The sequence below is a fragment of the Excalfactoria chinensis genome, chromosome 4 (genome assembly GCF_039878825.1).
Source record: "Excalfactoria chinensis isolate bCotChi1 chromosome 4, bCotChi1.hap2, whole genome shotgun sequence".
In the NCBI taxonomy this organism is placed as follows: Eukaryota; Metazoa; Chordata; class Aves; order Galliformes; family Phasianidae; genus Excalfactoria; species Excalfactoria chinensis.
Genome location: NC_092828.1, coordinates 14,166,999 through 14,455,356, shown reverse-complemented (window position 1 = coordinate 14,455,356; position 288,358 = coordinate 14,166,999). Strand labels below are relative to the sequence as shown.

Here is a 288,358-nt window from a genome sequence, read left to right as displayed (position 1 = left end):
CGTCAAACTAGCCCGATTTCTTTGAGTAATAGGTTAAGCAACATTGTAAATGTGGAGGAGGTAATGTTGCATATCCATGCTGTGATCAAGTTTTTGTCACTGTCTTGTGGCACAGAGTAATGGAAAGCTCTGAAAACAGAACCAGTACAGCATGCCTGGTGGTTCTGCTTAGCCAGGAGCAGACCTTGAGCTGGGCTCTGCAAGAGGCTCTTCTGTTTGTGGCAGGGCTGCAGATTCTCAGGACTGAAGGACTTGCCAAATTACAGAGCCTGGCTGAGAGGAAAACCTAAGATTCTCTTCTAGACAGTAGGTACAATTCAAACTGATCTTGAGAAATAACCTGAAAAAAAGAAAGGATGCAATTCAAGAAGAACTACAGGGTTAGGGACGAAGAGCTGCACAAAGGTTGATGAAGAAGTGGCTGAGATGCAGTCCTGTAGCTCTCAGAGATCTGCAGCATCTTGTAAGCTGTGCTTTTACATGGACATAGCAATAGCATCCTAGGGAAAGGTGTTTTACTGGGATGGGAAGAGTGAGAGTTGTTGGCCGTAATCAGCACAGTGCTGCCTCAGCTGGAGACCTGTGCCCATTTATAAGTCTTTGGGAAAGCTATAGATCAGCTGGGGGAAATTTTGAGGGCTGAGGAGGTGAATATCCTGAGCAAAAGGACTGGTAGATATAGAGTTGTTTGTGGAGAGACAGATTTGGGTTAGATAATAGGGATTATTTTCTCTCTATAAGAATAATTTAGTTGGTGAAGAAAGTGCCTAATGGTATTGTGGGAATGATTTTCACTGGGTGATTTTAAGAGCAGATTGGGCAAACATCTGTCAGGAACGTGGTAGTTATATTTGATCCTCTGCTGAAACAGGGAATATACTAGATGACTTCTCACTTCTCCCACCCGGTCTTTTGATGATTTGTTGAAATGATGTCAAACTACTAGCTTTGAATAAATGACCAACTGTTCTTACAGTTAAGTCCTTTTCTATTGACAGAGAAATGTCCTTTTCTCTTGATTTCACTGGGTTTGGATTGAAAATAGGGTGATGAGAAGGCATTTAAATGTCAGTTGCTGTAGGAAAGGTCTGATCCTACTAGCTAAATTTGGAAGAGATTTTTGATCACTTTCAATTGAGGTTTAGGTGAATTCTGAATGTATGTATAAAAACATGTAATATTAATACAATTCAGTCTAAAAACGTTATCACTGATAACCTGCTGTTGTGCTGGTAATGTATGCATTAGTAGCAAAAGATGGAATGGTTCATGGGTAATATGAAGGGGCATGTGGTGTCAGTAGTTTTCTTTTGGTAAAATAAAAACTTGTGTTAGGTCTTAAACAACAGTGGTGCACAATATACACTGTGGGAAAAAACAAAACTTTATCAACGCTGTAAGTGTATTTTCAGAGTTTAGCAATAGAAATTCCAGAGAAAGTTTTCCCCAGAGATGCATGTTCCAAGAAATTCTTATAGACTGGCTGGTAGCACCTGGGCAGATGAGGTAATGAAGGATTTGAAGTGTTTGGTTGCAATGAGTGGACAAGATGCTAGGAAAAAAAGGATACATGGGTTCCATTCATGGTATCCTCTCAGTGTTTTTCATTTTATGGTCTTACACTGTATTCTGGGAGTGATAAAAAAGGGTTTGAGTGATCGTCTTTTCTCAGAGTGGAAAAAAAGCAGCAGGAGAAAAAAAAAATCAAAATGTGCAAACAGGCTCATTTAGCTTCTCTTGGACCTAGCCAGAGATGGCAGCATAGTAAGGAAATCCCATTCTGGATTACTCCATTGTTAAGCTAGTAACTTGTCCCTGTATTTTACACTAAGCAAAACCCTTCCTTTATATTGCTTGGAGTTTTTGCTTGTCCTCTTAGTTTGCAACGTTTACATGAGCCCAGCCTTATGAGTTTCACAGCTTCCAGAACCAGCGGGGTGTGGGCAGGTTTAAATAAACATCTAGGCTAGCCATTTACCACCAAGAATTATAAAGTTTGTCAGCCCTGTGGAATGCATGCTGTAAGAATCAGCTGATAAACTGATATTTTTGTTGAGATTTCAATCGGAAATGAGCAGAGAAACACAGAAAACAGCTGTGTGCTCTATGGCACAGAGGCAGTAATGTATAATGCTACTCAAGACAAGCAAATCCTACTGTATAGGTAGCAATCATTTACCTTGGCACACATGGTCAATAATTAATATTCCAGTTCCTGGGAGAAGCTGTGTGGCTTAGTGGGTGAAACAACAGCTCAGGACCTTCCATTGCATTACTCCGTTGGTCTGAAGAACTTCTCTGACTTTGGGGAGTTGCATCATTTCACCTCTCTACCCCTTTTTGCTCTCAGAAAAGAGGATGAACATTAGATTGAGGTTCATTTGGCTACATAGATACAAATAGTGTTTGAAAGAACTGCTGTTGTATAGCTGTGGTTAACTACAAATGAACCATAAGTGCCTTCAGTTTCTTTTTATCTGTCCTTTACTGAGATTGTCAGATTGTGGGATAACATTTGGTTCCTACCCTGAGTCCCTGAGAACGGCCAACTTTTTCTGAGATAGAGTGATATTAAAAATGAGATATCAGACCACAGAATAGCATTTTAGTTAGGAGAGTGGGATTTCTTTTTTAGTATGGAGAATATTGGTTTATATCAGATCTTAAAAAGCCTTTGCTTGAGGTTATCCAAAAAAGGAGTGATTCGCAAAAGGTTTGTGCTCATAACAGTGCTTCCAGATTTTAGTGTTTGTCAGGTAATGTGGCTTTTTGTACCAGAAGGCTTTTGTGAAGAGTCAGTAAGGTATCTGAAGGCCTCCCTGGTAACTGTGGTCTGCATGGAGGTGGTTTCTGCCTCCTCTGTAACATTCCTCTGAGTGATGGAGGGGGTTTTTGGTGCTGTTGTGTGCACTACAGAACAATGCCACTCAGTAGACTCATCATGAAATGCCTTGGAGGAATTCAGGCAGCGATGTGTGCAGGATGCATTCTGGTTCGCTGTCATCTGAACAGAGCAGAGGAAAGAGAGAGCGAGGTTTCAGGAGCAAGAGGAGAGAAACGTGTAAAGGTTAAGCTCAGTGCTAAAATCACTGACATTTGTACAACAGAGATGGAAAGGCAAAGTGAAAGCATCAGATACTAACTAGGGTTATTGTACTGGAAACAGTAGTGTTTCCAGTAATGTAATGTTTGTAAGGGGAAGAAGCACTTCTTCTCTACCCACCCAGAGAAATGACCAGGAATGCTGTGGATCAACATAAGTCTTTCTTTTTTTTTTCTTCTTTGAAATGCTATAAATTGAAAAACGTGCCTTTCTGTAGATATGATCAATATGAAATCATACGTGTCATATATGCCTGAACTTGTTCTTTGTAATTAGAACCAGAACTAATTTAGAATTTATTGCCATAAAGCCATAAACAGTGTAGATTAGAATCTTAAATGTGGTGAAGTGACACACCAGAAAATAACAATAGTGTTATTTGGTATGTTTAACTGCACTTAAATATCATAGGTAGATTAATTGATTGCTAAATTACTGCTCACTTTATGTACAGGAGTGAACATTTCTTGTTTTCTTTCTGATTGAGAGGAAGTCCATTTTTTAGTTTTATTTTTAATGAGCATGTGGAAGATACTTGCTAAGCATGTGATCAGGATTTTTATGGTTTTTTTAATGTAACATTTGAATGTGTTTAGAAATAGACTGGAATTCTGGAAAAGCAGGTGAGGCTGTAGTGCAGTACGAGCTCTAACTGATGTATTCTCACATTTTCTAACAAATGTTTGAATTCTTGTACTTTAAAAACATGTCTACAATCAGCAAGAATAACTTCTTAGCACTGGCGAAAGTACATAAACTCACACAACACATTCCTAACTGCAAAAAAATGTCAAATGCCATTATTTCAGGGAAGGACTCATGAGATTTATGTGGATGCTTCTGCTGTTTGTTTGCCTGGTTCCTGATTAAGAAAGAGCAGGCATAGACATATATTAAGTTCCTTTCATTTCTTCTCAACCACCAATAAATATGTTGAAGATAATAGAAATAGTTGTTCCTAGCTAGCCTGCCCTTGCCAGTGGCACTATTAGCTCTTGGGATACTGGCTAATGACACAGATTCAAATCTCTCCTGAAATCTAACTGCTTTTGAAAGACCCAAAGCAATAAACATCAATAAAAAGCCATCACCGTGCTTCTTACAAGCATATGTGCATATGCTCACAAATCTGGATCCTTTTTTTTCTCTCTTTTTTTATTTTTTTCCAGGGGCATGAACAAGCATGTGCTTTCTGGATGCCGTTTCTTTGAGACCTTATTAACTGCAGTCTATTTGCATTTTCTACTTAGCTGACCACATTGTCAGTGCTTCCCAAATAATAAATCTTAATTATACTAAAATCAAGTTTGGAGCACACAGCTGCAAGTCCTCCAAATCTGCCTTTCATTCCATCTCTGAAAACTTCCCCACTGGGGCTGCTGCCTTTCAAGCAGCAGTATTTTTGGCCCACAGACGGACTGATATTTGTAATGAATCAGCAGTACAGTAACTTCAGTTTCAAAAAAAACAAACAAACAAACAAACAAATGGACCTTCATATTTAAAGCTTGGCCAGGAACTGTAAGTCGCATGCACTCTGCACTTCTCCACCCAGATGGTGGCCAAGGGTAACTGCCTCAGAGTTAGGAAGTGACTGTTGCTGTGGGAAGGAGTGCAGTCAGTCTGTGATGAGGCATCTCAAGGAAAAACGCAGAGGCTGATGCTGGAGGGTGTAGTCTGTAATTAATCATACTGTAATGCTACAGTTTGGGAGCAAAGCCTCCTGGTTGTGGTTGCAGTTGGGTGAGCTCCTTGCATCTTTGCAGAATCCCTAAAAGTGGTCCTGGGGGGAGAGTGAAGAGATGACAGCAGAAGGTGCTGCGAGATATGGTAGCAAATTATAAACAGAGACAACAGTGCTGCTCAGGAGAGCCTGGAACAGTATTCAAAACCATGGCTTGAGATTCTCTTACACACAATATAGCCGCTTACTTTTTATTTGTCTGGAAACGTACTGCCATTGTTTAGCAAGTTGGATTTCTCTGCCATTTCTATCAGAGCCCAGCCTTGCTATGCTGAAACCGTGCAGTTGCATTTTGTGTTCCCTTAGCAACTGACTAACTGACACGTGAGGAAGAGGCAAGAAAAAAATGTGGCTTAATTCTTTTGCAGTTTGATAGAACTAGAGAGATGCATGATCTTCCTGAGGAAAGAGAAAGTAAATTGCCTTTGGTTACAATAGCTGGACTGATCTGCATATACTTTGTGTTTACTGATCAAAACAGCAACACCTCTTCAGAGCTAATCTGCTTCCATATATTTGTTTCATAGGGAGTCCTATCTATAAGTTGTTTGCAATAGAGGATTACATACTTAGTGCACTAGGGCAAGAGACAAGGGAAAACAGACTAAGAATAAATGCAGAGCCACACCTTAGTCCCTTCCTAGAACGTTTGCTTTCAGATGCAGTTCTGCTTATACAATTCAGTCAATTTTAACTTTCATTTCACCCAGACCTGAAAGATTCTTTAATGAGAATATTCAAGAAGGCCGAAAAATTAATTGGTGATTTCAATTTTGGGGAAAGTAGTGGGAAAGTTTTGGAGGGTCCACAAGGTATCAAGATAAAACTGACGTGTCTGTACTCCTTTTGGGAACTGGTCTGCCTTTAGATAAGACACATAAATACAGATAGACTGGTAGAGAAAATGGTTTCTGTGTGTGTGTCGTGCTTTTTTTTAACAAACAAGGGAATACTTTCTTCTGTTAAATGAAATTTGAATTATTATTATTATTATTTTGTTAAAGAGACTTTTATCTCAGGTGGTCCCAAAACAGGAGATGGAATAGGGAGAACCAGCCAGCAAATGTAGTCGCAGCTCTTACTACAGGCTGGGGCTTTTTTGGGAGGAGAAAATGTATTTGAAGCTTCTCCAAAAAAGGCAGATGGATAAGGCCTAAGATAACACTCATCAGAAAAGCATAGAAAGGTGCAATATCCCTAACCATGAAACATGCTGTAAGAAAAATTCTCTCAATTTCTTCTTTATTGTTCACTTTTTTTCTTCCATCTTTTTTTTTTTCTCATCTTTCCTCCTTTTCTACCGACTCTCTTCTTTTCCTCTCCTCTGATTTCTCTTCTGATTTTTATCTGCATTTTCTGTCTCACATTTTACCTTCCTCCTTCCACTGCCCCAACCATCCATTTTAATCAGCTCCTCTTTCATAACCTGTAGCTTCAGTATTCTGCATGTTTCTGCATGTGAAAATTGTTCTCCTGAGCATTGCTCCACCCACACCGTGATGGATTACTGTTTATGTATTACTGCTCTCTCTCAGCAGTGCTGAATGCACACAAGCACAATGCAGACACTTCCACTCTTTGGTGCAAACACTTTTGTGAACATAGATCTTTCTTGACTTACAGGGATGGTTGTGCATAGCTATGGTTGTGCTTGAATATTTTTTGGTATGAAAACAGTGGCTGGGGATATGCACCATCCTCAAGTCCAGTCTGACTCTCAATACTTTGTTTCCCTTGGAACTGCATATCTGCAATCATCCAGAAAAGTATGTCTTCCTCTACTAATGATACTTGCCTAAGGCCCATGCCTGTCAAAGTAGACAGGTACTCTCACTGCCCTATTAAATTAGGTAAGATGACTAAAATAACTGTAAGCATATTCCAGATTTTGGCTGCTTTTAATTTGCAAGGCATTCTGATAGATGGCAAGGTCCCTTCAATGGGCATGGCAGCAAGTGCTCACGTCAAGCCATTGAGACCTCCTGGCTCCCACCAGGAGCTTTACCATTAGGATCCCTTCCCATTGCTGGTCACTTGGTGCTGTTGTAATGCTAATTCTTCTGACTAACACTGCTCATCCATCTCCAAACTCATACAGTGATAAAGAATTTCCACCTGAACATCTGTGACATTTGGGTTCTGAAACAGTCTCAAATACCACACTGTTCATTAGTGGGGATTCAATTTCCTGTACCTCTCTGCTTCAGTTTTGCTTCAATGGATAGAGTGTGCATATTCATTAAAAACAACAATAATAAAGTTTTGCTGGAGAAGAAGGATGTGTAAATAAAAGATGCCTGGGGCAAAGCTGTGTCTTGTGTTCTGGACATTTATATAGCTATTTACAGTGCTCTTCAGTTAAATAATAATAATAAAAAATAATAATAAAAAAAAAATCACAAGAGAATTACCATAGCAACTGAAGCAAGTATGTGTTACATTTTTAATCTCTGAGATACACAAACCCTTACTAAGAAAACACACAGAGAAAAAATGTGATCTTGTGTGCCTTCCCCATGTTCGAAGGGAATATTTTGTTTCTTATTTCCTTGCCAGTATTTAATGCTGCCTTTGTTCGAGGAGTATCTTTGTTCTCCTTGCATTGTTCCGCTCGCATCTCAGGCAGAAGATGAGTGCAGGAGACAGCTGGAATATGTTCTGAGACATTTTGGAAACTGCCAGGAGTGTGCAGCAAATGGTGGCTATGAGGCTACTGTGATATTTTTTTCTGGTACCCAGGAGTGAACTCCACAGATAGAAGATATGAGGACAACTACGGGTAGAATAAACTTGTATTTCACATCTGCATAAAGCTATGTATTGTACATCTGATTCAGAAAAGCACAGAGAAGTATTCACTCAAGTATTCTCCCCTTCCCTCCCTACTTCAGTTTCCTGATTTTACTCAGTTTCTTCTGTTCCATTTTTGAATTAGACTATACAACATTTCTGCTACATAAAAGATACATTAACAATTCTTTTTAAAGAACATATAAGTGCACATTACTGTGTGTTTTGTCTAAGAAGAGTGGGGGGAAAGAGGCATCACTTAATCCATCAGAAGTCTCTCCATTACTTTTTCCTATAGCGGTAAATTGGGATTTATTTCTCTTGTTCATGGTAACCATTTTTTCTCAATTCTCTCAGCCTCTATTATTGGCAGAGTAATTACAACTTGTCTTATCAAGACAATCAGGAGAATAAACTAGCTGTTTTCCCCATTACTTTTACTGCAGTACTTTGTTTTGGATCTCTTGCAAAGAATGGGGCTTTTGCAGTAACATGCCTGGACGCTTTGCTGTTTCCAAGACAAACAGCTCTTGAGCCAAGATCGATTTAGACCATATGCAATAGCTTGCATCTTTTTTTTCAGGAGATTCAAAGTCCTTTAGACAAGCTAAATGAGCTTTGCAGCAGTACTAGAAGGAATGGCTGTGGGTAGCTCAAGGAACAGAAACCTCATGCTTGCCTAGAGTCACATAATGGGTTGAATGAGCAGCATAGAAGATCGCTGTTCTCTAAACTAGTAAAAAATCTTCAAGTCTTATGCTGATGGAGCAGACCCCTGGCACACATTTTTACCAAAAATGTTCTTATGTCCCTCAGGGAAAATCTGCCCTTCTCACTTCCTTGTCAAATATCAGTAACTTAATGTATTGCAAAATCAAGTTATAGTACAGATTTTGGAGCAAGTCCTTAACGTGCTGGTATCACTTGCTTTTCACAGCCTTTACAGATGTAAAATTTTAGGTAGAACCTCATTGTGTTTTGTCAGCATGACTGTCTGGCATTCTTTAATGTTTAGTCAGAATGAAACTTTGTATGGGAAATCATACTTCTGATGACTTTCCATATTAAATGTTTTCAATAGATTCTTCGCAGAATGAGTGTAACTTCTTGTACTGGAACGCTTTAATTTGCTTTAATGCTATGCATTGTGCGCCAGTCAGACTGAATGAAATATATGGAGCTTGTTGGTCAAGAAGATGCAGTTTAACACTCAGCAGATACTAGAAATTCTTTCTAGAAAATTTCTTTAAAAATGGAAATTTTTCAGTTTCATCTGTTTTTTATCTCAAAATAGTAAAAAATTAGCATCATGGCTTAGAAATTTTTGTGGTATTTCTGCTAGTGAGCCTTGAAGTAGCACTTCTAACTCCTGTCAATGTAGAGAAAAATCCACAAACGAAATATGAATTTTCAATAGCTTCTGTTCTGCCTAAATTAAAAGCAAGTAATTCTTCCCTTCCTTCCTCATCTTGGAGTTCATCATGCAGTGACAATTTGAAATTTACAACCCAGACATTTAACATCCTTCACAAGAACATATAATTTGAAAAACCTGTGAAGAGAAATGTCTCTGCTAAAAAATGGCACTATCTTTTTGTAAAAAAAGACCCCTGTCATTTAAATTTCTGTTCAGCTTCCCATCTTAAGCTAAATAACACTGACACTTTTTGCAAATGCAATTTCTTGAAAGTCACCTAAGTAAGATATTCTCTATAAAGACTTCGCTGTTTTTTTTTTTCTATATCCCTTTGCGTCCCTTCACAGCTAATGCCAAATATAGTATAAATCCATTTCTCTTGCTGAAAATGAAGACAATGCCATTTAGCATGTATGTGATCGCAGTTCTATAAAGCACTAATGCAATATTGATCCTAAATTTGGAAAATCAACACCGATAATCTTATTTTGAAAAGAGTCACATCATATATGTTTAATAAAACCTTGAAAAGAAGGATTTAAGGTCAGTTTTTCTGTGTGGAGGTAAATCTCTGACCAGATTTATAAAATTATGTTGATTTCTAGCTCTCTTGACTCCAGAGGATATTGGGCACAATCTCTGTTTGTAAATCCTATTAAATGAGCATCTTTATTTTAACCATCCTAATAAATCTGTTCTTTATACACAAACATGTATCTTTCTGTTATGTTTGGCATACTCAATTGATCTGGGTGAATGCCTCCTTATATTAAGGTAAAATCCCACAAAGCGGGATACTTGTCTCTTAAATTTTACAGGAAGATTCATTTTCCAGCTGAAGTTCATCATCTAGAATAGCTGTCTTGTGGGAAATGGCTACCTTTAAAAATTTTGAGTTCCTCCATATTTTAATTGGCAAGAATAAGACTTTCTTTTGATTGTTCAGCATTTTAATGTCTGCTAGACATTCATGTACAGAGTAGAAAGAAGTGGGAGAAACTCTAAACTAACCTGTACAAAGTTCACTCTTTGACCAGTGGCAAAATGGGCAAGGCAGACAAGGATGGATAGAAGACACAAGGAACCATGTTTCTTTTATGAAGCATCAGAACAGATTCCATATTTTGATCTTAGACCCCCCAAATTAACAGAAAATCCAAAGGATTTTCAATGGTGGGTTGCTTTATGTTGTAAGCTACATGGCCCTACAATAGCTTCTTTCCTCATTCTCAATAAACAATCTTGTGAACACTGTTAGAAATGTAAGACTCCAAGGCAGTATTATAGCAAACTGAATTTTATGATAAGATATGCTCTCTTTAATGTCTTAAAATATTGTACAGAATCTTCTTTAGTTCTAATACTGATCTAAAATGGAGAGAGAAATATTTTTGTAGGGTAACTTTGATGACGATCAAGAGACACAGAGCAGAACTTCTGAAGCGTGTAACGCAAGTGTTTAATTCCCATTTTTGAGAGTATCTTTGAAGCTGATGAGTCCTTAATATAAAGCATGTTGCTCAAGTTACTAACGATTCTACTATAAAAGTGGATATTCAGAGGCAGGGGTAGGGCTTGCTTTGCATTTCTCTACAGGCAGGCAATGCTGGATGCTTGCCAGGAGTGAGAGACAACTAATACACACACACATAAATGTATTTAAAAAACACACGTGGGGATACAGGTACATAAGGCTTATGTATTTTGATTTTATTACTGATCTGCCTTGTTTTAGCTTAATCTTGTACTCACCTAATTCTTCTATAATGAAAGAGACTCAAGTCTAAACTGTGTGAGCTTGAGACTGTAGATAGACTTGAGTTACACATTCATTCAATTAATATGTTCTTGTTTTGAAAGTCTGTGGCTGAGCTTATGTTTTCATTCATGTCTTGTTCTGTAAGTTCCAAGAATATGAAGAAATAGTAACTTTTCTATGTCTGACCTGCATCTTATTACATATCTATGCAACTGATAGCAGCCATTGAAATAAGGAGGTAGAGATACATCTTTCAATTTTTTCTATATTTTAAGTGAATAGTTCAATCTAACATTAAGGCTCAGAAATCATTATCATCCTTCCATTCCACAATTCATTTTGAGACTAAAAGTATGAGTAGGGACCCAATAGTAAGAGAGAGAAGAGTTCTTGTCATAGTAAAATTTCATAATGATGTCTGTTTAATGTTCTGGTAGTTTTTCATATACAATTGATTGTTTTTGACTTCTGTGGAATGGTCCAGTATGTTTTTAACATGGTCTGGTGTTTTGTTGTTTTTTTTTTCCACACATATTTGCCATTTTGTTAAATATTAAGAAACAAGGAGTGAACTCTCAGTCTTCAGACTTGTGCCGTGAGGAGCAACATAGATTAGAGCAAAGTAACAGTGTTTTAATTCATTCTGCTGTGCTTTCATTTCTGCTCAAATACATTTGCCTTTAAATGCTTTCGAGGTAGACAGGTTGGATTTTCATTGCTTCTAAATATGTGGCTGCCTTGAGGCTTCTAATTTATTCATTTTTTTTAATGGAGTGAGAGGCTATAAAACCTATGTGCTGTAAAGCAGGCAGACTTTCGAAAGTCTCACCAGGCACAGCTCAAAGTGCAGGGATCTTCAAGCTTGCTTAACTCTAGTTCCTAGGCTTCTAATTAAAACCATGGAAATGTTCCCCATTTCAAAAAGATCACCTCTGATTTCATTTTAGACTTTCCTGTTGTCTTTGCTTTCTCTAGTTTATGTTCTAAAGAGAATAAAAGTGATTGTAGTCAATTGCCCATTACCATCAGGACAATAACCTGCTTGGTGGGTGAGCTTTGATACAGGCATAGACACAATTCTGCTTGTCTTCACACACTTCTTAGCAGGCTTTAGTAGCCCAGGAATGCAAGTTAGAGACTCCTGAATGACTCTGCTCAAAACTAGACAGTGACAGGGAATGCTGGTGCTGTGAATATTTTATCTGTTTAACCTGCAACGTTTAGGAATATTAGAAATTTGATTGTTCTAACTGTCATTGCATTCATAAATTCACTTACAATCCAAAACTGTAAACTCAGTTACCTAAAAAGTAAAAATCATATTTCTTGGTCTTATCATATAAGGTTAACCTTCTAATATAGATTTAAAATATTATAGTAAGACAATTGTCTATCCACACTCTTCAAAAGCAGTTATTTATTTTTGTTCATTTTCACAGTTCACATTACAATAAAATCAGAGCTCCACACTCTTTATTTTGTGAATCTGCCCAGGGGCTCTCTGGAAATTAAGAGCTATATTTTGAAAACTGATGTCAATTACATTGTCCAGCTTTAATTGCCTAAGGTTAGCCTTGTTTTGTTGCCTTGAATCATAGCATGGGCTATAAATATATATATATATATATAAATAAATATAAAAATATATATATAAAAATAAAATCATGCTGTTAACCACACTGACATGTATTCTTGAGTGTCTGAAAGGCATGTTCAGGAGACTCAGCACCTAACTCAGATACTATCAGGATCCCTCACGGATATAAGTAACAGGTATTTGACAAAGCAAATGAGATTTAAAAAAGAAAAAAAAGAAAAAAAAAAAAAAGAATGCTGAAATGCTTAGGCATGTTGAAGACTTAATATGCATTTATCTGCATCTCAAAAATTTGGCCATGCCTGTGTTGCCAGATAAGAAAGTTGCTGTGAGTTCCAATCTGCAAATTCCCGTAGCTTTCTTATGTCAGTAGATCAGCTGTCCTCTTTGCTGCTGTTTTTCTTTCATTCATGTTTTAGGACAGAGAGTAGAAGTTCTGCCCAGTGACCTCTGAGAAGTCTTTATAATTGCAGGGAATAGCAGTAAGAAATAATACTAGCAAGAATTGCACAGTGCCAGGGTCATAAGCTGTCTCAAGTAGAGTGGGTAACTGAAACTCTAAACTTTATTCTTCAGAACTATTTCTTCTTAATATGTGACATAAGAAGATAGATAAATATCACTTCCTTTATTTGTTGAGTTTGTGATATTATTCTTTCTGGAAATACCAGTCTATAAGACTAACTTTTTCATCAGAAAGCATTCAAGTCCTTGCTCGCTGGATGGTATTTACTTTAACTGTCTGTATCAAAAAGATTCATGCTCCTGGGATGCTGTTGTTGCTGCAAGTCTTTGTGGCTCCACTCAACTTCTCTCTTCATCTAAAATCTTAAAACGTAGTATCAAAATTTGCTTCAAGGGAAGTAGCGATCTCCTCCACAAGAAATTCAGTGCAAGTGGGAACAACCATTTTAATTAGCTGACAATTGCACTGTTTAGGTTTCTTTTAAAAATCAATGAAGTGACTGCAAATGTTTCTAATGTCTCCAGGTCTTTAAAACTCTCACTGGGGAGCCTTCATTCTTACCACAAGAGAAGATTTTATCATTTTGCAATTCTTGTAAAGACAACTGATACTTGGAAGGGGCTGGAACCGACTTCTTCATGTCTACAATTTGCTTGTGTGGGTCTGAGGTAAATGCTATAGAATTGTAAGCTATAGAATACTGCACTACTTAAGCCTAACGTAATGTCTTCTTCCTTAAAACCTATATATCTAGCTAGCAAAGATGTCTTCTACACCTAGGACTGTGTTCAGTTCAGACCAGTTGGAACTGCTTCCTTCCATTTTCCTTGCATCCTCATGTGGTACACACAGAATTATGCGTATTGCCTTAGTAACACTTGGTAAATGGCTACCACTGGCTTAAATTTGTGAAATTCATGTAACAAAATGGTTCTGAGAAGACAAAATATAAAGTGGACAAAGAATACAGTGACATCTTCATAAACCAGACTTCCTGAAGTGCACTAACCTCTGCTTGGTGTGCAAAATTTAATTTTCCCTTTGCAGTCAAAGTGACCGGACACTCTGTGCTGGAAGGAGGTTTCACCACTGACTCCTCTTCCTTTGGCTTCGTCTCTGGGAGATGAGCACTTCTCTGTGATGAATCAGAGTCTAGGCACAAGTATCAGATACGGTTAAGTAAAAACCAGTGAAAACCCAAAGAAACCCTGTATGTATTTTTTTTGTGGCTTGAAGTTGTAATCTCTGAACACTCACACTGAAAGAAAAAAAATATCAGTTGTTCATGGGAAAAGCCTTGCATTAATTTGGGAGAGATGAAGAGCAGAATACATTGTTCTTATTGGATGATGAAGAACACAATATTCTGACTGTTGTTTCCATGTATGTGAGGGCCTGCTTGCTTGTATCCCACCCAAGCTTAAAATAACATTAGATTTGTCCGTGACTCTTTAAAAATAATTGATTTCATTTAATTTACAAGATATGTGGCAAAGAAATGCTGCAAAGGATTGCTGTTTTATCTTCGCTTTTCCTTAGCTTTCTCCTTTGAGAAGAGATAATGACCATATTAAAACATGTTCTGTCAATATTTGTGCATCTGCAACTTCCAAAATAAGGTGTGCTCTACTTGATATAATTACAGAAGAGGCAGAGATCACAGCTGATCAATGAAAGCTCCTTTTCCTTAGCTGGATTTTTTCAAACAGACAGATTGTGAGCACAGTCCTGAATTCCTTACTCCCAGGAAACCTGTTTTTAATTTATTTAATGAATATAAATGCTGTTAAGCTCTAGTGATTAGAATATCACAGGCAAGGCAAGCATAAAACTCTGAAATCCCAAGACTTCCTAATATGGGAAAAATTCTTTTTGTGACCCTTCCTAATTTTACATCCAACATAAACAATACTGAAAAATATACCCAATATTTCACTTCCTAATTCTCTCATTCTATCAGTATGTAACAGATAAAGTTTGTTACTGTTCATTTCTGCCACTTTTTTGAACTAGATATGATTGAATAAGTTATTTATGGATAATCCCACATGTATACTACGCAACAACATCACCACAACAGCTAAACTATAGTTAGAAATTGCTATTAATGTGTAGTGTCTTTATTTTTCTCTTTCACACTCCACAATTATATTCCTTGTTTGTTCTGTCCAGACTTTTACAAGCCAGACACTTACGAATGTGTTCATGATTGTGAAAGAGTAAATAGAATTTAGTTTGGATTCTCAATTTTTCCCTAGCTTCCCTCTTGAAAAACAATATAATTGATTTGAAAATGTCTGCCTTAAAGGTTAGGAGATCCTTAATATAGACATAAGTTGGAAGAAGAAATAAAATTGTGTTACTAGAGTTCTACCTCTGAACTTACAAAGGGAAAATGCAAACATTTCCGTTAATATAGAAAATATGTTTCACAGCCATAGAAGCAATCAATAAAAACATTCCTTTGGAGGAAAACTTAACAAACAATTTCAGAGATCAAATGATAAAGAGTAAGAAACGTCCAATCTACTATATCAAAAGAGGTGCCGTGGAGGTTCACTCTAGGGGGTTTAGCGTGTATGTTCTCATGACAACAAAGCTGAGAGCATTAGCAAGGGAAGAGAAATCAAAGGACAAGAATTTCAGATGTCACTTTACAGCTTTGAAAGATTTTATTTTAGAGACAACTACTTCAAAAAAAGAAAAAAATAAAGAAAGAAAAAAAAGAAAGAAAAATCAGACTGACAACTACAATCTGCTGCCGCTCCAGAGGAATAAACAGTGAAACAACTCTGCTGTCAGGTTGTACTTTAGCTTTAGGAATAGGAAGGGAATTTTGAAATTCATTAAACATGAGCATATTAATTTTTTCTTCTCAATACATGAATTACAAGGAAAGCTAGAAGTAGCTTACATTTTATTTATTGTACCAATACTCAAGGGAAAACACAGACCTGATTTGAGAGAAGGCTGCTTTTGAGGCATAAACAACTTAATTGTCCAATGAATTTACCCACAAATTGCATTTGAATTAACTTAAGCAAAGAAGAAATTTTTCTTTATGCACAGGTCATCCTACCCAACTACACATCCACAGAGAATCACTTGTCAATAACAGCTGTGACTTAGATCAACCCTTGCGTAGCTGATGACCAGGAATATAAACCTGTTCCTTTATCCTGTTTCCCTGAGCAGCATCTCATATTAGGTACAGGATGACATATTTCAATATATGTAGGTTTTTATTATTTTTCTCCCTTTTTTTATTGTTAAGTGAATGAAATGGGGGGAAAAAAAAGAACACTCAAGTTTATCATCAGAAGTTCCTCTGCGAAGCTTTTTTTTCCTCCCTCGATTTCGTTTATGTATGACAAATGCTGCTATGTGCTTGAACTGTTTGTATCACCTGTGACCACCCACTGCCTCATCTGGATCACTTACTGAACCTCTACAGTCATGACCAGCATCAAATGCCTTTTGGACAGTGATGTCCAGCCATGTTTATTGAAAAGCTTTGTGTGTGCACATAACAAGGCGAAGCCTACTGTAGTATTGAAGCTCCCAGAGTACACTGCTAGGACTTGGACTTTTTGGTAGCCAATGGGTAGGAGGGCTAGGCAGTCTATGCTACTGATCACAGGAGCCTTCCACTTGGCCTGGCTTAGTTTGTGTCTGCTGAATATGACTTTGATGCAGACTTTGCCTGAGCTGCTGGGTAGTGGTAGGACCGCCTAGGAAAGGCTTCTCTTGCAGTTGCATCATTCCTGTTTTATGCTTTCCCAATTTGTAACTCCATATTTCATCAGACTGTTAGTCATCTCCTAAAACTTTCATTTTTCTGGTGTTTGCAGAGTTTCAGGGCTCAGAGAGAGTTGTGAAATTATGCAGTTAGTGACAAGGAGAGATGGCAGAATTTTTGTCATTTCTTTATATTAACATCGTGGTGCCTGCAGAGCTTTACAGTAGTCAGCAGCCCCTAAGGCACAGGCATGTCAAAGTCATGGGCCTCATGCAGCCCAGTGCAGCTTGCAATGCAGCCACCCCATGCTATTATGGTGCTGAGCAGTCTGGCCTGGCCCCAGTCAGGCACCCGTTGCTTAGCATCAAATGAACAGCAGTGCACTATGAACCCCATCTGGGCTGAAACCAGGACAAGGAGAGAGCACAGTGCAGTGCTAACTCAAGTGATGGCAAATCGTGTTATGGATTTTGATGTGTTGGCTAAACACAGTCCTGTGAAACAGCAAAAAATATGCAGCTGTGCTTTCCATTGTGATGAAGGAATTCAAGAACAGGTTTTAAGATTGCTTAAAAAAAAAATCAACTTTTGGTTTATTTGCAACACTATTTTCAGTTGACATAAGTACACTACTCGTGAATTTTCAAGCTGAATGTATGGAGTTGCAATGCAAAATTTGATCATATCTCTTTACCAGACTTTTAGAAGCCCTCTCTTATCAGAGAGAAATATCCCTCACTTCACAGTCAAGCCTCACTCCTGTCACTGCTTTTTGGCTGTGCGTACACTTATGAGCAATTACTGGGAAGAATGAAGAACAGGAAGAGTAAAATTTCATCAAAAATCTTTGATAAACAGCTTGAGAGCTTGCTAAGTATTGGAGTGACTGCCACTGGACCAGACTTATGCATTAATTTGACAAAAAAGGTCACATATTTCACTAATTTAATGGCTCTTTTTTTCATATGCTTTAATTTAAAAACAAACAAACAAACAAACAAACAAAAAAAACAAAAAAAACCCACAAAAACATTAAAAACTAAAACAGGTTTTGTTACTTCATATGCATTAACTATATTATATATTTTATGAGGGCTGTTCTGAAAGTAAAGCCTCCTATATTATGATATTGGCCCATGATGTCAGAGGTTGGTGGTATGGCAGTAGAGGCTGGACACTCACACCAATATTCTATTATATTTTGTTGCCATGCGACAAATAGCAGCAGAGGGGAAGTCTGACATGAAGTGTGGTTGAAGAGAAGATGTGTCACTGATCTTCCCCATGTGGAAAAAATGGCACCCGTTGATATTCACCGATGCTTACTGAATGTCTATGGAGACTGAACAGGGGATGTGAATACAGTGAGGCAATGATGACAGTGAATCACCTCTGTTGGTGCAAATTGTTACAATCTGCAAAGACAAAAGTTTGGACATCCATGCTCTAAGGAAAGCTACGACATTGACTGTAGAGGACTTTTGCTCCTATTATCACCATCCTTTTGGTGGTCTGTCTGAGGGCAAAGTGGGAAACTTACATTTCAAAAGTGGTGTCATGATTAGAATGGGACAGACAGGAGTTTAGCCTGTAAAACCATAATCTTAGGGTATGACTGCAGTATATAGGGAACTAAACAGGATTTGGGTGAGCAAGCTCAGAGGCCCTTGGCAGCACAGAATTCAGTGTGGGGGATCCATATGGATGAGAAGCTGAACTGTGTGCTGTTATACTTAAATAGTACGCAGTACCAGAGCGAACCATTTTTTTTTCCTTTCCTTTTAACAACTGCCTGGGGTATGTCTACATTGCAGTGCCATTTGTGGTGTGGATACAAACTGCTTTAGCAGGAACCACATTTCAGTTTCTCTCTCAGACACTTGCTTGAGCAGAAAGGAAGCTGAAATTCTCTTAGTATTTTTATGCCTGTGGCTTTCCAGGGTTTCTGTTTTGTTCCAGAATGCATGGGTATGTCACGTGTAAAATTCCAAGTCCAAGAAAAGGGTGGAGGGCTGTGCCTCTCCTGCACTGCAGAAAAAAATCTGAAATCATTTGTGCAGTAAATGAAATAGGCTCAAGCCTCCTATATGGTATGCAACTAATTAGCTGATGTTCATTTTCGAGTGTGTTGTTCACAGTCAAGCTGAGACAATGCATAATATGCATTATAATGTACCAGGAATGTGTCCTGTTTCTAACTGCTTCATTTTACTCCTACGACTCCCATCCATGAATAAAACTGTGCTTGAAATCTTGAAAGGTGAGGGGGTATTCTGGAAACATACACATTCAACATCTGAATCTGAGTTTTCTGTGAGTTAAAGCCTGTGAAAGAAGAGCTCTGATACTGTTGTCTAGGAAAATGTCCTCCCTTTGGCTTTTTCTCTCTTTACTTCTTCCTCTCTTTTCTTTTTTTCTTTGTCAATAGACAAAATTTTCAGCTCCCTTATTTCCAAAAAATGGCTGCTCAGAGACTTTTAGACTATTTGCTTCCATTTAATTTTAATAATGAATGTTCTGGATTTTAATGCTAGCAGTGAAACATGATTTATTCTCTATTATTTATTGCTATTTATTTAGGATTTAGTTAACAGTCTCTGTAGTTACAAGCAGCTATAAGCCAGCCTAGTGAGTCATTTCCTTTACACTGATACCCATTGAAATGGCTCCCTTGCTGAAAACACACTTATGGAACCAGACAGGCAGTATCGCGAGAGGTCAGATCTTATTATTTCCCATTTGCTCAAGTATGGGAATATTTCCAGAACAGAAAAAATAAAAAATAAAATAAAAAAAAAAAAGAAAAAGAAAATCGTGGCCTAGGGGGGTCAAGGACACGGGGAAGAATGAATTTTATTCACACGAGTTGATGCAAATTTTGTTTGTAATAGTAGGTTTCATTCAGATTACAGACAGGAATAGGGCGATGAAAATGTTCTTATTAAGGCTGCCTATCTACACAACCCCTGGCGTCAGCCTTGCCTACATGTTTGGAGATAAAGTATTAAAATCGTGATAATGTGCTGACTCTTGTGGAGAAAGCAGACCCATAATTGACTTAATATTTAGAAGCAGCTAAACTAAATAGACATTATTAGCACTTGGCATTTGTCTGATAACTTGTTCATTTACTCATCATGGTCATCTGAGGCCTCACTTTTTTCCCTCAGTGCTCAGAAGGCATAAAACTGGATCAAGCAGAATTTTATTTCTGGAACATTCAAGTGAAGGTTGTAGCTGTATTTTGTTGGTAAGAAATCAAATGCCTACAATGTACAAAGTGTAAAGGCATGCATGTAAATGCTGGAGATCAAAGAGTTAGTCTTCTATGGGGATTATCTAATGTTACTACTTTCTTCCTCACATTATTATGGCATCGCTCAGAATATAGTGGGATTTCTTGTTATATTCATTGACATACTGGAAAATACTTGAACTTCCTCCAAGTCTGCACATCCGTCTGCCAGGCTGGATTCCTGCAGAACCCGGAGGGGCAGCTTTGGGAGCATCACCGTGGTTTTTCACTAGACTAAGATGCATTAAATAAATAAACAAGAAAACCAACCAACCAACCTTGGGATAAATGAGGTTTCAGATACTAGCCTAAAAAAAAAAGAAAATCCTACCCTTCCTCGATAGCATTGAGCTGCCATGTTCTGTCTGTCCCCTGCAGACAGTGCCTCATCTCCTTTTGTCACATGTTTCTCTTTGTGGCTTTTCAGACGAAAACCAAAACAGCATAATGAGAACAGAGGAAAGATGTACTTTGGGCATTAAATGTTTTCCGTGGTAATTTATGACGTCTACTATCTTTTAAAGAAACTTCTGTGGTTAAAAATAAATAAATAATCAGGGGGAAAAGAAAACCATGTTTAAAACAGATTCTACACACCCTTTAATATGGAGGGGAGGGGGGGAGGGAACTACAAAAAAAATAATAAAAGGGGTTAGGCTGCTTTACCTGTGAGCACCCGGAGGCAGGTGGAGGAACACCGGGTTCCCTGCAGGTTATAGGATGACCAGAGGGCAGTTTCAGCATCACCTGCAGTAGCTTGATGTGTCTTCAGCATGTGTTGTGTCTGAGCAGCCCCCTGTCACATGGCTCCCACACCCACTCACTGTCACAGCTTCTCTTTTAAATAAAAAGAAAGTGACAGCAAAAAGGAATTAAAATGCTTCTCCTGGAAGAAAGAAATGCAGGTGACTGTCTTGGAATGAAGGGCTTTTCTGTCCCTGCTTATGTTCATCAGCTTGGGGTAGGGGAGAGAAGGGGATCAACATGTGTTTGTGTGTTGAATTTCTCAAAGCTTGAACTTCTGTTTCTTTTTCCCTAAACATAGAACAGTAGAGCTGCTTGGCTGAAAGCACAGGCTTTTTGTTCCTAGCTGTGTTTCCTTTCATCACAGATGCTCCAGCATCTCTTGCAGCCTTGCCTGCAGATTCCTGAGGAGGAGGCTCTGCATTGAGCTCCTTCCTAGGCTTTGGTCTTCATCTGGGAAGCCTGAAGCTGCCTGTTACCAGAGAAATCACCATGGATCCCTAACATCCTTCTTTACAGGACTCTGCCAGAAGGTTTTTATGGACAATCAACCTCACTGACAGTTCTACTTCACTGAACTAAGTGTTCGAGTTCCTACTACCATGTTTTGAAAAGTTTTGTGGAAGCTTGTTTAGCAATACTGCATTTGTGATTGCTTTATAGAAGCATGTTATTTTGGGAAAAGTGGGTTAGACTATGCCCAGCTAACTATGGTCTCATTCATTTTAAGGTAGGAAGGTAGGTTCTGCATCATTGTGCAGCCCATTTTTTTCCTTGCTGATCTTTTTGGAGGAAAGAATTGAAATAATAAATACTTAATTGCATCCAATGGGTCTAAAACTTGCTCTGAATTGCAGGCACGTAGCCCACTGGCAATTGTACTTGCATTACTTGAAGGCATTTAGATTGCTCCATCAGATTCCTTTCCCTTTAGCCAAATACATAACACTTCTCTGAGACTGAACTCTTTTATTTAGAAATTAAGGTAGTTTGTACACCATCTTAAAGATGCAAAGGGCAAATACATCAATTCAAAATCCGAAGACTAACTCAATGATTCTAAAACTTTTACTATTAGTGAATTGGCTGAAGACAGAGAATTCTCTTGAAGGCATATGGCTCTACATTTGTATTTGGCCCATTTTAAACCAGTATCAGAGATGTAATATAAATAAACACTCCTAAATCTAATGGACATTTAATAACATCCTCTCATTATGTAGTTTTATTACTTTCTTTTTCATTTCCTTCACATATTTTAAAGCTGATTCTCTCATGTTACTCATAGCTCTTTAGTCACTGCAGTTTTGATTTTGCCCTACAGGAGATGTGTAACAATGTGTACAAGTTTGGAAAGAAGTTAACTTTGTGTCAGTGCTTGACAAAGAGAATCCAAAGAGAAGCACAGCATTGCTTTTGACAAATTCAGGGATTTTGAAAATCTTACAAGAATTCTGAGCTGTCATGTCTTGAAGAGGATATTTTCATCAAAATGGCAAATGTGAATTTCCCCAAACACAATTGGGCAGGTGGGTTAGAGCAGGAGAAGTAGAAATTCAGGTTCATACTTCTTGCATTTAATCTGTTTTTTGCCTTAGGTTCTACAGATATCAGTGAAAATAGCCTGATCTATCTGCACAGATACTATAAAACTAGACAGCAAATTAAGAATGACATGTTGGCAATTTGCTAGTGGATGAGTGTCACTTGTTTTACAACATGATACATTCCGCATTTTGCTGTCTTTCTTCAAATCTCCCTATTCATATCCCTGAATGCTCAGTTTTGGCTGGGCTTGTGCTCCCAAAATGAACGGGGAGTGTATTTCTCTGGAAAGACACTGTGATCCATGCTCTTGGCTCTTTCTGCTCTTTGCTTTCTCATTTTCTGTTTGATGATACAGTCTGGTGGCAATACAGGGCACTGGGAGAGCATGTATTTATTTATCCACATCCTCTAGTGGAGACTAGTTATAGATTTTCCCTGAACTCTTAGTTGTGTTTCTGTGTTTCTTCTCCCTGGAAACGTCTGTAAGAGTAACTGGGTGAGACAATAACTGATTTCTGAGGTCTATTATGGAATTCAAACAAAAAAAAAAAAAGTCTGCTTTTGGTAAAACCAGTGATTACAAATGATACACAAACCCGAGATAAAGCATTTGATTTCATTTTGAATTATCTCCCTTTAAATGATGAGATACATCTCAAAGCATAACGGCTATTTTGAAAATGAATAATCAACATTTTCAGATGCATAACCTTCTTTCTGATCTTTGTAGTCAAGCTTGTTTCCCCACTGTGAGTTTTGCAGAGAGGTTTCCACTCACTAAATGCATACTTTTTCTCCAACATTTTACCTGCTCAACAACAATCTCAACAGAGACAAGATCTAGCTAAGACGTGGAGCTCCAAGTGAGAGTTTGCTATGTAATGAATTTTCTCATAACTTAGATAACATAAGTACACTAAAGGAGAAAAACAAGGTGCCAACATCTTGTCACAGTCATTCCTTTTCTGGGCCAGTCAAATACAAACCAGGAGCAACAGCTTTGCTCTTGTGCCCAGGTCAAACTGACTACTTTCTTCTGATATCTGGGTTCCTGGTCTAAGTTTCCAAATGAGTTTACACTGGTTATGCACACACACAGTATTTGTATTCATCTTTGTAGGAGTCACAACACTGAGAATGGCAAAAACTTTGTGAGATGACCAAAGAGGTCTGTATTCCAGAGGCTTAAACCAATTCTAGTTCAGGTATTAACTCTCACAGATTGCCTGCTTTCATCTAGCTGTGGGACAGAATCTTGCTTTAAAGTCTCCAAATGTGGTTCAGTTTAAAAATTTTGGCTGTAAACCACAGCAGCTGGGTAATTCTGTGTTCTCAGCGTTTGGGACAGCAGCTTCTGAGCCAGGTGGGACACCAGCAGGGCAGCAATCCCATTTACCCTTCCAATCCAGACCACTTCCACATATGAGCCAGCACCCATAAGTTTTTGTTGTACTGGAGCAATTGGCCCCACAGTAAGTGCTTTAAGATACACTTTCGGCAGTAACAATGATATATATATGTTGCTCAGCAGCCATTGTTTGTAATAGTGTGTTTGTGGCTTGTCTAAGAGGCCGCTTCCTGCCTTCCAGTCTATGTTCCATCTTCTGCAGTCCCTGAACTTAGGAAAAAAATGGGTATTTGGATTGCTTCTAATTAGTTTAAACTTTCTTGCAACTTTTTGTTAAAAAGTAACATTATTTTGGCTCTATTTCCCAGAGTAGAAGAGTTTTCTGATTATTTATGGGGGTGCCTTCACGGTGGGTATTTAATTGCAGCTTGCAGAATAGACAAATAAAAAAAGGCTGCCTCTTTCCAGCTGTCACAGTTGTTTAAACCTATTTGGTACCATCTCAGAAGCACTTAAATTTTAACTGTACTGAACAATAATGGAACTGTTTAGAAAGCCCTGTCTGCAGGATTGTTAGGAAATACCTCTTCCCTAATTAGCCAATGATACATTATTTGGATCTGCTAAAGTAAATAGGCAGTTGCTGCTACTGTCGTAAAATTTATTTCTGAAACTCACAGAAAAAGAGGGCAACTGCTCAGAGCTCATTTGTTTGGGCTCCTCATGGTGGTAGTTTGAGCTGAAACTTCCTCCAGCAGCAACACTGTGTGCCATTTCTGTACGCAGAGTAGATGTGAAACCTGCATCAACTCTGCTTAAGACAATTTATGCTCCGTCCTTTCTGACTGAAATATAACTGAGTATATTTGCCCAAATAAGGATTGGGTTATGTGTAACCATTTTGTAGCACAGTTCTGTGCTACAAATCACAAATGAACTATTTCTCTGTTTAATTGTCAGCTTAAACTACTGAAGAAATGTTCTGTAAAATCTTAAATTTCTCTGGGCACTGAGAAAATGAGAATGAAATATTTTATCTGTAAGTTCTAAGATATGTGGATGTACTGTAAAATGTATTACTTGGAATTTGTTAAGATTTGTAGACTTACAACACTACAAAAAGTGGCTCATGTTGTGTGGTGTGAGTTTAAAATCAGATGTGTACTTTCAAATGGCCAAAGTGTATTTTCATAGAATTTGAGTGTCCTTGCCCAGGCTTTACTTACTCGATGAGAAACTAGTTTGGGGGATAATTACATGGGAAAGGACAAAAGCAGAGAAGCAGAGTGTTGAAAGTGATTCATTTGTAGGAAGACAAGAGGTGTGCTGGACTGTGCTATCAGGGATAACGTCATTTTGAAGGTGTGCTATCAGGAATAACATCATCTTGAAGGCATCTATTCCACAATATCAAGCCCATAATTTTGAAGGGAAATGCAATGCATTTGGGTCTGATTTTGGGATGTGATACAGTCCCAAGGCACTCCATTATGATGCCCTCCTAAAGTGTCAAAAACACCCAGATCTACCAGTGCACCAGGCAGGGTCTCATGCTTCAGTATGCCAGCTGGTCACACATCACCCTGAGCTGCCCCTTCTCTGACTTGTGTGCATCACAGTGCACTCAGAGGAACCAGTGAGTTCAGTCTGCAGGTTGACATTGCTATTGAATCCCTTGCTGATGCTAAATCTTTCAGGACGTGACCTCTGCATGCAGTACTTGCTGTCATCTCCAGCTGAGCATCTGTGCTCAGATACTTGTACATTTGTTATTATTATATGATCTCTGAACATATATTGTATCTGTTATGATATCTTCAGCATGTAAAAGCCTTCAAGAACAGAGGCTTTTAAAAACGTGCATTCTCAGCAATGCAACCTACTGTGAGAGCATCAGATCTGTCCTCTGATGTTTTCGCTGGCTTCCTCATAGATTTTAAATCAGATTCAGGGAGACACTGCTTATCTTCAGCATGCTTCATTGCCTTGTCTGGGATATGTAAAAGATACAGAAGGCATTTGTTGATCACTACATTTCTCTGAAAAATGGAACAGTTTGTGCTAGGAGGAAAACTCATCCCTGTGGAGAGGATAGCTTTCTCCAGGGCTGATCTCACACTGGAATGAACTCTGGAAATTAAAAATAATCCCCACAGACTCGCTGCCTTCTGCTCCAGTTGCAAGGAAAGGTTCCCTGACCCTGTCCTCTCTAACTTAAATATTTAACAATATGCATATGTCAAAAGCAGCAGAGACCACAACCCTGAATATTCACTAAGCAAGGCAGGTTTTTCCCATGGGGAAAGGGTGAGAAGGACAGGCAGTGATAATGATGGTGCTTCCAGTATGACTGTAAGTGTTTCTCCATATTTAGCAAGGCAGAAATGAGTGTGCCATAAAAACCTCAATAGAATAAGATGGAGGCAGCCTAAACCCTTGAGTTTGCAGTATCTTGGATCTCTCACAAGACTGACCATGTGTATATCAACTCTTTCCTTGAGTTAGTAAGACTTGTGTTCTAGCTCATGTGCCACGCCACTCCACACTAGCAGTAGAATTTCAGGTATCAGTGCAGTACTTGGGGGGATGTGACTTTTTTTTCTGTTGCTATGTCATCAGAGGATCAGTCGGTCCCATTGATAGCCTGATCCAGGCTTTATGAGCTGTATTTCAAGACTGAAATGAAAAAGTGTAAGTATTTGCCCAAATAAATAAGTGAAAGTATTAAATCTTGGTAATAAGAATTTGACAACAAAGGCTTTTTATTTCAGCCTTGGAATACAACACCATTACTTCTTTCTCTCCTTCCCACTCCTTCAATTTTCCAGGTACCACTCAAATTGCCCATAAATCTTGGACTCTTAATTTAGAAAACAATCTCTCAATCTCTGCCACCTCCTAAAAATTACTCCTGAAAAATGGTAACTATTTTAAACATCGCATTATGGGTTTGTTCAGCTTTCAGTGCTTGTGCTACTGAGAAAACACTGAGAAAGGGGAAAATGAAAGTAATAAAAATAAAAACCCTGTGTTTAGATTTCTTGTAATGGCATTACATAGAAAACAGGTATCGTGTTACACCAGTAGATGAACTGCAATCCTCCAGTTCCACTAAAGTGTTACCACCTACACTTTGTCCAGTGTTTGTGAAAGGTTGTTCTACCTTGCAATAAAAATGCAAGGTATTTTTGGAATAGCACAAATGCATACACACACCTGAGGAGTGTGTCCGAAGCCAGTGACCATGCTTCCAGTTGTATTACAGGAACATAAGGACCTTTTGTAGTGATGCGGCTTCTAACAGCCCCCCTTGTATTCAAAAAGTTAACGTACTCATAACCAAGACAGCCATAATGCCTAAGTGTTTATTAAAGCAATGTGTGTCTTGTGTCCTACATTTGTGATAGATACTGCTGAAAAACTTGTCCTGGCTCTTCCATTTTTCACTTCCGAACTATCTCCCTAACATTATGTGCAGCTTTTGGAGGCAGATTACTATCTGTTTCTGTCCATGAATCGTCTCCCTAATCACATGGCAATGTGTTCATGCCTGGGTCCCAACAAGCTGATGAGGAGTTGCCTGGGAAAGCTGCAGCCCACCTGGAGGCTGCTTTGTGCAGCACCTCCCAGCCCCAGTGGTCACACAGAGAGGAACTCACTTCTGCTGCGCTGTGAGGGGAACACAGAACTCTGCTTTTCTTGTGCCAGTTACGTTCCTCTCAAGGTGCAATTCCTTGAAGTGTGATGTTTTATTTTTGTGTTGCTTTTCTTTTCCTTTTTGCAAGAATTTGAGATAAAAATTGGGTGAATTAAGCCACTGACAACTCGATGGGCACAGTTGTAGGAATGACCAAGCTACCTGTGCTCAGTGTGCCTGATGGGAACAGCTGACACTATGGTTGTATTGTTACATTTTTAAAAGTCAAAGGAAGGCTCTGCTAGAAACACTACTCTTTATTCACTTGTGCTCCCTAATGGTAACTTTAATTCTATCTTTATTGTCTTTCATAAGGACACATGACTTTGTGACTTTGTGACTTTGCTGTCAAAGCGGCTTGTATTGTTAGTGAAATGCAGTCAGTGCCTAATGTGCATTTACAGAACTTTCAAAGCCTGTTATATATACATCTCTTCTCTTTTTGTAGTATGTATGTGATTTCTTCTATCAGTGCAGCAGTTTGTGATGTGACAGCACAATGAAACACAAGGCCAGAGCAGCTAGATACTTTTTTCTTCGTGTTGTGATAAGGGTACGAGCCCCCTTTGATGTTGGTGAAATTAATAATGTTTAGAGACATAAAAATAGAGTCAGTGCTCACTATGAAAGTCATACCAGCCTCCCCTGCTAGTTGTGGTTTTACCAACTTTTTTATTTCTGTAAAGGAGAAAGCTTTTAGAAAGTGAAATACACATCCTTCGTACAAATTCTTAGACAATATGTGGAAAAGAAGACCATATGTTCACTATGAACTTACACCATCTTTTGGTCATTTTATAGCACACATAAAGGTGCCTTGCAGGAAAAACTGCTACAGTAGGAATCTCTCTGATCTCCCCCAAAGAACTCACTGCAAATCCAAACTGAAAATTAATTGAGATTTGGAGAGAAAAGTTAACATCTTCTCCTGTCCTGGTGGGCATCATTTTTACTTTGGTATTTGTCTGCATTTCTTCAGTCACAAGTACACAAGAAGAACTGTCAGGGAAAAAAAGAGTGTTCACTGAACATTACCAGTAAGTTTGACATATATTCTAGGGAAGAAATTATGGTGTCATGATTTTGCCTTTTTTACATCCCTTCACAAACTATTTCAAACATGATTTTAGTACCTCAGCTATGAGCACTGCTCAAAATCTGGTGACACACTAGATTTCTGGCTGTTGGTTTAGCCATCTCACAACAGCAGTGCTGGTGGCTTGTCCTGATTATAGGTAGACTGCGAAGTAGGCTTCTTTCAGTTCTTTTATTTTAGGACTAACTCTTAGAATAAATTGACACAAACTTTCAAAATTGGTGTTCACTAAATATTTGCTAGTATTTTCTTGTTATGTTCCATATTATTTTGAGTAGTGATGATGACTGCTATTATGGATCATACAATTTATAATGCATCATACAATCTGTTTGCTGCATTACTCGTGGAGATTGAAAACAGACTGGCACAAAAATGCTTCACTGCCGATGGAGCTCATTGTACTGAGTAACTAAGTACATTTTCAATTTCCTGAATAAAGTATGATTCCAAAGTGGCCAAATATGCAACAAACTACTTAACAACTAGAAATAACGAAGACAATAAACGAGCATCCAAGAGGATTTTGAGTAATTTAAGGCTCCTCTTTATATTCTGAGGATGAGCCTGATCCTTGAGACCAAGTTTCTTCCCTATCCATACTTTGTAAATGGAGGCTGCTGCTTAGTTTCTGATACAGGGTTTGAGCTTGAGTGAACCTTCAGAGTAGTACTCTGCCTTTCGTTCAGTCTACAGAATTCAAAGACAGTGATGAGAATGCATAAAAATGACAAGGGAACTTGCTGAGTTAGCCAGCTCTTTTGCCTGGCACCTTAATTTCAATACAGATATAGCCCAAGGAAGTGCCACGGGAGAAAGAGAAAAAAAGGTTGAGAAGAAGCTTGTGACCCTAACTTGTCTCTGTATTCACAGCCCTCCCCAGAACAGGAGCATAAATGTTAATATCATGCTCTACTTTGGGGATGTTATTTAATAAGGAGTTAATAAATTCAATGTCTAAAATGTAACTGTAAGTACGACATACAGCAGCTTTCAGCTTGTGTTCATGTGAATGGCTGAGGATTTAAAACACGGGAAAAAGGTAAGTAAGGCTGCTTCATAACATGCACCAGCATAGCCAAGTGAGAACTCACATACTATATATCTATTTGTATCAAATGATCGTGGCCCTTGAAAAGTCAGCATTGGCATGTATTTCTCCATCTTTTATCCAGAGGGCAACATAACTCTCTGTAACTGGGAAATGCTAAGCTTTTTAAAACACCTAAGAATGAGAAGACATACTACCGTGATATCACATGATGAATGGAAGATGTGACACATCTTTCTTCCTGAGTCTTCCTGTCAATATTATAGATTTACATATATTAACAAATTAGATGACAATCTTAAAGGATGGCATTCTGAATGCAGCATTTGTATCCTAGGCGTTTTTACAAAGTATGTCTAGTATATAAATAGCTCTTTCTTCTGACAAATTCAACTGTAAACACAGCTACAGAAACTGTAATTTACATGGTTATTTTGGCTAGGAACCTGAGAAATACGACGATTCAGATTAGTTTCTTTGCAACCTCTATTTTAATTTCTGTATGTCTTTTCTGAAGGACACCTCTACTCATGTAAATGTACCATAATCTGAATTGTATGCAGTATTCTGGAGGGGAGAAAATGTATGTGGCAGAACTTTCAGTGATCAGGATACTTTATGTGACATTCTTGTTTAAATGGCATGAAAATCAGAGTTAAGTGCTGTGTAAATGAGGGCAGAACTGAGCCCTTTGTATCTCAGTTTCAAACTGCCCTGGGATCATCTGGAGGTATAACCACATAAATTCCCTGAGGATACATCTCCAGCTCTCACCCTTAGCACACCGTTCCCCGATCACATTGGAAATCCACTCAATTTAGATTTAATCTGAGCAAAATCTACCCATGACTGACTTTCTAAATTTGCGATACTATCTTTTTTTGGCACGTTTTTTGCCTGTGATGTTATGTTTAGGTGTATTTCTGATAGACATCCTGAAGCCCACTTCTCTGTGGGGGCACACGTGCATACCAGGGGAGCAGGGGTCTCTAAAACAACAGATGAAACTGTTGGCTGTGAGTCTAGCATGGGAGCATACTGATTCCTCCATCACTGCCTGCTGCATGGTGCTATAGTTGTATCCCCTCCTTGCCTTTGTTTACTCATCTAAAATAGGATCATAATGTTTTCCAAACGTTTTTACTTTAGAATCTCTCAAAATGAAGACACCGCATTGCAAGATCATAAGTACAACAATTCCCCCCCCCCCCCCCCCCCATCCAAAAAGAAAGATTGTAATGAATGGATGCATCAAATTTAGGTGTAGAAAAGAAATGGCAAATTGCATGTGGGGGAAAAAAGAAAAAAAAGAAAAAAAGAAAAAAAAAAAAGAGAAAATCTGGAGACAGATGGATTTATAGAAATTCAGATTGTAAAGTGTTTTTCCTTTTTTTTATTTTTTTCTTTTAAAATTAAATGTAAGCAGTAACCAGCTGTAGTATTATTCTTCACTGTGTAATCTGCACAGTGAAATGTAAACAGGGGGTCAGGCTCTCCTGTGGCCATCTGACCCTCTCAGCAGGAAAAGGGGGCACTGAGAGAGGCTGTGCACAGAGGAGCGTACAAGGATATTCATGAGCTGGGAACTTTTGCAGCAAAAAATAGCTTTCCTGCGTAGTCAATGGTGCATAGCGTTCGGTTTAAAAACCCTTATTAAATTAAGAGAAGCTTTCTGCATCCAGCAGCCTTTGCTGCTGCTGCTGCTGCTATGTGTACTTCCATAATGTTGTTGAGAATACTGGAGCTTAATATCAACTTGAAGCTTTAGAAAAATGCAATAACATTCTGATACAACTTGATTACTGATGGAACAGAGATGCAGAACATGAAAACTGATATATCGGGGGAATCTGGCTCTTCTGAATCTCTTTGTTCCTCAGAAAAAATCTTTCCTAAAATAAATTGATATCTCTATGTATATATGCATTCCTTTGTCAACACAGGAAGATGGAGGGATTGACAGTCATGCATTCTTCAATATGTTAATTGCCTAATGTTTTATCTTCTTTAAAATTCTCTTCTTTTCCTTCTGTTTTTCAGTAGGATTCTTGGGTTTGTGGGTGTTGTTTCTCAGATTAAAAAGCTGAACCCATCTCTTACATTCTGATCAGAGTTCTCATGCTGTGCATTTAATACAAATATTTTTTAATACACAATCATAATCTTTTCTATCGTTGCTACAGTCATTATAGCTTTGACTACTTTGTTGTTGTTGTTGTTGCAGAGAAAAGTCTTTTCCCTGCAGAATTTTAAGACATAACAAACCTTTATTTATTTCTTCATTTATGATTTTAAAAACTAATATACTTTTCACCTGAAATACTAGCTTTTACATAACCTTGAGATGCCTATTCATCCCTTCTCAGGAGGAGTTCAGGGGAAAGGTGCAGTGCCCCTCTAAATCACAAATGAAATGAGTTTGTTGGCTTGAATAGTATTTCTCCTTTCAACCCTCCACACATTTCAGCGCATTCCATTAGTCATTGTTCAAATGAGGCTGTTCTCCGACCCCAGAGGCAGGGGAGGAGGGAGTTTGGGGTTTAAATGAGTTTGCTGATCAGTACATAGAGGCACATTGTTTCTCATCTTATATTTTGCATGTTCTGTTTACAGAAAATAACCCTGGTTCCCAGTACCAAAATGTTTCAGTTTTTGAGTATACTGTATGTTTGATGCAGCTAATTTAAATAAATGACTTTCACATTTAAGCAATTAAACCTATAATTAGCACTGTTTGAATGAACTAATCAGCTAATACCCTATGACACACAGTTCCTTTTTATCTCTAAATATTTTTAAAGGCAAAGAACAGATATTTGTGAAAAATTATAGGTGAGGCAGTAGAGAAAAAATACATTTTGATTTGTGGAAATTAGAAAACAACACCGCAAACTATTTAGAGCAGACCAGCGTTCCCCCCTTGCCTTCCAGGGAATGTGGAATTATGCACACTCATTTCCTCTGAATTCATGGGAAAAGACTGTAATAAATGAAGTATCGGATCTGTTTTAGAACAGGGCAAACTTCTAACGCTGCCGTGTGCTTTTAAATATAACCAACTGCACTTTCATAGGCACTGCGTACTCACTTTATTTTAAAACGTGTGCATACATCTAATCCAGCGGTAGGAGAGCTGTGCAAGCTGTGCCCCTGGGAGATTCCCCCTGACTGGCAGAATGCTGGCCGCCCTCAATCAGATGGAAATTTATTAGGAGAAAATTATCCTGGTGTACTCTGAAAAACAGCATTTCTGATAAAAATCTCGTTCTCTGACAGCGGTCTAACAAGATACATTTGTTAGCTCTTTTTGTTCCTTGGACTCATCTGTTAATTTTAAGTCTTCTTTTACACTGCTGTGTATTTACGTTCCGAGACAGACATGATCTATGTGTGCTCACCGGAGATTGAGATGTTGGAGGTGAGAGGGCAGAGAAGTTTAGGAGAAAGATTGGCTTTTCCCCCTCTCTCTTTCTAGTTGAAATACAGAGCCAAAAATATCCTTAAGTTTTTATTAAGGCTTGAATTTGTTAATAGACATTGTGTCTCTTCAAATCTATGTTACTATAGATTTCTATTACTACAGAAATATATATAATTTATCATACAGTTCCTCATTTCTTTGGCTCTGTTATCCCAAAATGTTAGTTACACACACAGGGACATACAAGTCTAACCATGTACTAGCATTTTACTTCAGTCTTTTGTTTCTTTTTTTAATCATCTTTTTTCCTAGAAGTCTTGTAAAAATCTTCCGAATTCTAAAAATGTCTCAAACACCCTTCAGTTGTTCAACTCATGTTGCTTTTCCTGTCCTCCCTCCATCTCAACTAAGGATGGCATTTAGGACCCTTCTCTGCAGCTCAATTTTTCCTCGAGTATTTGCCTCATGGGGTCTTAGGCTGGAAGGTTTTCAAAGAAGGAATGTGGATTTTTAATGAATGAAGCTGACACTGGGAACCCTTCCCCCAGCAGCAGGACTTGCCAAAGTTAGGAGGTGTATAGTGCCATGCTCACGCACAGCAGAAAGGGCTGCAGGAAGATGGCAGATGGTCTTTTGTGGTTATACAGCTCACCAAAACTGAAGAGAACTGGTTTCTATTCCTGTTGATAGCTGGCCTCTGGAAGGGCTTTTTCATCTGCCACGTTTAAGATAAGAGCTAATTTAGATTTAGATTATTTTTGTGAAACATTTTGGCAAGGGTAGGAAAGAAGAAAAGGGTTACAAGGCTGTGCTGCCTTATCAAAACTTTTTTTTAATAGAATTGGAGTCACCCTTGCTTTTGACAGAAAGTCTCAGGTTCATATGGAATTTCTCTTTCAAATATGAGAAAGAGATAGTACTGCCCAGTGACAACCAACGCTGCAGTGCAGGGAACATACAAAGAAGTTGTAGGTTTGAACTGCCAGATTCGGAGCAGAAACTTGAAACTAAGGCTCTTACTCTTTTAGGCAAAGGAACAGAGTACCCTACCCCTCCCCCACAGGAGGAGCCGGTTTTTTTGCCTCATGTTTCAATTAATTTTCTCCACTTGGACTAGGGAAAAACATTATTTTGACGAAGTTTTAATAGACAAGAAGATCATTTCTTACTTGTCTCCACTTCTGAAAATCAGGGCATAGGTGTCTGAAGCACTGAAAGTTCTCAACATAGATAAAATCTGAATGACTGGCAGCTAATCAATAGCCCAGGGAAAGCAAACTCCACGTTTGAAGTTGGGCATCTAATCACTGATGCACCACAGAGTATGGCTGGCCCTTTTGGCTTCCAAGGCACATAGCTGGCTCATATTCAACTGTTGACTCATATTTAAATGCAAATACTTATGCCCTATTACCTAACAGGAGAACCCATCAGTATAGCAATAAGTCCTTTGAGATATGTATGATACCGATAAAGTTCCTAGAAGAGCTCAGGAGAAAATAGATGATTTCATATTCAGTGCTAGTTTTGAGTAAAGTGTATTGAATATTGTACGACAGGGCTGGCAAGGTTCACAAATGGGCCAAAAGATAACCAGTTATGCTTATGCTGTCTTGAGAACCTTCTTCAGGCAGAAACTCTTGAGTACCGAGAAATCCTTGAGTACTAATAAATCCTCAAATACTGATATTCAGTGTCAGTGGAAACAGCAGACCACAGGCCACCCTATGGGGGCACAGTCACAGTTGCAGAGGAAATCCCAACTCCGACCACCTCATGTTTCTCCCAGGATGCAGATCACCCGGACCTTTTCTTAGCACACATCCACCGTGCCTTTCAGAGTCTGTTGAGAAAATAATGTCAAGTTCTCCTAGCCATAGTTTTACAGATTCAGCTTGGAACCAAGTGTTTTCACCTCCAGGAAGCTCACCGTTTCTAGAGCAGGATGAAAATGAAAAATCTTTCAAACTACTTTAACACACTTTGTCTGTGTAATAATCTATGTATGATATAAAATGGTGGCTGTTCTGATTAAGGATTGTCAGCCATTACTCCTGGAAACCACTAGTTAAAGAAGCTCTTGTGCCCTCCCCCAGTTCTACACAGCACGCTAACCTCTCACATTGTTGGGGTCTATGTGTCTATGGTGCTAGTAGTAAAGCAGACCTGGTGCAGTAAATGTTATATCTGACAAAACTTCCTAAATATTGTCTTGTTTGGTTCACAGTTTAAAATTCTACTTTAGAAAGCAACCGTGTTCAAAACTATTCTGCTTGTTGTTTCTATTCATTGTTTCCATGGTAGAGCTGAAAAACTATTGCAGCTGTGTTTTGGGTGGTCTATTGTATACTGCTGTTGGTTTTGATTATTACGTTCAACACTCCTGGTATGTGTTTCGCTGTCCCATGGTCTCCGCACAAACAAGGAGTGGTGCTGCCTCCACCCGTTGTTTATACAATTGCTCCATAGCTATGAAGTTGAAAAGTTAATTTCTCTGCCTTTCTCTGCTTAAGGAGCTGACATATCCATACACTAGTACCTAGAAGCCTTGCCTAAGCACTACAGTATAGCTTAGTATTTATTCCCTTCCCTTAGTATATATTCCCTTCCTTTGGGAAATGCCTGGGTGCTTAATAATGTAGATGAAGGAGCACAATTCAAAGTCCAAGTGCTAAGAACACCCGGCAGAGATGAGGTTTCTGCCTCTTTGACTATGTGGTTTGTGTTGGAACATCATCGGATTAAAAAAAAAACAACAACAAAACCCAAAATGCTCAATAGAAACCCAAGGAGTACAGATAGATACAGGCTAAGCTATTTCTGACCTGATTTTAAACTTGCTTTTATAAAGCTGATCTTTCCTGCTAAAGTCAATCAGGCAATACATGCTGCATTTGTAAGGAGCACACTTTCAGTGTAATGGAGACTGACATTCAAAAATATGTTTAAAGGTCTGCATTTGAGCATTGCTTCAGAAGATGTGATTTATTAAAGGTTCAAAACCCCCAGAACTGAATCATGACTAGTTAAAATACACACTGCTGCCTGTGAGATACACACCTCATTTGCTGCAGAATGCAGGAAAAAAAGTATGCTTCCTGGGACCCAAAATTGTGAAAATGAGTGGTTGTGGGTATAAAATGAGAGACTGTCTCTAAAAAATGGCACTTGTAAGTACAGCGTGTCTGAGGTGACCAGCAGAGCACATGCTGTCCTGTAGAACAGCTAGCAAGGATCAGAGTAAACAAAACCTGCATTGTGGCCTGTCTTTTCCCTCTTTGCAATTACACAACATTTGACCTTCTGCAGCTGAAGCAGGACCTTGTAGCACAGCCATAAAAAACATCCTTTAGAAACTTGCACCTTGAAGTGGATTTAGGACAGTTGATACACATGTACCTGGAATCAAAAGTAAGCGGTGCCTTAAAAGCAGGCAACAGAAACCTTCTTTATGCTGCAGATTTTCATTTTAAAACAGTGCAGTCTCATGTGTTTTCAATTACTTGATGAAAATTCTCCTGCTTTATTTTGGTTTACATTGTCCAGTTTTCACCAAGAATAGGAAATCTGTAAAGGCAGCCTTTTTCATTCATGTCATTATTCAAGGATGTTTGTCCAAAACGCACAACTTTCTGCATGTGTGGCTGTAGTTTCGTTATGACAATATTGTAAAGTGATCTTTTTTTTTGTCTGTAAGGCCTTCAGTCTGTCATTTAAGATGGAGGCAAAGCAAAAGTAAAAAGTCTGGGCTGTTATTTGCAAATTCTGTAGGAGAACTAAAATTAGGATCAGTTCTCAGTCTGGAAAAATGCACAAGAATGGGACACAGCAGTCTTTTATACCCAGAAAATATTTACTAAGCATTTGTAGTCAGCAGAAGCACAAGTCCATATCCTACTTATCAGTAGAACAGTTGGTTGAGTACTCAAATGGACATAACTCTGGGCTGAATAGGGATGACTGCAAGCCACACAGATCATGTTGTCAGCTCCGTTACCTCCTCTGTTTCCTCTGACTATATCTGAGTCTTGAATACATATTTCAAGGAATAGTGGTCTGAATACTGATGATTGATAACAGTAACAGGAGAATGAACTTTTAGTTTATCTTCACACAGACAGTGAACCTGATAGCAAATTTCAACCTGAAGCATTTTGCTTTTCTATAAAATAAAAATGCTTTGTCATAAATTATTGCTTTTTCTAAAAACATAAACAAAGCCGAAACAAAAACAAACCACAAACAAACAATAAAAGCCAACTGTTATTGACTAGTGTGATTCCAGGTTTTCTGTGTCTCTGATTTCCCATGCACTCCCTCTTACCTTTGCTGATCTCCCATGAAACCCTGACAGAATCTCAGCAGATCTGATAGTTCATTCTGGGCTGTCTGCCATTACCATATTTTATGTACTTCAGGGTTTCTATGGGATTGATGATGCACTATACATCATAGGACCGCTGTAACCAAACAAGGTTTGTGCGATGGAGCTTACCTTAGCATTTTGCCAGAAGTGCTGAGACCTATCAAGGGGCTGAAGAAAGATGAGTAAATGTTGTTGAAGGATGGAGGAACAGTGTTGAAACAGTGCAGACCTTGGGTAGGAGGAAAGGTCTGAAAACAGTGGCAAGGGAAGAATTAGTAGGTGTTTCAGAAATACTTGGAACTCATGGAAAGATACAGATATCTTGGTTCAGGGTAAGATGTGAGGAATTGGCTAATAGGTGGATTGAAAATTGAGAATGGAGCGTAGGAAAGGAAAGAAAAAGGCAAGTTTGAATGGGAAGAATGCTAACTATAAGAAAGAATGGTGGTGGAGAGGCAGTTTCATTAAGATTTATTAAAATAAGTATCTTTGTGTCTATGCCTTTATCTGAATTGAACTATATTTTCCAGCCATTGTGAAAGAGCCTGTCCTGAACTGCAGTCCTTCACTGTACAAGGTTGATAATGTTAAGCAATGCATTATGAGGACCAGTGCTTATGTCTATACTGTAGGACAGGTGCATTTCGGCATCCCATGGGTGACCCTTGCAGTGCTATCCTTGTGTTGGGAATGCAACTGGCCACACTTCGTGTCTCTTCATCTTACTTCTAGTGGAAGGTCTGGCTCCATGGCCTGCCATCTATGGCCATTAAGACACCAGTTTGGACAGCTGGGGAATCAACAGGGCACACCGGACAGGACTTCTGACTTGATAGGCACAAAGATTCCACTGAGCTGATGCTCTTATGATATATGTCGGAATATCAGAAGATAATCTGAGTTCAAGAAGCCTATGGAAGTGCCATTCTGAAATTAGCAATAAATGATGTCAAGTCATATGCACGATCTTTTAGGAAACATCATTAATTTAAATTTTATTTTGCTAAACCACATTTACCTTCATCACACACTGCGAAAATCAAGTAAATAGCTCAAATTGTCACTTAGCTCATCAGCCAAGTCTCCCACCACTTTCCCACCTCTTGCTTCTTCATATCAGTGAGCACTCCCCTTGAAGAATGGTTTTGGGAGATGCGTGGAGAAGGTCAATACATGGAAGTGGGAATTTTGGAAAAGGAGGCAGAGAGATCTCTGCTTTCTGTATTATCACCCCTCCACATTCTTGGAGACCATAATGGCAAGTGTAATTATGCCTTTGTAAATAAAAGCTTGCATTTTCCCTAGCGTGGCAAGTACCTACTTTTACTTACGGCAAAAAAAAAAAAGCTGTGAGAGTCTCCCATAGTCACTCAATTCAATTTTACAAATCAAAGAAATCAACGTGAATTCTAATTTTAGAATGTCCAAAGTGGCAAAATCTTCAAACTGTGCCATGGTGAATGTATTTACAGTTCAGATATTCTGGGGAATGTGAAAAATGTAGCAGTAGTAAACACACAGAAATTAGCCAGGGCAAGTTTTCTACAAGGCAGCATTATTTTCCAGTTTTTCTTCTGTATTTATTAATAAAAACAAAGCTTAGAATTGGAACTCTTCAAAAAGATTAATTGGCTTTGACTTACTTGTAATCAGATGTGCTCCCAGAAACTACTTAGGAAAAGCATGACCTGCAAAGTGAAGGTGTGACTGCAGACCAGAAACACACTAGCTGCCATCCACCTTGAAAAGAGAATGGTATCTGCAAAGGCACAACTGATGGATAGGCCTCTGCATAAACCAGACTACACATACAGGCCAGTACACCCATCCTAGAGTGTTTTTAATGGTTTTATAGCTCCACTAGAAAACTGCAAGTGAACCTGGATTTGTCTGACAACCAGCCCTAAAAATCTAAACTCAGTTCATCAGAATGTGAAATGATTGGATTTTAATGTTGTTTTAATAACAAATTTCAGTGTAGACTTAACTGAAAGCATGTGAACACCTCCTTTGTTTTGATCTCTACATAACACATCTCACTAGCTGGGATTAGTAAACTGTGTGTATGTATGTCATACAAGGATTGTATGAAGACTTAAGAATTTTTTCAGTGCTCGTGCTGTTAATGTGAAACAGCCTTGTGACTGCCCTTATTAACAAGTTAGCTGAATAGATGCCCCTTCTCACACACTTTCACTTGTCTTTCCTCCCAAATCTTAAGATTTTCATTTAAAAAATGCTAAAGCTAGAGTGTTCTGTCAGAATTTTTTACGTAAGGAACGGGAAAGTTTGCAGGTCCTCTGGTAACTTCAGTTGCTTTTTGTTTTTATAAATTAACACGAGCATCTTGCAGGTTAATTTAAAGTCTTTTATGTCTTCTCCAAAATTTCTATCTTTATTGGATTCACATCTGTAGTTTTATTTAATATGAGCCAGATGGTGAAATCAAGGCGATATTCATTTAGGATGCTTGCTCTGGTGAAGGCTTGCTGAAGACATTGTGCTGTGCCAGTTTTCTGGTCATAGTGTCAGGCAGAATGAAATATGCTGGATGCTTTTTCTGTTCGTCTAATTAGAAGCAGAGCTTTCTGATCAATAGCCTTCAAATTTTGAACTTCAGAAGCAAAGAGATATGGAGAAAAGTACATTCCACAGGCTGTCCACAAAATGTTGTGGTGTTGCTCAAGCTGCAGGTTGTTAATACAGCAGTGTAAATAGGAATTTGTGGCCAGAGAATCTGTGTGATGGGAGGATACTGAGCAGACAACAGAGCGAAGGTGCAACCCTGTCTCCATGAATGCAGCAGCTCCTGATCTAGGCTGAGCCATGAGTCTGAGGGAGCTCAGGTCTGCTGTTCCCCTGGAGAAGTCACCATCTTTCTGTGCTCTGTGGAATATGTGCACGTCAGACATGGATAAGATGTGTCTGGTGTGGATTAAATACTCAATTAGATATGTGGTCACTTTTTTGGCCACTGGATATAGGTTACTGAGTACCATTCCTGGAAGGTACGAGATGAAGAAGGAACAGAAGCTATCACATAGATGAGATAAAGATTTATTCAGTATATGTTTTGCTTGGGCTTTCTTATTCTGTGCAAAATCATTATTCTCTAAAAGGAGAGGCATAGCCACTCTTTTGCCCTCAGAAGCTGGAACATTTTGCTCTTGCAGCATAATCAGATTTTCCAAGCAAAACTCCTGGTTATTTCAGTCACATTTATGCAGCTGTACAAGGCCTTGGCAAAATTCAAGCACTGCAGAGCATGTTAACATTTTAAAGTATAAAATTTAGATCAATATCGTACAGTTAAATTTTAAAGGCTAAATTAAAGAGTATATCTGTTGTTCCTATAAGATATGCATACAGGTAACTGATTGCATTTTCTATGCACTGAGTGTACAGTCTACAATAATGTAGGGAGAACCTACAACAGTGATATCCAGAATTGAAATGGATCTATTCAGCATGCCTTCATTTCCTGGCAGGTTTTGGCTTGTGTTTTGGATGTGCAAAGGTTTAAGATCAGATTTTCATAAAGAAGGGAGAATAATTTAGAAACATGAGAGAAAAGACTCTAGAAAAAAAATTGTACTAGAGATGTTATTTTCCAACACACTTCTATTTTTTCCCAAAATTGTTTGGGAATTGGTATTAAAATAATTGATTAAATGAAACAGTGGAACTGCGTATGTTGTTGTGAGGAGTAACTGCAGGTTCAGAGCATGAGGGTGAATGCAGTACAGACCTTGGGAGCCTGGCTCAGTTAAAGGATAATTATATGAACCGAATGTCAAATTCATGCCACCTTGGTATCACACTCAGAATTTCTCCATGAATCTTTACCTTTCACACCAGCTCTCCTGCCTGTCCATTGCTTGTTCTGCTTTATGGGCTGGAACCCATAAAGCAACCTGCCTGTGCTGTGCAGGATCTGAGTAAAAACCTGAGGTATAACCACGTTTGTGCCACTCATTTCCTCAGACATTTAACTCCTTACCGTCCTCACCTGTAAAATGGGGAGAGGTATCTCTATGTATGGTTGTGTCTTTCCTAGGGCTAATCACCACAGCATCCCCATGAATGTTTGTAAAATGCTCCAAAGATGAAAACTGCCAAAGAAGTGCTAGGGATGATTATTATAAGTTAATGAATAAATTTCAACTTGTATTTGATTGCCAGGTAATTCAAATGGGAACCACCAGCCCTTCCCTTTCTTCGAAGGAAAGTTGACAGTCAGCTAGTTGCTAATTAGCACTCAACTGAAATGCCTCCAAAGCTGAGTGCTCCCAGTTGAGTCCTTTAAAAAGTAAGCATTCAACTAATTGAAATATGCTGAAAGTTGAACAGTGGGTGAGGTGGGTAACAGGTAAATCAGGACTGTGGAATTAGGGGCGTTTAAAGAATATTCAGCTTCCCCAGGCAGGGACTTTTAGGGAAATGCTGTCCAGAATGAGCAGCATGCTCATGTTCACACGTCTGCTCCCTTTCTCAGGCCTAGTTTGTAATCTGTTAGTCATGTTATCCTGCCATGTGGTTGTGAGAGCAAGTTAGGGTTGCTTAAAAGTGGTGCTGAAGTATGGTGCTGCTTATCTATTAGAATATATGGAGGGGCAGTAATAGTGATTCTCGCTTGGGGCTGGAGTAGACTTAGGAAATAGTGAAAAACACATCACTTAATATGCCAGAGCTGAGTGAATGCGCCACTGGGAGATGGCTGCAAGAGGCAAACAACAGGAATTTCATCCTTTTTCCTGCCTGACTGCTTTGGATTCACCATCCTCAGCATCAGCTCTTCAGCCTTTCCTTAGGGAAAATACTCTCACACTTGTTGAGTACTTTGGCTGAAGAGCCCCACTTGCTTCAAATAGCTCTTGGCAGTATCAGCCTCCAGTGTTATCCCACCCCAATCTTCAGTAGTAGATATGGGGGGCAAGAGTGAAAGATGGGGTGGAGTGAGAAACTGAAGGCAATTATTTAGACAATCAGAGAAAAGGAACTCTGGAAAGGAGCTCTGGGCAGACATGAAAGAAGGAAAACGAGAGAAATTGAGTTAACGCTGAAACAAGGAGAAGGTGGAACAAAACAAGACAGAAGTGTTGTTGAAGCTGCTGGCTTCTGGAGAGCAGACTTTGTGGTATGCTCCAAGATGCAGTATGCCAAGGTATACAAAGTCTCTTTGGCGTTTCACCAGTCTGGAAGATGATCTGGTTCTGTCAAGTGGCAGAAGTTCTGTGGTACCCTGGATGTTAAGGACTGAACTGTAGAATCCCTTCCAGAGTTGGAAGGGATCCACAAAGATTACTGAGCCCAACTCCTGGCTCCACAGAGAACCACCCAAAACCCCGTGTCTGAGAGCACTGTCCAAACACTCCATGAACTCCAGCAGTGTGAGTCTGTGCCCACAGCCCTGGGCAGGCCGTTCCATGCCCACCACCCTGTGGTGCAGACCCTTTCCCTAACCCCCATCTGCCCCTCCCCTGACACAGCTCCATGCTGTTCCCTCGGGCCCTGCTGCTGTTACAGAGAGCAGAAATCAGCACTGCCCCTCTGCTCCCTGTGAGGAAGCTGAGAGATGGGCAGGGTCCTCAAAGACTACGTTCAATTAAGCATTCAGAAAACCCAAAGACAAAATGGAAAATCCTTTTTGATTAGGGACAAAGACCTTGTGTGTACTGCAGAACCGAGAACTATTTAAAATCTCTTCTGTGCTCTCATCTGTTCAGAGGTACTTCCAGTATCGTTGGTGCATGCTGAGGCTATAACTTAAAATCATATTTACTAGCATTAAGCAGATGAAGAGAATCCATAGAAATGTCATATGTAAAGAATTATCATTATATGTAATTTATGCAAGTTAGATTTGAGTTTGTGAACAGCCTGAAGCATTTAAAAGAGGTGAACCCTTCATGCCGCACCATAAACTCTGAAACATGGTGCTTTTGGTGGGCCCTACTAAGGGAATTATGACAGAAATTTATGAAGAAAACAATCATGTCATTTATTAATGACAGAAAAGGACATTAGCCAAGACCAGAAGGAAATAAACAAACAGCCTGCATGGAAAAAGACTAGAGGTGCCTATGGGAGCCTGGCAAATATTTTTAGCGATAGATTCAAGAAATGTATATATTTTCCTGTCCACCAATTGTCTGTGAAGGGACATTATTTCCCCAAATATGCTTTTTATTTCAATATGTTAATTTTCAATGCAAACAAATTACAGCTCCTAGATTTCTTATAAATCGCAAGCATCTGCTATCTTATGTCCTATGGCTGAAGAAATTAAAGGCAGCACACAGCTCTAAAACCTGCCCAAACCCCGTGTTTGAGCTTGGTGACAGTGTGCTGCATGTGATGGGCTGCTGTTGGTGTTTCTCTCTCGCACACCCCAACTTTTGATGAGCACGTTTCATTTAAGTCACTCATGAGCACTCCAGGGAAAACAGCTCTTTGTGCTCTTACCTCAAGTTACTCTGCAGATAAATTCTTTACTGCCATCTGTACAAAGGACAACCTGAAATTTGGTCATTTTTTTTCTTCATGAAATTCATATTTATTTGAGTGTTCCCAAGAAACCTCACTTCAAATACCTCATAATTAGTTCTTCAATTTCTGCGTATCTCTAACTGAGATCATTCTCTCATTTTCCAGTCTTCTCAGCAGCTACAAACTATCTTAAACGTATCTGCATAAACCTGATTACTGACAGAGGCCCAACAACCAATGCATGCCAGGGATAAATACAGCAATTACACCTATTTACAGCTGTATCTCTTTTCTGCATTATTATTATTTCTAAGTGGTTATTAAAAATAGTGCAGCCTCCAGAGCTGCTTGTCAGCCCTGCAAAGCAGGGCTGTGCCTTGGTTGCGCACTGTGGGGCCGTGGGTACTGTCTGGTGCTAAAAGGATGCCTGGGCTCCAGCCATGGTCACAGTCAGAAAGCAGCACCCGGCCTCAAGAGGGCACAAGCAGAGGGACAGATGTAGGAGCTGTCCCAGTTTACCCCTTCTCACTCTCTGCTTGTGTCCTTGGGAAAGTTTCCACCATTGATTTGTTTGGCTGCTTAAACAGTGCTGCTGTTGTAGCACATCATGGCTGCGTGGAGGCACTGAGGGTTCCATGTTGATGGGTACAGATGAAGAAAAAAATCCCAACTCAGCCACACTTCTACCTGTAATGAAGGGAATTTGTTCTCAAGAGCAGACAGAGTGGACTCCTTGACTCCCGTGGGTCCTTCTGCTTCTGCCCAGGAGAGGGCAATACGGCACCCAGACATCAGCCAGCACCCAGCTCCACCTCTGGGGGCCTCTTGGTGTGTCCGAGGTGCACACAGTAGAATTCTGGGCAGAGGGACATGAAACATGGCTTCATCTTTACTTCAGTGGGCTAATGGCACATTCTCCCACCCACCTCTGTGTCCTTGGTGGGCATGGCTCACACGTTAGGTGCCATGTGAGTGTTTGTTGTATGGAGCTTTGAGGATGGGGAGACAAAGGTGCTGTAGCCCCACTTTTGGTAAGGATCTCTGCTTTGAGGTGCAGAGGTATCCACACGTGGATACACCTATGTAAATACAACCTGCACACACACTTGTTCTCTTGGATTTGTAGCCACGCATAGACAGGCACACGGATGCTCTCATTTTCTGGTTTGGGAAGACCAACTAATTCCTTCCTCTTGGTTTCCTCCACCTCCTTTTCACTAAACTCATTTTCCAGACTAAGCAGCCCAATTTAGGCTGTCCTAAATCTCAGGCCAGGTGTCTGTCTTGGATCCCAGCTCCACTTGCAAGGCAGCTCCCTCCCCAGCCCAGGCAGCGCTGAGCTGTGCTCCTGCAGAGCCGCCGGACTTTAAAGGCAGCGGATCCAAGCAGGAACCGAGCTGACACTGCCAGGATCCCTGTAACTTTATTTCCCTTTGATTTCACCTTCTGTTTTACTGTTCCATGCATCATGCTGGTCTAGATGATAACAGGCAACTGGAAGTGCTGCTGGAACCTGTAATTAGCCAGTCCCTACCCTGGGACTCAGTTCTTGCCGGTGGGCTTTAGGTGTACAATAATTTGCCAGTTAATCAATGGGAATTATTAAAATATCACTGCATTTTTTTTTTGGCTTTGCAGAAGAGCTGTACTCATCGGCTCCTGTGTGGGGGGACGATCCGGGGTTGCAAATCATGAAAGTGAATAATTCTTCTCATCCAATACTTGGAGTTTGTCTGTTGTGGCTTCCCCCTACCCCCCCCCTTCCCCACTATGCCAAAAGGAAACTATATTAATTCTGTTGCCAGGTTTAATTTCTCAAGACAGTGAATTTCAGCATGGTCAAAAAGTCCTTTAAGCAGACACCGCTCTGCAGCTGTGCAAAATCCCACCATTTTAATTACCCTAAAAACACCCAACAACAACACAGTGCATCCTGTCTTTGGCAAATACAGTTGACTTCAAGTTTGCTTTGCAAAGTAGAACCCACAGTTTGGTAGGTTTTTGTTTTTGTTCTTACATTAAGTAGGTGATACTCATAATATGTTTAAAATGTGCATATTGGTTCTGTAATTCTGTAATCTCCCCATCATTTTGGTGTCGAGACTCAAAGGTAGTTGGGCGGGGTTTGTAGGAATACAGGCAGGAAGCCCCAGGGCAGCCCTCTGGAAGGCATGCAGCCACACCGCAGGCTGCCAAGCTTCCAGCAAACACTATCAGGACATTGGCACTGGCTCTGCAGCACCATGAAGCTGGGTGTGCTGTTCGTTAGGCTCTGCTCTGGCTGGGGTGGGCCTGGAGCAACCGTGCAGCGCTGCTGCATAGCCAGGGCATGTAGGATCTGTTGGCTCCGTGTTCCGTGGCAGAAGCTGTGGGAAGGCTCCGAAGCAGCTCAGTATGTCACTTCTCCTGGAAGCTATTGTTCAACGAGAGCATACACAAAGAGTTTTGCTAAGCAGCAATGGGTACTTCAAAGATAAATTGTGATTGAGATCGGCGGTCAGTGGAAGAAAGTGATGAACTTTTCTACTTTGTCCTGCAAACAGAACACAGATTTTCCAGGTTTAGCCAAAGAAAGTCATTGGGAATTGGGATTTTTCAGATCTGTCCCTAAATATTCCTACGTTTGGTTGGATTGACATTAAGTTTGTTGGCAGTGGGTGAAGCCATACATGGCTGCTGTATGTTTGGAGGTTAGTTAACGTGCAGAGCACAACACGTATGGGTGGTGTTGTGGTTCCCCACCCACAGGACAGGCAGCCCTGGTGTGGAGCGCTGGCTGCACGCAGCCCCATGGCCATTCCGTTCCTCACGTCAGCTAACGGAATCCGTTCTTAGAGTGGTTCCATTCGCTTGAATGAATGTACTTAAGAGATGAATTCAGCTCAGTTTATGGTCTGTACACCAGTTCGGGGGCTGCTCCCTCTCGGAGCCCACACCGTGAGCAGCCCCGTTTCGTACCCTCACACCTCAGCGCAGTGAGGAGCGCCGTGCTGTCCTCGTGCTGTCCGGGACTCCTCGTGCACGTCTTGAGCGCTTCCCGCACTTCCACGCCGCTCTGATCCAACCCATAAAGTTCCCCCCGCACCTCCGCGTGCCCCGTGCAGTTCAGGGTCCCGCATAATTTCACCCCAACAGAGGCAGGACAGGCGCACGGGGCGCCGCTGACCGCCGCGGCCCTTGGCACTGAGCCGCCCCGGGGACAGCGGGGCCCCGCGGGCAGCCACGCACCCCACGCGGCAGTCCCGCCGGCTGTCCGTGTCGGAGAGGCCCCGCGCTCCCCCTCGGCGCCCCACGCGCGGAGAGGCCCCGCGCCCTCCGCCCCGGCCCCGCGCGGGTTCAGGCAGCGTTAAAACCAGCTATATGCTAACGAGCCCCGCCGCCGGGCTCCTCAGGGGTCCTGGCGGGGAGACGCCGAGCGGAGCCCCGCACCTCGGCGGGGCCGCCAGAGGAAAATGCCGCCGGCGAGGCGCTCCCACGGCGCGAACAGGAAATGACCCCCTCGGCAGCCGCCGCTTTAAAGCGGAGCGGCGCTGCCCGCGGCCCCCCGCTCCCCGCGCCCACTGCCGCCCGCCCCGGCGCGCCCCGCGCCCCCCCCGCCGCCGCCCGCGCTGAGGGCTCGCAGGCAGCTCCCCGGCAGCTCCCCGCCCGCATGTGTGCGTGTGCGCCTGCCGCTACTTTGTGCCGCGGAGAGCGCGCAGCCCATGTGCTCTGCATGGAGGTTGGCGGTACTCTGTGTCGCTTGAACCTCCGCGAGCAGGCAAGATGTCCAGCGCACCACATGACCCTTTCTATTCTTCTCCTTTTGGCCCGTTCTACAGGAGGCACACGCCGTACATGGTGCAGCCGGAGTACCGAATCTACGAAATGAACAAGCGGCTGCAGGCGCGGAGCGAGGTGAGTCCGCGCGGCTCCGTCCCGCTCGGCAGCGCGGGTGTGCGGCGGAGCCCTCGTTAACCGGGCACTTTAATTGGGCGATCCCTCGTTATGTCTCTCCGTGCGGAGACAACTCTCGGGCTCGGCTCCCGCTCGGGCTGAGCGGTGCCGTTGCGGCGCGGCACTTCGGAAGGCGCTGCGGGGCTCTCCCCGCGCCGCGCGCTGGGGTCCGTCCGGCTGCTACGGGGCGAGGCGCAGCCACGGAACCCGCAGGGAAAGGTGCGGGGGGGGCAGCCGAGCCTCGATCCGCTCCTCACCTGGAAACTCGTTACAAAGGGAAAGGAATGGCAGCAGCAAACGGGAGCGGAGTTTGGCAAACTTGCGCCCCGGCTGCGCTCGCGGAACGCGTGTCCGGAGGACGGGCAGCCGCGCTCACGCCGGGTGCCGGGGGGAGGACGAGCCCTCCCCGCCCCACCGCGCTGTCAAAGTGCCGCGGGACGGGAACCCCGCGGGTGCTGCCCGCGCTGGGCGCGGCGTGGGGCGCCGTGAAGCCGGCCCCAGAGCGGGGCAGCTGCCACGGAGCGGAGTGCTGCACGGAGAGGGGACGTTCGGCCACTCGGGGGAAGAGCAGGGCGGGCTGCAGCCTGTTGTTCGCGTGGTTAACGCGGCACACTTTTGCTTGCCGGAGTGTAGCGTGGCCGGGATCGGGCTGCACTGCTGCCATGTGGCTGTGTTTGGGCAGCAGACCGTCCTGGCGCTGGGATTTTTGCGATACTTTGCCGGCGGTGCCCTGCAAACACTTTTACAAAGTACCCATCTTTTGTAATTAACAGCTTCCTACGGACACCCGTGTCTGCTGGGTCGGTGTCACTAAGTGTGGCGAAACATTTTAGGACCAACCTGTTTGTTATGCTGTAGTTCCTGGAAAGAACGAGAGGTCACAACAAAATAAAGCACACATGCATGCCCGACTGTCAGCCGAGCCATGGAGGCAGTGCCGCTCAGTGTACACAGTACGCACACGAGCGGTGACCTGCTTTCTGATTGGCCGCTGCTCCCGGCGCTGGGCTCTGCCACTGCTGCTCCCGCTCGCTGCTGTGGGGTTCGGTGCCGCTCAGTGCTGGCGGGGAGCTTACAGCTGCCCCCAGAACCACCGGGACTGCTCGGCACTTCTGCCCCAATTGGTGGTGGCCCGCGGTCTCGGTCGTTTGGGTGTCGGTGTGGTGGTTCTGTGTGTGTTTTCTGTTTTGCAGCTGTTTGTCGGCGTCTTGCAACTCCGTTCTTACATTCCTGCACATACTGGCATTGTAGTTTCTAGACTTTGTCGATCACCAGAAGTCTGTATTGTTCAGCGATTCCTTTAGGGTTCCACATCGAAGCCACTCTGACGTGTTCATTTCACTATTTTACATACTAAAATCAAACCACAGCCTCCAATTGCAGCTCCCTTACAGGCATTCCATGCAAAAAGTTTTGGAGGGGTTCATAAAGCAGCCCCTCCTGCACCTTGCTGAGAGCACGCTGTGTTGGGGGCACCTACTATGAGATGGGCTGGGTGGGGGACAGGCAGTATCCCCCTGTAGTACTGCCGTGGGTTCCAACAGGATCCGACTTTGACAGATATAGTGTTCAGTTAATGAAGGCCTTATGCTCAAGCATTTATTTATTTATTTATTGCAATTTTGCTCAGAGCAAAAGGAGTTTTGCATTGCGATTGTTCGGTGTTTCCATTCTGGATGTCTGTTCTTTAACTTCTCTGCTCCATGCTGTAAGTATGGTTATTTGTCGACATGTCTTTTCTACCTAGCTTCATGTCATCTCCCTTATCCTCCAATTTAAACTCCTTCCTTAATAAAGAAAATAATAATACTAAAAAAAGCAGAGAAGTTTCCTGGGCCACTCAGTGCCTGTCGGACACCCTGCGCGGAATCCCACTGCCTCCTCAGGCAGGTGAGGGGCAGAAGTTTCACATTAATGTTCCCCTCTTTCAAGTGTGTTTGTGCTCAGGAGCTGAAGGCTTCTGGAGTATGTGTGAGTGGCTCTGACTTTCTCCAATCCAGCCCTATGGAGTTCCACATGCCATGGGAGGTGCTTGTGCTTTGGGTAATGCTGGCGTGCCATGTGAGCACATCTCTTCTGGCTGCCTTTGGAATAATGTAGGCACAGTTCTCTGGAGGAGCCCTGGGGAGGGGGGGGTGTAGGTGAGTGCAAGGAAAGCAGCTGAAGGGGAAAGTTGTTGCGAAGGAAATGCCCAAAGGCTGGGGGCAGCACGATGTCAGATTCTGCTCAGACCCAACTTCTGGAGAGCTAGTGGCAAGTGAGCCACTAGTTCTAAAAGAAGGGGAATCCTACAGCTCTTATTGCTTCTCCCATCTCAAGTATGTGCCTGGACAGCTTCAGGGATTGTGTCGCTTTTCTATAAAATTAAAATGTTCCAAACAACCTCCTAGAGTTGGGTCCCCTGCCATCCCGCACAGTGGTGGATGTTCTAAGGCCAAGTGTGTGCCTAATGAATGAAGCTGTGCACAGGATGGGCAGAAAGAAGGAGTGTCTGTATGTCATGTCTGTCTCTTTCCTCCCCTCCATCTGCAGAGCTCCCCTTTGCAGTGAATTCCTGCAAGTTCTGAATGGAGCTTGTGGGTGGGTGAAAGTGATTCCAATGAAGATCAGGGCTGGTGGGGCTGCCGTTGGGGCAGGTGCATGCCATGTCTGCTGCCATCAGGGTGAGTGCAGGGTGAGTGGTGCATCAGGGCAGCAATGCCCTCAGAGCTGCTCTGCTTTCAGGGAGCCTCCCTGAGAGCTGTGCCAGCAATGGGTGGAAAGGGGGTACATAGGCCCTGTGAGGGCTGTGCTGATCACACAAAGTACCCAGTGGTAAATAAAGGTAATGTAGATGCAGTGTGGATGTCTTTGTCACTCCTGCTTTCTTTCGGAAGAAAAGGTAGTGAGGAAAGTAAGGAATGCTGCAGCCTGTGCTGGATGTGCAGACTTGTCCTCTCCAAACTTGTTACAACTTTCTGGGCAGAACCTACAGCTCCTGTTTGAATCCAGGGTCAGTCCTGGGCGAGGAATTCCAATCACACCCAGGCAGGGGGTGGCTGTGTGATGTAAGGACTGGCAGGAGGCCACCACCCAGCTAATTCCTGTGTCATCCAGAGTAATTTGGGGAGCCTGCCTTGTGAGCTGGTGGACAGGAACACCTCAGCTTCCTTACAAGTGCTTCGAAGAAACCTATTCTTTTAATACTTTTTTCTAATGGAAAAAAATACATGGTTACTTAATAGCTCTTGGGCTTGCCTGGTGCCAGTTTGTAACGTACCAACAATCCAGACTTAAAGAAGTAAAAGAGTATTGAAATGTTTAATAATCTCTGGCAGATATAAAAATAAACCTTATGCACTTCTCTCACAGTTAGCAAACTTTCCGGGTAACTGCAATACAGATGTTCCCTTGCTGTGTTTGTGGTTCAAGGATTTCATGACTGCTCACTCAAACTCAGTTTACCTTAATGGTTTTTGTATCTGCATTGGTCAAACGTTTCAGGAGAGAAGGGCTGTCGTTGTGGTGTATTCAGCAGTTTCTCAAGTCCTGGGTAATACGCAGTGTAGGCAAATTACCTTCATATTTTCTCAGTTCTTTATTAAACTCTATGTTAAAAAAAAAAAAAAACAAACACAAAAAAGACACCTCTTTTCCTCTTTGATGTTTTGATGTTGTAAATCCTTTTCCATTGTAATATTCAATCATTTGAAATTGCTCACTCTTAAAAGAAAACAAAAGGTGATTACATCTTGTAGATAATTATTTTTCAGTAGCAGTGCGCTGTGGATGGAGCACTTAAAGTTGCTGACAGCTTAAAGTCTGAGGCGTTGCTTTAGTGCCAATAATCAGAGCAACGTATCGAGCCTTTCATGGGTTTGTTGAGTCCCCTGTTCTGTATCTGCAGAACTTCTGTCTGTCACAGAGTATGGAATTTGCCCGTGTTTCTCTGCTGCAGGAGAGCAGAGCCCTCCTGGCTGGGAGGGCAGTGTTGTAAGGGTGACTACACAAGTTGATTAGTGGCGTGGTTGTTTTAATGACAACTGGCTTAATCAAATCATATTAAAGCCCTTTGAAACCATACAGTGAATTTTCAAAAGCAGAGATTTCACGATGGAAGAAAATCTAAAGAAAATTAAAAGCAAAAACAAAGGAGGTTGGTATGATTATTTGAAGGGTACCAAATGAGCTGGAAGCTCACACAGACATTCAGATCCAAGCAAATATTTAAAGCAAAGCAAATCACAGCGAAGCAAAACAAAATTCTGCACTTAAATGAAAGTGTCTTATTTTACTTCCCTGCATTGCTATCTGATGAAATAAGCTTTTCCTCTTCTTCCCAATGCGGTTTTAATAGATTAGTCATAAAAATATCTGTTGTGACATCACGTTTGTTCACATAGCAACTTCGTATCGCAAACAGATCTCTGATGTTGTATACATAGATTTGAGTTTGTCCCATGAGTTTGTTTTGTTGGGGGAAAACAAACTTCTGTCTCAGAGTAGTTTTAGGAAACAGCCATTTGTCCACAACCACACCAACAGTGTGCAGCGATGCTAGGAACACCAGCAAAGGATTTGCGATAACTTCTTCTAGAATCCTGCTGTGCTGAAACCGAGGTCAGTTTTAAAAGAACCCCTTGAACTCATTTCGGCACACACTGGCTTCAGGATGAATTCAGGGCTTGTTTTCCTGATTGTCTTTTATTTCATAGGATCTTTTTCATCCCTTCAAAAAAAAGCAACCAAAAAAACAAAACCAAAAAACCCAACAACAAACACAAAACTGTTGCAGCTGTTTTCAATTAAAATTTTTACAAACTAACAATACTTATGAGGCTGGGAAAGAAATAAAAGACAGCTTCCTTTCCGTGCTGATCCATAGCTTACAGTTGGGGATGTCTTGCTGCTTTTTTTTCTTCCCCTAAAGTTATAATATAAACTGCGTGCTTAAGGGACAGGGAGACATTGGGGCAGGGGTTGCTGAGTGAGGGGAGGGGCAGAGTCGATGTGAAATACAGAGGCTGGATCCCCCTGTAAGTTACTGTGATGCTTGCTAGGTCATTTTCTATAAATAAATCTTCTCAACGCTTCGTTTTCTCTCTCTCTCTCTCTCTCTTTTTTTCTTTATTCTTTAAACCACAAATCCATTTAAAAAAAAAATAATCCCTTAAACTCAGTCTTTTTTCTGATATAAACAAGATTTACTGTGCAGATCCAGTCTAACAAATAGCAGCCTCTGAATGGTGAGAGGGAGCAAAGCAGAGACCACGACAGGGTCCCAGCCCTGTGCTCTCACTTCGGCTGGAGTTCTTCCTGCTGCTGGATTGAGAGATCAGATTTAAGAAATAATTTGGTTTTGGTGTGTATACTTCCTTTGTTTATAGAAGAAGTATATGGATGGATTGCTAAACATGTTGCAATATTTTTTAGCTGGACTTTTTGCTTCAAATGGTATTTGTTCGTATCTTTTTGCCAAAAGTTGTGTATCTACTGTAAACAGGCATTTCAACCGAGCTGATACTTTGTGTGTTTGCTTCTTCCCAAGCAAGGCTTGCTTTCCTGGCTGTGCTGTGTAAACAAGCCAGCATATATCTTCAGTCTGCTGGGTGCTCCTGATCTGCTCAGGGCCTTGGGATGACCCTGGTGGGACACAGTGGCAGATGGTTTGTGGCCTCCAGAAATGGCTGGGGTAGGACAGTGCCTGTTGACTTTATATATTAGCCAGAAGTAATGGAAGAAACCTCTCAGAGACCCTGACTGAAATCTCCTTAGGACTGTGTGTTTCTTTTCCCAGTATGTTCTTGCTGGTCTTGGTTGTCATTCAAGTTCAGGGCAGACAGAAAGTGCTTCATAGCCAGAATACTATTTCCATTTCTGTTACATGCTGAAGGACAGCTGTGTACTCCAACACTCAAACCCAAAGTTACTCGTTTAAGTCAGAGGATACTCTTGGTGCTTCTGAGGTAGGTGGGAATCAGCTAGAGCCACATGAGGGCAACAAACACTGGGGTGGGATCAGCTGATGCTTCTGAGACAACTCCTTCTTTTCTGTGCCTTATGGGGTTAGTGAAAAATCACTGACCTGGAAATACAAGAACTTTGCAGAAATAAAATGCTTGGTTTTGGTGGCCAAAGTCTGTTGGTAGTGTAGAGTCCTTTCAGCAGCCATCAATTTTACAGGGGCAGGCTGTCCTGTCCACGAGACGTGGGCTCCCTGAGCACTGCCATGCTGCTCCATTGACAAGAAGCCACACAGCGAGCCTGCTGGCTGGGCTGCTGTTCCCCTCTGCTGCATGCAGCACTGAAGCATGAGGCTGAGTGTAGCTGCTTTATTTTTTATGAATAAGCCATCAGATTTTTTCATAACTCTGCAGCCTGTGTAGGTATCAGATGAGACCTGCTCCTGAAGGTCTTTCTGATGTCAGTACTCATATCCAAGTACTTATCCAGGACAGCCACAAACTCACAACTGACACACCAAAGCCATAACTTTACATGGGTTTGTAACTGTGCTTAAACTCTTCTGCCCGAGTACCTGCAAACTGAATAGAGGGACTGCTGTATCCTTCCAAGTATTTGATAAATTAGAACATTGCTGCAATAACTCTCAGGGTGATCTGCAGTACCTGCTGGTAGCTTTTGTGCCACAGTCAGCTTGCCAAACCTGGTTAGACCAACAGAAAGTAGTCAACATCTGCCTGTGCCATTTGTGTGTATGGTTCAAAAGGGAAGATGGAAATGTGATCTCAGAACGGTTTTGTGATCAGGTTGGCCAGATACAGCAGATTCAATATCTGTCCAGATCCTACCCATGATAGATCTGCTGGCTGCCGACTAGAGCATCCTTCATGACCCACAAAGGTTGCACAGGGTAGTTGCATGACCTTGTCTGTTGCATTCGTAGAAACACTGAATATGTGTAACAGTGATCAGACCAAGGATGGTCTGAGTCATAAAACCACTGTGCTCATTCTTCAGAAGCTTAATACACGGATGAACCAGGTGTCCTTGTTGGTGTGTTACTACGTGACGTTTTCCAACATACTTTTTTTCTTTGGACTTTCAAACACTTGTCTTTTCTAATTGATTTTTTAATTGTGTGCCCCCAGTGGCGCAGTGGTTTAAGCTGCTGCCTGCGGCACTGGAGGGCCCGGGTTCGAATCCCCCCTGTGGCGCAGGGGTAGAAGTGCCACTTTGCTACACAGAGGGCTCGAAACCCGGGAGTTGGACTCGATGATCTCTAAGGTCCCTTCCAACTCGCACGATACTATGATACTATGATATGATGATATTTGGTGAAGTAGTAAATTGATTGGGAGAGTTATGACTTTCTCAATACATCGCATATTTGCATTATTTTATGTATCTTATTGTGATTCATGTTCTAGTTATGTAGTTTTGCTTCAGCCATTAGCAGAACATTGTATCAGAGAAAGACTTGCCATCTGTTCTAGAGCAGGGTACAAAGAGATTTCTGAAATATTAATAACCATATTATACAAAAAGAAATATTCTAAATGTTTAACTACAGCAGTCACATGGAGAGAGGAAAAAGCTCAGAAAACAGAAAAGAGTGAAGCTTTCTTGTGTTATTATTTAAGCTGGAGCACTCTCACTTTATCCTTCAGGAAGACAGCCAGCAGCACTGATATTCCTGACCATCTCCTTTTCTAAGGAGTAGAGGACCTGCAAGGCAAGTGTGAAACCTGTTTTGCCCTTGGGTTTGCAAGCTGGATATATATATATGTGTATATATATATATTTACAACCGATGAAAGGGAATGCAAAGTGCTGCGTACTCAGTCCCCCATGTTCTAACAGTAACTTGCCACTGTTACCATCTTTAGTAATTCTTGTTTCTACTTGAAGCACTTAAAATCTTTTTACGTTATTCCATTTCACATCACAATGCTGTTACTGTGGCTGCTAACCGTCATTAAGTAAAGGCAAAGTAGTTCCTTTACAACAAAAGAAAATTCTTCCTGTTGAAATCACCCAGCATCTTGCAGGACCATCTTTCCTTTGGTACTTGGCCAACGTTTGATCACCATTCTTCTTTGCCGTACCACAATGATAAAAACATCCACAACTTACAGATACTATATATGCATTTGCAACCATGCTGCTTGCTTCAGTGGTAGAAGGCAGCACAATAACTCCCTCACCTAGACTTAATCACTGGAGTATCAGTTAACCCTTAGGGTAATTGGGTAATAATGTTGTTGATGTGATCTGAAGTACCATTTTAAGCAATTAGAAGTTCATATATAATGTGCAGCAATTATGCATTATATAGCGCATCTATCTGTTTTACAGAGCAAAAATTACCATATGTTTTGTGGGAAGCTTGGCATTTTGCACCGACCGGCGTTCTGCTTGTATTTATGAACAGCATGCCTGTAAACTGTGGTAATAACTCTTTGAAGGCCACACCTATGCACGCTGTTGATTATGTTAAAAAGCAAAGGCTCATTTTAATGAATGTGTTGGCATGAATAATGGGACATGAAAAGCCAGCACACTGGGTAAAGGTTCATTACCTGAGAGCAACAAATGCTACATGTAAAATTTCCATGACTATGCACTGGAGTTTAACAGTGAATTTTCTTTGGCTGTGCTTGTGCTCTTTATGTGTTGGTGTGAACGTTTGATCACCGATGTTTTATTCTCACGAATAATTGCAGAATGCAAATTTCAAGTTGTTAAGCATTCTGGATAGAGTTGTTTGTTTTATACGGGCTAAGCTGAAAAGCACTTTCCTGTTTTTAAGTTTCCAGAGCCTTCAAGATAGAGCCATGATCTTTAGAAATTCGATACGCCAGAGATGAATCTCCCATTGCTTTGCAGTGATGACTGACTGGTGTATGCATATAGAGCAAATTAATGTCAGTGAGTGGTGGCAATGGGAAAATTAAAGATCAGGAAATATGATGTACTTGCAGATGCTTTTATCTCTTAGGGCAAAGTACTGTTTACATTTTTAATGCAACTGCATGGTAATAAAGAAAAATAGGTGAAAGAATGAAAAGCTTCCCAACATTTTCAGATTTAGTTCCATCTACACTCCTCTAGTCAAGGATGAGAAATAGAAACATGTCATATATGACCACTCGCAGTGTATATACTTGATAGAATATTACATGCTTACAGCAAACAATCTTGTGAAAGACAAGCAAATATATGTCTTAAATGTGAATAATTAATGCGTTCAAGTAAGTTGTCATTAATTCCTAACAACTCTGAGCAAAAAGAAGAGTAGAATTCACAGAATTTATTATTTGATATGAATGATGAGCTCAGCTCTTTTCAGCACCTCTTCACACTGTGGCAGGGTTAATAACGCGAAGTAAAAAGATCGGTCAAGACGCCAGAACACCGAGTACATCTTTCCTGTGGCAGTGCTGCAGGATTATTTAACACCCACATCAAGAGCATCCGAGTTACCCCTTGACTGATTGTTTCACCCAGAGGATGGTTTTCATCAAAATACTCAGTGTCACCGACTTCCTCGTGCGGGCGGTGTGAGCTCTGGTGTGTAACCTGAAGCCACAACTTGCGTGTCTAGACTGACAAGAATCCCTCCATTGAGCCACTGTGACACCTGGTGGCTTAGGAAGTAACACAGGCAGCATGAAACTAACAGATAGGTAGGATCCAGAGGTTAGTGGTTATTGATAAATGCCCTCTCTTATGAGTATCAGCAGAAGTCTCTTGGCTGGATTAGTCTACTTTGTTTCCTTGATGTAGTTCAATTAATCAATACTGGGCTCATTTCTGTTCATGGTCCTCATAACACATATTTGTTGTTACATGGGACACCACAAAGTCTGATCTGCTTTTATATCCAGTGTTCTGACATTTGCATGTCATTCAGATTGCAAAGAGAAGCACAGTTACGGTTGCAGTACAAAGCTAATATATTTTATTTGTTCTCAGTCATTAATTTGGTTAACTAGGAGAATGTTTGCCTGGGAGTAAGTTACGTTTTGGTGCTGGATATATTTGAACAGTGGAACTGAATGGAAGATACAGCAAGTATTTGGCAGTGGGCACAGAGCTCTGTAATACCCTAAATTTGATGTGTTTCATCTGTGGATAATTCAGTAACAACGAAGTTATATTTTTATGAGTTATTCTTGATAAAATTGGACCAATACAGCATCAAGCTGAGGTAGAGCTCTGTAGCTGTAGATGCTCAGGACCTCACAGTACCTGACCGTGCTCTCTGTTGGTCACTTCTTCCATCTTCAAACAGCTACGTCTGTGGTTGCTTGGGATCATCATAGATGTTTGTGAGGAGTTTCCAAAATCTCACACATTAAGTCCCACAGTACTTTCCTTTACTCCAGTACTTGTAAAAAAAAGCTTGTCAGTGATTGGGCTGAAATGGCAGGGGGTCTCCATCCTTCTGCTCCCCATTACCTTTTGGTATGTCCACAATGCTGTCACTTGAACACTACAGGTAGACAACACATGCCTAAAGTTGTATTGAACTGTCTGCAGTGGGAAGCGAGCAGCTCAGTGCTCAGCGCATGCCATCTATCTTATTTCACATGGAGGTACTGGATTCTTTGCTGAGCACTTGAAGTTGAGGGTGGCTACTGATGTTCAGCCACACTCCTCTCTTCATTATATTTATTATAATATTTATTTATATTATGAATATGTCTATTATAATATTTAATTATAAGATTATTGGTGCTGAGACCGCCTTCTCAGTCCTGGAACAGTGCTAGCTCAATGGAGTTCTGTTTGTATTCCCCACTTCTCTTTGGTACTGTATTGTATATTTTAACTAACTGAAGGCTGAAAGTAGATAATAGTATTTAAAATTCTTTCAACCCAAGTTTAAATATAGCACATTCATTTTGATTTTACAAATCAAATGTTTTAATTGATATTGCATATATTTATGCACCACAAAGAATTATGTGACTAGAAATGCCATTATACTGCAGGTTCTTGGAAAATGACTGTTTAATGTTATTAACACATTTCATTACTTCTCAAATAATTCAGCATGCTTGTGCAAATGTACTGGCTTTGCCAAGAAAGTACAAATGTATTTTAGGGTAGTGTTCGGATGGTTGATTTGTACATCTGATACTGTTATTAAATCTATTCCTTTTAAAGTGTGATTCTTCAGTAGTTTTGTGTCAATCAGAGAAGTTCATTCCAGGCCCATTTTTTTTTTACGTAACAGTGGAAGAACAACTTATCCTAAATTCCTCAAGAAAAGCATGTTCTTCTCAATGAGGACTGGTGTTGGGTGATGTGTATGTTATTTGGAACGGATCTGGGGTGAAAACACTACAATGTCTTGTTATGAATAAGTAGAGATGAACCGGAGAGGTTGTTCTTGAGAAGAAAGGCAACAATTATTGTTTTCTTTTATTGTTTGCACTCTGATTTAATTAGCCAGTGAGAACAAACCCTCTTGGAATATTAAAAAGACAAAATTAACTTTCCCCTCCCCCTTCCCCACATCTGTTGCCTTCTGGAGGCGGCTCACAGTACCAAAACTATCCAATGTCGAATGGATTTTGCTGTCTAATAGACATTACCTGTGTTTGCTTGCAAGTAAAGGAGCTGGTTGTAAATGTTTTGTTCCACTTGTGAGGGAAAGAGGCTGTTGGAAAGAGCGGGCTACCTTAAGCAGAACTGAGACTGTCTTGGTGCGTTACAGAAATGAAGGTAGTTACTGTTACAGATGCATTTCTGAATGGTGATCTAATAGCAGTCTTAATGATTACCACACTATAGAAACATAAGTTGTTCCTGAGGCTGCTTCAGGTTGAGAAGAGTCCTGTGAAGGGTTATGTGTTGGTCAGGAGCAGGACAGCATGGGTGGGTAAAAGCTGCCTTAGTGATCTCTGCTATATTTCATTACTCTCCCACTTTCTGCAGTGTGAATTAGGGGAAATGAATTTCAATAAGGAAGGGAAGCAGTGCACTGCACCTCTGCAGGGTGAGGCCCAACCTGTGCACAGGAGCCTTCCTGCTATCCAGTCTGGAGTGTGAATATTATTGTCTCATCCTCGGTTGTGGTACTACAGAGCCAAAGGATACTACTCCTGCTCAGCACCCATCCTGGTTTGGGCTCTTTTACCCTCTGCAGACCTGAGAACTCTTATAGTTTTGTTAACACAGCATCTTAAGACAGCAGCAAAAAGAGTGTAATTTTTAATAGTTTTCTTCTCACCGTTTTTCAATGGCAGTATTTTTAATGGCACTGTTTTATTAAAACATTTTTCCTGCGGAGAGCAGAGAACCCTCCAGATTTTGCTGAAGGTGGCCTTTTGCAAACACAATTACCTATATAATTTTCAAGATTATTATTAGGGAGTATATGACACTATTAGGACCATGGAAACTTGGACGAACCCACCTGGTGTGCAAATTTTGTTAGCAGAATAGCTACACTAAGCTTGAGAACTCCGAGTGTGATTATAAGAGTCAACTGAGAAATATAAATGGAGAGCTCAGCCCAGCGGTCTTCCCCTTCCTTAGAGATTGATGGCACACAGATGCACTATTGCAAATAATGTACTGTTTGTGGGCCAGAGGAACTGCTTTTTTATTTATTTTTATTTTTATTTTTATTTTTTGTTTTGTTTTGCTTTGTGTTTTTTGTTTTTACTTTTCTTTCCTAATCTGGTTTTCTCTCTCACAAGCTTCCTAGGTTTGTTTCAGGCACTTCTTCCTGCTTTGTAACTGCATTGTCCTGTTGCAGGCAAAGTTTTCCTGTTTACAGCAGTGGGACTAGCATTCGGCTCAGCATCTGGATGTGCCGGATTCGTCACTGCCAGACTTCTGCAGAAGCTGATTCAGTAAAAATTTGGGTCTGAGACCAACCTGTTCTAATAGTAAACAATTTTAGGTGATTCAGAAGTGAGCTTGAAGCATCTTAAACTATCAGGAGGGCACACGCAGCTTTTAAGCGTTGTCTGTAGTTGTCTGTGTGATAACGTTGTGTGTTCAGGGGCTTAGATTATGTTTGCACTTATCATTTCACAAATACCAAAGGCATAACAGAAGGTATTGTTAAAAACAGCAGCACTCACTATCAGGGAATATTGAGAAGCCATGCAAATAACAAGGAAGTGGGGAAGTCTTCATCGAGAAGTTTAACTGGAGTGAGAGATGAATGGCACATAAATTGGCAGAATAATAGTTAGATTTGGCAAGCTATAGAAAGTAAATCATTTAGCAGAGCTTATCCACATTCTTTGAAAGCAGATTTCAAAGTCTACATTGTTAGATGTATTAATAAATAACCAATTTTAAAAGATTTGTTATTAGCCTTCTTCATTTGTTTGGTTCCAATGCCAATCAAAAACAAGTCTTGGACATTCATAGTTAATGTTTTTCAGTGTTTTTCTCAAACAGCTGCTTTACTGAGGAGGGGAAAGGAGGCAATTAAATGAAATTCATGGCCTTTTAGCATCTGATCGTCCTGCAATGGGCAGTATGTGTGGTTTGTGGCTGATGAACTGGCAAACTTGTAGCCTTGGTGTGACATCAAGTGCACACGTCACAGATTAGTGTAAGCTAAATGTGGGCTTTCAGAACCCATCCCTCCCCTGGCTACCATTAGTTAAGAGCTGTGGACTTCTCCCTGTAAAAATCAAGAAGGAAGGAATCTAGCCCCTCATTACAGTTATGGACTTGTGCGCTTGGCAGCACGGCCTTAGTAACTCAGCTCAGCAGCCTTTTTGTAGACGCATTTTCTGTACAGCGCTTGATTTGTCTGGTACAGTAAACAGTGACTTATTGCTTTAATAAGTGACAAATGGATGCAGCTAGCAATTGTTAGTTCTGCTGAAGGAAATAGCAAATTCTTCATTAGTTTTAACAGTGCCAGCATTATATTTACCTTAAAAGATGTGTTCCTTCAGCTTGTTTTTATGAGGAAAAAAAAAAAAAAAAAAAAAAAAAAAGAGAGATTAAAATGATGACCTCTATAGGATTTTTTATATGCTGGCAAGTTGTTACTGTTATCTCATAGTTGCATTTAAAAACCAGTGGGTGCATTTCAGGCCATAAAGTAAGTTTGCAGAAGTGCAGCCACTTGCATTCATACTTGTCTCCCTTGCATCTACTTCATGATTTATTAATTTGTAGAAATTGCATTTGAAATTTCCAGACATCTGAACCTTTTTCAGCATCAAACTGACCACTGATCTTAAAAAAATCATCTACATCAGCACCAACTCAATCATTGACAAGGGCTGGAGGAAATTAAACATCTGGGATCTGTTAAGATTTTTATTTATGCTTTTAAATATTGAAGTGTGTATTGCTGCCTGCCTTTTACGCTTTGAGCATGAATCCATTAAAGAATGCTCTCAAAACACAAGCGGTTGCATAGTGAAGTGATTTGGGCTAGAAAGCTGGACATAGCTATGTAAGCATGGAGGAATTGCAAGGAAGTCAGTGACGGTGGTGAGCACTGATTGATTTATTTATTGCTGGCATCGAAGACATGGCCAGATTCTCCCCAAATATAGCAGAATTATATTCCTAAGTGGCTTCTTGCCAAAAAGGCTTTGCTCTTGCATTTATCTGTTTTCCATGCACTTCACCTTTGAGTCAGAAACCTGTTGAAGTTTCCAGTCTTCCGCGGAGGAACGATGGACTCAGAATTTCTCACTATCACAGTTTCAAATAATCCCCTCCCCCCACCCTCACCAACAGGCCTCTTGGGACAGTTTCCTTAGCTCTGCCAAGTTTCATGCCGAGCCTCCCACACTTGAGGCAAACTCCACTAATTCCCCTCAGCTCCTCTGTCAGGGCACAGGTTTAGCAAACTGGGGTCTCTGAGGTGTTCTGTCACCACAGGAACGGGGAGATAGTAAATATATTGCTGAAAACCAACAGAAAATGCTGCTGTTGGGCTTTTGGAAAGCTGAGTTGAGGGCAGTTGTGGAGTATTGTTAGAATTTCAGAAGTAGAGCCTTGCATCTGAACTGGAACCTCCAACAGTAGCACCGCTCAGATGTGTTGTTTTCAGCCTAAATTTTCCAGATGACAGGCTCTTGGTGTTTTTCTACATGCACAGCTCTGCCTTGCTCCTCTTTAAACTGGTACTTTCTGAAGAGCTGTGTAGGCTGTGGTTTCGCTAACCAAGTACTTGCAGATGCCCCTGACATAAAGAGGAGACCCTGTCTGGATTGGTGGCTCTGGGAGAACACTGGCAGCTTCCTTTGGGGTGTTTGTATTGAGCCAAAGCACCTTAACCAACAGCATGCTCCACACTGGGATCAGCAGCATCAAAAGTTTAAGGAATGGCTCACGTTACCTCTCACTAAGTTATTGTAGCTTATTCTCAACAGAAACAGTCACTAGAGAGGAGGGAGATCTGGTGTGTTAACCTGGAGTGTTACAAAGTGTTTTCGAGGGAGATTATAAATCCTGTTTGTAGTGACCAATGGAAAGAGGAGGTCGTTATCAGGTAGCAGTCCTGAGCGTCTGAGTCTCTTCCAACCAATGGAAAAGCTCTTGAAAAATGTATTCAGAATTTAGTAAATGGCTTGCTGGTTATACTGGAAACTCTGAACACCCAATCTGCAAGGAATTAATTGGAAATGGTGTCCCTTTGCAGGAAGTGGAAGCAAAAAGGATGCTTACATGTACCTGAGCAAAATGATTGCTTAAATAATTTGGAGGGTACACCAAAAGAAAAAGGGCTTGCTGATGCAATGTACAGTTCCTTTAAAAGGACATCTTGAATTTTTTCGGGACCTGATGTGAAAGTTCAAGATTGTAAATTCCTGAGAGAAGATGATTTTTGTAGTCAACCTCTACTCCCTTAATGAACTTTGTTTAAAACTTGCCTGGGATGTATCTAAAAGCATATCATAAAGAAATAGCTCAGTGAAAAGCTAATATAATATTTATCAGCAAATGTTCACTGGGTTACAAACATTTGAATATCCTTCAGGATTCCCCTTTGTTATTAGCACATCCTACATCTGAAAATGTTAGCCATGCCAGCATAAGAACTTCAAGAAAAGTGAAATTAATTGAAGTTTCATCCAGAACCTCCATCACTGATGTAGAGAATTACAGTGAGTACAAATAACTCCGCCACTGATAATCATTCCAAATGTCCATGGTGTGGGTTTGTGGGTTTGTTGCTTTTGGTGTGTTGGTTTTTTTTTTAATGAGAGTTTTTTGACAATTGAAGTTGGCGTTTCTCATTCATGTAGGCAGTTGCAGTGTTCTGATAGCTGACAACTTCAGTGTATGCTGTGAATGAAAAAGACCTTTTAAAAATCTTGGAGCTGGATCATGGCACGGAAATTCTGCAAAAGCAGGCTTTGCTGAGCAGTTAGTTGCAGCACTCTTAGGAAATGTGTTTCAATTCATTTTTTGTCGCTGAGAAATAGAGAAATAGGTATCTTATTAAAGGAGACTACATCCTTTTATGCAAATTTAATGCACTTGGCAGATTCATCATGATAAATGGTCAGGATGATATAGTTCATGATGTATCTCTAATCTCTTCTGTGAAGATGTTCGTGTCTTGCAGGAAGCGGCCTCTTGAGGGATCAAATCTTTAGAAGTATGTGGCAGATGGTGATGTCTGCATAGCCTCGTAGATTGCTTTGAAGTCCCTTCAAATGTTGCCCACAGTTAGTGTGTGTGAGCTTTTGCAAGTTCTCTTACTTCATCTCTCCTTCACTGTCACCTCTCCTCCTTCCTAAACTTGTGTCCTCAAGTTGCGTTATTGGGAACACACACAGCATTCTTATGGAATGTATTTCATCACACTCCCCAGTCCTGTCATATCATTGCCTGCAAAGTTGTTCTTCCATTAGGCATCTTGCATATTTTAAGTGCAGTGGTTTACAACAGGAAAACAATAAAACAGAACAAGTGTCTGAGAAAAGCCTATCTATCATTCATGCTTTGTGCTCTGTTTCTGAGTGAATCTTTGGAGCCAGCACCAGCATCACATCGTTTGCCTATATTAATTGGGCTAACTTGTCTTTAAATTAGCAAAAACAAATGGTTAAGTTTAGTGCCACTGCAGTGAATCTGAGGAAACTGACCAATAAAATAAAATAAAATAAAAAATGCTGCGAAGCGTTGGAGGATGAAAACCTAATTTAATGGGAGACAGCCAGTGAAATAGACACAGTGTAAAAGTATAAAAATACAGGATGCAGATCTGAACAGTTGCATATTTTTGGGTCTGAATATTGCTGCTTTATTCAGTGAGTCTTTGCTGATCTGAATTTTGCGGGGCACTCGCTTTTTGTGTGAAATCCAGTATCAAATTTCATGTAAAATTTGATACCTGTCGTGTTCCCTTGTGAAGTTCACATTTCAGAGTCAGTCTCCTTTAGTATTTTTGTTACCTCCTTCACTGTACCTAATTTCTGTGTATGAGATTGTAATATTTTTGTATCTAGGAACTTTCTTGGCATTTCTTCTCTTTCAAATGCAATTGCCGCAACTTGATCCTTCTAAAAGATCTGCATATTTAATGCTTTTTCCATCATGGCCTAATGATTCGTGCTAAAAACATCTCAAAGTTGTGTTTTAATATTTCAAGTAATAATTTCAAATTACTGTGCTATTCCTCAGCCTACTGCTATGGTTTTTTTTTTAATGAAAAAGAAGCCCTGAGAACTTTACCACAGGCCCGACTTGGTTGTTGATGATCTAGAAAGAAGTTTTATGGACTCGAAATATTCCTTGTTAAAATTCTGTTAGTGACTTAAGGAAAAGACTGTGGTGCCTTTTCTGTCTCTGTAACATTCCGTTTGTTTCTGGCTATTGCTGTATCATTTCTTCCCATGGGGATTTATGGAATCACTTAGAATGATACTAGACTTCTAAGAATTCATTTGTAGATCAAAGTGCTTTCTGCCTTTAGAATGGAAAAAGAAGGTACCAATGATAGTTACAATCTTTATAAAGTCTCATGACTGATTGGTTCTTTACAACATGTCCTATCAAAATACTTCTCACCTCTCCACAAATAATTCTTGCAGATCTCATCCATTCCCAACAAACACTTTAATAGTGACGTATTCTTGTACTATAATAAATTATGGGGTTGAATATACAAAGTTAGATTAACCTGAGCTCAGAGTGTTTGGCTGAAATGTTGCCCTAAATTTTCTTCCCCCTCCCACTGAGCCAGCAAACCATCGGTACGTGTAAATGAAATCATAAATATTTCCCTGCATCCTGCTTTTTTCATCAGCACAGATTTTTCTGGGTGAATATGAGATGGATCTGGCAGTTGATTCCATCTATTCTGAAACCTTTGGCACATGTCAAAGGGACTGTCAGTACCGAAGAGTTGCTGTACTCTATCACAGATGACATTAAAGCTTAATCAACAGGACCATAGGAGGCAGTCAGGCTATTATCAGAAGATTCAATTGTTAAAATTTAACCTGTTTTCCAAACCAGCTGTTATAAATTCGTCTGGCTCTTCCAGGCTTTCTGGAAGAGCACCTCAAAGACCGATTTGACCACTTTGGATTTGCAATTACCTGATCTAGGGAGCTTGCTTTGGCAGTGGAAATGGACTAGTTGATCTCTAGAGGTCCCTTCCAGCACCTACAATTCTGTGATGCTGTGGATTTTCCAACTATGATGTTAATTTTATCATAGATTTTTATTTACTTATTTATTTTTAATAATAGCAAAATAACAACCTTATTTTGGTATTACGTTGATAATCATCATCATATAGCCATACTGCAAACATGTATTTAGTGGAGTGGTATCAATCAAGAAACCTGTGTAAGCAGAATGTCCTGGATTGTACATGTTCTCTATGATTCTGTGATACTACTTTTTAATCAGTAATGTGTACTGATAAGAAGGCTGTGTGTTCCACTGTGGAAAACTCAAAATATTTACTCAGATGTCTGTTTGCTTTTATAGTAGCGACCAATCTGGAGCTTTATTTGCAAACTGTGAACAAAAACGAAGCGCTAAATTAGCTGTGAAAATTTCCTTTTTAAAAACAATTTCTTTCTTTTTGGGATATCCTTCCCAAAACTGTTGATTCAGTAAAGGAACTTTTAAAGGAATTTTTAAAGTTTAGGCATCACACATGGTAGCTGTATATACTGTCTAGAGTCATTTTACTTGCAGGAATGCCAAGAAATCTCTGAGGGCTAAAGCAGGCCCTAAAGCAAGCTTTAGCTCTCCTGGCTGCTTGGGCACAGACATGGAGATCCGGTGCCATCACTTGGCCAGCTTGCCTGGGAAGAGAGATCAGCAAAGGGATGGACTGGCATAGACCCTCACGCTGTGTTCCTGGAAACACTGTGAAAAAACAACAACAAAACAAACAACAACAACAACAACAACAGATTAAAACCCAGTGATACTGTGGGCCAGCTAGAAGAGTAAGGAAAATACTGGCAAAGTAACAGCCTTGGTTTTAGAACAAGCCAGAGGCTTTTTTTTCCCACTTCCATTAGGCAGTAATATATGCAGTTTGGAATAGTCAGTTTTAAGGCTCTCCTTCAAATGCTGTGGATCCCTTCATGTAAATCTCAGTTTCTTATTCATAGAGGAATCTTCTCTAGGCCTTAACAGGTGGGTTAAGAAGGATCACTTGTGATGAGCGAAAGAGTAGCTCTCACTTTTTCAGGAAAGTCATTTAGTCGTGAGCATGTACAATTGGCCTTTGTGACCATCACGTATATAAAAAGGCCAGAACAGATACATGACTTGGAATATGTAACTTGACCATTTTCCATGAGCTCTAAATACGGGGAAGAGAAGGTGAAGGGCAGAATCTATAGATATATCTGATATAGTTGTAAAAGGAGAGATTCTGCCTCCTAACATTCATGTAAGAAAATAGCATATAGATGGAAGAAAGCAAAAGGTCAAAAGCTTCAGGGATGGTCTGCAGCCAAAAAGTGGCAATTCTGGTTACTGCCATAGAATAGGCTGTGTGTTCTTAAGTGCAGAATTTCACCAGAAGAAGCAACTGAATAGGTATTCTATAAAAAGTATGCTTTTGAGGTCCTGTGAATTTCTTGCAGTTGAATCCCATATCACTTTAGGAGAGCGTATGCAAAACTGAAATCCAGAAAATTCTCTTGTCACTTCTCCATCCACACTCTCCATCTGATTTTGTCTAAGCCTCTTATTTGAAATTTTAGTTAAAAATAATACTGCCAGCTATACAAAAATAACAAAGTGAGAAACCAGAAATGCTTGCCGGTAGTGCCGTAACTAAAATATAGATATATTTTTAATGATCTGATTTACTTAGCACCATTTATTATGTAACATTCAATTTGCATATCGTTTTCTACCTGGTACCGAAAATCTTATTAATTCAGTTTGGGCTTTTTTGGCCTGTGATTGGCAGACTTCTGGGAGGGGTTTTATTGGACTGACTGACCTGCAGGAGAACTTGTAAGGGTTTCAGGAATGGTTACTAACTGGGAAGAGCGAACTCCCTGTTGGCAGCTTTTATTTGCCTTACAGGGGTTGCATGTCTTGTGTTTAAAATTTGCCAGTGTCTGCACAGCAAAAAGGATTGACAAAATGGTGCGCTGTGTGGTTTCCTTGTCATATTTTAAACACTTGCTTCATTGTGTGGTGTCTGGATTACAAACAAACTCATCACAGCCCCTGCCCTTTTATCGTAATACATGGGCTCAGAGGTCTCAACAGCGATCCATTGAAGGTCATTAGCTCTGACTTGCAAGTTCAGTAGTCTGTTTGCTAATTGATAAAATAAAATTACTAACCAAAGCCTTAAAAGATCATCCTTCCCCTCACTAGCAAATAAATAACTAAATAAATGAAAGAGGTAAAAAGAGCAGACCTGGATGCCTGAGCTGAACTGCCAGACATTATCTGCTTACCATTCTCGAAGATAGAGAGCGAGATGTACAAAGAAACTCAGAAAGAGCATCCGTAGACTGAAAATGTTCTCACATGTCAGTGCTCTCACAGGCTGGCATGTCACAAGAGGTGTTGCAGTTTTGATTTTTAGGGTGTCACGCACTAACACAAGCATGCAAGACTTTAGCATTGCATGAGATTTGAAGAAAATCCGATCCTCTTAGATACGAACATGAAGGAACCAGGGAAATTCTGCTGTTTCTCTTCCATCTGTCCTGCATCTTGCTCACATTCAAAGGGCAACGTTTAGATTGAAAGTTCACACCTCAAACATTCTCTCACATATAAAATCTTTTGAAAGGCTCATTTGGGATGGGGTTGTGTGCTGTGTTCTTACAGACCTTCACCTCTAACATGATCAACCCTTGAGAAGCTCTGCATGCATGCACAGTCTCTTTGGGTAGGCTGCCTGACTTTGTTGCAAGGGTTTTTTCCAGCACAGATTGACACAGTGAAGATAATTTTTGCAGTTGTTTTTTTATTGTACTTGAGATTTTAGAAGCCTCTTTCCTGTACCTCTGCGTTCACCCAACTTCATTGTTTCAGTTGAGATCAGTTGAAATAACGATGAAGTTTGGTGGCTTGACAAATGGAAGAAATGGAGCTCTCAAGGCTACTGGTGAATCTTCAGCACATAAACTCCATGCTTCTTCCTTCTGCCTTTTCTGCCTTTTAGTGCCCCCAAGCAGAGGTCATCAATGGGCTGGCATATCTGTCTTACAGTGAAACAATTTTCTGAGAGACTCTCCTAGCATGCCTGTCACAAGCCTGGTATGAACACTACTTGCCATTGCAACCAAGCACTTCCCAGGTGTCAGAACAATGCTATCTCTCTTCCTTCCCTGCCGCTGATGGAAACAGTTAGTTTGTCCTTTTCTATTAAAGGAATGTCAGTGGGGTCAGAGAGCCAGGATGGTTTACAATAAGGTTTTGTACCTCAGCTGACTGGGTGGACTTTATACCCATTGTTGTTTTCTTCCTGCTTGGTGGTAGCTCCTTGCTTGCCAGCTTCCCTTTGCAGTCATTGGCACAGCTTAGAAAGGAAAAAGGAAAGGAAGGCCACAAGTGGCCGACTGCAGGCATGGGGTTGGGGAGAGGTGAGAAGTTGCATGAAGCAGACTGATAAGGAAGAGGTTTGATGACACAGTCTGATAGAGGAGCTGAAAAAAACTGTAAGCAGATCTGTTGAGAAGTATTTATTGCCTCACTAAGAGGTCATGCAGTTTTCTCTTAAAGCCCCGTGGGGATGGGCCATAGTGAGGAGAACTATGTGAAAAGCCTAAAAGCAAGGAAGGGCAGTTGGTGCTGTGCCACAGACCATCAGAGATAATCATATATGGAGCTTTGAGGGCAAACGTATGTGCTGGGTGTTACAGCTGGGAGCAGGCTGCAGTTTCTGCTGCAACTGGGGGCTCATGAGGAACTCCTCCCAAAGGCAATGACCTTAGCAGGGTCCTTTTAACAGACAGGTCATGCTGCCAGCAGGCAACTCCAATAACATTGTTGAAAATAAATAAATAAACCCACTAATGATAATTTTCTCCTGGCTGAAGGTTTCATTTATTTATTGAGCTCCAAAACATTTAGCAGGGAACTATACTCTTTGCAAGGCAGATATGAGGGATTTCATCCCCAACCCCTCTAGATGGGCTTGATGGCAGTAGGGAATCATCAGCAGGAGAGGATGGTGCTGGCAGCATGCGAAATGCATGCTGATATTTCCATGTGGCATATGCCCACCTCAGCCTTCTGTACAGGCAGCAGCAATGGCATGGGCTGGTGCACCATCCCAGCATTAGTCATGATGTTTCCACATTGTTCACCTACGAGCAGAAATTCTGCAGGATTCTCGACAGAGAGAGCATTTACAGTGCAAATAGCAGCCAGCACCGTCTTGTTGCTGGAATAGGAAGCAGCAGAGAACTGACACTACCAAGGGCCAAAGTGTGCTATTGTGTTAAATGCGTTAGAGTTAGGGTTGCTCCGTCATGCATAACCACTTTACCAAGATACCTATCTGTGAGAGCTTTGCCTTCTCAGTTTCTGTAGTTCAGGATTTCCTTATTTCTTTTTGGAATGAATGTTGCCTGTCCTCTGAGATCTCTTCCTTCCCCTCATTTCTTCATTTATTTTCAATTCTTCCTTGGTTTTTCTCATCTTTGGTTTGCAGAAGCTGACGTCTGTTGTAGATGCCAGTGCACAGGATGCCCAGCGGTAGCTGGTGATTGATTGGTCCTTTGCTGACCCCATGTTGTCTTTCTACATCCCCTTCCCTTTCCGTGTTTCGTTTCTGTTTCCTCTTGACTACGCAGTAGCTTCCAAACTGGATGTATTTAGCACCGCTTTGTTTTTAAAAATACTTCAAATTTACATGCGTAGGGAGTTTTGGAAAGGAAAAGATGGTGGTTGAAGGCTTTTGTGTACCTCTTATTTTCTGCTGGAGTTTGAATTTCCTTGAATTCCCATAGGAAAGAGAATGACTTCCACAAGGAACACCTTTGACAGATGAACTGGGAGTTGGATCTTGGGGACTTGCACACTCATGATGTGCATTCAGCAGTCACAATATCTCCTGTAATCTCCCGTGTCTTGCAATTCAGATGTATTTATTCAGAGTGCGAAAAAACCGCATAGTTCAGTATCACAGGAGCTATCCACCTCTTAATGGGCTTTTAAAGTTGCCATGCAATGAAAAACTTTCCTTCTTGTAGCTGCTGCTGCAATGCTTTTGTCTCTCACCTTCCCTGAGAGCTGTGCTGTTTAAGAGGGCTCTGCACAGCTTACATTAGAGATACTTTTCAGTAGATACCTTCAGTGTCAGTTTTGTATGCTAGACTTTACTCTCTTCTCCCATTTTCTATTCGATTTTGGATTTGGTTCATATCCTTGTTCTTCCATAAAGTGTAGCCAGAATATCAGATGCAATTCTTTCCACATCACTCCCTGTGACTCTAACTGGTTGGCTGGCAAAATCCTTCATCTGACAATCATTTGCGATTGTTTGGTTTATGCTATACAAATCTCTATAAACAATTTCCACAAACCCGAGGTTTGGATGTTTGCTACATATTCTGTTGGAAGTCTGCACTGTTCAAACTTGAAACTCTCGTGCTGATGAGATGCCCCGGGAATACAAAGGTTTTAAGCCAACCCATCTCTGCCTCTGTATGTCCAAGTGATAGCATGAAAGGAATGGAAAGCTGATTTATACAGCTGGAAAAAGATTTACCGTTGTATAGAAATCTGTGTGTGGCTGTGGTAGCAGAGAATTGGTGCAGGAGTGTGCTCTAGCTGTGAGGGGCAATGGCCAGCCAAGTTCTGTGGTGTTTTGGGGAAAACTAAAAGAGCAGAAAAAGAGGTGTCTCCTGACCACTGTTCTCACGTGGCAGAAAGGCACTTTGCATGAGACTTGTTGACTGAGGTGCTATCCTGATCCTTTTGGACTGGGAAAGCAAGAATAGAAGTACCAAGAATTTATCTCAGATCTGTTAGAAGCAATTACTTGCAATCCTCAGTAACACAATGTAGACAGCTTTTTCTCCATATCTACATATTAGCTTTGGCTTAATAGATCAGGAGGATGTTCCAGAAAATAGCTCTCATGCTGTAATAATTTCAACAAATGTTTATTTACGTTCCAGGAATTGAGTGCAGGCTGAAGCTCACTCAAATACTAAATATCATTCCCTTACACATGCACTTATATTTTCTAGAATCTATGATATTTATTAGCAAGTGTATTTAAAATAACACTACACAGAAATGCTATTCCAGGCTTTTTGTCTTGGGCACAGTCCAGCTTAACCCTTCTCTCCCACGCCATTCCCACGGGACTTCCTCTCTTGAGAGCTATCATAACCTCTGCAAGCATCATGGTAGGCTAGCCAGCTCCCCAGCAGTTCCTAGAATCCTCGAACTGTAGGCTATCCTGAGTTGGAAGGAACCCACAAAGATCATCAAACCTGACTCCTGGCTCCACACAGGACCACCCAAAACTCAAATCCTATATCTGGGAGCTTTGTCCAAACACTCCTTGAACTCCAGTGGCCCAGGGCCATGACCACTCAGTATTTTCCATGTGGAACACCACCTGTTAATATAGGTGTGGGAATAGGAAGAAAAACCACTCCTGCTGGCCTGTGACAGTAAATAATGTTCTGTTAGTTTTAAAATTAGTCTCCTAAAACATACAAAGAATGGAGGAAAAATCTGGGTATACGGCTATTAAACACGCTTGTATTAGTCTGCATCAACAGAGCTGATAAATGCTGATGTTATGCTTGTATTATTAAATAGAGAATGTGTACAACCTATTAAGAAAAGGAAAGGACTTGCCGCTCAGGAGAAGTCAGAATTCAGCTTCCACCTTCAGGACTGAATTTCACTTTTAGGAGTCGGAGGGCTTAGACAAGGTGAGGGCTGACCCTGTGTATTCCAGACCTGCAGGACATGAGATAAAATACAACAGCACAATTTTGTCAGTCTAGTTAGCAGTTGCTATAATGTGCCTTACCTTGAATTTGTGTTGGGCTAACAGTAAGCAGGCTGAATGGCAGCAACTATTTTGGTCTGAGCCTTAGATCATACAACAGGAGTGGTCTGTGTTTAGTGACAGGGTTGAAAACAGGGTTTCCTAAGGGCATTTCTTACAGTTGTTCTGCTGTAAGACCTCTCTGAGAAAGATTCCTCAATACTATGGTGAACAGAGGTTAGTTTAAAACGAAAATAAAGAACATCTGTATGAAAAGGTAACATTATCCATTAGATAAAAAGCACAGCTTTCGAGCCTGGGGAAAGAATAAACACGTCTGATCGTCCTTGTTGCTCTCATGGCCCTATTTTTCAATCTTCAGATTCATTCTGAGATTTCCAGTCCATAAGTGATTTTTACAAGGCTAAATGGTATCTCCCCAAATATATTTTTCTTGCATTACTCATACAGTGAAAGCACAGTTCATTCTTCCTTCATCTGCCTTTGCTATATCCTTCCTTCACATGAGAAAAAATGGAGGATGTGGCATAGCATTGCCCATGTGATCCTTCCATGGCCCTGTGTTTGTTAAGCAATCCAATGAAAAAGCAGGAGGCTGTGGTGTTATGTACAATGTCTTCTCTGAGGCATTCCTGCTTTAGTCTCAAGCTTGTTGATAGAGACAGGGAGATGCCAGGACTGGAGGTCTGTTCCACTCCACACCACCCTCTTCTTTGCTTTCACCCTCCTCTGCTGGGTTGCCTTTGGATCGTGCCAGTTGGTTTTGTTAGTGTATTCTCTTGTTTTGTTTTGTTTTGTTTTGAATCAGGCTAGTTTCATTTAAAGCGTGTAATACCGATTTAGCAACGTAAGAATCGACAGTCAGATTCAAATATCTTGGCCATAATGTTCATACTGCACTGAAATATTGAATCTGTTCTCACTAACGAGGCAGTTTTTCACACATCGAAGGAATATGTCTAATGTTGGATCTGTTATATTCTTGAGGAGTGTTGGATCTCTCTCCTCTCCAAGCAGCAGTCCTCATCATTGCAGTTCAACAGTAAAATCTTGAAACAGTATTGAATCAGATGGCTTCTTTCCATGCTTTAGTCTCATAAAATGCTGGAAACAAAGCTCAATTGGTCCCTCGAGCCTGAAATGATAATTCATCAATGCTGCTAAAAGAGAATGTATCTTAAAGTGCTAGCATAATTTCTTAGCATTCTGTGTCCACTGCAGATGTTACTGGGAGGAAAAAACAAAAACAAAGAGCCCAAAATAAGTATATATAATATGCACTGCCTAATTCTTCCCTTTATCATTTCAGGTTTACTGTATGGCACTGTCCATGCCTCTGCAGAGAGCTTGTTTAAAACCAACATGCCTATTAGGTTTCCTTAAACCCTGTTTATACGCCCTCCTGGACCTCTGCAGGAGGAATTGAATTCACTGATAAATACTTCAGCTATTTTCTAGCTAAATGGTGGAATTCTGTCCTTCAGTAAAGCTGAGGTAATAACACAAATCTTGGCTAAAATGTGGGGTAGTTGGTACTTACAGATACCAGGTGGAAAAAAAAAAAATAAGACTATGTAAAATAGAATTTCTGGTGAGAAAACAAACAGTGCTGTACCAGAACCATTTAAAATGCAACCTTACTGGGTGATTAACATTTTCCTTTTCGTAGTGTTAACGGTGCTGTGTTTCACATGCGTGCTGATGCAGTTTTCACAGTCAGTAAATAGTACATCGACTCCTGTATGGAAAGAGGATGTTGCAGAAATAATTATGACATGATGCGATAACCCCTTCTTAAAAATAATTTTAAAAAAAAGAAGGAAAGAAAGCAGAGCAGAACAATACTGCAGTGTTCTGGCCATCAGGAAACAGCGACAATGCTCCCACCTTTTTCCTGTGACTTACCCAGAGTTCCTTCCAGGCGACACAGATAACTGATAATGCTGTGGACTGAATCCTGTGCCAAATGAAAATGAAGTAAGTTGGTTGTTGGTTTTTTTTTTGTTAAATTTATATCTGATTAAAAATGGATCTAAGCAACACCCTTTCCATGCAGCTTTACGGCTCTTCTGGATAAAATACTTCTTCGCGACTTGATGCATCATTTCCTAGTGAGCCATTTTGGCAGTGGGCAAGCATGAAAAATTATTTTACTTTGTCAATTCATATCACAGAATTTAACTGTGTTTGAATAAGAAGGTTGCTCCTGCTTTTGGAGTAACATTTGTTGGTTCTCAGGGACTTCAGTATTGCTGAAGTGGCTGGATTTGCCAGTGATGCTTCTTGAGGTGCACATGGCATGGTTAAGGTGTCTCACCTCATGGTAGTTCAAGTGCAGATGCAACCTGTGGTTGTCCGTGTGTGTTTTTGGGTGCCCTACACCATGTGCAGACAAGGCTGAGTGCTTTGCCATCTCCCCCTGCACCTTGCAGGTCCACTTTTTGCTAACTGAAGCAGAGCTGCTTCTCTGTCTGCTCTGGTTTGGGGTTTAGATGAAACCATCAGCTCTGCACCCCCAGGAGAGAAGGGGACTTGCTGTCTTGGCTTGGGGTCCATGGGACTCATGCTGGTTCCCATCAGGCTGTACCTGTGTGTCTCTCATTCTCTCTATTCTGGTAGGGAACTTTAATCCCTCATTTTGAGCTCTGTTCACTCAGTTAATTTCCTCAGGCAGTTTGCAGGGTTATTCATCCTTCAGCCTGTACGTAGCAGCCAAGTTTTCTTCTGGCTGCTTACTAATGAAGAGTAAGTCAATTTATCCTCATCAGTTAAATTACAAATACAGTGAAAACAAAGTAAAAATGTCACTGCATAGAGATGGCTTCTCTTTTTTTTCCATTCCGTAAATCCTAGCTTATATAAACTGAGATAAATATTTATCAAAAAGCTGGGCACAGTAATGCTCATTTTCAAACTATTTGGATTAGCTTGTGAGATGGAGCTATTGATAACACAGTTTGGTACCTCTGTGAATAGATTCCTTTTGTACAGTTAGGTCTTCCACCAGGGTTTCAAGCAAATGCCGTGTTCTACTTGAGCTGTGTAAAAAAGGAGCCCATGAACCACCAAAAGATAATAGACATCAAAAGAAGGTTAGTTTTCATTGTATGTGTTGTGCATTAAGGAAATAAATAAAATAAAATAAATAAAATAAAATAAAATAAAATAAAATAAAATAAAATAAAATAAAATAAAATAAAATAAAATAAAATAAAATAAAAAGGAAGAAGAAAATTTTATGCTTGCAGGGCAAACCTTCATCTGAGACCAAAAGTATTTAAAGGGGACAGGATAGAAGAGACTTCCATGCATGGGTCTTCTGTGCACCCAAAACACATGCAGGGCGCTACATGTGCCTCTAGGGTGCCTTTCTCAGAGGGGCTGATCCTGCTCCTGCTGAAATCACTGCCAGGGCTTCCCCATACTTCAAAGAAACGTGCCCTGGAAGCTGTCCTGTCGTTTGATCTCTTTGTGCCATCCCACGTTGCAATTATTGCTTTTGCTGTAGCGAGCACGCAAGCCGGAGGAGTTTGTATGTTTCTTTTCTTTTCTGAAAAAACATAGTGAAGGATTTCAGCCTTTTTTGAAGTTCTTAATAATTAATTGTCAAAAAAGACAACAAAAATAGATGGAACATTAAAGCAAATTTGCAAGTCATTGAAGTAAAGAGCTGCAAATAGAAGCAATGCCTGTATTCTACTTTCAGCTATCACTATAAAACTCATCAAAGTAAACCAGTTTTATTTAGACATCTGGAAAATGTACTTTGACAAACATCCACTTGATGACTGTCAGTGTCTTATAAGGAGACTTTGATATCAAAGATCCTCTGAAACTGTCAGAATAAATCATATATTTTCTTATGACAGAAGAATGTTTCCTAGCTGTGATTTCTATTGTCTGGTTGATATGTTTTTAGTATCTTAATACAAAGGATTATTTTTACAAATGTTTTTGTACCTACTTGTGCAAAATAACATTATATTAAGAAGATGTCTTCAGAAGTTAAGCAAAGTAGAAAAGTAGGCTCTGTATTCGTGCTCCTCCCAGCACTCTTAATTGTTCTGTTCCTGAGGTTAATGGATAGCAACTTTAAGACTTTGTAGTTGCAGTAGACCCATAGAGTTTAGGTAATCTGCCAGAAAACCTTTTCAAACAGATGAAGAGAATGAATCATGTGCTTTGCATGGTATTGTTTTCTTGCATTTATGCTAGTGAAATACATAGGAACAGGGCAAAATACGATTAGTTGATTCTGTTACAAATTCTACCCTTTCTAGGAATGGCTTTTCATCAGATGTATGCAGCCTGCCTCATTTTAGATACAAAGAAGATAATTAGTCACTGAACAGCTTAAGGCTGTAGGCATGATTTTTTTTCTAAATAATTATATATATTTTTATTCCAGAAAGAAGGTGTTGCCTCACAGTGCTGCTGGAGGTACTGAATACATTAAAAGGGAAGATGAGAGGAATGCCTTGTGGGGACTTCTTGTAAACATGCAGCATGACTGCTTTTCTTTGGGAAAGGCATTTCTGCAACATTCTGTGCAGGGCTGTAGTGCCATATTAAATTGAAAATGCTATGAAAGCCTTAACTATTTAATTCTCGTAATCCATCTGCAAGCACTAAGTGATTAGTTGCAGTTTATCCTGGTGTGGAACATGCATAAGGGCCTGCAAGGTCCTGCTGGGGATGGCTGTGGCACACGTTCTGCCCATGCTCTCTGTTGTTGAGGAACTCTGCAAGAGTTCAGCAGTTGATTCTGCTTGGAGAATTAATTGACAGTGGTGGCTTGATGGCTGCAAGCATGCTCACACTGCTTCATTTTAAGCACCAAATTTGGTGTAGTTCTCTGATTTATCAGTACGGATGGGAGGCTTCTCACGCAGGTGAATTGGAGCAAGAGGCAAACTGAGGTTTAGATTAACAGACACATCTCTAGACTGCTTTTCAGCCTCCCTTGGATAGTCTGTCTGCTCCTCTGCTTGGGAAGTATTTGATAAAATGTAGGTTTCTGCACATACCCTTTTCTGGTACCGAAAAGACACGGTGGCATATCTCAACATCCCTGCCTTGGGAGAATTCTTTGCTTGCAGAGGGGCATTTTACAGGCAGATAAAAGGAATCCAAAAATCTTGAAACAGTTTGTTTTAGGAAGACAGGCTCCCTTGGTGTGGATATCCTGTATGGAGTCAGGAAGGTATAGGAGGGGACAGGAGATGCTGTGTTTGCAGTGGCTGTAGATCTAGAAATGGATAACGGGGAGGGAAAGGGGGAGCTAATCGCTCCATCTCACATTTAGGCTATTTTTTCTCTAAGAAATACCATTCATCCAGTATTGTAAAATGGTTCTCCTGAGGAAATGGGGTATTTTCAAGTTTGTTTTGTTTGCTGCAGAGCTCCAGAAAGTTGGGGCGGCTTTATCACAAAATGAAGTGACCGTATTATTTCATTATTTACCTGCTAGATCGCTAAACAAGGATTCAGTTCATTTCTGAAACACCGAGCTATTTCAGAACGATTGCTCATGATACAGGTAATTACATCTTACAGCTTCCTTGTTGAAGAATGGCTGTTGAGGTAATCACAGATATCAGCCTCCTGGAACACAGCATTGATGTCACCTGCACATGTTCAGATGTAAATACTGGTAACGGTTATGGCGTTGCAAGTTAAAAGGGGGTGATTTCTGGTTTTCTTAGATAGCTTTTTTGAGTATTCTTTCATGTTTTCGATCAACTTCAGTCAGTGGTTCAGTGCAACCAACTTCAGCTTGGCTTCTGAACTAAAGGATAGCTTCCCAGGTCCCTGCTGTTACTTACTACGTATGGATTCTTAGAGGTCTGCTGAATGCTTAGAATTGTTTAAGTAAATAGGAAGGAGTCATCATAACCTTAGATTTTACTGAAACGTGGCAAAGCATTTTTAGCAAGGAACTATGGAATCGCTGCAAATAAGTGTATGCAGCTGAAGTACATCCTGCAAAGCAATATCACTAACTGCTTTGACTAGATGGAAAAGTTTCTAAAGGTGAAGTTCTACAGAAATACCTCATTTCCTTGTGATAGTTGGGTCCTGATGCATATTCGCTGGTGTGTTTCCATGACTGTCTGTGCTTGAGTTCACTCCTTGCATTCAGTCAAGGAGTTCCTCTTGTCTTTGGCTCAGTCACTTCCTTGACCAAGGGATGGTGGTCTTCCTCCTTACCTGCATATTCCTTCCCGGTCTCCTCTGATTGTTTTTTTCTCTGAACATGGGAGACAGAGAGCTGGTTTCCTTTCGTATTTATATTATTTGTTCTTTCCTCCAGAAATGATCCTCATTTGCTTGTTTCGGCAAATGATTTCTGAGAAGGGATCTGTGAGCGAGGTTGCTGGCATTATATTAGCTTCCTCTAACTCCTGTCTTCTCCCTCTGTCCCCCTCCCAACAAAGTCACCTCCCGTCCCTGCTTTTCCTCTTCTTGAATATTCCCCCTTTGATTTGCTTTGCATGCGCTGTTTAGTTGTTATGCCTGATTATTTCTTTTTGTGGTTCTTTCAGTTACATTTTTTTCTGCCATCAACTTGGTGCTTTTCTAAGCTAGGCCAAGAAAGTGAAATAAGTTGCACCTACCCCTGTTTAGCCACGCAGAGACTTAAAATGTTCAAGTTTCTGTCTGTGATTTGTCAGCCTGTTACCAACTCTCTTTCCGTACTAACAGCCTTTCGAAATTCCAGTTCTGGGAGACTTGTTTCCTCCCTTTATGTTTGATTCCTGGGAGATCGGCCGAATTAGGCAGAATAAAATCTTGGCTTTACTGCACGCTCTTTGCTACAGAGAAGTGCCCACACTTTTCATCTCCGTGACTCATATCATACAAAATTAGTGCCTGCGGAGCTCTAAGATCAGGGAGAAGCTGCAGTTCCCGTAAACATTCTTAGCAGCCATAAGCCACTGCTGTCCCTGAAGATGGTGACTCTTTTTTTTTGGGCTTGTTTTTCTTATGCCAGAAGAAGCGTTTGTGTAACTTTCCAAATGGGAGAAAGATGACAGGTAAAACAAACGGGGAATAGAGAAAGCCGGGATTGATAGTTCGATGTCAGACTTTTTTATTATTATTCAATTTGATCCTTCTTTTAAGGAATTTCCTTTCTTTTTCCTTTCCATCTTTTATTGAGTGCCGTGATGATGGAGAATGCTTCAATCCCCTGTTAGTAACAAAAGCTACTATCTTACAAGAATTTTCTATTGAAAACAGTTTTGATCTCAAGTGGAAAACGAGAAGCTTGACATGCTCAAAGCATGACGTCAGCAGCTATTCCTAAGTATTTTAAAACAGAGGATAGAAGTTAACTTAGATTTTTACATCTCAGCCCAAACTGGTCTCCTTATTTGAGTGAACTTTCAGTTCACTCCGTTACAGTTTCTAATAACTGTAAATCTGATCTGAGTCCTTGTACTAAGTGACTGTCATCCAGAAAATGGAAACTTTACAGTCAGTGCAACTAGAAATATTTAGGAGTCCAAAGAGGTACATTTCCAGTTTTTGATTGAGCAATATGTATATACATATGTATAGCCCACTCCTGGACATAGTTAACAGCATGATCTGATGCTACGTTAAAGAACAAAACAACCCAGTAGAACAAAGAGTGTAATCAGCTTGTAATAATCGGAAAGAAATCATCTGAGAAAGCTGAGGTGACCATATTGCATTCAAATTTGCATAATTCTGCCTATTTTAGAACTACGACATAAGATAAATTTACATTTATCAGCACAGAGTTCTGAGTTCAGTCATATGTTTAACACTTGAGACAATGCGTAGCGCTCTCCTTTGTTTAGTGATGTTTGCCTGAAGATTTAAGCATGCTCCTAAATGCTAATGCAAGAGCTAGTTATACTTGAGTTGAATGTTAAACGTGTTTGATGGCACATATTTGTGAAATAAAATTCATGTTAACTTTCCTGTGTACTTGCTTTGCCATGTTGTGTCTGAAGTACATCTTACAGGTTCTAGGGGTAGAGAAGAGCAAGACAAAATTACTCAGGCTGGACAGTGTTGTTTGAAATTCAGTGCTATGTAGGACTGAAGATCTCCATCACTCCTCCTTTCCCACTGGGACAAACTAAGGCTAAACACATGGGGATGCCCAGGTTAGCTCTGTCCCACCTGGAAGCAACCCCACCTGCAGCTTATCCAGAATAAATGGGTCATGCTTGAGCTCCTGCAGGAGGATCTGTTCACCTTTGCCTCCTCCCTAACTTTCCTCTGACATGAAGATGGCTTCTGTTGGGGGAATCAATTCAGAGAAGTGTGTGACAAGCAGTTCTTTTTGTTGTAAGAATTCACTTTAGTCTACAGGGAAGCATTTTTCTCACTTTGGGACTGTTGGCCCAAACCCTTATCTTATTCACTTGCTTCTCTTTGAATACCATGCTGGTGGTGAAGAAGTTCCTTCATTCTCTTGCTGCCTGTGGGCAAAGGTACCAGAGAACTGTATCCATGTTTACCAGGCAGGACAGAGTTGCACAAGGGCTTGAGGCCACAGGCTGAGCTATGGGGTGCTTTTGCCTAGAAGAGGAAAACTTGGTTTCCAGCCTGGCTGCCAGCACAGCAGCCACCTGAATGGCTTCTGCAAAAATGAGGGATGGAATTCACCTGACCAAATGTGAACATATAGCTTGGCTACCTCGAAGTTACACTTCTAGTCTCTGTTTATAATAACAAGAGAGAAAGTTCTTCTCATAGCAAACAATTTATCTCCTTCTAATATAGACATTTAAAACAGATCAGGTGAATTGCAGTCTCAGAGCATCGCTGTCCCTCCACTGTCTGCAAGGAATTTGTAGAAGCAGAATGTGTATAGATGGATGGCTACACTGGAGGAGCCTGGTTAGTTGAGATAAATCTTAAGGAATTCAATGGATATTTTGAGAACAGCACTTTATAATTCTGTTGCCCGAATTTTCCTTTTGGCATTTAAGTCATTTAGTGGATCTGAGTCATGTCACTCTACAGGATGGGACCTTAGTTTCATGGAGTGTGATGGTATTTTTCATGTCCAAAATTGCAGTATATGTCGCAGAGTCCAGTGGAATTTACAGGAGAAAAAAGGAAGGAAGGAAGGAAGGAAGGAAGGAAGGAAGGAAGGAAGGAAGGAAGGAAGGAAGGAAGGAAGGAAGGAAGGAAGGAAGGAAGGAAGGAAGGAAGGAAGGAAGGAAGGAAGGAAGGAAGGAAGGAAGGAAGGAAGGAAGGAAGGAAGGAAGGAAGGAAGGAAGGAAGGAAGGAAGGAAGGAAGGAAGGAAGGAAGGAAGGAAGGAAGGAAGGAAGGAAGGAAGGAAGGAAGGAAGGAAGGAAAAAATAGTAGCACAGAAGAGATATAAAATGGCAGAGTATAATTGTCTGCTGACTTAAACAGTGAGCAGATTTTGTTTTGTGCAAGTCCTTGTCAACCTGAGCAATTTTTCATATCGTTAAGGTGTGTATGTTATTTAGATTGGGGAAAAAATGCACACAGATCAGTAGACTTGTAGCCACAAAGCTGGGGTAATATTTGCAGTGTCTATCAAGTCATTATTTCTTTTGAAATACTGCAGCTTGATCTTGTGAATTACAAAAACAATTTTGTTTTCAGACTGGGAAAATAATGGCTGATCATAGTGCACAAGCCTTCCCACCAGCAGAAATGTGGCAGTAGCACACCAGGAGCAAGCTCTTCCCTTACAAGCTGCTGAGCTGCTGCCACACTGGGTCATAAGGAGGCGTACATAGAGAAAAGGGGGAAAAAATAAGGAAAGAGGAAAAATAACTGCCTGTTATCCAAACAGCTTGGCTGTAACTCTGAAACTAAAGGTGTGGTGAACAGAAGTTACTGTGCCATTTTCTTAAATAATATTTGAATTTACTTCTGGCTTTATTTGCTTGTTATAGACCTCTTAAAGAAATTATGTTTCTGCCCGAGAAGGAATGAATTTTCACTGGAGCAGATCTAACTGATGCTAATTTGGCTGCAGAAAGGAAAACATAAAACATCTCACTGTTAAAAACATCCCCGTATCCATGTAAAAGGTGTGATGGTGGGGTTGGTCCTGTGCAACTGTGTGTCGGTGACTGCTGCCTATCAGTAAGCATTACACAGAGCCAAATAGGAGTGGTGATTAGAGATCTCTCTCTTCTCCATGGATTATCAAAAGGCTTTGTTGAAGTGGAGATTATCACTTGTTTTGTGATATGTGATGGCATTGTTGCGATATGGCATCATCGGCGTCATTCGCAAATTCAGAACTTAGGTTTAAAATCAGCATCTTTATTTTTCATTGAAACAGTAATGGCTCAGTAAAACCGGGCTGGCAGTTTTAAAAGAGACAGATAGCCATTATTACAAATATCTGAATAAAATGGATTTACGATCAACTGATCAGATTTCAGTATTCTGTATGTGTTTGTCAGAGACTCCAGGACTGCAGTCCTCTTGAATCCAACAAGAGTCCCTCTATTAGGGCTGTAGTATTAATTGTATTGAATCAACAGGTAAAACATATGGTCATTCAATTAATTAAACCTCAAGAATTAATTCTCCCTGTATTTGAGTCATTGTTTTGGGAAAGAATAACAGAAAAGTTCAGTTTGTTATTGGGAGTTGGTCCTGTGTAGTGGCTTTGTTTTATCTTTTCTTTTTTTAATTATTATTTTCTAAGCTTCACAGAGAGATTTGATTCTGATTTTGTTAATGCTCAGCCTATTCAGAAGGGTAAAATTACCGGGGTGAGCTTTATTGCTGTAATGGAGGTCTTGAGAAATTGAAATTGAGAAGCATTCTAATGCATCTCTGTAGAATATTATCTGCCTCGCTGCCGAATGCTTTGCTACCTTGTGCAGAACATGGCACTTAAGTGGCTTTTGGGGCTTGATGCGTTTATGCAAGTGTTTTTCCTTTCTGTCTCCTAACACAACAAAAAGGCACTTGAAGCCTCTTCTTGGAGCTTATTTTTATTGTTAGCTTAAATGCAGAGAGACTAACGTCCAGCACAGTGCGCCTGTAGGTGTTTTTTTCTAATGCAGACCTTTTGATGATTTTCAGCGAGAAATTCTCTTGCTGATTAATTGTTGAAATGAAGGTTTGTAAAAATCTATTGTTGTAGATGGAGTCAAGATTAAATTAAACAAAATTAATTTTGCGACTTGTTGTAGATGGAAATTGTGTGTAAGCTTATATTAGTCAGTCAGGGAACATAAATTTTATCGTGTGCTTTAGCCAGCCAGTCCTAAGTGCAAATGTTGCACTGCATCTAATGAATAATCTAAGGTATATACTCTGAACAGTTGCAAACTTTGTATGCTGAGATCTGTTCCACGCACTGTTTGTTGAGCAACTCTGAAGAGTAATGGCAATAATAATTATAGGAGCCTGTTTGCAGATGGTTTCTCAAGAAGGAAAAATGGCTAAATGCTCCTGTTAAATTATTCCTTATTTGCCTTGTCATACTGTGTGGTAACAGTTAATAATATAATGCGTTTTAGTAATGGGTTGGGTCGGGGGGTTTTGCTGTATTACTTCCTCTGGCCAGGCCATTCTCTTCCATTAGCCCATTCTCAGTGGCTTCTTTGTTTGTGAATTCCTTCCAATGATTGTAGGCTGAATTCAAGCTCGACTTTCCTGCTCCATCCAAGAGATTAAATAATGCCTCTTTGAGGACACTTTTCCAGTAGATCCTCTAGTGGAGGGTTTGGTTGCTATTTAGTTGAGTCTTGTCCCAAAAGCTTGGTAAAAGCTATGCAGAAACACAAAGCTGGAGGTGGATGTGAATATCCATTGCATGCTTTGCAGAGAATTTCTGAGCTCCTTTTCTGACCTTTCGATGGTATAAAACACTTTAACAAATATTATGATTGAGCTAATCAAATAATCAGATTTAGGATAGTATTAAGTCAGTTTAAAAATACATCAGTTTTGTAGTTCAAATATGAGACTTTACACCTCACTAAGCTTTCCTATTTGTATTTAACTCATCTATTACTTTCTGCCGGAGAAAATATTTAAGGAAGTTGTAGAAAATTGTATCTCCTCTTAGCTGTTTATTACAAGCTGATTGATGTAACATATTACAAATAATGTGATATTCAGGCTTTTTTAAAACTAATACCGTCAGTTTGCACCAGACTTTATAAAAATGCTTAAGACAGAAAGAATATTCAGATACATCCATCTGAAAGCAGAGGAACAATGTGCATTAGGGTGAAGCAAGAGGAATTTTAGTGTATGCAGTGGATACTGCCGCTTGCATAACAATTCCCTTCCCTCCCTTGCTAGTGAATATTCATATTCCTGTAGTAGGGTCCTTTGTATTTACTGTTCTGTGTGAGATGGCATCCAAGCCCTCTAGCGTTTTATCAGAGTAGACATGTCATTTGAAATGTTTTTCTGAGCCTTCTTAAACAGAACAGGCTGAGATGAGCAATATCCTTGTATACCTCTCCTAAAAGTCCTTTAAATGAAAGTGTAATGTTATTGACTCATATACAGCTTCCTTATTCTGTAAAATCAATTACATGGGCTGGACTTTGCATAGGAGCGAAGGAGAGCAGGGTGGAGAGTGTGGTTCTCAGGACGTATTTGTACTCCAGCAAGCAAACTCCAAGAATGATCTGTATTAGAAGAATAGTTTTCAGTATAATAGCTTGCAGGAGAGGAATGTTACACAGAAAGCAAATTATGTATTTTATAGGAAATTCCATTTCAGGGTCCTAGTTACGTTAGTTATAGCTGGAGCTCAAACTTTGCAGTAGCCGTCGCTGCCTGCCTGTAGATGCACAGCCCGTAGCTTTGAGTTATAATTGCTTATAAAATATGTAATCAGTGTGATTCCTGGTAGTCTATCCTGCTCAGCTCCTGTACCCTTGCCTTTAGGGCACCTTCCTTGCTCCATACCTTCCTTCCTACCTCCACTCATACCTGAGCCTTCTTTCCCTCCTGTTACTGCATGCCAGCAACTCCTCACCTTAGCAGGTGAAACAACACCCAAGAGTTACATGCAAGTTTTGGCACTTTATATACGGCTGAATTTGCTTCATTTCTCTAAGGCAGACTGAGAAAAGCAATCCAGACCCAAACCAGAGCAGTGTTGGCCTCCCTGGCTTTGCAGGGCTGCTGGCCACTCTGAGATGGTCAGGCTGCAGCTTTGCAGGCAGAAGTCTGGGCACTCCTGGACCCAGACCCAGGCTTGAGGCATGTGCACAGCAGCCCCAAGTGCTGAGTCTCAGAACAGATGTGAAACCTCCTTCCATACTGAAAGGGAGGAAAACCCACCTGCAAAGCCCTTATCAGCTGGCTCCTTCTTAAGCAGTTAGCTGTAACAATGTTTGTGTGCAAACAGTGCTTTGAAGTGATCAGGCAGCATAATTAAGCAAAACTGTGTTTTCGAAGCACAAAGTGAGTTTCCTCTTTATCCTGGTGGGAAAGGAGGAGGCAGTCCTCAGGCATCCCACTCAAGCAAGTCAGAGGCTCATGTCTTCTGTAGCCACCCTACATCACCCATCTATTCAAGGTGCTTCTTTCCAGCTCACAGTTGGTGCAAACCCTTGGCAGTCCCCAGTGCACTGCGGGGACAGGGAAGGCAAACAGGGAGCTAACGGCTGTTCTGATAGGTTTTGTGTGCTCCTGCTGCTGATGTAAGGTCAGAGAACACATGGGGTGAGAGATGGGCACTGGAAAGTCCATTTTTAATGGTGTGGGAGCTTTCAGGGGGTTTTGAGCACAAAACATTCATCCTGTGCCATGGGGGAAAGCTTTGGAGCTGAGGCAGATCTGAACCATACAGGATCTTATGATGAGATCTTCACCAGGATTCAGAGCTTACAGTGGACCCTGCTGGATAATAGGCCACTTTTCTGTGCTTCCCATGTATATTAATCTTCTTTGGTACAGAAGGGCAGGGTTTTTGTTCTCAGTTTAGAATCCCACAGGTGACTTTTGGGCTCTGTTTGCCCTTCCAGCAGTATGCAGTCAGTATGCTCGGGCTCCAGCATGTCATGTATTTCCTAAGTTGTCATCCAGGGCCCATTTCCTAATAAAACCCCATTGCTATGTGTTTCAGTCAGGACAGAGAACATTCAGAGCAACAAATGGGACCTGACCATCTCATTGCTGATGGATTTCCTTGTCTTTTGAGTATCAGGAGCATGGGCATCCTTTTTGCTGGTGTAGTTGACATACAGGGTTGAAAGGATTGACTTTGCTGTGAGTATTGTCAATAAAGGTAATTTTAACCATTATCTTTCTATAACCTTATCTTAGCTGTTCAGAGTGGCAGGATTACATTTGCTATTTGATTTTATTGCTGTCTCTGTTAATTCAAATCTGATTTTTGACGCTTTATTAAGGTATTCAGCAGCCATTGTATTTTATAAATATAAATGACTTATGATTTGAAACACTTGAGTGGGACGTCATGACTTGTTGTTCTGTATTTTGAAAATCACATTTTCATTATTTTGTCAGGCAAACAAACAAACAAAAATTGCCTCTACCAGCAAATGAACAGAATGATTTACCTGGCTGGCAGCTCTGAGGTTATTGAATGAGCCAGCTGAAATGCTTGCTTTGAGCATTTACACAGGCAGTGCTCCTATCAGAAGTAATCACTCTTAGAAGCACCCTGTCATGGTGTTGTGTTTCTTTTTTCCCCCTCAACACATCAGCAGATATAAGAACTTATTTTAGAGATGTATGTGTAGAGGTGGTGTAAGGATAGGGTATGTTTCAGATGGCACCAGCTGCCTCTGATGCAAGAGGAGGGGAATGCAATTACTTCTGTGGAAGTCTGTACATATTTGCCAGAATTTATAAATGTTTACAAGTAACTGGTCTTCACATAAGCAGGGCCCTCAGGGAGTGCTAGGCCCCCATCTGCTGGAGAGTTTTATGTCAATTCTGGTGATTTTTAGGTTATTTTCCCTGCATTTTTCTCTAAGAATTATCATCACTTGGCTTTCTTATTTAAATTTTGATAGCGCCTGAAGAGGCAAAGGCCTGATTGTTCAAAGTACTCTGCGTACATATGGTGAGAGACAGTTACTCTCCCAACAAGTTTTCTATCTAAACAAACAAGGTTAATGGAGCTGGGGGGAAGCAGTAACTAACTCCTTATTTCACAGAGGAAGCACTAGAAAGTGAGAGGAGCTGAGCACTGAGCCCCAATCCTGACAGACTCGGAAAGGCTCCTAGCGAGGGCAGAAGTTTGCAGAAAACATTTTCAAGTTGAAAACAGTTGGAAACGTACTTCAAGAAAAATAAACATTACAATCTGCTTGTGTAGCCAAGGAGGAGAGGCACAGAGCTTGGCTTCCCAGAGGCTGTAAGGACTCGTAGCTACTCTTTTTACTCTTTGGGAGCTATTCTGTGGCTTCCTCAGTAAGTTTGGTCATTTGGCGTGTGTAATTTACAGCGTTTCCATGTTGTGGTGCTGCGTAGAGCTGTGCCAGTGACTGGAGTCTCACACTGGAACTCACAGAGCAACTCTTAGCTGTGACCAGGCTATGACCGTGAGGTGCTTCATTCCTCAATGGCTGTGAGAACCTTGAGATGTCTGCCTCCCTGTTACTGGGGCAGCTGGGGCAGGTTTGGTCAAGGAGATTTCCAGAAGTGCGATCTCCTAGGATGTGGCTTTTCTTCTAGGCACTGTTAGCTGCAATGGAGAAGAGTGGTGTAGGAGGATGTAACCAGGACACACAGAGCAGTCAGGATGATACAGAATTTTCCTCCTCTGTCCTTTCTTTCTCCCATTGTGAACACTGCAAAAAACAGCAGTGGAAGTTTTCCTGAGACCTCCTTTGTAGCTCCCATGAGCTACACACTGCAGTGTGTTCCAACGGTAGGAACAAGATTAACTGCACACTCGAATTTTGCACACATCTTTAGGGGCATCTGTAATTACGAATGAATAACAGGTTACAGTTAAAAATCAGTATAAAACTGGGAAAAAATGAAACTTGAAGTTGTAAGCAGGTATTTGTCATTAATAGGAAGCTGTTTAAGGAGATGAATCTTACTCTTATCATTTTCCTTCTCTATCATGTAAGAATAAGGGGAAGGGTCCCTCACAGCCTGTACATTCCAGGTTCACAGACCTGAGCTTCCCAAGTTCACATGGCAGATGGAACAGGGCAAAACATCCAGATTTTGGAATTCTTTGTATAATCTGCTTCTTCTCCATGGCACTGATGTCAATCTAGTCTCAAATTGTCTGATCTAGTCCTGTGAAAAATAGTTAAAGTTCATCACAAGGAGTATTTTGAACAGCCCATCAGGGCAATGGATATGGCTACCAGGTTATAACGCTGGGCTGATTTGCAGAGTAAATGAATCATATGCAGGTAGAATCCTACTTACTGCTACAAATCACAATCGCTTTGAAAGTGGCTGGATTCGCCTGGTTCTTCTGAAGTCCTGCTTTTATTTTGTGACCCAGTGTGGTATAGAAAGGATCAAACAATCTCTGTATATTTTTGGGGGGAAAAAGGAGAGAAACTGTACTCAAACCATGAAAGGGTTTTGGTTTCTTCAAAAGAAGAAAGACAGACTTGCTGTAAGTTTGGTAAGCTGCATTTATGATGCTTATGCCTACTGCTTTAGCTTGTAACTGGGAAATGTGCTGTGTTTAAATACCCAGAAGGAGTCTGGAAGACAGATTTGTCCTGATAGCTTGTCACGTACCCAAATGGGTAGTGATAATTGGACACAGGAGGCACTTGCAGATTGGCCTTTAGTGACAGTGCTGGTGGTTACCGAAAACATCTCGTGGTGGAACCTCAGTGCCTTTTCCTCTGATCAGCCTGGGTGATATCCCTGGCAAATGCCATATGCACCATTCCTAACTACATTTTATCAAAATGTTCTCAGGTTAATCCATTTCCCATTTTTTAATGTATTATACAACTGTGTGCATATTAAAATGTAAGAAATATTAATGAAATTGGAGAGGTATAAGATAGGGATGGGTAAACCTAGGTTGCCTCTGGCTCTGATGTCTCTAGCCAATAGTGCAGTAGGCACGCTAATTACATTCCTGGTTTAAACCTGTTTTTCAGATCTTGTTGCCCTTGATCAGCATTATACCTCTAAAGTGTAGCTTTTAGCTGCCCCTTTGGTATTCTGCACCATAGGACTGCTCTGGTGGAGTGGAACAAGATGAAGAAGAGAATAACTTTTTCGAAGAGCAAAAAGTCACAACAGAGCATTCAGCTACCAGAAAGCCTCCCAGTCTTTCTTAATTATCATTTGTATTGCTTCTGGGTTCTACTTGCTGCAACTTTCTTGTTATTTTCTTAATGTTTTAAAAAAACCACATTCAATACAAGTACTGCTCTGAAAGTAATGCCTCCTGTTATATTATGTCAGCCCATGACGTCAGAGGCCAATACTCGTGTTAGAGCAGTAGAGGTTGTAGCTTCCCACCAATATCTGCTACGTGTTGTTGCTGTGTGACAGATGGCAGCAGGGGGTCAGTCTGTCAAAATGATCTCTGACATGGAAGTGACTGTGGAGCCAAGGTGTGTCATTGAATTCCTTCATGTAGAATAAATGGCACCTGGTGACGATCGTTGATGCTTGCTGAACATTTATGGAGACCAAATAGTGGATGCCAGCACTGGGAGGTGGTGGGTGGTATATTTCAGCAGTGGTGACAGAGATGTGAAAGACAAGCTATGTTCCAGACAGCTGTGCACAGCTGTCACACCATGAAATGAAGAACATTTTGATCAGCTCATTCACACAAATTGCCTGATTATGATCAGAGAACTGTACAGAACCAAACATCGGCTTCAGTGCACTGGAAATGTTGGTGGCTATGCTGAAATACTGCAAAGTTTGTGCCAGGTGGGTCCGAAGAATGCTTACACAAGACCAGAAAGAACACTGTGTTAAACTTTGTCAGGATCTATGGAACCAACACGAAGCTGAAGGTGGCAGTTTCCTGGATCACATCATTACTAGTGATGAGACATGGTGTCATCTCTACATGCCGGAGTCAAAACAGTAGCAGAGTGGTGATAAGTGAATTCCCATCAAAGATAAAGTTTAAGATGCAGTCCTCAGTGGGTAAAGTGATATGCACTGTCTTTTGGGATAGGAAAGGGGTGACCCTCTGAATATCCTGGAACACAAACAAACCTTCAGCTCTGAACACTACATCATGTTGTTGACTAACGTGAAAACTTGAACATTCTAAATCAGGACAGAGAAGAAGGCAGTGTTTCTCTTGGCAGCACAATGACACCAGGCCCCATATCAGTTTGAAGACTGTGGAGCACATTGCCAGTCTTGGCTGGACTGTCCTACCACATCCAGCATATAATCTGGATTCAGTGCTTTCTGACTTCCATCTTTTTGAGCCAATAAAAGATGGACTGTGTGGATAACATTTTCCAAGCAACGATGCCATAACTGCAGCTGTGAAACAGTGGGTCACATCTGTTGTGGCAGATGTTTAATAGTGCAGCATGCAGGCTCCTCTTCATCGTTTACAGAAGTGCATAGCTAATGGTGGTGACCCTGTTGAAAAACAGGGTTTTGCAGCTGAGAATTTTTGTGTTCTTTGTTGTATGTTCAATGGAAATAAATAGGAGGCATTATTTTTGGAGCAACCTACATATTATTGCAGGGCACGGCACACAACTACAATAAAGCAGTAGAAATCTTGGGGAAAAAGTTTTACATCATTCTGTCAACTCTTTTTATTTTTTCTTTTTGATAGTTTTTGGCATGGTTGGATGCCACACCACGGATGCAGGGGACCCATTTCACCTGCAGTGCCTTTTCTACTATTTGACCTAGTCCTTTCCCTGCTTCTCTCTCAGGATTCGCAACACTGCCTGCAATGGGTGCTTATTTGTAAAACTTGGAAGTCTAAAGAGCTGCTGAAAGTGATATTCAGATGAAGCTAAATTGCTGCTAAATATTGAATTGAGCAGTACATGATGAAGTCCCATGTGGTATTTTATTATTAATCACATCAGGAGGTTGTAAAGAACAATACTGATAATTAGTCAGCTTTCTAACCTCACAAAACAGAGCCTATTTGTTATGCTGCTCTTCATGGTGCGTTTTGTTAAGAACATCCCGTTGTCCTCATCATATTTTATGACATTTGATGTATAGAGTCTGGATCTTAAAAGTATTGTATGAATTAATTTATACAGATTGACTGAACAGGTACTATGACGTTTATAGCAATTAAAAATACTGAGGTCTAAGTCAGTATTCAGTAGTTCGGGTAAATTTTTGTTTCAGAAATGAGATATCGGATTAATGGATGATAGAAAGATTTAAGAATTTAGCTGCACTTTTGCTTATGTGGTTACCCTAGATATAAGATAATCAGGCTGTATGTTATATTCTTGTCCACTGCTTCTAAGACAGATGACCTGAATGTAACAAAAAGGTAATTATAAAATATAATGGTAAGAATTTGTGAGACCATTAGCAAGCCTACAATGAAGGCTTCTTTTTGGGAAAGAATCCTTGTGCAAAAGAGCTATTAAGATCTGCTGAAGTAAAGGGAATTTAGGCATATACATAATATTAAACACAATATTGATCATGATCAGAAAGTTTATCACAAAGGATCAGCAAGTGAGTAAATTGAGTCAAGAGAACGTGTGTGAATTTGTTCCCCTTGACTGTCATGGCTTCGATATATGGTACGTTGCAATTGCATCATTTTCCCCAAACTATCTGGGAGTAAAAGAGCCAGTGGAGTTCAGTAATGGAGACTGGCTCAAGTACTCAAAGCTTATTTTTACCATCTCTTTTTCAAACTTTTGAGGAGAGGTTTTTGTTTGTTTCCTTTTTTTCCTGAGAACATTTTGTTCCATGTCTGAGACGCTGAGCTATACTAGTGAGTCTCTTAGGTGTCTGATAGGCATTCAAAAGCACTGTAAACTGTAGTTATTACTTTGTGTAAGATGCAAAGACAACAGAATTAGTTGAATATGCTCTGTATGCACGTTGCATTTTGCTAGTTCTACACAAGTATAAATGGAATTTTTGTGTACTCTTTAACTAATAATTAGTGTACTTTATTTGTTCTGAGTATTGATTTCATACCAGTAGTAAAGGCAGTCAATCTTTTTACAACTTTTGTTGTTGTTGTTGTTGTTGGTAGATAATAAAGTTACAAGTCATGGCAGAACCATTCAACTGCCAGGAATGAGCACACGTGCCAAGATAAACATAATGAGAATTCTTTTCCCTCTAAATTCTTTGCAGACATTGGATGAGAGTGTGATCTGCATACCTACTTGTATATAATGGTTGAATTCCGTATGAGTTGAAAATAAGAATCTTCTGACAGCGCAGTCAGATGTTTGAATGTAGAGTGAGATGCCCACTGAAAGGTCCCAGTACGGAATCATCCAGGAGGATGGTGCAACCCCCATTAACTGCTCTGTGGCTTAAATTGAATTAAGAGTTGTGTAAAGGTACATGAAATCCCTGTAGGGTAAAGGACATGGATGTGAACCTATGCAAGCTCCAACTGAAGTTGCCAAGTCAGAGAGCTGACTTTTTCTTCTGTGAGTGAGCATTGTTCCTGGGGTGGGGGGCAGGCAATGGTAAAGAAAAGCATGCTTGGAGCAGTGCTGGTTAGGAATGATGTCCCGCTGCTCATTTAGATCATTAACTGTTTGTCAATACAACAATTAGTGGGCTAAAGATTCCATTGACCACATGACAAGAATCAATATACACAGTGCTTGTTAGTTATTTACCACAGAGTGTATTAAAGCCTATGGATTCACCATAAATCCTTTAAAGCTATCCTGCTATGATCCTTGCCACAACATGCATTGACACATCAATAAATCCTTTTGACAAGGGCGATATGTGAAAATCGATACCAGTTTATCAGCTATTTCCATGTAGTCTTTTCTACAAAGGTTTAAAGATCTTTTCCCAAAGCTGTGTAACTGACAAGGTGTAGGGACAGATCTTGTACCCAATAGTGACCTTGATTAATGCTGTTCACTGAAGGAATTTTATAAATCCCATACAGAGGACATAAAACTGTTGTGATGGGGTTCACGGATTGGAAAGTGCTTTTCAAAGCTATTTCTAAAACTATTTTTGTTGTAAAAGTGATTGAACTTTCTGTATGCACACAGAATGAATTTGGCTTTTTCTCTTGAAGATTCTTCTGCTGATTTTTTTTTTTTCCGAGTGTTTCCTTTTCACTAAGCCATTTTCTGCACGTGAAGGCCATCAGCAAAGGCTGTGCTGTGTATTTATTCTGCTGTACGAACCCCGCTGAATTATAAGAATAGATTTGAGACATATATGAGTAATGTAAAAGCACACAGTTCAGGCAGAACAGACTTTTTCAGCTGTTTCTTCTTTAGCACTTGAGGAACTTTGAGCTGATCCATCTGGTTTCAGGTGTCAAGCAATCTTTTAGAAATGAGGCTCCGCAGTGGTCAGCTTTTCTCTCTAAGCAGCAGATTAGATGTGTGCAGTGCTTGTCTCCATGCACGCTTTCCTCCAAACTTACTCAGTTGTTTTATCCTGGAGATGTGCACATGGATTGTTTTGCTACCAAGTTCTAATTGTCTTGGAGAATGTACTGACATTGGATTACTGGAAAAAAGGAATCTCCCTTTAAGCAGAGAACAGTACCTACCTTAATAATATTGTAATTCTTTTTCAAACTTTCTTTTCCCTCCGTTTCTTGCACAAGGAATGAACAGTTTGTATTCCGAAGCAGGAAAAATATTTAATTAGTTCTGTATCTTGCATTCAGGGGCATATAAGTCATGCAGCGGCTTAAAAAGCATCTCAAACCCCACAGAGAGGAAAGGATAAGGAAGCCTATTACATGGCTCTTTGGGAGTACCTCTGCCAAAGTCAGCTTTGATATAAGCAAATCCCACTCCCACTTCAGTCAACGGGAGCTGGCGTTGCTAATGGTAGGGTTCAATTCTGCCCCCGTTGTATAATTTTTCCCATGGAAGCTGAATGTATTGTGTGTTACAACTGGGCGCATATGTTTCCTGAAAAGTGCTCTGCACAGATACTGGCCCTAAAGGAAAGAGTGATAATGCTTTGGCATACCCTGTGATGGTTTTAAATGAACTGATGCAAAAGGGTTGTAATGCTTGCAATGGGAGATTGTGCTCTGTGAGTCTCTGCACCCCATGCTATGCAGCATTTTCTATAAAAGTCTTACCTAAAGCCTCTGCTCTAAAATCTCCATTATTCTGCTATGCATATCATATAATCTTGTACATTGCATTATCTGGCTGTTTTTCTCCCTTTATTTTCCTGACCTCCTCTTTATTTTTCCTTCGTGTTGTTCCCTCTGATGAATCTCTAAGTGCTGATGAATGTCTTACATTAAATGGCAGTAAAATACAAGGAAAGCTGTATATTGTTTAACTGCCTTGTTTATTGTGATAAAGCCATTTGAATGGCATCCCCCTCCTGGTTTGAATACACGACCTACCCTTAAAACTTACTGCAGAATTTTTCACTTTTTATGAAGGATTTCTTCAAACCTTCTCTCCTTCTTTCTGTCTTTTAGAGAGGAAAACTGCATTTTAATTCAGGGCTGCTCCTTCTCATTAGGGTAGTCAGGATTTCTCAGCACACAGCCAGGATGGGCTTCTGGTATGTGCTGTAGGGACTGCGAGCTGGAAAGGGAGCAAAGAATGAAGAAATGGGTGGAATAAAATCCACATAAACAACCGAGGAACAATGATCCCTGAATGAAAAACAAGGTAGAGTAGCCTCAGGCAACAGATAACCCGAGCTGGAGCTGACCTTGGCAGCGTGACAGGGTCTTTACATAAGGATAGAATCCTCCAGCAATTTCATCAAGTTTGCCCCAGTGTAAACCTTGCACGTATTGTTATTTTACATCTTCTTTTCTTTTTTTCCTGCTCAAGTGTATTTATTCCTCAAGTGTGTTTATTATGGCTAATGCAAGAAACTCACTAAGTATGCTTGAGCTCTCACAAGTCCCTCAAACTCCAGAGTACTGATGAAATTCAGGATTGTTTTTTGTTGTTGTTGTTTCAAAACCCTTGAGCCAGGGAAAATTAGCTACAAGTTCTACACCAGCAGGGTTGAATTTTGGGCACAGGAGTGGTCTTGCTTTTCATTTTGGCATAGGAACGGCGTATATCTTTCGCCCTTTGTGCTGTGAAAGTGCAGTGAAACTAACAGCAGAGGGTGGAAAGGCAGCCGTCTCAAGCACGTCAGTTGGCAGCAGCAAGACCTTAAGCATGAACAGATTTGTTGAGGCAGCTTTCCCAGCCTATTCAGTAAAGGCAACCAATTCTGAGCCTTGTGTACTGGGAGCTGATGGAGTCTATTAAATATCCTCACATGAAACATGCCGGGGCCAGTGTAAGGGAAAGAAAGGAGTATTCATTCACAGACCCATGATCAAAACTGTCAACAGTTGTATCACAACAAGGCTACTTCTTTGACTATTCATTTGAAAAGGGTGCGTCTTACTTAAGAATTGTTGAGGCTGCATGAGATTTTTATATTACAATAACTTTGCTGTTTCTTTGCTTATAAGAAATGATTATGCTGCTTCATCCATGGCTGGTAAGTAGAGATGAAATTCTGCCCAGCTGAGAGACAAAGATGGCTTGATGCAAGCTTTTTACTGAATACCAGGTACCGTATGCACCTGAGCACTTGTCACATGAGAAGGACTTTTAAAAGTGACAGGATATCAGCAAAGCCAAATGCTCATGAACTAAGCTGTAGAGGATAAAAACATTTTACTGCAGTAGAATATCGTTTGATGTTTTAGCAGTTTTAAATGTTAATATCACTGGAGGGGAGGGAGTTGTAAATTAATTGTTGGATGTGGAAGGAGCGTTTTTAGTATTGAGGCATATTGTGTGCATCATTATTTAAGACTGATTAACTAGTTTCCAATATGTTTGTTTCTGAAAGAATGAGTCTTATAGCTTTAAAAATCAAGCTGGTGAAAATACTGTTAATTTGCAATGCTGCTGAAAATAAAGAGGTCTTCTGGTTGCATTGTTAGAAAGACTGTTGTCATATGGCTGGACTGATGAATTATTGCATGGAGTGCTGTTTGCTGTTTTCAAGAGCAGAGAGAAATGTTGTCAGTGTTCTGGTGATTGCGCCCATCTTGATCAGATGTGTTCCAGATTCTGCAGCACAGGAGGTGCAGCGGCTGAAATCCATGTGAAAAAAACCCTCTAGGAAATACTGCTGCATGAATTCAAGCTGAGAACCACCCACCAGGTCCCTTCAGAAAATGAGGTCCCTATAGCTGACAATTCGGGTTAGAAGTTTGAACAAACGAATAAATAGCAAAGAGCAAGAAAGAGGATTTCAGAGGCAGGATTTGTTTGGTAGCGAGGAAGATAGTTTTATTCCTGCCATCCAATCTGACCTACTTTCTTTGCTTTAGTTGTTTCACTCTTTTGCATGAACAGTGATCTCGCATGTGTTAAATAAGTAGCAGAATTGTGGCAAGAGCAGGTTATGTTTCAGTAGAAGGAATCGAGAGAGTTTGTAAATCCACTAATAAACGTATCTGAAGTTTGAAGTCTGACAAAGCTACGTGGATATTTAACTGGTTTAATGAGAAGGTGTAAAAATACACCAGTCAGGGATGAGGGAGGCAATGTGAGTGTTTTGATTTCCTCGTTAACTTCGGTTGTTGCACAACAAAAGCAAACCACCAGCTTCCAGTTTGTGTTGGCACAGTGGGATGACGGAATATTTTGCTTCTTTCCAAGTATATGGAGGTAGAGTGCTATAAATAAATAAATAAATAAATAAAATAAAAGCCTTTTTTCCTCTAGAAATAACGTTTCCTCAGCTTCTAGGATTGTAAAAAAAAAAAAAAAAAAAAGACATAAAAAAGAAAAAAGCAAAATTCTTGATGGAGTCGAGGCTCCTTACGCAGTGTGCCCATCACATGTGTTTGTTCAGTGTGTGGGGCTGACAAATTCCCAGCATCCTGACATCCCTTCCATGCTCTGAGACACAGGAGGTAGGTTGGAGAGGAGAAGGGCTGGCTTTTAAAGCAAGGTCTGAGGTCCTCTCAGGCATCTAAAGGACTTTGGGAAGTACTGTTCCGCAGTGTTAGTAAAGCTGTATTCTCGTGTTTAAGCTGCTGGGATGCCAGTGCAGAGGAGGAACAACCGTCAATCACTCCTAAACTCTTCCCTGCCCTTTCTGGAAGAAACTGATGTCATGATTCATCCTTGCATGAGGCAGTGCTCGTGTTTCCCTGCTGTTTTATGCCTCCACACAGGAGGAAGTTCTTTGTTTTCTCTCCCCTTATGCTCTCTCGTTGCAGTCCCATGCAGGGCTCAATGCAATCTGGCCCTTGGTGGAGATTTGGAAACCATTTGCTTGCTCTTGTACAGCTTTCAAGGCTTGCCAACAGTACTGTGGGACGCCTGGAAAAAATTAAAGCGTTACTCTATCCTGAAACTTGTCTCTGCATACACGCTATTCTGGGCTCCCATGTTTATTGTTTCTCCATAATACTCTGTATGAAATTGGATGAATTTGAAAAGAGGGGACCAAAAAAAGAAAAGGAATGAAAAAGGAAAAAGAAGCAGAACCCCTAATTACCTGCCCAGCAGCCTCCATCAGTGAGCAGCTTGGTAACTGAGCTACGACAGGCTTCAGCGTATCCTTTGATAGCTATTTCAACCACAGTACTAAATAAAAATACATTGGTAAACACTGGTAGTATGCACTGCTGGTATAAGGAGTCAAAAACAGCTCAGAAGGTCTCTACTGTATTTGAGTTTAAAACTTTTCTTCAGCTGAAAAACCTGAAGCTACTTGACAGCACATTCCCAGAGCAAGCCTATTTGTAAAGGTCAGTATATTGACTGGTTCATAGAGGAAAGCTGAAGTGTGGGGCGAGGGGAGCGATGTCCTCTGAGCAGCACTTTCTTCAACTCTATTTCAGCATCATTATCCAGCCTGCAGTAACTTCTCCTGTGCAAACTGCAGAGCAGTTCTCCACTGAGCCCCCTTATGGCAGCTCATGTCACCCCCATGCTTAGTTCATTTGTAGTGAGCCCCTGGAGATATCAGTGATTTCTCCTTTCAAAATTCAGTGAAGTTCATCATGAACTCTCCTTTAGAAGCTCTGTATGTACTCAGAGAAAAAATCCATGGCACATAGCTTGGCTTTGCGTTTTGAGGTGTGGCAGAGAAGTTGTGCCCTGCTGAAGGAGCCCTTGGTGCGATTAACGTGGACAGGTACAGCCCAGCTCCTGATGTGTGGGATGTGTGCAAGAATTCTTCATTAAGCTCAGCAGATTCATTAATGGTGAGACCTTGCAAAGTGTTGAGGAGCCTTTGAATCTCTGGAAAAATGTTCTGATTCTGTTTACAGGCAGAAGTCAAACAAGTGAGCTTAATCACCTCTCTTTGATCTATGGAAAAAAAAGAACTTCTGACCTACAGAGCAGTGGAGACCTTTGAGCCACTTCCCAGGGAGCTAAGAGTTAGATAGCTTGGGAGTGTACTTATCTCCTTAAATATAATTCATAAAAGAGATCAAATTCAATGCACTTAATATCTATTTTGAGCATGGAAAAGCCAGGAAACTCTGAAGTCACAGTGGTGAGGCACTGGAACAGGTTACCCAGTGATGTGATTGATGCCTTATCCCTGGAGACTTTCACGGTGAGGCTGGATAAGGCCCTGGGCAACCTGATCTAGCTGTAATGTCCCTGTTCGTTGCAGGGGAGTTGGACTAGATGGCCTTCAGAGGTCCGTTCCAACTACAAAGATTCTATGATTTTATGATCTTATATTCTTCTGATTGCTCCTATACAGCATGCCACCGTAGCCTTCTGGGACAGGACATTCTGTGTGAGGATCCCAGGACCTGGCCTTCTATCTTGGTCTCAGAGCCATGGCAGGGGCTGAGCTGTGGGCATGGAGTGTGTCCAGCAGCCCTGTTGCAGCCCTGCTGAAGCTGGAGCCCTCTGTGAGGATGAGGAGTGGCTTTGCTCCGTGCAGCAGGGAGCCCATTGCCCCAGGCCTCACTCAGTCTAAGCTGTGAACCCCTTTGCCCATCTTGCTGTTAGCAAGGTGCCATTGAAATGTGGATGCTTTCCCATTTTTGAACATTGGTTACAGAATAGATATCGAATTTGTGCCTACTTGCAAATGAACAGAATTGCAGGGCATTATTTGTTACAGGCATTGGTAGTGCTGATATGCTCATTACTTCTAGTTGTAGAAGTCCTCTTGGCCCACGGCAAAATGATTTTTTCAATTTGATGACATACTGCAAAATAAAACAATGCACTCTTGAAATACTGTGCAGTGAGATGACTGCCTAAGTCTATCACAGAAGGCTATATTCTTTCACTGTCAGAAGCATCCGTAATCACATTTTGCACCATGTTTGTGCTCTTCGGTGGTGTAACAGAAGAGGTTTTACTAAGATTTCTCGACGTTCTCCATCGTAGCACTGTTTGCAGTTGCTGATAACTTTGCCAGACTTTAACCAGTTGGCATCTTTGTGAGCTGGAGCTCTCCATGTTGGACTTCTTCTTAGTTAAATCTGTTTTGGAAAATCTCAGCAAAAGCAATTCAAACATTTCCAGGCATTAGGCAAGGGGAAAATATATTTGTTTTGACCACACTGAAAAGCTTTGGCAAACCTTGCTCTGAATAGCAGTAGCTTTCCCCCTTCCCTTTGTCCACATCCTATTGTTTTGGAATAAGAATCTGAAATTCAGCAGGGGAGTAACCTTTGTCTTTTAATATTTTTATGAGAGGCATTACATTGGACAAAGTTATAAATCTTTGAGAAAGTTTAACGAAGGCAAGTGGGAGAGTAGAGTTAGTTGAGAAAATAAATAGTGCTGGCTATGTTTGGTGCCATTAGGAAACAAAAGGAAAAGGGATATGAAGGAGGAACAGTTGATGGGGAATGAGACACTGGTATTTAACTAGAAAACAGAGGGAATGATAGGATATAGTATTTCCTAAGCAGAAGACTGGAACTTGGAGTCTTCATTTGCAGAAGAAAAGATCTGGGGAGGGAGATGTCTGCTGTCCTGTCACCAGCAGCAGATGCTTTGGGAAAAGACAAATGGGACAAACAAGGAAACAACCAACCACTTACTGATGCATCAGCTCATCCTGAGCTGGAGGTTGCACCTGCAGCTCTGTGTTTAGGCACTACCAGTGCACTCTGCCTCCACTGAGATATGTTTTAAGATTTGTTTATGCTTGTGACTTCCACAAAGCTCAGCAGCAATGAGTTCTGCAGTTTGTGCACTGAATGAAAAATTACTTCTTACTGAGTTTAAGACTGAGTGATCATTTTATTAGATATCTATTTCTATTTTATTTTTTATTTTTTTGGGCATTTATTTCTTACAAGGGTGATTATTATATTGAAAAAGCATTCACAATCACAGTCAAGAAAGTCCAGAAATTTTATGTCTTATAAACCTCAGTTGTACCCATCTCCAGTTGCCTCTTTTCCAAGCTGAAAGCATGTGGTTGGCCTTTTTATAACTGCATATCATTAAGCCAATATTTCCATGGAATTATCCATAATGGTTCAGAGATTTTTGTGCCGAGTGATAATAGCCAGGGTCCGTTGTGGTTTAGATCTAATTAGGATTGTTTTCCCTCATATGCATTACTTTGCATTCATCAATACCCTCTGCTGTTTTATTGTTTTGTATTTCAAGGCCCTCACAACTCCTTTCATTAATACTGACTACCCAGGGTAGCTGTAAGGGAAACTGTTGATCACAGCCTGAACCTCTGATTAACCATCTGAGGCAAACAATGAGTCAGCTGTGGGAGCACAGGTGAAGGTAATTCAGCTGTGCTCCCGGAAGGGGTGGAGTTTGACTCCATCTCTCCTAGATCCCATGTAAGGGCTGACCACCACTAAGGTAGCATTTCTTTCTGAAGGTTGCTCCTTTGTGAAATTATTGTGGTGAGTCTCAACATTGGTGAGAATCCATCTTGACTGAAGGTCTCAAGAGTTGGTGAGTCTTTTCCTTAGATACCCTCTGCTATCTATTTACAACTATACTTGTATTATTCCAGCTATACAGTGGCTCTCTATGCCTGGCAAACTTTTTTGTGTTATTCTCTGTCTTCTCTTCAAAGCCTTGTAAGAATGCACCTATCATCTCAGGTCTTTGGGAGATCAGTTGGTAGACTTCTGTTTTTGTGAAAGCTGGCCAGTTATTTCTACCCTTTATTTGTGATCTTTTAATGATTTATTAATCAACTCTTCAGTTTTCCTTTATTAAAACTTAACAGTCTTTCAGGAAAAAAAACTTCAATGTTGCCAGTTAGAAACTTGGAGATACAGTAATTCAGTTGGTCTATGAAACTTCAATGGGGGCACCATTTAGCTTCTGTTTAGCTTCTGAATTATCACACAGTGTCTTTTAATTCCTTCTTTTTTCAGTGCCTGGCATGACCTTCTGTTAGGAACAAGTCAGGGTAAGAGTGGAAGAAACTCTTATCTGGATGATTCAATACTCTTATTGTGAATAAAACTGAGAAAAAATGTCCCCCAGTTCAGATAGTTAAACACTAAACTGAACAACTGGTTCTGCTCCTAACTGCAAGGTATTGGCCTGTGCTGACACCACACAAGTTTTCATAGTGGCCAAGACCTTTGCTGGGTTGTTGTGTACAAACTACAATGATTTGACAAGATTCAAGTATTGAATGTTTTGTTCTTCTCCAAGAAGATCCAAGTGAAAGTAGACATGCATAGGTAAATGGACAGATAAATCTATGCATGTGATATACTTCTGATTATTATTCAGAATTGGGTTATTATTACTATTATTGGAAGATTGCTTCTTTTCCAGGTGGCAGCAGAACCACTGTCCACTCTACTACAGAACAATTGCTTGCAAATGATGAGGCTTAAATGTTGGCAAAATAATATTGAAACTCTCTAGACAACTCTGGTGTTTATAAATCAACACCAGCTGTTCCTGTTTATGCAATGCTTTGTAAAAATAAAAGAATAAAATAGAATCCAATATGACAGCTCATACACCAAGACTCAGCTTTCTGCAAAAACAAACCAGGCCATTAAAAATGGTGGGGTTTATTTTGGGTTCTAACAGAGCCAAGTGGTCTCAGGATAATAAATGCAACTATGTTTCACTAATGCCTTTAGGCGTATGGCAGCTACTTGGCAAAGAGATTCCTGAAGTTCAGCCATTAGAGATGTTCTCTTCCTATCCCTTCTTGAAGAGCAAGGAGGAGACCCTCTCATACACAGCACCTGTCAAGCATCCCTTAGTCACATGGGGTCCAAAGTTGCCCAAAAAGCCAAATTCTGTTTTCTGTCATAAAATGTGACAAGATTTGTGAAGTTGCTGGGATTGTTTTAGTGGAATTGCCCTCAGGACTTAGCCCTCAAATCTCTCTCACAAGCTGGGTGTGTAATTCTATTAAAATAGTACTCCTTGCATAATTAAAAGCTCTTGGGTTACGTATTTTGGTGATTATTTCTCTTGTGTGGAGACCCAGCTGACACAGTTAGCTGGAATCAGTTAAGTGGGAAAAAGTGTAAGATTTAGTCCTCCTACAGTTAGGTTCCTGGCCCCCAGAACAGTGTCCTGAAACAAGCTGGGAGGTTCCATATAGAGTGTATGTGAAAGCCAGGCCTCTCAGCGCACAGTTTCTAACAACAGATTTGCTAAGCTCACTGTTAAGCTCACGGTGGGGTGGTCTTTGGGGGGGGGGGGGGGATTATTTTCTGTTTTGTTGTGAAAGCTCAGCACTTCTGTAGAGGTGGGCATCTCTCAGGTGCAGCTTTCCCCCTAAAGCCCAGATGATGGGAATCTGAAATTCTCTTCTGAGAAAATGAGCAACAAAGTGAGTGCTATTTTTCCTTTTAAACTTCTGGAAAGGATAATGGGGACTGTGTTGTTCCCTCTGCTAGCAGTTTGCACTGGATTGCTACTGGTGAAGCAAATTACCAGGGTGTCTCCCAGTTGTGCATGTTGGGTTACACTGCAAAGCAGTCTGGCACCTGTGAGCTGGATTCGTGTCCAGCTGAACTGAAGGAGCATATCCAAAAGTGTCCTACTGCTCTTTAGCATTCAGTCTGTGAGCTTGTTGAAAATAAATCCTTCTCTTCTGCCCTCTTATCCCCAAAAATCTGTGTGTTTTGGGCAATGGATCATCAGCATTTGCTTTTACTGGAACTTGCTAATGTGAATGTGCCTACAGAGCTTCTATGTCTTGGTTAGTGTGGAAGAGGTGTACTTTATTTGACCCAATCTCATTTATATGATAAAGGCACTATTTTGGATCTGCCTTCCTACTCTTTTTGGACCACATACCTGTAAGTTTTACATTCACGAGTTGTTCAAAAGCAGATCTTAAATTTGGTAGCTGCTTTTGGAAATTGTTCGCTCAAGTGTTAGATCTTACCATTTATTGTTCATGAGCTGTTCCTTACAAATTCCTGTCTCTGTTTGGCACTGCTGCCCTGGCTTTGTGGTTGGTCACCTTTATTCTTAATTTCCTAGGTTTATTAAAGCAAAGAGAAATCCCAACAGGACTCCCATGATGTGGCATACTGAGTAGTAGTAGTAGTAGTAGGCTATCATGCTGCTTTTCCTAATCCTTAATTCTGCAGTGTCTTTCTTTATAAGCTACCTCTGGCTCTGCTGGAAATAAAAATCACTTTCTGATTAAGTTAAATTTTTCTTTTGATGATTGCATTCATCTTGGTGAAATGCCCCTAAATTCATTTGTTCACAAACATTTGCATGAACTCAACTTTGGTTGCAGAAATATACAGAAACAAATGAAATTGAGACCAGATTTGTAACCTCAGTAATTTCTCATACTGCTATTGGCTGTTACACTATCTGTAGGTTTGCCATCGGTATGGTGGTAAAACAAGACATTAAACTGAATAGTTGAGAAGTGGGATGTTCTTTCTCTGCCTGAATTTCATGGACCTTGCTTTGATTTAGCTGTTCTCAGAATATTTACTATTCAGATGCCACTTTTATTTCTAAATAGTTTGTAGTGGTAATTGTATACAAAAGAGGACTGTAATTTTTGGAGGGGAGAGTTTGCTTGACGTATGTTGAGTTAGTTTAAGTGAATCAAAAGGGCTGTATAAAATAAAAAGTACTGTTCTGTTAGCAGAAGCTTGGTCCCAGAGTGGAACAAAGAGCTCACCTATGATGGCCCTCCTACTGAGTTACATGCAGTATCTGGAGGGCAAAGACAAAAATTGTGAGATCTCAACTTTGCTGTTTAGAGATTTTCTGGGGCATGATTTTATAGACTAAACAAAACACATTATTTTGGAACTCTATTTTTAGCTTATTTATTTGCTACTTGGCAGACTCCTAGTCAAGAGGGGATAACCCTGGCCCTAGTGATAAGTTTTAACAACTGCATGTTTATGCACCAGTAGGTATCAGGAGGTCAGTCATAAAAACCTGTCAGTTTGTATTACTTCTCTGACTTCCTATCAAAACATGAAGGAAGGAGAGCTGCCATCTTTCTTTTACTGGGACTAGGTGTTTTGCATGAATTAGGTAAAATAAGCCATCTTTTCTCATGTTGATGTTAAATGTTCTACCTTTGAGAGCTGTAGAGAAAAATTCTCTGTGCTTTGCTGTGAAACAGGTACAGTTTTTCAGTGTGAAAGCGCTGGAAATAATGTAAGAGACTTCTGCTGCTGCTTTTTAGAAACACATTGAAGTGCTCTGAAATGCTTGTGAAGTTTACATTGAATTCTGATCAGGTCTCTCCAAAGAAGATCTGCTTGGTTATTAATTAGCTGTTAATTTTTAAGTTGTATGCAACAGGGAATACTGGAAATTGCATCGTCTTTAATATGTTCAGGTCACTTTCTTTTGATACCAACACTGAAATCAGAAGAGATGTATGAAGAAAAAGTGATATCAAAGAGGATCACATTTTCTTCTGCTCCAAATGAAAAATCTGCACTCTTTAACATCCTGCCTCCAAGTGAGCTTCCATTTTCCTGATATTGATGGCCATGAGAATGAGCATCTGCAATCACAACAGGAAAGTTACTCAATCATTCTACCCAAAGCAAAGCCAAGCTCTGAAGGATCATGTGATTGGCTTAACTGTCATCCTGTCTACAAAGGAAAATAGTCGGGAATTCCTTTTTTTTCCCCGTTGCTTACATGTAAATGCGTAACTACCATTAATCTAGGCTGCAGCTCTCAGGAAAAATAACACACTTTGATACCTACAGACAGGACCTAAGATCTTAGATTCCAAAATTATCTTTTAGATATGAGAAGCTACAGAGTGCAGATCTACAGAAGAGAAATAGAAGACCTAGTTATTCTGGTCTTGTAGCAAGAGAGCAGATGCTGAAGACTGACTGTTTAAAGTGTTAAGCTGCAGTGTCTAACCAATTACTCCTAGCATTGTGCCATGCAGAATGGATCCTGCTGCAACTCATGTGGCACCTGTTGATGTGTAGTAATTTCCTTGGAGGTATTTACAGCAGCAGTAGTCAAAGTGAATAACTTGTATACTTCCCTTTATTTCATTTTGGGGTAAATTACTATGGGGTTTTTCTCTCTTAAACTGACAGAATAGAGGCCCTGAGTTTTGACCTACTTAGGAGTACAAAAGTACTTTATATTAAATTGAAGAAGGTCACTGAGTAAGAGGACAGTTTCTGGGAACTAAAGTCTTTCAAGTAGGAAACATCAGTTCTGAGAGAGTGGTTACTTTGTCCAGTACCACCTTTTCACCTTACATTTCTTAGGAGGCATTTTGTATGCCCAACTGCTATGCTTATTATCACAGGAACACTGTGAAACATCATGTTCCCATTTATGTTTGCAGGGCACTGCTGCTGGTGGTGTGATAGGTTACATATTTCCATATGTGTGAGATTCATCCTGTGTGACTGAAAAAATGCTTCTTCCTTCACATCCCATCCTGAGCACTGGAAGCAATTGGTATATATCATCTGACAACCCACAGCACTGCATGTCACAAGCTCACTTTAGCAATAGTAGAAAAATATTCAGCATCTTTTCAGTGTTGAGGCTACTCAGTGGGCAGTTTGGTATCACTTCTTGCTACTGATGAGCCTTTGGAGTGTTGGAGGGATAAAGAAAATGTTGACAGACTAATCTTGCCTGTGGTGCTTTCAGATCAGAGGCCATGAGCATTTTCAGTGGAAGCTGGTTAAAGCTCCTTTGATTGTGTACTAGTTCTGTGAGTCCATTGAGGGGTAGGCCTCAAAGGTCCAGCCTGAATCTGACCCTCCCAGATGCTGAGCCTTACTGAGCTAGAACTTTTTAGGGAGTCTGAACAAGGAGTTTCTTGCTTAATATGAAGCACATTTGATGTTTATGCTTTTCTGTCCTTGCTGATGTGCTCTGAGTTGACTCAGCAGTTTCTGCTGGACCTCTTGCAGCTCTCTTGGTGTGTCTCACAGCAATCAGGTGTGCACATCAAACTGATAGTGGAGAAACCCATATGGAGAAGGAGAATGCTAGAAGTTTTGAACACTGAGCACACAAACACAGCACCCTCAGAAGGGTCATATGAGATTTTGATAATCTTTTATTGGAGGGGCTAGATAAATATCCAGCTGTAATTAATTTTATAGGCTCTCAATGAAAAGCACATAGAAACATTGGAACATCTCACAGTGGTTGTCACTGCATTGATAGAAAGCAAGCTGTGTAGTCTGGATCTGTATGAGGTCCCTTCTAACATTAACCGTGCTGATATTCTGTGATATTCAATGGGTTGGGCTCCTCTAGTTAAGAAGACATTAGCACTGAATCTTTTCTGATTATTTTTTTTTCTCACTTTCAGATGACAGCTCCTCTGGCACTTACACGTTCCCAGGAATGGGACGCTGCAGTTTCTTGGCTTTGTCAAGAGTACTGCTGTTTTTTCAGGCTGTTTAGCAGTCTGAACACAAATCTTCCCAGAAAAGCTCTGAAATGGTAAATGCTCTGGGTTTACAGCACTCTTGAGAACCACATAGTACTGCTTATTGGGGGGGGGGTTGAAATTAGGGTTCTGAACACAATTGTTACTTATTTTAGCTAGAAACACAGAATTTTAGCAAACCAGAACAGAACCTAGTATAAAAAATAACATTAAAAACAAGCCCCACACTCTATGCTTTTCTTAAGAAAATAGGATTTGGATCTTTGAAAGTAGGTCTGAGCTGCCTGAGAAGTTCATTCTTATACATAGCTGCTTTAAATTATTTCACTCTCCTCTGCAGCAGTTCTGTGCATGATTCACCATGTTATGCAAAATCGTTTTCTTTCTTAAAATAGTTCTGTGTGTTTGAGCTCTCTCCCAGGTTTCATATTCTTTATGGTTTTAAAATATCAACACTGATATTTTTATTTGGCCTAAGATATGTGCCATGTCTCTAGATCCCGTTCATTGAAGAAACTGGGGAGGAAGGGAATTGGTGTTCCCAAAGCTCTGCTTTCTCTTGTCAGAAGATGCTTTCACCTGGAAGGCAACAAGGGTAAAAATCCACATCAACAATCTTATGTGTCACTCACTCAGCTCTCAGATTAATGTGAAAGTTATAAAGAAGAAAGACATGTTAGTTTTTGCAGTCACTTAGTTTATTGGCTGACATAAGCACACCAAGAGAGTTCATATTCTCAAGGAAATTCAGAAGCTTTCCGTAATCGAGGATTCCAAATTGTCACATACTGTCATCCTTTTTTATTCTACTTAATGATGTATGATTTTATTCAAATAAATTTCAAAAGAAGTAGGAAAATAGCAAAGCCCAAATGCCGTCTATCAAAAGCTAAGAAATCTCAACTGAATCAGTGTTACTGCTCATCTAACAGGTCCACGAAGTCTGAAGTGATAAGTTGTAGTTCATAGGAGGCTGCTGCTTTTGCTGATGTTTAAAATTTCATTAGATGTTTATAGACCCAGAGGTGAGGACCCACTACGTTATAATAAACAGCACAAACTATTTTTATGTTTATTATAAAGGATTAAACTCTGACCTGTTGTGATCTTTTGACTAAATCATATCAGGTCTCAGCTACAAGGATAACCTTAGGGAGTGATTTCATTGACATACATAGTTCACATTTGGCATTGCTTACTTAGTTAAAATTTAGATTTATACATTTTTCATATTAAAGAAGTACAGCAGCTAGTAACTCAACGTTCCAAGTAACTAACTGCTTGTGTTGCTACTAGTTGACTGGCAGCAAATGAAATCCTACAAGGTTTTTTATATAGTTTGGTGGTAGTGATACAGCTAAGTGGCCTCTTGGTAGGTAAGAGCTTTGTTTGTCTAGGGTTTTAGCATAATCATTAAATCACAGCTTTCTCTAATTGCTTCAGCAACAGCCAAACTCAGTTGGATGGGATTCTACAGCAAATGGAATTCTGTCACATTCAATATTGGTGTTTGCTTTATTAAATAGCATTTCTCTGGGGACCCGCATAGTCTTTTCAGAGTTTTTAATTTGTTACAATATGTAGTAGCTGGCTTCTGTGAAGGAATTGTTCACAGACTGCGTTCTCATTATTGCTACTGATGCCTTTTTACTTTAAATGAGGTTGACAAGATAAGATACACCATTTAGAAGAAAGCTGTGCTTACTTTGCTCAGTGCAGTTTTGAAGGAGAGCACTTCTTGGTGTGCATAAATTCTCCTATTTCTTTGAAGTGAAAATTTAAAGTTAATTATTAAAACAAACATACAAAACCACTCTGTTATCTCAGCCCTCAGTTTCCCAATGTGTGCTTCATTCTCTGTGTTTTTCTAAACTAAATATTCAGTAGTTCGGCCACCATAACGCTGTGGGCAGTTATCAGTTACACTACAATATAACATTAATAACAGTAAAAGTTTTCACTCTAAGTATTGTTTTTATTGTAAGCAGGTAAAGCAGACATCTCCATTTGAATCAGAGTTTTAGTTTGTAAATGCAAATGCCGATTTAAAGTTAATGCTTCTCAGCTCTGAAACTTCTGAGCATGTTGGGTATCTGACTGCACGGCACTCCCATCTTCATCTGTGCAACTTGCATTCCTGAGTTTTGCTTCGACATTAATCAGCTGTGACTGTCATGTGCCTGTTGGTGTAATGTGCTTCAGAAGGGTAGTGCTACACAACTAAAGCAAAGGAGCGACCGAGTGATCCAGTGGTAGGAGAAAAGTATGTGAGAAATGGCATTATTTGAATTCCCTTGTCTTGACTATAGATTTCCTTATATTTCACGTTTCCAAGACTGTAGGAAGATATATCTGAACAATTCTTCCTTTAGTTTAACTGTATTTCATATAGGAATTTCTAATCCAAAGGCAGGGCAAGATAAAATGCGGGACCTGGGGGCCTGTATTGGCAACTGTGGCTAGCTGGGGAGTGAACTTAGGAAGCCAGGCAAATAATCACATCTTCTTCATTTGAAACATTTCATACTGGCAGAAATCTTTAACCAGTGCTCCAACTTCTGTCTGCCACTCGGAGCTTTTTATGTGAAACAGCGGGAGCCTGGCAGCCTGGAGAGCTTTGAGCGTTATGAGCTAAAAACTTGAACATCATTTATAGGTTTTCCTGCCAAGACTGTGAAAACCTAAACAACGTAGATACGGTTGTTTCACCCAGCTTTCCACTTATGCTTTGCCTTTGCTATGTAAGCTCCCAAAACCTCAACTAGTTTTCTTCCCGAATTTCAAATTCTTGATAGTACGTAGAATAGGATTTGTCTTACCTATGTTTATCCCTGTAAAAGTTACATGGCTAGGCTGAGCTATTCTCTCTACTCTCTCTACAGCCAGTGAAGAGACAGATATCTCCAGGAGGGTTTTTGTCTCGTATGAATTTAGACAACCATCTTGGGGTGAAATGAATCCCAGCCCTGTTGTCACCCTCCAGCTTTGATTTAGCTAACAGTAACAAGTTTGATCTCCATGCTGGGATTTCAAGTGCTGCACACAATGTTCCAACATTTGCTGTTATTTACTGGAAAATGGGTGCATAAGTCTTTTAATTAGTCTTGCAAATCTCATCTTAGCGTTTGAATAAGTTTGAATTCATGTACATTTGTACATATATTTCTCTTTCAAACTTTTTTTTTGTTAATTCCCACAGATTTTCACAGTTCTTTTTGCTCAAGAAATATGTACTTTTTTTTTTTTTTTTTTTGCAGCAAAGATATTGTATATTATTAATATGTAACAACACAATTTTTGTGCTTCACAAGAGGCATTTCTTAATAACCTCTTCAGTGTTTTTATTTTTTTCTGACTAGTTATTGCTAAATCAGGCTTGTGTGCATGAGGTTACCTATCTTGGGACATGCAATACATTGGATCTTTGCTATTTCATATATCTTCCAAAGAAATAACAGTTCTTTGGTTACACAGACATGACCAACATAGCAATGTGTTCCTACCTAGTTTGCAAAGCTTAATAGGAGGTAATAATCTTTAATTAATTTGATTTACCGGGTAACAAATGCATACATGGATCACAGTCCAGCAAACCATTTAAGCGTACCCTTAGTTTTAAAACTCTTTTGTCAGAGTCTCAGCAAGAGTTTTCTTAAAAGTCCTGTAGGGTGTAACGTGTGTGCCAATTAAACATAAATCTCACCACCTGGATGTCTTTTCAACCTATTTAATCTCAGCTTAGGATAAACTGCAGCACTTCTTAGCCCTGTCACCATTTGATTCTTCTCCAGGAAGACAGAATATAATGAAGAAGCACGGCTTGTTCTGGGTTTCTCTACCTGATTTGTACAAGAAGACACAAGAGCTAAACGCAGTATGTTTTCTTAACTCAGCTGAAGATCTATTTCTTACATTTCAAAATACAGTCTTCTATAGTGGGACCTCTGAAGTCCCAGTGTTATATTGCCTGCAGTCTTTGAGGAGCTCCAGAGAGACTTTATAGAACAAAGACAGGGATGAGTCCAGTCAATAACAGAGGTGCCGAGGACTTTCCTTTGGTGTGTTCCCATTGTTCATCAATGAAGTATTTAAATGTCATCAGTAATAATTCCATTTTCATTGTAATAACTGATCAAGGCATTTGTGTTCACTAAATTTTAGTGCCTTGGGATTTGGTGTAGTTGAGTAGGTAGATCCAGCGAGATTCTTTCCCTAATGTTGCTGAGAATATGACTTTTTCATCTGCCCTCCTGACATATGATGTTTGATGTTCTGTATTCACTGACAGCAGTACTAGCTATTGCCTTTTCATTGGGATATATGGCGTAGTAGCTTCCATTTACTCACACAGATGGAAGTAAACAAGGTAAAAAAGAAACCAGGTCAAAATGTCAGCATAAAATAAGAACATTTATATGAGTAACAGTAGTACAATAGATAATAGACACACTTAATATTCCATCTCTATAAACCACTCTCAAAGGCTGAGGCTGTGGAGCATTCTTCTGCAGAATAGAGAAGTGTAACTGCAGCTCATTTTTGATAAACGTGAAACTCAAGCTTGTGATTTGTCTGCAGTGACTGTGGATGGAGAATACTACTAAGGAACTAAATTTCTGTTCTCGGCCAACTAGAGACATTCACATGCCTATTGAAAAGAGGGCTCAAATTTGGAACAGCTTTGGGAATGTATTTAATATGCAGTATATATACCAAAGCCAAACAGATACTGCAGTGGGGGTAGAAGTGTCTATTTCTGTTAACAACTGCACTACAATCGTAATTTAGTTGTAATGCCTAGGTTTTTTGTTCATGCAACCAGAATATAGGTCTTGCCTCTAGGGACCAAGTGCAATCTTATCCCATATTCTTAAAAAGGATGAAAGGGCATCCTCTGCTAATTATTGATAATATTGCTGTGAAATATCAAGGATGATGCCATGGCAGCAACAGGGAATTGGCAGTAGAATAAGTCTTCTTGAGCCCAGCTTCATTGCTTTTTCCTTTCCTTCCCCCACCCCCTTTTTTTTTCTTTTCTTTTTTCTTTCCTATCCATTCTCGTGTGCAGGTTTCAGGAGTAGAAATAATGAATTCAAATTAAAGAAGCAGTGAAATGACACGTAGCTTAAATTAACCCTTTCTGCTTTGTCCTGCTTACAGTGTAGTATTAAACTCATCGATCTGTGTATTTGCTGCACTTGAACAGTGAATGGAGTGAATATTTAAGGATTCATTTAGCTTTTATCCACAGGCTGAAGTAAAACTGAAACAATGACAAATAATAGGTTTGAGGCTTGACATTCTTTTTTGATTCTGTTATTAGACTGAACCAGATAGCTTGCTGTCTTATCCTTTCCTGAAAACAAGTTAAAAAATCTCACTAATTTTAAGGACTGTAATTTTAAGAGCATATTCAACTTGAAATACCTGTAACGTTTTGTAGATGGAAAAACTGAATGGCTTAGATGTAATACTATGCATTACTATACCATACTTTTATAGCTGTGTGTAGACTGGTCTTGCTTTTTGCCAGCCTAGCAAGCAGTTGCCACAGCCACTCTAAAAAAAAATTGCTACGTCAGGCATACATTAATGGCCAAATAAAAAGGAAGAGGACAATAATCCTGAGCATGTGAAGAAAAGAAGTATATTCCTTATCAGTGTGATCGTATTTTGGTTAGTCTGAACCTCTGGTATACTTACCCAATGTGGACTTGCCATTTTAGAACCTAAGTGAAACTGTCTCAGAGTGGTGTATCTGCAAAGCTGGACTGTATAGCCAGAATCAGTGCAGTGTATTTGTTTTGCTGTAGTGATGCTAATTCTCAGATTCCCAGGTTCAGAAGAAAAGTGCATGAATTGCTTTGCATATTTTGCGAAGCCTTCTTCCTCCCTTTTTTGTGTGTCTTTCTCTCATTTTCATCTGGAATCAAATAATTAATGTTTGATTTTCACAGTTCTCCAATAAGAACATAAGCTGTTAGTGCTTTCTTTTTTCCTGTGTTTTGTTGCCTCATAGCGTGGTGATATTGCGAGCGTTCTAGGCAACAAGAAGAGAATCCCAGATATAGTATGAATTTCCAATGAATCTGTAAGAATAGCTTTCTGTTATGAGTTTTCTTTCCCCCCTCTGTAATTCTGCTGGATTCTTTAAGTTATTTTGGATTTCCAGGAGAAGCCTTGCCCCCATTTTGCACAGGAGCCAGTCTCTCTGCGGCAGCGCTGCTGTCTGCTTTTGTTGCAGGACTGTATTCTGTCTTTTCAATAGAACAGAAACTTGGTCCTGTTTCTTTACTGTACAAACCAAGATAAGTTCCAAAGTGGAATGTAAACAATAATTTAATTAATTAATAAGTAATCTGAAGAAACTGATATGCTCTGAGCCCTGAGTAGAGTTTTGGCAAAAGCTGCAAGTATGTAATGGAACAGAAAACTACTTATGACCAAAGCCAAGTCTTAAAATCTTTCTGCCAGTTTTACTACGCATTGTTTGAGAGATGGCGTCCAGCCACACTAGTAACTGAAATAAAAGCAACACCATTAAAACTGTGAATATGTGTGAAATAACAAATGGAAGTAATAGAGTTGGGCATTTCTGACTGGGGGAAGGGAACTGGAGAGTCTGTAAGAAAGATCTGGTTAGTTGCAAGATTAATTTAATGCTATTTAAAATCATATAATCGTGGAACAGCTCAGGTTGGAAAAGACCTTAAAGATCATCGAGTCCAACCACAACCTAACCATACTAGCCTAACTCTAACAACCCTCCACTAAATCATGTCCCTGAGCACCACCTCCATATGGTTTTTAAACACATCCAGGGATGTGACTCAAGCACCTCCCTGGGGAGCCCATTCCAGTGCTTAACAACCCTTTCTGTAAATAAGTTTTTCCTGATATCCAACCTAAACCTGAGTACTGACGCAACTTGAGGCCATTTTCCCTCATCCTGTCACCAGTGAGCAGAGACCAACCCTACTCTTGCTGTAAGCACCTTTCAGGTATTAGAAGGAAGCAATAAGGTCTCCCCTCAGCCTCCTTTTCCCCTGACTAAACAGCCCCAGTTGCTTCTCATAGGGCATTAAAACATGCTTTATACTTAAAATAAGAGAAAAAAATAACATGTTGCAAAAGCAACAATAGTCCTTATAAACTCGCCTTGGGCAACTAGATTTCGACCTCTTTTCTCAGGTGCTGTACAAGGTACTACATGCTGCTAGGAAGAACGCCCCAACTGTAAGATAGGTGTGAATCTTCTTCTATCTGCATAATGGTGGTTATGTAGGTTTATCACCTATGTACTGTACGTATTAATGCACTTTCAGTCTGTTCATACTTTTACTTAGAAAATAATTCAAGACTCAGAATATCAATTTTTCACACAGAATAAGTAGCAAAAATAAATAAATAAATAGTTTAAAAAAAAGCCCACCCAAACAAACCTATGCCAAATCGTATAAAAACTGCAGCACAGAGACAGACCTACAGCTCTGTTCTCAGATGGCAAATTCTGTAAAATTAAGATACACAGATCCCTGTTAATTTGTTACTCCTGTGAAATTTATATCGGAACCTTGAATATGCTGGGTAGACTCAAGGCTGGTCTAATTTAAAGCTAATAGGGAAAGTTACTGGTTTCTTGTGTTCTGCCATTCTGTTTTTAATTGTCTGTCAGTGTGCTCTGAGTATAAACATTAATGACAGAATTTCTATGATACTTTATCTTGTGAATTTCATAATTTGTAAAGGCTGTGCAGCTTTTACAGGTGTATTTAATGGCAAATTCTTATCTTGAACTGTGTTTTAAAAGCTCGAGTGTAGTTTGATTTGCTGGGAATGGGGGGAAGGGTGGAATAATATTCTTTCCTTGGAGAGACAGCAGTTTCCTTGTGCAGCATTAACTTGAAAGAATATGAGAAGCGTGCACGTTGCCAACAGGCGTGTGGATGTATAGAGTTCTGAAAATAGTAAGTGTCAATAGGGAAGGGCTGCAGGTGCCAGCAGAAAAATGTAAGCTCCCAGGGGAACTCTTTCTTTTTATTTTTGCCTTGTCCAATGCCAAGCCACAGAGGCTGGTGTTTAAAATTCAGTTCTTCCCTGAAAAGTGATTATACAGAAAACATCCCACTTCAGAACAGATGTGCTTCCTAGGTGTATTCAGAATCACATTTATTTGTTTTCACGATCATCTTTTCATATACTCTTTATACCTGTTAGGCAACCAAAAGCAATGTGAGGGAGAAACTATAACTCTACCAGAGTCCAGCAGGCAATGTGGACCTGGGCACCCACTTATTTTGGTGACGTGGCATCACTCTGGGGGTCTTTCCACTCTGCAATAACGGAATACTAAGGACCTGTAATAAGATTGTGTTGCCTAACCCACATTGGCAGCACACCAAGCTGTATCACTTCTTCCATCCTTGTTAGCCATAGAGAAGTGATCGGTCCCTTCTTTACACCAGTCTTTTCACACACTTCAACACTCACTGTCATCATATTCCCTGTAAGCTTCTTTGTGACACCAAACACAACCACATCTTTCTGACTTGCTTAATATGAGTCTCTTAGGTCTTATTTGCTTGTGTCTTTAAGCTCTGTGATTCCTCTTGTTCTCTGCTAAATTCCTAAAACTTGCCCACAACAAGTAAGTGGGCTGGACATGGAGGAGCATTCCAGCAGTGGATGGACTGTTCCAGCTGAAGTCCTTCCAAACATGTGCTTGTTAGAGTAGATGAGAATCATGTTTTAGACATAATTCTTAGCTCATATGGAGGAGCAATGGATTGCTGACGTATTTCCTTTATGGTCTGGACCTTCTTCTACTGTTCTGCTTAACCTTTTTTCCCCCTTTTTTGTATTTGTGCTTTTCTCACTTTGCGTTATTGAAGTTCATCTTCATTTCCACACCATTTCTGCAATTCATCAAAATAATTTTGAATTCCAGTTGTGTTCTGCAAAGTATCTGCATTCTCTCTTGAGCGTGGTTTCACATTTTGACTTTTTACATGAACTATTAATATAAATGAAAATAAAGGAATTTGGAAAAAATTCCATAGGTTCCACTTGCCTTATTTTCCAGTTGCAAGACCTATTTTGGTTCGGCAGTCACCATCATAAGCAAGGAAAAAAGGCTCATTTGGCTTTCAGACTCTTAATCATGTAAGAGTGTAAGGTGTAAAGAAGAACCCAGCTTGACTCTCGCATCACACAGTGAATATGTGGGACAACTAAATGGAAGGGGGAAAAGAACATCATTGTCCTTCAAATCTGATTACTTTTGCCAAAGAAATCAGAGTCAGGAAAAAATATTGAAACCCTAGGACTCCATTTACTTGGAGATCCTATTCAGAATGGAGCCATGCTTCAAATTACAAATAATACTGAGGGTGGAATCAGGAGGAACAATGACAGTTGTGGCAGAAGGCATTCGCTGCTTGGGTAGCTGGATACATCACTGCGCCTTGTCACTCCTGACCCAACTCTCAGGCTGCCTCTGTCCTTTTCTCTCCTTTGCCCCATTCCTTAAGTTTATTTTAATAGAAAATATTTGAAAAGCATTAATTTTTATTTTTTATTTTTTTTTGTTATGTTTAGGCCATTATTTCAATGTTTGAGCGTGTGAGTGCACTACGTGAAAGGAGGTTGCCATGGTAATTTCTCATTATTGTTGAATAGAAAAATAATTACTCTGGCAAAATCCCCCGTAACCTGTCAGAGCATAAGTTAAAGATGCCTGGGGGCAGCCTTGCCTTCACCATCCCCTTTTTGCAAGAAAAAGAGGGTGATTTTATTCCTCTTTTTTTGTCTTCTTCTTTTTTTTTCTTAGAATAACTGGATCCTTTTTCAGTTTGGCTGGGGGAGACCTCATTTGTTTTTCTTCACCATTTGGCTGTGAGACTAGTTGGGCCCACCTGTGATGAGGTGGAGCAGAGAATTAATCAGCAGAGCATATCCAAGCCCAACAGAGGATTTATATATTTTATTAAGATGGGGTTTTTTTCTTAAGGGTGGAAAGAAGGTTGGTGGTGTATTTTCTGTTTTTTCTTCTTCTTGACATAAACTATGCAAAAACATGAGATAAAGACCTTGGACTGCGTTCAAACTGTGACAGAGTCTGGATATTTCATTTATCCAGGGAGAGAATCCACAGTAATTCAGTCTCCACATTTTTCTAGTCCCCAGACTTCTTGGAAGCAAGCATGAGTGCAAATATGTGGTTTTGAGGTGAGGCACCACAGTCTTCCTGTTCTACTCTTGTTTCCTGTGTGCATTTGCATCATGAGGATGCTTTGGTTCTCACCCTCATGTTGCTGAGTATTGCATGAGTAGCTCAGGTAATGCCAGGCTACCAAGATTACCAACAGCTTTTCAACAGCAGAGCTGCAACTGTTCCTTGTGCCGTTCAGTAAAGCCTTTCCTCCCCTCTTGTTTTGCTGATACAGGAAGTATGCCCCACAGATCCTGGTGAAACAATGCTGCAGCCTTTCTTTTGGCAAGTGGCAAAGTGCAGTAGCTAGTAATTACTGCTTGGGCAAGAAGTTTGAAAGGTGTTGTTAATCACCCAAATGCCTTGTTCAACCACTGAAGGCAACAACGACCGCTGTGATGTACTGGTCTATACTTTAAGTGGAATACTGTATTAATATTTGGTATTAATTATTATGTTCCATAACTATTGCGTTTTGACTATGTGTATTACTGCATCTCTAAGTGTACACAGGCCATTTAAAATATTGTTTTCACTTCATGTATCAAACTGATAAGTAAAGATTTCTCACAACAGTTACATTTAAGTAACTAACTGGTATTTAATTAACCTGCAGTAGCATTGTATTTTATATTAAATGCATTGGAGGGGAATGGCTATTACATTTAGTTTCTAAATAACTTTCTTGTCAACTCATGCTGATAATCAGGTTATGTAGCATTACAGAATTAAGTACTGACGTTTTCTCATGATTAGGACCAAGAATTTGAGAAATGCAGCCCAGAGACAGAGCTGGGGGGCAGGGGGTGCAGTCAGAATTCATACACTTGCAACTGATGTATGAAAGTATTTGAGGTTTAAAGAAGAACATGTTTTTATGAGAATGAAAGTTGTCACATACTAAATATGTTGGACAAAATGGTAGACAGTTTATTGTGTAATAAACTAAACGTTTCAGCTCTTTCCTTAAATTAACACTCAAACCTTATCTAAGAAAATGAATTTGAAATACCTCGTAGACATCTAAACCCCCCGAATTAGGGGAAGATGTGTGTGAGATCCTCTGGAATTTCTATTTTAAAAAGATGAACATATTTTCATTTTGCCTCCTGTTAAGTGAATGATCTGTTACTTCCTAGGACAGTGACAACCTCTGGTGGGATGCCTTTGCAACTGAATTTTTTGAAGATGATGCAACCTTAACCCTTTCCTTTTGTTTGGAAGATGGACCAAAGCGATACAGTAAGAGATACATTTTTTGTTATCAATTTAAGCCTTAGTTTCTATACGTGTTTTATCTGTAGAAGACAGATGTAAACCTGGTGGTGAAAAAGCCACTTGTTTGTATTCAGTGACCATCAAGTTCTGTTAGAGAACTACACGAGTTGGGATTCTGTTTACTCTGTGAAATTCCTCTGAATTTTATTATGGGAAAATAAATTATTTCCTAGTGGAATACAGAAAACATACAACATAATCTTTGTATTTTTGTAAATTAATTTGCTCTGGCTGTGCTTGCATGCTTTGTTAATTTAGTTTCCACAAACATTCAAGTGTTGAATCTTGTGGGTAAAACTGTTCACAGACAAGGAACTTTGCAGCAGCAATTGTCAGCACTTTTGCTGGAAGGGCTTTTGGATTTAAACAGGGGCCAGGAAAGTTACCCAAGTATGTATCCACGGGGTGTAGATAATCACTGCTTCATCAGCTGTGTGGGTCTATACTGTTTGCACACATTAAGGACCTGCTGTTGTTAGTGTCTGACCAGGCAGAGCTAACCAGTGGAAGTCTAGAATACTCTCACTCAAGCACTAAATGCAAGCTTGAATAAAATGAAGCAGAGGATAAATCTGATGGCATTGGTATCTGTAGCCCACGTATTTTGAGCAGGAAAAAAGAGGTAAAATTCATTGAATAAATTGTTTGAAGTGAATAATTCACTCAGCTTTAGCACTAAGCAACAGAGAGATAAGTAAACACTGAGAAACGGCGCTGCCAATTGTTTCACTCCATTCAGAATGACCCCTGCTTCACAGTGACAGCTTGTGCTCTGTGCTTAATGCGCTGAATCTTGCGAGGTTCTTATTTTCCTTGAGAGTGACTGATTGTCAGTGTATCACTCACACACTTCTAATTCCTTTTATCAATTATCTCAGGTATTTATTTGACAAGTGAAGAAAAAATAACAGCCACTTTGAATGCACATTCTGGGGTTACCGCTGACAGAATTACAGTTTCTTGCCTTTCAGAGCAAGTGATAAGTCTGTAAAGATCCTCAAATTACAGCCTATAGCAATGTTGGTAACAGCTGATCTGTCCTGATTAGGTTGAGTCAACTTGTCAGATATCAGATTTGCTAGTTGTGTTATCAGTCCAGAAGGCAAAGATACATCAGCAAAAAAGCAATTAATGTCCAGTTAGATCTGAGGGAGTTCTGTTACTGCAAAACAGTGCTACTTATGAAAGAATTTGTCAAAGAGTAAAATATCCCAGTTGTCGCAAATGCTCGATAATGGTTGTGCTATCTGGAAGTGGGGCAGTTTGGTACAGGGCAGTGCCATGATTCTTAGCACTGCTGCTGATAAACGCAGCTGAAAGATTGAATTACTGTGAACACATTTTTTAAAGTGACTGGTACACATTTATTTATTTTTTTTTTCCCTGGTTTTAATTTCTGACCTCTGCAAAAATGGTTGTTGCATTTGGTGTTGATATTCTCAATTAAAGCTTTGCAGATAGTGCTCTTTCCATTCATTCACACTTCCTTCGTTAGTAATAATTTATGTAGCTCTGAACCACAAGTATTATTGATTCCGACAGAAGCAGCATTCCAGTTAATTCACAGTATGAAGAATATGCTTGTGTGTTCTCATTTGGGACCTTCCTATCCTTCCTATGCCATAAGAGCAGGCCATGGTGAAGGCTGCTGAGTGCCAGGCCAGCCAAGGCTCTGCTCACACCTCCAGAGCTGCCCAAAGAGGGTGCAGAGTGAATGCTGTATTTAAGGGTTTCACAGGGAAATTTCATGTCCTGAAATGTGTCTGGGAGCTGAGACCACAGCTGCATCTCTTTGGGCACAAATATGGGCAGATGGTAGCTTCCACCTACAGCAGGCCTTTGCTTAGCACTGCAGCCTGGTAGTCTCCATTGACCCACCCAAACCACACACAGGCTGCACTGTGAGCATGGAGGGTTTCAGCTCCTTCCAAAATCCCTAATGCCACCCATCAACTTGACTCCATGAAAAGAGTGAAATTGCTGGCCAGTAATCTGTGACTCATGTTATATTTGGTGGGATGTACTGAGCTCCATGCATGGGGTTTTGAGTGGGATGAAACAGAAGTGCCTGGCCTGCCAGCCCTCCATCCTCAGTGAGACTCCCGCTTCCTCATGCCAGCACACCCTCCCTTTTGTATTTAGAGGGTATTAAAAGCATCAGAGCTGGCTGTGGGGGAAGAGAGAAGACAAATTGTTGGTTCTTACTCTTGAAGGCACAAACAGTAATGGAAGGAACCAAGATTAGACCCCAGGAAAGAGAAATAGGCATCCTTTGAGAAGTCATTTATAGAGTTGAAATTGATGAAAGATGCTGACCTCTTGCCTTTGCTCCAGGATTCAGCTCAAAATTGCCTTCCTTTGTCTTGCTTCAATCTGCGAGGTATTTGCTTACATCTCTGACATCAGTTGTGGCTGGCACCTCATTTTCTTTCCAAACGGGCAATGGTTTCCTGCTTTTGGGAACTTAAACAGTCTCTCCTAGAGCAAACAAATTCCACCAAAACAAGAAGTTTTTTGGGAAAGAGGAAATATATGTGGGAAGAATGAATAGTTTTTCATTGTCCGTAGCCACAGGTTTTGTTGTTTGTTGTTGTTTTTTTTTATCGGTCATGGCAATTCCCAGTCCTTTTATCCTTGTTGTAAGGTAATGTCCAGATACTGCCTGAGGCAGACAGAGATGAGGAGAAGCACGAGGTGCACTCCCTCTGCCTCAGCTTCTATCTTCAAAGCTCCCAGGAGTGTTGTGGGAGACTGAGAAGCTGAACAGTCCTTTCTGCTTGTTTCCAGTCTCCTCTGCTGTCCCCCTTGCCCCTCCAGGGTCTTCTTTTACCTGCTTGCCTTAAATGTTTCTTTTTCACAAGCTCTGTGGGTTTCCTATCACAGCTGCTCTGGGACAAAGTTAAATCTCTCTGCACTCTGCTCATACCTGGACTGCTTGATCCTACACCCATGCTGAAAGCATGCAAATCATGCCTGTAAATTAATGTTACAAGATTTTAAAACAACGCTACTTTTCCTTGCCTCCATTTAATGTTGAATATATGCTTTTGTCCAGGAAACCCTGACTTATGAACACTATTATTATTATTATTTTTGTACCAGGAAAATAAGCTACTTTTTAAATTTCATGGCCCCAGACCGAGGCTTTATGAAAGTCATGAAATATTTTTAGGCTTGCCTTTCAATTACCATGTTTTACAGCACTCTTCTCTATACTGAGAAAAGCATTTGTCTTCCCTTTTCTAGTCTCCCTTTGGTTTCTGCAAGGTTTCTCCTCGACTGTGAGCCCTAGAGTCCTTCAATTTGTAGGGAAAAATAGATATGGGTCAGAGTAGGGATTTTAAGTCACTGGGTTATGTTTACTTTACTTTGCACCAGAGAGCACTGTGTACTGATAACTCAAGATAGCTTTAAATATGCCTCCCTATCTGTATGGCACAGCATGTAAAGAATCTTCCTTATGCCCTGGGAAGAGTAGAGGTCTGTTAGTTCAGTGATCCACCAGCGCTAATTAATTTGATTGCCAGGGTTGGTAGACCTAGACCAGTTATCTTCACAGAACATAATCCTGCCTTGTATAAGTGCTCACTTGAAAGCCCAGCTCAAGTTTTCTTGCAAGACTTCTGTGTCAGACCTGAAATCACTGCTGTGTTTGTCTTTGCAATTCCTTTTGTCTTCAGAATTTTGTTTCTGTGGATGCAACAACTTTGCCTTCTCTGATTCCTCCTCCACTGTACAACATCCCAGAAAGAAATACCACTTTTCTTTCAAACAGCTGCTGAAAATGTCTGTTTTGCTTATGCTTCCATGAGCCGTTCTGTGAACTCTACTGATTTGTTACTAAATTCTATCTTGAAATTGAGTTTTAATGGGAAACTCTTTCAAAAACAAAGATACGTTTTACTGTGAAAAAGGTGTCACTGATTTGTGTTTCCCCCAGTCGAGCTTTTTGGCTACAGCGAAGCAAAAAAAATCACACATTCCGGTGCCTAAAGACAGGGAAAGATTCCAGAAACCAAAGAGACGCTGTTTTAAACTGAACTGAACTGAACTGGATTCAACAGAAACTTAAGTAGTAAACCTGTGAAATTCATTTCAGGGAGAGTAAAAAGAAATTTGCATTGATTTATTATGCTCTGCTTTATTGGGTCAAGGCTTAAATAGAATTTAAACAAACAAACAAACAAACAAAACAGGAAAAGGGAAAAAAAGATATATGCTGAATGTAGTGGATTTTTTTTTTCGTGGTTGTGGATAAAACATATTCGTTTCCCGTTAAGAGCCTCCTATCCCTGTACCAGAGTAAATACTAGACTCTGATCCATTGTTGCCCAGGTTCTTTGTTTCTTAGAGACAAAATATTTCCAGAACAGATAAGAGAAACAAGTTTGATTGACAGCTCTTAGCAGAGTCTCATCAGCTGCTGTGCTGACAGCCTGGTGATGCGCACTGTGCTGATGTGGTCGGGACTGACAGCTGATTGACAGCCCAAGACTGTAGAGACAGAAAAGATGAAGCATGCTCAGTAAGAATAATGTGCAGTGTTGATGCAGCACTGCAGAGAATAGGAGCTAGGAAGTTAACTCTTTCACAGCAGAGTGACACTGTAACGCATAATGCACATAGCTGCCACTGTACAGAAAATTAGAGCTTGTCTGCATTTCTGCTCTATTCACTACAGGCTGTCTGTTCGTGGAGAAGCCGTGTGCTGCGAAGAAGCAAAAGCACAAGTTGTCGTGTTTGTAGCTGTAAAAAAAATTAATGTATGGTAGCTGTTATGGAGTCTCCCAAAGGATTTACTTAAGCCTATAGGTATGGAATACACTGAGCATTTCAGGCAGTTTTTGTGGGCTTCCATCACCAAATTTTGTATTCCATTGCATAATGTTACACAGCAGAAATTTCAGAAGGAATAAGTTGAATTCTTTTCCTCTGTGGACTCCTAGAAAAACAGTGTTTTCAGTTGTAATGTTATTCAGGATCAGTAGATGAGAATTGAATATGCGTTTTGTGTTATAATTGCTACTGCAGTTTGGATTTGGAATGTACAATAACGTGCTTTTCATTTTGTGCCCTCAGTGCTCACTTTCCCTACATGCTGCATGTGCCCTTGATTTTTCTTCATTTCTCGACTATTCATTACAGGAAAGTTAGAAGTAGAGTTTTGTAGCACAGTGAACTTTAGGGCCAAATGGTGACATCTTTGACTTCTAGGTGCTCATCTGGGTTTCCCACTGTGTCTTAGGAATATATCACGCAGATGCATCTTAGACTTCACTACAGATTACTTTGTGAATACTCAACAAGTGAGCTGCAACAAATCCATTCTACCTTTGTCACCGCCTGTAACGCGTGACGTACGGGCAGCTTGAAGACCTCTGGATAACTTCTGCTGATGTAACTGCAGAAAGCTATGTCTAGTGGGCTGTTCGTACATGCAGGGAATAGTTTGGGAATAAACAGTGAAAGTTCACCACACATTACACACTTGCTTAGCTGTTGTCAGTAGGTTGCATGGAGAAGCTATCATGCCACATTATCACACTGGGTTTTCTCACATAGCTCTTACAGAGAAAATTAAAGTTGCCGAGAGAAACTGGTTGTAGTATTTCCAGGTACATGCTCCTTTTTTTGTTTTTCTTTCCTTTTTCTTTCCTTTTTCTTTCCTTTTTCTTTCCTTTTTCTTTCCTTTTTCTTTCCTTTTTCTTCCTTTCTTTTTTCTTTTTCTTTTTTTTTTTTTTTTCCCAGAGAAATCCCAGTCATTAAACATGATCTGAGCATTCAGGTACAACACAGTAAATTGACCTAGCTTAGTAAGCGAGACAGATTATTCTGTGTGGCTGCCTTGGCTTGATGTGTGTATCCCAGCCTTCTCTTTTTTCAGTTGTGCCTTCAATTTGCTTGCAGTACTTTTGAGATTCATTTCAGTATACAGATGAAAAAAAATAGTTAAAATTGAGTCTAGCATATCCACAAGTGGTGGTGGATCGCAAGTAATACACTCACCTCCACACTTAATGCTCTCTAATTGATAACTGCTTCTTAAAATTGATGCTTAAGCATTTCTCAAACCAGTCTTCACGTGCTCTTCTTATTACTTATTTTTGTTTACCATAGAATGTAATGCTCTAATAAGTCAAATACAGCACAGGTGTTGAAGTCCATTAGCCCTGTGTACTTATCACCCAAGCTTGTGTGAATAAAAGACTAAAATAAAATTTGTATTACAAAATCTTTTTTATGTAAAACTACGTTGACTGGCATTAATTATGCCCCTTTCACTTCAATCTTTGTTAGTGCAATCCTGTACAATTCTTAATCTGTTTTGTCTGGATTGATATCAAGGTAGTGAGTGCATTACACTGCGCCGTTACCTGGCTGTCTAGTGTTCCTTCTTCAATATCAACACAACAGCAGTATTTTATTTTATTTTTTTAATTTCCTCAGTAATTCTTTTTTAAAATAGCATCAGATAAAAGCATGCAAAAGAACCTCTTAGAACTGCTAATCGTAAAATATTTTCTTCAGTGAGATGCTGTTTAAGATTCTACTTAGTTGCTGATGGACTAGGAGGCACTTGTCATCTCAAGATCAATGTTCTTTCCAAAAGTAGTACAAAAAAGCTCTTCTTTCTATTTGCCATTAACTCAATTCCTGTTTCCAAATGAAATAATTTTTTAATATAATTTAAGAAAGCTATTTTTTTTATCATCCATACAATCATAGTTTTTTCATTGCCATCTTCAGCATCCCATTGTAATATTTTACATTTTAGAGTGTATAGGTTTTTTTTTTTCTGTTTGCTTTTTCTTTCTATATTCATCCTGATTATCAGGTTCTTTTTCCTCCTAATTATTGTCTCCAGTTTTAATACTACTTCTTTAGCCGAAGTTGTCTCTCACAGAATAGTTACAGCTTTTGGGTATCTTCTCAAGTATGTTTAGCAGACTCTTAAGCTCATGCTTACTTTTTCTCCATAATCTGTCTCAGACAGTTGAGCTTTGGAAAATACTGTATTTTGAAACTCCAACTGTATCTCTCCAACTGGGAATGCCTTTTCTTTGTCTTTCTTGAATGCGTGTTTTGAATGGCATTCCCACAGAAAGATGTTGTCTGATTGGAGAGTGTCTAGAGAAAACTAAGAGTCTTGAAAATAAAATTCATTAAGCAAAGTGAAAGAACTAGAGTTGTTCAGTCTGCAAAAGAGAAGATACGGGGAAAAGAGTGAGGGGAAAATGAGGCATAGAAGCAGTACCTGTAAAAGAAAGGAAAGCAGCCTGTTTCCATATCCATGATGAGCAGGAGAAGATATGCTGGCTTTATTTTGCATGAAGAGGTGCATGGAGGTGTTAGTTCCTACTGATAAGGAGCAGGAGGAAATGCCCTGGGGCTGTGGAGCCTGCAGCCATCCAGGCGCTGAGCTGGGCTCTGCATCACTACATGGGCACTGCTCCCCAGGAAGGCGCCAGCCCCCAGCCTGCTCTTCAGCTCCATCCCAGCCCTCATAACAAGCTCTGAAATTATTTTCTCATCTTAGGTATTAAACTTTCTGTCATTAACAACACCCTGCTATTCCTCATTTGTAGCAATATGAATAATGTTTTTCTAATACTGCTAGCCATGCAAGACTTCCCACATGAATCTTTCACTGATTTCTTTTGTAACAGGCATTTTTCTTTTTCCATATATTGCTGACAGGCACTGAAGGAATAATTCTTTCCATTTGCTGATTTGCGACAAGCAGGTCTGAAACAGACCTTCACCTCTACCCACAGCAGCCTCATTAGTTAGCACAATGTTCCTGTGCTCTGAGTTATCAATATCTTCAAAGTCCAAAAGCACTTATTTGCAGTGAAGGTACAGCTGTGCGTGCACAGGCACATGTGTGTACAGACACAACTGCATGTCAGTACTCTGAGGAAACTGTAATACTTTCCCCTTTCATGGGGAAAGGTTTGTCATGAAAACTTTCCTATCAACCACTGATTACAACTCTGGCTTCATATACCTTACAGTGGGCGTACCAAATCTCTTCTGCTTGTTGCTGTGCATGTTATACAAACAGTTGTGCAGACCTGGTGGAAAGGAGGTGCTGAACTCCTGATGTGAATGTTGCATGATTGTATATAGCCTCCAACCGCAATGACATATGAAAATTCCAGTCAATCAGATTGATTATGTTGCTGTATAAACAGATTAAGTTATAAGTCCTCTTTGGGAGAAATCATAATATAACCTGACACAATACATTATAGGAATCTAAGGTCCTTTTAGAGAGCAGAAAGAGTAAAGGCAAAATTGCCATGAGAGAATCACAGTGATTAATGAGTTTTTTTCCTACCCAATACAAATATACCCTTTGTTGTGCTTAGCTTTTGTTCACTCGCTTCATCCAAATTATGTAGCATTCGGGCCATTCTTTCTGCTGGAAACAATGCTAATAAAAAGCTGGAAATGCATGCAAAATGTTGGAAATTGGTATATTTTACATCAAAATACTGAATAAGTTTTTTCTGCTACGAACTCATGATAAATTACTTCTTTATTTGCACAGTGATAGAGGCAGTTGTGAAGAATTGGTCAGTACATTCTGGGTTTTGCTGCATAACTGGCATGCAGCTCAGTGTACGCCTTCAAGTGGCGTTGGTGCATTAAATATAGGTTAAGTTTTTCTAAAAATTGCAAAAATATATGTGTTATTAAAATGTTTTTGTATGAAGTTGTTAAGGTTCATTAGTTGTTACTTTAGCTTTTAAAAATAGTTGGTGACTTTTTAGTTGGTTAGCTAATAGAAATTTACAGGGGAATATTCTAATATACATCCAGAGTTCCCGTAAGAAACAAAACTGCCTAAATATTTACCCTCATCTAGTATTTTTCTCCTTTGTTTTTTGTTTTATCTGATGGCATTTTGTACTTTCATCTTCTTTTTGGACCAAGGAGAGCATTTAACTAAGCATAGTAGCTTTAGCTATAACTGCTGTTCACTGTAATACACTGGATCATACCCATTGCCTGAACGTGTTAGAACTGATTCTTTAGTGCAGAGCATTGAATAAGTAAACAGAGGTTCGTGAGGCCTTTTAGTTTTTCTTCCCATTTTGAATCCTCAGGTGCAGATGAATCAGAGAATCAGTCCTTCTGGCTCTGGGGGCTTTATGCTTTTTATGGTGACTGTAATGTTTAGAAACTTCTACATTGTGCTTATCCACATAACGCTGTGGATAGTGCTGTTGCACGGCTGCAGGGCATTAGCGGGGCAAGGCTTTTAGGCACAGATGATCTTACTTTAAGCTCAAGTAATTAAAAATTCACCACAAAGTTTGAATGCTTCTCATAAATTGAATCCTGTGGAAATGTACGCACACAAACTGAACACAGTCAAATATCCAAACATGCATCCTAAAGCAGCGTTGGGTTTATCATTACAAACGTGCATGTGTTTGTGTTTACCACACAAATGAAACCGTTAATAAATCTTTTACGTTGTATTTCATTGATGCAGTAGTGCTGTTCCACTTGAGGCACCTTATTTTTAGGAAGCAGGTATTTACTGTAGTGCTATATTTTTTAATGGTTTAGGAGAACACAATATGCAACATCACCAAAAATTATGGGATCTTTATAGAAATACATTTAAACTGGGTCAGCTGCAGCACCGCGATTAGTAGAAATAGAGCCAAAAGCTGACTCTGGACACTGAGATACTGTTCCCAATTCCAAATTGGAAGTTTTCTTGAATTAATGTAGTCATGAATTTTTGTTAAAGTCTGCTGTGTATGAGAAGTCTGAGATATTATACAGTGGCTATCGTTCTTTATCATATTGAATTCTGCATTCCAAATTATATTACCTTTAAAATGTTGCTGACATTTTGCTATTCCACTACACTGCTCCATACAAGTTTTATACCATAGTATTTAAGCCCATTCTGGTGCATATAGCAGTGTAAGCAGTGCCTTCCATTTCTTGTTTCTCCTCCCCTTGCTTTCTCAGAAAAGTGGATTCTGTTGACGGATTTGCTAGAATTTTTTAAGACAAATTCAGCCATGAGAGAGACTGTTGAAAGTTTGCATCACTTTGTAGGAATATCTATTGGATTTGAATTGAATATTTGAGATGTGTGATATTCCTTCGTTTTTGTCGAGTTCAAACTACTCTTCTACTGACCTACTAGGAATGTCCCATCTCCCGAAGGACAGTTTGGTATCCAGCTCTTGCACAGGAAAAGGCGCTAATCCAGGCCTAGCATTCTGGAGCTGCTCTTTTTGAACAATTGGCTCCATGTCATTGAAAGAGAAGGTGTTACTGTGATATATTTTCTATGGTAAAACCCAGAAAAGAAGTAAAGGCTAGCTCTTAGGCCCTAGAGGCATCTTGGCTGCTGAAGAGATAACTCTACAGTACATAGAGAGAAGCACGAGTAGGTGGCTCTACAGCACCAGCTCCAGAATCAACATCAATGTGAAATTCCCAGGGTGCCTGGAAGTAGGTGTTGACCATTTTGTTGTATCTGTTAAAAATCCATTACTGCTTCCATCTCCATTTGGCTATGAAAAAGAAGAAAAAAATAAAAGGCTTTTACATATAATTTTATCTAGTCCAGAAATATTAGAATACTGTGTAATTCGATTTTATTTTTTTCTTTAATGTCTGGACCTGAATTAATAGGGCATTACTTTTCATCCTGATATCAATCTTGTTCCTTTCATTCAGATCCAAATTCCTTTGTAGTGCATGATTTAATTCACTAAAATGAGGTAAAATGAAACCCTGGTCAAAGGAGCATTAAATAACACATATTTGGTGACACATGTAATTACGCAGCCTGCTGAGTAACTGCTTCTGTTTCCTCCCTCTTTGAGTTGGTCACAGACTTGTAAACTTTTTTCACCCTTAGAAGCTGTTGCTGCCTATGATATGAAACCTTCCTCTCGTACAACAACCTTTCTTTCCTCTTCTAAGGAAAATCAGTTCATCCATTATTAACTGAGATTAGAGAGATTAAAAATACACTTCTCTAAAATGTCCTTAGATTTTCTTTAAACAATCCTGAACTCAAACTAACTTGGTATGCCCTACCTGAGGATCAGCGCTGCCTTCTGTGGGAAATTAGCTTCAATTTGACAGCTATTTTTGTTTCAAGATCGCATGCACACCAGTTTTTCTGCTGAGGCCTGGCTCTCAGGGACAGTTGCACATGCATGGCTGGCTGTGCATCAAATGCTGTAATCCAAAGGGATGCTCCAGGTCATGATTATTTAATTTTAAAAAGAAAAAGAAAAAAAAAGAAGGAAAGGAAAGGAAAAAAGGGAAATCTCAGTCCAAAGAGATGCTGTACCAAAATGTGGCCTTGCACCAAGCAAATATTTATCAACTTGGAAAACAGAGGAGTGTCTGTCCTTTCCAGACCACTTCTATTCAGTATTCTGCTTTTCTTCATCATGCATATACAACTAAATTAGTTAATGGGTTAGATTTAGACTGAAAATGAAACTAGAGGATATCTTATACAGAAGGAAGGGTTTGAATCAGCTCATTAAAATGTGCTCAGTGCCTGATGTGAACTTGTGTACAACTTGAGAGCTGCATTATTTTGGGGGAAGGTGTTTGAGCAAGCAGAAGGGGAAATTCTGGACCAAGCATTCTAACACAGTGATTCAGCACCTCCAACCACACCAGCAAGGCAGAGGCCATGCTGTCAGCATGTGGATGGGCAGCTTGTTGATTCAAGACTGCAATCTGTGTGCTAGTAGCTGGAGGCTGTATCTGCATTAGTAAGTAGCGCCGCGCAGTAGGTAAAGATCTGTAGAGCAAAACAGCTGGTGTTGACAACATGATGTCCACGCCGAACATGTTTTGCAGAGGTTCCCTTTGGACTAGATCCAGTCCAGCTGAGTGAACTAAATGCCTGTTAATGGCTGGCGTGCATTAGGTGCGCTTGTGGAGACCATCTGATTCCTCCCTTGTGCAAGCATTCAGTTTGTGAGCTCAGAGATTGCTTTGCAGTGCAGAGCAAGGCATGGAAAATGGGGCGATTTGGATAGTGCCTTCAGAAAAGCCTTTTTCAACTGAGCCAAAACGTTGAGTGTGAATTTGGCCACACAATGACTATTCCTTTTGTGATAAGTTCATTAGGCCTCCTGCCAGATGCCGTGGGTAATAAAGGTGTGTATGTTTGGGTATATAGTTTTTGTTTGATTAACTTTTGCTATAACTTAGTCAGTAACCCATCTCTCCTGTGCTTCTAAAAGAAGCGTGTTAGTTACGGGTTGTAGTTAGTCTGTTCTACATTTCCAGCTCTGTTCTTCTCGCTGAAGTAATGCTCTTCTCTGTTCTGCTGGTAATTCCTCTTCCCCAAACACCCATTTAATTTTCTTCTTTTAGAGCTGTGAAGGTAGACTCTGTGAAGGTAGTCACTCATTGTAGCCTTGGTCAGATCTGCAGCCTTGCTCTTTGGCTATGTCTGCTTCTCTGGTGCTGCTGGTGCTCCCTGGTGCACATGAGAACCCAGGCTCTGCAGTCAATGGATTTTCTGCTTCAAATCTACTTCTCCATGCTGGGTCCAGCAGTTGGCCACAACTGACAGTCCTCAGGTGCCATGGGGAAACTCCATTGCTTGGGGAATGGGATCGTGCCTTGAAGTCCCAAATGCCACCTTATGAAGTTTCTTTTCCCCATCAATTTTGTGCAAAAATAACAAAGATACAAATTGTATCTAGAATGTGATGTTGTGATTCTATAGTGTAGAACTCGGCTATAACAGATAAAATTTAACTGCTTTTGGCAATAACTTTTTCAAAATAATGTAACCAAAATGTGAGGAAAAATACTGTGGACTGCTGTGACTTCGAGTTAATATACCTGAATATGCCTCTCGAGTGTAGAAATGTACACATATATCTAAATTGTAGTAAATTTGTATACTACTAAATTCATTTCTGCAAATATGTGTGATCATGTAGTTATAGTCTGCATTACTGCAAAACAGATGCACAAGGAAGCAGGATTGAGATTGTGCTGTCAGTTTCCATTTGCAGCATCCCCTGGCATCCGAGCACACTGCAGTGCAACATTAGCTCTCAGTGAAGCGTTTGCTGCAACTACAGGAATTAGGATCAATGCCTGCCATTCTTTGGCAAGTCACTGCTATCCTGAACTGAGGAGGGCTGACCTGGTCATCTTGCTTTGTATATTTGTCAGCCCAGCTCCAGTGCAGCGCAACAAAAAGTATGTAGAATGAAACCAGTGTCCAAGGGGACCACATTTGCTAGTGCAGCATCGTTTCTGAGTGGAAGTGCTTAGTGAAAGCTGTGTCACAAGCATGTGGAACAGAGCATGCTCTGGATCTTGCCACCTCTAGTGCACCTTGCTTCTGTCACTACAGAACTGCCACTGACCCAGCCTTTAGACATTGATCTAGAAAGGAAGACAATGTCAGTACTTGGTTTTGCTTGTATATACAGTGGAGCTTGAGGTAGTCATTCAGTTCTGTTTCAGCTGTAACACTACTTACAGATGTTAGAGTCTACTGAAAGTGCTAGTTAGTACACAGAGACAATAAAATATAATTTGTTAATATTATTAATATGTAACATGCTAAAGCCATAATTAAGCAAGGCTGTAATGAGGTAATATTGACATGTGAGAATTTTATGGCTTTCATGTTTTTCTAATTAAGTATTTCGCTTCCATCAATTCCTTTTTAAAATCAGGGTTATTGCAATTACAAAGCACTTATAACTTGTCCTTACGAAACCGATACGTTGACGCAACAGAACGTGGCACATTTCTTTAGACCAGTTGATAGGATATAAACAATATTTCTTCTCCTTGCTTTGAATTCGGAGTGAAAGTCAGCAGGATTGAAATGAACAACCATGAGTCCTTTGCCATGAAAATCTGAAATGGTTTAAATCTTAGGGAAAAATTAGAGTTGGAATCAGGCCACTGTGTTATGATAGCATACATAGCATATTCAGCTTTTCATGTGCACGTCATCTGATTTTCATTCTCACAGTTGCCAGCTCTTCAGCTCTTCTTGTCTGTCTTTTTTCTTTATACAGTCATAGTTATATCCTGATTTTTATCAGTATTTTACTTTATATTTTACTTTTTGAAATGCGCTGTGTGGTACTTCAAGTCAGTTTAGTTACAAATGAAACAATGAGAAAATAACATCCCAGTAAACTAATTATAAAAATTCAAGTCAAACAGTGCTTGGGCAAAGCAGCTTTTGATTTATACTCATGTGTCTCAACCTGCACAGCGATGATACAAAGGAGGAGGGATGAGATTTTTCTGAGATAGAGAGTGCTGACTGTCATTTCTATCGGTGTTGATGTAATCTTCACAAGACCATATACATGGGGTTGCCATTGTCTACAGCCATTTGAGAAAATGAATGATCTTTAATGATCTTTTAAAAGAATGATCCTTGACACAGCACTGTGCTGTGTATTCAGAGTCTCGCCATTGATGAAATTCATTCATGAAGTGTTAACTTTTTCTTTTCATAACATGATTATTAATGTTCCAGCGTTACTCGTACAACAGATGTGGCAAAATGGCACCCGTATATAGCCTTCCTATTCAAAAAGCAGTCTAAGAAAGATAGTATTCTATTGATTATATATGAGTAAATGTACTGTTTTGGGCATCACTGCAGAACATACTTTATGCAAAAATATTGAAGTGAGTGGTTCTTTTAAAACAAAGACAGGCCACAACATCAGTAATTATAGGAGTCTTTTTGAAGGTTCACAGCAGTACAGTGGTTCCCTTTCATTTGATAATTACCTTGTTAAACCAGCGTCCAGACAGTTCTGTATCTTTTAAGAAAAATAATCTTCTCATTAATTCATATGGCAGAGTCGCAGCGCTCTCCTTTAAAATACTGGCTTGTAAATTTAACATGGTTTTGTATTTTCTGGACTGAAGTAAGCAGCCCCTTCTCAGATTCCCTCTGGACAAACTGTTGCTCTCTTTTTCCATTTTCTTATCTCTATTATTGTATTTTAACTTACACCACACTTAGTTGCTTGTGTTTGGATGACTTCTACCCAGCACTACATAAATGGCGAGAACTGCCTGCTTCAGTACAAATCAAGAGCATTGGACATTTTCTTCCCTCCTAACTTTATTAAAATTATAAGGTAGAACAACAGATACCACCTTTTTCCAGGCTTGGCAGAGACATGCTTCATGTTGAAGAGATGGCAGATAACACAAGAATCTTCTAACAAAACATGCAAAAGTTTCCTTGGACGATGTGAGACAACATATAGAACTTTCCTTGAATGATAGGAGAATGGCTACACATCCTCAAAGAAAAGTTTCTTCCTTTCTTTGGTATTTAAAACAAAGCTTGGACTTGTTTTGTGGCACTGCTGAAAGCTGTTGACAGACTTAGATCAGCAGAAACCTTTTCTAAAAGTTGCATTTTCTTCTTTCTCTTCCTCCAGATGAAATCTAACTTCCCGTTTGAGATCTTAGATGCCTGGTGCTTACTGAGAACAGCAACAGTCAGTTTTATCCTGTTTCTGAACAAGCTTAAATATAGACATCTACAAAGATGGCAATAATGAATCTCAGCTAATATCCTGTTTATTCTTACAGTGCTTTTGTATGGATTCCTTTGCTGTCACTGAAGATGCTTTTATGATTTCTGTAATGTATTTCTCTTTCAAAACAGCAGAGAAGCTTTCATCTGTCTGCCATCATTACTATTTACAATTGCAGTGGCACTAAAGATGATCTTTCTCAAGTTTCCAATCCACATTATTTTCTCAGGCGCTTCTGAGCTGCCAGAAGTTATGTCAGGGATAATACATTTAATATAGACTATTAAATCTGATGCCTTGAATTCCTCAAGACATGTCAGGAGTGACTCGAGCTCTTATTTGTTTTCCCACAGACCGCATGAGAACATCCTTTTATTTGAAATGAACCCAATATTATCCATTGCCAAGAGTGCAATGAAAATTAGGATGGCTGAAAGGTCATAAGAAGGTTTGCTAAAGGTATTGCTCACCAGAGTCCTCCACCCAGTGCTCTAGATATGCTGCTGAGGAGGAAAGTCCAATTTTCTACTTAAAGCACAATTTAAAAGAAGGATGGGGGGGAGTAGTGGTTTTGCAGAGTCCTTCTTTGCTGTTGCTTATTGTGACATCTTAAGTAGTCTGTTCTTTTTTGTCCTTGTATGGTGGTTGAGTGCCCATCTTGCTCACATGCTTTCACATCCTCACCTTGTGCGTAGTGTGAGAACATGAAAGTGGGAGAGGGCAGGAGAGGCTTGACCTGCTGCATCATCCTGGGCCGCCCCAAAGATGTGTCACACACCTGACACCCCAGAGTGCCTCTCTGCAGCCTCTGGGTCTTCCTAACTCCAACATGTAGTGGAAGCTGAGCTGTATGGAAGCACCCTGCAGTGTTTCCTATTCAGGAACCTCTTTGTGAACCCTTCTTCCCCTCCCCACCCACTTTCACACTTACAGATACAAGGATCCTTGAAATGCTTTGAAAGCACCACTTAACAGAGTCATCCCACCCAGCAGAGCCATCTGTTAAAAGGTGTCTGGATGCGTCTAGTTTTGTGGGGGAATTTTTCATTTATTTGTTTGTTTTTCTAATTTTTGTCAAAGAAAGAAACCTCCTGCATGGTTCAGTTAAGACCTTCCTTCTGTATCCAGGCAGCAGTGCTTTCCTATGCAGCACTGTACTGAAGATCACCTGCATTTCCTTTGAAATTTGGAGATACTGCTGTTGAAGTTCAAAGGGACACAGGCGTTCATCACTGTTACATTTCTGTAGGTAGGAAGTCTTCATTTGGATTTAGAAGGATGCCACATTTCAGAGTCTCAGAAAATGTCTCAATTAACAAATGTGACACAGAATTCAGTTGGGAGTGCTTTTATTGTATGAGTTTGAAGAGACCCTTAAAGGCCACGTAGTCCAGCTCCCTTGCAATGAACAGGGACACCTACAGCTGGATCAGGTGCTCAGAGCCCCACCCAGCTTGATTTTTAGATCTCCAGAGATGGGGCAGCTACCACCTCTCTGGGTGACCTGTGCCAGTGCTTCCCTACCCTTATCATAAAAACACTTCTTCCTTATATTCAATCTAAATGTCCCCTATTTTATGTCAGCAATGTTTGGACACCTGAGCTCCTCCAGACTCTTATTACCAGCCACTCATGGCCCTCTTCTTATACTCAATGGGGCATGGGAACCTAAGGGTACTCACTGGTACAGGGAAGGTGAGTGGTGCTGGTGGGTAGGCACTGTAGGAGCTCAAAGAACAAATCTCAAACAATTATTTTCTGTGTTCATATCTAGGATGTACTTGAAGCTGAATATTTGGCTTATAACAGATATGCAAAGAACCTCAGCAAGACCTTGGTCCTCTGCATTCCATTGTGTTTTAAGTAAATATCAAGATGGATTTTTTTCTTCATGTCATTTCTGAGGGCTCTGAGGTATTAACTCTGGTGAAAGGTGATACAGTGAGCTGGATAAGTAGCATTCTAAAAGCTCTGAAATAATGAGTCCAAGATGAATTGTCTCACTCTAGTATGCAGCCAGTATGTAGATGCTAAGAAGGAAAAGCAAATTCTCCGAGTTAGGACTCCTGCATTTTCACTACAAAATGAAAAGTTTTCTTTTGACCAACCTTTGTAAAGCTTTGGACAAGATGCTGCCTGGTTATAGAATTATTTCTGTAGCTCACCCCTTCTTTTACTAGTACTTAAATTATTCCTATGCTGCTGTCACCTTGGCCACATTTTGCCTGATTTTGGAGTGAAAGCACTGAACTACCTTGGGAATGGCTGTTTTCCCAGGATCAGCAAAATTGCCAAATACCACGCCAAGTTACTTATTTTTCTAAGAGATCCAATCTGATTTTAAGATCAAAGTCAATGAGGTCTCTGTAACCAAAAGCTGGAAAGCATCCATGATCTAAACAGGACCTCTTGGGAGTTATATATCACCATGCAACAAAAAGCTGTTATTTTTCTTTTGCTGTAAGTGTTGCTTGAGTTCTGAGAAGAATTCATGGAACTTGCACAGCCAAAAATCTCTCTTCCAGTTTGGCATCATTAATCCTGAGTTTTCTACAGCAAAATACAAATTAATTTTATGTAGCACAGAGCTAAAAATCAAAGGTAATAAAACCTTGCAAGTTACTTCTAATCTTCTACAGCATGTCTGACTGCATCACATTATCAATGGTGAAAAGGCAGTTTCCATTTCAGCACACATTCTTTGTCAGCTTTCATCATATAACCTCTTGTTTTTATGAGGAAAATTACCATGCACTCATTTATTTTGTCTCTGCCACTTTTATCATCTTGTAGGTGAACATTTCTGTACCCAGTGATTCCTGGCCTGTAGCTGTTCTGGGAGTCTGTGCTCTAACATACCTTTTGGAGCAAGATTTTTCTTCTTTAATTCCCAAACAAAGCACTGCGGGTGACACTGTGCAAACAGTGTATTGCATGCACTAATTAAAGGTGCTGACTGTTACTCTTATTTGTGACTGAAGATATACTTCAACAAGTGGAAAAGGTCTAAAGGGTGCAGTTGGCAAAGGATCTTATTGTTGTCCACTCAGATGTGAATGTTAATGCAGGTAGGATTGGTTCCTTTACTGCCTGTCCTAAACATGATGTTTCCCCAAGTGTCAGTGACAGATACTTGAAGTTACTGGTGTGGTAGAGGGAAGGATTGCTGAAGGCACGCAGAGGCGGTAGATGCCACGTACATAGATGAGATGTGGTGAGGTTAGTGGTGGTGCTGCTGCAGCATTTAAATGCACTCTTGAATGTCAAGGCACACTGAGAGCAAACCTGTTGGTGATGAACAAGCTCGTCGTGCATGTGGCCAGTACTTCCACTGGGCATATTTTTATCACGCAGGATAGCTTTGGTCTGTATTCCCACAGGTAAGAAAGCCTCTCAGAGGCAGAGAATAATTTAACATCTAGTAGAAAAGGGCAGTGCTTTTTCAACCACATGGCAATTGTTCATTGGAATTGTAAGGTTAAACTGTTAGTGATTCATAGCTATTTTGTTTTGAAAAGGAGTGGTAACCTGCTAGGTCCTTGTGAAAGACTGAAGATCTTCTGTATCGCTCTTTCATTCATATCTTTTTAGGTAGTAGTCACAATCTTTATAGACTGCATCATCTTGTCTCTGTCTGTCATCTGTCTTGTACCTGGTAGGTATCCATATACATATGGCTAAGGAAATGTAATTGAATAAATTATACAATAATTTTATTAGCTGGCACAAAGATGAACTTCTACACTTCTTCCCCTAGAGAAATACCATGACATTTGTGTAGATGTGGATTAAAAATGCCGTATAGATGGGGCCTGGACTTTGAACTCTGTTGAAAATGGAACATATATAGCTGTCAAAAACAGTAACAAAAGACGAGACAGTGAGGAGGCTGGTCTGTCATTCAGGCAGATTGAGTTTACATACGTTCACTGTTTTCAGTATCTTGCACTTTGCAGTACTTGGTTGTTGGGACGACTTTTATCAACCATTCAGCTGACAGAAGTCCATTCAGAATTGGCCTAACAGGGTGGGAATTGCTGTGCTGTGATTCCTCAGGCACCAGAGGGCAGCTGGTAAAGGCTGGGTATCGTTCCCCTCTGTGCTCTTCTCAAGCTAAGCAGGTGTTACTTCTGGTTTTGTATTATCTGATTATTTAACAGAAATTGCCAAATAGTAAGAAGAAACTGACAGCTTCTTTTAGCTAAAGAGAGCAGAACTGACGTGAATGTAGGGTTTACTACTTCCCTAATGTCACCTTTGTTTCTGGTTGTTTAAACTACATGTCTATGTTCAATTAAGCTTTGTTTTCTCAAACGGCTAGCTGTGCTGCTTCAGAAGCAAACCAGGCTTGAGTCTTTGCTTTATATCTTCTAATGTCCAAAAGTGGCAACAAGGCTCAGAGCAAATTGAAACAGGGGACAATGTTCTACAGATATAAATGGCTTTGATTAATTAAGTAGATTTTATCTTGATATTTCATCATTTCCAAACTTCTGTGGCTACTTCTGAAGCGCCGTTCTTGCTTACCAGCACTTACAGATTTGCAAAGACTAAATGATTTTGTGGGCTCTGTTCTCTGTCCTTTGCTGTTCCCAAGATCAGCCACTGGCTGGCAGAGAGGGCACGGTGCCTTCCCACTACTCAGCAGCATGTAGGCTCTGTGCTGCCTTTGTGTGCTAAGAGGAGCTCTTAATACATACTAAAATGGTAGAAGCTGAATAGCAGGATGCATTTTGCATGTTGTATGTGCTGAAAGTCATGCACAAAGTGAATTGCTCACATTCTTCTGACCCAGGACCCTCAGCTCTGAGCGCAGGACTGGTTGTGCCCACAGTGAAGAAGTAGTGTTTCCATGCAGCAGTCAGACATCTGTGTAGTATTTTAACTGCTGTACTTTTCTTTCTTATTCTTTGCATGTGTGTATGTGTATATTTTCAAGAGATTAAACTCATAACGTATTTTCATTTTTATTTTTAAAGCAAAGGCAAAATTTTAATGTGCACAGCATGAAGAGGGACATTGAAACCTCTATCTCTGCACTACTAAGTTGTTAGTGTAACTTTCTAGTCCTTGCCTCCAATGCATAACAAATTGAGTTGAAATAAGGGAGTGCTGATGGTTTAATTTTTTGAGAGAAGTTTCGTTCTGTGGGGGAAAGTCCCCCTTTAAAAGAGGGGATTGTATGGATTGGGGCCTGAATCTGATCTAATGTTTGTTTGCCTTAAGTCATTGGCTTCAGGTGAGTTGCAAGACTAGTTTTAGTATTAGTATTGTATTTAGTATTAGTATTTTAGTATTAGTATTTCAGGGAGATGGAACTGGATAGCATCTCAGCCTATAACCCAAATCCCACCCAGGTCCCACTGCCTGCTGTGACAGCACAGACAGTTATCATCTGTGACCAGTTCTCGTGTTCTGGGTTACACACGGGGACCTGGGTTATATACAGGGAAATGACAGAAGCATCTCCGCTCTGTCACGCAGGCACCACAGTTCATTTCACGAGGTCTCTAAAATAGATTATGGGATTGCAAATATTTGTCAGGACCGATCTTGGCTATTCACTGATTTTAAACAATTGCGCGACTGTCGCACTGGGTCCCTAGGTGCTAAAAATCAATGCTAACACTGGAGTACTTCGGTCATTGTTATTTTAGAAAATCCCTAATCAAAACAAATGTAAGTGCTGATGTGTGCTCGGTGGTGGAGTTTTGTGTGTTCCTTGGAAAGATGATATTCCCTGGAGAGAGAGGAAAGGATTAGAAATGATAACCACTTTTTAAATACATCAGCTTGCTCATGTGCGCGGTGTTTTTTATCAGCTTTACGGCAAAAGCTTCATTTGATTTGTGCAGGGATGTGGATAATAAGGAGAGAGGCCAGCGAGCTGATTTTTATAGTCCGTTTGTAGCTTAAACAAAGATCTGGGATTTTGCGGATAAAGACCAACTGAAATACAGCAGATTATGAAGCTTTGGGTTTTTTTTCAAAGATTTGTAAATTTCCCCCCCCACACACAGTCTGCTTTTCCTGTGTCCACTCCTCTGCATGAAAACAGAGAGCTATAAAACAATACCTCTTACAGAACTTGGTCAAATCCCACTCTTTGACCGCAGCTGATCCTTTGTGTCAGGGAATATCAGGGAATATACTACACTCAGGCACTGGTGCGTTTGTGCTGAACACGGTCAGAACTCAGGCCACCATGATAACAGCAGGCACCATCTCCACTGGGTGAATGCAAGGCAGTGGCATGGTTCCAGGTTTCTGGAACACAGCTGTAAAGCTGGAGAGCTGCCCTGACTGATCTATACAGCAGTGGCACGTCCCTCCCTACCGGCCGGTTCCCCAGCACAGGTGGCAGGATTTTCCCCCTTTATATTTGATTTCTTGTGAGCACTGTGTGTTTTGTGCTTACACTGGGATCACCTGAATGCAAAGGGACTTCTGATGGCTGATTGCTACATGCAGATTGCTGCCCAGGTCCTGTGCTGCAGCTCCTGCCTATCATTGCAGCTCTTGTGTTCTTTGCGAAGCCAAGTGAGATGTCTTCATGACAAAGCTTAGCATTAGCTGGAAATGTAAAGAACCAGGTAAATAAAGGCATCAGAGAGGTGCTCTGTGAAAGAGTCTATTATTTCTAAATGCATGGCAGGAATGATGAGAGGTCATGGCTTTAAGTTGCACCAGGGAAGGCTCAGGGTGAGTATTAGGAAAAGTTTCTTCTCTGGAAGAGTGATTGATGTATTGGCACAGAGTGCCCAGGGAGGTGGTGGAGTCACTGACCCTGGAGGTGTCCAAGAAGTGTGGAGATGTGGCACTGAGTGATGTGGTCAGTGGGCATGGTGGGCTTGTGGTTGGAACAGGTGACCTTAGCAGTCTTTTCCAGCCTTAATGATTTTATGATTCTATGGTTCCATGAAGACAGACAAGGTGGAGAAGCAGTACTATTCTTTTGTTTATTCTGATGATGTTTTTTTGTCCAGTGTTGGAGGAAGTGGATCCTTTCAATCCCTTTTCAGCTTAGCGCAGAGTTTAGTTTCATTCAGAACTTGAGAAGGAACTGTTGGTCAGATTTATTTCTAAATTCTGGAGGAAACAAATACAAGAACAAATTCATGTTTCCCTGCAGCACTTGGAAAACAAGCACTATTTCATCCACTGTGTACATGACCAGCTGGAGATTCAGTTGACTGAAAATCCACTAACCACAGCTGAATCTGCAGGGAATGTTCCCCTGGCAGAGGGAGGTGTGCGGAGCAGCTCAGCAGCCCAATGCAGTGGGCAGAGCTCAGTGCAGCTCTTGGGGGCATCAGGAAACAGAGGGGTCAACTGCAGTCATTTGTGAAACAAATAAGGGGATGCTTCTGACTTACACATTTTTACTGATAACACTTTGCATTTTCCGTGAACCATCCGTTTCAATAATTATTACTCTTTAAAGCTGGATTTAGTAAATTGAAGGAGGTGGTACAGACAAAACTGAGCTTTCATAAATTAACTGCAGCTTCTCATAGGAAGATTGAGGTAGCTGTTACTGAATTAGAATAGCTCAGGGACTTGAGCGCAGTTTTAACAGTGAGACTGTCCCTAGCTTTAGAAGACTGCTAGGTATTTTCAATTGTGGTTGCAAATTTGCCTTCTTTGCCATAGTCTTATCATATCTCATGTGCAAGCGACACTTTGATGTAGGATCCATGCGAATGGCTCAGACTGAGTGATCAGTCACTGCATATTCCATCTAAAAAGCAGCCTGGGTTCCTAGTGAGGTTGAGGTGCTGGCTGGGTGTCTGACTACTAAGGGTCAGGCTGTGCTGCTATTAGCTAGCGCCTAATCTTGCATCAACTTCAGTGGGATTATCCACTGCTGAATGCAGCGTTATTAAACATGAGCTCGGGTAGCTGATGTGTTCCTGAAAAGAATACACAACAGTACGTAGTAGAAATTGTTGTGAAAATATATTTTCTAAACTGCTTGAACATACATAAAGAGAAAAATCTCAGGAAAAAAAAGTATTCAAAACGTTCATACTATTAGGATCAGCACTTCCAAATAATCAGTAAATGTGTTGTGCTTTGTGGTGAGCTTTTGAATGGTACCAGGCTGTGAGTTTAGATCACATTTAGTCCTCCTGCAGATGTCTGGACATAACAAAGTTCTGAAAATGCTGCCTTTTGTATGGCTGACTTTGAAAGCACCACGGTGGTAGCAGAGCTGCTGCTGAAGGACTGACAGGGAACTGCCATCCTTAGTAGGGTGAAATCACAGAATCACAGAATTCCCTTTAACAGCCGTTCTTGTTCTACAGCAAATGTCACGTTTAAGATATAGTGCATCTGTCATGAACTATCAGCTATAGGACAAAAAAAATTAGAAAATTAGTTAATTTTGATCCATGGGAGGCTGATAAAATAGGAAGCAAACTAAGACTCTGATGCAGGTGAAAGAATTTGTATGGAAAGGATAACCATGGATGTGTGAGTCAATCCATGCATTGCTCCACCTTTCATACTGCTGGCCATTGAAATGAGGGGTCAGGTAGTGCTGGATGCATCTAAGGGATTTGATCCAAGGGGGAGAGCTCCCAATGGGACCAGCCTTACCAATACAGACTGCAGCCCCATGTTGGAGAGGGATTTGGAATGGTTTGGTGTTTACAGCATCAGATCCAAGGCAGAGGTGTGTGGCTCAGCCCAAATATTTATTTTCTTTATTTTCTATGATGAGAGCGGCTGGTTTGGGCTTTTAAAGTGTGCCCACCATGCAGAAACTGCCCCAAAGCTGTGCAGTGGTGGCAATCTGTGTTCTCCAGTGCTGCTTCCAAGAGTGCCAGTCAGCAGTAAATCATTTCTGCTGTCCTCTCATGTTGTTTCTTGCATTCCATTGATCTGCTCAGCACTTCAGAAATGGTAGAAACATGACCTTTCCCATGAATTTTTAACATGAGGGCCCTTATCTTGCAAACTCATCTGCCTCTGCAAACCCTAGAGGATGAAAGGCAGAGCAGTGTGATAGGGTAGCGAGGTTTGTTAGCAGAGAGCATCCTGAATCTGGCAGAGATAGAACCTAAATACTTCTCTATTCTTTTAGAAATGCCTAACAGCATTAGGATTTTTGTTTTAATTTATTCAACAGTATCAAACTTTTAAGCTGTGGTTTAACTTTCAAACTACAGAGCAGTTATTTCAACCTGTCTTTCTTAGAGTATAGTGTTAATTTTTAATGTTCTAGTTTACAATTTGGAATAAGATTTTATGATGTTCTGCAACTGTACATCAATTGGACAAGATTCTGCTATTAAAGTAAAATGTTTTAACCCAAACTTATAGCTGGAAATAGTCAATTTATTGCCAGGTTGTTTTGCAATAAATAGATCCTGAAATGAGTAAATTTTATCTGTTGTGGAAACAGTCTATCATTGTTAAACTGAATTTCTATTATACAAACATTATTTAGTATTATTTGAATTTAAAAGAACAATTTGTTTACATTACAAACTGTAAATTTAATTTACTGCTAAACAGTTAAATTACAGCATTTGTGAAGCTATGCTGCCAGTAATTGCATAAATATATGCGATTTCTTCCCAAATGCTTAATACAAAACATTATCAAAATGCATACATTACAGGAACCCAGAGAGGCAGTGCAATTCAACCTCTCCTAATTTTTATCTGAAAATCTAACCATTTTCAGCATTAGAAAGTAAGATGCAATAATGTATTCAGAGTGAAAGAACAAGGGATTCTGATGGCTTTCAGTGTCTAACACCCTCCTTAATGCTTCTGGGTTTTGATCCTTTAAGATATCATCTTGAAAATCATTATGAAGAAAAGCTAGTATAATGCATGTGATACAATGCATCTGGTGTCTGCCTTTCTGCATTTCTTTTAACTGACCTTTTTTCAAGTGCTTTAAACTCATAGGCATTTTTGTACTTGTTTCCATAGTCAACAGTTTACTGACAACAGTTTTCATGTAATTCACCAAAGTCTGGTCCCAGAAGGCGTTGACCACTCTGGTACCAATCTCAGAAAGGTTTCCTCAATCATAACAGGAGAACACATCTCTGTTCCCACTATCTTAGCAAGGAAAAGAGCTCACACCTTGCTGCTGGATCCAGGCAGGGAGCAGCCCAGGGAGCACAAGACAAAAGCTCTGTCTGAGGCATGTGTGAGCCCCAAAGCAGTGTGTCTGAATAGAGGCTCAAACCTTTATAACCAGTGCTTGGCATATTCTTCTGGATGACAAAAGGTATTTTTCAGGATTGTCTTCTACCAAATGAACATCAGCCGTGGTGGTATACAGAAGAAAAAAACATGGTAAAACCATTCAGTTTGCTGGCAGGGCTCCTCAGCTGGCAGAACTGGTCTGCAGTGAGTTATTAATAATTTGCAAGCTCTCAGTGGGACATTGCTGTTGGATGTCTTCTTCATCTGTTTTCTTCTGCTGTGGAATGTGTAGAACATGCATTGATCTGCTGCCGCTGTGACACTTCATGTAAGTGGGCTGGCTGATGCTGTGGAGACCTTAAAATTATACCATGACTGTCAGCTAATGTTGCAGAGATAACACAGACCTACTTTAAGTGATCAGTTAGCCCACTCCCAAGCCTAACCTCTCACTATTTGCATTTACTTGTCTTAGCCATCCTGGGTCTGGCCTTAAGTTTTTCTGTTCTTGGTTGGACTTCTGTGTTTAGCTCTGTCCCTACGTCAGAACTGTGCCTTTTCTTCAGCATCTGCGTGGTGATACTCCTGTATCTTCTTTGGATTGGAAGAGTCTCATTTCATCTTATGTATAAATGGGCAACAGAGATTCATGTTCTTCCTCCATCAAAACTCGCCTACAGAAATCTCATCCTGGCTTCCCATTTGCTTTAAGGTCTGCTCCCATACCCATCACCTCTTACACTGCTCCACACTTGACAGACCATATCCACATATGTCTGTGCTGTGCTGTCATGTGCATGAAGCAAATTAAAGTGTTTGGTGAATCTTACTGCTCATTTTGTTTCTACATGATGTGGCTCAGTGTGTTTTCACAAGCTGTGCTGACAGATAGGCTGGAGAACATATACCTACCTTGAACAATTAGGGTCTTATCAAACACTAGTTAGCTGTGGTTTGAGTCAGATCTTCTGCAGAGAGAGATTCAGTCAGTGATGAACATATTACGCATGTTCTTATAAGTAAACATACCTCTTCTGAGAAGATTTCCATTCAGAGCAGCCTGGGTGCTGAGAGTCACCAGCCTGGCCAGATGGTAATGCCCATAGCTGTTATCCCACCTCCAGCCCCCGCTGCCCCATCCTGCAGCTGCCTGTTTCATTTGTTGTTAGCGGATTCACCAGGAAAGCCATGTGAGCACAGCACGGGCAGCTGGCATGAGGCAGCTGTTCCAGATGTGCAAGCATCGCTTTAAAATCTGAGTAAAAAACATCACCTGGAGCTGCAAGAGGTGATTGTGCATCATTTTTAACACCACAAATGCCTCTCATCTGAGTCATGCGGGTAGATTTGCTTAGTGCATCTTGCTTTCTTGCTGTTTGCCATTGAGTTGCGCAATACTGTACCGTGGGTACATCTATGAAAGGTCAATGTATAATGATAGAGCTGTTCCTACCTGATGACAGTTTTCAAACTGCAGTATTTCTCTCCAAACATTTCTGAAAGAGAAATGAAAAAGTCACCAAGTTTTTAAGCCTCCCCCCAAGCTGAATGTGAGCAAGCTGCCAGTAGGAATTGCCGTCACTCTGCTCACCCATCCCTAACCTTGAAATGTTTAAAAATAAATAAATAAATGGATTAGCATAAAATAATATAGTAACCCGTCGAATTTATTTAGTTTAATTTATGCTAATCGTGGCATATTGGTGCTCTGGCAGATAAAATAAAGCTGGTGGAGAAGATTGCGTGGTGGAAGCTATGACAATTAACCCTAGAAATTATCACTCTGAAAGTGAGTTCAGCTTTGCCATTGAAAAGAATCAGTCCAGCAAATTCAAATGTTAGCTGTCAATAATGGGATGGATTTATTATCCTTAGGGGTGTGTACTTGTATTTCTTTATGTGTATATATATATATATTTATGTATCCATGTATTTTCTTAGGCTTATCTATATTCCTGTTAGATATTCTAAGTTTAAATATTTGAAAAGATCAAAATAGAACTTTAGTGAACTCAGGCTATCGTGTTTAGGCTTTTATTTCTGGCTTAGAATTCTTGTTTTTTCAGGTTATTTAATCCACATTTTTAATTATAACTGTAAATAATGCACAGTTTAATATTAGTTTAGGATTTCAGTAACATCAGAAGTAACAGAAATGAAAAGCCGAGATGGCTGTAATTGTCTTTAGTGATGTTTGATCAGAGTAGGCTATATGGGCTGTATCGGGCTGCATCTGTCACGGCTGTGCCTTGGCTCTGGCTAGCAGAGGAAGCATGCAGCCCACAGAAATAAAGAAAATGATTATCATGAGCAAACAACTGTCTGAGGGCTGCTCATGAGCTCCAGTTCCTGTGTGTGCCGATTTGCTTTTAGATGGAAATGAATTCAGTTGTTTTTTGTTTTTTTTTTGCTTAAAAATTTGTATAGCATTCAGTGGATACAGAATTTTAGCTCTAACTTACCGGGGGAAGTAGGAAAGTGTGTGTGTGGGGGGGGGGGGGGGGGGGGAATAGCACTCCCTTATTCGCTTCAGAGCACAGTGTGTAAGATAAATGTCAGGCAGGATTTAAGTGCAAGCAGTCTTTGAAACAGCAAGATATTTTTGCTGTTTGATAGGTTGGGGTTAGGATTTTTATTGTTTTGAATTGCTTTTTAAGTAATAGAACCACAGAGTTAGGGGTGATGGCCAGGATTTTCCAAAAGAAATGCCTCAATTAGGTTTTAATTTTATTTATGACATAAATAGATGGCCTGGTTGTAGCACGGGCAGTGAAAATCCCAGGCCCATGATGACTGAAGGATGTGTTTTTTAGAGTGAATCCGTTTGCTTTGCTGCTGATTTTTGTGGGTTTAAATCATATTATCCCGAACCTTAAAACAGTTCTCTCCTTTTGCATACTGCCTGTAATGCCAAAACAAACGGTGGGGGCTGAGGAGGCAGGTGCCTCTGTGCAGGGAAGGTTATGTACAACTTCTGCTAAGTACACAAAACAGACATGAAAACAAAGCTCGTTTTTTTTCAGATGCCTTTTGTTTGCTGTTATTATTTGAAGCGAGGGTCACTAGCAGGTTGTCAGGCACAATTACAACCTCTTAAGGACTGCATTACATGTTGACCTTGTGCAGTTTGCATTTGAACTTCTTGCTTTCAGTCACTTATAAGTTGCCACAGCGTTCACTTGGTGGTGTTAAAAACACTTGTGCTGTGTGCCTAGGACTCCTGCTTGCCAGCCTGAGCAAGTTTTAGGCCATTTTCTGATGCGAGCTAAGACACAACATACTTTTCCTCTTCTATAGAGAGAATTTGTGGACTGGAGACAACTTTCTCAACTGTAGGTGGAAACTTGAAATTTGGCATGGAAATAGCTCTCAGGAGGAAGTGCTGCTGCTTTTTCTTGAAAAATATTACTTCTGATTGGACTGATCTGTAAGCCTTTGAGCAAGTGAAGAATTGTTTTTTCTTCTCTGAGCTGGCAGGGAGTGCAGCAGAGGCAAAACTCCCTGCGCATATGGTTAATTTAGTGCACGTGGAGAGGATAGTGCAGTATGCTTCTGAAAACAGGTAGAGGCACCTGAGGCTAGGGCTTTATAAACTATGAAGGACACACTGACAGGACTTTCAATTTGTGTGAAGTGCAGGCACTAAGCCAAGGGCTTCTTCTCCTCAGCTCCTAGAGATCTCCTGACTGACGCTCATAACACAAACAAGTGGGTTTTCCTGCAGATGCAGTCATGTTTCTCTGCCCCAGAGAAACAAAAGACAAAAAAGACCTTGTACAAATGATTTTAACCTCTTCCAGAGTTGAAATGTTGCTTGCACTGTGGAAAATCCAACAGGCCTCTCATGCTATATACAGAATGATCCGGGTGGCAGGTTCTGTATCAGATCTATCTCCTGCCAAATCTGTTGCCTTTTTTTTTGTTTTCACCCTTAGCTAATAACGATCTCTCTTTTAAATCTTTAAAAATCCATCTTTGGGTATCTTGCATATTTATACTTTCTTCCAAATTTCTTTTTTCCAGCCATCTTTCCAAGGACAACATTTCCCCCACAGTCCTCTACCAAATGTGTTGGTTTTTTTTCTGCAGACTTCCCATAGGAACTCTACAGTCCTCTCTTTCCTAAAGTTCGAACTGTTTCATTGTACTTGATTGCACAGAAGGGATCTGTGCTGTGTTCCTCCTAGAGCAGCTTTTGCTGCCTTTGCAGAAACCAGCTCTCCTGAGTCCTGGCAGCTTCTATCCTGGCTCCAGCTCCCTCTGCACCTCCCTGCCTTTCTTGCTGACTGAGCACCAAGCTTCCTTGTACACAGCTGTGTCACCTAGCTGTCACTTCATAAGTAGATTTTCAATTCCATCCTCCATAAAGCAGCTAAAATTGTTGAACCCAACATACACTTAAAAGGCCAGCTCTGTGACAGGCCCATATACTTTACGCTGTGCAATTTTACTACATAAAGCACTATCTAATTATAATTGCTCTGACAGGTGCTGATTGAGCCCCCCAAGAGGGGTCAGTTCCAGTCTCACCACAACACTCCACCATCAACCCTGGCCCTACTGCCTGCCCACGGATGAGAGGACTGACATGTTGGTGCTCCATGAGCACAGCACCGCAGCACTTCTGTGTGCTGAGGTGAACAGGAGGATGACAGCAGAGCATTACTGGAAGAAGAGGGCAACTAAGAAGACACAACAGGATGAATGGCCTCAAAAGACAAATTATAGTCATCTTTTCTGGCCCTTCTTCCTGGGGTATATAGACAGGGCCTGTCTAAGTCCAGGCTTCCCTTTTGTAGCTGTTCCTGAGCAGCAGGGGTACTGCTTGTTTCCATCCTCCTGTAGTTGTACTCTTCGGGCAGTGTCTTGTTGCTGCAAAGAGTATGTCCTTATACTAGAGGAAAAAGGCCACTGTTACCAGTCCTAATGTTCTGTGGTTCAATGTAGACATTCTTCATCATGATATATGTCACCGTTCCTCATTGGGTTCTCCATCAATAATTGGCACTCATTTTCTCCCCAGTCTCTTCTGGGTGACCTGTCCAACTCAGTCACCCAACCGTCTGTGCTGTGTGCTCCCCTGTGTGTCTTGTGGTTCCTACTTTCATGTGCTACATCTCACAATAACTTCAAGCAATGTATCAGTTCTTGGCACAACAGAAACCTTGCTTTGGGAGTGAATGGTAGATTTCCCCCCTTTCAAAAACACTTTCAAAACCTTCTTACACCAGAATTTCCTCACAAAAGGCTGCAGCTGAAGATCAGATTTCCATATCGGGGTAAATCTGTCATTGATCTATCTATGACAGAAGGATACGATTACAATTTTCGTATTTCCTTTGTCTTCATTACAAATCTGTTTTCTCCAGAAATGCTGCCAAATAAACATAACCATTTCTGCTTGCGCAGGTCTGTCCATTGGCCTGTCCCAGGCAGTTCTCCTTTCCCCCTCTTTCAGTGCCAATCACACTCCTGACCCCATTGGACTTAGTCCCCGCAGAGGTTTCAGAGAAGGGTCGCTTTTCTTCCTGAGGCCTCTAGCTGCTAGGCTTCCCCAGAACAGAATGACACAGTATCCAGGCCAACTTACTGCTAAATTAATTATGTTGTTAATTGGTTTACCAATAACACCATATGGAAAAAGTGCTTAATAAGTGTGCATTGGCAGGAGTGGATGGAGCTGGGCAATAGATGCACAAATTATGACAGTGGGACATTTTCACTGTAAAACACTGCAAGATGATGTACCATTGTATATTGTAAAATGTTGCTAATACTATATGAAACTACAGCATGCTTTGGAATTAAATCGCAGACTCATAAGGACTGAACTTAGATAATTTTGCTATTTCATCACTTTTTTTTTGCGATGAACTGTATGGTTTTAAGCATTCTGCTAGCTGCCTGGTGCAGAGGGCTGCAGTGATCCTTGAAACTGGTTCTAGCAAAAGAAAACAAATGCCTCTGTGAGCATTTAAAGGTAAAAAAGAGAAAACTAGAAAATATTTCCAAAGGTAAAACATCTCCAGCAATGTGCTGCAATGAAAAAGGCCTAATTAAATTACCCAAATCATTTTAGCCCCAGAGCTTGAAGATGTCAGTAAATAAATAATTGGTTATGTGAAGATTACTCTTTTCTGCTAATAGAGCACAGAAGAGAAGAAGCAAATCCACTAGGGGTTCCTTCTTTGATCCATAGCAGGTAATAAAAACACAGACAATACCACCAAAATGAAAAAAGAAATCTCCTTTCTTAGCTGTCAGTCTTCTCCTTTCTTTGGATGGGGAGAAGGCAGGTTATCACCTGTGCATGCATGAAATTCAGCCTTGTTTGCAGTATGATTATATAAATGGCACTTTATTAAAAGCCAACTTTTATTCGCAGACTGTAAACTTAAAACACAGAAAAGTTCAGGGATGGAGATAAAATCAATATAACTTCAAGTATTACAGACAACGTTTTGAAGGGCCCCCATTTAGAGTGCAGTAAGTGATTTACTGATAAGGTTGTTCAGCTGATACTTTCGCTGCTGATTTGCTATACCTCGTCCATTAACATGACTGCAAAATGGGACAGAAAACTTGGTTTGATTCTGATATAGGAGTCTTATTTCAGCCTCTGAAATGCTCAAGAACAGTGTAACTCAGAGAAATTTATACAAGAGGACAGTCAGTACCTAATGTTAAGCCACTGTGCTTTTTCACAAACAAAACGTGCTGCGCATTTGAGATGATTTTTTAAATCTGTGAACTTTGCTAAAATTCTTGGGTTTTTTTTGGAACAATTGATTGCATGGAAAGTAGCGTGTAAGCAGAGGCAATGAAATGCTGGGTTACTGATAATGTCATTAACTACTTCTTATTTTCATTATATGGATTCTGATCAAATTATGTTTGACTTCTGCAGTGTTAATCATAGATTCATAGAATCAGAGTCCTTAGAGTTAGAAGGGACCTCTGAAGGCCACATAGCCCAACTTCCCTGCAATGAACAGGGACACCACAACTGGATCAGGTTGCCCAGGGCCTTATTCAGCCTCACCTTGAAAGTCTCCAGAGATGGGGCATCCACCACATCTCTGGGTGATCTGTTCCAGTGCCCCACCACCCTCGTTGTAAAAGATCTTCTTTGCATTACATGGACTGTTGTGAATCCAGTGGCCACAAAACACACAGCCAGCATTTCACTGACGGCACTCTGATTTCTTACTACTTCATGTTTTCTTGCTTTCCTAGTTACTGACTAGTGTTCCTAGTGCTATCTAAAAGGCAACTGTCATTCATCTCAGTGACATCAGTTTGATGTCAAATGTGACTTAGGCTTTGAGGTTGATGGGATGATAAGCAGCCCATCGTTTTCCCTTGTGGGAGATAGTGTCTGCAGTGAAGCTGCCTTTTTACATTCAAAGGTCTTGTCCAGTTGAAAGAGCACTGTGTACAAATGGGAATTTAGGTACACAGTTACCTTTTGCCCCAGAAAGAAAGGAGAGCAATGGGGGAACTGTGACACAATATATACGTAGATTTTTATTCAATCGTGCCTAATACTGTGAGTATTCAAGCAATTTTAAAAATGCACACAGCTTTAGCTTGGCACGCCTTTCTCTTCCATTACATTCTTTCTCCACACAAATCAGAATAAAACCATGGCATAAACTGGACAAGGGTCTTTCTTTATACAGTCATGAAGAACTCCTGTATGGTAGGATGACAACAGATGGAAGTTCTTTAGAAATTCAGTTCTGAAGAGGTTTTTAAGTGTATTCAACGGTAATACAAATTTGCCCATAATTTCAATTCAGTATTTTAAGTCTCTCATTTTACTACCTACTCTAGAGAGATGAAAAAATGAATTAAAAAAGAGGAAAGAGAACATATGAAAACATACTGATATTGTGCTGAAAATGTGATGGGAAAGATCTTATGATTTTCTAGTCTGTGTTGTGAAAATACACTTGTTCAATTGTGCTTCTTGATGCATAGGCATCATGTTTGGGACCAGCTTGAGTTTTAGCAGCAGAGATACAGTTTTGCCCAAGGAAATATGGTGTTTATCATGGTATTGCTGCTAAACCTTTACTGCTATTACCATTGCACTTGATGGTGACCACCTCTGTTATGGGTATAAGCTCTCCATGCACGGAGCGATTGTACAAAATTTGATAGGTGATGGAGAGAGGAGAGTGGGGGGGACGAGGCTGTACAATTCTTCATGACTGGCTTAAGGGATCTTAAATCGACCTTAAATCCTTGCCAACTAGCTAGATGGATAGTGCACTGTTTCTGAAATTTGCAAGTCAAAGGGAGACAAGCCTAAATTCTTTCCGCTATGAAACCCCCACAGTCCTCTGCCTTTCAGGCAGAAGCAAAAAGGAATGGAAAATTCCAAACTAACGAGCGCTTCATTTCTTTTCTGCAGCCTGTGCTTAGAAAAATTGCACTCTTTTTTTTTTTTTTCTTCTTCTTTTTTTTTTTTTTTTTTTTTTTTTCTAAGGCAAAGAAGTAAAATTAAAGTTGTATGACTGTTATAAATATTACATGTTCAGGGTATCAAGAGTACCTGGAGTTCTCTGGTTTCTGAGGGTGTTTTTGAATTAACCCTTTTATAGATAATATGGTTTTGGAGAAAGAATAACATTCAAGCTTAGTCAAATCTGATACTGTTTGGTAAGGAGAAAGTATCTTGTCTTAAACATGCACTTATAAGAGTAATAATTTCTGACATTCCTGTTTACTCTTGTTTGTATAGATCATATCTGTCTTGTAGCAGTGGACTGTAGAGCACTGAGAGAAATAATGACTTGGCCAATCTTACCTAACAAGCCAGAGGCAAAGGCAGAAACAGAGCCCAATGTCTTTAGTCCAAATGTTTTGTAATTCCTTTTACTAAATGTTAGTGGTCAGGCTATGCAGAAGTTGGTTCCATATTAGATACATTTGTATTTAGCGCCAGAAGGATTCCGAATATGGTGAAGTTTTCCTGAATTTCTCAAAGGCTTGGACAAACTTGCTGTCCTGTTTCACTGACGTGGTTCAGAAGAGAAATTTCTTGGCTGAGACTTCCTGAATCTGAAGGACCCACACAAGCAGGAACAGAGGATGTCCTGCTGATGCAGACACGAGCCTGTGAAACTCACTTCATTGTGAACTTCTCCTTGGCTGAGCACTGCTTTTGCAGGCGATGAGATGCTCCCAGATAGCTTTCTACATGGCGGAAGATGGTATCTGGCTTTCTGCTGAGTCTTGTATAAGTTCAGAGAGACTCTCTACACTCTCATTTCACATACAACATATTCCTACATAAAATCTATTTGCAATTTAACCAATACTGTCCAGATTACAGTACTAAAGGATAAAATCCATTGTAAGAAAGAATACTGCCCAATTTGCTGCATTCCTCTCATGATATTGCGGATAATTTTTAAAGCTGTGTTACTTACACTTCTCCACTGACTCCAGTGAATTTACTCGCTGTTTTACCTGGTCATCATGATACCCATCACACATCTTAGCATCTCTGCCTTCCTCCAGTCTTCATTTTGCAGGTTGATTGCAGCCAGCAGTAATGATGTCCTTCAGTTTTCTCCATGAGCTGTGTTTGGGCGGGATGATGTTCCCATAATTGAGGTAAATGCTGCCCTATTTAGATAAATAACCATATTAAATAGGTTGTCAGATAATAACAAAGACAATGCTTAATTATTGTTCTTTGTATCATATTTTGGTAGTGAATATTTTCTGTGTGCAGCTTGATAAGACTTTTATTGGAAACGAATATCAACTCTTAACCACTGTTCTCTCTTCAGTGCAGAAAGGATCAGTGGTCTTTGAGGAACTGTACCATTCTGGATAAGCATCAGTCACTTTACGAGTTGTTTACAGACAAGAACACCAATTAGAAAAGATTTTAGATTATTTATTTAATGCCTGTGGCACTTTGTAAGCATTCCCCAACATGTGTATTTCTTTAAAGCTGCTTGCTTGAAAACTATTTTTACCTCTGACCATGATCTGATGAGAAATTCACATGTGCTAAGTACACCCATGATAATAATCTTATTTTCAGTCCTCCACTGAAGACGCTGATGGCCTGAAAGGGATTTGAGTCCTCACTGTAGCTTCTCTGCCATTATTTTTCTAGTAGATTTCAGGAGAAAGAAATGGTTGAATGTTATGCAACAAATATCGCTATAGTGTTGTTTACCAACCGTTTTGTCAATGTAACAGTAAACTAGCAATAACAGTGGCAGTATATGTAATAATGATGATTTTTGTCTGACAAAGGACTTTTAATGAATAGGTGACTAGAGAAAGAGGCTGGAAGAAATGAATTGATTGACCCTTCTACATATAATCAGTGCCAGCTGTGAGCAGGATAAATTTACCTATGTCTTAAATTTGGGGCAAAAAGGAATGTTGCAAAGTTGAGGAGCTGTTCAACCTAACATCATTTTGATTTTCATGTTTCTGAGTTAGCTCTTGCTATACAGACCATGGAAAACATCTGATCAGTGTGCGCACACAGTTATTAGCTTGAACACTATTGCTGCAATAACTTCAGAAAGAGCCAGAGTTGAGTCCAGTTATTGGCTAGAGCAGACTTAAATGCCACTTTCCACTGGTTATTTTGGCATGCGTAGGCCAAATGAGATGTGCCTGTATGTTTGCACGTTCCATTCTGGTGGCAAAACCATATCTTGGTTAAAACTTGTATCATTTCTGTGTTAGTCCTTCAGCTGAAGAAATAATATTTTTTACTTCTTGCTTCTGATTCAACTTGGGAAATGTCACACAGGGCTTGGATACAGCATTGCTGATGGGTTCTGCTGAACCCTCTGTTATAGGGCCCTGCAGGAAGAAGGGTCACCCTGCCCTGTGGTGCTTTGTTGCCTTGCAAGTATTTATGTAGACTATCAGCAGCAATGTTTGCATTTTATCTGTCTCAATATAAACTGGTCCACACAGAAGACAGCAGCAGCCTTGGTGTCCACCAAGCATTTCTGTGTGCTGAAGCAAATGAAAGCTGCAGTGAGATTCTAAAGGCTGCTGATGCAAACCTTTTGGATTAATGAATGACTGAAAAGAAGAATAAAAGACAAAAGAAACAAGCAAACAAAACCTACCCAAACTAACAAGATAGAGGAATCTGGGCATGACTGATGAAAAAATATTGGGGGAATCAATATGGATGCCACTCCAACAAGTGTTTTAATTCTGCATTCTTTCTAGTTGAGGCAGCCTGGTAGAGTGAGAGTATTTTTGAGACTGAGAAAAATGGGGAAGTTCTGAGCCAGTCTCTATTCTAAAGAGAATAGAGGACACAGCCTTTGTGAGCTTCAATAAATTAGACGTTATTTTTCAAGAAAACAGGTTTACTGTCAGATTTTAACTAGCATGATCATAATTAACTGCTTATAAATGATTGATCCATCTCTGAAACAGCACAAGTATTAAAGAAGATGATATTTTTCCTTTTGTCACTTCAGTCCTAATGTTTTGGCCTCATTCTGTTTCAGTCGTTAAGGTTTTCTCCAGTAAATAAAAGTCCATAGTGATTTTCTTCATATCACATGAAAGCTGATTCCTTTTCCAGAACTTGGTATTTAAGAAAGTCATCAACTATCATTCGACGTTCAGTAAAATGATTTCTAATGTATTATGGGAGACCACATACTTTGGGGCACTGCAAATGGGGCACAGAGATGCTCTCACCCACAAGCCACCGCTTGTGACTCCCAGAAAACAAGGGCTAATAATGTCACACGGAGCAGGAATTTCACTAGAAATGTGAAATGACAAAACTGCACTTGCTGCATACAGACCAGAGATAAGTGCGGAAAATTAAAAAGCAAAACAGTGATCAGGACCTCAACTCCTAATTTAATTTAATTTAATTTAATTTAATTTAATTTTAGTTTTGAGCTCAGACCTAAACATTTGTAACTTTGAGGCTGGCATATTTAATACAATGCCTACAGGATCTTTTTCTCTCTGATTACTTTTGAGGTCTGTGAGCAGTTCCCACACCTCTGAGGGTCTCCACATTTGCGTGATTATTCATGGAAGCAGACAATGTATCCTCTCCTTAAAAATCTGAGTGAATTTTGGTTGGTATTTGCAGATTTCCATCCATCAAAGCCATGCCTCCAGTAATGGAAGTTAAAGAATAAAGACCTTTATCTGAATATTTAGTGCTGACACTAAATAATGCTTTCATTTATAAATAAAAAGCTATTTTATTTAATTACTGTGTCAGAAGATGCAGGTAGATTAAAAGAGTCTAGATTAAAAGAGATAACATTCTGAATAAATGCATGATGTTAGCAGGTGACCATTTTCTTTTTTCTACCACCAAACTGACAGCAAACTGCAATGCAAATGTATTCTCATAATTTGAAAACATATTCCTTCAACAAATATTTGACTTAAGGTGAAGAAGTGAGACAGAGGATAGCTGTCTTCTGGTATTTTGTAATCAAGTAATGTTTAGCTAAAAGGAAAATCTGGAAACATGGCAAAGAACTGCAGTGAATTCTGTGTTATGGAATGCATGCGCAACTTGTTTAGAATCCTACTTACTTTTCTGTAAGTAAGGTGAAAACAAAGACATTTATATTTAGCTTCTTTGTGGTACGCTCCACCAGCTCACATGTAGGTTTCTCACAATTCAGCAGTAACAACAAGTGTTTAAGTATGTAATTTTTTAAAGAAATTAATTTGTAAGCGAAGCTGATGCCAAGTTTTCTTCATCTTGAGGGTTTAGTAACATGTAAGCAAAATTTAGTTATTTATATAAATAAATTCGGGTTATTTGTCTGACTTCTGGACTTACAAAAGTTACTTTGCGATGATTAAGTAAAGATGAGGTTGCACTACTCAATCAATAGCTCAGGGTGTGTTCTAGATACAGAAATGGCAATAACACTTTGGATTCTGGGTTATTTCCAGCACTTGGAAGAAATGCTGAGGATTATCATCCTTAGGTTGAGGAAAGTGTAAATACATTTAGTGCCCTCCATAAACAAAATATCAGTCAAGTGAATCACAGCAATGTTTCAGTTTGTATGGTTGTCTGAAGGCATTCTGGTCCCCCTGTTTCAAAGCAGAACTGAAGTGAAAGCAGAAGGTATTCTGAAAGGTATAGGCCTTGGATCTAGTCAAGGACAAAATAAGTTTTCCATTATTCACTATATTTTACAAAGAAAACAACTGATATTTCTTCCAGAAAATTTAATAGAGGGTCTTGAGAGTGAGTGTGGATTTCTGGATCCCATGGCATACTCTGGATTACCTCAGTCTTTGCTCAGTGAATTCCCATCACATTGTACATATAATTTGGTAGACTAGTGGTATGAGTAATATTTCAGCTTTTTCTACATTCTGAAAGACCAAGGAGGAAAGCAAACCATTCCTTCTCATTTTGTAGATATATAATCTGGAAGGCAGCATGAGGTCCCTCCATGTAGAGACAGGAATTGAGTAGATCCAGCTTACAGAACAAACTGCGCTGTTTCTCCTCAGCTGTCCTGCCCCTACACAGTAACATACATGCTTTTTCAAAGCTACAAATAGGATCTGAGATTTAGGTCTCCTTTGCTGCAGTCTAGTAACTGTAATAGCAGATAGTTGATCATTTTCCAACCAGCTCTTTGTCGGCATAGAAGTTCTGCAGCTTGTTGAGGCATTACAAGTCCACAGGCAGGTACTGAAAGTCCCCGTAACAAACAACTAAAGCAAGTTTTTAACAAGACAGCACTGGGTTGAAGGAGAAATAAAACTGAATTTGCTGATTTGACAGCATGAGCAAACCTTCTGCAGTGAGCACTAATGTTTCGCAGTGAAGATTTATCATAAACTCTCAGTGGTGTTATGTCATACAGCTGAATAAGGGTACTCAGTCTCTTCTGCCTCGGACGATGCCAACATGCTTCTGAGGAACAGAGCTCCAGTTCATTTGGATTTATTGCCATCAGCTCTGCCTAAACACTGGGGTGAACCTTCCCCTTCCCTGAATATTGAAGGAGAATGGAAGCCTGACATGGACAATGGGCTTGGACAGCTGAGGCCTTTTGCCAATGCATGTGAAAAGTCAAAAACATTTATATCAATCATTTGGAATTGTTTATTACTATTGATAGATACGATTCCCACCTCCCCCCTTCTCCCTCCACAAGAAAGAACTTCAGGCTTCATTGAACCCCTAGAGGATTCATCATATGAAAAAGTAGAAAAGCACAGAAAAAGAACTTAGAGAGGAAAAAAGCAACTGGAAATGTTCCCGAAGCAGAATATAAGCACCCCCAAAACGTCACTAAGTTATTCTCATAAAGGAGCTTACATCTAAGTTTTGCCACTCTTCATCCAGTGTTTATGTGAAAGAGCACAAGAAAGAGATTCTGGTTAGACTGGTCATGTTGGTTTGCTTTTTTTAATTGATCATTCCCTGTGGAACGTTCAGAATATTCGTTGTCCTTTTTCCATGCTTGCATAATATGATGGTTTCTTACTTCTGCCTCACAAGAAACACTGAATGGAATGGAGAGTGTTTCCCTCAGTGAACCTGATCTCATCTGGGATCACCTCTCCTTTTCTATCTGTGTCTCTTTGCCTGACTTCTCAGCTGTGTATCTTCATGCGTGGTTTTGAGGCCAGGAGTCTCAGCCAGGAGAGGGGAATGTCTGCACAGTTTAAAGGAATTATAGCATGGAATGATTTACAGATATTTTCTAAAAGCAGTATTTTGTGGCATGCACCATCTTTTTTTTTTTTCTTTTCTTTCAGAGAACAAGCAAAGAGCTGTAGTAATTACCTTCCGTCAGCATAACCCTCAGCATTCATTGCTGTCACAGAATAGAAAAATATTTCTTCTTTGTATTTCTGGATGCAATGTTTTCCACTTTTAACTACAGTATAAAAGGACGATGATTTTCTTCTCCACCCCCAGAAGAGTGAGGGATGAATGTTTAATTAGAGCCAGAATTTGTAATGTTCACAGAACAGTTTTTTCCCCATAAGTGTCTGCACTGATGTGGATACCGTTTGTAGCTCTTCTCCATACATCCTTACTATCTGCTAACAACAGAGCCATGCTGCAGTTGCTGCATAAGCAGTTTTTGCTTTTTTAATAAGGAGAAGGGAAGTCTTGTGGTTCATCCCAGTGGTGCAGTTTAAGAGAGAAACAAGAAATGAGGCAAACAAGGGCAAAGACAAGATTCTTTTAACCCTATGGCTGCTTTTGCCATGTTTCTGGATTTACACGGGTGACAGAAATTTTGTCAGAGTGTACCTGGTACGTCTCACTCCTCCTCACCACCCGAAGGCATCAGCTGGATGCTGTCAAGTGACTTTTACCTGGACATTTTTTTCTTGCATTATTGGTCACTGCTTGTTATCTGAATGATTAGCTCCCTCGACTTGCTGCAGGAAAGCAAAAAAAGGAGAAGGGGAGATTGCAAAATGTGTCCAAATGGGATCAGCCCAGCATGGCAGCGGGGAGGGAAAACCTGCTGAAGCGAAAAAATAAAACTGATGTGGGCAGGATACCAAATGCCTCCTTTAAATCATCTGTAGAAATCAGCAATTGGTTTCTGTAACTTTTGTTCATATAAAGCAATTATAACTTAAATCACCCCATTGTCTGTGAAGGAGCTCTTCGCTGCTTCTTGTGCATGAAGTGCTTTCCTGAGGTCTCCTGGAGCTTTCAGGACAGGGTGGGACTGCACAGGGCTGGGTTTTAAGGAAGGCTTGTCAGGCAGATGCTGCACTGACCTGCACACTATGCACCTTAATAGCCCATTTAATTGCTTTTCTCTGATTCCAGTGAAATGGTTTACTGAAAAGAAGTGCAATGTTGCCAGGCATAAAATCCAAAGCTCACAGAAGGGTAGGGTGCAGGAAAGGTTGTGATGTTCACGTTAATTCGTTAATTCCAGTAAAAATGTAATACTGGGGAGGGAGGTTTATATGATCACAAGCATATTGCTGGAGTGGAGCTGCTGAAATATCTCTCGCATTTATGGAGCAGTAAAATGTAGGAATGATAATATAAGCTTGAGCTTATATAGCACCTTTCATTGCAAAGGATCCAGAGGTGATTTACAAACTTAAGCTGTTGTATAGACGACACTTATAAAACAAAACAAAATTGCTGTTTTCTGAGTAATGGTCTGAAACACTACACATTGCATTAGTGTTACTGAAATGATCCAGGCCATTATTGGAGAATAGGTAGGATTTTTTATTTTTATATGCTGAAAACTGGATCACAGTGTCCAGCTCAGGAGTGAACTGTGAAAGCTGTTTCAGTGTACCCAGAAAAACAGCACAACTGAGGAGCAGGAAGGTCCCTCTTGTCACAGAACCTGTAGGAGTGGCTCAGTGCAAGCAATAGCATCGCCATCCCATGGAATACACCAAGCATTAGAGCTTCTGGCCTACAGAGTAGCACGAGCCCTTCAAGATGCCTTTGACTTTTAAATTTCCCTCTAAGGTGCTTGGTGGCCTAAAATGTTATAGTAGGTGACAGGGCTGCACTGTAGGTCCCTGGGGAAGAACAGGCTCTGGGTGGTTTCCTAACACCTTTCGCTAGCTGTTAGGAAATGGTTTTTCACCAGAGCTGGTTGGGCATGGAACAGACTCCACAGGGGAGTGGGCACAACCCCAAGCTGCCAGAACTCAAGTAGTGTTTGGACAACACTCTTGAACTGGATTTGTGTTTTGGGTGGTCCTGTCTTGAGCCAAGACTTTGACTCAGTGATCCAATGGTCTCTTCCATCTTGGGATATTCTATGATTCTAGCATTCTATAATCTTTAACCTGTAGGAACTATTGTATTTTTTTTCATCACTTGCCAAACCTCACTGTGATAGCTGGAGAGTTCTGTGCTGGCCCAGCTAGAGGAAGGTTCCTGCTAACTGGGAGGGCAGGCAGGAGCCACAGCTGCATTAGCTTACTTGTGTAGATATACACAGTGACTCATCTGCCCAGACATGAAGGCAGAACACTAACATTTTCTGTGCAGACAGAAGCAAGTGGTGTGGGTAAAGCTGCAAGTCAGGCATCTTCATTTGGTACAGACTGAAAGCAGATGCAGGTGAAGAGGGTCTCAATTGGCTCCTAATCCTGGCCTACTGATGCCCAGGAGGAGTGCTGACACTTTATGCAGATCGTGCTTCTGCACTGTGCCTGCAAAGGGAGTCTGCAGCTTTTCTGCTCAGTTATCACCACATATTAAATGGAGGTTATTCTCATCAGCACATTCAGCAAGAATTACATCTCACAGTCTGTAGAAATGTATAAATTACTCCACTGCAAATTGTTTGCATGAAGTGTGTGGAAATATTTAAGAGAAGGGCAGAGGTGCTGGTGTTTCAGCAGTAGATAATAGTCCATTTTTCTTTGTATTTTTCTGTTATCCTGACTCATTCCTGACTCACCTAATCCATGCAGTTTGTTTTGATGTAAAAAAAAAAAGTTCCCAGGTTGCCCCAATGCAGCTTGTTTTATGTACTTAAGACTGAAGGAATGCACTTAGCTGACTGCATGAAGTGCTAATAAAGTACTTCAGAAAGTAGATAGAAACAAATAAATACAAAAAAAAAAATAAATAATAATAATAATAAAAAAAAAATTAAAAGAAGTCAGGCTGATGCTAAACAGAGTCTTGCCAGTTCTCTGCGTGGTTCTGCAGTGATGTGACTCCCATGCAATTTACTCAGCCTTAAAACTGTATGCAGGAGTCTGAAAACATTTGTGTCTGTCCTGAGCCTATTCCAGTACAATATGAAGGGTAATTCTTAATGCAACTACAGTAATACAAACTGATCTGCATAATGGGATTTGTAGATTAAAGCCTAATTAGAGTAAGTAGCTCCTGAAAGCCTCCTCCAAAGTGCAGCTGCTCTCCCAAAAATGATCATAGAATGACTTTTAACAGTCTTTTAACAAACAGTTCTGTATTTGGAACTGGGTAGAACAGATATCAAAAACAGCCTTGGTCTTGACATCATCAGTATTTAGATCTTGGTTATTTTAAAAGCTATAGGACCACAGGAGGAGATAAATATGGGAGTGGTTTTTTTTTGTGTTTGTTTTGGTTTGGTTTTGGTTGGTTATTAGTGTGAGATAGGGAATTTGCTCAAAAAGATAAAAAAAGTTAAAACAATCAACTGTATGTAATCCTTCCTTACAAATGCCTGTACAAAACTCAAAGTAATCTTAAATCTTCCCTAGGAGATCAAATACTCTGCCCTGAACAGGTTGCTTTTTGATCCAGCTAGAATAATGGAGGCTGTGCTTCTATTCAGTTTTACCTTAGCTTACAGTCTTCTCTATTCTGTTATTGTTCTTAATGTTTTACTGAGTTCATTTCTTATGAATGGGCTATGAGCCAACAAGACGTGATGGCTCTTTCCTATTTATCTACTCTAGTAGGACAACCAGCCAAAAACCAACCCACTCTGTAGTCTTAGCCAGCTCTGGGCCCAGTCTCTTATGAAGCCATGGTGAGTGGGGAAGCTGTGCCATGATGTTGCAGGAGAGGTTTGGGTTGGATATCAGGACTGATTTCTTTCAGGAAGAGTGGTGAGGCCATGGATCAGGCTGCCCAGGGAGTAGTGGAATCAGTATCCCTAGAGGTGTTCAAGAAACATGGTAATGCAGTATTGAGGAACATGGTTAGTGGGCATGGAGGGAATAGGTTTGTGGTTGGAGTAGGTGACCTTAGTGGAATTTTGCAGCCTTTATGATATTACGATTCTTTGAATGGGACAATACTATACTTCTACATATTCACATTTTATCAGTTCATCAGTTCAACAGAGGTATGCTTGAGTTTAAGTATGTGGATAATTCTTTTGCTTAACTGGGATTTACTATTTAGTAACACTGTTGCTGATATCAATTCTGCCTCAGAAAATATTCACTACAGCGAAAACAGAATGTGAAGGTGTGACCCATCCTGTATGGAGCTGAATTTGCTTGCCACATGGAGCAGCTTTTGGACAACTAGTGGTAATGGATGGCAGCTCTATGCAGCTGAAATTACGAGGCAAAGCTACAAAGATGCAACATGACAACCCAAATTAGATTTTGGCAAGCTGAGCAAAACTTGCACCTTACCCTCCATTTTATTATACCCTCCAAGTGGTTTGGGCCTAACAGTTATTTCTTGTAGGAAGACCAGCATGTCCAGGAGCAACAGCTGTGAATTAGGAGAAGAGGACATGGGGAATATAAGTAAAACAGAACAAGCAAAGAAACAAAAAGAAACTCTTGAAGCTTTTATATTTATATGAGTAGAGGACAGAGGTGTGTGCCTGGAAAAATAAACCAAATTCTGTATGTAGATCTGAGAAATGTTGTGCTGTTTAAACAACATTCAGTGCTGATCCAGGAGAGGGAAACAAGCACTTTGTTTCTTTGAATGAATGCTGTGGTGTGTGTTTTAGAAGGGTTTCTGATGATTTTCTGAACACCATCCCTCTCAGCTCAGCTTGCTGGGCCTGCAGGGGGGACATCTCAGCAGAGGACCGAGAGCTCCGGTCCCAGCGGTGAGAGCTTATTTGGAGCAAAATGCTTTGTTGATGCCTGTTACACTGATGGCCAGTTTTCGTGGGAAGGCAGGGCCCTTGGAGACTGCAGGCACTGCTGTGCTGTTACTGACTTGCGCTTAGTTAGCAACAGACAGAAGCAGAGCTGGGAGAAAACTCAGCCTTTGCCGGGAGTGGTTCTGGGGGAAGAGCATCAGCTTACTGAAGCAGAAAGTCTCTTCTTGTGTGCAGTCCCCACGGCTCATTCAGTCTTGCTTCCTAACTGACTGCAGGCTCTTTGGTGCAGTTTAGGTCACAGCCAGGGAAGATGCTGTGTGGTTCTCCATCACCTGGCTTGTGGTGGGACACAGCCCTGGGGGACACCATCTCTCTCAGTGTTCCCTCATGGGAGTTTGGCACACCACACAGCACAGCCCTGCCACATTACTGCTAAAGCCCATCCCTTTATGTGGATGCCCCCTGCCCACTACACAGATAAGAGTAGGAGTGCATTTCTTCTGCCTCTTGCTGTGGTTGTACAGCACTCAGCTCCTGGGGACACACAGCGGCTGCCAAATTGCATCCTACATCTGTTCCTTCCCAAATGCCCTTTTGTTAGGTAAAAGCAAAGGCCTCATTATTGGCTGTAAGTAGGTAGTCACTTAGGAAAACAAGCCCATAAGTAAACATCTGAGTGAACAAATCGGTGATTTGCATCTACTTGTTCCCTGAATGTGTTCACAAGTGCTAAGAAAAAGAACCCGTGTCTCCAAATACATCCAGGTTGCACTTCCCTCCATGTTCTTTCCCAAATGGACTGTCTAGCTTTTGCAGCCAAGTGATAGGCAGAGGCATCTTTGGGGAAGAGCTGAATGTATTGGATTTAGTAGCACAGAGGACAAAGTAGTGAGAGCACAAAGATTGCTTTCCTTCTGCAATACTTCCTCCCAAACACAAAGTTGGCCATATGATGAACTTTTCATGTTGAAAAAAAATCAGCTCACTAATTCAGGATTTGCAAAGAGAAGTTCTGTTTCTTATGACAGTTCATCTCTGAACTCTGCATTTGTACAAACTTTCCATTTTTGTGTTCAGTACATGGAAGTTTAGATTCAGGAACAGCATAGAACTAAAGCTGAATAAACTGTTAGAGAAACTCTTAAGTAATATTGACTTAAGTTGTGAATTCATGCCAAGGAAGTTAATACAAGCAGCACTAGGGGAATGCAGATCAGCTGATTTATTCACCTCTTGTTTGTTCTAAGCAAAAACATATGTCTAAGGAGGAAGGCTTTCAAAGCAGGACAAGAAGGCTAAAACAACCAAGTTACTTTTAAACCCCTCTCAAATTCTTTTTCTTCACTTTATATTTTTCACATAGAGATAAAACAGTTTGAAGATATGAACACACAGAATAAATACATTTTAAAGTATATGTTCAATTCTGCATTGACATTTATTATGAAAATAACATTGGTGTATTGGTTGTTAATATACAGATGGTAGCAAATGTACAGAAGGAATAAGCAAAGGAAAACTCACCAGTGGTGCCTTGGCTGAAGAAGCTGGGGCAGTCCTCACTGGAGAGCAATCTCCAAGAGATGCTGTCTCAGTGGGAGTCAGCCCTTAAATGAGGTCTCAGAGGGGGATGGAGTCAAGCTCCACCCCTTCCGGGAGCACAGCTACATCACTGTCACCTGTGCTCCCACAGCTGACCCCATACTTGCCTCAGCTGATTAATCAGAGGTTCAGGCTGTGATTACCAATCTCCCATACAATTGGATTCCAGGTTCTGTGTTCCCCCATGGATGGAGCAAAATGTAACTGTGTTTCTGCTTGCCTTGGTGTCACTGGTGAACTCATTCACCCATTGTGGTTAGACCGGAGACCACTGCCTGTTGTATTCTAAATAATTTTCTGCAATTTTTATTGGCCTGTAAGATTGCACAAAGATAAATTGACAGCCTATGACCTAAAGTGAGACTTGGATTTTCCAAACTGTAGACACATGCACCCTTACAGACACACATGTTGCCATATTAAAAGGATGGGATTTTTTTTTCTTAGCCCTCTCTTTTAGGAATCTGGTCTCATCATGACATTTAGATTTGCTGGGAGTCTGCTAGTGTTAAAAATAAATGGGGTCTGTTTTTCATTCTTCTAAAAACTCTCCAAAATGGAACTAAGCAAAAACTCCCAGACAAATGTGCATACGCATTAGCAGGCTAGGAACACTTAGAAAAACTGCTAGTTCTAGGGTATAACCTTTCCCTAAAGTTAATAAATATACAACATCTACAACAAATCTGTGCTCCGGACTGATTCAGTATGGACTATCATATACTTTGTCATCTATCAGAATAAGCTGTGAAATATTTACATCAAGGCATTGAACAAGCTTTTGAGCATTGTATTTTTAATAATATTTAATAGCGACTTCGGCAGTGATTGACTGTCAAACAAATAATGCACATCTCACACAAACCGATAGTTATGAGGGCTGCACTGTGTAAATTGAACTCCTCAGTATAACTGTGCCTTGCATGCATCTGCATATTTCTGTGAGGGAAGGAGCTATTGCCACATCACCACCTGAATCCCCACCATGGGAGAATTCACAGCATCTCTGTTCACTCGTGTCTGGAGTTTGAGTCTCTTCTTGTACAAATCCTTTGCATTAATCTGTCTTTATTTGCAGTTGTGCCTGTCGTTTGCCTTTGCTTATATAAAAGGAAAAAATAAAGGCTATCGCGTCTTCTTTTTACATACAGAAACATAAAGAAACATGTTTAGCCATAAACACTGGGAAGCAGGCATGCTTTTCTCTCCAAGATCACATTTTCTTCATGTTTCTGAGAGACATTGTGGTTTTGCCCCAGAATTCATTACTGTATCTCTTTGTCATAGTAGAACCATAAAAACATGCCTGACAAAGTGGGAGCTGGCCTGTGGGAGACTTTGCAATAACCTTGTAATGGAATGCATATGGACCAAACACCAGTGTGTGAAAGCACAAGTCCAGTTATTTGAAACTGGTGAGGGTGGTCAGGACAATAAGTACCGATGATGATGAAAAGGTTTAAGCTAAACATTATGAAGAATATCACATGGTTTGTACAGTGCTCTTCACTGTGAAGTCATTAAATAAAACTCTTAGTTTGGGTTTTAAAAAATGAGTAAATAATGACATGAGAAATATCACAGAAACTTACCTCAGGGAATGACTTTACATTGTTTCAGGAAATGACTGAATTATATATTTATTCTTGTATCAGTAATTCATCTTAACATGAGCCAAACACTCTAAAACCTCTGTGCACATAGCATATCATTTTTCTGTATGTATAGATAAAGCCACCAGCATCATATTTTTACTTCTTTCTCTCCTTCCTCCCTCCCTATCTTCCTTCCTTTCTCTTTCTTTTTCCTCTTCTCTCCTTCTTTCTCTCCCTTTCTTTTTCCCCTTTCTTTCTCTTTCTCACTGTTAAACGTGATATGCTCCAGAAGAAATGTCATTTTCCATTGAGAACACAAATCCAAGTTGTAGCAGAAATGCAAAGTCACGGCCTGAACCAGCAATTGAGCACCTGGTGGGAAGGCAGGGCCAACCCAGGGGAGCTCAGGTGCATGTAATGCATCTGAGTGACTAGAAGGGATGGAGCCCTTCCCAGATCTTATTTAAGGGTTGACAGTGGAGGTAAAGGTATTTTGCTGGAGAGCGCTGTGTACCTGAGGCCTTCTGAAGGTAAGCTGCTTCTTACCTTTATTTCTGTGTTCACAGCTGCTGCATTTGGGCTTGTCTTCATTTACTGCAGCTGAGGAGTTTGCTACCTTGCTATTATTGCTGTACTTTCCATCATGTTATAATATTAAACCTAGTGAATGTTATGATTCCCCTCTTGGTGCGTCATGGTTATCTGCATTAACTGGCTCTCTAAAAGCCATTTGTTGCACATGTAGCTGCTGATCATGACCTGGCTAGATCTGTGAATAGAAATTATGGCCCCAGCCATTAATGTCTGTGTTTGGTAACTCAGAACAGCTTTTCAACAATGCTTAGTTGTCTTCTGATGTAAATGATGGCAATATTGTATTTAAAATTGGAATTTTAAATCCTTAGTGTTGTTGAAAGAGATTGTTCTGGTTGATCCAAAAGCCACGATTGTAAAAATGTGAGGAAAAGTTCAAAAAAGTCCCTGACATAAGACATGTAAAATCATTTTTTAAAAGTAAATATAAGTAAATATAGAAATAATGGAAAATGTGGAAGCAGAAGCAGTGAATTTAAATTACAGGTTGCAAATGCATGTAGTGGGTAACAGAAGCTAAAGAAATCAATGAGATATAAGAAGAAGTAGAATTAAATAATAAGACAGATTTTAAAGCATGTCAAGAATAAAAAGTCATTTAAATCCAGGACTAGGTCCATTGTAATGTACAGAATATAAAATCAAGTAATACAGGAAAGTCAGGAATGTTCAATTAATAGTTCTGATTAATGTTTGAAGAGAAGTAGAAGGTGATATAGGGGATGAAATGAGAAGTTTACCATCTGCAGTGAAAGTGAATATGAAACAGTATATGCCATAATTAAATGCTGTAGAAACAAAAAGACCAGAAAATATAGATTTAGAAGTCTTAAAGGAATTACCCAAGGAGTAGAAAGAGCTGAATCACTTAATGACTGTGTTGTACCATTAAGACTGGACATGGATAATGACCTGAGGAAGACAGACATGATGGCAGTTTAGATGTCACAAGCAAAGCCGTGTGAGTGTCCAGTGGGTAAAACCTTAAGTTGTACAAATTCAGCCCTGAAGGATGCAGTCTTTCCATGTTTTAAGTATTGGAACAGCTCAGTAGGGGAGGTGGCAGTCTCATCATTGGAGACTCTAAAATAAAACAAAAAAACTCTTTTAAAAGTTTCCACTTGGAAAAATTCCATCCATATAAAGTTAAGGTCAGGCTGGATGACCAGAGCAGTCCCTTATGACCACAGAGTGTATAAATTATGAATTAAACTCAAACTAATTTAGAACATGATGTTTCAACCCAAACTAGAAACTAATTTACTGTCTCCTCCATTAGACTGTTCCCTCTTACAATGTCTCCAGCATAACTGCCATTGATTTTTATTAATTAATGGTACATGTTTCTAATGTGGTCTGTTCTGTGGCCAGTGAGTATTTAGATTCCTTTTGTGTTTCTACTGTATACCCATGTGTAATAAATAGTATGTAGAAAAGAACTTGCACTCAAAATACATTATGACAGACAACACGTGGGACAACAAACGAAGGGAGACAAAGGATGGTATAATAGCAGGTAGGACTAGAATGTTTCTATTGAATGTAATAAGGATACCATCTGTCCAGACATGGCTGAGTGTACTGTGGGGGTTTTTCAGCAAGATTGGCAGCTCTAGCAGAAGGCTAGAAAATTAGAAAGAATGAGAAGAAAATATTATTTAATTGTGAAAGAGTCAACTCAGTGTAAGAGGTAAGAATTATGTGAATATGTGAAGAGTATAAGCACAGAATCCACTACTAAATAAATATTTTCAACATCCTTATTGGAGAGTATGTTGGCCATAAGGATGTTGACACCCATAGAGAAGCTGAACAGAGTCATTAGAGTTATTCCTCGAAAACCATACTTAGAAATGGGTACTTACCTTCTGTAACAGATACTTCCTAATATATCTGAGCAGTGATGAACGTTTTATCATCAACTCCAAGAAAGATGGAAAAAAAAATAACCTCTGCTACCATTTAAAGTAAGTTTGAAATGAGTATGTAGTGAGAATGGCTGCTTCTAGTAAGTACACTTTTAGATTGAGAAGAGTCATATTCCTTCCCTTCAAGTCACTTCTGAGGGCAGAGTGTATCTAAACCCAGTGAAAGATGCCCTGATTTCAAATTCTTAATACTGCTTGGAATTTACTGAGTACTTTTTGCACATTCAGGTGGTGTTTTACAAGAATCTGGTTAATAATTTTAAAAGGACAACTGTAAATGAAAAACTATTTTAAAAACATGAAGGTAGTCAAAGACTAAATTATATAGATAAATATCCATAAGAACAAGTTGTAGTCCCTGGAATATATGAGTATAGTGGGTTTTATACATATTAGATACATACATACATTTGTATATACTATACATCTCTGTCAATGACAACAGTATGTATAAAAATATATAGAATATGCATTATGTATTTATAATTTATTTAGTACTTTATAGAGCTATCTGAACTGTCTATGCTAGATAACTTGCAGTAAACTCGTTATTTGTTAGAAAGGGTCTCTGAGGGGCTGGGGAGTATAATCTTAGACTATGTGCAGTAGTTTCCAGTCTCAAACATGAATGTTGATGCCTCTAGCTTCATGCAGGACAAGTGTATGAAAAGCGATAGGAAGTTTGAAACTTCTGTGCTCCATCCCCATTTCACATGGCGTTTACTCTGCACTGTATACAATGCAGACTTTTTCTAGTGGTTGTTAAGCATGGGCAGAGTTTGTTTTTATGCTCATATACAAAGGATTGTATATGACATCATGCATATGACTTCTATGCATATACATACGCGTACTCATGCAAACTGCAGCATGGATCACTTGAAAAGCAAAACTTCTCTGGTGATTGCAGCGAGCAGCACATGAGGTTGATACCATTCATCATATCAGCCCTGTTAAAGGCCCAGTGGTTGTTGCTAAAGGGATTTTCAAATAGCAAAAGAAAAGCTTTGTGTAGCCGAGCAAATGGTTAAAAGTCCTTGAGTGAAGTAGTGTCTCTCTGGGGGAGAACAAAGGTCCTTCTGCTGCAGTAAGGCAAGACTGACACCAGCGGGAATTTTCCCCATGCTGAAAGCCTGAGCCTGGGCCAACAGTGTAGTTTTTTTTTTTCTTTTTTTCAGAGGATGCATAAGTCAGTTTGTATTAACATCATGGCTCGTAGTCTTTGGCAAAGGAAGAAGGATTTAAAAAAAAAAAAAACCTTAATACGTTTCTCAGAGCCCATAGGTTTTTACATTATCATCTGTATACCTGCCTGCCTCTCGGTGTGCCTAGTTATCAGTCTTAGTGTGGCCTTCCTGTAATGCTCTGTATTTATAATTTGAGCTGCTTTTTTGGTCTGCTTTTTTTTTTTTTTTCCTGTAGAAATCTAATGAATGTATAATGCAAGCTGAGGTGTTTGTATCATCCCCACAATTTGGATGCATTAGCATACATTGGTGATGCTCTTCCTTGCACAGTCAGGTACTTATTTGGAGTTATTTTATTTGTCCTAAAAAAATTGGTTAGTTGCAATCCGGATGCAAATGCTACGTGGTTTTAAATTATAATTATTTATGTAAGCAGAAATATTGATTTGAAAACACAAGCAACTGCAGTTCGCTTCCGTTCTTTCTGACTGTGTTTGGCCTCACCATCTCAATTCTTAGACTGAGGCTCTTTTTATTCCTCTCTATGAGGCACATTTCATATTGTATTACTGCGATGTACAGCTGTGTTTAGTAGCTCCATTCTCACACATTTAAGAATAGCTGTGCCTGATTTTTTTGAGATGGTGCCAATATTCCAAATGGCTTCTCTTTTGTTTTTGAGAAGTTAAAGCTTAATTTTGGCATTTATCAGTTCTGAAACTATGTTTGGTTTCAACAGCTTTTTTTGTAAGATTCATCATCTGAAATTACCCGCCGTAATTACAGGAATTTGCCAGGCTGTGGCGGATCACCTCATACACATGGTTGCTGAAGGGCAGGCCATGAGGTGGCAGCTGGGCCCCAATGGGCTGCTCCCCCCCAGTACATCCCCTGGCTGCCCCACACCATTTGCAGTGGCGGTGCACCCCACCTCCAAGGCTGAGCGATCCTCAGTCAGTCGTTTGGCCCCTCATTGCTTGCTGTTCAAGCTGTGTGTCACAGCCAGTCACAACAGTTACTTCAAGCAAATTTTCACACTCTTTGGCTCAAACTGCTGGCAGCATTCCTAAAGACTCTGAGGAAATAATTCCACAAAGTGGCATAAATTAATGTGACTAATTAACATGATGTTAATTATTTGTAAATTGTATGTTTGGATACACATTACTTGAGAGGCATATGTTACATTCAATGTTTACTGAAACAAGTGACTGCTAATCGCATCTCCTGAGTGTTCCTTTCACAACAGTCAGCAAATAGAGGCTTCTCTAAAAATAAAAATTGTGTCCTGGGGGAATGCATGAACTATAGCACACAATGAAATGAGTAACTGGAGAAGAGAGTTACCTTCACGTTGGCCTAAGAAACATACTGGAGTTAGTTTTGTAGGTAGTAGCTACTTCCACCTCACTTGTTATCGGTGTGTGTGTGTGCTTATGTAGCATATTAGCAGAATGTTTTTAAAATAAAATAAAATAAAATTGGAGCTCTTGTAATTAAAAGTTGTGGGCAAGGACAAACAGTAACTTTTTTTCATTGTTCTTTTCAAACTTGTGAGTTTTGGACATATTGCTGGAAGGACCATCCTGGATCATTAGCGGTAGATACATGGCACTGGAACGGGAAGCTCCAGTGTAAGGGAAACTGCTGATCACAGCCTGAACCTCTGATTAACCATGTGAGGCAAACAAGAAGTCAGCTGCAGGAGCACAGGTGAAGGTAATTCAGCTGTGCTCCCAGAAGGGGTGGAACTTGATCCCATTTAAGGGTTGACCACCACTAAAGTATCATCTCTTTCTGGAGATTGCTCCTTTGTGGGGTTTTTGTGGCAAGCCTCAACACTGGTGAGCATCCATCTTGACTGAAAGCCTCAGCATTGGTGAGTCTTTCCTTAGATACCCTCTGGCTATCTATTTACTCTGTAATTACAGCTATACCCTTGTATTATTCCAACTATACACTCTAGGAAAACAGAAATACAGCTCACTCAGTGACTTTATAAAGTGTGGCTTTCTGTGTGAGGACTTCATATGGTGTGTTTCAAGCTGTGTGTAGGCTGCAGTCATGCCTGGTAGCTTGTTCAGCCACACATTGTGCCAGGTCTGTCTGAGCTCTTGTGTGCTCTGGATGGCACTGATGGCTCTTGCTAGTGTCTATCTTTGCAAACAAGATTTTGTTCTTGAGGAAAGATGTGGACAATGACGATAGAGCTTAACACAAAAATGCAGAAAATCCAGTGTTGTGGTGGAACAGGCCACCACGTTGTATAATCCCTTTATGGTATTGTTCAAGTTCCATTATTTATGTTTTTCTCATCTGTGCTGCTGGAAGGCTGTGTTAAAGTACAAGGTGGTAATGCTTAGAGACGTTTTTGTAATTTATAGATTGCATTTCCTTGTGATTGCTAAGAACTATTTTATTTATTTCTTTATTTATTGTCACAAATCTATTTAAATTAAATAGTTCTTTTACCTCTCCTGTATTTTCCCCTGATTCCTTTTACATCATATGTTTCAGACTGCAAATTCATAGAAGCTTAATTACTTCAAATGCTGTGTTACTTGGTTGCCACAGCAGGTCCCAAAATTCACGTGCTGTCAAATTGCACATGCGGTAGTGCAAAGGGAGGGACCGTGTCACTGCAGTAGAAAGGCAGAGAGAGAAAGAAAGGACAAGCATAATGTATCTGTGAACTACATCAGCATGAGCTGCTGTGGTACAACAACTTCAGCCTTTACTTCTCTATGTTGAAAAATTTAGTTCTTATTTAATCTCTTCTCATGACACGAGCCCACTCAATCAGGCCCTTCTTTTCCTCTGTGTCAGTTTAAGTTCCAATATTGTGTAGAGCTGAGAGGCTGTGGATTGCTGTACTTGAGGGTAGTTGCCCAATATGGCTTCCAGCTACTATTGCAGTAGAGTGCAGGTCCCCCAGAGGCCAGTGACATTTTATTCCAGCCCTATGGGGATGTCTCAAATATCATACAGCACCTCACGTGGTAACAGACACTTGACATTTGCCCACCTGAATCAAGACTTGCATAACTGGCTGTTTATGTGCACTGTTTCATCTCCTGCTATGAGAGGTATGTTGTTTCTGAGTCAGCAACCTTGATGTTGTTGATTTCTTTGAAAATCCTCTTTTCTGTAATTTAAAAACAGTCTTCAGAATTGCTGGACTCTTTTGCCACACAGAATAGGTCTCTGTTTCTTGACCTATACAGTTGACAGCTACAGGAAGCTCCTTCTGTAAGGGATGTGTTTTAGCGGCCAGAACCAAAGGATCATGGTCAGTACAGCAGAATATGTGGTGACTGATCTAGCAGCCTCTGATGTACTTCACTGTGTGAAGGTTTTGCGGAATGGATTCTCAGTCACAGCTGCATCCTAGATATCAGGGAAACCTTTGCATGTTACTTTTTTCTTCATTCTACCATACTTCCTGTTGTTCTCTCAATGCATCAAGGCATTAGAGCTTCTTCACAGGAAACTACCTTGCTGTAAAGTTAAAGAAAATTTCATTAGAGTCAAACATCTAGCCTGGAAAACTTAAGCAAAATTCAGCTTGGCAAAGGCATAAGCAACTGAAGCTGAAGTATTATATTAAAAAAAAGCAACAAAAAACATTAAGCAAACTTAACTGGAACTCGTCTGTAATAAAAATGTACGCATGCATACATATGTATATACTGTGCTATTTTCCTATATATGTAATGAATAATGCAGTTCATTATTTTTGGAACTGTGTCATTTGCAGTACTCTTTCAAGCCAACTCCTGAATTCAATGGGATTCATTGTATATGTAAAGTTTAATGCATGCGTAACTCTTTTGCAGGACCATATTCTACAATATTAATGCAATATTCACATTATGAACTTGCCTGCCTGAAAATCTAGAATAGTTTAAAATATGGCTGCATGTGTTGTGGCAATTAAATTACAAACCCTCGCATTCTTCATTTTCATGCTTTGTGTAAAATTGGTGCATTGTATTGGGGGGGGGGGGGGGGAAGGGCAAATGTAATTCCTTTTTCTTTTCAATAATAAGTTATTTCAGCTTTATAGTTTCTGTCTTCTTTTTCATTGTTGTTGTTCTTGAAGAGAAAGGAAAGGGAAGGAAGATGCATTCAAATACAAGTTCTGCATTTTGCTTGTTTAGAGTGTATTTTGACAGCTGGGTGCATGAATCCTCTACTGGCAAGGCGAGGTTGGAAACCACACGTGCTGCTATAGTTGGATACATGTGTTCAGTAGGCTGTTTGGGGTCCTTTGTTGGCTTAGTTCTGCTTGAATAAAGAGCTTTACACAAGCAGGTACTCTGAAAGTCTCTTTTGTGACCAGGAGTCTGATCTGTTTGAACTCCCCTGACTGTTAAGTTACAGGGAAAACTGTGCATGGATGGGTAGCTGAGGCTGGGATTTGGTGCTGAAGTTCTACAGAGTACAATAAAGAAGTTATTTTCAGGAAGTTACAACTTCCAGCCACATTTCAAAAGCAACTTAGAAGAGCTTTATTATGCCAGAGTGACTGCAGTGATTCAGAATTCTCCATACAGAGCGTTTTTTAGATAAACAGAAATTGGTAGGTGAGCTTTTGTTCTATAGAAACAAACATGCAATTTTTTTTTTGAGGTTTTTCAGTCGTACTGAAACATATATTAAAGCTTTTTAAAAGAGAAACAAGCATGAAAGAGGGCTAAGAATTATATGGAAATAATGATTAACATCAGATCTTTAAGCTGTGACATCTATTTCAAATAGGAATGTCTATTTATCTCTTCCTTAGCTGAAATGTTTCTGTTAACATTTGGGTATTTCCTACATGTTTCTGACATTAGTCAGGCAATGACAGAAAACTATAATAACTTAAAATATATTTGCAGGAGAAAAAAAAAATAGTGTGTTTTTGAAAATTAAAAAGCAATGATCCCTCACTTTCACCTGACTTTCAGGGCAGCAATTATTATTTGACTGAGGTATCAATTGCAATTGGTGACTAAGCCACCCTTTAAAAAGTCAGAAGATGTGAAGGTATGCTGTGTGGTGTTTGGCTGTGTTCTGTCATGTGGAACAGAGCTCCTGCTCACAATTAAACAAAACCAAGTTAGGGTAGGGCAGGAGGTAAATAACAAATGCCAGAGAAGAAATTGCAACCTCCAGGAAGAATTAATCATCGGAACTGGCATGTGGAGATATAATAGAAATGCATCCAGAGAAGTCCCATTGAGTTTGCATGGTAAGGGCTATGGGTTTCTGAAGCTGATTTCCCCAGCTGTGTAGGCCTTCACACCCAACACCTTGTCCAGACAGTAGGTCAGCTGAAGGGAAAGACTTGGCTTTTTGATGGCTACTCCATCCTGTAGTGCTTGAGTTTCAGTGGAAGTTTCAGACACAACCCAACTGTGGGATATTGAAGAATCATCTGAACAATGCACGTGTGACTGTTGAAGACCATGGATGAAGCCCTGTGAAGGGCCTCTTGTAAGGATAGACCATGATGTAAGGCTAAGGGGCAGGATTTGATAGTCACACAGATCTCACTGGAGTTTGACTATGCCCCTGAACACCAGGATACAACAGGAAAACCACATTTCTTTCTGAATTCCTTCCACCCCCTCAGTGGTATTACAGTTTGGTGTCTTTGAAATATCCCAAGAGAAACACAATTGAGGAGAAGGGCAAGAATCTTGTAGACACTAAGTAATTTGTAACCAAGGCTAATGCAATCCCAAACTGCATGAAGGGGTGATTGTATCAAATGGCACTACATTATTTGGCAGCTTTAAAATAATTGCAGGCACATAACTTCTCCACCATTTTCTAGGGAATCATTTAAGTTTCAAAACTCTGATTTCTTCATTTTACTTTCCTCTTGTTTTATATTATTTAAAACTTCTCTAGATAAACTTTTTGTGCTCCTTAGCATTTGTTAGAAATTTTCAGATTCTTAACAGCTGCAGCTATGAAACCATCATAATTGTACAGTTGCACACATTTGTATCGTTGCATTCTAACTGTAAGGTTTATAATGATGCAAATCACACAAAGAATTCAAGTCTTGAATTTCTAGGAAAAGGTAGGGTTACATAAATAGGGCTACAATTTCATATCAAAGAAAGTCATCAAAACTAAAGTGTAGTGACTAAAATGTGTGTTTTAATATGTACCAAAAAATCAATCTACCTTCTGGAAACACTGCTGCCATCTCAAGTCTAAAAGGTGTTTTCTGCAATGAAAAATGATAGTATTAGATTTCCACGAGTCTCCCTAGAGTGTCAGCAGAAGGTTGCCTGCAGGTAAAGCTACTGAGAATAGACCCCATGGGAGCATGAAGAAATGAGGACAAACAGAAGCTTCAGGGGCCGGTGGCTTTTTTTTCCTTCAAGGTTGATTTGTTTTGTGGAATAGCAGTGGAAGAATCTCCAACAGATTTCAGTGAATTGTTTCATCAAAGGGTCAGATTAGGCCACTGAAGTTATCAGGACTTCTCTGGCTAGGCAAAGTGAACAAGCTGAAGCTGGGTTCAAGCCAGCATCTTGGGTTCTGAATTAATTTTCCAGTCTACATATTGGCAAAAAATTTGCCAATATAGTAGGATTATAATCAATTAAAGTGCAAGCATGTAAACTTTTGCCTATATGTTACCTTTCTTCTAGGAATGTTTCTGTTTGTAGGTTGTACCGTTTGTAGATTGTTCTGGTTTGTAAGTTATTCATGGGAAATATATATGGCCCTTCACACAGGAGCAGAAAACCTTCTCTTGTTGCATCCATAGTCTTGTTCATCCCTGCCCTGCTTGATGTGTGACGTATGTACGCATCGAGAGATACTTCCCCAGCCCAGCTGGTGTCATGAGACGAAACACTGCTACTACAGCTGTCATTAAGAGCATGTATTGGTACTGTGCATAAAAATAAATAAATAAAAATTCATGCATGTAATCTTTTCACCATAGAATCATAGAGTCACAGAGATGATCTAGTTTCAAGCCCACTGCCACAGGCAGGGTCACCAACTGCTATACCTGGCTGCCCAGAGCCACCATGAAGAACCACTCCAGCATCTATACCTTGAAATAGGTTTGTTCAAAAAGTCACATTAATGTGAAGTTTAAATCCCAGATGTTTTATTATAAAAATGCATTGACAATGGTCAGTGGTCTATTTTAAGGATTCTAGTATAATACTTACACAATTTCTGTCCAATTCTGAGATATCTATAATTGAGAGATGCCATTTAAAAGTGCTGCAGTGATGCTACTCACTTGATCTGTAGTTCATTTTTGTCCCTAGATTTTTGGCCTGCAGTGGGTTTCATTTTGTGTTCTGTTGTTGAAAACCAGCGTAATGGATACCACAGCTGCACTGGACAACTGTAATTTTTGCTGTCTTGCTGTTAGATTTAGCAATGCAGTTAGGCTCTCAACCCATGTGTCTTGACAATGGTTAAAAGAAATATAAGTGTATATTCTGTTTAATTAACAGAAGGCAATGTTTCTTCTTTTGAACTTCACACTATTGAAAGAGAAACAGAACATATCTGTTTTGAATTTAGCACTGGCGCTCCCTATATACATAATAAGGTAATGTATAGGACAGCTGGTTTAAATGTATACAGAATATAAACCCTCAGTGGAGTATTTAACGTTTTGAAACTACATTTAATTTTCAAGTCTCTTGAAAGGTAAAATATTCACAAAACACTAAAGCTGTCATATGATCTTACTACAAAGGTTGCACGTATACGGTATCTGTTAGCCAGGATCCTTAGTATTTTGGTGTTTTGGGGCTTGAAGAAGAGAAATTCTTCCTTGCCATCTTATACCAACGAACCCCATTTTTCTGTATATGAAAGCCTGTGAAAATACCTTCAGCATCCTTGAGTTTGAATTCAATTGATAAAGTACTTTTTCACTAGAATATCCCAAGACTTTTCACATGTCATGTTGTATGTTGGAGCTTATCTTGAGAATGGCACCTGATACAGTAGTATGATTAAACATGAACTGTGTGCTGCTGTTGTTGTGATTTACACCAGAGAATGGTCAATAAGGAAGGCAAAAACATCACCCAGCAATTTAGCCTCTCTGCATTGCACCTGCTATGCTGATGAGTGTACCATGATCTCACAAAGCAAAGGTAGATTACTGAATGTTTGGACAGCACTTTGCAGGTTTAAAGCCCAGTGCTAACTGCCATTTAAATATTTAAATACTAAGTCTTCCATTGCATTAGATACAGATCTGTTTCCTGTCAACATTCACACGCTCCTTCCTAGGATTTGAAAGAGAAATATCTGTTAATCTTAAATCTATCTCTAGGCTGCATGAGCCTCTCTATTGTATAATGTCAGGACAGTTGCCACACATGTGGCCATGTAGCACAGTCTGTCTCCATGTGGTTCACTACAGGGGAAATAAAACCTTCAGTCCCCCCGGGGGCGGTGAGGTAGTGTACTGGGTGGCTATTTTTAATATGATGGTAAATCTTGTAGAAGTACATCAGTATTGAGAATTAGTAGCACATTTTTCTTATGTTGCACCAGGACAGCAAGGGATTTCTTGCTCTTCCCTAACTGAAGACTCTGAAGAAACTGAAGGTTTTTGCTGGCACCTTTATAAAGAGAAGATAGTATAGGTATTTCCACATTTGTAATCTGATGACAGTAGCTATTTTAAAAGATTCTTTATGGCCTTATTGATAATTGATAAGTCAGGAAGGATGTTGGCTATAATCTATTAATGAAAAATGGAGGAGTTTGATTTTTCCTTGGAAAAATTTTGGTCTGCTGTCAAATGGATGTTGCTGGTGACAGCAGATACTTACAACACTTAATATTCAGCTTATCTCACTGTGTTTGTTTGTTTGTTTGTTTTTTTGGGGGGGAGGGATTTTAAGAATGCCTTAAATAAAATGTTGGCTTAATTTTGATTTGCAGGACTAATATGTTTAATGTCGTAACATGAAGTAACACTTCTCACAAATGTCCCAGGAATTATATTATTCATTTATTTATGTTTTTGATGTATACCCTTAGCATATCTATGCTGTTGACTTTTCCTTTAATAGATCATTTAGCCTTTACTTTTGTACTCAGTTGTAGAATAGATTCTCATTCCAAGAAGTACTTGGTATACAAGATCAAATACTGTGCTATGTGTTCCAGTCATTAAAGAATCAGTAAGCTGTTTTCTGTATTGTAAATTGCTCATTCAAAATAGGAACTTACAAAAATAATAGTGATACATTTCCTATCTATTTTGTTGGTTATTGTTTTTTTTTTTTTTTTCTCTTTTCCTGGATATAAAAGGAGCAACTGGACAGAATCTACCTGCCATATTAAATAGAATCCCAATAGAACGTGCTTCTTTCCTAGAGAAATTCTAACACTCGACAAAAAGTGCAGACTGTAGATTCTGCTTTAGTTTTTGCCTTACATCATCCTGTAATTTATGCTCAGGTTTGTGTGGCTGTTCTGCTTCTGTGCTTCTTGTGCTTCTGTGCACATGCTTTTGGGCACTCAAAATTTACTAAATGAAAGGGAACATTAGATTCTGTGTGAAAGAATGTAAAACGAAAGCCCTGAATTCTGTCTGAGTTTCAAACTCCCCTGGGAGGGATAAAAAACCCCATAGAAGTATTTTTGGTGATGATCACAATGTGCATGTTAACATAATACAAATTAAAGTAAAAGCAGTACGTGGGTTTTTGTTGTTTTTTTTTTCTTCATCATTTCTCCTGTTGAGTTTAACTTTGCCTTTATACACATTACAGTGTATTTGAGAAGGTCTTATCTAATTTCAGTAACTAAATAATCTGGGAGCAGCAGCAACTCATGGTGTTCTGTAATGATTCTGAGAAACCAGATGAAACTTAGTAGAATGATGATGTAGGAGCCCTGCCACTGTCATGAATAGATCATACTTAAATTGCTGAAACATTTTAATATTTTGAGTTTATATTAACAAAGTTCAGAGTGAAGGATATAAATTGAGAACCTGATCTTTAAACCTGGATGCATGTCTTAGACTTAGCAGGGGAGAGGAGGAAGCTGCTGCAGAAACGAGCTTTGTTCATGTGATAGAAAGTGACATTGCACCAGAGGAAAGGGGTCATCACTCCCGAGCTTTAAACAGATTTTTAAACATTCTACATCTAGATCTTTAAGTGATTTGAAGTTAAGGCTGCAACACTGACCTTAATATAATTTTCTTAAGGGAACTGGCATACCTAGTGGTGACAGGTTTGACATATTCTTGACAGGATTGCAAGTCTTTTTGACTGGAGTAGCATGTAGAGACTAGACTAGAGTTTGGTGGCCCTCTGTCCTGTTAACTGATTACATGTGATTGTCTCATGATCCAGGCAGCTACAGTGAGTTTTATCATCATGCCACAGAATTTGATTGGTTGGAAGGCACCTTTAATGATCATTTAGTCCACTCCGATTGCCATGGACAGGGTCACCTCTTGCTAGGTCACACTGCTCAAAGCCCCATCCAACCTGGCCTTGAACCAGTGCCTCCTGGCTGAGTTCTCACTATGTATCAGTAAATATCTACAGAATTCCAAGAAGATCTGGGTCCAGTGGTGCAGGATGTCTTCCAAAACTCTCCACAGTCACACGTTAGCTACTGAAATTAAACTGAAAGCTAAGCTTCCAACCATGCTGACTTCTTATTTTCAGTACAAAACTCAATAACCCTATTAGAGGGCAATGCTAATCAGTGTCATATCAAGTCTCTAACCAGCCTGGAAAATGAGTTATCATCTATTTGAAGAATAGAAATTCATAACTTTGTCAATTGGTTTTTCTTCCTAGCACTTAAAATAGGTTTTTGTTGCTATGCTCCATTTTCTATTAAGAAGCCTATAGCCTAAGTCACAGATTTATGCTTTTTTGACTTCTCTTCTTGTACTATGGAAGTGTATGAATGCTTAGTTTGTTAATAGATGTAGGAGGTTACTTATGTTTAAAACACAAGTTTGTATAAGAATGATTATTTGTTACAACACAATATATTCTAAGGCTCTAAAACAAAGCTACACGATAGCCTACACTTTTTTTTAGTATCATTTTAGATCATTGTTAATAGCTGATTTTTTTAGTACTTTAATTTCTTGCCTGTGAGTTGTTGCCTTTGTTTCATTGGTTTCTCTGAAATAAAATTTCTTTAATAATTTTTCTTAGGAGGTAACATACTATGATTTCATTTTGTCTGACCTTTAAATCAGTTTTAAGCAACCACAGTATTAGAACATTTGAACAAATGCAACAGAGATTTACCAAAGTTTTTACCCAAAACTACACTGATTTCTAGAGGCAGAAAATGCGGTAGGTCTGATATTACCTGGAGGTAAGCATTTTATGGGAAATCGCGAGTCTGGTTCAACAAGGTGGATGTTAGTAATGGTTTCACAGAGCAGGATGAAACTGAATAAGAGGGAGATGGCAACAGGCTGTGTTAAATGGAGAACTGTCACACTGGAAGGAAGATGACAGTAGAATTTTTCAAGGATCAATCTCGAAGACTTGACTTACTTAACATTTTAATTAATGATGTTGGCAGAAAACGTAGAAGTAGAGGAATGGAATTTGATGATGGCAAAATATTGTGAGGCATCATTAATATAGAGGACGATCAGAATGTTATACGGGAAAAATGTTCTGACCTTGAGTTCTCGAGTAATAGAAAAGAGAAGATATTTAAGAGTACAGATGGCACTTAAGGGCTGATAAAAAGAATTTCTGCTAGAGACTTAGCAGTTGAAAATGACAGAGGAGGCAAAAGACCTGTGTGTGACAATCAGTCACAGAATAACTATGAGTCACCAATGTGATGCAGCTGTGAAGAAAGCGATCTGATCCTAGAAAGTATCAAATGAGATATTTCCTGTGGAGATAGGGAAATGTTAATGTTGTAGCAGCGCCGGAGAGATCTTATTTGAAAAAAAGACACGCGTTTTTAAGAAAGATGAAATCCAACAGGAACAGCATTAGAAAGGGCTGTAGGGATGATTAAAATGATGTAGGAGCTTATATTGTGCAAAGAAAGTGAAAGACTGTGGTTATTTAGTCCATTAATGTAAAGTTTGAGGGGAGAATGGCTTGCTCTTCAGGGGATGAAACAGCAGCATGGGAGAAAGAAGCACTTGACTCTAATAAAACAAATGGATTTGAGCAAATGTAGGCTGGAAATTAGGATAGCATTTCTAGTCATCAGATCAGTTGTGTCTGAGTCAGTAATAACCGTGAAGGGAGACATGGACCAATTTTAAGACAGACCTCAGTTAACTTGTGGAAAAAAATGATATGGTCTGATTTGCTAGCCAAGTAGGGGACTAAACTTTTAGATTTATGAGATCTTATGTTCGACGTTGCATTTAATCACCTGTTTGCACCTTGTATATGACACAGCTTGCCTAGAGCTTGCTAGTGTGTTTACCCTGAAATTGATATTGAACAGCAAGATGCAGCCTTTCTTTGAGAGATATTCTCATTCATATCTAAAACTTTGCTCAGACGTACAGAGGCTTACAAGATTTTTGTATTTACTAGATAGATTTTCCAAAAGCTGGCTTTCATTCTGTGTAGAATTATGGAATTACTCATGTTAAGGATGTGTTACATAATTTTGGCAAAGAAAACAGCTCGAAGTACTGCTAAGAGAACATAAATATCACTTAAATATCACTAAAAATCTGGTCTTCTGTGCTGACACAAGGGCAAACCTTAAAAAATAAGAAAAATATGCTCTATCCATTATGTGTTCACTTCCACAACTAATTCACTGGAAAAGAGTGATATTAAGTTTTACCAAAGAGGTTGAATTTGTGTCAGAATACAGAAGGACCTTCATAGGTTACCATCCTGCAATGTGAATTTTGCCAGAAGTTCTAATGTGTGTCTAATGTATAGTAGGGTAATCAACACAAAGCTTATATGAAGCTAAAAATAGATGTTGATCTATTGCTTCCCAGTAGCAATTAACTATATAGGAAAGTTTCCCTATTTAAGAAATATTTCTAAAGGGCTAAACTGATTTCTGTATTTTGAAATAAAAATAATGAAAAAATATATACAAGGAAAGAAATGGGCTCCAGGGAACAAAGCAAGTCCAGGTGATGTAACTTCATCGAAGCAGAGGTTCTTCACGTTACTCCCCTACAGTAATAGATTCTGTGGGCTGTGTCTTAATAGAGTACTTTAAATGACAAACATTATTACTGAACTGAAGTAGAAGAAAATTCTTATGGGGGAACATCTTATATTTGCTTGGCCCACGCTGCTGGAGAATACTTGCTTGACTATTCAAGTTTATGATTACAGAACAGTCTGGGCTCTCTTCAGCCCAAACTGTCGCTTCCTTACCCATTATGCATACTGCAGAAGGTTGTGCATAGGGCTCTGCAAGAATTCTGTTCTTCCAATATAAACATACTTTCTGCAGAAAGTTGCATCAAATGAACAGAAAAACAAAACATAGTACGCTGGCATGTTGCTAAGCAGCAAAAAGAGGAGTATAAGTCAAGGATCGTATATATATTTTATATTACCACTGCACTTCTTATCATTTCTTTATCATACAACTTGTTGTGATTCTTATGTACCCATGATATGGAGAGCAAATGACATGAAGACTGGTTTTTTCTTCACTTCTTCTCGATTTCTTTCTCTTTTCTTTTTTTAAGATCTAGTGTTAAAGAGAGATCCCTGGTGGATCTAAGCAGGTTGAGATATTACCAGTTTCAACTCAGTCCAGAGCTTTAGGCATTTCTGGTGTAGCTAATTAGTTCATTAGTTTTTGGGCGTCATGTTGAAGTCTTCTGGGCCTGGGTTACTCTCAGAAATGAAAGGAAAATCTCACTGACAAAAGAGAATATTAACCTTAGAAATAAAACCGGCATCTCTAGGGCATGAGGAGGTCAGCAGTATTCTGCTGCTTTGCAATGACAGCGTTAGTTCAGCCCTGGAAAACAGTGACTGCCAGGAAAAAAAATAGAAGACATTTAAAAACATTGCCAAGTAGGAATTTTGAGATGGTTTGCACTGACCATTAATTTACAGTGCTGACCATGTCACTTATTCACTGAAGAAAGCATGGTCGTTTCACTGCAAAAGTGTTAAGGTCTCCCTCTTGCTCTCCTGCAAACGCTGATTTGTGTGAGTAGTTTCAGTGACATGTATTTGTAAACTGTCTTGTATTAATGACGTTTTGCTAATTGATTATGTTTTTGCAAGGATGTAATTTATGGTAATAATGTTCCCTGCATTTAAAAGCATATATTTACTGTGAAGCTATCACAGAGTACTTTTTGGATGCACAGTCTTCCTGCTAACAAATACCTCCTGAAATGAAGAAGAGCTTTTCTTAATTTAAAATTTCTATATTGGGATTATTTAATATTATTACATCCATTTAATAACCTCTTCTGAGTAGTTTCATATTTTCAAGGTCAAGGTTTTTTAAAAGGACTCACAGGACCCAAATTTCTTTTCACTTTTGTCAGAGCAACTGTGATGAAGCAGTGGTGTTCTGCAAGTTGGCATTAGAACAACAAATTATGCAGCAGCCGAGATTCATCAGCCAGGGCACGTGTCTTTTTCCCTATGTGCCCTATGACTATATGACTAATAAAATCCTTATTTTTATTGTGTGTGGTCCAGCTTCAGAATAATAATCATCCTTGAAGATTAAATTAATGAAAAATCAATTTAGCAATCAAATATTTCAGCCGTAGTGGGTGGCTGAGTTAAGAAAGTATTATAAGCAGAGTATAATTTGTTCAGTCATACAGGCAGCTGTTGAATTTCTTATTCAGACATCAATTACTACAAAATGGTTAGCTGAAATTAGAATTAAATAATGGTGGCAGACTACACTGTTGGAGCATGGTCACTCTTGGAAACAGCTCTAGTCATTTAAAAGTCACCCACCCTGCTGTTTGCGTTGGTCACCTGCCTCTTTGCTAGGTCTTCCTTTGGAGCAGGAACCATCACAGGGCTGTGGTGTCTCTCAGTGGGCTTGTGCTTCCAGCAGGCTGGCAGCAAGAAGATATAGCTGGCAACACCTTGTCTTGCTCCTGCTCCATCGCGTGTCTTGGACTGTGAGCATGAACCTTTGTTGGCCATGAAAGTCATTCCTTAGCTGCATGGTTGTACCCCTTTCGTGTCAATACATTTATAGGAACATAGCTCTTCCCTTCATACAAATAAGCATAGCCTTCAGCTGAATAACACTCTTTTACCCACCACTATATTGTACTCACTCCTGGAATGTTGCTGCTGTTAACTAGTTCAGCAACCCATAGAATTAGTAAGGCTGGAAGAGACCTCAAAGGCCATCAATCCAACCATCAAGCCATCCTCACCATGCCTGCTTAGCCACATTCCTCCTCAGAGGTTTCATTCCAAGTAGGGAACATAAAATGTGTTTGAATGCAGAAGACCTGATTCAAAAATTAAGATAATGCTGAGGTTTAATCCCTACGTAATGACATATTTTACTGCATGTGCTGTAGAATCCAGTAATATTTGTAGTCCTAGAACTGCACTTCTTCCAAACTGTGTAGGTTAGGAACTAGACTGTAAGAGCAGGATTTCCTTTAAAAGCATTTGCAGTAATTTCCCTCATATCAAGTACTCATCTAAATGACAGAAGTGAGAATAATTTCGTCTTGATCAATAATTATCTCCAGTTTACTTTGCACCATAGGACATTACAGAAGACATAGGAGAGGCTTTGAAACTTGTTCTCAAGTTTTTCAAGATAATACAATGGTAGATTAGCTAAGACTTTGGGGCTCATCCATTTTAGAGCTCAACTTATCAGAGAAAAGCAGGAACATAACAACGCAGGCCAAGTTTTTCCTTTCTGTTCATGGTGCAAGAGTTTTTCAGTACTTACCGTCTTACTCACAGTGCATTACCGTTTCACTTACATATTCAGTGGAAAAGGTTGTTTGTACTCAGCAAGCTTATCTGTTGCAACATTTCCTGCTATCCTGTTTTGAAACATTTGCTAGGAGCATCTGAGTGCAATGTACCATGAGCAAATACCAGAAAATATCTCATAAAAACTCATTTGGTGTTTTGGAAGAGGATATGGATCCAAAATTGCACTACTTCTGTCTTTTTAGTAGTTTTACATGTGGGCGTTTGCTATGAGGTGTTTCCTATTGTTAAAAGTGACAGCTACATCCTCCTTCGTAGGCAAGTCTTTTAGAAATAACTGTGATTTGTGTGTTATTTGCATATTTTAATTCATTATTTGCATATGTTAATTCACAGTGCATCACAGCACCAAATTGTGTGGAATGGAGTCAGCCTAAAATGTAAAAAGTTATTGGAAAGTTTGTCTGCTCAAACATGGGGTCTGTTTTGTATCAGCAAAGCCTCAACTGCTGTTGACTCTCCCAGTGGTCCTGAGTGGGAGTTTCTGTACTGAAAAATTAGAAAGCAGAAGTAAATAAAAACAATTTCTGTTTTCAGTATATCCTCCAAGTCTGGAAGACAGTCATCTTTCCTTATTAATGTCTTTCATGACAGTAACTTTGTGGTAGATAGTATAGGGATTTGCTCTTAAAGTCAGTCATTATTTCCAAACCTTTTTCAAGAAGTGAGGTCCTGCTCTACCAGCAAAAACACATATGAAGTAAATGTATTTTGTAACCGTTGTGGAGGAGTCAGGAAGTAGAATTGCAGTGTAGGGGGAATGAGGTGACACACCGCTTTGTGGCATGGATGGTTGTGCCAATACAAGCAGCAATGCTACATGATACTTGTTTGTTAAGGTGTTTTTAAGGGCTATCAAAATCAGCAGGACAATCAGAAATACGCATTGGAGGTAACATTCATTTTTGTTTCAAAAAGGAACACTGTAGGGAATATCTCCTCTCATGATATTTCAGTTGCTGCATATTGCAACAGATGACTCATACTGGAATTAGGTTCTAAAGGGAACCCGCTGGAATCCCTCTCCTCTGCAGCAAACATACTGGCATCAACCCCTATGTTTCTAACAGGAGCAAATTCATATTACTACTGTCAGTGATACACTGAAAAAAAATAGTGAGAAAGACAGAAAGAAAACCCCATATAATTTTCCATTACAGTGATGCCGGTTTGGTATCAATGGTATGGATCATCCATCTCACAGTAGTGTACCTCAGAGATGAGCAGACATGCAAGTAGCCAATGGTTCTTTCCTACAGCATAGCTGATGTTGCTGGCAGTCCAATTTCTATTTGGTGTTTCAGCAAAATTCCTGCTCAGGATCACACTTAATGAAGACAAGGCTGTAATTCCTGGTAAACTGAAGAGATAAATGAATAGGTAGTTGGAATAGCTCTCGTGATTATCATCTCAGTATGCCCTTTAATAAACATCCACTGGCAGCCACCAAAGCAATGTTTGCCTAAGACGTGTCAACCCAATGTTCCATATGCAGTGCAGTGAGTGTGGCATAGGGCTTCATTTTTCAAATAAAATCCTATAGAATATATGAAAATATAAATAACTTCTGGAATGGTCAGAGAGACAAAAATGATACGTGTCACTCTGAAAAAAAAAGAATTAGTTTCTGATCGTATTTGAGTTAAAATTTACTAAAGTAAACACCAATTTTGTTTTGACACCTCTAAGAATGTCCTTCTTCAAGTGTATCTTGTAGCTCTTGCTGCGGTAAACAAAAATGTTGTTGTGTTAGTACTGCCACTCGCTCTCAAGTCTTATCACAGTTGCAAGAAAGCCTGTGTTCTGAAATTCAACCATTCTTAAGATTCTGCAATTTTGGCTGCACTTATCACTATCCAGAACGTGCAGGCCACTGTTAATGTAACAAATAGACAAGTGGCAAGCACAAATTCTTCAATGGGAAGACTTTGGGTGACTTCCATGTAAGTGATTTCCAATTGTGCCCTCATTTGAAGGACAGTGAATGGAGCAGACAGCTTATGAAACAGAGTAAAATGTGAATGGGATGATATACAAGTGATGAAACTCAGGAAATAAAGCAGGCAGAAATACCAGAGGAGGAGAGAAAGTTCAGCTGTGCTCCACAGCATCCCCACGCAGAGCAAAGGCTTCATGTGAAGTTGTCTCCTGGGGGTGTATCCTGCCATCTGCCTCGGAAGTGGCAGCTTTTTAGGAGAAATGAAGGGTGAAAAATGTCACTTAGAGCCCCTACTTGTGAGTATGCTGCACATCACCTCACTGGAACCGTTCCAGGAAATGAAGTATTACTTTGCTGGCACAGGATGGGTATGGCTGGGAGTTCCCGTTCCACCCCAGTAGGATATTGCGTGACTGTGTACGCAAAGAGGATCAGCTAAGAAATTTAGGATGACTTTGATAAATGTTGATTCCACTGGGAGTGGGCATGTACTCGGGCATGAAGTACGTACTGTAAGGTAGGTTGCTACCTTCCACTACCTAAAGGTGACCTCCAGAGTCTCTTTATCAGGAAGTGTGGTTTCTATGAGGAAAGGCTGAGACACCTGTGGGCTGTTGGTCTGGAGGAAAGAAGGCTGAGAGTGAATTAGTGCTTATAAATATCTACAGGTCCAGTGGATGAGTTCAGGCTCTTTTCAGTGGTGCCCAGTGACAGGACAAGGGACAACTGGCACAAACTGAAACACAGGAAGTTCCATAGAAACATGACAAAAAACTTTACTTGGAGGATTACGGAGAGCCAGAACAGGCTGCCCAGAGAGGGTGTTGAGTCTCCTTCTCTGGAGGTATTCAAGACATGCCTGGACCCCTTCCTGTGGAACCTACTCTGGGGAACCTGCTTTAGCAGGGTGATTGCACTGGATGATCTCTAGAGGCCCCTTCCAATCCCTACAGTTATGTGATTTATGCATCCCCAGCTGCAGCTCAGATCATCGATGGCAAGCAGTCACTATCCATTTCGAAGCCTCCATGGTTCTCAAAAAGGCAAGAAACAGCTAGAATTTTAAACTCAAAAGCCTGAGAGAATAAACACTCCTGATTTTTAGCACTTCTTAATTCTAACCAGATGTGAGGTATGCAAGAGTAACTTTTTAATTTATATGCTAGCTGTGCTGATTCTAGGAAGAGAAGGATAGGAGGGATGTAGATGAAGCATTGTATATGCAGGAGTGCTGATCCAAAACAATTAGAAATGTCACATTCAGTCCAGGATCTGTGCAGAGATCTGGGAACAGCTCTTACTCATGTACATTGCTTTCCTCATGCCTCACTGTGGGTGATTTTTCCTCCTTTTTATTTTCTTTTTTTTTTTTTTTCTTCTTTTTTTTTGGTAGCAAAATGACAGTTTTGAATTAATCTGAATTACTACTGAAAAAAAAAAAAATACAGAAATTGTTGTGGCCCTCTGTGAAATGTGGAAAAATGTATCATACAGCTGAAATGACAGAAAACAGAAAGATGTTATTGCGGAAAATTAAACGTTTCCCCAAAACCTTTGGAGAAGATCTTCCTACTTTGATTTTTTTTAGTTCTGTATGAACTGAAATGTTTCAGGAGACATTTTTGGATGTGTTTCTAGTCTGAGATCACAAAGTTTGCATAGCTTATTCTGTAATTAAATAAGAGTTGTTAAGCTGCTGTTTGGATCCCTGAGATTGAGTTGTATGTAAATGTTATTAGGTATTGATAGCTATGACTTCCACACCTAATTGAATCCTAAAATCATAAAATCCTTAGAATTGGAAGGAATCTAATCTCTAAGCAACCTGTTCCAGTGCTACACCACCCTTTTTCTTTATATCCAACCTAAATCTGTCCTCCTTAAGCTTGAAGCCATTTCCCCTTGTGCTGTCACCGCAGAGCCTGCTCAAAAGTCTGTCCCCTTCTTTCCTGTAGCTCCCCTTAAGGTACTGAAAGGCCGATATCAGGTCGCCTCACAGCTTTCTCTTCTACAGTCTGAATATCCCCAGCTCTTTCAGCCTGTCCTACTTGGTGCCCACATTTTGTGCTCAGAAGGTCCCTGAAGCTGTCCTTACAGTGGCGGTTCAGCTTTGTCACAATGCCTGTACATGCAGTGGCTCTAGAAATCATAGTCATTGCAACAACAGTATATCAAGAAGATGGTGCGGTGGCTCTCCGTGAAATGTGGAGAAATGTGCTGTACAGCTAAAATGACAGAAAACACAGAAGGAGGTTATTGCAGTTTCAGTACAGGTTTGTTACAGCACTTATTACAGATGTTGCCTTTTTCCAGTTAAGAGCATTCCACATTACTTACTGTGTAAAATTTTATTTAAAACCTCGTATAATGTGTGCTCTAACTGAGGTTTATAAACCTGTTACATTGCTTGCCCTTTTTCTGAAAGTGGTTATTTATTATTTGACATTATTTTGTCAGACAACTGATTTGTATAGCTGAACACAGGGCACTTGCCTTCTTTTTAAGGATGATAAACAAGCAGCACTTTTAAAACCAACAAAGCGCTTTTAAATGGTAGAATATTTTCCTAATGATTGTGTCTAACATGTTGAATACCTTTTTACTTTCTCTGCAGTTAGCTTCCATTAGGTTTAAAGTGAAAGAGAGTGGGAAAGCAAGCTTTGCTGCAGAAGAAAAGGAAATCAAAGCTAACCACCGACAGCTTTGTGAGAAAGAGTGTTCTGGTTGTTATAAAACATGTATATAACCGACAACTGATATTATCCACTGGTGAGATATTGTTCATACATCTGCAGCATAAAATTACCAGAAAAGTCATGCTGGCTATCAATCCACATGTGCTCAGTGCAGTTTCAGGGTTTCGAGAATGCCTCGTGTATCTTTTATCATATCACTGTAACCCCTCACCTCCCACCAGTTGTCCAGACACTTTCCCCACCATGCTGTGTCCCCTTTGATGCGCAGGTAAACACATTTCACCTCTAGTATTTTTAACCTGAATGAGAGCCATACTGCAATGCTTGACTGACTGTTGTAAGCATGAAGTCCTGCATGCAGAGGGACAATTGTTCTTCACATCACCTGCCTGTGGGCTTGCATCTTGCCATGAAGAGTCTTCCAGGAGCCCAGCTCTGCTTATATGAAAAAGTCTATATGAGCATGTCCTCCTCACACACTGAGCTGCCCAGAAGCCATGTGGTCATATACACCTGGCTCAGAGTCCAAAACAATATGTCCTGCTTCTTCACAGGGTTTCCTTGTGTCAGTGTAGGGGCACACCATAAAGGCACGTAGCTTTTGGGCTCCCTGTAGCATTAGGAGCACAAGTTAGTATGTGCTTATAACATGTTTAACAGACATGTTCATGGCTAACTAACCTTAAACTAGCTGTTGAAGCGCTGCTAGTATCTTTCTCTCATGAACAGGAGGCTTGCAAGGAGACGCAAAGAAGAAAGTAAATCCCGCTTGAGCTGAGCCATGTTTGTCCTTAGGCCTCTCCTCAGGACATCAGTGCTGGGCCTACAGGGGTGGTGGCACCTATAGCCTGGACTGACCCCCAAACTATGATTTATCAATGCTGCTACTTGTGTACGGTGTATGTTGCTGCTGATTTTACCTGAGCATATATCAGGAATTTTAGAAGTGAAGAGGCAACATACAGTGCAGTGGCTCAGTCACTCACAATTTTAATGCTTCCACGGGTTAAAGGGAGATATATATTATTCAGATCAGTACTTTGTCAGTTGTTTATTCTTCATGCAAGCTGTAAATGTTTTGTGCTATTTTTAGAGCACACGTAAGACTGTTTTTTCTTGATGCTTCAGCTTCCCATCTCAGCTTGATTCAGAGAAAACACTAGAGATCAGGAGCTGGTGGGATTACATTTGCAGACATTGCCTTCAGAACAACTTTGTGCCAGTATACATAATACAATAGATGTTGTTGCACACTTGCCTACAGTTTTTGGCAAAAATAGCCAGAATCTTTGTAGGTGGTAGTTGGGGTGGCTCCAGTGACTTACTTAATTTTTATAGAATGGTTTGAGTTGAAATCAAGAAGAAATTGAGTAGAACTGGGCAATGTGTGCAACCAACATAGACATGCCGTGGACAGACAAAAACCCATTTTCTGCTGCAGCTAAGCTTGGATGTTTAGCTGTAGGTTCTGCCCCAGGGAAGCGTGGTTATCTGTATGAAAGAACTGTGGCAATATGTGAGAGTATGGCCAATACCATTTTATCTTAATGTCATTTTTCCTCTGCTTTTATGTGATTTTTTGTTTAATGCCATGCTTAGTATTCTAGTAGGTCATGTGAAGTCAGGGGTCAGAAGTGTGCTTGATTTAATACAACTGGATGGTTTGCCTGCTTTTTGTCTCTTCCTTTTGGTGTCCTGTCATTTGAATTTTATGTTTTTGCCTTTACTTCTTCAGACGACTTTCCTGGGTATCATTTTCTGTGTTGTGCTGGTCCTTTATGCTGGTACAGATTGCATTTGTTCATCTAAAATGCCTGTCCTGCACAATTTCCATCATTTTTACGGTCTTACATTTTGTCATTTTCTGCTTGAGTTTGGTTGTGGTTTGTTATATTTTGACAGTGGTTTGTCATACAGCTGTGAATAACCTCTTTGCTCTGCCTTTAAAACTTTCTTCATTGCAGTTGTTGAACAAAGTTAACTAGAACGCTCTTTCTTCAAACAGAATGATTAGCACAGGCTGTATACAGCAACCAGGCAAGCCACTTGTTCTGGCTTATTAGCATTCTAAGTGCAGATTTTTTATGCAAATATAAATATTCTCTTTGCTAAAGTATCATTGTACGGATTTTTGCTGGGGAATTATGATTTTGATTTATAACATGAGGACATTTTATAGTTAGAAGTAGAGCTCCCTTGTCTAAGGTAGATCTTTTGTCTGTGAAACAAGAATATGGGTAACCCCCTCAAACCACTTCCCCTCCAGCCTAAGAAATCAGCACATACTGTGGCTGCCATTAAGAAACTGTGAATTTTTCAGGTAAGGCTCTGCTCTTTATTGCTAGAATCCTGGTTCAGATTTCTAATTTAAATCTAAATTTAGCAACAAACTAAGTAATCTCAGAATTTTTATATTATGATTGGTCTGTATGAAGGAGAATATTCTAGACTCCCTAGGTTATTGGAGTATTATCCCTGGACACGGAGCAAAGATTTCAAGCCTGAAGATGGCCCAGAGTCGTGCATGGGTAATACTCTGCTGTTTGTGCTGGAGTTCAAGGTGCTGGCTATGATACATGAGCTTTTTGTAGTCAGTCTGCTCAACAGACAATTTCTGTGTGTCCTCTTGCAGTCAGCCTTGATCTGCAAGCTGGAGACCCCAGTTCAAGTTAACCATGAGTTCACAGTGTGCCAGGGCTGCAATAAGAATGATGCCAGCAGTTTAAGGGAGGTGGTCCTTCTTTTGCTTCTGAGGAGACACGTCTGGAGCAGGATATCCAGGCAGGATTCCTTGGTAGAAGAAGGGCACATCTATACTGGAGTGAGGCTAGCAAAGGCACAGTAGTGAGTAAAGGTTTGGGGCATGTGCTGGACAAGGAGAAGCTGAGAGAGCTGTGACCGTACAGTCTGGAGAAGGTGGATCTTATCAATCTAAATGAGTATCTGATGGGGGTTAGATAAAGAAGACAGAGACAGAATCTTCTTTGTGTCACTCACCAAAATTTATGAAGTTCCATTTCAACATAAGCAAAAGCATTTTCATTGAAAAGTGATGGAACACTAGCTTATGCTGCCCAGGGAGGGCATGAAGGCTCCACCCTTAGAGTTGTTTAAAACCCAACTGGGCAGTGTTCTGGGCAGACCTATGGGTGATCTGCTCTGAGGTCGCTCGACCAAATGATCCCAGAGAGGCCCTTCATGCCCAGCCATGGGCTGTCTTCCACTGAAAAGGACCTTGGTCTCTGCCATTTGTTCTCTACATACCCTGGTCCCCAGCTTCTTACTCTTAGGCTGAAATACTCTACAGATCTGAAGGCTCTGAATTACATAGCATGCGATTCCTCAAAAACTTTACTAGGGTGCTGATAGTATAATATAGAAAAGGTTGGGTGGCTGTAACAGGTAGGTTGGCCAAGTCCCTTAATGAAAATCTAATCTGTTGCTTTCTTGAGACATACAGAGCTTTTTATAGTTGTTTTCTGGCTATTTTCACTAAAATGAATTATAGTAAAATATTATCACTTTTCGGAGAGATGGATTTAAGTCTGATTTGCAAATTATGTGTCTCTGAGAATAAGGGTCATAAGGTCTGGAGAATTAAGCTGAGGACTCATTGGCATGAAGTTTGTGTTACCTGTTCTTTACTTAAGTGTGTTTTAGAGGACTGAAGTTCTAGTTACAGACTTACAAGAAAAGGAAATAAGGAAATACACTGTCAGCTGAATCAAAATTATATAGGCAAATACTCAGCTGGATAAAATGGTTTTAGAAAATACTTACTGGAAGGAAAGGAAGAGTCTAACTGTAGAAGGAAAAAAAGTGGACATTTATAATTGCATATATTTTAGTACTGTTGGTTAAAACTTTAATCTGTAGGCTGTAATTTTGATATAAGAATAAATAAGATATTGCAGATATCACAGATCGGAAAAAAAGAAATAAACATGGGGTTTGTGTGTAGGAAGAATTCGAGGTACTCAGTCACAGCACTGAGTCCGTGTTACTCATCTTAGCAGTTCTGTTAAAAACTTGAGAACAAAGGCAAAATCATCAGAAACATTCATTTTTTTCCTAATTGCCACAGAGTACTAAGGAGATCAGTAAAGATAAAAACAAAGTTGTATGGACATGGAAGGAATGAATAAGCAGCTAATTTTACTTCTTGAAACTCTGTACTTCATTGTACTTTATTAGCTATTTGGAGATAACACTTGTAAATAGTCGTCCAAACTTCATGGAGTTTCTGAACTGTTCCATCTGCAGATTACACAGATACTTTCTGAATGCAAAATACTGCTATTACTATTAGTTGTGTACTGCTATTAATAGTATACAATAGTGTATTATTTTTACCATTACTGTTGTAATAGTTTTAAAATCATGCATTTTATTCTACTTAATACTTTATTTATATAAATTACTGGAATTTTCCCATAGCATCAGTGCAGATCAATCATACATTATAACATTTATTCTATAAGTAGTCTAAATGATAGGAGCCCAATCTTACCCACTAGATATGGAGTAAAAATGGACGGGTCTGTGTATGCCAGATTCTGACTTGGACGCATGTGGGTGGTTTAATCAACGTGGCCCACACATCTCTGAAACAGAAGTTGGACTTTAATTAGACTGTCTTTTCACTGCCCTTCATACAGTAGCTTTTCCTGGGAACTGACAGATTCATTTTGTTTGGGTTTGAATCCACTCACCAGAAAAGGTTTTGTTAATGTGGATGGTTGTTCACATGTATGACTTTGGGACTCTTCCCAGCTTCAATTCTCTCACTTCCCTCCTCCCCAGCTTTAGCAGAACTGCTGAGCAAAGCCTAGAAAAAGGCGTGCATCCCAGCCCCTTCTTCATCCCAACCAGGTGGGCTGCATCTGGGAGGGAACACACCTGGTGTGATATTTCACTGAGACAAATCTGGGCAGAGTCAAACAAAAGTAGGGGCAGAAGGAGAGCAATGGACATCACTGTATAACTCCATAATGTTTTGCTTTGTGTGCATTCATTTATTTTGGTTACAAATGCATGCATAAATGACTGCGCCAGCCTCTGGTCCACACAGATGTCAATTAGCCATGACCAGAGATGTCAATTAACAAATAACAGTAAGTTCAGCCTTTCTTCTGTGGTGCACAAGAAAGCTAGTTTGCAATCAGTGAGGAGTCATCTCCAGACTTCACTAGCTCTTAGATCTGGCCGAGGGAAAGTTGGTCTTAGCATCTCCATTTAATTACTGAACCCCAGCTGTGATAATCTCCCAAACAAGAGACTTTCATGGTCTGCCTGGAGCCGTACAGACCATCTCAACTTTTTGGTCTGGGAGCCAAAAAACCTGCAGTCCCAACCAATGCCGTTCACCAATCTCATCTATATAACGTGTTGATAAGATAATCAGCTGCAGTCTGCACCTCAGCTTCCAGACAGAGCTCATTTAAGCTACAGGCACAGCGTCATTTTTTTCATTCTGTTGCTGATTCTTCTGAACTTTAAAAGGCTTTTTATATTTTATGTTTTTATATTTGTGTCTGTTTTATTGCTTATTTTATATCATAGCTCTCTAATTGAAGACACAGGACTTGACAGGCTGCAAAAAAACAGTCTGGAAGCAATCAAACCAGTATTTTTATTTCACTGGTTAACACTTCTATTGTTTGACTTCTATACCAATTTGGCAGTTATCCTACATGCTGTATACATATATAGTAAATCTAAGTCTCTGCTGTTGAGAGCTTGTACTGTAAAGGCAACCCTTGACAAGTGCACTGAGCAAGGAGGGTTTTGCTGTCGAGCCCTGCTTCTGCAACAGAGGCCACGAACCTGCATTCTGTAGAGAGGGGATTGAGAAATTGACAGCATATCTTTGGGACACAAAGGGAGGAAGTGTTCTTCTATTCCTAGCCCATAAATAATACCCGTTTCCTATGAACTAGAAAAACATGTTTACTTTTTATTTCATTTGAATCTTCCTTAGGGAAGAACAAAACAAAACAACAGCACCACCACCACATGGCATGTGGTGGTACCACAATTACATGGATTGGATTAATTGATTTCTGGACCACTCGTATCCAGGGAAGTGTCACATATCTACTCATTATATTTCAATTCTAAAATTGCAGTTAGGTCTCTGATCCTCTGGAAATGTAAATAGAGCCATGTGTAGCCAGACTGTCACACAAGTGAGCAGGCTGAAGGTTTGTCATCCCAGTGAGTGACAGCATTGTAGTTTGTGCAAAATAATCACTTCAGATACACCTTTCTTACAGACACCTTCATATAAATAACCATCATCACCCGTTGTTAAATCCAGCTGATCTTTGCCAGTTTGCTTTGCTGTCTGGGGATTTGCTAGCACAAATGAGACAAACGTTAAGGGGCAGTGCCTTCCTCTCTTGGGAAACAGTACATCCTCAGATACTCAGTTGGGGATGAAGGATGCTGCTCAGGACAAAATGCAAAGTAGCATTACGGAGATCTGGCATTAATGCCTGAAAGCTGTGGGAGGGGCAGGTGAATTTTCTTTCCAGTTCACAGTGTATCCAATTTCTTATAGTGCAGGATGTTGCATTTCAGTGGATGAGACAGCCTGTTCTGGGTAATGGCACTGTAAGATCCTGCTAGTTCTTATAGATGCAGGTGTGAATCTGTGCCTGCTTTCCTAACCCTCAGTGCTGGGCTCAGAGCTTCAGTATCTGCAGTCCTGGCTACTCTAATCTGTTCTTGCAGGCAGATGATATAGCATCTATTATTAATACCGTTTAATAAATCCTATTAAAATAGCTTCTTTCTAGTTACTTATAATTTTGCCAAACTTAAGCCAATAAAACTGAAATTATGGTTTATTTTCCTTGTAGCTATTTCTCTCTTATCTAAGCCAAAAATGATTTTTGTCTTTGAAAATGGAAAAAAAAAAAAAACAAACAAAATTGTTTGGTCCATGTTACAGAATTATTGCAACTTTTTATTATCACATCCATAAGATGTTGTGGAGCGGGATTTCTCACCTTTGTGGCAGGGGTTGCCTTTTGTCCTCCTAGTGTAAATCTGACTGAATTTAGCAAATCTGTGATATTTTTGGGTCTTTGGGGGAAAATACCACCGTTTTGAAATACTCATCTCAAGCCTCGCTAGAGTTTGACAGCTGAAATTTCCAAGATTTCCCTGCTCATGGAGCCCAGTGTGTTATCTCCACATGTACTGCAAAGTGTAGCTGAACTCAAGGCTCTGTGGACTCCTGGATTTTTCCACTGCAAATCCCATTTCCAGAGCTTAATGTATGGTCAGCCAGTGCTGCACATGATAGCAGGAAGCCCTTCCTTCTCCGGACAGTGGGGTCCAGGTGGCCCTGAGAAGGAAGCAGCTTGACCATGGCATTGTCATCGGAAAATACGGGAAGAAAACTCCGTCACTACAATGAGGCATTAGAAGCTTAGAAGAAGAAGGGGGAAAAAAAAGGCAAAAAAGAGAGGGAAAGAAATCTGATGGCACTGAAGTTTGAGAGTGAAGTGTTAACTGGAAGGTGAAAGGGAAAGAGGGAAGCTGATTGTGAGAGGGTTAGAAGTCAGTGAGAAAAACATGGACAGTGAATGGGGAACTGCTTAGCTGCATGAAGGTCTCAAAGAGATGCTCTTGCCTTGTCCCTGGCTGGATAGAATGCTGAGCAAGGGGAGGAGGGATGGATTCAGACAAGGCAGAGTGCAGAAAAGTAGGAGACAGAAGATGAAGACAGAAGATCCAGGGGAAAAGTACACAAAATTCAGAAGCAGAAGAAGGATTTACCTTGTAGAGGCAAGGACCTTTGTGCAGCTTGGGTGGCTGGGAAGGGCACTGAGAATGTGTGCATGAAGCTGGCTTTTGGGGGAGAGGAGAACAGGGACACTGCAAATAAATAGCATGGTCCTGTTTAGGTAAGGAGAATGAGGGATCTGGGGAGCTGTGGGGGGTTAGTGAGTCTGCCTCAGCAAGAACAGTGTGTGAGGAGGGGGAGAAGGGACAGGGCGGTACTGAGAGCTGAACTATGAACATGGAAGATAACCTGTGCATATGAATTGACCATAAGATGGGAAAAAGAAGGACCACGAGTGTAGGGGACCAAGGAGACAGAGCAGGGAAATAAAGAGTGGAGCTGAGGGTGCTTGGATGTTCTTACAAACGGTTATGTTCTGGAGGAGAAAACATCAGAGCAAGCCTTTTGCACTTAAAACAGAAAGTTTGTGGTTACAAGAGCTTGTTCCACAGCCCTTTGTTGTTCTTGGAAACGTCTTCTGCACAAATAAGCTTTGTTACCACTGTACAGAGTCATGTTTATACTAGAAAATAACTTATATTTTTAAGCCACGGAGCTCTTCAGGAAGAGTGCCCAAGCCTTGGTCCTGCTTTAGCCTTCTGTAGCAAAAGCAGCTCAGTGAGCTGAGGACCAGCCTGCTTGTTAGTAGAGTTTTGTGAGTGTTTCTCATGGAGGTTTATGCTACTGTATGCTAGACACTCACATGAGCAGTTTTGCCTTTTACAGACAGAGTCTGCACAAGCATCTGTGGTTCATGAGGTTCCATGGGGCATCTCCTTGTGCACAACCCTGTTCCTCCTCATCCTTTTGGCTCCCCATGTTGTTACTCACAGTAGCAGATCCTGGTAGCAAGCACAGGAAATGCCTAGTAGGACAAATAATGAGATATTTAATGTATTTCTAGCTTTCTTTAATGTGTTGTAACTGCGGCTACAAGGCTGAAACCAGCACCATATGACCATGCTACTTTGGGAATGGTCTATAAATGCAGTTAAAGAAGTTTCAAGATATTTATGTGGTGCCTAAGTCATGTGAATAGAGGTTTATCACAATCGGTAGGAATGCTGGATTTTCATATCACACATTTTCTGCCTAGGATGATTAGCAGGAAATTTAATTTGCACTAATTAGCCTTAGGGGAGCAAAAAATTAACATGATGGGAAAGTTTCGAGTTTTGCTATATACCATACCAAGATGGAAAACTTTGAGTTAAAGCTTGAGTCTAATGCTGATACACTGGACTTCATTTTCTCTAAATTGAATTAAAAGACTGTAGAAAATTAATATATGCATAGTGAGTGGGTGGGCTTTTTAGGAGCTTGAGTTGTAGAATAGTTGTTCAAAGTATTCGTTGAACTGTCAGCCACATCCAGAAAGTGCAGTATATTTTAATCCTTAAAACTGTGTTGATACCTAATATTGCAGTAAACGCTTTAAGAAGTCCTTGTTTTCTGTATTTGTATATTTTCCTTACATAATGTGCATTATAACCGCACATGCAATATTCCACATTTTAACGCACAGAGCAGAAACAGCTTTCACAGAACCACTTCTGTGAAAACATCATAGTTTTTAATTCACAACACCCACTTGCAAATACATTTTTCGGGTCAAGTGCCCTTGTTTGTATGCTGGCAAAATTCCTATGAAAATAAGTTTTTCAGAGATTACTCTGAAAGGTATGCAGCAAATAAGAGAGGCATGAGTCACCGCATAGTCCTGGTAGATAAATAAGAATTAGGAGCTAATCGACTCTAATTTTTCCTGATGGTGACTCTTCTCTCTCATTGTTCCAGAACACTTAGTTTAGATCTCAGTTTTTCCCTCTGAAGATGGAGGTAATTTTCATGTATCCACCACTCAGAATTACTGTGGATTGATTAATGTATGCAAGGCAATGACTCATTCAATGTGGAAGTATTGGTCTGTTATAAACTAAAGTGTTCTTCCATACAAGCTTTTGGTTGCATCCAAATTTATCTGTAAAAAAGGAGGTGGAAAACATCAGTTGTGTACAAGATAATTGCCTTTGATATCATTTTTTTCTGCTAGTCTGTGTATCCAAAATGCATGCTGCGCTCACTATTGCTATTATGTACTTGGAGAACCCAGTACTTGGAGTCCATACTCCTGAAGAGTAAGAGTGGACATAAGTTACTACAGGTGTCTTGCTCAGACCTTCTAGCCTGTGGCACAAACACACTCAGTCTAAAGACAGATTTCAGGTAGGCTCTCTCTTGGCAATCACGTGTTGTATAACACACACTGTATTGCATTCTCAGGTCTTTCTTCACTGTCCAGATTGATAGCTGTAGTTGTCCTATTCAGTCAACACTGTGTGTGTGTGGCTGTATATAAATATACATGTGCACACACAAACATATTTGTGTCCACAGCTCTTTTATATAAATGCATTTCTGTAAGTGCTCAGCACTTGTATTTATACATTTATGAGTAATATCCAACTTTCAGTCATAATTGACACCACGTGGGTCTCTGTATGATAATTACTTTGGGACAAAAAAACTTGCAGATGGTTTCAAAAGTGCCTCTAACTCACCATCAGTGTAAAGAGATTAAATAAGATGAGCTCACTCTCTCTGAATATCAGAATAAGCTGTTTTCATTGATTTCACTGGGAGCAGGCACAACTCCATTTCTACAGCAGACAGAAAACATGTATTATATTACTTAAATGAAAGTTTGATTTCATTGCACTTAAATTTATTCATGTTCTGTTAGCAAATGGTTGAAGATTTTATAACCTAGAGCGTTTGCTGAATTCTGCTTTGTATTTTCCTCACAGCAATTGGAAGGACCCTCATTCCTCGTTATTTTAGCACTGTCTTTGAAGGAGGTGTAACAGACCTGTATTACATTCTCAAGCACTCAAAAGAGTCATACCACAACTCATCCATCACAGTGGACTGTGATCAATGCACCATGGTCACTCAGCACGGAAAACCCATGTTTACCAAGGTAACAGGGAAGTCTCAAAAAAGCATGTTGTTTGTTTTTGTTTTGGTTTGGTTTTTTCTTTCTTTCTTTCTGGTGTGTCTGAGAGTGAAAAATGTTGGCATTTTTTGGTAGACTGAGATTATTTCTATTTTCCGTATTCATTACATGACTGGAGAATTCTGTGGGCATCTTCTTCAATCCTTCCCCCAAAAAATTACAAGAGAAGTACATAATGCCAGGTTTCTGGAGCTATCAGATGTACATGAATTAAATGCAACCTTCCATCTCCTTTTCTCTTGGTTCAATTTTAAAGCAACAATGAGATTTTACATTGCTGGTATCTACCACTTTGGGTGCCTCAATTTACACTTGATACTCAGTGTAAGGACTGTAAATCCCTAGGAAACAGATTATTAAATACAGTAGGATGCTGGTCCAAAAGGCAGAGAAGTCAATGGAGGGACTCAATTGATTTGAGCATGTTCTGCATCAGGCAGTTAGTACGTATTCAATATTTGCAACTGATAGTGAATTATGGAATATAGTGAATTATATTATCGTCATGCACGTCCTACTTCAATTTTTTAATTAAAATGAGTGTTGTATATTTATAAAAACGGTACCAAAAAGATGGAAAGTCCAAGTCAAAACAAAAAATCCTATTTTAAAAATCAGTAAACCAATGTTGAAGATGAAAAGGCACATTTCATAATTTAACAGAAAATGTTTCCTTTGCATCTTGTACCTGTTCTTTTCTATGAACATCAGCCTTCATGTGGAAAAAAAAGCAGAAAACAAAAGGTGCACCAGGAGGAGGTAATCCATCCATAGTGCCCCTATGACAACATGCTTAGGGGCTGTGTGGCACATGTAGTTTCAGCATGTGTGTATTCTCTGACTATTTTATTCCTCGTGGTGTGAGGCTTAAAGGACAGGGAGAACAAGCCACCCATGTGTAGAACATTGGTGAGCTGAGAGGTGTGCATTTTATGGTATATGTGTTCCAGCTTTCTCACTCCAGCTGCCTGTGATTTACACAGATACGAACATGGAGATATTCCTGGGTGGCACTTCTTTACCACCTCAGTGCTCAGGAAGAGATGTCCATGGTTGTCACGTGTAGAAAACATGGAGAGGTGGAGGAGGGCGGCTGCTTCTTTGTGTAGCTGCCCTTAAAGATCTTTTTCTTTTTTTTTTTTTTTTTTAAATGGCTGTATGTTAAAATGGCTGGATAAGTAGTGCTGTTGAAATAGAATACAGCATTTAGTGGAATAAAGGAGAAAAGAATACATTGCTTTCAGAAATAAGTTAGAGCCAAATGCTGTCTCAGCTGTGCATGTGTAACTTCTAGCAGAGATAGTGAGGTCATGGATCTTGAACCCAAAGGTAGACTCTTAACTCCCACAGCATTGCTGAAAGAACAGAACTCCCATAAGCAGCGCTTCAGTTCACAGAGTAGCTCCTCACATCATGTCTGAATTTGACCCAGTGAAGGGTTTTTTTAGTGCAAAAATACAAATAAGCTATTCTTGTTAATAGCTATTTCAGTTTCACAAACAACTTGTAAGCAACAAATTCACTAGCATCTAATATAATGGGCTGGAACAGTTCTCATCACATATTGAATCGGGAATCTGCAGTAGCTTTTTATTCATTTCGACATTTTTCCAGTTAGTGCTACTCACTGCATGCTGCAGTATTGGAGGAATATATAACACGGCACTTCCCTTTTTTTCTCAAACAAGTATGGCTACAACATGCCTACCAGTGAGGATACAAATAGTTCAGCTTGTCTTTAGAAGGCTGTTGTCCACATAAAGTAAGGTGCACACTTAAGAGCAGATTTTATCAAGGTATAAATAAATATTGTAAAAAATAAATACAATTCAGCGCCGTGAATTAAAGTGGCAAAGAAGAGGCCAAAGCCTTGACTACCATGCTCATTTGCCTGGGCAGATGTTTGGGTTTTTTTCTCTAGGCAAAGGAAAGAATTATATTTCCAATACTCTGTTTTTGAGTGTTTTCCAACCCTCCAACATCATGTGTAGCCAAACTGCTTTTCTGCAGTTTGTGGTTTTTACAGTTCCTGATAGCATCACAAAGGTAAGCTTTGCTTCCACCCTGAGATCAAGGAGCACCCACTGGTGGGACAGGCCTTCTCTTGTGCTCCGTCAACCTGATTTATATCTGTGGCACTCAAACACTCCCAGTGATTTTAGCCCTCCAGCACATTCCAGATTTGCAAAAGCATCGGATTTCTTTTAAAGCAAAGAGTCAGGTTTGAGAGACGGCCATTAACAAAAGGGGAAAGAGTTTTAAAAGGTGCATTGTATCACTACTACAAGAATCTAAGCATTAAGGAACAGGAATGAATGTATTTCTCGTGGGCACAGGCAGTTTAATTTCCTTCAATTAATAAGTGCAGCGAAGGGGTTAAAAAGCTATTGCTTAGTTTGAGAAACGTTCTTTTTTAGTTTTTTTCCTGGCCTAGTCTAGAGCAACCACGTGATATGCTGAATGCCTGCCAGCCTCTTTCTTGTTGATCCTCCGGAGACCATCTGTGCTGGGGGCATTGATTAGAGTGTGTCTGCTGGGATTACATCTTTTCTGTTGCCATGCCAACTAATCAGCTGATTTTGGTTACCACAGAAACAAAATGTCAGAGCTCACAGTACGGTAACATGAATTCAGCACAACAGAAAATGTTTTCTTAATTGGAGACCCTTTTGATTTTTTGGATTCTATGTAAAAGGTAGAAAGAAAAAAAAAAAAAAAGGGGCCCATTTAAAATAAGAACTGCACCAATTTTATTGATTAAAAGCAGTGCGTAACATTCTGCTCCGCATAAGGAAATTAAATTCCTTTATAAGACGTATAAATTTTTACCGCTGTGATATGAGGTATGTGTTTCAGTTTTTCTATGAGAATTTGTTAATGCTAGTGCATAAAACAAGTCTGTTAAGAGCCGTGGGTTTTAAAGCCACAGAAGAAACATTTAAGAAGCCACAGGTATTATTATTAAAAAATATTTTAAACCTGAAGTATTTTCATTAAACCAGTCAGGAATCAGGAACTTTGGCCTCAGCACAGTACTGTTAATACAACAGAAATGCTCTTCTTGTTTTAATCCTTATCTGCACACATGTGTATATCTCTGGGTAGTTTCTTATCATAGTACAAGTGACGTGAAAACCAAGATCAGGGTCAAATGACAACATAAGTTACATTAAGAATGTGAAGGCTTCACCGAAGTATGCTAAAAGGGGCAGAGGAGAACCTGCTGCAACATTCTTCTTCATAGCTCTAGAGTAATTTATCTGTATAATATTCTTGTTAAAATTATCTGTGTATTTTTGTAGAAAAAACCATGAGAAAAAGTCATGATAATGTTAACCAGCTGCTAACTAGAAAAGCCACACATTGCCAAAGCAGGAGCTAGTCTGAGCTGAGCTTGGGTTGTAAAATGCCTAATGGCCTTAACCAAATCTAGGATGGCTAATTGCTCAATCAAATATTAGTTGTATTAAAATTAAATCTGCAAGAACCTTTTCTTTTAAAAGTTGTTACGCTGTGTCTCCACAGTATCTCTGCACCCTGTACTTTGAAATTCTGCTTGGAATAGGAGTTGTATATATAAGCATTCAATTAAAAAAAAACAACAATCAACAACGGAGGCAGATAAATTTTGGATCAGGCTTCATTTATGTTTTTCAGGGTGCCCCAAGGCAGGCATGTATTTTGCACCTACTTCTTTTAAGGAAGACCACAACTATAGCATTTCTTTTCCAATACAGCTGTGAACAGCTGCTTAGAAGTCTTCAATAATTTATTTTATTCATCATTTCCAGGTAGTGCCCCCTTGCTGCCTCCCATACATATCTCTTCCTTAGATAAGAGCTCTCACAGTGCTGTAGGAGCCACTGGCCATAGATGCAGCTCTGCTGTACCCTCTGGCTCTTTGTTGCTGTCCCACCATTCCATGGAAGGGCAGCACTAATAAAAAAAGTAGATAAGAATGAAAGAAAAGTAAAAATGAGATAAAAAGATAAAAAATACTTGGAAAAGACAAGAATGAGAAAGAAAAAAAGAACAAAAACAACATCAACCACAGCCATTCAGGGCACCCTGTATTCCAGCAAGATAGGAAGGGAAAGTTTATGTGCCCGTCCACTGGGCAGATCAACCTTAGAAAAGTTGGAAACATTGGTGTCAGCAGCTTTGCATCAAGTGTGCACACTGAGACCTCAGTCAGCTCCACTGCAAGGCTGGGTCATTAATTAGCAGTCCTAAACCAAGATGGAGAGAGAACTGATGCAATAAATAAGTACAGTACTCTGTTTGTGAAATGCTATAAAATCTTTAGTATTATAAGGTGCTATCTGCTCTGCAGTAAGGCCAGTGAAGTCATTTTCCCACATTTATTTTTTCCCCCATTTATTTTTTCCCCCGTGAGAAAGAAAAATAATTAGTCCAACACAGGTGAACTATAGAATACTGCTCTGATATTTTTCAATGTTGTTTGATCGATGATACAGTAATTCTGAAAGCAAAATTCCTGGGAATTTATGTCATGCATTTTATGTATTCTAGGTATGCACAGAAGGACGTCTTATCTTGGAGTTTACTTTTGATGATCTTATGAGAATAAAAACATGGCACTTTACTATTAGACAATACAGAGAATTAGTCCCACGCAGCATTCTAGCCATGCATGTAAGTAATCCTTTTTTTCACTTGACCTAATGCAAAGAGATGAGATTAGGTCTATGAAGAACTCCAGCAAATTTCACACCCAAGGCACTTAACTATAAATATTTTCTTTTGCCTGCAACTACATCCATTTACAAGTTCCTTGATTGCTCCTTCCTATCTCAGTGCTTTATTGTTGCCACTGTTGCTATATTTTCATTTTGGTTTAGCACAGTTTTGTTTTTAATCCCATTTGGTGGTCTGTATGGTTTGGGCTGAAGATCTGTTCATATTGGTATCAACTAAATTAACATCAGTGAATTTCCATCATTGTAGATACAAGTTTTCTTGGTCTGACTTTAAATCAAGCTAACTAATTTTACCCTTACATAAGGCAGAAAATAAATAAATGTCATATATTTACTCAAAATACTTCAGAATTGTAATCCAGGTCTTCTCTTCCTAATATTTCAGGACTTTTTTTTTTCTTTGTAATTGGATGAAAATGTACACAATAGAACATTAAAACTTTATATACTGTACAGGATGAAGTCTAACTGTAATAAACTAAATCACTGAGGGGAAACAAAGAACAGAGTATTATTGTTACTTTCAGTTCTGCATTGCAGAAACATTCATATTAGTAGCGCTCCATGTATAAAATTAATTACAGGGCTATAGTGTTGTAGAGGTTAAAGATACAGCCCCAAATATACGTCCTTATTTTGACATCAGGTTACTTGGATATCCGAAGTTAAAGATATATGTTTTAGAGAGGAGTTCTAAATAACTTAACTGACCCAGACTTGTTTTGGAAATACTGTTGGAAATATCCTCCTCCATTTCTATCCTTTTTTTTTTTTTTTTTCCTAGTTGTTTTTTGTGGTGTTTTTTTAAGAGGGTTCAACTTCTGAACTATTCAATAATATCCCATTAAATAAGGATGGCTGTGGGCACAATTTTATATTTAGGGAGGTTGCAGTTCAAAGAGACTAGAACCAGGTTAGCTAATAACCAGCAGGTTGTAATTGTAGTAATGAGATCGATATCATTCTAAAGCAGAGGCTGGTCTCACAGGTAAAGCTCCTGGCTTGGGTCAGAGAAGGACTGTGCTCGTGCTTTTCCAGTTTCATCTGAGGTAAAATAACCTAAACCAGAAGGGTTCTCCAGCCTGTGCATAGCACTTCTCACATGATTAGGTCTGTTAGAAAGTGCTTTGATGAGTTCTCTGCTTCAATTTCTCATACACAAAAAGAAAGCAATACCTTCTTTGCTCCTGCCTTTATCTGCTTACTTTCCTTGTTTTCCAGACAACAAAGGAAAGGCTTGAGGTCCTACAGGTAGCTCTTTGTGGGGTAGGTGGGAGGGGTGCTCTGCTTGTCTGCACCCTATGCATGACCAGACCTCCAAGGTGTATTACTTGAATGGACAGGAGGAAGTATTGGAAACAGTTCCTCATTCTGGTTCAATTCTTTAAGTTTTTGCATTTTCCTGTGCAAACAGAGCTCTGTAGCTTATGGCATAAATTCATTATCAATTGGAATGACATCTCTCTTCAAAGAACCTTCCCCATGTTCCACCAAGCGCATAAAGAAAAGCAAATAGATGAAAAGCAAAGTGAAAATTCTTTTTCTCTCTGTTGTTTAGGCACAAGACCCTCAGGTGCTGGAGCAGCTGTCCAAAAACATCACTCGAATGGGTCTGACAAACTTCACCCTCAACTACCTCAGGGTAAGCATACCACAGCCAGCGTTTATTGTGAGCATTTTTTAAAAGTTACTGTTAGCTTTGAGTCAAGGTAATGAGAGCAGAGCCTGTGCCAGACAGGTAAGAGATGGACCTAACTCTTAGCAGGAATGCAGGAGACTGCAATAAAGATGTAGCTGCTAATAATGCAGCATTAAAAAGGATAAGAAGTTTGTCATGGAGTCGAAGGAATGCGTGCACAACACTCTGTTTTTGATGTCATTATTTCTCATGTTTGATAAAAGGATTGATTTTTTTGCAAGCAAAACTGTTTCACTGCACCTGAGAAAATGGCAGCTTGTTCTCATTAACAACTGCCTGCATTCTCCAGCTCTCCGACCTCCCCACCTCTCCATGTCTGAGCAAACACTCAGCTCCAGTTCTGACTGCAGCAGTTCCTTAAACCAGTTCTGGGAGCCTGAGCTCCCTCCTCAGCCTTGCATAGAATTGAGTGTGGTTTTTTATGATTAAATAATGCATTCGTTCCCATTGCTTTTTGACCCTTAAAGTGCATTCAAAGTTTGTAAGTTTATTTTTATTTTTCAGAGTATTCCCTGGTGTGGGCTTACAATGCATACACTGAAATATGGGTTCGTAGAGTTCATTTTTCAAGGTTAAAATTAAGACTTTTCTTATTCCTAAACATGCCATTAATAGATAAGATGGGGCAGATAACTCAATAATAAACCAGGCTAACTTGTCCAAGAAATCTGGTTTTATTCCTTCTAATTGTGTAATAATTCAAGATGGTTCTTGAAGATGACAAGAACACAATGGAAAATGCAATTTTTTTTTCAGCTCAAGGTAGAGCTGAGAGCCTGTATTGTAGTAAAAAAAAAGCTGTGCTTTTTTTCAAGGCTGTGATCCTTGTAAAATTCTTCCTATGGTGAAGTCCTATCCCAGAGTGTTTTGGACTCCAAGGAAGAACAATGTCAGGATGGAGACACAGTGAGATTTCCCTCACTGTGTATGTCTATGGCTTATAGAGAGGCTGTAGTTTTCCTTGCTCTTCCAGGATAATAAGCCTTTGTTGGTAGTTGTTTATGTGGTGCTGGCTGAAAAGTTACTGTTCAAATTATAGTCTGAGTTACACAGGGCAGACTGGCTGTAACTGAAAGAAGAATTTGTCATAAAACCTCAGAGGAATAAGGTGCTGCATTAGAATTTCCCCTGTAAAGTCGAGGACAGTATGTCTGTGTTGTGTATATTGCATTCTCTCCAACATCTCTTATCTCTAACTTTGAGAGCTATGGATTTGAAGAGTTGGCTATTTGCACGTGCAGATAGAGATAGGGCAAGGGAGAACGGTTTTAAATTAAAAGAGAGGAGATTTAGATTAGATGGTAGGCAGAAATTTTCCACTCAGAGATTGGTGAGGCACTGGCACAGGCTGTGCAGAGAGGTTGTGGATGCCCCATCCCTGGAGGCACTCAAGGCCAGGTTGGCTGAGGCCCTGGGCAGCCTGAGCTGGCGGGTGGGAACCCTGCCTATCACAGAGGCACTGGAATTAGATAATGTTTAAGGTTCTTTCCAACCCAAGCCATTCTGTGATTATAGTTTGGTGTACTTGTAGCTTGGCTCTCCAGAAATGGTCACCACGGCTTCCTCCTAAGTCACAGTACATTTTGCATTATGGCAAACATCAGCAGGCTTCTGTCTTCAGTAGGCTATTTCCATGTTTTCTTTCATGGTTTTCCTATGCTACAAAACATCACCTGCCTTTTGAAGTCTTTGATTCCCTTAGCGTGCCTGGACATACCTGTGAGCACTTGGGCTGGCTCAGCACATGCTCTCTGCGGAGCTCAGAGGGCAAGGCCGAATTTGCAGCATTTCCTTTCCCCAGTCCCTTCCAGGTCCTTTGTAGCATGTTCTGCTACTGCCACTCATGATGATGTGCACAAGAAAGGCAGGGGCCCCGCTAGGGTGCAACCACACCGCACACCCGTACTGCTCCCATCAGCATCAAATAAAGGGAAAGGAAGAAAGCAGGGGTGGGAGAAAAAAATCCTCAGGAAAAGAAAACTGGGATCAAGCTAAGCACTGAGGAGATGAGCACTGAAGTGAAAGGGGATGAAAAGATGAAGTCTTACTTTTTTTCTCCTTCCTTACTAGTTTAGTTAGCTTAACAGACAACATTAGGTCTCTGGGTGCAAAGCTTCCACTGGCTCCTGCTGTGGTGATTCCAAAAGGGTTTTTTTTCCCTTTTTTACAAGCCAATCTTTGTAGCTCTCTTTCTTGCAGGGAGGAATTGATCATTCTGCTATTATTTTTTTTTCAGATGTTCAGCTCGAGCTCATATTAGATGAAATATTTCCATTTGATTTACTTCTTTTCCAATCACTTTCTTCTGTTAATTTTAAAATGAAAATCCTTTCTCAACTAAGGATTGTGAAACCATGAGCTAGAAGTATCTGGTAAATGCACTGAGGTTTAAGGTGTTTTCTCCTTTATTTAAGCCAGCATTAAGGGATATTTATCCAGTCTTCCCAGTATTTAGCAATTAGCACTGCTACATATTTCTGAATAAGGATTTCACACTAAGCATAAAAATGATTTCCTTTTTTTTCCCTTTTTTCCTGCTGCACACAGCAAAGGCTTGCAATACTCGTAAGCAAAAACTTCACTGATGGGCAGAATTAATCATTTTTATTCTCCAGCGTGCACACAGCAGCAAGCCACGCTGCAGTCTCTTTAAAGGCAGAATTTAAACCTGGATTTCAGATGGTTGTGATATAAAGGCATAGCCTGTATTTTTTGCACTCTAGACATCACAGAATGCTAAATCATTGCTATTTGGAATAATTGCAGTTGCTGGCATGTTAACCTCCATTCCAGAGTGCCACATGCCTGTGGAGCCACAGCTTTGGATCTGTGCCCTGTTTTGTCTTCGTTTATTCAGAATAAAGGCGTTCTACACAGAAGAACATTGATTATTTTTTTCAATCATATTTAATACAAACTTTAAGTATTTTTTCTGGAACGTATTCCAGAACCTGGAAATGACTTATTTTGTCCTGTGCCATTTTCTGAATGCTTTTTCTCTCTGCTTTCTCTGGCACTATAAAAAATCATAGGTTTCCTTCCCTTCCACTTACTAGTTTGTTTTGTTCCAGCATAATTGATTACCTCATCAATGGGGTCAGCAGACTTTGCTGTAACTGCTGAATAGGAGCTGAACAGGCTGTCTCAGAAATAATGAGCAAAACCTTGTAGGTTTTAAATTAATATCAAGCTTTTTAAAAGGTAATTTTTCATCAAGTCATCAAGTATTACAAGATATTACAAACCATCAGATAATAAGTCCAAGACCTATATCCTAGTCCCAGTCAGTACAACTCCAGAAACAAACAGGGATCCTGTACGGAGTTGAAAGATGGAGATAACGTGCAGCAGACCAGATTCCACCGAGCTACAATGAATTAGTCCACACACATTACCTTCTTATTTTTTTGTCTGCACAGTTTTCTTGTTGCTCTGCTATTTTATTTAGGTCTTCAGTGCGTAACGTATTTGAATGTACTCTAAACAGCAGATGTATGCCAGCAGCACTATTCAGTTTGGAGCTCAGAGAATTTATTCTGCCTTCTATAAAATGATTTATTCTCTCAAAATTTCTCACAGGATAGAAATGCCGGCCTCTAATGCCAATTAGGCAGGACTACCTGGCCTGAGCCTTGACATACAGCTGTATCTTGCCCAGCAGGTTTCCAAAATTTGTTTCTCCTCTCTTGTATTGTGTGAGTTGGAGTTGATTTCTCAGAGCTGTTCTCAGGGTGTAGATCCAGCACCCTCCCCATGCTGTGGGTCTGCTCCAGCAACTGCTTTCTTTGAGTTAGTGGAGCCCAGCCCACTTCTGTCCTCTGCAAAGGTAGAGCTGGTGCAGCACTTCCCCTTAATCCCATAAGGTGCATCCACCAGGGCTTGTCGGAGCTACAAATTATCCATTTTGTTTTCTGTACAAGCAATAATGAAGCATTACTGTTGCAACACAAGACAATATTTCCCGAATCCTCCTTTTCACTAATTTAGCTTCTCACTGGACACTCTTATTTCTTCTGCTAGGAAAATAACATGAATTATTTAATGGGACACAATTTTCTGAAGGCAGTACTCACATTGCAATCAGTCCATTTGTAACTATATCCAATGCACATGCAAAATTTTTGTTTGTGTATGCAAAGTAGACGCACATGCAACAGTTTTAATGCACTGGGAAATTTGTTTTTCTAAATATGGTTTCATGCATGGAAAGGAAATGAATCCAGATCATTTGAGTTTCCTCCTAATGTGTAATGGTTTGTGGCAGCTACCTGGTCAATACTTAACAGCATTTTGTGTATTTTCAGTGAGGAGGGAGAAAGATTATGTGCAAGCATTGTTAAGGATGCAAAGTCAGGTGCTCTGGGTAAAGAAATGCTGTATTTATAGTCGCCCATGCAGCACTAATCCATTTCCCTGTGTGAGTAATGTGATGTTGCCATCTTTTGACTACAGCGTCACACGTGGTGGTTTCCTTAGAGCTCCTGGTCCAGGCAGAGCTCAGGAATGCTGCTAGCACCCATTCTGTACCAGGCACTCCAGTGCTACTCATTTCATAGAATCACAGAATGGTTTAGGTCAGAAAGAACCTTAAAGCCCATCTAGTTCCAGCCCCCTGCCCTGGACAGGGCTGCCACCTGCCAGCTCAGGCTGCCCAGGGCCCCATCCAACTCTGGCCTTGAACACCAGTGGGGATGGGGCACCCACAGCTTCTCTGGGCAGCCTGTGCCAGTGCCTCACCTCTTCCTGAGAATTTCCTTCTACCATCTAATCTAAATCTCCTCTCTTAATTTAAAACCATTCCAATTTTTCCTCTGTCTACCCATGTGAAAAGTCTCTATCTTTTTACTTTTTTAACAAGCCTCCTTTAGGTGCTGAAAAGATTCCTTATGGACTTTATTGCAGCATCACTGTTGCATCTCCTCCGCAGATAGGCTGCATAGCACCTACACTTGGAAGAGCACTGTCACCCCTGCTTGCACATATGATGTTGAGGTCACTCGGGATCAGCTAACTGGAGGTAGCCATTCAGAAAGAGCAAGGGCCTGACTTTGCAAGGCACTTGCTGTAACCAAACTGTTGGCATTGATCAGTCTGCTGTCTCATGCTAGCTCTGTAGTTGAAGGGGGAACAGATGAGTTTTTCTGGAAACACACTGATAAGAGTGCTTTTCCCATGACTTTCTATCACGGTAGAGCTGTGTGGCAAGGGAATTTTGTTAGAGCAGCATTTGGTTACTCTAAAATCTAAGCTCATCCTTTCTTCTTCTGTTGCTTCCCACTTCATTCTTCTGCCACATTTCGATGGCTTCAGCAGATAAGCATGAAGCCCTGCACATAGCAACTGCACTGTGTTCTGTGAGCGGTGTGAGGTGTCAGAGAATAAGAATGTCTGAGCGTGTAGCAATGCTGTACCCTAATGGATAGGAGTAACAAGTTCTGTTAAGGATTCACAAGCACTCAAAGGACAGGTTTGTGATTGTTAAATCATTCTGAGGATTTTCCTAACGAAAGCTGTCAACATTTTAAAGAATCCTCAGAACCAGAGGCATGATATCTTATAGACTCTATTCCTACAAATGGTAGCATTTTTCAATGAGACAGTTGAGCTTGGGGCAGATCTCCCTGGTAAAACATGGTCGAAATCAGAAGGGTTTCACAGAAGGATTCAGATTTCTCTGACTGACTGTCCATTCTCGGTCTGTTCCAGCTATAATTAGGAGATTCTGCCAAGGTTCTTTGGTAATGTGATTTCTCGTTTTTGTATCAGTAATGATCACAGTGGTTTCTTTTCCTCTGTTTCATGTGTTTAATATTTTCTAGACAATGTTATATGCTACTTTCAGAATAATAAATGAGAAGAATTTGTTCTTTGCAACAACTCGTACCATCAAATGTTAGCTTTTCTCTTTTTTTAATAAAGACATGACATCGCAGAATATTTATAAAAATAATTATTCCATTGTAAGCAGAAGAGAACAGAGAAAAGTCATAGAGCTGATTGTTTTTGAGAAGTGACCAGGATGGAGTGAGTGGGACGAGGGAGCAAGAGTGGCAAAGACATAAGAAAGGGGAGAATGAGGCACCAAGTTGGAAATATGGTGAAGAGAAAATGGAATCTGAAGTAGCAGAGTTAGGGCATGATCACAAAGTGATACTCATATTGGAGACAGTAGTAGTGTTGTGCCTTTCATCCGCTGATCCCTAAGCATTTTATTGAAACAAATGAAGTGTGTAATAGGTGGGAGAGTTGTGACTCATCAAAAGCAAAGTGAGATGTAGCAAATCCAATGGCTTTTAAAAAGATCAGATAACAATTTTAAGCTAGACTTTGGACCAGAGAGCAACGAGCCAGTGTAGTAGTGACTAACCCAGCTTCCTGTGGCTTGGAAACAGGTTTTAGTGTCTGTGCATAGCAGAAATTCTGGATGCAAGTTAAAAACAAGGAATGGAAGCAGTGCATAAGCGATTAGAGAAAACATCGGGATTTAAGCAGAAACAGCAAATGTTACCCACATTCTGGAGATGGTAATGACCAATCTTCACACAAAGGGCACTAACGGGATCATGAGTTTCAGTTCAGAAAGATGTATTGTGTATGAACAGAAGCTAGCTACTATGCCCACTGGATATATAGATCATATGACCTTTGAAATTAAATTAAGCTCTGCAGTAATGAGAATGGAAGGATGATAGCCTGCAATGTGAGTCCTGGAAGCATCCATGAGTGAGAAATCAGAATGAAGTTAGGTTGGAGCATTTTAAAAATAAAATGTTAGAAGGGTAAAAGGGAGAGAAAAAGACAAATCGTCAGCCGTATAAAAACAAGCCACAAGATTTGAACTAATAATGTTATTTCAGAAAGGAAAAAAGATGAGGGGAAAGAAGTCCAAGAACACAGCTGCAGGCTCTGTTTTTAGAAGACCAAATTAAAGCCTGGACTAATATGCAGTGCAGTCATAAATAATAATAACTATTAATTAAGTTTAGGAATGAGAGCTGCAGAGGTATGATTTGTGTGAAGACCTGAAAACACCAAAACCAGCTTCTTGTTCAAAGCAATGAAAACAGCAAAAATTATAATTAGCTGTTGAATATTGAACATCCATGGGTGTTCAGTTCAAATTGTTATGCAGGGATGGGTGAGTGGTTGCAGAGGTCAAGAAATAGGCTTTAATGCAAAGCCTGGGGTTCAAATCTTTGTTCTTGGAAGCAGTTGTCTTGGGGTATTGATTTCTGAAAGCTTATGGCAGCACTATGTTCTGTTCTCTACTTGAAAAGTGAATCATATGTCTCCCCCTTGTTTTTAATCTTCAGGAGGTTTATTTTACAAGTCTCTTTATTCTGGTATCACAAGCAATCACGTTACATAATCTCTGCAATAATTTTCTCTGGGTAGTTAACCTTACTGGTAAGCTTCTCCCTTCCCCTTCCTCTGACATTACCTGTTCTCTTTGACTGATCTGATGGAGAAACTCATCTAGCCCTTCCACCCAAGTTATGATCATCCTCAGTAGCTCTCCTAGTGCTACTTGTGCAGGGTAGGGAACAGAGATTTGTATCATCTGGCTTCTGCCTGGAAGTTAGACCACATCTCCAAGTCTGTCACCACTGAAGGGATGTATGTCTGTGAATGTGTGGGTATAGTAATAAGAGGAATGCAGTTTTTTTAAGTACCATAGGAATCACTCCATAATTTACCAATCAACTGCACTAATTGAAAATACTCTGTTTGTTCTCACCTTTTAGAAAACCTTAGTAAACTGTTTCAGTACAGTATGTACATATACATGAATATCAGCGTTTATCTGGTGGTTGTAAGTGTGCAAGTCTGTGCATTGCTTTTGATTTGTAAGCATACCTTGTGTTCGTACTAATGGATCTATCAGCAGGGATATCTAATTAATAAACAGGAGCACATGATTTTGCAATTACCTCAACTACATTAGGCCCATAGGATGTAATCTACAGGCTGTGCTGATGAGCAGAAGTACTGAACCAGGTCTGTACTGCTGCATACATGAGGCTTGTAAGCAGTGTAAGCAGAAGTGGTTTCCATCTGTTTTGCTTCCCTTCTAGCATTGTGTTCTGCACAGCTAGAAAATGGTGCTATGCTGAGTATTTCTCCCTGTCCCAAATGGCTTCTTTAATCTTATGCCTTGTTACCTTTTCCCGTCAGTGTTTCTACCTCACCATTGCTTCATAATAAGGCAGTTTGTTAATCAGAGAACCAGTCTTAACATCTGTTGAAGTCAACGGGTATCTGTCCTTTGATCCAAATGTCATCTCATAGTTTTTCATTTATTCAGAGGTCTTTTATACCCATAAAATCCAATTTATCAAAATTAATTTCTCCAGTCCCTTGGGCAATTTTAGCCATGAAAATGCCATGCTGCATGAACAACAACAACAACAAATGGTTATTTTTATTGCGTTTTTGTTGTTGTTTTGTTTTGCAGTTTTGTGACAAAAGAAAATTAACTTGATTTAGCCACAGATTATAGTTCCTAGGTGAGCCCCAAGGAACAACTATCAACTTAGGGATCTGACTTGAAGAAAAGGTTTAGGAATATAAAAGAATGAAGGAAGACAAAAGAATGGTGCTTTCATAGCAAGAGAGAGAATTTTCTCATTTTATTAATCATTCAGGCAAAACTTAGAGCTAGTTTAATTAAAAGGCCGTGCACCATTTCTACGCAAGATAAGACGATTTTACATAGCGTAAGTATGAAGCACACACACAAAAAGCCCGCGGCATATTCCCTAGCCTGATTGCATAGCATCTCATTTATAAAGCAGGATTGGACCCAGCCAGGTCTGGAGCAAAATCTCCAAGGAAAACACAAGCACTATCTGAAGAAAATGGTGTTGGCAGTGAAGCAGAGATCACCACACTCTCTGGAGCAGATCTGGTCTTGTGCTTCATGTCACCAGCCGCAATACATGTACTGTCTTCCATGGTGTGTTATAGGTCTAAAGAAAGGCGAAGGTCTAGAGACTTCCCATGCAAACTAATGAAACTATAGAATGGAATCATCTTCTGATTGTGATATGCAAATAAAGGAAGTAAGATTTCAATCTTCTTAACACTACAGCAGAGCTTTCTGTTTTTTAGATTTTGACAAGATGTATTAGAACTATGGTGTCATGTGAAGTATTATAGTCTATTTAAATAGCAACAGTCTTTCTTTTATAGCTCTCCATATCCTGGTGGTACTCCAGGGTATCCTTGGGTACCTTGTCTTTTCTAGTGTGTGAGGTGAAATGCTCAGCCATACAAGAGAGACAGTATCAGTTGTATTCTATTGCTATGACCTCGAACAATGTAATTTTAAAAATGAATTAATTTGACAAAAATAATTATAATAAGAAACATGAAATACATGAAACATGAAACACAGCTCGCTCATTATTATAGCTAATACTATAAGGAGAACAAAAAATTACTCAGAATAAAAATATATATTCCTGGAGTCAATATTATCACCCAAATCATATTCATACCACTTATTGTTTCTTTGGGTACCTTTCTGATGGCTAATTGTATCCTGAAGACCATTCGGTCTTCAGATTTTTCCTGGGTCAGCATCAGGGTAGCTTGGTTCCTACAATCTTATGTTAATATTTTGAATTCTACTGTGGACCACTTTGCAGCCTAGGATAAGCTTCCTGTTGCTGTAATAGATGGTAAGGAAAAACCTTACTTCCAGTTACACAATAATACAATAGTTTTGTGGACTTCATAGCAGCAGAGGACTTACACGCACTGCTCTTGTCTAAGCTCCAAGGCTTGCTCCAAGCTGCTGCAGGTCAGCCCAGCTCTGCTGAGATGATGGCAAGAAGCAGTGCACTGCTCAAGGCTCCTCTGAGTCCAAACCCAGAGGGAGAAGGCTGCCTCTTGTTTAGACCACAAAAACAACCACAAAACATAAAAGCCTCATGAGCTTTTCAGTTTTTCATTCTTTAACTGACTACTGCAGCAGAGACTAGAAACATGAAGCAAGAGGAAAAGTAGCAGAAACAAAGCCTTCTGTGAACTGCGGCCCCCCAGGGCAGGCAGAAGTATGCTGTCTATGAAGATGCTCTCAATTCTCTGCTTTTGCTCTCCTCCCACGTTTCTTGCACCAAATATTGTTAATGACCATTTCCTTCAAGAGGATGGAAAGCCAGAGAGATCATAGGAAGGGTCAAAATATAAAACAAAATACTTTTGTAACACTGATTGGTTTGGAGTGATACTTTAGGCTCTTTTCTTTCTATTTCCTTTAAGTGACATTAAAGAAGAAAGCAGACTTTTTTTTTTCACCTGCCATGAAGGCAGTTACTGGTCCTTGATAACTCCTCCATTTAAATGGATGTTGTGGCTGCTTAATATTTCTTGAGATGGATGTGTCACACCACCTTTTAACCCTAATTTATATTCTCAAACAAGCCTAAAGGGATCTTACATTTTTTAACTTACAGTGTTTGATTTCATTGTTCAAAGTTTTGTTCTTTCATAGCTTCTTTCTGGACAAGAATTAGATGAGAAAGATCTTCAGAGGATATCAACTACAATATCATTGTTGATTTTAGGGAAAATCAGGCTGAAATATGGAAAGAAATGACTTAGAAGAAAAGTACATACATTTAGTATTCTTAGAGCTTGCTCTGTCAAAGCTTTTAAAAGGTGACCTGCTTAAAACTTTCCTTAGACCCCTTTCTTTTAGACCTGTAAACATATACTTTCCTAAAGCAATCAATACATTTTTCGCTTCCTATTTCTAAGGTTGGAACCAAGTTCTTAAAGCTTCATATGGGTACACTCCAAAAAGCTATTCATCAATATGTTTAATCGTGGAAGGTGATGTATACAAAGGTGAAAACACCATTTGTCATCACAATATTGCTTAAGGATGATTTGTGCCTTGGGAATAAGGCAATATGGGCAATTTTTCTTCTCATTAGCTACTTCATTCATATCTGCAGGGGCTGTCAGAAACATGCATTTAATAACACTCAGCAATCTGCGTGTTAATAAATAAGGCTTCTTGAATGTATAGAATATCTTAGAAGTCACAGTTGTGAAGAAAATGCCTTTCGCAATGAACAATTTGACCTCTTGATTGGCACTCAAAAAAAAGCAAAAATAAAAACAAACAGAATTAATCTGTGATGACTTCACTGTTTTTTCCTTATCACGCAGGTATTTTTGCATGAATAGAAAATTTAGTGTTTTCCCTTGTTCTAGTTAAAAAACCAAACAAACAACAACAACAGTTCACACTGGAATTGGCTCCCCAGGGAGGTGGTTGAGTCACTGTCCCTGGGTGTGTTTAAGAGCCGTTTGAATGTGGTGCTCAGAGATATGATTTAACAGAGGGTTGTTAGAGTTAGGGTACTATGATTAGACTGTGGTTGGACTTCATGATCTTTATGGTCTTTTCCAACCTGAGTAATTCTTTGATCCTGTGATTCTAAGAAAAAACACAACTATGTAAGTTGTCCAGTTTAGACAGTGTGTTACTGAAGCAATGGGAAAGTCCAGGGAGTGCATATGTGGTTGGTTATCAGTATTAAACACCTGGAATGAACATTAGAAAAACTAGATGACTTCAGCCATCCAAGAAGTACAAGAAAATGCATTGCCTGTAGGCTGTTGCAGCTATTAGAAATAATTACGTAGAGGGGAAAAAAGTTCATCCACATACATTTACTAAAATATATGTTCATGACATCATTGAAAACATGCCTAAAAGTTTTAGGATAGTAAAGCCATTTCATATTATAAATTGTGTCATGCCTGCTCGTATTTTCTGTAGCTTCAGAAAATCTATGTCTGCATGCACTCTCACTGTTACAGGATCTAATCTTTTAAAATAATTTTATTTTTTATTCTGACAATATTGTTATAAGAGCTATCATCTCTATTGAACATGTGAGGAGCTGTACGATGCTCAGAAGCACATAAAGCCCATCAGAATGAGGGGATTCACTGCAGCCTTCAGTTAAAACTTTCAGATTTCAACTAGAGTTTGTGACTCGGGATGCAACAGGCATCTGTGCCATCTTGGTTCAGATGTTTTGTTCTGTTTTGTTTAAGGAACGTGCTTTAAAGGTTTTCTAACTTGATCGTGATTTAATATGGCAATATAAGCAAGAGAAAGCCATCTAGATGAAGATTTAAATAAAGTGGGTATCAGTAATAGATATAAAACACCATTAAACCACTTGGTCATGTTGATGGATGGATCTGATGTTCTTGAAGGTCTCTTGCAACCTAAACTATTCTACAGTTCTATGTATCAGGCAGCTGTTCTTCAGTTTATGTTTGCAGTAGTCTTGGAGGTGATTGATGATGCCTGGCTTCATCTAGCATACAAAACCCTTGCCCAGAAATCTTTGATGTCCTCCTTAACCTGAGGAAGTTCAAACCCTCATGTGCTGAGGCGCCATGTCCACATTCAAAAAAAAAGCCCTTTGAAGGCACAGGAGCCAGAGGAGTGTATGAAGAGGAGGCAGACTGTCTCAGCTGATAAGGGAGTATGTCTGACTAAGAATGAGGACTTCTTTTCCAGTTCTGGCTCTCAGGATCCTTTTTTTGTTGTTGTTGTTGAAGAGCCACCAAGTATCACAGTGGAGTGAAAGTACCAATGGCTGCTCTTTTCTGTGCTCAGCTTGTATTTCTGTGTACTTAAGCCATCCAAATCTATTAGGCAGGCTTAAGATTCCATTTGTTTATTCAAGACACACAAGTTATGTCCATCCTCATATACTAAACAGCATCCAGGGACATTATTAGGCATCTGAATGCAATGTCTGTACTCCCATAGAACAGCCCCTGACCTGCTTTTTACCCACGCTGACTTTCAAATAGTGCAGGGGAACAGTTCAGGAGCTGGTGTGACACAGAGTCTATCACTGGAGTTCTGTTTGTTCTGTTTGTAGGCAGTGTCTCTTCTTGCATGATGTTTAGCATCATGAATATGGGGGTATTCCCTTCCAGTTGGCCTCATTGCCTGTGCTGGCAAATTTAGTTTATTAGCACTGATGCAGTTTCAAGGGGTTTAAGTGCAGAGGGTGCCTGTTCTGTGAATTTTGAACATGTCTGAGTACAAGCTAGGCTCATCTCATCTGCAGCAGGTGAAATGTAGGTACCTAAGAAGGACTTTATGGATCACATTCTGGGAGCTGAAGGCTTAAAATTGCATTTGGATCTTTCTTCCTTCCATCCTTCTGTCCTTCTGTCCTGTTTCATTTACTGGTATGACCAAAGTTACAAACCAAGTGTGAGCTTGAAGACCATATCTCTTAATTTTTTGCTTCATATCTTTACCACTGTTTCATTCCTGACTTCTGTATTAAGAAAAACATACAATGTGTGTGTCTGTTATTTCTGCATGTAGGAAAATGCTACTGTTCTTCCGCAAGCTGAGATCTCAGCTGTAATAACATTACCTTCAGAAATGGCGGTCTCTTTTTACTCTCATCCCATATGCACTGCTAGTAGTGAGAGAAATACTTCTACTTTTTCCTCTGGAAGGGACCAGTAGCCTTGACTGGAGACAGGCATGTAGTGGCCAAGCTCCAAAGCACCCAACTGGTGCATTACACATGTTCCAAGATAGGAAGGCCATGTCCAAGTGCCACGGAGAACCCCAACTCTTAGAAACATATATCTGAATCTACAGAACAAATCTAAAATCTGAAAAAATGCCGACTTGTGTTCCTCTGGTTCTTACATGCATGTCTGAATAAAGTAAGAATTTACTCTGATTTCTTTTGTTAGTTTAGCACAGTCGTGCAGCTTGTAAAGTTTAGCAGGTTTCCTCCTTTCTGAGTTGCACTTTACTACAGAATTGTTAAGCGCTGAGCGCAGTGTTTTATTGTGGTGATATATCAGGCAGAGAACACAGCTTGACTTTCAAACTCCAAGCAGGAGTTTGCGGTGCTAGCATCTAGGAAAAGGATATTTGTACATGCAAGCTGCAAGTCTTATCTGGGCATCACTGTGAGATAGTAATCTTGGGACCTTATGACGTTATTTTACAGGGATACAAATGAAGGGTAACAGCAGTTGTGTGAAACTTTGCACAGATCTAGTAAAAGATCAGATGGTTTGTTTTTAAAAGGAGGGAAGGAAGACTATTTGTTTTCCCCCAGAGGAACTTCTACAAAGCTATTGTCCTTATCAGAAGAACACCTTTTTCCTGAATGTTATCTCTTTGACATTTGTTCTGTATAACCTAATGAGGGCAGGTGGAACACCATGGAAATGAGTTATTGTTGATTTGGTACAATTATAACTTTTGTTTCAGAGTTGGTATTTTGAGCTTTCATTTTGCCTGTTGGTGACCTTGGACTATTTTATAGTCAATAATAAGAAACAAAAAAAAAAAGCATTTCTTTTCATTGTTAGACTGCTAAGTGATTCAGTTATCTAGAGGCTGTAACAGAGTTTCATACATACGTAGCATTTCTTCTCTGAGCAGCAGAGAGTGTTCCTTGATCTCCCCTCCAGCTGCCTTTTCTGCATGAGGAAGGGTTCCAGGAATCCCCCTACAATATGACATTTTGGCAAGAAGACAGTGACAAGATGGGATATGCTGATGTGAAGCAGGAATGGGCTTCCTTCTACCAAATGTTCAGAGGATGTTGCAGACCTGGTTGTTCGCTCGTGTTAGCTTTATTGGCACAAGAGTGTGGTCCTCCCAAAACGAAGAGGCTGCAGTGCTGTGCTTGCAATGAAGGCCGGGGACTGGGGCAGGGCTCAGCTATGCTCCTGCTCCTCCTACAACCAGCCTGTCTTTGTGTTTCCAGCACTAAACAAATAACTGCAAGGGGACTTGAGGCTTGCAAACATTCACTATAAGTGGTGAAGCCTGGAATTTAACCCTGTTTGTATGTAGGGATAGCCTCTTCCCATCTTGGTGTTGGAGCAGAGGTATGTTAAATCCCAGGTCACACAGAATGTGAGGATTTTGAGTACCAAGGTTCAGGGAATACTTGACACAGTCCTAAATGGCTGAACATCCATGGTCTGCTTTCATGAAGCTAAAAGTTTTGCCACTGCTGCTGTTTTTCTGTTGCTATTTGCTCAGTAACTTGGAGAAAAGCATTCTCTGACTCCTAAGAAGTGCTTTGAAGCAAAGATTTGTTTTCTATAAAAAAGAAAATGGAAATGAAAATGCAAATGAAAAATGGAAACTCAAAAGCAAACTACGTCCACAGAGCCACTCCTTGATACTTTACATGTACGTTTGCTTTAATAGCAAACCCTGAAGGAAGGCAAATTCCCAGTGCTGCTGTTCTGCCGGGATCAGGGGACAGCTTCTATTCCATTAGGAAGAAAAATTGCTTCAGCTCTGCCTATCAGATAATTGACAATCGTTCCTAGGAATTCCATCAGGAAACTGCTTCTTCTAAACCTTTTCCTCTTTGCCATACTTGGCTACTGGGAAAACTAGGAGTCAGATACACAGAGAGAAAGAAATCTAAGTGCAGTACAGAAAGAAATTTATTTTTCTCTGTTGTCATCTATCCTGGCTTTCAGCCAAGCAGATTTGGTCCCCAGCTGTTAGATAAGCTTGCTTATTAATCCCCATGCAGTCTAGCCACAGTGTGCTTCTGGAGACAGGGTGGTCCCCAAGAGCTCCTCTTGAGTCTGGACCTGAGAGCCACAAGCCTCCACATGACTATCAGGCAGCCAGTCTCTGCTCTAGAGTGACCATTTTGGGAGAGCTGAGATAATCAGCTCTAATTGCAGCTAAAGATAGCTTGCCTTTAACAAGCCAACACAGTTCTGGCTCAGAGGAAAGCTCCAGTTTTCTTCAGAAGTCAGCGCATGGTTTGGCAGTCTGTATCACTTTCTCAAGCAGCATTTGTCCCACATCACCAGTTTCAGCCACATGTTTCAGCCCACATTCTGCCTTTGATAATTTTTCGGACAGACCGATTCCTTTGTTTATTTTGCTGCACTGCCACACAAACAGCTGAGCTTATGCAGCACAGGGATCAGCACAGTGCTGACGCTGTCACCTAGGAGAGAGCAGTCTTATAGTGTAGCATCCTTTGGATTCTGTCTCTTCATGGAGCTTCCACATGGTTTTTTCTAGGCTTGCTTTCTAGGGGGAGAGAAAGGAGAGGAGACAGAACATATTAGTGTCTTTGAAACCAGATGTTCCTAAGTAGCAGCTTATTCGGTATAGAGCAGTTAATCCTCATGTCTCGATCAGTTGACTCATCCCATAATTCTCTCATACTTTTCCCATTAAATCTCAAAATATTGTTAACATTTGGAAATCTTTGGCTTTGCCTGTACTTTATACTTGGCAATCTCTTAGACTTCTTAGCAAGAGCTTCCACCTTACAGCAGAGCAGGTTCTATAAGCTGTAGAATTCTTCATCATCAGCTCCCAGAATGAACCCATTGTGAAAGAACAAGATCAAACAACATATCCAAGGATGTACTGCAGACAGTTCACAATAATAAACTAGTTGCATTAGTTTCCAAACAGCAATTCAAAGGATCCTAGGATTAAGCAAATACTGTCTATCCCAGTTCATTTGTACCATCTGCTGAAACAAGTATCAGAAAGCGAAAGAATAGTGGGCACATGGGACTGTGTGTCGAAATACATTTGGAAAAAGGAAATTGTTTCAGAGAGGTATGAAAACAAAAATCTGGGTGCTTACAAGTTTGCAGCCAGGAGAGGTAAGGAAGAATGATGTCATTTCATTGACCTCAGAGATCTGATGTTTTCATTCACCAATTTTTAAGAGTGGGAAGTTTGTGGAACTTAATATTGTTTCATCTGGAGTCTAGTTCAGACTCATACAGGAATTTCTGTTTAACTATGGGAAACAGAACTACAGCAATTATTATACACAGAACAGGAAGCAAAGATTTTGCAAATGGTTTTGGATTCTGGGAGTACACACAATGTTTTAGAGGATGCAGTTGCTTACTGAAAATGTGTTGCGTCGATCAGAATGAGTGACAGATCCTTTAAGCAGATCTTTGGATCAGTAATGTTACCGAGGATGCTTTCATGTAAAATGAGATCAAAAGTCAAGAAACTTGGTTTTTCAGACACTATTGTGAAATACGTGTTTTAATCTAAAGATGGTATTGGGTTTATATGATGTCAAACATAGAAACAGTAAAATAAGGGAACAAAAGATCCCAGTACTCCAGTAGTCTGGGAAATGCAGGAGCATCTCTTTGGTATGTCATACAGCATGTCAGCATATACCAACCCATTTCAGCCACTGAAAATAAGTGTTTATTTCTTTTTATCAATACTGCTTAAATATTGGAAATGGCATTTTTTTCCCTTATAATATAAATTGCTGTAAGAAATGTAATTGAATTGTTACTTATTTAATTGAAAATAATAACTCTTAACAATCTGTGCCAAAGATAATGGCTGTGCAAATCAGAAGACATTTGCAAAGAAGTTTAACTTGGTGATCAATGTCTTTCTCTGTGAGGTGACACTAAGAGCTGCAGACGCATCCCATTGTTTGATACTTTCTGGTTTAGACTCCAATTTAGATGCAAGAAAAAAAAATTACTGTGCCCTTTTCTTTAGAGTTGAATTAGGGCTATATTTTGGAGCATGATTGTAGAAGGATTCCTTAAGCAAATGCAGCCAAAAGTACTAATTGTTTAGCCAGTTTCATTTGCAGTTCTTATAGTATCGGAACAACTCAAAATGACTGATAAAAGCATCACTAATTCATGGCTAGGTGGTGTTAAAGGACATAAGGCATCAGCAGAGAATAAAGTCTGGCTTTGTGTATATCGTAGGCCATTATGTGTTACTGAATTACTGCCAGTCTGAGCCCAGTGGTTTTTCCATTTCACAGGGACATAACTGGTGTTTGGCAAGAGCAGAAAGTATCCTCACAGTACGCATTTTGAATTATGGAATTATTAGTTTCCTTATTATATAGGTGGGACACAGAGTAGTTCAGGGAACCATTGGAAGGCCTTTCTGGATGCCGCATTCTCCACCAGGAGGTTATTTGCTATGAAAGAAAGCATGAACACCGCAGGAATCTTAAGGTCCCAGTAACTCCTTCCTCGTAAAGCTGACTTCTCCCAACACTAGCGGTGATAATGAGAATTTGACGATTGTTCTGTGGCTTGTGTGATATTTTCAGTCCTGGCTGAAACACATTAAAAAGTAGTTTTGAAGATAGAGGATACATTACTGTGATCACACTAGCAGAAAAGTTCAAAATCCACCCTTGCTCTCTAAAAACACTAAATTGCCTGAAGAAAATCGATATGTTAGCATAGGCAAAATTACCCAAATCATGTACTAGAGGTAAAATTCACATTGCCTTGCTCACATGAGAAGATGTAGATGGTAAATGTTTCTATAAATAAATTATTAAAAGCCAAATCATAATTGTTGCTGTAGTCAGAGTTTCCAGGGACATTGTGAGTTGCTCTGGAAATTGCAGCTGTGCTGCCCCCAGTGGAGTCAGCAACACTGCACGCTGCCTGTGTGCCTAAGTAATGTATGGATAGTGCTGTCTTCATGCAGTCAGATTTTGGCTTCCCAACCCAGAAACATAGGCCTGCCCTATTAGTCAAGCTCCTCTTCTCCTCAGAAAACAAACAAGACTCTAAATAACTTGGCTCTAAATGCTGAGCAGTGCTCTGTCACACACCTTGAGGGCTGGTGGATGGGCCTCACTCACCTCACCCGAGAGGTAAGTGCACCCAATATAGGGCTGCAGCTCCATTCTTGTCAGTACTGACCCTTTGTGCACCAAGTACCACCAAGCAATATAAACCCAGCCTGGATCAGATGTGAGCAAAATCACATTTCTGTCAAATTAGCAGAGTGTTTGTTGTGCACTTAGGACTGATTTGGTGGTAGCTCATCTCGTGCAGGAGTGGAAGTGGCAGGTGATACCTCATAAAGCAGGAAGCATACCAACACAAAAGTAATCTGTTGGATAGAGAAAAACTTGAAGTGATCAAGTTAATTTCTACAAGAAGAGCCCTCTGCTTCACTAGTGTCCAGGAGCCTTCCTGCTAGGGTTGGTATATTGGTGAGCGCAGCTCACCGTATCACAGATATCAGCTCTGGGAACAGAGCTGCAGTGCAGTCAGCAGCACTGATACACACACTGAAGACCTTTTTCAATATTACTTCTACAGAGAACTTCAAATGAACTGATGAATCTGAAAGACTTCCCAGAAAACACATTTCCTTTTCAGCTGGCAGCTCAGTTATTCATCTAAGTAATCTGAGGATTAAGTAATTTGACAACCGCTGAAAGGTTTCTTTTTGTGAAACAGTTGTGTGCTATTGCTCTCTGCTTTTTCCATCTCACCTCTACAAGTAGCCCAGAAATTCAGAGCAGGTATGTCAGGCACAGATCAGACCCTCCATCAGCTGCACCAAAAGCTGGCAGCTGCCTGAGAGATGCCGGTGCACCTCAAGAACTGCAGCATGGTGGGTGTGTGAAAGACCAGGGAGTGAAAACAGAAACAGGGAAAGGGTTAACAAGACTGTTCTTTTCCCATTGCTTTCCAGCTCACTTCTTTACATATGTGTTGGAAAGAGTGAGCGTGGATCTTTGTCATTGAACAGCACAGAAAATTAATGTAGGAGAGGCTAAGTGAAGGTACAACACCATGTGCTATAAGGCCATTGAACAACCCAGTATCTAATTTATTAAGCTAACAGGCAGGCTGGGACATCTGATTTTCCTAGGCATGTGGTGGCTGTCAGTTCAGTGCTTTGCCACCTTTCCATCTCAGCAGGGGCTGACAGGAGGCCTACATGTCCACATCTGCCTGCAGACACCAGTCCTGGTGGCCGGCTCCCCTCCCAGACAGGCACTGGGTGCCCCCCCCAGGGCCTGCCTCCTCCTCACTACCCAGGTTCAGCAGGGCTGCCAGGCAGTGCCAGCACCACATGTGATGGCCCCATGACGACATGCTGACACTCAGGGACACAGGGCAGCGTGTGCCAGCTTACACCTCCCTGTCACATCCACCCACCTTAAATCCCATCCCCGTTTTTGTACAGACCCTGGCAGAACAGCTCCATTACGGTGTGTACAGGCAGAGAAACAGTATTGATTTTGCTGTGCCTGGATGGAATTCTTAACAGGAAAACAAACCTAGTGCTGATTTATTTATTTTTTTCCCTTTGACTTTTGTGTGTGGGTTTCTATTTGGGTTTCTCTACTCACCGTGTAGGATTTGATCCATGGGAAGTACAGAGCTTGATTTTTCAGATGAACACAACCAGGGCTCCAATCAGAGCAGACACAATTTCAGTACTGCTAAATAATTTTGCATGTGTATTTAAATGAGGTGCAAATTAACACTCTCCTTCCTGCCTACAAATGGGAGAATCAGATGGGCAGTTTTTTCTGCATTTTTCTGTGGCAGTCGCTAGGAGCCATACCCTCCTCTTTCAGCATTACTAAAAACATCCAAAATGTACCTGATAAGCAACTCACTGGGCCAAGCTACAGCTAGTCTTATCTGAAGCACATCATGATTCCTTTGAGGATGTTGCTGTGGGTGAAGTTTGCTGAAATATGATTCTGAATGCAAAGCTTTAGGTGTAATATATGCTAGTTGTGTTACTAATTATCTTCTTATGGAGACGGTTTTTAAAGCATCATTAACACACACGGTATCAATACTTAAAAGCATCAGTGGCTGATTGTGATAATACAGCTTCGCTATAGTGGATGATCTATGAATGTAAGCATTAAATGCTCTCTACTTTAAAGTCATTAATCCCTACTTTCTTTGAATATGTTTAATTAAAAAGTTCAATTTTCCAGTAATTGCTGTGTTTATATAACCCTGAAATGGAATTTTATTGAGGCACAAGGTCTTTTATATAAACATCCATCTGTCCACCGTGTAGCTGCACTGGGGCAAGTTTTGTAGATTGGGTGAGAAGTGGAGAGATTATGGATGACTGTGTCCCTGTAAGAACTGTGAACTTTTGTCCTCTGTGTGAAGGCTCTGCAGGATTTTTGCTTTCATAATTTTGGTACCAAACGAGGCAACCTCGGAGTCAACAGGAGAGAAAAACATGAAACAGTGGATTTATAGCATCTAGCAGAGTTGCTAGTTTGTAAAGAAAAACTCCTTCCTTAGTCCTTTTTTCCTGTGTCAAGCTTTACACTGCAAAGTATTGTCTGCTTCTTACATTGTTCCTTTCTGTTTGAGCGCAGAGTAAGGAAATTCTCAATTGCATGTATAAAATACACATACATGTATGTATGCATATATGTATGTTTCAGGCTGAGAGATATTGCTAATTAAATAGAAAATGTGTTGGTATTAATAAGGTTGGCATTCAGAAAGTATGAAATAAATACATGGAAGTTTGTCAGCTTATTAATCGTTCCATTATAAGTGGTGTTTTTACTTTCGTTGCTCTTACATCTAACCACAGTTCATTGGCTAATGGCCAAGCTAGCTTTGGCACTGGCACATTACCATGCAGTGCAGTTCTGTACTTCTCTTCCATTTATTAATGCTGCAGACTTCCTACAATTCAGGCTAAAAATAGAACTGGTTATGTGAAAAACACCGCATTTGTGCTTGAGCTGCAGAATAGAAACAAGAGGATTTTATGTGGACGGGGAACAGATTCATGACACAGAAGAGCTAGCTGCTTATACTCTGGAAAAAGCTTCATTTTTGCATGGTTGTAAATAAGATTAGAGTTGCTACGTACACCTCAGTCAGAAGGATGAATCATATTTGTGGTACTGCCTCAGTGTGTGTGAATCTTCATGTGTATCTGTTGCATGAAGGAAAGCTGATTTCCTGTACGAGGCAACCTGAAAGTAACGCAGTGTAGAAAGAAAGCGAATTTGTCAAATGAAAGGCATGCAGCGATGGTTTGTTTGGTGGTATAAAGGGCGTCCTCGTGTGTGACACACATTTGGAAGTGTCCTCAAAAAATTACATACTGAAGTAAAACTTCAGCTGCACCCCTGTGTTTTCAGAATTGCGTTTTGGCCAGGCGTAACCTCTCCTATTGTTCTGCTGTCAGTATCTTGAAGGCAGCATTTGCCATCTGCAGACCATTTCACCGCAAAAACATTTCTAAACTTATTTCCAAGTTGTAATATAGCTGCCTACTAAAAACTGCCAGCATTCAAATGCAGTCCCTGTGCTCTTGATCTTTTTTATAATGCTGTGATTTGTTTTGGATCAGCGGCAGCTTGAATAAGACAAACAGCATGCCGGTTTCCATCTGAACCTAAGGGAGCTGCCGGGGACATAGGTGATGAGTGATAGTGGATGCATTTCATAGTCAAAATGAAAAGCAGCAAAACTGATAAGGTCTTATTGTTGCACGAATAGAAAAAGCTAACAGTTTGCATATCAGAAATATCAGGTGTTAGGATTTGACTCAGAACTGCTGAATACTGCTTGTTTGCCTTTGGAGAAATAGAGAGGAAGGAAATGTCATGCAACAACATCACACATGATAGCGATGGGAGATGGCAGATGGGGAAATAGACTTTTCCTATGCTGTTTCCTAAAGATACTGTTCGGGCTGACTGTGATGGTGGATTATTAAGGAATACAGATTATTAAATATCTGCACTTGGCAAAGCATGAGAGGAACATCTCTTGAAGTGTATGACAGTCTCAGAATTCACTCTTGTTTTGTCCTTAGCTCAGTGCTGTGTAAGAAATAAAAGTGGTGATTGTGTTAGGAGAAAAGGCAATAATAATGAAATGAGAATAAATGTAAGCTGTATCATTTTTGAACTATCTAGAGAAAATGAAATTAAGAAAGCTTTCGTGTGTCACATGCTTTGCACCAGGCCACTGAATCAGTGAGGAGCAATGACTATTGGGTAGCTGTGTCAATTCATAACCTACAGTTGGATATAGAAAAGAAAAAGAGATTAGTTCACAGAACAAGGCTCAGGTAAAAACAGTTTGGTCCAAAGTACTCAGCTCAACTCCTTCATTACTATAGACCAACCCTAACCCTCACATAATGGTGGAACACCATCCAAATACTACATAGGCTGAAATCAATGAATCTGTTCCTATTTACAATAGAATTTACTTTTGTCCTGACAAGCTGTCTGAGATTGATGCTCACTGCTGTACCAAGTGCAATATAAAGGATCCTTTAATGTAGTCAGCATAATGACTTTTGCGATACAGTTTAACACTAATGTTAAATCAAATTGCAAAGATAAGTTTTATGGACTCTCTTAAAACATTTCAGAACTCAGTTCTGATCGGAGATGTGTAAGATACATATCCTGCCTATTGATTGTTTAATATACAAATAGCTGGGAGAGAAGAATCACACAGTATGATAGTCTGTACAAGACTTCTTGTTACAATACAGGCTAGTGATGTGATGTATTGATCCCTTCCTGCAGTTGGGATCTCTGCTCAAGGAGAAGGCTCAGGCAGGTTGACCTCACTGTGGAACCCAGCAACCAATTTATATAATTTGAGTGAGGCCAGATTTCACCAGAAGTCTGTAGCAAAGACATAATGAATTATTCAAATTCTGGGTTTTCACAGCCTTCAGACTAAGCCTGTCAAGTGGAAGGTGAGACTTCTGCAAGTTCTTTTGTTTTCATTAGTTGGACTACAGCAGCTGGATGCAGTTTGTCTCTGCCATTGGGATTCCAGTAATACATACTCATGGTATGGAAACCAGCTGCCCGTACTCAACCTCATTTGCCAGCTAGGAAAAAACAAACTAGATAGCTTCCACTGTTCACTTTGGTGAACAGTGAAATAGAAAGAGGCATGAGTACATCTGGCACAAACAGTACTGAAAACTCACAGGACTAGTATGATACCAGTGAAGGAAAGGTTTCTAAGAACATCTCATTGTATAGCGGATGAATAGAAAAAAATAGAGAGACATTTACTGAAAGAACATCATTTTGTTATCTGCATAATGAGAGAAAGGGAGAGCAATTTAAAGTTGCAAAAGTTGATTGCAAAACATCCAAAAAATACAGATCTATTAAAATCAGTATTAAAACTTAAAAGAAAGTAGCATAAATGTGAGCAATAAAGCTCCCGCTAAACCCATAAACAAATGATCCACAAATCATAGATCAAAATGGAAAATCTAAGCAAAATATCAAAGAAAATAATAAGAGCTACATTTACCAATAGTTTGAGGGGAAGCAGCAATGGCTGGTAGGCCTTATTTTAGTGCTTAGGAGTATTGCAAAACAGAATGCATTCCAGTACATACTGATAATGCTGCCGAAGAGGTAACTAAAGAAGGCAGATGTCAAGCTCGTCTCCACAAATGCAGCTCTTGCTGCCGCCACACGGAAGGACAGAATTAATGGCCAGGAGGGCTAGCAGTTACCATAGTCACCTGCACTGCTGTGGGGTGTTTGGAGGAGAGGGCCCTGATGGAAACTGCTGGCTGACGGGTATTTTAAAAAAGAGAGGAAAGGAGAGAGAGAAATGAAATTGGGATCCAGCACACTGATGAGAATTAGCTGCAGCGCTGGGTGTAGCTGCGTGCTGTTGCTGTGTGCTACTCGTGCACAGTATCTGCCTGGAAAAATACATTTTTTTTAAGCTTAGTCTTACCTGAAATGAGTGCTGCTTCTTTCTGTTCTTGCTGTTGCTGGGAATTGAAATGGCTGCAGATAAAGAGCAGTGTAAAAACATGATGAGCTATGTAGCTTGGGAGCAATTGAGCAGCTGAACACTGCATTATTGAGAAATCATTCGCTACCTCTGGGTGTTAGTGAGAAACTGGAGAGTCCTAGACTGGCATTCAGGGCAGAGCATAGGATGAATAAACATTACTGATGTAAGTATTTACTAGTGAATGCAGCACGGAGCTTCTGGAGTTGCATCTCATCTGGCTGCATCTTGCAGAGTTAGCAGGACACAGAGAAACCACAAATTCCAGAATCTTTGTGGCAAAATTGATCTTATATTGTTTTCTAAATAACTAAATTATCAGTGAAATGAATGACATTTTGCCTAACGTACAGCGGGTGATCTGCATAGCAAAACAGCCATATTTTCAAGTGACAGCACGTGAGAACCATTTAAATACGTATCAGATATATCAGTGGTCCTCAAGGGACTTGTAGATCACTACGTGAAATTGTTATTTTCATGTGCATACCTTACTGTTGCCAAATTACTCCTGGCTTAGTATTTCTTTCTTATCTGCTTGAGATAGAAATCTCTTTAGAATGAGTTGTTTGTAAAATAGCCCTGTATATCTCTGGCTTTTTATAAATAATAAATAATAAGCCCTAGATGCTAATGATCATTAATATTGCAAGCGTTTAGCTGGAAATTCTAACTCCTAGTTTCTTAGGTAATTGCAAGTATAAACATTCTTGACTCAGCATGGTGAGCAGTCACAAAATGTGGAACCTTACCCTGTGTGGAGTGATGGCTATTAAGTATATCCCAGACCCAGTAAATCTCAGGCTATGGAACTTGTCCCAGAACTGCTCTTGCTGCAGAACTGTGCTGCAGAAACTCGTCCCACATTTTTTAAAACTAACACAAAATATCCACTCCATATGGTTTTGGAGACATACTTAAAATGTGAGCCAAGTTCAGGCTGATGCAGTTCTGTCTTGCCGAGCTCCAAACTAGTATAAAACAATTTCTTTGAGAGGTGCAGCCGCATTAATCTCTGTGAGTTCTTAAGACAGAGCCTAGAGAAAGAAATTTCAGAAGCAAACCTTTTCGCTGCTATACGTTTAAAGTAAGTGTATGTAATTTAGGAGTAAATACAGTGTATGTTCCTATACTATACTTACAAGCTTTGGTTTTTTTTCTACTGTGTGAATATAAAAAATTCATATTATTCATTACCTATGTAGCAAAACCAAGGACTTCCATCTGCTTACACACTGCCAATTTAAGAGTCTTTGGAACAGAAGGATTTGGAAGAAATGAGAGAACAGTAGTTACAATAAACAAGTCAGGGAATAGCCTACAGTATGGGACTGCTTAAGCTATTGGAGTTGAGAGCCGCCTTTTCATTTGGGCTCAAGGATCATCTGAGGCATCATAACTAAAATACATGGATTTTAAATAGCCAGGTTTAATGAACTACCTTTATAATTTAAACCAAAGTGGCTATTGAATTTACTGCTTGCTACGTAAAGTTCTGCAACATCTAAGAATTGGTAATTTATTTAGCAAAGCCTGACATATACTACATGGTGATCACATAATGAAAACTTCTTATTAGGATCCACATCTCAGCAGGAGCGTATCTGGCCTCTTGAAAAAGTGAAAGCAGGTAGCGAGAGTGATGGGAATCTCAGAAACACTTATTTTGTCTTAAGATGTATCATGTAGGGAAGGAGCATGCGTGTAGCTGATCCACGGAAATGCTCTGATGGAAGAGACTTAAATTTGTCTTGACATTCTGGGCAGGAGCTTAGAACAAAGCAGAAGCAATCCCCTCCAGAAAAACAAGTATGTTAAAAGAGAAAACAAAAAAAAAAAAAAGAAAGCCCTCTTTTGGTTCTTAAAAAAAAATAAAATCCAAACATTTCTTTTTTATATCTCCCTGTTGTTAATGGAAAACGAAGATAGTTTTTAAGATGAAAATGTTCTGTATTCACATGTGATTCTTAAAAAACACAAGCTATTTTTGGCAGTGTGTTGCAAGCCGGCCAGTGAAAGAAGCGGCAATATGTTCCTAGGAAATGTTCATTCCTCCCTCTGTTCTGCAGGGGAACGATGCTTCCATCAATTCTGAAAAGTGAGCATGAGCAGAGAAATTTAAACTCTGCTGTAAGCCTCCCCTGTTTCTAACTCCAGAGAATGAACTGCATTCAGGACTGCAGCAAAGCATTATTGTTTCTTTGCCATAATGCTGGGAGTGCAGAGCACGGTGCCTTGGTGTTGCTCCTGCAAGTCAGACCTTCAGGTACTGCTCGCCTACAGTGGCTGAAAAAATACCTGCTATGTGTCCCTTCCTCGCTGCAGCTGTATCAGTAACATGAGCCCCCAAAAATCTGTGCATGTGGTAATCCATGAAACAGAACACAAAGATATTTCAATTCTTTTCCATAGTTCTGTCCCACCGTAGTCAATGGGTCCTTTCCCAAGGAAATAAACTGGAGCCAGGATGTCATTGGCAGCGTTAACTGGAGCACATGTCTTTAGCACGTTTATGGGGTATGCAGACGAAAGGCTGCATCTCAGCATAGAAATAAAATACCATTGTGCTCAGCCTTGTTAGTTAATAATTCTGAATCTCATGGAGGAGAAAATACTGAGATCTGAAAGAAAGCACTGGACCCCTTCAAGGCCGCAGCATCTGTTCCAGAAGTTCTTTCACTGTCAGCATCCTACCTGAACATTAGACAGTGACTGTCGCTCCTATTGAAATGTGTTTTGTCACTTTTATGAAGGGTTGTAAATCTCTGTGAGCTCTGGCTATTCAACAGTTTTCATAGTTTTCAAGTGATTAATACAGGCATTAAACCAGGAAAAGTGTCAAGCGTCAAAGAGTTAAGACTAAATATCTTGAAACTTCAGTGAAGGCTCTCATTGCCATTAGAGCCCTCTCTGGTTTGATTCAAAAATACTGAGATTACTTCATCGTTCATTAATGTTTGTGAGTGTCATCAACTTGAAATTGTAGATAATTCTGTTATTTACTTGTGGCTAGTGAAACTTTTGCTTTATATGGACAAAACTGCTAATGATGGGAATGGCTTCTTCTGGTAGACTTGGGACTCATTGGCTGTCCAGTGCCAAATGAAACTGGCGTGGTGATTATGTCAGTCTCACCACGTAAGTATTGCAAGAGTCAAGTCTGAATTCTGTTTAAAATGCAAAAGGCATTAAACGACTGAAACGATGCAGTTCTTTTGTGCTCCATAGCTTGTGCGGAGGGGGAGAGCTTTGTTAGCTGGGTCAGCTCTGCCACCTGCAGCTCAGAGCTGGCAGAACTGCAGCATCCTCTCCAGAAGTGTGTCAGACCTTCACTATAACAATTGGGGAAATTGTGGTGGAGACAAGAGGCTTCCCTGAGAGGGCACATGGAAATTAAATTAGCGATAGGATATGTAAGCTTATGTATGCCAAGCTAAAGTAAGGTAAAAGAGAGCTTCCGTGTGTGTCTTTCTGCTAATCCTCACTGCTATCTGAGCAGACATCTCTTCTCAGAATAGAGCAGAAAGCCAACATCAGAACAAAATTCACATGAATGCATTCTTGGTGTGGCTGGAATGATCTCTGAGCTGAATCTGACCCCTTACACAAGCAGATTTTGGCTCTGCTGATAACTGAAGCACTACAGGAAATTACGTGTGGATCCATATTCTCAGATTCCTGTCTGCAGTGCCTCTGGTATCTCCTCGTATAACTCCCTTCTAAAACACACGGCTTTCTGAAACCTATAAATTCTAGTCTTCTCTTTCAAAAAAAAAAAAAAAAAAAAAAAAAAAAAAAAAAAAAAAAAAAAAAAAAGTCATTACAAAAATAAAATAAATCAAACCCTTCCAGATGTGTGCTTTACTAATGCAAAAAGCCATGTGCTTTATTATGTTCCCTACTTTCACTTCCCTGAGCCCCAAGGGTATAACATTACCATTTTCTCAAGCTGGATCTGAGCCCTGTAATTGATGAATTGTCCGTAGGATCCAAATGGAACTCTACCAAAGTCACTGACACACCATACAACACCAAAATGTATGCACATACAGTGCCCAGTGTATGCTGGGCATCCAAGAACATGAACTTCCCATGCCAGTGACTTCTCTTGCAATAAAGTGCTGTGATCCTCTCTAGGACCAAATCCTGCTCACAGCTCTTCACAGTGAAACTGCAACAATGGTCAGGTATCACAGTGATGAGTTCAAGTAATGAAATATGATTGGAAACAAATTTTAATCATTTTGGGTTATTAGGAGTCATGTTACTTCAGTATCTTCTAGCACTGCAGAGGGAAAGTGTTTTCCCTAGTATGATCTTTGTTCTTACATATGTATTTCAAAAGCTATTAAGGAGCATATCTTTTCTTTTAACCTTAAACTTAGTTCCATTGCCCAGGCACTAAAGACAGCTTCTAGAGCCTTAAACATCCACACAGAGCCTTGTGTCTTTCTTGGACAGCGGAAGAGATCAGCTGAATCAGATCCAGCATCACCTATGGCATTTCAGCTGGCACTAGGCCCTGTGTGCAAGCTAATGAGTCCCACCTTTTGTGTTGTCTAGGTGTGGAGCATGGAACTGTCTAACTTTGTCTTGTCAAGCATTGCTATGAAAGGTTCTGGGTCCCTACAAATGTAGAAATTATTCCTGTGATCATACACTGTCACTGCACAGAAGTCTTCTAAGTCTGTAGGGTATTTTCCTGGGTGACTGGTTCTGAGCTGTACAGAAAATGCTTGCAGAAGAGATTGGTTTTGTTGGTGTTGGAAATATCATTATTATGGTGCTAAAGTAAAGGGTTGTACATTTTAATATTATCCAGTCCTTGAAAAATGTTGAAATAGATATTTTGAAAAGAAATCTCACAGTGAGATGGGGAGATCTGCGGGGAATAGACAGTCAAAGCCTCAGGCTTCTTCTGTATGCAAATGAATGTAGGAGTATGTAAAACATTTTGTTAGCTTTGTTTTAAGAAGTCACTTTGTAAAATGATACAGTCAGAGCTGTCTGCCAGCTGCCCTGCTCACCAGCAGCTGGAAGTAGCAGGCAGCAGAGCTCAGGTCACAGTCCTGGCCAAGTGTCCCTGCTGGAGCAGAGCTTGGGCCTGGTGGCCTCTCAAGGTCCCTTCCAGCCTTATGCTATTCTGTGTTCTATGGTTTTGGCCAACCCGTATATTAAATGCATCTTCTCCCTGCATTTCTTGTCTATATCTTTGCAAAAAACAAGACACAGATTGTCATTGGCAGGTACCACAGACTCGAGATAATCAGACCACGATCTTTTCTTCCTTCAGGGATTTTGTTTTGAGTCGCATTAGATTTTGGGCAGGTCTCAAGGAACATGGAAAAAGACTGTGAGATTTAATATCAATCACCATTAATCCAGTTTACTTTACATTTGTGTCCAATTCCCATGAACTAAATGCATTTAAAATGGGCTTGTCACTATGGAAAGCAATACCCTTCTATAACTCATGCATCCAAAGCTGACCTTAGAATTTGTAGACTTCAGAGGGAGAAACTGGTTGAGAATTCCCCAGCCCCAGAACCAGAAGAGCAATTCATGTGAGCCTGTTCAGCTCCTAAATACCCAGAAGTTGATAGTGTCCCATGTTCCAGTGCAGGGGCCCCAGTGCTCAACATTTTGAGTCCATGTGTGCAACGTCAGTCAGGTCTTGCTATGTTTTGGGCTTGTATCCAATTTTAATCTTGTGTTTGAAATGAAAGCAATTATAGGCCTGCTAACTTAGCCAAGAGATCCACAGACAGCAGTGACTGCGAAGCTCTTCTCAGTGCACATTAGTTTGTGCACAATAGGAAACATCATTGCCAGATGATAAAGAAGAGACGTTCTCTTTGTTGCCAACAATAAATATATATGGAGAAGTAAATGTGACACAAATAAAGCGTCCCTAAGGAAATCTTGGAAGTCCCTATATGTGTATTTACATTTAGTCCTAGCAGCAGTAGAGCTGTGTGAGTGAGTGCTCTGCCCTGGCTAACTAGTTTGTTAAGAATTATCACAGCTATCTTTTCCATGCTAGTTAGTATCTGTGCATAATGAGACAATTTAGACTACCCTGCCAGAAAACCAGATTTTTGAAAACCAAAGCAATGGTGTCAATTATGATCACAAATGCCTCTCTCACGCACACCCAAAACTTGAGGTAGTGCCTAAAGGTTACAGAATAAATTGAATAAGAACTCAAAATACTTCTTTTCATTCACTGCAATCAACTGGATCCTGCGTGCATTTTAGAACCTGATTCTCTTAATTTTTGGTAGACTGTTGTCTGAGCCCGGTGTGCACAGTCTGATAGTAGCTCTCTGTCTATTACCTGGCAGATGCTTATGCACAAAAATATATGTAAAAAGCCCACGTAAGAAAAATAAGTCAATGAAGCAATTGCAGATTCAATTTCTGTAGTTGGAAGAAAAATAATTCCTCATTCTGGAGCTCTTCATTCTCCCTCCTGCTTTATGCTATCTCTGTTTTAACGGCTGTTAATGAAAGGCTTATCAGATGATAGCGCCAATGCATAATAATATTTAAATTCTGAATTCATCTCTTAGTCCTCATGGCAGCTCCAATTTGACTATGTTTCCTGCATGCTTGGGGTCTCCGTTTATATGAATGAGAGTGAGTGTGCATGGGAGAATGGAACAAACTTTGATCTGAAGTGCATCCCAGAGAAAGGAATTTGCTTTGTGTCTTAAAAGCACAGAAGAAAACCTCGCATGCTGAAATAAATCCAAGGTGCTTCTTTAGCAAAACCTACTAAATTCCAGTAAGGGAGTATTGCGCAAAACAAGAATCAAATTATACTATCCTTTTTTTGCAATGACCATTCTAGCCTCTGCTAATATGACCAACTTGTTTCCCTACTCCTATTGGTAAAAAGCCAAACCTTCCCCTGCTCTTAAATGCAGTTTTGCCTTGCAAATGCCTCTGAAAATGGCATGTGAGATCCACGTTTATTCTGTGTCAGCTATTTCTTTATCAAATGTGCTCAGTTAACAAGGAAGGAACCTTTTCCTCCTGTGTGTCAGCCTTGCAAATTTCAGGTGGAAGTTAGGGGCCAATCCAGATTTTTTTTTCACATGTGGGATAACCGAAAAACAAGGATTTTGCCAGTGAGAGTAAGTCCTCGGTTACGTATGCACAGTTCTGTTGTCTCCTGCGGCTTTGCATAAGGTTTAGCTGACTGGAAATGATTCTGTGGTGATAAACAGGGGGGAATAGAAACCAGCTCACTGTTCTTTATGCTAGATCTGCTGTGATAACAGGAGCAAAAAGCAGTGAACAGTGATTTTAATTATTAAGTGAGCAGATAGATAGAAAACGTATAAGAAGCAACTGTTTTTGAAGAGAGGGTTTGCTTCAGGAAATTTTCAGCTTTGACGTAATAGAGCATTCAAGTTGACAAGGAAAATAAAATGCTTTTTTCTTGGACATGTCATTAATGTGATGAAAAGAGAATGTGCAGTCCTCATAACAAGAAGAGAGCAAAACTATTTGAATTATTTTGCATGGAACAGCAGGATAAAAGCCTGTCTTTACAGCCCTCCTTCTTGAGAAAGCCTTATTGCGGGGTGCAGGAGGTCAGGAGATCACTGTCTGTACATTTGCTGTACCGGAATGATAACCTGCTGTGGGCATTTTATGATTTATTAAGTCATCTTTGCAGCTTTGCCAATCAAGCATGAAAATCTGTGTAGTCTGGAAGACCAGAGTTGAAGTTTATCTGTTTTTGTTTGTTTTTAATACTTAAGATGTCAAATAGTGAGCAAAAGTTTTCTCAGTTCAGAGTTTTGATCCTGCAATCGCAGCGCAGATTGAACTGAGCCATAAGAGGCATGCTGTGTTACAAAGGGCAAAACAAACAAACAAAAAAGCCAAGGATGTACCTTCCAGCTATGTAAATACTGATCAGCTGAATCTCTCATCAGATGAAATCATTTGATTTTGATTTTTTTTTATCTTCCAGTTGTGTGTAATACTGGAGCCAATGCAGGAACTGATGTCAAGACATAAAACTTACAATCTAAGTCCTCGAGACTGCTTGAAGACTTGCTTGTTTCAAAAATGGCAGAGAATGGTGGCCCCACCAGGTATGTTTGATTTCCAGTATTTTATTTCTTTTATAATTGAGAGAATATCAAAACACTGGGAAATTTTGCTGCAAATCTGTTTGCAAAGGGAAGTAATAACAATTAGCACTGCTCCAGAAGTGTTCCTGAAAATGATTCTGATTTTCCATGATTTCAGTCTGGTGCAACATAACGTAAGGCAAGTACTATGGATGTGCACACTCAAATGCATCGGATGTAATTTATTACCAAAAAAAAAAGCCTCATGTAGATAGAATGCAAAATGCTTACTGACTCCATTAGAATTCGTAGTTTGTGTAAGTCAGCTTCCTGCTGTGAGTCTGAAATTATAGCAACAATTCATAATCAATTGTCTTTGAGACCCATGTAATGGAATTTCCAGGCCTGGACCTAGTCTCTTTCCTCTTACACCTCAAAATAATAGTTCTCCCTTTTCTCAGATTATTAACGCTCTGTGTATTTAAGTCTGTTTGCATGGATGCCAAAGCCACATTTTGAAAAGTGCAGCTGCCACCTTTATTCTACTCTGGTATAGGAGAAGTTATGTAATTGTTCTGATTCGGTCTAAGTTTGTAAGATTCACACAGAACTGGCATTCAGCACTCTTTCACATGTTGCTTGTGCGTGTCAGTTTTAAAGATTAAGCCCATATCATCATTAGAAGGGAATTACATGCTCCTTGCTCATATACTGTACCAATAGCAGCCAGCAGGGCAGAAAGCTGTCTTGTCTCTTTGTCTCTGGCTGGGGCAGCTGAGACTATGACCTGCATTAGAACAGGACCTGCATTTTTGGTTAGCAAAACTCTTAGCAAGCTGCACAGTGCCTTTGAGTTTCCTGATTGTTACCGTGATACTCCCACTAGTAAAATACTTTCTTATATCATTATAGATAATCTGGAAAAATGAACGTTGTCTATTACACAAAATTGAAAGCAGAAACCACTGGCTTTGGTTCAAGTATTATTCTAAGGTTCATATCTAAATCCACTTATTACTACTAATAATAAACTTGTGAATTTAAAAGAAGATGAAAATATATTGCAGCGCTTCTGAAACACTTTACGGTATCTACCATTGGCTTTTCTTCTTACCCTTCTACTGCAGCAGAACCCACAAGACAACCGACAACCAAACGGAGAAAAAGGAAAAACTCTACCAGCAGCACTTCGAACAGCAGTGCTGGGAACAACGCAAATAGTACCAACAGCAAGAAAAAGTCAGCTGCTGCAAACCTGAGTCTATCAAGTCAGGTACCTGTAAGTCTCACTTTCCTTTTAGGCCTGAATCACTTACAGTGCTTAAATTCTTTCTTTGTAAAGAAGGTGCATTCTTGAGCAAAACTGTAATAGGCAAAAAGCAACCTTGCATAGTACACCGTGGAAAATGAAGAATTAGTGGGGAGGTGTGAAGAAGCCATTCTTCAGTGCAGCTTTAATGACTGACACTCACACAGGGCTATCCTGAGGAGTGGATGTGAGTTTTTAGGGCTGGGGCCAACTCATCAGTAGTTTTTCCAGTGGTGGTAGGACTCAACTGGGCCTTGTGTTTTCAGCTGTAGTATGAGCACTGAGAGTCTCTTGAAGATGTCCATGCACCCGCTGCTAAGTGAGAATGAGCCCCTGTGCAGCGGCGTTATCATACTTGAGCAGATTGCTCATCTCTCTCCATTAGTACCTCATCTCTAATTGGTGCTGAGTTCAATTGCTGAAGTAGAACAAGTTATGAGTAAATTTGCCTGCAGATGTTATCTCTATATCAAACCACTCCATTTGCAGAAGATAGATCCCTTTGAATATGGGTCTCAGTTTATTCCCTCTGCTATCTGTAACTGTTGGCATCCTAATTATGTAGGGAAACACCAAGTCATTTCTTGTCATTTTAACGATGTCTCGTTTATTGCCTTAGTCACGATATAGGGTTAATCTGACTCTGAATTGTGACAAAATGTGTCTTAATCTATAAGAAGATAGCTCATGCATTTTAAAGCTAGGGAGATTATTTGGTAGTATAGGAACTATAAAGTGGAATCTCGGGGATTTTTATTGGATTTCTCATCAGCAGATAGGAAAGAGCTAGGTCTCTTCTGAAGCTTGACAAAGAATACAGGCCTTTTGTCAGCATGAAGCAGGCATTTCCTAGAAAACTTGAATACCCAGATGAAAAAGAGGAGTAGACTAACACTAGAGAAATGAAACGAAGATTTTTGTTTAGCAACCAATTCAGCAATCCACTAACTTTCAACAGCTTTGAGTTTCAGTACATTAAACTCATATTTTCTCCTTGTCATATTAAAATTCTCACATGGCTCCTATGTCTAGAGTCAGATTCTTTCCCTAATATAGGCAACTCTGGGCTTTTCTGGCAGCACAGAGCAGTCAGAATGCCAGCTACCTGATCCCCTCATGTCACAGACCATTCTGCCTCACTGATTGTGTCTGCCAGAAATCCCATTGGACCAATGATCAACCATATTTATGAGAAAACAGCAATTAGGTGTAAAACTGAGCAACCTCCTGGTTCCCTGCTGTCTCCAAGTTTGAAAGTCAGGAAGATCACTTTATCTTGGCTACTCTCTGCCCTGAGCTTCATTCAACACAGGCAGGGTCTGACCTCCTGCTTCTCTGAGGCCTGCTCTCCCGGGAGAGGCGTCATTGACTTTTGTTGGCCTCAGTGGCAGCCATGTGTACTCATAAATTTGAGTGTAATTGGGCCCTCTGATAGCTGTCTGTCACTCCCCCTGATACTCAAGCTGACTCAGGTATTCAGAGGCTACTCCTGACAGGTGAAGCAGTCAAGGCTACTCTTCCTGACGGGGATATTAGTTGAGCATCTGAGACACCGTGATGAAGTTTATCATGATATGAGGGATGAATTTTCAGTCTTCACTGATTTTTAGGAAGCTGAGTAGCTATGCTTTTTTCAATATTGTTTGCTTCCTGTACCAAAATAACGAGATGGTCCAAACTCTTCTTTTATGGAGGATCGGGTTCTGTTTTTAGGACTCTTCTGCTTAGCACAGTGGAAAATACTTAGCTGTTTGATTTGACATACCAGCAGTTCTTCCCATCTTCCCCAAGGCAAAGATAGCAAACCAGATGGAAATGATTTTTGGGCAAATCTGTAGGATAGACAGAACTCAAAATAATTTTAGTGGTATGATATTTTGGTGTAAAACTATTTAACACTTTTCAGTTAAATAGGGAGATGCTACTGCGTTTCTTCAAAATTATGCATTCTTTCATGTTGGCCTTCTTATAGCAGATATGCTGTTGCTTTCTGAAGTTAGCAGCAGACGGCATTAACTTACTTTCTGTTTCATAGAATCATAGAACAGCCTATGTTGGAAGGGTTAAAGTTCTAACCCCCTACCAGCTCAGGCAGCCCAGGGCCCCATCCAGCTTGGCCTTGAACTTAACCAAGAATGGAGAATCCACAGCTTCTCTGGGCAGCCTGCTGCAGTGCCCCACCACTCTCTGAATAAGGAATTCTTCCTAACATCTAACCTAAATCCCCTCTTTTAGTTTTCCCTTTGTCCAGTCAGTATCAGATGTCTTTCAGTTTATCTTCATAATAGAGATACCCTGTTTCTTTCTCTTAACTTTACCTCACTGAATCAGTTAGTACTTGGTGTTTTATTTTCCTAATATGCATTTGCTTTCTGCATTAAAAGTGTTATTATTGGAAAAAAGGAATTAAATCACTGCTGCTTCTGTCCACATGGCTCACAAGCTAGTTGGTTCCAGTTCCATTTTTCCCATCACCCTTTCTGGAGAACCACAGGAATGAGTTCATATTCATGCCACACCTGCATTAATGTAAAATCATATAGTCCAGATGTAAGCTTCCTCTTTCTCTCCAATGGTTTCTTTCCAGCTAGCAAAGATAGCCTCTCCACCATTGTAGAATCTAATTTCCTGTCTGTTTTGTGCTTCTATGTTGTTTCATCCTTGATAATAAATTAATCATGGTTAGAGAATGTTTCCTTGACCTCTACTCTATGTAATGTTTCTTGATTTAGAACATAAATAATTATTCAATTTTGCTTCTACAGTAATGCTGTGTACACCCTACAAAGTAGGTGAACTTAGCATATCTCTCATCCAGTCTTCTCACTCGCACCATTGGCTTCTGTTTCTGTAATGAGGATTTCACATCTGGAAAGGCAAATTGTAAATTTTCAGGACAGTGGCTTGAAAGCTGCTATGGTGCTGTTGGCTGTGAGAAAGTTTGAAGCTTCAGACATTTCTCATTTTCTCCATGACACCTTGCAGATCTTCAGATTAAAACATAATGTTGAGCAAATTTTGGTATGTAGCTGTTTTTTGTCTTATATAGCTACTTCTTCATTAATAGGAGGTAGTGCCATTCCCTCTACCTGTGTATTTTCTGATCTGTTCTTCAAGCAGGGACTGCACTGACAATGCAAGTCCAAGCCCAGAAAGTGAAATCATTGCGTTGTATTTCCATGTGTGGGTCAGTTTAGTGCTGCAACTTGAAGTTCAGCTACCGAAACCTAATCAACCAGTATTGTCTGTGCCCTTTTTGTTGCCTTAAATTTATTAGCACTTTGACCATGCTGACATGTTCTGATACATGTTTAATGACATAGTCTTCAAAATTATCTTAAGGATCTCTGACAGTGGGTAGATATGCATGATCACTCTCATCAGTATTTTCAACAGGGTCACTCTCATGCTGTACTCATATCTCTAACTTTTTTATACTTCCTCAGCTCTGCTAAGTAAAATACAATGTTTTGCCCTTATGACAGTCACTTGCACTCTGTTGTACTTATTTTCCATATAATATGGCTTCCATGCTTGTGTTAGTTCTCATGCTACTGGTTGCAGACCTTCAGCATCTTCTCTTGTCAGTGGGACTATTTCTTCCCAAGGCCCTCGTTTAACACTTTCATACATACTGGGAGCTTTCTTCAGTCAAACATAGTTAGCCACTCTGTTACATGATTACACTGCAGAACTCGTGTGTAGGTTGGCCTTTCAGTTATTTGGTGATTCTTTTGACTTGAATCCATAGATACTGAGGCAATACACTGCAGCTCATTGGAAGCACAACCAAATGCCACTGAAGTCCATCCAATAGCATAAATACTGATATTTCTCTTATCAGGAGTTTGCTTCTCTCAGGCTCCTGATGGTGCAGGTTGAGTAATTCCAATGTTTCCACAAATGTACTCCCTTTTGTTTGGGGTGTAGAGTAAGTTGACAAAACAGGGACCCAGGAAATGTCCACTCATCTGTCTTAGTCTCAGTGGATTCCATTCATTAGAACTGTTCTCACATTTGTTCCTGATCTTGATCATATCTGATCTTTGGAAAAATGTCAACCCATTGTTACTGGGATTACCTTTTTCCTCCAAACAGAGAGCAAAGATAGGCAAGGCTTCTCCTGCAAGGGTCACACAAAGCTTGTCTTTCTAATGTTATCTTTCCTCTAATTTCAAGGAAAGCTAGATATCTAATTTTGGTGACTCATTGTTTATCATTTCCACTTCACGGATTTCCTCTAGTATTTGAAGCTAACTGCATTGTTCTTCCACATCTTTGCTCCGTTTTCTTGCCTCTTCACAGGTTAAGATCTGATTTCTTTTTTTTTATTTTTTTTTAATTTTTTTTAATTTTTATTATTATTATTCTGTTTCAAATAAAACCGTCTTTTGAAACCAGACTCTTCTATGCCAACCAATGCCCTTTACACTGTGATTTGTGGATTACAGGTATAAGATGATCAGAAGCAGTCCATGCAGACATATCACTTAAAAGTCACTTTCAGTTAAGTTTAATGAAAACAGTTCACATCGATCCGTTTTAATCTCTTTGAGTTTGAAAATGTGACAGCAGTCCACAACTCTTGCAAATTCTAAGAACCATTGCTCTAGGATTCTATAGAACTGGTAGGTGGATTTTGCTTTCATTTACTAATGAAGATCCTGTTGCGTGTAATACTGTAACCAAGAACCCAATGAGATATCATTTGTGTTGGAAAGAATAAAGCATCACTACATGCCGCTAAGTAAATCAAATGTTCTTTGTTACGTCCAGAGTCTTAATTAGAGCCCCCTTGCACTCTTTAAATGTGTTACATACCTCTATAATCTCTATTTCTCTTTGTAGTTCTTTGTAAGCTCCTCAGAGAGCCAAATCCATAAATAAACCTGCTAATGCAAAATGCAGCAATAGAATCTCTTACGTGTTTCAGAAAAAGGGGGTAGGTTCAGGTGTTTCGTAATGGATGTTGTACTACAGAAGCTGCAGTTGTGGGGCTAGAAGATTAGTGTCAGAAATTCTACTGTGTCTCAGAACAGTGCAATTCAGAATCTGAGATTTAGCCTTAAGCAGATGAGAGTGAGCAAATTGGTTTCCAGTTGTTGCGCTTTAAGAAAAATGTACCAAACAAGGCCAGAATGTCAAGTTAACAGGGAGGACTATGATGAGATGTGAAAGATAACCATTTTCCTCTAGAAAGTGTTTACTCTGAAACCTAATTAAAGTGTCAGTTCTGTTTCTACAGATCATTTCAACACAAATGGCAGGCTGATGTTTTTATCTTGGTAGTGACCATTACTGTGGAGGGCAACAGTGGTGTTCTGAGTAATTAATACTTTTTGTGGCAGGGAGTTACAAAGTCAGTTATTAAAATAATCAGCACTATCACTAAAAAAGTAAGGAGGAGATAGACAGATACCTTTCTTCTTTTGACTCTGCACTTACAAATGTGCTGGCTGCTAAAACTTGTGCAACTTTCAGTCCCTGGAGCGCGAGGCCTGTTTAAAACTTCTACTTGATAGTTTCAGGTGTTTTTGGGTGTCTCAGGCTTGTGAAGCACTGTTTGTGTACTTCTGAGGACTGTGACACCTGAGCTGGTTTATGTATTAACAAAGCAAATTAACAACAAAGCAAAATAAAATAGCAAAGCAAAGATGGCAGGCATCAGCATGGGGAATTTTACATTGCTCACTGTAATAATGTTTTTTAACCTCCATCTACCAGTAAGACATTGATTAGTCACAGGATGATCTTTAAAATCCCAAGTTAAAAAGCCTAGTTATGTAGCTGGGTATCGCAGAGCTAAATGTTGAGGCTAGGTATAAAAAAAGTGGAAGCCTGAGAAACAACAGGTCTGTTAAATAGAAGTGCTTGCATTTGAGTTGTGTCTGAAGTGATCTGTGTGTAGTTTATGTGCATCAATTTCAGTTTGGATAGTGATTAGGGATATTGCAGGACAAAAGGGGTGATACAAATGAAAGCTGCTTTGTGGTTATAATATAAAATAATACATTTCTATTGGATAATGTAAAACAGCCACTGCGTTATTTACAGTGCTTCACTGAAGTCATATTTTACTATCGTGAGACATTCCTTGACCAAAAATGTTGTTTCTAATCACAGAGTAAATTAATAAGATTGAGTGACTACAGTCTAAATCTTTTTTTAAACTAATCTAGTCAAATATGTGCTACCATAACTAGGCCATAGCAGTGTATGCTGCGTGCAAGAGACTAGGGTTTAATTCTTGGATTCTGCTTCTCACTCCATGAGCAGGAGCTAGGAGCACTCCAGAGCTGCAGCCTCAACCCTGGGAGGGATGGAGCCTTGTGTCATTCAACAGCAGTGACCCCCACTGGCCAATTTAAGGAGAAGCATTGAGGGGCTCTAAAAGGAGTCACTTCCAGTCCTCCTCAGAGGTTGGTGGTCATTGCACGGGAATTAGTGAGTGGAGGTTCAATGGGGTACACTCGGTGGGGTCTTCAGCTTTTCAGTCTGAGGAGCAGAATCCTCTCTGGGGAGGAACCAGCATGTGCGCTTCCTGAGAAAGTATTTTTGCCTGACATAGTATAAGCAGCAGGATTGTCAAGAATATACATATATAGAGATATATAGAGAGAGTATATATATTCTTTTAATGTCCTGTAATTCATGCTGTCATATCTGTTTCTTAAATAGAATGAGGGAAAACTCCGCTAACCTCAATATAATTGTAGTTTAATTCCCAGAGAGAGAGAGAGAGTGGCATGGAGAGAAATATAAGTGCAAACTGTCCTCTCAGTGGGTGTCATTAAATTAAGGAATAATGTTTGCAAAGAGCCTGAGAAATTAGAGATGGAAATACTTACAAGGTCACTGAGTATCTCCCCACTGATGCATGAACGTCCCCTACTGCAGATTGAGGTTTTTCCCAGTCCACTGTGAGGAGACCCGATCAGCGAAGCTAGCACTATTCTACTGGGGTCATTAATCCTCAGCCTGCAGTTCTCAGCAACAGGAATATTGTCTTATCAGTGGGGGTTACATTTTCATTTACTTAGTATCATCCTAGTGCCCTAGTACTTCAGATTGGCCTAAACTTACAATACTCTTCCTTTCAGCACTAGCAGCTATTAAGGATATTTACCCCTCCCAGTCATTTGGACTATGCAATACGCAGTTAATTCTTTTCCATGGCCTCCCCAGCCAGCTTTTCTAGCCCCGTAGTTATTTTTGATGCATTTCTCTAAGTCTCATCCAAGTTGCTGACCTCTTCCTGGTATGGCAATACACAGAACTTGAGGCAGCATCAGGGTCCATGCTCACAAGCACTGAAGTAAAAGGAGATGTTGCCACCTCGGTCTGTGATTCTGTATCTCAGTCACTGTGGTCCTTTTTGCCTGACGTATCACTGCACGCTCCGATCCAATTTGCTCTCTGCCAGGTCTCTTGTCGTTAATGCTCTCACAATGCATTGAGGTCAGGTCCGCTTCAGCAGTGCACACTATACATTTTCTGCTGTTTAGGGGGATGAAATGAATTAGAAGAGACTTTTCGTTATAAACACCTTTGTCTTTTAAACTTCTATGTTGCAAAGCTATGCGTGTTCGATTTAACAAAGGATTTTATGGATAGGTGGAGTAACGAGATGTAGAGAATGTGAAAAGATATGCAGCAGTAGCCATCTACTCACAAATTTGTCACGTAGCACAGGCTGAAGATGTGATGTAAACATTCTTCTGTAGCATATCAGCCTTTGCTAAGGGATATCAAGAAGCAGCATAAATAGAGGCAGTAATTTGTATTGTTTTGTGGGGAAATAAGTACATAGCAGATTTTAACAAAAAGCATTATATGTAAGCATTTGTCTTCTGTTTCCTGTCTACAAATGCTTTTACATTCATAAGGAGGAACAGATCCTTTAAAACATGAATCTGTTGTTCTCTAGGATTCTGTGAAGGGCTTGTTAAGTCAGCAGGTAGAAAGCTAGACATCTGGAATGACTGCACTTTAGCCAAATGTTACCTGATGCCCTGCCACCTGAGCTGCATGAAAATATGCATCCCTCATACTTCTTGTAGTGGCTAGCACAGCAGCCTAATTTTCAGAGAGAACAAGAGAGCTCTCTGGCTTTGCACCTTTGCTTTCCAATCTCAAGTTTGCACCTTTCTATCCCATGCTGCTTAGATATACTGCAGCAAATCTGTGATGCACTGGAGTACAGTAGGCGGTTTACTTGTTTTCATGGAGGGACAATTTGTACCTAAAGCAGTGATTAGATGAATCCTTTCTTTCTTGCATGCTTCAGTTTTTGATGACTACTAGTTTCATCAGTGTAATTATAATTAGCCCTCTTCATCTTCCTTTTACGGTACCAGCTGGACAGATTGGTCCTCTTACTGCACAGATTGGCGGCAGGGTTGCCTACATGGAGTTAGGTGACAGGCACCATGAAATAACAGATGGTAAATTCAGGGCTTGTTGGCAATCAGCAGGTTTTTGCTAATGACTTAATTAGCTATGCAAATTGTCAAATCAGTGTGAACATTGTTTTTATCGAAAACTTTACCTAAATTAATTACCATAATTAAGTAGCAGAATGTCAAGTATACTGGATGCGTAAAAGGGCTTGGCTGGCTAAGGATAAGAGAGTTACCATCTTTAATAGAGTGCCGTGCTCCACATTTGAAAAGTCCAAGGATAAGAAATGTGGTTTCTTTAAATCTAGTTTTAAAAGATGTGTAGCACAGAGCTGCAACTGAGAAGCACCCTGGTGCCTTTCCATATGAAATGGCTCAGGAAAGAAAGGCTGGATAAAGCCTGAATTCCTCAAGCAGGACTTTAAGGCAGTTTCATAGCCTGCTTGTTTTCCTAAAAAGAATTCCATCTACCTGCTTTTCTGTTCTGGGGCTCCTGAGATCCAGAGCCACGAGCACACGGCTAGAGAGATGTTGTGTTAATGGTATTTCACTTAAACTAGAAACAAAGTGTAAGCCTGTCTCCTGGTTCTTACTGTGCAGGCACTTTTAACTCTGTTGTTCAAATGTCACAAAATTAAGAGATGCAGATGCTCTAACATAATTTTTTCAAGTTGATTTTTTCTCTCTCAAGGTTTCCATATAACAAATATTGGGTGCTGTTCACAGGATGTGATGGTGGTAGGAGAACCGACTCTGATGGGAGGCGAATTTGGAGACGAAGACGAAAGGCTTATCACTAGATTAGAGAATACACAGTACGATGCAGCAAACGGCATGGATGATGAAGAAGATTTCAACAATTCACCTGCACTGGGAAATAACAGCCCGTGGAACAGCAAACCTCCTGCTAACCAGGAGACTAAATCTGAAAACCCCACACCACAAGCTTCCCAATAGGTTGTTCTGCAGCAGCACCCACTGCCGTGTATGTCAGCGGGTTATTAATTACTGTTTCACAGCATCCTTCGAAACAAGCTAAAGAAACCTTTCAATGGATACAGTATCTATTTCTAAACTAAATCAGTCTGATTTCTTTTTAATTAGAGAAAAATCTCATGTAAGCTTCCATATACGTTCCCTGGAAGCTTCCACATACAACGCGATACTGGCACTGACCTTCATTAAAGTAATTGAAACTTAAATAGCGTTTCACAGCAAATTTCTGACGATGCGTTTCTATTGGAGGGGTTGTTTTTTTCCTCATCAAACAATGGCCATATTTTACCAAATCATCAGTGCTCAGGATCTCATTAACGTAACTATGTACAACTTTTTACAATTGTAAAATATTTTCTGCTTTTCGACTTGCACCTGGAATTTCTTGTTTCAGAAAAAAAGAAAAAAAAAAAAAAGAAAAAACAAAAACAGCTTTTAAGGAAAAGTAATTTAAAGTAACTTTAGTTCTTTGACTTTTCTTTCACTGGTTAATTGTTTAAAGGATCCAGCGTTTTTAATTCACACGTAGCCGATGCCGGTAGATACACTTTCCATCATTTAATGAAAATCCTGAAACAAGAAATGTCTTTTTTTCATCAAAGACATGAGAAATATTTTTATGTGGAAAAAGACACCCAGTCCTATGAGAGTTTATGCTTTGTAAAATTGCTGTTGATCCAGATATTTTAAAGCCATGTAATCCATTAACTTTGTGGGCAGCTTAATAAATCTAAAACTTTTGTGTTTTTATTATTGTACCTGAGTTGGCTTTGTTGTTATTTCTTTTCATAGTATATTTCTTGTATAATATTTTTGTAAAGCCCTCAAACCTTTTTTTTTGTTTGTTTGTTTGGTTTGTTTTGCTTTTTTTTTTTTTTTTTATTCCAGTGTATTTATGTGAAACTTTATAAAAGAAACTAATTTTTTCATTTACATATTAATATGTTCAACTCATCATGTAAAGACACAGTGAGTCAGTGTGTTATATAATACAACCGTATTTTATGTATGCTTTGCCAATAAGTGTGCCAATAAACTGTGTTAACAAATGTGCTCTTCTATACTGCGTTTACAGTTCCGTGCGTGCCAAAGTCATACGCCCGTGTTCATGATCATGCACCAGGAATGTCTGGAATCGGTGTTTCACCAAACTGCTATTTTTTTCCAGCAAGAAGGACAGGCTGCAGTTCAGGTGTGAACCGCTTGCAGCTCCATGTCGTTAGCTGCTCTTTTTTTTTTAACATTAACGATGTGTAACAGCACAGGTCAGTCAGTAACAGCGGCGAGAGCCAGGCATGAGGGAGTGCGGGGCATCCAGCGGGAGCACCTCCACCCTGAACTTGGCTTCCCACACCTTCCGTGGCTGGGGCTTATCAGAGCAGGGATTTCCATTCTGCTGAATTCTGTCTGGTGGTTTTACGATGAATCCCTCGACTGGGGCTGGGAGGATTTTAAAAATGCCACTTCTTTCTTTCCTTTGCTATCAAATCAATTGTTCGTGGGAGCAAGGCTCTACAGCAAGATCTCCAGGCAAGGGCAGCCTGCTCTGAGATAGCCTGGCATGCACAAGCCCCTCAACTGGGGCTGAGAGCAGAGGGGCACACACCTTCATCCCCAGGCAGCTGTGACCTGCAAGGGGCTCCCTGCACATGGCCATATTCTCTCACAGGGAGAGGGAGAGGAATTCCTGGCACACATCACTGAATATACGAGGTCCTGCCTTTTGTGCAGTATAGTAACATTCTGCTTTTCATTTTATTATGCTTTTAATATTACAGGCATTTCAAAAGCACCTGAACAACTGGGGTGTATGTTGTTTGTTTGGTTGGTTTTTTGTTTTCTTTTTGGTGATTGTTTTATTTTTCTGACTTTACATACTGAAATGTGTCCCAAATATATATGCTTATGTTTTTAAGCGTGCTGTTGCGGATGAGACTCATAGAATCATTAAGGTTGGGAAGGCCACTTGGTTTAGCGGCCATCCACACCTCACCACTGTACCACTAAACCACGTCCCTCAGTGCCACATCTCCCCTTTTCTTGAACACCTCCAGGGACGGTGACTCTACCACTTCTCAGGGCAGCCTGTGCCAATGTCTCACCAGTCTGAGACACCCCGGTTTCTCTATGATCTAAGTCCTCAGCACATAGCTCCTTTTAGGGTAGAATTTATAACTGAATAAATAATAAACATGGGCTGGGTATATCAGCATAGATAGCAATGTTGTTCCCACACAACACTTGCAGGGTGTAGGAAACTGCAGGTCTATCATTCAGGGGCTGTATCAGCAGTGATTTTTCCATGTAAATAATTAAAGTCACACTGTATTCCATTAAGGGATCACTGGCTCCTATATAGCTGCTATAACATTACAATTATACACTGTAATTCTAATGTTCAAAAACACTAATCATTCATATTACATTTCCATGAGCGCACTCTAAAAGGCATTCCTTATTATTAATCTTTCAAGGCTGGCACTACTATTTCAATTTTTAGAAGATTTATGATGTCATATTACTCCTGTTGTTTCAGTAAATAAACATAAGAACGTTTGAAAAATGGGTAACGGGCTCCTTAGAGTACTGTCCTTGAATTAATCTGGAAGGGCACTTTTTCCATATCTCCTCAAAAACCCACTCTATAAGCTATCAATCCACCCTATTGTGGTTAGGGTGAATAACAGATGGAGCTAGCTGATTTTATTTATTCACTTATTCATAAAACTGGCTTAATGAAGTGCTTGGCTATGTACAGCAGATGACCACGCAGTCTCTCCATTGCTGCTTCCTCCATCCCCATGTGTTGGATGCTGCGTGGGCTTTTCTTACCATGTTCCAATGGTTAGCTCTTCAAAAAAGATCTCCTGGTCTCATGTCCTCTCATCTACTTGTACCCTCTTCTGGAGAAAGTTCCCTATGGGCAGAGGGTTAAGCTATAGCATTTCCATTAACTATTGGACTTTATGCCTTTTGGTTGTTGGTTTTTGTCAGTGACATTGTGGTTGTTGTGGCTATTCTGTGTTCCTTTGCTATTTCACGCAGAGAAGGGGGAAGGGTGACAAAAGATCATAGCAAGGTGAAGTACCAGGTTTATGAGAGCCGAGGCTGAACTCAAAACAGAAAGCTTGACACCAGCAATTAATTGTGCTGTAATCTAATCTCACCACCTCCAAGAACATTGCATCTCTTTCAGAATTTGGAAGGAAATAATGCTGTTGGCACTTTCCTCTGGGGAGCCTTGCAATTATTGAAAGGAGGAAGGAAACTTATCTCGTGATGTTGAAATACTTTCAAAGAGAAAGCTCTTGTTTGCTTTAGCTAAATGGAGGGAAATGCTGGCTCTGAGAAGTGCCCTCTCAAATCACAGGGAGGAAATTCGGTAAATTTACTCAGAAAAGCGGGATCATACAATTAGTAAAGTGAGCGAGTGAGAACTGATAACTGAGCTGGTTGCTGCTACAAAAGGCTTGGGTTGGATTAGAATCATAAGACTGGCACATCCTGGTTGTTCTTTGAATTGCTTTGTTCTGCGTGTTTTTTTCATCAGGTCGGCAAAGCTGGCTTCTCAGGGAGCTCCTGAGCCACCAACTACCAAGTCCTACCAGCTGCCCCTCGTGAGGATATTTAAGTTCTTAAGGCTTCTTTCTCTCTTTTTGCAATGAACTAAAAGAAGCAGCATTTGCAGCTCTGTGGTATATTTCAGGAAGAAGGCGCCTTTGACATCTTTGCATCGGTATGTGTTAATGTAGTAACCTCATAGGGTTTTTCAGTTTGGAAGGGAGCTCAAAAGATACAACAGTCTTGAGGTATGCAGAAAAGGAGGGGGAAAGGAAACCACTGAATGCAAAGGCAAAATATGGGGCACTACAGAGTGTTCTCTAGTTCTAGTTCTAACCTTAGGTTAGGTTCCTTACCTTTTGCTACAGAATGCCATTAAAGGGGTCTAAACGATGGAAGCAGCTGTAAGAACAGACTAAATTTTGCAATTTCATGCCCTCCATGAAAAATCCCATTTTAGCAAAGGCAGGATGAAAGAGAAAGCATGAATGACTGATATTCAAGGAAACCCAGTTTGTGCCTAATATATCCCGGAGAAACTGCTAATGGAAATTGAATAGTTCTGAAAATATTTCCTGAGACTGCAATTCTGATCGAGCAGTCCTATGATGATATATTGCATGTCCAAATTAAAGCTGCCCTGGGGCACCAGTAGCCCCAGTAGCTGGTTTTACTGTGTAGGGCCAGATGATATGTATGTTTCTTCTAGCTTTTTGACAGCATACTTCCACATGAGGCTAAGGCCTGGATCTTCTGTGTAAGAGGAGCTACTGAATATTTAATATCCAGAGGATCTGATATTATTCCAGCATGTTGTTCTGCTTCGGTTAGGAGTCTGGTGGTACCTCAGCATTGCAGATTGGCAGATAACTTTAGCTTGAGTCACTTTGGGGAGTCTCCAAGTTTATGGTCCATGCTGCTGTGTTTTATTAGAAGAAATTAATTACCACCAAATAGTCATAGCATTAAAATCTGTTCTAATTTAGTAAGTTATTTTGACAGCAGCTAGTACCAGCATTTCAAACGAAGAAGCTTTACCAGGGACAGAGATAGAGCAATCAAACTGCAGGAGCATTTCTTCTCTGACCCTATGATTCACTTTTGAAATAAAAGAATTACACCCTGTACATCAAGAAAGAATTGTAATGAGTCTATGGGTGGTCTTAATCTATAAGCACATTTTAAAACATCATTATGTACTAAGGATGACATCAGAAGAGAATACACTTGTGCATACAGAGTCAAAAACCTGATGAAAGCACTCAGCCGTAACAGAGCACAAACACTTCAGTTCCCCCAAGAAATTGCAATTCCATCAGCTTTACAGGGAGCTGGATAAAAACAATGAGCTTCGGTCCGGGTAAGTAACTAAATGTATCCCTGATAACTCAGGTGCAGAATGCAATCACTGCCCATTAGCAGGGGAATGTGCTTCAGCTGAATCAAATAGTTGCCCACATGGTGCAACTCCTTTTCTCTTTGGTACCCAAATTTAGGACCTTGCAGCCCACACTCATAGCTAAGGTTTGTAATTCTTCAAGTTTATTTTCTTTCTGAGTCGGGGTTTGGTTTGTTTGGTGAAAATTTGTACTGAAATCTATGATATATTTCTGGAGTGTCTGGGATCTTACTAGTTAAAAGGTGGGATGCAAAGCAGTCATCAGAGTGTTTGGGGCAGCAATGTTCTATATTATGCTAAAAGGAATTCTGTCTCTTGAGAGCCTCGAGTTGTGTGTTGCCCTAGTTTAATTAATAGTTCTGTCTCAACAACTCTGAATTCATCTGAAATAGTATGTACAATTCTGTATTGAACAGCTATAATGTATAAGGCTAGTGTCTCCTTTGTAAGTGCATTAGGAGACATTTTGGCAAGTGCTTGATATGAAACAGGCATTTAACACTCCTAATCACATTTGACTGCAATTCTCATTTCATCACGTAAAGTTTCATCCTCCCTCAGCGATCTCCTGGGGGGTCAGGGAGGGTCTGAGTACTGGAAAAGCTTTTAAGAACTGCGTTTGGTGCTTGCAAATGCTGGTCGGGCTCTTTATTTTCTTTTATTTTTTTCTTTCTTTATTTTTTTTTTCCCACCAATTCAATTTTCTCTCATCTCCCTTGGATGGCTTATGAAAATTTGTTTGCCCAGAGATTTTAACCTTTCACCTTCTCCCGGCTACGTGTAAAGCAAAATGCAGACAAACCCATCAAAACTAAGGTGGGTTGTTCCCGGACTGCCAAGAGAAATCAAACTCAGCAGACAGTAGGTGTGAAATTTAGGAACTGTGATGGATAATGGGGCTTGTGTCTGTTTTCAACAGCAAACTCCATTTTGAAGGGGAATTTTCAGCTGTTTTCATTGAAATCTCCCCTCGGGTTATGCTAACCTTCCAGAGGGTGGTAATAAAATGCAACTGACTGGGAAAGCTGTTTTTTCATAGAGGTTTTTCACCAGCTCTATGATGATTTCTGTTCCTAAATCACCCACACCTCCGACATGCATTGGGGGCAGTGTGACAGAAGCTCAGTTTATAGGAGTGCGGTTTGCAGCCACTTGTCTCTGGACTGAGATCAAGAAACTGTGCTGTGGCTTCCTAGCCTTGTAGCACCAGCACAGAGCCACTGCCGCAACTGACAACTGCTTCCTCCACTCACCTTTTTGCCAACAGGGACAAGGGTGCCAGCTTGGCTTTGTTCAGCGTGTTTCTAAGGTTTGCTGTTATTTCAGCCTTAGTGCAAAGAGAAATATAACCCAACTGATCCTTCTTCCTCTCTGAAAAATCATAATTTTTAAATATGTCTCTATTTGTCAAGCCAGAATTACTTTGAAAGGAGCTTGACTCACACATTTCAAACAGTAGGGTTTGGTTTTACTGTAGATTTCAGCTGTGCTCCTGTGAGGGGAAAGAATTAATTCTAATGACCAGTTTATCATGAGTGATGGAACAGTGGCACTCTATGGAGAGTCAACATTTGCAAGCTCAGGATTATGCAGCAGAGGGATGTGGACTTTTAAAATGGTCAATTGTCAAAGCCTGTGATGTTCCTGTGAGCCATGCTGTACAGTCAGCTCTCAGGTGCAGAGAGAGAAGAACTGTTGAGGAAGGAAGGAGGGGCCTTTATGTGGCAGTCTATTAATGGCTGTTTCTACGAAAAACCCATGTGAAACATCCCAGAGATGGGCTTGTGGAGGCCCAGGCATGGACCTGTGTGTGAAATACACAGACTGCAGGCTCTACAGAAACGGGTGTGTAGAGGTGGCAGAGATGCGCTTTGATGGACATGGGATGATATAGACCACACTAAGCATCAATTATTCCATTTTTCTCCTCTCTTCTCCTCCTGTTCCCTTCAATATATATAAATAGACTATAAATAATCAATATAAAAATAGACTAATCCAGGAGAGTAGTGATGAAGAGTTGTAGAGCTCCGTCCCTCCACCTAGAAGCACACACCTCTGTGTGATGTGCTGGCAGATGTGACCAGAAGTAAACAGCCCTGTCTAGAGTGTGCTATCTTGTAACCAGATGGCTTTACTGTGTTTTCAGGTTATGTGGCAAGTGAGGCCATCTCCTTCCTTTTAGTAATTCCTAATAAACAGCCACTTCCTAAATGTCCTACCAAATCTACATTGTGGGCCATGCTATGTGTGTAGAGATAAAAGCTTTGGAGCTTAGATTTTTACCAAAAGCAGGAATGAATCTGGTTTGATTTGTAACATCCCAGCACTCCTAACAAAGAGGTGAGTTTCTCAGAAGGAGTCGTGAGACACTGGAATGGACTGGCCAGGGAAGTAGTAAAGTCACCGTCCCTGGAGGTGTACAAGAAATGTGGAGATGTGACACCAAGGGACATGGTTTAGTGGTGTGGTGGTGAGGGGTTGGAGGTTGGACTAGACAAGCTTAGTGATTTTTCTAACCTTAATGATTCTATGGAAATGCAGCTCTGTGTTTCTCAAAGCCTGTGTGTATTTCCCTCCCTCCCACCCACTTTGCTGAGTGTTCAGACTCTCGTGTTGCTTTGTCCCCTTCTGCCACCGTGAGTATCTGCAGCTCTGTGCTGAAGCCCCTCTGTGCTCTACACAACGCAAAACATCACAAGTTAGTCTTGAGCAAAGCCATGCCATTTTATGTCTCTTTGTTAGTGGTATTCAGTGCTGCCATGCAGGTATTTCCACAGCTGTGAGTTATTCAACATCAAGTCCTACTGAAGTAGAGAATAGGCTGCAAATAACCCACCAGGGAACAATTTCTTAAGTGCTAGTCATCCAGCAAATTCCTTTATTCTCAGTTTTTATAGCAGGATTATCCGATGTAGAGGATATGTCCAGGTTATAATGTATTTGATTATTTATAGCAGTATCTTGTGGAGAGAACTCCATTTTAAAACAGACAGGGATTATTGGAACTAGACAGATGTGATGTTAATTTCCAAAACTAACCTCATTTTCAGTGCAGCCTGTGCTATTGCTTACACCCTTGAGAATATCACTTTTCTGGTAATTTTTCAAACCCCCAATTGTTTTTCCTACTAAACCTGCTTCAGCCTGTAATTTCAGTTTCCTGTATCTCTTCTTCATGAATATTCCTATTTCGTAGTGAAACACTTCCCCCCCTGTACCACTAAATTAATTTCTTCTTATGGTTGGAAGAGAGTTCTTTTTCTCCCATTCTTCGCCCTCCTTTGAGATACGTTTTCAGTTCTAGGAAAATCCCAAAATCGAGTGTTACCTGGTTTAAATCTCTCATTAAAACACATTGCACACCACTGAATGGGGAGTCCCCCTTCTGCCCTTCCTCCAGCAGTTTCATGCCACATTTCTGTGTGTGTGACGCATTTCTGAGCGTGTCCTGTGGTGGTCTGGAAAGCGGTGGATTTTCTGTTTTATTTATCTATTTATTTTGCTACATGGAAATGCCTGGTATTTTGAGCTCCCACAGTGGCTGCTTAATTTATTCCCACAGCACATCCTTGCTAGGGATGACAGAGGCACAGCTCTGCCTGTTGTTTCCAATCCAAGAGACTTGCTGTCCCTTTCTGGCATGGTCATTACACTCTGCCTCCTTGCCCCCAGTGGCAGCAAACACCAGGAGCTCTCCTTTGGCCATTCAAAAGGCTTCAAACTGCCCAGGATCTCTATCAAGGGGCCCTATTTCTCATAGTACAGGGAGATGAGCAGCATCTCTACATTCAACTTCCCACTTGCATAAAAACCACCTGTTTTCTGGGACCTCTGCCTGCAGATTTCAGATAAACCCACTAGCATAAGTCTGGAGTCGGTGCCACCATGCAACACACTCAGCAGGACACAGCAGTTAGCGAAACCTCAGGAGATGATGTGCCCCTGCATCCGCATCTCAGCCAGCCTCTTTCCTCTGTGTGATGGAGAGATGTTTTGGGGTGTATATTCATGAGGCTATTCCATACTGAGCTTATGCTTTAAAGAGCATTGCATACAAATAAGCTCTTTTTTTTAATTAATCCCATGCATTTATGGAGGCACATGGGTGTGGCTTCCAAGTGTTGTGTGCAGTTTTTATTTGTATGATTTCCATCAATTATTGGTTTTTTTCCTCTACAGAAACTTCATAAATCTTCCAAGTGCTGCTTAACAGTGCTAGGATTTCGTTCCTATCATCCCTATCCTTTTATTTTTTTTTTTTGTAGCATACTATTCAACCAGCAATATTCAGGGCTTTTCTTAATGCCTTCCATCTCCTCTGCACTGCTGGGAAGAGGCCAGCCATCAGCAAGCAGCAAGTAAATAGACGGCATGCATTTAGTGCAGTGACGGGCACATATGTTTTTAGTGAAGAGTTTATTTGCTAGAAGAAAAGTAGTTTAAGAATTCAGGTCAACTTTTGGTGAATCACTTTGAACTAATAAATATAAGAGGTGAGGACAGAAAGATTTCACAAGTGCAAAAGAAGTTCATATCAATTTTTATGAAACAAATCAGATCTTTTTAGTTGAACTAGGCTGCTCCTGTTGCCAACAGCATACAAAAGAAGAGAAGGGGATTCTCTCACCCCAAACCCAATATCAAAGCCAGAGGTATGAAATTCTTTCCCTTTAACACCCATCTTCCCCACTGCCCAGGACTTGCTCCATCTCTCTCATGCCATGTAGATGAGCGCATCTAGTACAGACCTTCACAACCCTCAGTCCTTCCTACCTTGTGCTCAGGTTCTAGCAGAGCCACCATGATTTCAAGGCCAGGTTGGATCTGGCTCTGGGCAGCCTGGTCTAGTGGTTGGCAACCCTGCACTTAACAGGGGGTTGAAACTAGATGATCTTTGAGATCCTTTTCAGCCAAGGACATTCTATGATTCATCCCACACCTCTTTTTCTAAAGCTCTGGCTGAAGTGCTCCTTATCCAAACCCACCCAGCACTGCCCCCGATCTCAGGCATCTCCACAGAAATTCCCAACCCCTCTTCGTTTCAGACACAAACCTCAGAGCAGGTAATTGGCTCTTCCCTGTTTGCTGCTTGTGATGGTTTCCCACAGATTGGCTGCTGAATTCTACAACACTGTTCTCTCACTCCCTCTGATCAGAAGGAAAGGGGGGAAAATGTGATGAAAAAGGCTTATGGGCTGAGATATGATCAGGTGGACTCACCAATTCTATCATCACAGGCAAAACATACTTGGCGTGAGGGTGATTAATTCATAGCCAACTACTAAAAGGCTCTAACAGTGAGAGCTAAAAGCAAACTAAAAGCAACTTCTCTCATCCTTTCCACCCATCCTCTTCTACCTCTCCCTCTGAGCAGCACAGGGGCACACGAAATGGGAGCTACAGTCAGTCCATGAAACATCTCTGCCACACCTCCATGCTCATGGAATCATAGAATGGCTTGTGATGGAAGGGACCACAAAGATCATCTTGTTCCAAACTCCCTGCTGTGAGCAGGGTTGCCAGCCACTATATTCAACCACCCAAGAACCCATAGAGCCTGGCCTTGAATGCCACCACTCCATCCATACTCCATATGTGGTTCTTTTTGAAGCAGGTGAACTGGCTTTCTCTGACATGGGCGGCTTCTGTGCTCTGCTCACAGAGGCCACACCTGAAGTACCCTGGGTGCCAATGCCTTTCCATGCAAACTCAATACACTGCTGCAGCCTACCCTAGCTGTCTTTGCTTTCCAAAGAGCTTCTGGCTTTGCTCCAGTAGTGAGTGAAAAACCCCAGGGAGCTGCCGCTACAATCGCCAGAGGTAAAGTCCCATCTAGACAACACTAATGCAGGGAAATGAAAACAGCGTGAGGGAAAACCTCATGTCTGTAAACTCTGTTTCAGGTTTGAGTCACCATAAGTTGAAACAGAATTTATATTTTGGCAAAGAAAAACAACAACCAAAAATCAAAAAACCATTGATCTTAACCCTAAAGATGTAAAGGAGCTGGATTCTGCACATTACGCAAGGGTTGCACTAGGGGGAGAGTGATTTCATCTTCTCCTGTTGAGAGGCAAAGATGACTCCAGTACCACAGCGCCAAAAGAGAGCGTATGGCTCCAGGAGATGTTGACACCCTCCACAGAATCTCAGTGCACGCCTCTGTTCCAGACAGTTCAGAGGGAGGATTCAAGCTCCAGTCTCATACCACATAGAAAATACTACTATCCTCTTGCCTTTTCAGGTGCCACTGGGGCCACTCTCCCTTCATCTGCCATCTCCTATAAATCTCAAATTTGGCTATTGTTAAAATAAATAAAGAAGCAAGTCTCTGTGAACTGAGTATGTTTCTTTCAAGCATTCCATGAAACTCTGGTCGAAAGTAAACTCAGAAATCTATTACTAAATTTCATTATTTTTTTTATTATTATTTTAAAAATCGGAAAATGACATTACTGAGAGAGCTCAGTCCTGTGTTCTTGCCATGGAGAGATGTGGTCATTTTAGTGCCAGCAAGTCTGTCCCTGCCAGTGAAAAAAGAGTTCAAGATGCCCTGTAATAAAGCAGGAATTTCCCCCTGGTGAAATGAAAAGCTGTGAGGCCTATAGGTGTTAGCGGTAACTTCATACTACTGCACTCAGCTGTATCTTTGGCTTTTCATGTTGAGTCCAGCCTGTGCAGACCCTGGCAGCAGCCACCAGTGCAGATATTTCGATGTTACAGTCCTTCTTCATAGGAACCACAGAGCTCCTGCTGCAGACTTGAAGAGGTTTATTGATGAATGTATTGAACAGCATTGCGTATTTGAAGACAGCAATGACAAACATTGCTGTGATGGACACAGCCTGGTGTTATGTCAGTTCGGATGTGTCAGAGCAGTTCTTATCCACTGCACTGCCTCCCTGTTAACTCTGTGGGTCAGTGGACAATGACAAAGCTGCAGTCCTCCCCACACCCACTGAAAAACCCCAACTTTTGCATACTCCCCTTGTTTGAACCTCATCTCCAACTCGCCAAATGAACACACCTGTAGTCTAACTGCTGGTCATTTAGCAAACGACCTCATTTAGAAAGTAACCCCCTCAGTCCAATTATCCCTTTTCTTCAGCCACATGTCCTTATGTGGCAGCATTGCTCATTTATATGCTAATTTTGCTAAGTCTACTTCAAAGGGGAGAATTGTTTGTTAAAAATCTTACACTCCAGCCTCAGTTCAGACCATCTCATTATTTACCTGCAAATTTAGGGAGATACGGGTAAAAGCTCTGTTCTTTTATGATCTATTGTCAAGGTGATCAAAGGAAACCATTCAATAGGAAGATCAAAAAGAGTCTGGCTCCCAGCAGCCCAGCAGCTGGCTCTGCCAACTCCAGAAGTCCACAACCTCTGTTACAAGTAAAGACTGATTTTACTATTAAATAACTTTTGATTACAGATTGGAGGGGGAAAAAAAAATAATACCCTTCATGATCATAGTCTCTGTACTAAGGTGTTAATGAAACCGGGCTTCAAATCGATATTATCTCAATTATTAGTCAAGGAATAATCACTATGTATATAGTGTCTCTACTAATAATCCTCAGATAATGAAAAATATCCCACAGACATAACTAATACTGCTTGATAAATTGCTGGTGGCCCACAGCTAACCCAGATTTTCTTTTTCATATAGATACACTGCTGAAAGGATTTTTAAAACAGGAGCTCACACACCAAACTGTTTACTATTTAGAGAAGCCAAAAGCACTGACTGTAAGTTGAAGAATCAAACTGGGACACCTCATGTCCCACTCTGTTAAGGAATTATGTCAGCAGTGTAACAGGATGTGAATAATGAACCCATGCTTTTCAGGGCTGACATAATTCCTCAGCCTAAGGAATTTCAAGAACCTCAATTTGTAGCAATCCTATTCTTGCAGAAAAGATAACCCGCAGAAATTTTTAGCTTTGCCACAAATAGCTGTTAAATAGTATACAGTTTGCCTTAGAAGAATAACGTGAGAACTAAAAATGTATAAACTTTCAGGCTTTTATCTTCCCTTTAAAGTCAACATGCTGCGATTCAATATAATGTGACTCTTTTTCTAGGCCACCAATGGCAACAAGCAAGAGGCTGAGAACTGCAGTATATTTGGGGGCTCCATATGGGGACATAAATATGTTTTGTGCTCTGAGATATTAAAATGCATTTTTTCTTTTTTTCTTTTTTTCTTTTTTTTTTTTTATGAAGTCATTTGATTCATTTCAGAAAATACACTGAATTTTTCTAAAAATATTGAGCTATGTCTGGAGAAGAGCAGCCTCCAGTGCTGTTAGGAAAGGTATTTGTCATGTAGTTCTACAGCTGTTTTGCATGATTTGGTATGTTGTACCCTGTCCTGTCAGTCAATAGTAAATGAATACCTCAGCAGGTCATAGATGACTTTTAGTGCTGTACTCATTTGGAGCAGATCTAAAGCTGATGTTTTGACCCCTTGTTAGTATTAAAGGTCTGATGGCACTTTTCAGGAGAGTTGGAGTGCAGGTTTTGGTGTCCTGGCCAAGTTCCAGTACGGGTAATTAAATTCTGTCCATCTAAACTTCCCCCTGTGGCTTTCCTTGGCTCAGGTATTCTTAATTTCCTGTCTTAAAATGTTCCATAGTGTTGCAGTGGTGCTGTTAAATAGTTGTCAGGTTTCACCTCGGCAATGTGTGAGATGATTCATACCTTACAGATTTGCAGATATCTGCACGTCACTACAGCCTGTGAGACCTGGAGGAAAGGTAGAGTAGAAATGACAAGATGTCATAATGGCCATTTCCTCAATTAATTTTCTAATTTCGTGATACTTCAGAAAAAAAGCCCTCTCTCCCTTTGTTAATGAAATAAATTCCTCTCTCCATCGAACCTTTCATTTCTTCCATGCCCAGGAGAGAAGATAGCAGCTGAACAGAAGTGTACAAAGCTAAATGACAACCCAGATCCCTGATTATGCCAGCACATGAAGAAAACCGAGGCCCATATTTGAACTCCTGCCTCACCAGCAGAACAGGCAGAACACAGAAGCTCTGAGAAATTTCAGTTCCAAATCCGAGCCTTATGCCCTGAAATCATTCTTACACTGTTTTTTATCTTCTTAAAATGTAACAGCAAAGCACTGAAATAGTGCTGAAGGTGAGACCAAGTGATTGTGTACTTTAATTTGCTCCCTGTTTTGCCATTTCACTGACAGCTTAAAAGCTAAACGAATTCTAAATCACACACACATCATAAAAATGAAATACAGCTTTCTCTAAACCCTTGTTCAGCATGGTCTGTTATTTGACACTCCTTCGTTATCTGCCACATTTTCCTCCTTCTGGTAGTTTGGTTCAGCACTGCAAAACTTCTCGAACTTCTGAAGCCAGTCTGGGTGCCTCAAGTATTCAGTCTCTCAACAAAAAGAATTCAGGAGGTGAGGAAGTCTTCATTAGGGAAGAGAGGAAGGTTTATCTGCTGGTGGATTCAGCCCACCCTAAGTCCACAGAACACCCTGGAGGTGTCTACCTGAATCCATTGCTCTCATAGGAAGAAATGCAAAGTGAGACATTTAACTTCAGCACCTCACTTTTGTTGTCTGTAGTGGAAGGAATTACCCCTCCATTTTAAGACAAACTGCATGTAATATGTCTGTCCACCTTATGGTATGCCTCATATTTATCATGAGGTGGCAAAAAACAAAGTAATAAGATGGAGAGATTTCATTCTAATATAAATTTCTCTGTACTCTTGCTTTTATGGCTTTCTCCTGCAGGCATTGCTTCAGAACTGGATACCATCATGGCTCGCAGTGAAAGCTTTGGCTGCCTTGTCTGCTCTGTGACTTACTGCCTGTCCTATTTGCAGCTGTGTACTAGTGAGGGGTAAAGGACAGGCATTTTAACTGTCTTTAAATAGAAAACAATGCCAAGTGTTGCTAATGACAAATACAGGGCAGAGAAAAATGGGAAACAATGCCACATTGATTTGAGACGGCAGTATCTTGAAGAGGCACATTTCCACCTGATCAGGTCTAAGCAACAAAATGTGCATGTCTCATGTCCTTGCAGAAAGCAAATCATTCAAGTGTCAAGATTTCCTGAAACGTGCTCAATTAGGCCCTAATCTGGAAACCTGGAAGGGCTGAGTTCCCAGGAACCTCTGGGCAGTACACCTGGTGAAAAAGAGATTTTCCACCCTCTCGAACTAAAGCAAAGTCAAGGACAATCGGTGTTTATATAAAGCCAAAAAGTGATGTAAAGTATGGTGTAGGATGTTCCAGGAAGCCAAGATCAGTTTGAAAGTCAAGAGTTTTCACTTTGTCCTCAATGAATACGGGCTGAGATCATTTTTTTCAATTGCTCTGATCCTGCTGCCCTTAAGCATATAAAATGCCTATTTCAATCAATGGGAGCTGTGCATACTTAAAGCCACTGGGTCGGAGTTATGAATGTCTCTCGCTGATTGTACAACACATCAGCGCTCTTATGGCTGATTAAAGGAACAGACATCAACAGCAGATGAGACCTTTGCACAAATCAGATAACGACACCATGTCAATATTTTCCTAATGCGTGAATAAGTGCTTTAAGGGATAGGGCACACAATTTTCAAGAAAGTGAAGTGTGGGAGATGACTGGGAAATCTTACTGAATTCTTATTTAAACACAAAAAGGAAATATTAAATATTAAATCAAATTATGAGTAGTAGAATATAGTATGTTAATTTGACACTTCACCTTCTCTAAAGCAGCCTGTTACCACTCGCCTTGATGTATGATCTTACACTAAACATGATTTTTTGTTAATGCTTCTTGCTGTGGAATAGCAGGGGTGGAAAGGTTTTCTTATTATCAGAAAGGCAAGTTTCCAGACAGGAATGCATGATGTGGTCTCTGAAGGTAGCCAGCAAATGAGGTGCAGTGGGGGGGGCTATGTGGTTGCTCACTATTGAAAAGAGTCCTTCCCCACTAACTTCACTCCCACACTTTTATAAACAGTTGTGAGATCTCCTCTCTGCCTTCTCTTCTGCAGACTGAGGAGTTCCAGGGCTTTTAGCTTTTCCTTCTGCTCCAGACCCCTACTAATCTTTGCCACCTTCCACTGAACTCTTTCTGGGTGACCCTTGTTACTTTGGAAGTTTGGAGCCCAGAACTGGACGCAGCACTCCAGATATGACATTACCAGGGCAGAGTAGAGGGTGAGGATCACCTCCCTCAACCTTCTAACCAGATTCTTTTTAATGCATCCAAGGGTTCTGTTGCCCTTTTAGGCCACAAGGGCACACTGCTGTCTCATGGACAGCTGTTGTCCACTAGAACACCCAGCTCCCTCTCTGCAAAGCTTCTCTCCAGCAGGTCGGGCCCTAACCTGTACCAATGCATGCAGTTATTCCTCCTCAGGTGTAGAACTTGCCCTTGTTGAATATCATAAGACTCCTCTCCAAACAAGTATCCAGCCTGTCCAGGTCTCACTGAATGGCGGAGTATTTTCTGGAGAAATTATCCATTTTTCTACAATTTAATACAGCAAGAGCAGCCTTTGCTCACATAATTCTTCCTCCTAGCTTGAGGTGGCTATGTGATGAAGGGATATGAAATCATTACCAACTCTGTGTTCTCATTTTTCATTCCAGTACCAGCACCCTTGGTACTCACACTCTTTATTTTCTGACAAACATTTTGTGACCAATTCTCAGACTATATAGGTTCTGTAAAGACAGAATGGGATAGCAGTGGCAGAGAGGCTTGAATGTGCCCAACAGCAATGCAGGGATAGTTCAGTCCTTCCCATTCCATTAACAATGATTTCTGAGAGTTCCTCAGTCCTATCAAAAAACTGGTTATGTATCAGCACTGTCTGTAACAAAGGAAGTCTCACATCTGTGTTTTTACAGTAGAATTTATAATTCTGTAAAGCACTTCAGTGCTTGTGGAGCACATTGTATGAACTAATAAATAATAATAGCTTGGAAACTGCAAGACATTCTGCTTCAAACTTAAGAAGACCCTAATCTTTTCATGCCATGAGGACATCTTTTCTATATTCCCTTTCTTGGGATGTCGATATATTTTTCCAAAGCATTTCAACAATTTGACTGAGACCCAAGGGGAAATTCTGGATGCTTTGTGGTAGAGCAATGAGTCAGAAAGTTTTCCTGCCAGGGATTGAGAAATGCCTGACCTCATTTCTGGGAACACTGCATGCAAAGAAAAGATTTTGCCCTTAGTGGAATTCTAAATGTTCAGTGTAGACTTCTGGACACCGGGTGAGAGCATCCCTTTGCAAAAATCAAGAACTTGTGATTATCTTTGCATTTACTTATAAAGAAATATATGTTTTATGTTAAATTTAAAACCCAAACAGCGCAATTAAAGTTTTTGGTTTGCATTAATTTTAAGTGAATGTATTAAAATGAAATAATAGCAAAGAGTTTTCGATAATTGTTTATCAAATCCATAGCTTTGACCTAGCTGCATCTTTGTATACGTAGCCTACTCATCAGTCATAACTCTGGGAAAGCTGCTGGAGGTCCAGCAATTCGCACCAAGGCAGAATGAGACGTATCTATTACATTTCTGACAAATATTTATCTGATTCCTTCTTAAGGACCTCCAGTGCTGAAGATGCCCCAGGCAATCTATTCCCTGTGCCTAATCTGAGTTGTCTTTGCTCCAAATGTAAATGGAGCATTTCTCATCTAATGTGCTATAGAGGATGATAACCACATATTAGCCCTGTGGTTACGTGGACCAGGTTTTATTGAACAGGTGGCAATTAAAATTTCATCCCTTTAAGTTTTGTTTGGTTTGCTTATGTTTTTATTGTGCCTATCTCTGTAACCAATGAAGGAAGTATCACTATTGTGCCTAAGTAAAGTTATATAGCTTCCAATTTTGTATTGTTTTTTCTTTTGCAAAAGTTCCCTAATTATTTAGGCACACAGGAAACCTCCATGGCAACTCTTCATTGGGTGACCAACTAAATGAAATCCCAAGTGAATAGAGTGCAGGCAGCAATCTGCCTTGCTTTGTTGGTTTGCTTTAAGGTTTAGTTCAGCAACTCTATAAACAACACAATTCACTTAAATTCCATTTATTTGCCACAGGACTGGTTTAATCAAAGGCTCCATCAAAGTTTGACTGCCATGTAAACTCAATATCTGATCATCAGACAAATATACACGATGGTGCATAAGAATCTAGAGGAAACTTAGCAAAGCTGGTAGCTTACTAACATTTTCTTTATGGTAATTGTATGAGTATATGACATTGTACAAATGAAGCTCCCAAATCCTCATTTAAATATATATATATGTGTGTGTGTATAATTTTTTTTTAAGGCAGTGAGTACCATCACTGCCTATAATGAAAGTCAGCCTTTTTATCCCAGAGACTAATATAACTCCTGGCCCTGGAGTTTGAACCCTATCTCTCTCAACTGCCAGAGCATTCTCATTTTTCATCCCTGCTGAGAACACAGCTACAGCACATTTCCTAATTTTTATCATATGTCAGTGTGTTTTGCAAAAAGCAATTCTTTTTTTTTTTTCCTTTTTTAATAAAAATAATCAAATAAACCGCATAGCAATGAATATATATTTTCCACCTTTTTTTTTTTTTTTTAGCTTAGTTGATCAACTCATTTGAGAAGCCCGTAGTTATTTTCACAAGAGTTAGAATTTGTAAGACTTCAGTCAAAAATTTGACTTTTTTATATCTTATTAAATTTCATGTGGGTTATGCAGAAAATAAATTACATACAACTGTACTACATAAGTACCGTTGCTGTATTTTTTTTTTCTCTCTGCACAATTTCTGAAGGCTGTATAAATCATCGGCTAAATTCTGCCTCCCTACCTCCAACCTCACTGAGCCAAAATCCCATTAAAGTTAACTTTGAGATTTGGCCCCATGACTGGATCAGTATGGGAAAGCCTGTAATTTATAAGGCCATATCCAGTCTATTATACTTCTGGAAAATGTGCAGAAATATATTTTTAAGAGACATTTCTCTCCAAGTTCCTAAAAAAAGCCTGTGTAATTTCAGGGAGGCAATCTGATGGACAGATTTGTATGAATATTTATACAACTAATAACAGAGCCAATGCTTCTAAATATTTTCTAAGAATATTCGCTCGAGTAAAACAGTGAATGTGTTTTGGCTGTTTGTCCTTTTTCTATTTACTTCCTTTGAATTTTCCCGTCGATGAGTTCACAGGCAGGAGTGTTGAAAACTCCTGTGAATAATGACACTGCTCACATATTGGTCTTCAACTTGTAGGTCTGAACAGTTTCGTTGGAAATCTCTCTCCATTTGTGAATAGAAATAATGATGCACAGCAAGTGATACTTGGAAAGATCTTATGTTTTAATATTGTTCAGCTGAGTACTCAGAAGACGAACTATTACAGGTGATCTGAGGGAACCTTTTGAAACAGTAATTTCCACTAATTCAAGAAAATTATAAAGCGTCTTCAGAAAATATGCAAACAGGGAAAGGTTAAATCAATTAAGTAGGTTATTTACTGCAAAATACTCATTCAGGCGCAGAAACTAACCCTGAACAGATGTACACCATTCTGATGTGTGCTTGTGGTCTATTTGAAGATAAATGAAAATGCTTTCTTTAATATCAAATAAATACTCTTCAAAATGCTCTTTCAGATCTTCAGTCATTACCAAGAAGAACACGTGCAGTGCAGAATTAAACACTACAAATATATTCATTTTAAAGGTCAAGACCTGAATGGAGAAGTCTGTATTTCCAGCACGGGAATTAATAAAATCCCACATATGCCTAAGCTCGAGTTTTCCATTAAATAGTTTGAATTTTGATCTCTGGAACTACCCTGGAGGCCATTCCAATTGCAACATGGGTCCCTTCAGCCCAGCTCTTCTCCAGGGGGACATCTTAGACCTGGCAGAGTTCCCACCAGTGGACAGACACCAGGCAGGTGAGGGTCCCTAGCTTACTACTGCCATATTGTTTTGAGTAAGGAATGAAAACAGATTGTGGAAAATGTATCAAGAAGGTCATTTTCTCTACTTACTACTTACAATGCAATGGACATGAGACTAAAGTTTTCCTGATGAATGGGAGACAAGGACTCATTTATGCAGCTGGCAGAAAAGCCAGCATTGATTGTAAAATTCTATTGGATCCATTAACAATAAAGCGTGCTGTAGATTTTAGAAGTCATGGGCTGTTCAAGCAATGGACATTTACCACAAAGCTAACTACTTTACTCATGAAAGTTTTACATTCTTATGTTTAAACCACTTGCATATGTATGTATAAATCATCTGCTTAAGTGTTCACATAGTCTACAATTGTTTCAATACCCATAGCTTGTCAGATGTAGCTGGTTATTATGTTTTACAAGCAAACTAATACCTATGATTGATGTTTATATGTTCTGATTAAATTTACTGCTGATTAGTTGATCATTACTTTGAACAACAAGAAATTATATTTTATTACACTGATTTTATTACACTGATTGGCATTCAGTTTACAAACTATGGCACCTATGGGAATAATCAGAGCTAATTGATTTCTAATGAGGATATATTAATTACACAGATGTAAGGAAATGCAATGACTATTATTCTGTTTTAAAACAAACAAATACAAGACTAAGAAGAAACATTCAGACCCCACAGTAATCCTTAATTTCTACACAAGTGCATTGGCCTTATATTTTAGATTGATCTGCCTTTGTAACGGATCTTTACTTCTGAGGGCTTTTCTTCTGATTCTGACTGAAGATCTGAAGAACTGTGTCTGTTTTGATTTTAAGTTTAACTTACTGCTTTTTCCATCAAAAAAGGACTCCTAATGGGAGAAGTAATTGTTTTGGTTTTATGTTTGTAAAGCTTCATATCTTCTGGGTTAAGAAAGAAAAACATTTTAAATAACACTGTTATTAGTTTTAAATACACGAGTAAAAATTAATCAAGGACATAAAATACAAAAGTAGAAAAAAAATTAAAGCAATTAAAAACCTCTTCAGAGTCCTTACTTAAAATCTCACATATCTGCCTTCCCCTGCCTGTGGTTGCCAAGATGAAACGTTCAACTAATTTTTCAGCTTTTAATACTAGCTTACTGGGTTTTGGTTCACGATTCTATTACATCCCTACTATCTGGTTCTCACATGTTGATATCATCAGTGCCATTGGCCCTAATTCAACAAAGCACTTACGTATGTGCGTAAATCCCACTGATGTCCATATATGGTTGCACTCTGTAGAATGGGGGCTGCTGTCATCACAAAATTAAACGTGGAAAATAACTAGACTTGAAACTTTCATATGTGTCCTGGAAACCAGCATCTGTCTTTGTAGAGTTCTGCATCCATCTTGTGCAGTACTCTCACTGTAAGCCTGCAGGTCTCTGCTGCATCCTCAAGCTGCTCTGAGGTGTTGGGACGCCTCTTGCCTTTGCTTCACACATTCACTCTCTCTCATGTTTTCTCTTTCTTTGAATTTGATGTTTTACAAGCCACAGATTCGGTTTTGCCTTAATGCTTCCTGGGAGCCACTTGTTGCAAGCTCAGGATAATATCTAGCTGATATGTCAATACTTTCTCTAATGCTCTTGCTCACATTTAGGTCTGCCAATGAAGGCTGAAGTGTTTCTACTTAATATACAGAGAAGGACCTTCTTAAACGCACTCCAGTTGGAGTGTAGCTGAGAGTTCCTTATGAGCACGTGCTCCAAGAGGGAAGCCATAGGCTCCATCCTTAGGGAACTGCTGGCTGTCTTAACACCTCTTCAACATGATTCATGCAAAAGCACTTAGGAATATCAGTCTATCCACGTGTTGTTCACCAGCTTCCCCAGATCATGCACAACCAGCAGCAGTGGCCCATTGGTGTGAATAATTTATGTCTGGGGGAAAAGCATTTTTACGTCCTCATATGTTCACCCATTAAGCGCAACTCAAAACCCACAGGAATGCACAGAATGTCCTGGACTTCACTGAGCTCTGATATCCTTAAAGGAATAGAAACTTATGATCATACTCCAGTGCTGCAAGTAAAAATAGCTCAGGAAAATACTGTTTCTAACAGAGGATCTTAATATACTTAGTACTTTCTAATTATTTTTGCACTGTAGTACTGACCGTAAGATAGATGCCAAACTGACAGTGCAGTTATTGCCTGGAGCTACACTTAAGCTTTGCAGACAGCTGTGCATGCAGCATGCATTCATTAAAACATGCAGTTCCAAAGATATTTTATTTTTTATTCTTCTCTTCATAGTACTGTAATACTCACTGTGAGTAAAATTAGTCCATTATACTTTGATAAGAAGCTTCTGAAGCAAGGATAATGTTTGTTTGTATGAATCCTTACCCCAACTCACAAAAGTTTATTTGTCTTTACAGTAAAATTGGAACCTGGCTGGCCTCCTTCCAATGTTTATTAGAACTCTCAAATTCCACATTTCGATATACTGTTGCTTTTTTGTGGTTGAAATTCAAATAATGGTGTTTTTCCATCAGCAAATACTACATAAGTGATGGCAAAAGATAAAAGTACTCTCTCAGTACATCTATAGGGAGTGTGATGTGTCTCCAGATGGACTGTGTTCCATGATTTGGGGAAGGTTTGGCACTCAGGCATAGGTTGGGTATTTTAAGAGTGATTACTGAGAGATAAAGGATCAAGTAAACAAAATCAAAAGTAATCATTACTCCGAAGAGGAAAGCTCACTGCTGACAGTCCTTGTCTGACTACTGGAATACACACAGTCTCTCATTGTTCTTGTGAAAGCGGCATGCTTGGTCTTCCGAAAGATCTCTTGGTCTGCTCGTATTCTAGTTGAACAAGTGCTTTCAACAGAGGCGCAGTGTTGCTGGAAAGCCTGAGCAGCCCTCAGCTGATATTCAGTCGTTGTCATGCTGTGAGATGGCTTGTGCACAGAACGGGCAGACAGGAGCTGCAAGAAGATGCAGCCTTCCCAGCTGGATAAAATCTGACAGTTAGCTACAAAATCCTTGCATGTCTCAACAAGGTACATGGAGAACTCACACAAGTGAATTTTCATAAGCTTAGAAAAAAGGAACATCATCAACATCGAGGCAACCACACAGGTCAGATTTCAACTTCTACTATTGCTATAGGTATGACAGATGCCTTAACTTTGTCTTAACTCTGACAAAGCCTGAAATCCTGATTCTTAAGCACTCCGTAAAATATCAGTCTGAGGCAGAAGAACAGAGAATTTCAGTCTGGCTGAAGTACTGAGATTACTTAATGGGAATGGCTGAGTACTCTGCTTAAGGTGATGGTTACAGGCCTGAAGAACTCACAGTTGCAAAGCCAAACACTGAGCAGTAAGAAAAACTTAGAATTGATGTTAGATGCTGAACTTTAATTTGCAACCCTCTGTGCCATGTGCAGGCTTTAAACATATGATGACTTTCTTCTCTTTTTTTCCTTACAGTATAACTACTATCATGTCCGGTGCCCAGCATGAGCAAGGCTCATGAAAATGTGATGGAGGTCAGAAGCGAGATGTTGTCTGTCCTTGGAAATGGCAAACTTCTGCTTATTGAAATAAAAAGAAGATTTAAAAGCAGCCTTCTGAGGCAGACATCCATGATAACAAACTGGCAAAGTACAGCAATCTGAAAGGCATCTCTAGATCTTAAAACAGGTCTTAAAACAGGAAGCATAACAGCAGGGAAGTCAGCACTAAAAAAAAAGAAAGCACTTCTAAAATTCATCTCAGAACTGAAAACCTACTACATAGGAGTACATACACACTTTCTAACTGGCAGGTTTGTTGGTGGTCAAGAACATTTTTGCACTGCCTTTATAGTCACACTGTATACGTTTTTCAGCCAGGAATAACATTTTTGTGAACGGATTCTATTTAAATAAATGAAAAAAAAAAAAATATTTTTCATGGGACCAAAACGTGTTCAACAACGTCAGTGTTCTTTTTTCTGGTAATATTTTGAGTGTAGAAAGAAAGAAAATATTTGGTTCATGATTATCACAGAGTTCTGGAACCCAATGGCTTAGGCTGCTGCTCTTTAAAGGAAGTATACAGGAAAAACCACAGGTTTGGAGAGATACAGATTAGCAGTTAAATGTGGTATTTTGGTAGGCTAATGACCATAGGTAGTAAGTCAGTAGAATGGCTGCTACCATGCTATAGTCTGTCTCTATTGAAACAAATACAATGGAGAATGTTCTTGAAAGTAGGCTGTCCCACTGAAAGGGGAATGCATGTCTTGGAAGAGATACTTTGCATCAAACCAGCTTTATGAACAAAAACTGTTTCCCTTCAGAGGTATTTCTAATTCTCTGTATTTTACTATGAGTGTCTTTCTTCCCCCGTCATGACACAGAAATGGTTAACAACAAACTTTTGAAATCAGATTTGAAAAGCTTGATGAAAGAGCCTGATGTTTTGCCTGATTTTTCTTTTCTTTTCCTCTGCGGACAAAGGCCTTGAATGCTGAAGGCTGAAAAGCCTATTATCACCAGAAAGAAATGTAAGTAAACAAGGCATTACAATAATGAATTCTACAGTACATGACAGGGAGGCAAGAACCAGCTCTGTGCAGCAAGCAGTGAAAGATTTGGCTGCATCTTGGCAATTTTTCAAAAATGATAACAATAAGAGGTTTTGTCGCTTCAGACATGTAAATCAAAAGGATATTTCAGCACTAAAAATGATACGGAGAGTTTCTAACCGCTGACCCCAAACCAGCATTCAAAAATAGACATTAAAACTAAGAAGCTATAATCCTACAGGCCATGCACAATCAAACCTAAAGAGCTAAAAAGATTGGATTTTTAAAGGCCATTTGAAATTAGGTTGGCAGTAACTACCCTCATCCACAGGAGAAAGATTTTTGGTATTCAAAGTTAAGATGTGATAAAAAGGAATAATCCAAAAATTATACCAGGAGTATATTTCAAAACCAGCATTCAAAATGGTCTGAAATTCCCCAATCTTGTTCTGAAATAAACAGCAAATACCGAGGCCATGCACACGGATAGTTTGGACTCCAAGGACTCTATGAATTGTATTTGTAAGAAGTGAAAGTGTGTAAGAGAGAGACTTGAAGATGTAAAAATTCTTTAAAGAAAAGAAATTCTTTAAAAAGACTTTACCTCCTGATAAAAATTTGCATGTTTAAACTCCCGAAGCAGAGTGCCTGTATATGTGAACACAGAAATGAAGATATAGTATAGCAACCTCTTGATGGTGACTTGTGGCTTTTGCCCCATCCACCTGATCTCTGAGCAAGAAGAGCCCCCACTGCCTCCATGCAGTATAGCTCTTAATGCCACTGACAGCAGAGTACTGCTGACTTATCTGGGGCATCCTATGGGGATGAATATTTGTCACTTCCAGAGACATATCAAAGAGCAGACAGGATTGGACTGGGCACTTGTTCTTTCTTTACCTAGGCCCTAACTACACATTCATATCAAAACAAAATAATATAAAACAAAACAAAAACAAAACAAAACAAAACAACAACAAAAAAAAAAACAAACAGGAAGTGGGGCTTTAAGCAAGACAAATAATGTACTCAGGATGTAGGTATTGCCACCATGCTGGGGTCAGCACTGTGCATAACAACCCCCAGTACAGCGAAACAGACAGCTCCTTTTCTCCCACATTAAATTGAGCAACTGTGACAGACTTTCAGCTACTGTGTGACCTCCCCTGTGGGATGTGCTCCTCTGAGAAGTTTGTCAGAGCTGCATTCAGAGATCTAGAGCACAGGAAGTTCAAGCAGCAAAAACACCACAGACCTCAGTTCCTGACTTTGTGTTCTTCTTCATCAAACTGCCCCACAGAGATGAGCCCCAGAGATTCTTCTTGACAAGCCCAATGTCTGAAAGAGCAGTATGGAAAAGTCAGCAGGTTTAGGTATGACCAAATCTGTGAAGAGTAGCTAAGATGATTTATCTTTAGCGAAGAAGATCTGCAGAAGAAAGAGTGATGCACTGTGATACACACTTCTCTGATGAGGAGTAGAAGGTATTAACACTCCAAGAAAAGGCTGAAAACCAATCTTTCTTGTAAAAATTGCCACTGAGGAGTTAGCATTCGGGCCATAATGTGAAGTAAGCAATGTTAAAGAAAGTATCTGGGGCATGAGAAAAGCTTTCCCTCTTGATAGGACCAGATCAGGCTCTGATCCAGGCTTGGATGGATCCCAACCTGGAAGCACTTATAGCACTACAGCTCAGCCCAGTCCCCAAAGCAGAAGCAGCCCAAGCCTGCTCCTGGACCAGCAGTGATGACACATTACCACCACAATAATTAGTCCCATCACAAACTCAGAGATTTCTGTGTGTTGTTGTGTGACAGCATGGCATGCTTTTATGCAGCTACAGCTAGTTTCAAGCAGAGTTCTCCGAACATGTTCTGGGTTAGTGCTTACCACTGTTCCCTAAGGAGCCAAGATCATTCAGAAATCACCTACAGACCAAAATAAGAGGAAACTTCATTCACTGCTTTAAGATCACGTAAATTTATAAGAACTGTAACATGAGTAATGTGTGAGACTTTGTCAAGGTCTTTGCCGTGGATACCCTTTATGTAATTGATGCCATCAAAACTCTTTAGCCATCTAGATGGTTAACCTAATTTTTTTATTCAATTACTGTATTTGAGTTAAAATATGGGTGGTGAACTACAGTTCCCAGACACATTTTGCAAGGTTCATGCTTAGAAGGTCAAAAAATCATTAAAATGTTCTTGTAAAACTCAGGGAGGCTGTGGGGTGGGAAGTAGCAGGGAATGGGACAAACCAGAGTGAGAACAACCAGACCATCTTAGACAAATTGCACTACATTCTACTTGCCATACAGATTTACTAAATGCTATTTATCCAGAGAATACAGTGTTACACAGGAATGAGGAATAGCACAGTCTGCTATGAAAAGGAATTCCTCTGCCAGTTAATTTATTTTTCCATTTTTCTCCTTCCAAGGGAAGGAGGCTGCAAAAAATTGTCACTGGACAGCTTAGTCCTAACATAAGAATGTAGGTCTTAGGCTGTTATATGCACCAGGTTGCTTACCTGCAGAAGCTACCAGGATTGTTGCAAAGAGAAAAGTGTGAAATATGTGTTACTTTTATATTTTGGTAGCTGTAATTGAAACATTTAATTTCCTGCCTGGCAACATGAACATGAAACATGGAAGCTTTGTTGAACATTGTGCCCAAAACAACAAATTATAATGTTGTTGGGTTTTTTTGCTGCTGTTGTTGTTTTTTTCACTATAAACCTATTCCTAGAGATATTTTCCTATTGTATGAAACCCTCTGGCTCACAGTAAAAATTCACTTTCTGACACAAGCTTCATCTGATGCCTCCTCAGGTATGACCCAGCATGCTAAGCTTCTTGGCACACTGGTGATATATGTCATGCCTAATATGAACACATTTGATAGGTATGCTCCCTGTTTACCACAGGTCTGGTGCCTGATCTAATAGCTAATTCTGACTACCTCAAATAATAGAGGTTTTTCAACTTTTGCTCAGCTCCTCTTTTCATTTTTAATTGTCATGGGCTTAAATTACACCTCTCTGTTTCATATATCCTACTGAGTTACTACTCCATGCAGCTGACCTGAGAGACCAGAAACTCTATTAGACTAGATGGTGTGCAAACATCAACAAAGGGAAAAAAATAAATTGATGCTTCCATAAAGAATAAAACAGAAATGGAGAAAGAGGATGCCTGAGGAGATGTAGTAACGCCAACAGGCTTTTGTACATGAGGCCTTCTCATGGAATGTTTTAGAAAGTAATTCTGTCTGACAGAGTTAGTCTAGAAGTGATGAGAATAAAAGAAAAATCAAGACAAAAAGAAGAAATGAACCAATGCAGCTAGGAGTGACCACAGAATGGCATGGGGCTGGTTTCGCTAATCACAGGAGATACCCCCATACACCTACATCCATTCTGCCTGGGAAGGCTGTGACACAATAATACAGATACTTGCAATATTTGTAACAGTGCAGCCTATGTTACATTTAGATAAGGCACTAGTGATTCAGTAGTGAAGATCTACACACCCCACAGCAACAACCCTTGGCTGTTGAACACAGGAGATTGTGGAGGGCCCCACCTGCAGGGCAGAGAGCTCTTTCTCATACCTCAGTGGGCAAGATGGGATACATGAACTTCTCCCTAAACAGAATAGTACTGCCAGCTTTCTGCATGCCAGAAAACTCAAAACTTCAAAGGACCTTCAGTTCTATATCCCAATAGTGTAATAAGTATTCCTCTTTTCCCCAGCAATTCCTTAGATATTTTCAGAAATTATCTGTGGATATCTATACATATATAATCAATTAATGGCTAAAATTCATCAAGGAATAAAGAATAGGTGTCCCAACAGCAATTCACTATTGAGAAAATTGTATTTGTTACAATTAGAAAGTTGTTGAATGTGGTCTTGATGCTAATTACTGAAGTTGGGCATTTGTAGTAAAGTGATACAGACTCAGCCACTAGAAAAGAAAAATTAAGCATTTGAAACATGCTGGTTTCCAGTGACTATTGAAATTCAATGTGCTATCACTGGAATTATTTATTGATCTGTTTAACAGCTTTACAGATCATTGCCATACACTTGTTAACATTTGAAAAGCAAAACTAAAACGGCTATCTTTTATGTTCACTCCATCTTATACTGTGACACATTTCTTGGATGAACTATATGCAATAAATTCCATTCTTGCTGCATGTTTTTGAAAAACCATATATAATCTATGGAAGCATCAAAAATAAAATCTCATAACACAGATGATGCCCAGACATTCCTTTCCCATTGAAATTCCTATGGTTTGACTTGCAGAGGAATCTTGATGTGCACTTCCTCTGATTTCAGTAAATACTATGAATAAATCCTCAAACTTAGTCACTGAAATATCGTACTCTTAGATGACTGCCTTCTAACACCATCTTCCTGCCTGATTTAGGAGCATTTGGGAAAATGCTTTTGAAAGAAGAAAGAGAAGCTTTATTGGATACAACTGCATTTTACAGGAAAAAGCAAGACCCAGGAGCCAAAGCAGTTGATTTGCAGGTGCTGTTGGTGCTGCTCCACTTCATATAGTCACAGTAGTAGGAGCCAAAAAAAAGGCAGAACAAGGTAAAGCACTAGCTAATTAACATGGACAAGACCAAACTTTTTAAATCTCTGTCCCAAGGGATAACTTTTATATATTAATCATAGAATGTCTCTGAGAAGAAAGACTTCACAGAGATTTGAAAAGGATGGCATAATCAAATAACTTGACTACTAAAAATGTGGTAGGCTTGTGTTCAAGTAAATTCTTCAGATCATGTAGAAAAAGAAGTCAAGTCTTGATCTTTCATCTTCTTAGTGTTCACTTTGACTGCTTAACTCCTCTGGACACATGCACACAATCTCTCACTCACCCACTACCTTCTTTTCATCAAATGTTTTTGTTTCATACTTTTCTACTGGCAGACTGTCTTTCTGTTTCTTTGCATAGGCTGAGTTGTTAACTTTGGCTCTGGGCAGCAGTAATAGCAAACTTTTATAAGTTTCTAAATGAAAAATAAATAAATAAATAAATAAAAGTAAATAAAATAAATAAAAGTATTTTGTTGTTATTGTACCTGGCTTAAGACTGACTGAAATCAAAATGATGGATCGAAACCATCCTCTGCTACCATTCCACCCCTTATTCTACATTATTACATCATGGTTACACAGATACATGGAATTACTGACTGCACTCCCCCAGCATCAATTTGCCCTGTGGTACACACTGAACATCCCCATCCTTCTGCATCACCCACCAGGTGCACCCAGGTCCCTGGGCAAAAACAGTTCCACGGACAGGTTTGCCATTTCCAGAGGCTGGAAGGAACCAAACAGCTTTTCCCAACATGCTCTTCACATGCACAACAGGGACTTTATCTCCTTCTATGGTGTGTAGGGGACTAGATCGGCTAGGACCATCGCGATTGACAGATCCTCTAGTATTGACCAACCAAGTGGCTTCTGCCAGGTGCTTCTCCCAGTGCTTAAATGTTCCACCACCCATTGCTTTCAACATCGTTTTTAATAACCCATTATATCGTTCAATTTTACCAGAGGCTGGTGCATGGTAGGGAATATGATAAATCCATTCAATGCCGTGCTCTTTAGCCCAAGTATTTATAAGTGAATTTTTGAAATGTGTCCCATTATCAGATTCAATTCTTTCTGGGGTGCCATGCCGCCACAGGACTTGTTTCTCAAGACCCAATATGGTGTTTCGAGCGGTGGCATGGGGTACTGGATATGTTTCAAGCCACCCAGTGGTTGTCTCTACCATGGTAAGCACATAGCATTTACCACTGCGAGATCGTGGCAAGGTGATATAATCAACCTGCCACGCCTCCCCATATTTATACTTCTGCCATCGCCCTTCCTCCCAGAGAGGTTTCATCCTCTTGGCTTGTTTAATTATAGCACACGTTTCACAATCATGAATAATTTGCGCAATAGCATCCATAGTTAAGTCCACCCCTCGGTCTCTGGCCCACTTATATGTTGCGTCTCTTCCTTGATGGCCCGAGGTCTCATGGGCCCATCGAGCTAGAAATAGTTCGCCCTTATTCTGCCAGTCCAAGTCAATTTGAGCCACCTCAATTCTGGCTGCTTGATCTACTTGGTGGTTATTTTGTTGTTCCTCTGTTGCTCGACTCTTGGGTACGTGGGCATCTACATGACGCACCTTTAGGGCCATATTCTTTGTTCGGGCAGCGATGTCCTTCCATAGTTCAGCGGCCCAAACAGGTTTACCCTTCCGCTGCCAGTTGTTTTGTTCCCATTGCTGCAGCCATCCCCATAAGGCATTGGCCACCATCCATGAGTCAGTATAGAGGTAAAGCACTGGCCATCTCTCCCGCTCAGCAATGTCTAGGGCCAGCTGGACAGCCTTTACCTCTGCAAATTGGCTCGATTCTCCTCTTCCTTCCGTGGCCTCTGCAACTTGTCGTGTAGGGCTCCACACAGCAGCCTTCCATCTGCGATGTTTCCCAACAAGGCGGCACGATCCATCAGTGAACAGGGCAAAATTCTTTTCGTTTTCCAGAAGTTCATTGTATGGTGGGGCCTCTTTGGCGCGTGACACCTCTTCTGCTGGTGATGTTCCAAACCTTTTACCTTCAGGCCAGTCCATGATTACCTCTAAAATTCCTGGACGATTGAGGTTCCCCATTCTTGCTCGATGTGTAATCAAGGTAATCCACTTGCTCCAGGTGACATCGGTAGCATGATGGGTGGAAGGAACCTCCCCTTTGAACATCCAGTTCAGCACTGGCAGTCGAGGTGCCAGGAGGAGTTGCGTTTCAGTTCCAACTACTTCGGAAGCAGCCCGAACCCCCTCATATGCGGCTAAGATCTCCTTCTCAGTTGGAGTGTAGCACTCTTCAGACCCCTTATACGCTCGACTCCAAAATCCCAGGGGTCAGCCTCGGGTCTCTCCTGAGGCTCTTTGCCACAAACTCCAAGTGGGACCTTTCTCTCCAGCAGCAGTGTAGAGGATGTTCTTTACATCCTGTCCCGTCCGTACTGGCCCCAAGGCCACGGCACGGGCTATCTCTTGTTTTATCTTCTCAAAAGCCTGCTGCTGTTCAGGGCCCCATGTGAAATTGTTCTTTTTCCGCGTTACGTGATAAAGGGGGCTTACAATGAGGCTGTAGTTTGGAACGTGCATCCTCCAAAAGCCCACCACACCCAGGAAAGACTGTGTCTCTTTCTTGTTAGTTGGTGGAGACATGGCAGTGATTTTGTCGATCACATCTGCTGGGATGTGACGACGTCCATCCTGCCACTTGATACATAGGAACTGAATTTCCTGGGCAGGCCCTTTTACTTTGCTTCGCTTAATAGCAAAGCCGGCTTGTAGAAGAATGTGAATTATTTGCTTTCCTTTTGTAAAAACTTCCTCTGCTGTATTGCCCCACACAATAATGTCATCAATGTACTGCAGGTGTTCGGGAGCACCACCTTGTTCCAGCACAGTTTGGACCAGTCCATGGCAAATGGTTGGACTGTGTTTCCACCCCTGGGGCAAACGGTTCCAAGTATACTGAATACCCCTCCAGGTGAAGGCAAACTGTGGCCTACATTCTGCAGCCAAAGGAATGGAGAAGAAGGCATTAGCAATGTCAATGGTGGCATACCATTTGGCTGCTTTTGACTCCAGCTCGTATTGGAGTTCCAACATGTCTGGCACAGCAGCACTCAGTGGAGGTGTTACCTCATTCAGGCCATGGTAGTCTACAGTTGCCCGCATTCTCCACCAAGATAATGTAATCGGGTTATCTAGATTTATCCGTGATAGAGGCTGCTGCCCCTAGAAGGGGGGAAATGAACAAAAACAACGGCAGCAATCTAAGGAAAGAACTTATTTTACTAAATACGAGACACAATATGATACAATATAACTACAACTACTATATCAAACAAGGCAGAGAAAAAGAAAGAGAGAAAAAGAGTCCCGGAGAACCGGGGGCCTACTGCAATCTCTAGGCGACAGGCTGGAACGTTGCTGATAGAGCGAGACGGCAGGGATGGAGCGCTCCAAAGCGATAGACAGGGCGAAAAGAAGGACGTTCCAGCCTGGGAGCGAGATTATATGTGTGTCCTCCTCCTCTGGTGATTCGTCTCTGGCCGCGTTGTCCCCTGGGATATGTAGTTTCCTCCAAGGGCTGAGTACTCGGGATGCTGCCATTCCACAGATCTGGAGCATGAACCTTCCACACTTCCGCATACCCTCTGTTACACTTCCACATACCCTTTGTTACACTTCCACATACCCTCTGTTACACTTTCTTATACCACCAAAACAGTTCATACCGCACATGATGTCATGATGTAGAATATTGACAGCACAAAACCATGACACTGGCTTAAGACTGACTGAAATCAAAATGAATTGAATGTAAGTCTCTGAAACAGTTTGCATTCTAAAACTCTTAACACTTGATTCTTGTCCTAAAACTGTAAGGCTTCTGTTATCTCTAGATTAATTGCTAGAATTTCCCCATAACATTTTTTCAAATCCTAATAGAAACACCAAACAGAAATTGAAAGATGTAAATGTCCAAAGAACATCGAGGGAAATAAAATTAAAGTTTACAGTTTGGTATCTAAGTTCCTTTAAGCCATATGTTGACTGTCAATTACATTGCTATGCTTTCTCTGACTTCAAGGAAGTTGTTCTTCAAGGTAAAAGCTAGGATAACTGAAAATGGGAAGTTTCATGTTCAGAACTATAAATTCAGGAACAAAATTCATTTTTTCAGCTTTCCATACTTACTCAATTGAATGTTTTATCTAAAGTGTGACACCAGTTAATAGTTGTTTATGTATAATATCTACATTGTAATATTACATGCATTAGAATGAGAAAAAAAATAGCTTGCATGTGAAAAAAAGATTCTATTATCCAAGTGAGCTAATGGTGGATAACATACCATCTGTATTAGATTGCCAGGAATTGAAGAACATGAACTTCAGGTGTGTATAAATCAGAGGTTAAGTATTTCACCTTTAAATCTGTTACTAAAAGCTAAGGAGAAAATCCTGTGAAAGAAAATGAGGGATGAGTCACTGTAATCCATGTGGGCAGGATTTCACCATCATCTGCTTCTCAGTGCTGGTACTTGATGTGTACCAGAAGGCAAGACCTCCATTCAGTGAACATCTCTCATAGTGCATTTTACTGGGGCTTTGCACTGGAGCTATGCTGGGAAAAACAGTCATCTGAACTGTGGCCAAAGAAGCTTACTGTGGGATCTGAAGAAAGAACAGCTGGGTAGATACATACCATGTTGGCCTCTAAATCTGAAAGCATGTGACCATTTGTCATAGCCCCCAGGGAATTGCTGATGTAAGCAGCTCTGCATCATCTTTTACTTTCAGGATTGGACAATCTTCTGGTAACTTTACAGGTACGCAGACTCCTTACTGTTTGTCTGTCACAGTGCCTATCTACAAACTGATCAGAACTCAGTCCTCTGAATTTTGGGACACTACAATTGACAGAAAATATTTTTCAATTATGAGAAATGCTATTTCCGTCCTCTCATCAGTAGATGTTTTCAAGTGCTGCAAAAGCTACATAGGAGTGCTCTGAAGGTTTGGGAGCACTAAGCCCTGACTGATTAGCATTAATCATTTATAACGAAGGAAGCAATTTCTTCATTTGTGCCTCAGTCATGCAGGAGTTGGGTTTTGAACTAAATAACATTTTAAAATGTAAAGTTCAACAAAGCGGTTGCAGATAATTCTGACGTAGCCATGTGGGCTCTTTGCTTTCTGTCATCTTATTTTTTAAAACTGCATACTTCCCTTGGTTGATCAAGTTTTGTGTTGATGCATTTGAATATTGTGGGGCGTTACAAATATTGTAAGATTGGGCTGAGCTGCCTTGAATGTAAGAGTGTTGATTTCATGCCGTGCTTTGCAATAGATGTGCCTTTGTGTAAAGCAGTAAAAATTGGTGGAGATGGGATACAAGTAGCAGTAAAAAGAAAAATGTTGAGACTCTTTCTTTTAAAATACATCCTGCAGTTTAGCTATAAAGCTCCTTATTTTTAGAAAACTGGTAGAATTGTTCAGGCTCTGCCCCTGCAGTTTCAATAGCAGTCTAGTGCTTTAAAACCATGACCTTGAAAAGAAAGCGTTTACATTGTAAATGTACAGGCAGTATGTGGACTATTCTATGAGTGAGTATCCAACTGCGGCAAAAAAGTTCAGAAGCAGGTTTTCTTTATTCTGAAAGGCCTAATCCATGGGGTTTTTTTAGTGGTAAAAGCACTTGGTACTAATTGTGACTTACTTCTAGCAGTGAACCTGTGTAATTCTCAGCTTTTGCAGTGCCAATTAATTCTCATGAATATGAGAACCATGGATTCTGATAGGAGTTGTTATACAGTGTTTCTGACACTACAATAATCTACAAACATAGGGGACCTCTCAAAGCTGGTTCTTCTGCCTAAAATGCAGCCTCACCTCATAGCTTGTGATTATACGTGAGTTTAGGATGACCAAAATACTTGAAGGCTAAGCAGAAAAACATGCACTGTAACACAAGAATGAAGTGTGACTTTCGAGGGACTTCCCATTCCTGGGGCAGCCTGTTGGAGAGCATGTGACAAAGAGGCCAAGCACAGCTGTAAGGATGCTGCATCAGGGCCAATTCACAGCAAAAATTTTGTTAAAAAAAAATAATAATAATTTTCCTGTAGGCAAGCTCCCTGAAAAGTGTAGCTTTCTTTCACCTAACCACAGTGTTATCGGGTTCTCCATTCCTGTCTGGAGTCTCTGGTTACAGCTCCACAGTTTTGGAAGGCTTCTGTTTTTAGTAGAAGATTCCAAGTTTTTATTATGCATGGAAAAATAAGCGCAGCTTCCCTAAATTTACACTTCTCATCCTTTACAAACAGGATGAATGTTCTGAGCAATAATAAATAAATCTGTTGATTTGTGCTAAAATTAAATTGGTCATTTAAAG

The 288,358-nt window shown here is 40.1% G+C and overlaps 1 protein-coding gene across 9 annotated transcripts; it reads left to right on the top strand.

Annotated features, from left to right (window-relative positions):
• The first annotated feature begins 47,286 nt into the window (after positions 1 to 47,286).
• LDB2 (LIM domain binding 2) lies at positions 47,287 to 253,914 on the top strand. Of its 9 annotated transcripts, none has more exons than XM_072336114.1 (9): positions 47,289 to 47,564; positions 119,273 to 119,375; positions 202,790 to 202,962; positions 207,532 to 207,654; positions 209,278 to 209,361; positions 242,048 to 242,171; positions 243,281 to 243,429; positions 249,736 to 249,878; positions 252,585 to 253,914. In XM_072336114.1, exons 1-8 carry the CDS (start codon positions 47,433 to 47,435, stop codon positions 249,838 to 249,840), a joined length of 993 nt encoding a protein of 330 aa, XP_072192215.1. In that variant the 5' UTR covers positions 47,289 to 47,432; the 3' UTR covers positions 249,841 to 249,878; positions 252,585 to 253,914. The 9 variants fall into 9 exon arrangements, with proteins under 9 accessions (XP_072192218.1, XP_072192215.1, XP_072192217.1 ...); XM_072336116.1 differs by having other exon boundaries at positions 243,281 to 243,423; positions 252,585 to 253,901; XM_072336115.1 differs by having other exon boundaries at positions 243,278 to 243,423; positions 252,585 to 253,900.
• The last annotated feature ends 34,444 nt before the right edge of the window (positions 253,915 to 288,358 follow it).

Bases quoted from the DNA above. Each gene is read 5' to 3' on its own strand.
- LDB2 (XM_072336108.1), top strand. From the start codon at position 47,433: ATGTCCAGCGCACCACATGACCCTTTCTATTCTTCTCCTTTTGGCCCG. The intron at 119,376-202,789 runs GTAAGAGATACA...TTTTCCTCACAG, and splicing joins AGATGGACCAAAGCGATACA to CAATTGGAAGGACCCTCATT. The intron at 202,963-207,531 runs GTAACAGGGAAG...TATGTATTCTAG, and splicing joins GAAAACCCATGTTTACCAAG to GTATGCACAGAAGGACGTCT.